This window comes from Poromitra crassiceps, assembly GCF_964638095.1.
Source record: "Poromitra crassiceps genome assembly, chromosome: 1".
Lineage (NCBI taxonomy): Eukaryota > Metazoa > Chordata > Actinopteri > Beryciformes > Melamphaidae > Poromitra > Poromitra crassiceps.
The window spans coordinates 72078798-72367155 of NC_139623.1; the positions used below are offsets into that span (position 1 = coordinate 72078798).

Consider the following 288358-nt stretch of genomic DNA (forward strand, 5'->3'; position numbering starts at 1 on the left):
CCCAAAAATGACCTACCGTAAATTCCGGACTATAAGCCGCACCGGTGTATAAGCCGCACCTGCAAAGTTGACTATTTTTTTCTTATATAAGCCGCACCGGACTATAAGCCGCGGGTGTTTTAATGGTATTTTTTTTTTTTTTTTTTTATTGTGTTTCAATGTTTAATTACCATATGTAAGGGTAGCTTACAGGTAGGAAGCTCCCATTTATTAACATTTCAACAAAACAACATAACACAACACCACCTGTGTTGTTTTTTACAGTGCACACAGTGTCATACAGTGTCCTACAGTGTGGTGAAAAGAGGGCAAGAGAGGAAATTAAAACTTATTATAGTTATATAGGATTTATAGTTAGAAAGAGTGCTAAAAAAGAGAGATTTTTTTTTTTTTTTTTTTTTAAATCCATAGATAAGCCGCACCGTTATATAAGCCGCAGGGGCCAAAAAAGGCCAAAAAACGGGAAAAAAGGTGCGGCTTATAGTCCGGAATTTACGGTATTTAATAATGTATGCCAAAAAAATCACAAAAATCGAATTTCTTTAGTTTTTCACACTTTTTCACATCAAAAGTTCATTTTTCAAGATTTCATTCATAACAGTAATGTACAGTTTGCTGATGTCACCTAATATTATCAAATTTCTACCCCATTTCAACCAGTCATATCACAACATGGCAGCTGTCAATCAAATCTTCATTTCAGGATAATGTTCTCTTCCAAATGAAGGGGAAAATGACGCCTAGTGCCTGTCATCTGGCAAAATTTCTAGCCCATAAACTAACTATTAACTCATTGAGTGCCAGCCACTTTTAGAAAACGGATGCTCCCAGTGCCAGAGTTTCAGAGCGTTTTCAGTGATTTCTCGAGGCCCACAGAATATTGTGTGATATGTAAGGGTTAATGCACGACGAGGTGTACATTATCACTTTTTAAGGGACGACGCGAGAAGCGTGAACCGTCCGAGGCGAAGCCGAGGATGGTTTGCCTCCGCGAAGTCCCTTAAAAAGTGATAATGTACACCTCGAAGTGCATTAACCCGCTTATACCATGGTCACTTGCCAACAAAACAATAAGACCAGTCATTTATATTTCCATGTGTAATAAATAAAGCAATCTAAATGGCTAAATGTCTGTTATTCATACTGTAAATCAGTCTTCCACGAAATAAAATAGTCCCTCCCACCTCCACCAACCTCCGTTTTAAAGCCGACTCAAACGTTAACTTCATCACAGGAATGCAGGTTTAACGATGTTTTGCGTTCTACATTAAATGAAGACATTACCGTTTGGCTGCTTGCTTTATTTTGTATGATAGATACGTATTGGCCAAGTATATTAACATTTAAGAGCGAAGAGGTTCAGGAAGTGAAAAGTGCAGCGGGGGCTCGCACTGCGTGCTGTATGTGGTGAAATGCAGCTCTCTCTCTCTCTCTCTCTCTCTCTCTCTCTCTCTCTCTCTCGCTCTCTCTCTCTCTCTCTCTCTCTCTCTCTCTCTCTCTCAAAGGGCTCGCCCCCGCTCGTGCACGAGCCGAGGGAAATATCCTCTTTGTCGCAGAGAAGAGCCTGGTGACGCGAGGCTAAAAATCTCCGAAACGAAAATCAAAATTGTAAATAAGAGTTATTTTTGATAAACTGAGCACACAGGGGTGATTTAAATAGTTGCTTTGACCGACTCAATTTTTTTCTCAACTTAGAAAATTGTCATATTAACCCTTAACGGGGGGTATAGAGCTCAAACTGCTCTCCTGATAACACTGATGAAACTATGGCGCATTGATATGAACGGTGAACAGACCATTTAGCTAGGTGTCCATTATCACTGTACAATATCACAAAATAATGGACACCTTGCAGCCAATCAGAATCGAGTATTCACCCAGACCATGGTATAATACTATGTAAACACCGAACACGCCCAAAGAACGATGAGACTCTCTTCTATCATCAGCAAAAAAAAAGTTTATTGATATCATTTTCCGTTCTTTAGTTATGAGCCGGAGAAGATAGGTTGATTTCACCAAAAAGAGACGTTTCAAAATAGAAGCTGAGATAATTAGCCTTTTGTGAAATTAAGCATTTCAAGCACATGACTGACTCTGAAGCTAATATTTTCTGATGTGACACCTCAAAAATAATTTCCTTCAATAAAACAGTGAAAACAAAGGAATTTTGTTTGGCAAAATAATATTTTTTAGCTGCAACCAGCAGCGCTGCTGGTTGCAGCTTCTTGCTGGTCTTGATTTACTGCTGGTGGGCATCAGATATTCTAGCTTGTGTTTGCCAATCCTGTCCTGCTGTCTGGGTCTGTCTGGGTCGGTGTTGTATGCTGCCCTGCGTGCTGAAAAGTGCGCTACATCCAGCTTTTTTACAGCGTTCCGCGTGTATTTGTCACCGGCTCCCATCGCTTCTAGGGATGGGCATCGAATTTCGAATTTTCGAATAATCGTTGTTATTATCAAGGTCGACTTTTATTATTGAAATTCGAAATTCGAAAAAAAAAAAAAAAAAAAAAAAAAAAAATTTGAGTGAAATGTTGCATTGTCTCCCCTGATTCTAAGTATAGTCAAATCGCTTGGTTTGAGCAAGTAAAACAATTTTTATAAGCATTTTAAGCAAGGTTTATGGAAAAATGAATGGCGGATGAAATCCCATGAAGAGGGAGAGGGGGTGACTTTGGCACCCCTTTGGCACTCAGACCTGAGCCTACTAAATATTTAATGAACCACTCATGATTGTCAAAACTGTTTTTTATTTTCGAAAATGTCAATGTCATGTAACATGTTCTTTACTTCAGTGGTGCAATGCTTGTTTGAGCTAAAAATCCACAGCAGAAGCTTTTTATATTAATTAATAAAGCCATAGACTTAGAATCAGGGGAGACAATGCAACATTTCACTCACAAAAAAAAAAAAAAAAAAAAAAAAAAAAAATTACATTTTTATTTTTATTTTCGAATTTCGAATTAAATTCGAATTTGGCCAGCGAATTTCGAATAGTGTTTTTGCTAGAAATGCCCATCCCTAATCGCTTCCAGTTGAGAATAATAACAACTCCACAACTAATCATGCGGATGGGCTATCGCAGCGGACACGGAGGGGCTCAATTGTGGCAGCAGATTGGCTGCTGCAGGCACAGCTAACGTTATGCTTCATGCATATCGATGCATACCGATGCGATTTCCGTTTCCCCATGACTTCTTCTCTCTTTTTTCCTCGCCTTTCTCTAATCTGGAGAGCACTGTCGCCACCTAATGGGTCCGTAAAATAGCTTTTACACATTCAACATCCACCATACTTTCACAGGAGATGGATCAGGCTTTAAAGGCCCATTCCGTTGCTTCTGGCGAGAAATAAATGTGCACAAAGTGTTTTTTATTGGCAATGAGTGAATGCGCCTTGACATAACTTAAAAATGGCGACCAGGGGCGTTTCTCTCCGACCAGCCGTTCAGAAGATACATGGAAATACCTCAGTTTCGAAGGGGATAGCATTTCCCGCCACAGCTAGAGGATGTGACGTCTGCGCACGTTCATGAGCCTCTTGTCCTAGACGGTTAACAGGAAATGGCTAAAGTAGCTTTTAACGTTACCTTCGTCGCTAGCTGCTAGCAAAAGGAAACAACACAGACTCCATAAAAAGTCCACACTAAATAAATATTTATCTAATGAAGCCCGTCTGGCCAGACAGCAGAAATGTGACCGACATCGGGGGGAAACTAGAGTCAGGACTGTGTTTTCGGTTCATGAAGGAAACTTGCTGCTTGTAGCTACTGTAATGTGGTTTTGACCAGATAACGTTAGCTGCTTGCTAATGGATTTTCAAGATTCAAGATTTTTACTGTCACTCCATAGTACAAGTATCTGACCACCTGGTCAGAAACTCTGCTAACATTACCGTCTTGTGTGAAGTAATGCAACCCTAACGTTACTACCGTTATGCTTATGGTCATGGAACATTATTGTTTGACTGCATTTAGCTGCGGTGGTGAGTCTGCCTATTATAACCATAACGTTAGCTTGATGCTATACGCGGCTAACTAATAGATTTAGCTATATTTATAGAAATTACCACCAGCCCCACATTTTATTTATTTTTAATTTTCCCCCCGATTTTTTATCCCATTTTATCCCCCATTAGTGCTCATTTGATTTCTCAATCCTGGTTGCTACTCCATCCTCTGCCGATCTGGGGAGAGCCGAGACTGGCTCCATGCTTCCTCCGAGACATGGGCAGTCAGTCAGCCGCTTCTTTTCACCTGACAGAGGAAGCTTCACCGGTAGGACATAGCACGTGGGAGGTTCACGCTATTCCAACCAGTTCCCCTCCCTCTGAACAGGCGCCCTTAACTCATTGAGTGCCATGGACGGACATGTTCGTCATTTCAAATAGTAACGTAGAGTGCCAAGGACGGACATGTTCGTCAATTGCGTTTTTTGACGGTGGGGCGTCGATCAAAGCCTTCTGCCTCTCCTGTACAAATATTATAGCTATTGGAGGTCTATAACCTATTTTACAGAACCCTTAGGTGGCGACAGTGCTCTCCAGGTTAACAGAAAGGCAGAGAAAAACAGAGAATAAGTCGTTGGGGAAACGGAAATCGCATCGCATCCGTATGCATCGATATGCATGAAGCGTTTTAACGTTAGATGTGCCTGCAGCAGGCAGCAGCCAATCTGCTCCCACAATTGAGCTCCTCCATGTCCGCTGCGACAGGCTGTCGCCGACAGCCCATTCGCATGATCAGCCGTTATTATTCTCAACTGGAAGCATACAGTAGTAGCCGGTGACAAACACACGCGGAAAAAGCTGGATGTCGCCGACGCGCACCCTTCACAGTGCAGAGCAAACTCAGCAGAGAGCCACCTCCCATAAGGAGGAGTGTGCAGTTGAGGCGGGGCGGGGCGGGGCGGGGGGGGGGGGCACGCAGAGCAGCACACAACACTGACCCAGACAGACCCAGGCAGCAGGACAGGGTTGGCAAACGCAAGCCAGAATATCCGATGCCCACCAGCAGCAAATCAAGATCAGCAAGAAGCTGCAACCAGCAGTGCACGCAGGGGCCAGCGCTGCTGGTTGCAGCTAAAAATATTATTCTGCCAAACAAAATTCCCTGGCCTTCACTGTTTTATTGAAGGAAATTATTTTTGAGGTGTGACTACATCAGAAAATTAGCTTCAGAGTCAGTGATGTGTTTGAAATGTTTAATTTCACAAAAGGGCCATTATCTCAGCTTCTAGAAAAAAACTGCTCTTTTTTGTTAAATCAAGCTATCTTCTCCGGCTGATAACTAAAGAACGGAAAATGATATCAATAAACCTGTTTTTGCTGATGATAGAAAAGAGTCTCATCGTTCTTTTTGCGTGTTCATTGTTTACATAGTAATATCACACAATATTCTGTGGGCCTCGAGAAATCACTGAAAAAAGCTCTGAAACTCTGGCACTGGGAGCGTCCGTTCTCCAAAAGTGGCTGGCACTCAATGAGTTAACGACCAGAGGAGGAACCACACTAGCAACCAGGATATTGCATGTTTTTGTGAAGGGGGTTCCTATATGAAGGAAACCCCGGGAGGCACGGGGAGAACATGCAAACTCCACACAGAAAGGCCCTTTTGCCGACCCCACCCGGGCGGTGGGCACTCGAGGACATGCGGACGGGCACGCATTCCTTCAGCGTTCACCTCGTCCCCAGGTGGGAATCGAACCCATGACCTTCGAGCTGTGAGGCGATAGTGCTTACCACTGCACCACCGTATAGGCATGGGTCGATTTCCGGTTTTACCGGTTCGGTTCGGTATACGAGCCCAAACCGGTTTGATCACGTGCAAACCGAAAAAACCTTAAAAAAAAAAAAAAAAAAAAAAAAAAAAAACTTTTTTTTTAGTTTTTTTTTTTTTTTTTTGCCAGTCCATTCTGATTGCACTATTGTTCGTATTAGCCTCTTCTCAAGTTGCACTAGTAGGCAAAAGTCTTATTTTGTTTATTATGTTGATGTTTGAAGAAAAGTTAAGCTGAATAGTTATGAGAAATAAAAACAGTGTGTTGTTACAGTTAAAAGGTTCTGCTTATTTGTATTCAGTGTTCGTGCTGGTTGGCAGCATACCAGCTTAGAGGTGCATTATCGCCACCAACTGCAGCCGCTTTGATACGTTTTTTTGGGGAATATCGACCCGGTTTCAAAATGTTCAAACCGACCCATGCCTAGGCCCTATATTGTGTGAATTTGTGAGTTTTGAAGTTTATAAGGCAGCTCAGCTGTAAGCCAATCCATTCTGATTGCACTGCTTGTGTTTTTATTAGCCTTTTCTCAAGTTGCACTATAGGCAGAAGTCTTATTTCATTTATTATTTTGATGTTTAGAAGAAAAGTTGAGCTGAATAGTTATGAGAAATAAATACAGGGTGTGTTTGTTACACAGGTGTCCTGCTTCTTTTTATTCAGTATCATTGCTGGTTGACAATTAGAGGTGTATTATCGCTATCAGGTGGACTGAAGTTGCACTACAGACAGTTATGGGCCACACTCGGGAGCCCTGCTTAAAAAATTTTTTTTTTTTTTTTTTTTAATTAATTACAAAAAAAATCGGTATACCGGTTCGATCCGGTTTAGACGGCAATATCGAACCGGTTTTAAAATTTTCAAACCGACCCAGCCCTACCACCGTACCTCCCTCACCAGCCCCACTAATAACGTTACTGTCTTGTGTTGATAATGAATCTAACAGTCGGAAATATGCCTAACGTTAGCCTACTGTCTGTTATGCTTACGGTACATTGTTTGACTGTTCAATTTGGTCAACTCCAGGCATTACACGGTACCGTACATACAGGGGGAGCAGGCTATTTCCTGGCTTGTGCTAACATGAGTATCCACTTCCCCGCAACCAGCAGGCTCTGGCTGCAGTTAGCTGCAGTGGGACTGCACATAGTAACGTTAGCTTGATGCTAATCGCGGCTAACTAATATTAATTTACATTTATAGAAATTACCACCAGCCCCACTAATAACGTTACCGTCTTGTGTGGATAATGAATTTAACAGGCCTAAATTTGCCTAACGTTACTGTTATGCTTATGAAACATTGTTTGATTGTTCAGTTTGATCAACTCCAGGCATTACACGGTACCGTACATACAGGGGGAGCAGGCTATTTCCTGGCTTGTGCTAACATGAGTATCGACTTCCCCGCAGCCAACGCAAGCCAAAACACGGCCAAACATGCCACAATAACGTCCCCTAATTCATCCAGAATCCTTCCTGGGCATCTCAAGGCTGATCTGACCGATAAATTGTCCAGGTTGCCGTTTTCAAGTGACTTTTATGAGTTAACGTTACAAAGCAAGCAACACCTCTGCTGTTGCCAGGCAACTGCTTGTGCGCGTGCGAGTATGGTGCCCGTGCGTCAGCTCGTTCACACGCTGCCTGCAGTTACACTAACGGCCACCGGCGTCAGTAATAGTGAGTATTGACGGATTGGGCCTTTAACTTGACCAATTATGCGAACTAAATCAAACGGCAATGTCTAAGAATGCAAAGAAATGTAACTGGCTCGTTAAAACTCGCATTCCAGGAATATTATTTACATTTATAGCGAAAATGGCGCGCGCCTCCGAGAGCGTGGTTGTCGGAGATTCCAGGCCGACGGGCTGCACTCTCCGCTCGGCAACATGAAGGCAGCTGGCTGCCTGCGGCTCGCTGAGCTCCACTCAGCCACTAACCTCGAGTCAGCAGGCTCTTCCCGAGGAGAGCGCCACAACACGCTGAATCCCACTCGATTTGGAGGCGGAACACGCCAGGATTGGCCAAAGCCCAATCCAGTCCCCAGAATTGTCAAATAAAATCATCGACATGATACTATGACCCGCCTCTCAACCTGTCATCTCAGACAAATTATGTTTTCAGTCTGAAACGGACTCAGACGCACGCGACGAGCGGGTTCAGTTGGACTTTAAGGGCTAAGTGGTAGACGAGCGGGTTCAGTTGGACTTTAATGGCTAAGTGGTAGACGAACGGGTTCAGTTGGACTTTAAGGGCTAAGTGGTAGACGAACGGGTTCAGTTGGAGTTTAAGGGCTAAGTGGTAGACGAACGGGTTCAGTTGGACTTTAAGGGCTAAGTGGTAGACGAACGGGTTCAGTTGGACTTTAAGGGCTAAGTGGTAGACGAACGGGTTCAGTTGGACTTTAAGGGCTAAGTGGTAGACGAACGGGTTCAGTTGGACTTTAAGGGCTAAGTGGTACTGTAGGGCCAAGGGGGGAATTGGGATTGGGCCTGGCACTGATGACTCGGACTTGGACTCGAGCATTCATGCATTTGGACTGGGAAGTTGGAGACAAGGACTCGCCGCTCGGACTTGTTAGGTGATAAAGACACGTTTTTTGTTTTGTTCATTTCCCGGAACTTTGGATTATTATTTCATCGCATAGTGAGTACATGACTTTATTCCTGCACTTTAAAAGTGAGCTGGATGACTCGGGCCTTTATCCACAGATGAACCTGTCTCATTTTATTGTTTTATTCTCTTATTTTACCTTACTTTTTAAACTTTTTTATTGTTTGTCTTTTTATATGCTCTTTTATGTTGTCATGATTTGTCATATATATGTGTCTATGTTTTAAGCTCTTGCACCCCAATTCCAATGTAGTTTCGACTGCAAATGGTAAATAAACTGACTAACTCTGACTCTGATGAGTCACAACATGTACATATGAATGTTTGGGTGCTGTTGGAAGGAGTATTTTTGGTGACTGAACGGGGGTAGGCTGATGTACCGTTCACTACCAGCAGGAGGGGCACGGGGCTACTTTCTAATGCACGCACAGGGAAGAGAAGGTTATCTATCTTCTCTGAAGAGGACACTGTGCTGTGGGAAGAGAAGGTTATCTATCTTCTCTGAAGAGGACACTGTGCTGTGGGAAGAGAAGGTTATCTATCTTCTCTGAAGAAGACACTGCGCTGTGGGAAGAGAAGGTGATCTATCTTCTCTGAAGAAGACACTGTGCTGTCTACTTTCTAATGCACGCACAGGGAAGAGAAGGTTATCTATCTTCTCTGAAGAGGACACTGTGCTGTGGGAAGAGAAGGTTATCTATCTTCTCTGAAGAAGACACTGCGCTGTGGGAAGAGAAGGTGATCTATCTTCTCTGAAGAAGACACTGTGCTGTCTACTTTCTAATGCACGCACAGGGAAGAGAAGGTTATCTATCTTCTCTGAAGAAAACACTGTGCTGTGGGAAGAGAAGGTTATCTACATTATCTTCTCTGAAGAAGACACTGTGCTGTGGGAAGAGAAGGTGATCTATCTTCTCTGAAGAAGACACTGTGCTGTCTACTTTCTAATGCACGCACAGGGAAGAGAAGGTTATCTATCTTCTCTGAAGAAGACACTGTGCTGTGGGAAGAGAAGGTTATCTATCTTCTCTGAAGAAGACACTGTGCTGTGGGAAGAGAAGGTTATCTATCTTCTCTGAAGAAGACACTGTGCTGTGGGAAGAGAAGGTTATCTATCTTCTCTGAATAAGACACTGTGCTGTGGGAAGAGAAGGTTATCTATCTTCTCTGAAGAAGACACTGTGCTGTGGGAAGAGAAGGTTATCCATCTTCTCTGAAGAAGACACTGTGCTGTGGGAAGAGAAGGTGATCTATCTTCTCTGAAGAAGACACTGTGCTGTGGGAAGAGAAGGTGATCTATCTTCTCTGAAGAAGACACTGTGCTGTGGGAAGAGAAGGTGATCTATCTTCTCTGAAGAAGACACTGTGTTGTGGGAAGAGAAGGTGATCTATCTTCTCTGAAGAAGACACTGTGCTGTGGGAAGAGAAGGTGATCTATCTTCTCTGAAGAAGACACTGTGCTGTGGGAAGAGAAGGTTATCTATCTTCTCTGAAGAAGACACTGTGCTGTGGGAAGAGAAGGTGATCTATCTTCTCTGAAGAAGACACTGTGCTGTGGGAAGAGAAGGTTATCTATCTTCTCTGAAGAAGACACTGTGCTGTGGGAAGAGAAGGTTATCTATCTTCTCTGAAGAAGACACTGTGCTGTGGGAAGAGAAGGTTATCTATCTTCTCTGAAGAAGACACTGTGCTGTGGGAAGAGAAGGTGATCTATCTTCTCTGAAGAAGACACTGTGCTGTGGGAAGAGAAGGTGATCTATCTTCTCTGAAGAAGACACTGTGCTGTCGCAATGTCAGTGAGTGTGTTGATCTGCACCAAAGAAAGACTTTTAAAGATGACTCGTGTGCTCCACTGTCCTCCTGTTCTATCTTCTCCTCTTAGTATCGGCAATATGGCAAATAGGGTGAATCTACCAAAATGTTGTGTGTTCCTTTCAAACAGCCTCGATAGTAGGGATGGGCATCGAATTTCGAATTTTCGAATAATCGTTGTTATTATCAAGGTCGACTTTTATTATTGAAAGTCGAAATTCGTTTATTGAAAAAAAAAATAAAAAAAAAAATAAAAAAAAATTGGTGAGTGAAATGTTGCATTGTCTCCCCTGATTCTAAGTATAGTCGAATCGCTTGGTTTGAGCAAGTAAAACAATTTTTATAAGCAACCATGGGATTTCATCCGCCATTCATTTTTCCATAAACCTTGCTTAACACGTTCACTGCCGTCGACGAGATATCTCGTCAAAAAAAATCCAACGGTTGACTGCCGTCGACGAGTTATCTCGTCAAAAAAAAAAATATATATATATTTTGACGGTGGGACGTGGATCAAACCCTTTTACATCTCCTATAAAAATATGGGAGCTATTGAATGTGTATAACCTATTTTACCGACCCACTAAGTGGCGACAGTGCTCTCCAGACTAGAGGAAGCCAACCAAAAACAGCAGCGTGAGGAAGCCATTCTCATGAAAATGGATGGGCGAAAACGCTTTTGCTTTCGCGCTGGGAGCTGGCGGTGGGGGATTCCAAAAATAGATTCTGGGTGCAACACACTTTGAAACACCAGCAGAAAGCCCAGAATCGCACGCAGCTTCATTCCAGCTGAGCTCACAACCGAAAACCCAGAAACGAACGAGCCCCATCCAGACTCGCCCAAAGAGCGGCCGCCAGCAGCCAGGCAGCACAGACAGCAGAAACTCGCTTGTGACAGACCCGCTGCAGAGCCACGGAGGGAGGAGGAGAACACACACGGAGGGAGGAGTTTGAAGGAGAGGGGGGTGGGGGTGCTGTTATGGAGGAAATTACTGTTCAGAACTATTGTTTAGATGTCTGATGTCAATACTGAACTAAATGGTTAAAGTGACTGTTCTATCGAATTTCACAAAAAGGCATTTATCTCAACTTTCCTTTTCAGACGCTGAAACCATGCTGTATTCAACTGCTAATGCCTACATAACTACTAACTCTAGTACAAACTAACTCTTTTAGACAGAGAAAGCACACATTCTATTAGTTCTTTTGAGATATTTTGTGTTCACAAATTCCTAGCAGAAAATAATCCTCGGCTCTTGAAAGATGAGCCAGAATCCTCAAAAAAACCCTTGGCAGAAGCTACCTACAGTAAAAAAAAAAACTGTTGGCAGTGAATGTGTTAAAATGCTTATAAAAATAGTTTTACTTGCTCAAACCAAGCGATTCGACTATACTTAGAATCAGGGGAGACAATGCAACATTTCACTCACAAAAAAAAAAAAAAAAAAATTACATTTTTTTTTTTTTTTTACATTTTTATTTTATTTTCGAATTTCGATTAAAAGTCGACTTTGGCCAGCGAATTTCGAATAGTGTTTTTGCTAGAAATGCCCATCCCTACTCGATAGCAGCTATCTCTTCTATGTTGGCTGCCATTGTTGTTAGGTCTGCCACACTGTTGTTAGGTCGTTAGGTCTGGTGCACTTGACAACAGGGTGGGGACACTCAGCCACAATGGTTAGAGAGCTTGTGACCGGAAGTTTGTTGGTTCAATCCCCGCGACCGGCAGGATAAATCTGTGTGGGGAAAGTGAAACGGCAGCGCTTGCCGATCCCTCATTACCACCACTGAGGTGCCCTTGAGCAAGGCCCTTAACCGCAACTGCTCCAAGTGGAGCTGCTCAGTGGCCAGTAGGGATGCACACAATTAATCAAAGCTCGATTACTCGCTCGTTAAGGATTTACTCGAGCATGTGAAAAATTTCTCGATCAAAACAAAACAAAAAGCAACGTGCGTTCTGTCAGTAGAACAGAGTTTTCAAATCATTTTTCAATGATCCTCCAGAGGGCGCAATGATATCACTGTAACAGACTGTTCAGTGTATGCGAGGCTCTGTGGATGTCCCCTCAGAGTTACCATAGAACAGGAATGTTGTTGATGAGAGCCGGTGTTGACGAGTGTGCTAACGCTAGGCGCTAGCTGTCTAAATGTGAAAGCGTGTTATAACGTTACAGCCTGACTCTCGTTTATTGTTTAAGTGTTAAGTGTACATAATAGGCGGACCCGGACACTCGGCTACATTAGGGCTGTGGGGATTCACTTATCTCCCGATTCGATACTATCACGATTCTTGGGTGCCGATTCGATTTATATTGCGATTCTTAAGTATTGCGATTCTACGATTATTGCGATTCGATATTACGATTTATTGCGATTTTTGTTTATTTTTTTCTTTTATTTTTTCAGTTTGTTTGCTTTTTACACTAGATTAGAACATGGGAAAAGTTGAATCATACACTAGAGACTGTATATTATATATCATGAGTAGGGCTGGGCGATATAGTTAAAAACAGGGGCGGACTGGGATCATAATTCAGGCCGGGCATTAGATACCAAGCAGGCCAGGCCGATATGGGCCGACGCGCGTGAAATTTGGGCCGTTTGAAGCCCAATTTGGGCCGTTTGAAGCCAGATTTGGGCCGTTTGAAGTCCAATTTTACAATGAGATGCACCCACCTTAACCCTGAAGTGTAATTATTACTTCAGACTAACTAATAAAGTAATAAAACCACTAGTAAACCAGTAGGCGGCGCCTGGCCTGCTGTTCAGTGAGTGGCCTGACTGCAAGCACCCATTTTCTTTTTTTTTTGCGATTATCGATTCTGGAATAAAAGATCGATTCAAAAAATCGTGACATTAAAAATCGCTATATATTTAGGTGAAACGATTTTTTCCCCCACCCCTAGGCTACATCACTATAGCCCTTTTCAGACAAGTCATAAGATGCTCTACTTGAACAGTGTTCATTCAGATAAATTGGCTGGCTCCTCTTCCTCAAACCTGGAGCAACCCACCATCAGCGAGGAAGAGGAAGAGTTGCGACGCACATACAACAACAATCACTTGAACAATGTTCATTGGGATCCTAGTCTCACCTGGACTGGAGCTGAGCAACTCGGCATCAGCGTTTAAGAGCTGCGACGCACTGCGAGCAGAAAAAGTAAACAATCTGCGGTAAGTGAGCCCCTGTTGGATCTAGGCAGCGGCCGCGGCGGGGATTCTGGGCAAATGTTGACATGTCTAAAAGTTATGCCTCTACGTTTTTATGTGTTTCATAGCATAGGCTAGGCTATGCTATGCAATGCTGTGAGAAATATACAATAAGTTGCTGCTGTATAAATAAAGGTTTTATTGAGGAAAAAACGCATTTGGTATGGTTTGGATTTATTTTTATTTTTAATTACAATTACTCGATTGATTGCTCGTTAACGTTACCAGATTTATTTGTGGAAAATGTGCATCCCTAGTGGCAAGCAGATCAGACTGTGGTTGTACTGGTCAGTTTCCAGGTCTGAATGTGTGTGTGAATGTGAAAAGGTAAAAAAAAAGAAAAAAAAAAGAAAAAGGGTTAGTCCCACCCGTTGTGCTGTTTATTGACGTGATTGGCTAATCGTAGTCACCATGGCACTGATTGGCTAATCGTAGTCACCACGGCACTGATTAGCTAATCATAGTCACCACGGCACTGGTTGGCTAATCGTTAGTCCCCACGGCACTGATTGGCTAATCGTTCTTTCAACCGCTGTTGCATGTCACGATGCCAGACCAGAAGCAACCAAAACTCAACTCAGTGGAGTGGGCGGATTGGAAGGTCTGGAGTCTGGACCCAGCAAAAGTGGAGTGGCCACTCTGTCCCTCTGTGTGTGTGTGTGTGTGTGTGTGTGCGCGTGCGAGCGAGTGTGTGTGTGCATGCGAGCGAGCGTGTGTTTGATCTTACCAGAGGCGGTGGAGGTGGACGCTTGGTCGTCTTCTGGCTGGATGGTTTGTCGGAGCACCCTGTCGATCTCCATGACGTCCATGCACTGGCTCAGCTCGTTCTTGAGCTCGGCCAGCCGCTGCTGCGTAGCGATCTTTTCCCTGGCCAGACGCTCCATCTCGTGCTCGTACTCCTTCTCCTTACGCTTCAGAGTCTTCCGGGCATAGGTGGGGGGAGGGGGGGACACACAGACATGATCTAGATGAGGGCCAGCAGCACGTAAAACACACTTCACCCGTGTACACCTGGGTTTCAGTTCTCCAGTAATCGCTGTTTTTTTTACAGGTTTTTCTGAAACCAATCAGGTCTAATGACAATGGCGACAATAGACCCTTTTCACGGGGGGGCATTTTATGTCGAAAAGGCAGGGTAAACACAGGTGCAAGCAAAACACTAATGAGGGTTTCCAACTTCCATGATTGGAATTTGAAAACCCTTATTAGTGTGTTGCTTGCACCTGTGTGTTTACCCTGCTTTTTCCGGCACAAAATGGCGTGAAAAGGGTCTATTAGCCTGAGATGCTGCCTGAAGTCACAGAGACAGCTGATGGACGAGCGCAGTGAAGTCGCCTTACACGGAGAACCTACGCCTTGCCTTGCCTCAACCCACGCCTACGCCTGCAGACCTTGAGCTGGGCGTGAACCTATGACACGCTTTTGCGATCACACTGCACGCCTATTGCACGCTGAACCTGGAGCCGAGTCACAAGCGCCTCTCCTCTCTCCCGACTGTATTTTTTCACGTGTGGCCCGGAATTATCATAGGTAAAATAAATCTGATAGCCTATATTTAATGTTCTATTGATGCTGGATGTATAACCAGGTCTGACTATAGTCAGACTTTTTAGAGAGGTAATCTTGCAAGAATATGTGCTGGCACAACAACATTGCTTCTTCGGTCGCTATTCTCGTTTGCCACGGGGAGAAAGCCCCCCGTGATAGCCACCCGTCTCTCTCTCTCTGCTCAACACTGTTGTAGTAACTCCATTTTATTTTGAAATTCAGTTGACTTTGCCATTTCCCACGGATATTGTCGCATTTCTCTTTCATGGATTGACAGAAGAAGCCTGCCTGCACGCGCCTAGTCGGCTTGAAAATAGAACTCACGCCTAAACGATAAAATCGGCAAGGCACAGGCAAGGCGTGGGTACACGCAGGGTTCACGCTCAGGCGGCCGGTGTACACAGCCTTGCTGACTAAAACGGACGCCTATTTAAAAGCGTGGGTAAAGGCAAGGCGTAGGCAAGGCTTGGGTCGCCGGTGTGAACCCAGCCTTAGGGAGGACAAGGTGTGCATTGCCACTTGTGGAGACACACTAATTGGTACCTTTTTTTAGTTGCCAGCTGTGCTTCACTGCTGCACAAATGAGAAATAAAGTTATATGCGCCAGCAAGCAACAGGTTATGGTTATTTTTGTGTTAATTTTAAAAGGAGTGTTTTAATTCTGTTTTATCTTATCTGAGAAAAGGCAGCGAAACAGATGTTATTTAATTTCAAGTCGGCAGCAGCACTAATTAAAATGTTATGAGCCAGCCAGCAATAAGTTATAGGACGAATCAGCGTGACGTCACAACCACCCAGAAATGCGGAACCCCGCGGCAGTTAACTGGTATGAGTTGTGCCAAACAACAAACGTTAATATCTCAAAAACTATACATCACATCGCTTATATTTTGATATTCTGAGTGAGAGCAGAATTAGCTCAAGAGTTTGATGTATAATATATGCATGTCGTGTTAAAGTTGTGTGAACTGTCACAGTTTTTAAAATATAAACAGGGTCAGCCGGCTAGAGTCAGACACTCAAGCTCATGCTCCATAGGGTCCCATTGCCGTTTCCACCTGGAAACGCGGTTTGTTTACCTAAATGCTGCTCGGCTGATCCCTCGTATAGTTATGGTTATTCTTTTATTTATATTCAAAGAGTTTATATTCTATTTTATCTGAGAATATGTATGTCTAGAGGTGAATTCAATTATTTGTGTTTACAAAGAACGCATGCCCTATAAGCACATGAGTCTAGGACTTGGAATTCATATGTATAAAGTAGACCACTTAATTATATATATATATATTATATACAGTACATATATATATATACATACACATATATACATATACACACACACACACATATTATATATATATACTATATATACTGTATGTATATATATATATATATATATAGATATAGATATACATACATATAATAAATCTACATGCCCTTGACTATGTCATTATTTATATAGCCTGCTTATCAATTGTTTTTAAGCTCAATAAACATATCTAATACCGTATTTGACCGGAATCTCTCCCATTTGTCCGGGAAACGCTGGTGTACACACATTCCTCAGATATTCAATGTATAATCAGCAATGGTGAATGCCTGGTACATAGTTGACACCATGGTCACATGGTACATAGTTGACACCATGGTGAATGGTACATAGTTGACACCATGGTCACATGGTACATAGTTGACACCATGGTCACATGGTACATAGTTGACACCATGGTCACATGGTACATAGTGGACACCATGGTCACATGGTACATAGTTGACACCATGGTCACATGGTAGTACATAGTTGACACCATGGTCACATGGTACATAGTTGACACCATGGTCAAATGTTACATAGTGGACACCATGGTCACATGGTACATAGTTGACATCATGGTCACATGGTACATAGTTGACACCATGGTCACATGGTACATAGTTGACACCATGGTCACATGGTACATAGTTGACACCATGGTCACATGGTACATAGTTGACACCATGGTCACATGGTACATAGTTGACACCATGGTCACATGGTACATAGTTGACACCATGGTCACATGGTAGTACATAGTAGAGGTCGACCGATTAATCGGCCGGCCGATTAATTGGGGCCGATTATTGGCATTTTTAATTAATCGGCATCGGCCTCTTGCTCACAAGGCCGATTTTTTATTACAATTATTATTATTTATTATTATTATTATTATTATTGTTATTGTTATTGTTATTATTTAGCGGGGGTTCCTAGCTGGAAGAAACTAACATTGTAGTGTTAAACTCCACGGAGAAAGGCCGGTTTACAAGTATTTACAGTGTGGCTGCTCACCCCTCCCCCTTCACCCCTCCTCCTTCCTTGGCCTTGCTGCGGTGTCTGTTCAAAGGAGTGTGGAGTCCTCACTCACTCTGATACATGCTTGCTAGATCTTAAACTAAGAAAACTACGGTAAGATTCACACTCCTAGCTTTCAAAGCTCAACATATACTCTCACTCACTCTTATAAGTTTACTGTCTGTAACGTTAACATTGATTGCGGCCCGCAATTTGCGGAGGGACGCATGTCATTAACTGAAACAACCAGACGCAAGACAGCTCAACTTGTCTCAAGCGACGAGTCATTCCAACGTTTACAGCAGGTTGCATTAATGTGGGTTAGAGATTCAACAAGGGGGAGTCCAAAAGCTAGCGTTAACGCTACTTGTCAACAGTGTCTTGCTGAAGGAACAGCTTCCTAGTAGTAGGCTAAATAGCTCCGTGTGTGTGTGTGTGTGTGTGTGTGCGTGCGCGCTCGCGTGTGTGTTTACTGTTTAATGAGATAGCGTAGCATTCCTCCTATACAGTCTACACGAGCCTGTCAAAAGTTCATACAAACGTAACATACGAAAACATGTCTTGGGACAGTTGTTATTTAATGCGTGAAAAAGTTTTGAGCTCATGCAACCTGCTGTAAATAATGTTGGATTGACTCGTCGCAGGCGGACGATTGGACTGGCTTGCGTCTACGTTATGTTGTCATTCTTATCAACCCGAGCGTTTCACAGTAGGCTACATGCATCCCCCCTGGCTGCAAACATAGCGTTACAGACAGTAAACGTATAAGAGTTAGTGAGAGTATATAGGCTATTGAGCTTTGAAAGCTAGGAATGTGAGTCTTCTCATGCACCCATGAGCCTACTGTAACGGTTTCATCACTGACCTCACCATCATCTTTTGCAAACACACTTCTCCCATCAAATGACAGCAAATCTAAACAGTTACATTATTATTATTATTATTGTTAATGTATAGAACAGTGCATGAATGATTTATCTGACATACTGCTCTCTCACTATAGCCTACCAGCCACTACTGATATACCGCATAACCCAATGTATTTTTCTATTTAATAAAAAGAATAATCAGAAACATGTTACTGTAGCCTAATGGCTAAGATAACATCTTATATTAGATGTAGGCCTACAGTATAATGTTATATTCGATTTTCAATGTGCATGAATGGATAATGGAAATCTAGGCTACTAGATTTCTTTAAAAAAAAATACCAACAGAAGAATATTGCAGGAGATTTTGGCACATTTTTTGGGGGCGCTACCCACACGTTTAGCTGTGTTTCTCATTCCACGAATGCACAATCCTTACAAGTTGTACCCTGTTGTAAAGGTGACTAATCAGGCTTTCCAACGATATAAAATACAATACCAATTGGTATTATTAAAGGGGAAAAATAATCGAGCCAAATAACGTTTCCAAACTTTTTTTGAGGAGTTTATTTTAATTGCATTTTATCGAATGAAAAAAATAATAATAATCGGCATTATATATCGGCCATCGGCCGCCCTGCTCTCTAAAGATCGGCATCGGCATCGGCCATTGAAAAAGCAATATCGGTCGAGCTCTAGTACATAGTTGACACCATGGTCACATGGTAGTACATAGTTGACACCATGTTCACATGGTACATAGTTGACACCATGGTCACATGGTACATAGTTGACACCATGGTCACATGGTAGTACATAGTTGACACCATGGTCACATGGTACATAGTTGACACTATGGTCACATGGTACATAGTTGACACCATGGTCACATGGTACATAGTTGACACCATGGTCACATGGTACATAGTTGACACCATGGTCACATGGTACATAGTTGACACCATGGTCACATGGTAGTACATAGTTGACACCATGGTCACATGGTACATAGTTGACACCATGGTCACATGGTACATAGTTGACACCATGGTCACATGGTACATAGTTGACACCATGGTCACATGGTAGTACATAGTTGACACCATGGTCACATGGTACATAGTTGACACCATGGTCACATGGTAGTACATAGTTGACACCATGTTCACATGGTACATACAGAACTTGAAGTGGTCATTCTCTCTGAGACAGAATGATAAACTGATTTGAAAACTCAAGAGAATGGCTTGTGTAACGGAAGAAGGAATTGAGATCAACAGTCTCTTAGCCACTCCCCCACTTCTCCCAACTTGCAGAGTGAGAGGTAACATTCTGTTCTGCCGCCTTCTGTCAACCAATCACACAAGTCCAAAACATCCACCTGGATTGCTGTAGCCTCTCTGGAAATGACAGTATGGAAGGATCTGAATGAATGAAATCACAATTCCTAACACAGCCTGATCTGGGGCGACATTACAGAAACTTCCTAAATTCCAAATCCTATCCTAAATGATTGGTAACCATGGTAATTAGAGTTAGGACTTGATTTAGGAAAACACCCATTACAGAACAACAGTTCCTAAGTCAATATTCTCATCCTAATTTAAAATGGGAAAAGCGTATTACAGAAGCGTCCCAACTCCCCAAAATCTTAAAAAAGCTCTCCTAACTTTAAGATGCCAGCTATGCTGTCCTAACTAATTTACGCTATTTTCAACTGGAACAACAGCCATCTTGCATCTCGTTATAATTTATAGCCTATTTATAGCCTACCTACCTACGTTATGGCTGCGCTGTTATTACATTTGCAAAACCAACAAAATGTCAACAGGCGCAATTTATTTGCCGAAAGGCTCATGCAGGACCCGAATGACATTTTGATGACAGAGCGCTCGTTAATCGATACAGACCGCCCCGGGACATGATACTGCAGCTAGCCGAGGAGCTGAGACCTGTGTTGGAGCGACCGACTAGGCGACACGGGGCTCTGCCGGTTGTAGTACAACTTACAAATGCACTTCGGTTTTTTGCGGAGGGAGATTTTCAAACTGAAATGGCCGACATATCCAAAATATCTCAGCCTGCTATGTCACGTAATTTAACACATTCACTGCCAGCCGTTTTTTTTTTACTGTAGGTAGCTTCTGCCAAAGGGTTTTTTTGAGGATTCTGGCTCATCTTTCAAGACCTGAGGATTATTTTCTGCTTGGACTTTGTGAACACAAAATATCTAAAAAGTACTAATAGAATGTGTGCTTTCTCTGTCTAAAAGAGTTAGTTTGTAGAGTTAGTAGTTATGTAGATATTAGCCGTTGAGTACAGCATGGTTTCAGCATCTGAGACAGAAAGCTGAGATAATCGCAGTTTTGTGAAATTCAATCAAACAGTCACTTTAACCATTTATTTTTGGCATCAGTAACACATCAGACATCTAAACAATATAGTTCTGAACAGTAATTTCCTCCATATCAGCACCCGCACCCACTCTCCTTCAAACTCCTCCCTCCGTGGGCGTGTCTCTGGTGGCTTTCAGCAGCGTTTGTCACAAGCGAGTTTCTCCTGCCTGTCTGAGCAGCCTCCCTACCTGGCGGCCCCCTCGTCGGCGAGTCTGGATGGGGCTTGCTCGTTTCTTGGGTTTTCGATTGAGAGCTTTGATGAAGCTTTGTGCAATTCTAGGCTTTATGCTGCGTGTTTCAAAGTGTGTTTTGCACCCAGTCTATTTTTGGAACCCCCCACCGTTGTGCGCCACCGTTGTGCACCAGCGTGAACGCGTTTTCGCCTACAGTATGAGAATGAGGCTCGTTCGTTTCTGGGTTTTCGGTTGAGCTCAGCTGGAATGAAGCTGCGTGCGATTCTGGCCTTTCTGCTGGTGTTTCAAAGTGCGTTTCACCCATAATCTATTATGCAAATTTGCAATCCCCCACCGCCAGCACCCAGCGCGAAAGCGAAAGCGTTTTCGCCCCATCCATTTTCATGAGAATGGCTTCCTCATGCTGCTGTCTTTGCTTGGCTTTCAATAGTCTGGAGAGCACTGTCGCCACTTAGTGGGTCGGTGGAATGGATTGTACACGTTCGGTGGCTCCCATATTATAATAGGAGATGTAAAAGGGTTAGATCAACGTCCCACCGTCAATTTTTTTTTTTTTTTTTAAGACGAGATATCTCGTCAATGGCAGTCAACCGTTGGATTTTTTAAGATGAGATATCTCGTCATTGGCAGTGAACGTGTTAACTGAGGTAGCAACAGCCATCAGCAATTTGGCTCCTCGGTACATACAGTTTCCAAGGGGGGAGGAATGCCTGATGCGGCAGAGACGGTTTCTGCTATTTTAGCCCATTCCCTCTCTTTCACCTCCCGCGTGAGGGTGGCTGAAAACTTTCCGAAAAGCACGTCTTTAACCTTTTCTACGGCTGTCACTAAGACCTCCAACTCATCTGCCTTGAAGTTGCTAGTGGTTGCTAGGGTAACAGACAGAAAAGTTGATAACCGATGCTGGATGAGTATTTAGGAAGACATAAGATAGGATTTAGCAAGATAAGATAGGATTCCTAAAGTTAGTTAGGATTTGCTTCTGTAATACAAAATCAGAAGAAATCCTATCTTAAACTAGTCCTATCCTAACTTAAGACATAAGATAGGGAGTTTCTGTAATGTGGCCCCTGGACTACAACTAAGTCGCTTCTGCGTGTGTGTGACGTGTATGTGAATGACAAGTGAATGACAAGAGAGAAACAGAAAGACAGAGAGAGGAAGAAACTTTAGATTGAGAGAGGGAGAGCACAGATTTCCCAGCCAAACGACTCGCTCTCTGACCCAGTTTGTGTGTGGCTCAGCTGACGGATAACACCAAAACAGAACAGAACGGCAGGCTAAGGACATGAACACAGATTACTGTGGAGGGAGAGGGAGAGGGGAGGTACAGGAGGAAGGTGGGTGGGTGAGGGCTGAAAAAGATGGAGACCCGGGAGAGAGGGTCAATGGAAAGGAAAGGATTTAGGGTTACCATGGTGAGCCACCAGTCAAACACTGGTGAGTTTTAGCTGTGGTTGGTTAGTTTCACTACATGATTTACCAGCCACTTTCTGCAGGGGCTCTTGTTCAGAGGGAGTGTTCTACTGTAAAATATGACTTTGGGACACAGTAGAAAAGTGAGTTTCCTGCCCTTAGTTTACGTAAGGCAGAGGAGGAGAGTAGGAGAAGGAAGAAAAGAACAGAGGACAGAAAATGAGCAATATGGGCACACATGATCCTTTAGTAAAGCCCTTTACTCTCCACAGGCACGTGATGATGGCGCCACACGCAAACCCACTTTCCTCTCCGCACTGTTTCCAAATGCAGTGTCATCTTTGACAGCAGCTACCAGGTCAGACGCAGTTCACTCTTCCCAATCATAACAGCTCAACAGCTCCTGCACTCAGTGCATGGCAGGCAGGCAGGCCCCTGTGTTTCGCTTCATACCGTGCTGCTTGTGCTGCTGCAGGTGCTGAAGAAACAACACACACAACTTCCCACAAGCCATCACATTGCAGTCGAGAAATATTCTTGGAAACGCAAAGCTTTTCTTGCATGTGTGTACCGAGGGGGCAGGCTTTTCTTGGTCGCATTGACGCCAGTGCAGGAGTAATAAAAAAAAAACTGCACTTCCTCAAATGGCCACTTGAGGCTGGCTGCAAGAGTGAGTTAATCCCCATTCACCTCCATGTTGAAATGCCCATCTTTACAACGTTAAGTAAACATGTTTACAGCCTGGTTCAAAAAAATGGTTTTGGTCAGTATAGGTTGAGGCCACGTCTCGTCATAGACGCTGGTTTAGCTGGCTCAGCCTGGCTGGGGGCGGGGTCAGGGTGGGGTAAAAACCCCCGTTCTATCCATTCAGCAAAGTTAGAATTTAGCTGATAGCCCAGCCCAGGCAGACACCCCCAAACCTGTAGTTTAGAGCCGCAGCACCGTCTTTTGGTGAGTCAGCCCATGAGATATATCGGCGGTTTTACCCCACTCGCGTGCCAGCCGTTTAACATTTTGTGGGCGTTCCCAGACATGCCGACTGTCTCTATAGCTAATTTCACCTTTCATGACAACTGCACACTGGGTGAATTTTTATACAACTCAGCCGTCAAATGGATGATAAGCAGACTAGATGATAAGCAGACTATGATTTGGGCACGATTGACACGTCAGCTGTAAAGTGATGGCACAGCTCACACCAAGAGGTCATCTTGTGCGAGCTGCACGAAAAACACCATGGCAAAACATAAGACTAGAAGCTTCAAAACATGAGACTAGAAGCTTCAAAACATAAGACTAGAAGCTTCAAAACATGAGACTAGAAGCTTCAAAATATGAGACTAGAAGCTTCAAAACATAAGACTAGAAGCTTCAAAACATGAGACTAGAAGCTTCAAAACATAAGACTAGAAGCTTCAAAACATAAGACTAGAAGCTTCAAAACATAAGACTAGAAGCTTCAAAACATAAGACTAGAAGCTTCAAAACATAAGACTAGAAGCTTCAAAACATGAGACTAGAAGCTTCAAAACATGAGACTAGAAGCTTCAAAACATGAGACTAGAAGCTTCAAAACATAAGACTAGAAGCTTCAAAACATAAGACTAGAAGCTTCAAAACATAAGACTAGAAGCTTCAAAACATGAGACTAGAAGCTTCAAAACATAAGACTAGAAGCTTCAAAACATAAGACTAGAAGCTTCAAAACATAAGACTAGATGCTTCAAAACATGAGACTAGAAGCTTCAAAACATAAGACTAGAAGCTTCAAAACATAAGACTAGAAGCTTCAAAACATAAGACTAGAAGCTTCAAAACATGAGACTAGAAGCTTCAAAACATAAGACTAGAAGCTTCAAAACATAAGACTAGAAGCTTCAAAACATAAGACTAGAAGCTTCAAAACATAAGACTAGAAGCTTCAAAAACACAAGACTAGAAGCTTCAAAACATAAGACTAGAAGCTACAAAACATGAGACTAGAAGCTTCAAAACATAAGACTAGAAGCTTCAAAACATGAGACTAGAAGCTTCAAAACATAAGACTAGAAGCTTCAAAACATAAGACTAGAAGCTTCAAAACATAAGACTAGAAGCTTCAAAACATAAGACTAGAAGCTTCAAAACATAAGACTAGAAGCTTCAAAACATAAGACTAGAAGCTTCAAAAACACAAGACTAGAAGCTACAAAACATGAGACTAGAAGCTTCAAAACATAAGACTAGAAGCTTCAAAACATGAGACTAGAAGCTTCAAAACATAAGACTAGAAGCTTCAAAACATAAGACTAGAAGCTTCAAAACATAAGACTAGAAGCTTCAAAACATAAGACTAGAAGCTTCAAAACACGAGACTAGAAGCTTCAAAACACGAGACTAGAAGCTTCAAAACACGAGACTAGAAGCTTCAAAACACGAGACTAGAAGCTTCAAAACACGAGTCCACAAACCAATGGGTGACATCACACACACTCCGCCCATCTCCTTTACAGTCTATTCACCTTATTCACCACGCCCACCTTTTTTCTCTCTTCCGCGTTAGACACAATTGTATTTGTTCTTCTGGTTCAGCGCTAGTTGGCGGCCAATTTCAAAACAAAACGTCACTATAATAATGAATGAAGTTTGGCAACATTCAGAATTAAGCTACACTGCGGCCAACTTCAGTGACATGTTCATAACGTTGCTGCTGCGAGGAGCCGATGGCTGTACCCGGTCGGCATTTAACGTTAGTTACAAAACAAGCACGTCGACAGTGTTTTCTCACTGCCAGTAGCCTAACTACAGTAGGGTTTGACAGATAGCTAGTCCGACCGGTGTCAGCACAGTCAGCGCTCCCGGTCCTCGCTGCTCGTTAAAGATTTCCAATAGGCGTTATTCTGATAAACTGTTCACATATATGTTACGTTCTCACCCAAAAAATATTAAAACTTCAAAACAGTTTGGGTTTTTTTTTGCTTGAAAACAGCTTTTTGGCAAGTCTAAATGACTGCGGTAGGCGTACTCTACTTCCGTGTTTAAAACCAAAAAGACGATTACGAAATGACGTCATGCAGAAGCGCCCTTGTATGGGCAAAGAATAAGGTGAATATGGAGTGTGGCATCACTCACGCACACTCTGCCCATCTCTTTTACAGTCTATATTACAGTCTATATGGGGTGTACGTATGTATATGTACGTATATGTATGTGTCTGCGTCCATGTACACAATTTTAAGGTCTTGAAAAAAACAGCCACCACTAGTGCCACAGCAAATCACCAAGGAAACAGCTGCCACCCATAGCCGTTTCCTTGGCAACCTCATCCACAAGGATTTGCTTGAGCGGCAGTTTGTGGGAGAACATAAGGCGCGATCTAATTGGGTGAAGCACAGGGGTAATTACATATAAGGAGTGATGTGACTGGGCGTTTGCTCGTCGGGTGCTAGTTCAAATCACTCCCAGTCCCAACCCCCTCCCCTCCGCTTACATCCCCCCGCTCCGTCTCCTCCCACCCCCCTATCCATGGCTCCCTTCCCCCCCTCCATTCCCCCCCCCCCCCCGCAGCTCCATCTCTGTCTCATTTACCCTTCCCTCTTTCAACACTCACTCTCAAACAGAAAAAGTTGAAAATGGCTTGGGTGTTACATTACATCTGGCCTGACACAGGTGTCATCTTTAGCCTTAATAGAAGATGTAACTGTGAGGAGGAGCAGTCGTCGTCATGATCATCACAAGGTTAGGACAAAGCAGGAGAAAAAAAAGCCACAACAACTGGAATCTCCATTAGCAATGAATGGAAGGAAGGTATGTAAAATCGATGCTCCATCATCCATAACAATGACAAAATAATACCAAGAATATACAATGTGATTGGTTTTGTCCACATGTCACATGATGACACAGTGCACTCCCTGACAGAGCAAAGCCCACACGGACACACACACACACTCACTCCTGTGCAGACAAACGTGGAGGAACAGGCTGTCTACAGTGCACTGGCCACCTGCCGCCTGTTGCTATGGTTACCAAGTCAGGAAACAGGATGAGAGAGGGGGAGAGGGAGAGGGAGAGAGAAGGGGATGAACAGAAGACAAGGATGATGCAGAGGGAGGTGAAGAGGAGTGTCAATGGAAGAGAATAAGAGAGAAGGGATGCCACTGCTACAGGTCTGCATCTACTCCTCTGCTGCCGGGAAAACGCACCACCTGCTGCACATGCCCAGTACCTCTCAGTGTGTGTGTGTCTCTCTCTCTCTCCATCTGTGTCAGTGAGAGAGAGACACACACACACACACACACACTGAGCACTCTCCCAGTACCTCTCAGTGTGTGTGTGTGTGTGTGTGTGTCTCTCTCTCTCTCTCTCTCTCTGTGTGTCAGCGAGAGCTGCAGAGTGGAGCGGGGGCAGTGGTGACATCATGAGGCTCATGCTAGCCATGTGTTCCCGTCTCACATGGCTCAGGGAGAGGGAGGGAGGGAGGGAGAAGGGCAGACTTACAAGAGCAAATGGGAAGAGAGAGGGTGTGAGGAAAAGAAAGGGGGATATGGAGAATGATACAGAGTTTGGGTTGGGTATTGATTGAGAGACCCTTTGGGGTTGCAAGAAAAGTGAAATCCAATCCTAAGAATCATATTTAAAAGTTTTTTGATGACCTTGAAATCTTTAGCGACACCAAGAATCAAAACCGCCATGAGATAGCAGCATTGTATAGCTACACATAGTCTGGGACTGGGTATGCAGAGCTAGGCCTGCCAATATTAGGTTATTCTTAAATATCAGATTATTCAGATACTGTATCAGTCAGTCAATGTGATCCACTGCCAATATGACCACAGCTTTAAAACTGGCATATGATGTTGGGTTTTCTTTGCATTTTTTGTTTAATCCAAATGTTCAGTGTTTTTTTTGTGTGTTTTTTTGCATTTCTTTTTCATTTAAAATGTTATTTCATAGACTTGTTCACTTTGCCAATTCTGTGAATACCGTAAATTCCGGACTATAAGCCGCACCGGTGTATAAGCCGCACCTTCAAAGTTGACTATTTTGTTCTTATATAAGCCGCACCGGACTATAAGCCGCGGGTGTTTTAATGTTTTTTTTTTTTTTTTTTTTTTTTGTGTTTTAATGTTTAATTACCATATGTAAGGGTTCATGCACAGAGGGGATTGTAGAGGAAGCTCCCATTTATTAACATTTCAACAAAACAACATAACACAACACCACCTGTGTTGTTTTTTACAGTGCACACAGTGTCATACAGTGTCATACAGTGTGGTGAAAAGAGGGCAAGAGAGGAAATTAAAACTTATTATAGTTATATAGGATTTATAGTTAGAAAGAGTGCTAAAAAAGAGAGATTTTTTTTTTTTTTTTTTTTTTTTTGAAAAAATCCATAGATAAGCCGCACCGTTATATAAGCCGCAGGGGCCAAAAAAGCCCAAAAAACGGGAAAAAAGGTGCGGCTTATAGTCCGGAATTTACGGTACTTGTAATGTTTTGGCATGAAATGAACATGGTCACAGTTAGTCTATTGGCAGCTTTGATACAAAAACTGGCCTTCAAAAACCCATATCAGCCAAACCTTGAGCACAATGCTGGTGGAGCAACAGACCTATACAGCATTTTCACATCAAGGACCCCTAATTGACACAAATCAGACCATTTGATCAGACTTTGTGCCAGGGTCCCGCATTTCAAAAGATTTGACTTTGGTGTATGACTTCCCCTCATTTGTGACGTCCTTGAGCCAGGTTGTAACATAATGAGGGGAGTCGTACACAAAAGTCAAAGTTAAAACAATAATTTATTAATTAAAGCTAAGGGAAACTAACTAGACAAATTACACAAATTACATTCAACAAACAAACAAACAGAACAAAAGGTGCATCGGTGGTAAGGAGGGAGAAAAAGTGCAATGGCCTAACGACCCCGACACCAGGCTCCTGCAGGACAGGGCCAGGAGAGTGGGAGGGTTGTTGCACACAGATGTTTTATTACAGAAAGTGTATGAAACTCAAGGCCAAAATAGTCCTACATTCTGTCAATGTGTTACTTACAGTATGGTTTGACCTCTAGTGTGTTACTTACAGTATGGTTTGACCTCTAGTGAAAATAAATGATTACACTTTTTGATGAGGACCCCCTGGGACCCCCTCAAGGACCCCTGATCTTTAAATTTAGATTTTTTTTTTAAGTGGTCCTTTGATAGTTGTCCAGGTTAGGGCTGCAAGATATTGGAGAAAACTGACATTACATTGCAATATATTTTTGTTTCCGCAATATATATTGCGATATGAAAAAATACAGGAATAAGATGGTGTTGTAACGTGAGTAATAAATGTAGTAGGAGGTTTTTTGCCTCAGCAGCAGAGTGAGTTGCAGGATGCTAAATGAGTCAAGTTAGCACAGTTAACAGGAAGAGAGCTTAGAATGTCACAGAGGCTGTGCATTATGTTATAGTCAGGGAAATGAGAACTGTGCGAGTTGTAGCATGACGACGTGTTTGAGTTAATTTGCCTTACTTGACATTGCACTTCCTGTCATGTGACTATTGCGCATGCGCACATTTGTGCTGATGATGCTGAAACAATAACTACTGTATTGGGCAGCCCTAATCCAGATGATGTATGTTCACATTCAGTTTGCTCAAAATATTGAGATAATGTCAAAGAGTGAATCCAGTATGTTGAATAACTGAATAATTGTTACAAGAGAACAGTTTCCTAAAATTTATATCCTTACTGGACTGTATGCATGTCATTATTTAACAGCATTCATGAGCATATCTGTTGACTTGACTCTAAAGCCCTGATCCTGACATTTGACTATCAAAACACAGAAAGTACTTCCTGCTGCTTGCCTTTGTAGAGCAGCATTGTAACGTTTCCATTTATACTGGTTCCACTTCCTGCTCTCCTTAATGACTTGATTCTGTGATGATGGCCTAACCTCCTCCCTCAGCACCATGTTGTTCAGCACCTGGAGGTCGACTCAAGATCATACGACCACAGCACACTGTGGTCCACGTCCAACGTGTTTCCATCCTCAACCTTTATCCCAGCTCAGAGTCTAATATAACTCCTGCCACTGACTCCTCACAGCTCAGAGCCTAATATAACTTCTGCTACTGACTCCTCACAGCTCAGTCTAATATAACGCCTGCCACTGACTCCTCACAGCTCACAGTCTAATATAACTCCTGCTACTGACTCCTCATAGTCTAATATAACTCCTGCGACTGACTCCTCACAGCTCAGTCTAATATAACTCCTGCCACTGACTCCTCACAGCTCAGAGCCTAATATAACTTCTGCCACTGACTCCTCACAGCTCACAGTCTAATATAACTCCTGCGACTGACTCCTCACAGATCACAGTCTAATATAACTCCTGCTACTGACTCCTCATAGTCTAATATAACTCCTGCGACTGACTCCTCACAGCTCACAGTCTAATATAACTCCTGCTACTGACTCCTCATAGTCTAATATAACTCCTGCCACTGACTCCTCACAGCTCATAGTCTAATATAACTCCTGCTACTGACTCCTCACAGCTCAGTCTAATATAACTCCTGCTACTGACTCCTCACAGTCTAATATAACTCCTGCTACTGACTCCTCACAGTCTAATATAACTCCTGCCACTGACTCCTCACAGCCTAATATAACTCCTGCCACTGACTCCTCACAGCCTAATATAACTCCTGCCACTGACTCCTCACAGCCTAATATAACTCCGGCCACTGACTCCTCACAGCCTAATATAACTCCTGCCACTGACTCCTCACAGCCTAATATAACTCCTGCTACTGACTCCTCACAGTCTAATATAACTCCTGCTACTGACTCCTCACAGTCTAATATAACTCCTGCCACTGACTCCTCACAGTCTAATATAACTCCTGCCACTGACTCCTCACAGTCTAATATAACTCCTGCCACTGACTCCTCACAGTCTAATATAACTCCTGTCACTGACTCCTCACAGTCTAATATAACTCCTGCTACTGACTCCTCACAGCTCACAGTCTAATATAACTCCTGCTACTGACTCCTCACAGTCTAATATAACTCCTGCCACTGACTCCTCACAGCTCACAGTCTAATATAACTCCTGCTACTGACTCCTCACAGTCTAATATAACTCCTGCCACTGACTCCTCACAGTCTAATATAACTCCTGCCACTGACTCCTCACAGTCTAATATAACTCCTGCTACTGACTCCTCACAGCTCACAGTCTAATATAACTCCTGCTACTGACTCCTCACAGCTCAGAGTCTAATATAACTCCTGCCACTGACTCCTCACAGCTCAGTCTAATATAACTCCTGCTACTGACTCCTCACAGCTCCGTCTAATATAACTCCTGCTACTGACTCCTCACAGTCTAATATAACTCCTGCCACTGACTCCTCACAGCTCAGTCTAATATAACTCCTGCCACTGACTCCTCACAGCTCAGTCTAATATAACTCCTGCTACTGACTCCTCATAGTCTAATATAACTCCTGCCACTGACTCCTCAGTCTAATATAACTCCTGCCACTGACTCCTCACAGCTCACAGTCTAATATAACTCCTGCCAATGACTCCTCAGTCTAATATAACTCCTGCCACTGACTCCTCAGTCTAATATAACTCCTGCCACTGACTCCTCAGTCTAATATAACTCCTGCTACTGACTCCTCACAGTCTAATATAACTCCTGTTACTGACTCCTCACAGTCTAATATAACTCCTGCTACTGACTCCTCACAGTCTAATATAACTCCTGCCACTGACTCCTCACAGCTCAGTCTAATATAACTCCTGCTACTGACTCCTCACAGCTCAGTCTAATATAACTCCTGCTACTGACTCCTCACAGCTCAGTCTAATATAACTCCTGCTACTGACTCCTCACAGCTCACAGTCTAATATAACTCCTGCCACTGACTCCTCACAGCTCAGTCTAATATAACTCCTGCTACTGACTCCTCACAGCTCAGTCTAATATAACTCCTGCTACTGACTCCTCACAGCTCACAGTCTAATATAACTCCTGCCACTGACTCCTCACTGCTCAGAGTCTAATATAACTCCTGCCACTGACTCCTCACAGTCTAATATAACTCCTGCTACTGACTCCTCACAGCTCAGAGCCTAATATAACTCCTGCCACTGACTCCTCACAGCTCACACTCTAATCTAACTCCTGCCACTGACTCCTCACAGTCTAATATAACTCCTGCCACTGACTCCTCACAGCTCACAGTCTAATATAACTCCTGCCACTGACTCCTCACAGCTCACAGTCTAATATAACTCCTGCCACTGACTCCTCACAGCTCAGTCTAATATAACTCCTGCTACTGACTCCTCACAGCTCACAGTCTAATATAACTCCTGCCACTGACTCCTCACAGCTCAGTCTAATATAACTCCTGCTACTGACTCCTCACAGTCTAATATAACTCCTGCCACTGACTCCTCACAGCTCACAGTCTAATATAACTCCTGCTACTGACTCCTCACAGTCTAATATAACTCCTGCTACTGACTCCTCACAGTCTAATATAACTCCTGCCACTGACTCCTCACAGCTCACAGTCTAATATAACTCCTGCTACTGACTCCTCACAGTCTAATATAACTCCTGCTACTGACTCCTCACAGCTCAGTCTAATATAACTCCTGCTACTGACTCCTCAGTCTAATATAACTCCTGCTACTGACTCCTCACAGTCTAATATAACTCCTGCCACTGACTCCTCACAGCTCAGTCTAATATAACTCCTGCTACTGACTCCTCACAGTCTAATATAACTCCTGCTACTGACTCCTCAGTCTAATATAACTCCTGCCACTGACTCCTCACAGCTCACAGTCTAATATAACTCCTGCTACTGACTCCTCAGTCTAATATAACTCCTGCCACTGACTCCTCACAGTCTAATATAACTCCTGCCACTGACTCCTCACAGCTCACAGTCTAATATAACTCCTGCTACTGACTCCTCACAGCAGAGATGGGCACTTGAGACTTGGTGACTTGGACTCGAGTCGACTCGAGTCCCTGTTTTGATGACTTGTGACTTGACTTGACAAAAACATAAATGACTTGAGACTTACTTGGACTTGGAAGTTAAAGACTCGAGACTTGACTTGACTTGAGAGGTGATGACTTGGATGACTTGTTTGTGTTTGTCTGTTTAAATAATGAAATCATAACGTAACAGTTATTGTCCAAGTTTCTCTGTCTGTCCGGTATGCGTCAGTCAGTGCATGGTGAGTGCAAGCTGGAACGGCATTAGGAGGAGATGGAGAGAGGAGCTTGACAGACAGCCAGTCATCCAATCACCACAATCCCATAAGGAGGATCATGACTGAGTCATCCAATGACAATTGTCAACCAGTCATGCTCCTCCTTATAGCATTGTCGTGATTGGATGACTGGCCGTCAATCAATCATCTCACTGGATTGCACACAGCTGCAATATTCTTCAAACAGGCAGAAGGGACAGGGGCGGAATCTAACAACGTTTGATGTTGTAGTCTGGCTGTCAGTGTTTCACTGTTTAACACGTTCACTGCCAACAACGAGTTGAGTCGTCAAACAGAATCCAACCGTTCACTGCCAACGACGAGTTGAGTCGTCAAAAAATAAAAATAAAATTTTTGACGGTGCTACGTGGATCAATGCCCCCCGCGTCTCCTATGGAGATATTGGAAGTATTGAATGTGTATAATCTATTTTACCGACCAGCTAGGTGGCGACGGTCCTCTCCCGACAGAGAGAAAGTCAACCAAAAGCAGCCGCCTCCCGCGGCTGCTTCCTCCATTCTCAAGGAAATGGCTTGGCGATTTTACAGTCAGAAACGAACGAGCCTCATTCTCATACTGTAGGCGGGGACGCTTTCGCGCTGCTGCGGTGGGGGGTTCCAGAAATGGACTGGGTGGGCAGCATAAAGCCTAGAGTCGCACGGGGCTTCATCGGGGCTCTCAAACCCAAGAGACGAGTGAGCCCTATCCACACTCCCTGCCAGGGAGGGAGGCTGCTCAAACTCGCTGCCAGGGAGGGAGGCTGCTCAAACTCGCAGCAGCAGCAGCAGCAGCAGCAGAGCACTCGCTTGTGACAAACGCAGGCTGAAAGCCACTAGACACGCCCACGGAGGGAGGAGTTGAAGGAGAGGGCGTTCGGAACTATATTGTTTGGATGTCTGATCTCTCACTGATGCCAAAAATAAATGGTTAAAGTGACTGTTCTGCCTGTTTGATTGAATTTCACAAAACTGCGATTATCTCAGCTTTCACTCTCAGACGCTAAAACCATGCTGTACTCAACGGCTAATATCTACATAACTACTAACTCTACAAACTAACTCTTTTAGACAGAGAAAGCACACATTCTATTAGTACTTTTGTGAACTTTGTGTTGACAAACTCCAAGCAGAAAAGAATCCTCGGCTCTTGTAAAATGAGCCAGAATCCTCAAAAAACGGCTTGGCAAAAGCTACCTACAGCAAAAAAAAAACGGCTGGCAGTCAATGTGTTAATAGTGATTGAGAGGAAATATTTATTAAATACTTTTGGCCAGCGGTGGGCCAGCGCAGGCTTGTAGAGACTATCAGTTCGATCTGTAGACTGCGAGCACGCCAAGAGATCTTAAAATATTATGCACAAGCTTGCGCAACACGGTCTCCAAAGTTCCCAATCATCCTACAATTCGTTCTAGTTGTGAGATGTATATATACCCCCCCTAAAAATGTGCTTTAGACTTAGGGTGTTAATTCATATAGTACATTTTTTTATTTTTATTTTGGCCAACATTGAAATATTACAACTTGTGGTAAAAAAATTGGTAAAAATCAATATTACTATCTACCACTTATTTAGCTTCATTTAGTTGCTTCCTTGTCAACCACAATGCATCATGGGACATTATGCAAATGTATGTGTCAGCCCTGGATTGGAGGGGGGAGAGGAACATGTTGTCAGCTGAGTGTGTGTGTGTGTGCGTGTGTGCGTGTGTGTGTGTGTGTGTCAACAATGCTTTTCTGCACTGGCATATACAGTATATTATGCTAGGTTTCCAGCCTTGTTTATATTAATATGTTTTGATTGAGAAGAGGTAAATACTCTAAGTCAGGGGTGTCGGACTCATATTAGGTTGAGGGCCGGATTTGTTCAACTGAGACCTCATGAGGGCCGGATTTTTTTTTTTTACTAAAATCAATTCAACTCATTTACCCATTTACTTCACAAAATAAATACTGCTCTTTCCATTTCTCTTGAAACCAGGGCCGGTTCCAGAACAAGATGACTAGGGGTGCATCCTAGATAGGAAGGGGTGCAGATGCCCGGCATCAAAATAAAATTTGACATGTTATTTTACTAAAAATAATGCATTTGACCATCATTTCAAGTAGAATGATACCACCCAAGCAAGAATATTTCAAGTGTTTCAAGTGCTTTACTGAAATATTTGGACCATATAATGATAATACAATTATCTCAACCTTAAAAGGTTACATATAGGTGCCAAAAAGCCATAAAATCACATCAAAGAACAAAGAAAAACAACAACTATAATTCAAGTTTAAACAGTAAGTGTGCAGCTGTAGCATTTATAAAAAAAAAAAAAATTACTTTTCAACTGAGCATGCAGACAATTAAAATAAGGGTGCAATGCATGCTTTTGCACCCCCGTAGAACCGGGCCTGCTTGAAACTGCCTGCATTCCGTGTCAACCTTTCTCTTTTTCGACAGCATCTTGTTGATTCCTTTGTTTTTTTGTAGGTAGCCGAATGCGCGATTCAATTCCAGCGTGGCATCATGGCGACTTTGTTTACACCTGATGACCTACTGACATACTTCCTTGTAGTGCAGGTTAATTAACTTATGAATGAACTCTTAGCTTGCTTATTAGCCACACGTAGTTCATGATAATGGGGTGCGAATTTAATAATAATAAAAAAAAAAAAAAAAAAAAAAAAAAAAATATTCCAAAACATCTCGCGGGCCGGATGAAACCTTCCCGCGGCGGGCCGTATCTCTGACATCCCTGCTCTAAGTTTAAGCTATTTGTTTTTGTTTGATTACATTGTAGTATGTCAGCCTGTCACTAATTCACTGTTTGAAACTGACGTGGCAGATTTTTTACTGAGAAGCAGTTCAGAAATAAATAAGCGTTTATAAAGTTATTTGACTTTTGTTTGATTACATTTATTTCACTGAATATCAATGATTAGAACACAAATTAAATTCGTCATACTTTTTGAATGGGTTAGATACTGTAAATTGGCCAATAATATCACCACTATTAGACAGGTATTAATACCATGTCTTTTTTCTTTATAAAGAAAGGTAAGACTGCAGTATTTGGGCGTGGGGAAAAAAAGTGACTTGACTTGGGACTTGACTTGCCTTAACTAAGGACTCGACTTGACTTGACTTGACAAAACCTGTGACTTGACTTGACTTGACTTGCCCAAAACAAAATGACTTGGGACTTGCTTGAGACTTGGACCAAATGACTTGGGACTTACTTGAGACTTGGACCGAAGTGACTTGGTCCCATGTCTGCCTCACAGTCTAATATAACTCCTGCTACTGACTCCTCACAGTCTAATATAACTCCTGCCACTGACTCCTCACAGCTCAGTCTAATATAACTCCTGCTACTGACTCCTCACAGTCTAATATAACTCCTGGCACTGACTCCTCACAGCTCAGTCTAATATAACTCCTGCTACTGACTCCTCACAGTCTAATATAACTCCTGCTACTGACTCCTCACAGCTCACAGTCTAATATAACTCCTGCCACTGACTCCTCACAGTCTTCTAATATAACTCCTGCCACTGACTCCTCACAGTCTAATATAACTCCTGCTACTGACTCCTCACAGCTCACAGTCTAATATAACTCCTGCTACTGACTCCTCACAGTCTAATATAACTCCTGCCACTGACTCCTCACAGCTCAGTCTAATATAACTCCTGCTACTGACTCCTCACAGTCTAATATAACTCCTGCCACTGACTCCTCACAGTCTAATATAACTCCTGCCACTGACTCCTCACAGTCTAATATAACTCCTGCTACTGACTCCTCACAGCTCACAGTCTAATATAACTCCTGCTACTGACTCCTCACAGTCTAATATAACTCCTGCTACTGACTCCTCACAGTCTAATATAACTCCTGCTACTGACTCCTCACAGTCTAATATAACTCCTGCTACTGACTCCTCACAGTCTAATATAACTCCTGCCACTGACTCCTCACAGTCTAATATAACTCCTGCTACTGACTCCTCACAGTCTAATATAACTCCTGCTACTGACTCCTCACAGTCTAATATAACTCCTGCCACTGACTCCTCACAGCTCACAGTCTAATATAACTCCTGCTACTGACTCCTCACAGTCTAATCTAACTCCTGCCAATGACTCCTCACAGCGTGAGCCATGCAATTTAAAATCCTGCAGCTTCAAACAGGGACCACTCCCATCTACCTCCAGGCTACCGTTCATTTCCATCAGAGTTCCTCGCTCATCCACCTCTGTAGACTGAAATGTGACCTCTTTAGGGCCTGTGTCCACCTAGCATCTTTTCATCAGGTCCAGCGTGTTTTTTCAGTTGTTTCCAATGGGGGGAGAGCGTATGCGGGCGCACACGGACGTCTAGAGAAAGTGCGCTGCGCTGCGCCCAGCGTCTATTTTCAGAGCTCTCCAGCGTTTTGTGTGCCCGACTCCCAGCGCTTCCAGCTGAAAATAATTTAACTTTTCAGAAAGACGTCAAGACGTGTGGACGGGCGGCTCTAGCTCAGGAGGTAGAGCGGGTTGTCCACTAATCGCTTTGGATCAAAGAGGTCGGTGGTTCGATTCCCGCCTCCTCCAGTCTGCATGTCTAAGTGTCCTTGGGCAAGATACTGAACCCCAAATTGCTCCCGATGGTGTGTAGGCACCCTGCGGTGTATGAATGGGTGAATGTAGACTACCTACTGATTGTAAAGCGCTTTGGATAAAAGCGCTATATAAATGCAGGCCATTTACCATTTACCATTTACGTGTCAGGTGCTCCTTTTCTGGCAACTAAGCATGGAGAAACTATTGCAACAGAGACAGAAAGGCTCAATTGTGCGAGCAGATTGGCTAGACACTTAATATTTCTGGTGAGTGTTGTGCTTACTGCTTTTAATAACGTAGCCTACCTGTGTTGTTAGCTTGCTAGCTGTCAGCTATCAAGCTACTACCGCACTACTACCGCACTAACGTTAGTTTCAGACTGCTTCCTTGTATATTGTGCGCTGGGATCAGCGCTCCCAGCGTTTAACAGTCGGAAAAAGATGCTAGGTGGACACAGGCCCTTTGGCTATACAACCCACACACCACTGCTCCCTATCTGCAATATTACTCCCACCTCTACTTACCTTGACTACCCACTTTTTCTATCTCTGCAAAGAGTTCACCCTTTATCCTTTTTTAGTTGCTTTAGTTCTTGGTAATGCTGGTACTCCCTATCCACCTTATTTTTGGCGGCCATTTTTGCCTGATCTGCTGATGGGTGCTTCTTCCGGTGTCATCCTCCCAGCCTTGTTGCTGACAGCTTGACACCCGTCTGGGCGAACGGAGCAAATCACTAATCAGGTCCAGCTTGGCAAAAATCTCGTCGATAAATATCCCTTTAAGAGCGCAGTGCATTCATGGGTAATCGCCTGCTGTGGCCAATATTAACCATTTCGAGTAACACTGTTTCCATACGGATCACCGGCGTTAGTTTGTTGTTTATAACGTGGCTATATTCATAACGTTTTCTATCTCGGATACGTTATTTCGAATCGCACATAGGTTACGCCAAACCCCACATAGGTTACGTCTCGAATCCCACATAAGTTACGCTAAAACGCACATACTTTACGCCCCGAATCGCACATAGGTTACGCTAAAACCACCACCGCAAAGCGTGTGGGTTTCAGGACGAAACAGACTCGAGCCACTAACGTCATCTTAAGAGCACAATATTCCTGGGATGCAAGTTTAACTAAACAGTTACATGTCCTCTGCATTCTACATAAAATTAAGATATTACGGGTTGTTTTATTTTGTATGTTACATACTTATTGACCAAGTTATGTTCAATTCAGCCAGGGTACAAGAGACTGAGTGTAGGCAGCCATCTTTTCAAATCAAGTAGAATACATTAGGAAATGGCAAGCTGCAGCAATAGTCACGTTAAACCGGACCTTGTACGCACAATTATTTTTTACAGTGGGGCATTCAAAAATAAGGTGGATAGGCCCTTTTCACAACAACTGTTTTGAGGTGGTAAAGCAGGTGTAACCAATAACATTAAGAAGGGCCCTAAATGGAATTGAACCATCATTAATGGTATTGGTTACACCTGCTTTACCACCTCAAAACAGTTGCTGTGAAATGGGTCTATTAGTCAGCTACGTGAAAGGATGGTGTTGCACAACATTTCCACAGAATAAGAGCTAATGGGCCGTTCCATTTAAACTGGGAAAGGGGAATGTGACAGTTCAAAGGTCATGAGCTCTTGACCTGTGCTCCGATTTTCTCTGCCGAACTCAGAGGAGCCTCAGCAGCTCCGACCTCAAAAATCCAAGATGGCTGCTCCGCGCATCAACAGTAGTTAAAATCGTAGTAAATACTGTTTATTAGCACTTCTGTCTTTTTTTGTGTCTCATTAAATCAGCTGTACACACAGCACTGTCTAACTTCTATCTGTGTGGACATGTTGCTGCAGTGTTTGTATGCGCAAAATACCACCAAATGCGTTGTCAACTGTTATTGCTAATGGCTAGCCTGTCTAGAGCTAACCCTGGCTGGTTTCCCGACTGTTTAAATGGAACGTCGACAACTCAGGCATGACGTCACTCAACCATGAAATCCTTCGCTCCAAGTTTAAATGGAATGCACATAAATAAATAAATAAATAAATAAATAAATAAATAAATAAATAAATAAATAAATAAATAAATAAATAAATAAATAAATAAATAAATAAATAAATAAATAAATGTTCTCAAGAAAGGTTCTTCCAAAACAAATACTCGTAAACACACTTCTTGATTTAGGATTGAAATGTTCAAAAGAGACTAGCCAGCAATTTCTTTATGCTCAACAACATAGCATGATTGCTGGTTGCAGAACTCATCAATGAGAGGCCAGAGAAAGATGAAAACAGGACCTAGTACATCCTAACATGGTGTGTTGGACTTAAAGCAGCTACGAGCAAGATTTTCGATTGTTATTAAACAGTCTAAATTTAATATCGATGCATCACATCTTACCTCTAATAGTAGACGAGACCAACGCAGAGTAGTCTCACTTGAACCCGAGTGAATCGGCCAGTGTTAGTCTGTCTGTGGCCGGGGCAGATCAGGAAGTGAAATGAAACGGTTTGCAGCAGCCACTTCGGCCATAACCACAAAATAACTTCCAAAAAACCTGTTAGAATATAACGAGAGATGTTTGCGAGAGTAGCAAGCCCCTGCATGGCGTGTTCCTTGTTTATGGTCTGTTGCTAGGCAGAGCGAAACGGCGGAAGGCAGGCAGCTGCCGTAAACCGTTTCGTTTCACTTCCGGGTTTATCCGGCCCGCCGGTAGACAGATAGAGAGAGAGCCTGGTGACGCGAGGTTAGTAGACAGACACAGACTCTATAATCATCAAGAGAGCAATCTCCGATTCACACGGCTTTTGTCTCAGCTACTATTATAGGTAAGATGTGATGCATCAATATTGTAATTATACTGTTTAATAACCATCGAAAATCTTGCTCGTAGCTGCTTTAACAATATTGTAAAAGGCTAATACTGTGAGTGGACACCTGGTGGTCAGGTCAGGCAGAGAAGAGTCAGATCAGGGAAAGCGGAGAGAAAGTTTGGGGACTCTACCTGTATGTAACGCAAGGCGCTGCGGAGAACGCTCAGGTTGGAGGTTTTCTTTTCATCAACGTTTGGAACATTCTTCTTCAGCAGCTCAAAACACTCTTTCAAATGTGCTCGCCTGAAGGGCCGAGAGGCAGAGATAAGAGAAGAGGCACACTTTATGTCAGCGTGGATAAGCTTCTTAGTGGCTAATTGGTGCCTTGGAAAAGATTCATGATTAAGAATTTGCATGAGAGGCTATCCATGATCATATCGCTGTGAAAACCTCGTAACTCCAATGTTGGTGACTTTCATGTTTTCACTTCACTTGAAGGATTGCATGGTTCTCCGTGGGTTGAGAAAATTCTGTGACCCGTGGGCTTATAAAACCCTCTCAAACCCCCCCCACTGGATAAACCTAGAAATATACGTGGTGGTCAAGCCAAAACAAGCCAGTTTTTCTTCCTGAAAAGTTGACATTATGGAGATGCGAGGTTTTGACCCGACAGCAACGATTTCACAAAGTTCACAAATTGTGACCAACCTGTTCTTCTCCAGTTTGTTGTGCACCTCTCTGGTCCCCGCTCTGAAAATACAGAAAATAAATGATCAGATACAAAACACACATGCACGCGCGGAATTGACAACATGACAAACATAAAACATTCATACTGCAGGTCAGGAATTGTTCCCATGCTGTCCTAGTGCTGACTGCACACACAGGGGGGCGGGCGGACACACACACACACACACACACACACACACACACACACACACACACACACACACACACACACACACACACACACACACACACACACACACACACACACACACACACACACACACACACACACACACACACACACACACACACACACACACACACACACACACACACGGTGGATGACGTGGCCCTAAAATGATATCAGGGTATTTCTGCGATAACGGTACTCTTGAAGACATGAAAAAATTCTGAAAATATTGTATTATTAATTTCAACAACATACAATTGCAACAAAATAAATGTTAGTTTGTTAGTTTTCCATGTCAGAATAAACACATTTTATTTGAATAATAGACTCTGGGACAGCCCTACCGTTTTTCCCGGCTTCCCAGCGCGCCTCTCCTGCCACCGTCACTTCCTTTTCACGGTAGGGCTCTCCCAGAGTCTATTTTTCAAATCAAAATAGACTCCGGGTTCCCAGATTCGAATAAACGTAACAGTTTGCATTCAAATATTATTTCAAATATGAGCGTGGGTTGTTGTAGCCTGGGTAAACCCAGCCTTCAAAGTGACGTCACAGGTTATGCCTGTAGCGTAGGTTTGGGTCTTGGTGACTGATAGCACATAGAGGTCACGTGGAGGCTGAGTTTACCCAGGCTAGAGGTCACGTGGAGGCTGGGTTTACCCAGGCTAGAGGTCACGTGGAGGCTGGGTTTACCCAGGCTAGAGGTCACGTGGAGGCTGAGTTTACCCAGGCTAGAGGTCACGTGGAGGCTGGGTTTACCCAGGCTAGAGGTCACGTGGAGGCTGAGTTTACCCAGGCTAGAGGTCACGTGGAGGCGGGGTTTACCCAGGCTAGGTTTGTTTTATAACCAAACCACTTCCACACTACTGAAGTCACTCCCCTTTTTAGAATTAACTCCTCTAATGGTGTGACGTCATTACATCAGGTCAGAATATTGCCATTATCACGATATCACAATATATATATCACAATATATATTTTTGACGATATGAATATGAATTGTAACGATATATCGATAACGATACGGCACACCTGTAACACACACACACACACACACACACTGACCCTCCAGGTCGTCTCTTCCCATCCATCCCCCTCATGTCCTCCGCGGTCACGCCGTTGGGCCGCGGCTGAGATGTGGGCGGAGAATGCTGAGGGACCAATGCATGCTGGGAACCAGAGAGCCAGTAGTGCTAATGGAGGTCGTGTATGGAATGTGAACCTGAGGCTGTGATTGGCTGGGCGTTCCACCAATCTGCTGCGGACTGGCCTCTAACTTGATGTGGGGGGCGCACAGCAGGAGTGGAGGGGAGGAAGCGGCCTGGCCCGGCGGGGAGCCGTTGAGTGCCGCCGCCGCCACAATTGGCGTCGCGAGGAGGGGGAGGGGCACGAGCGAGGGCGTCGCCGTGACAACCGGAACCATGGGGATGACAGCGATGGGGACTTGAGGAGGTGGGAGTGAGGGGGGGGGCGGAGGAGGAGGTGCTGGGGAGGGGTGCGGCTGTTGACAGCGAGCGTCATCCCCCCAGGTGACGACGTGGTTGTTGGCTCTGATTGGCTGGGTCGACGAGGTCACAACCGCCACGCGTCTCGACTCCGCTTCCCTGGTGAGGAGCTCCTTCTCTTTGCGCTGCTCCTCCTCTGTGGCAGGGCAGGGAGAGAGAGGAATATGGAGGAGTTGGGCCAAAGCCCGAAGGAAAAAGACGGGATAACGAAAGGGAAGACAGAAGAACGGAGGATGTGGTGGGTGGATGTAAGGGGAGAGGAGACAAAAGAACAAACAGGAAAGCAATGGTTAGGAATGTGACTATCTGTCGTCGTTTCGCTGTAAATCACAACAGAAATATTGGAACTGAATATTTCCTGTGGTTAGCCCACGTGCGCAAATGTAAAACGCAGACAGAAGACACAAAATGTCTATGAAGGGGTTTAATTTCATAATGTTATACATCCACTGTGGAAGTGTCATTACCTGAAGTTCCTCAATCAACATGAAATAGAGTCCACTCTGCTTAACTGTTCTTTTGTCACCCAGGAGACTTAAGTTTCCTTCTGGCCTTCATGAAGGACCATCATTTGTTTGACATGTACCAATCACTCTGTGAAGAGTGTGTGGGACTTTTTTCAGATGGTGAATATCTCATTTTTGAAACACCACACACACACACACACACACACGCACACACACACACACACAGAGTGACATCATCGTGGAAGCAGACAGCGTGGAGGGAGATGTGACCACAGAAAATGTGTCTGCAATGTGCTCCTTCACTGCAGAGAACACCCCTCCGTCTGCCCTCTGATTGGACTGTTCCAGCATTCAGCGTGCCTTCACCCCTCTGTCTGCCCTCTGAGTGGACTGTTCCAGCATTCAGCGTGCCTTCACCCCTCTGTCTGCCCTCTGATTGGACTGTTCCAGCATTCAGCGTGCCTTCACCCCTCCGTCTGCCCTCTGATTGGACTGTTCCAGCATTCAGCGTGCCTTCACCCCTCCGTCTGCCCTCTGATTGGACTGTTCCAGCATTCAGCGTGCTCTCACCCCTGGGTGATGACGGCAGGACAGTCTGCTGAATGGGAGTGGCCGGTTCTCAAGGAGCCACTAAGCTGAGCGGACGGCATTACACTCACACAACATGACAAACATAAAACATTCATACTGCAGGTCAGGAATTGTTCCCATGCTGTCCTAGTGCTGACTGCACACACAGGCGGGCGGGCGGACACACACACACACACACACACACACACACACACACACACACACACACACACACACACACACACACACACACACACACACACACACACACACACTAAAGAATATGAGTGAGTTATTACACAGACAGCACAGGTTCACCACTCAAACTAAATCTAAAGGACCCTCAGTTACTATGGATACAACATTAGAGATAGGGGGTGGGGGAAAAAATCGATACACCATAGTATCGCGATATTTTGCCTGACGATGTTTTGTGTATTTTATGCTCCCATTTTTTGGTTTATTGTTGTTTACTGTTGTATTTTATTGCTGTATTTTTATGCTATGTTGTAATATGCTGTAAGTCGCTTTGGACAAAAGCGTCTGCTAAATGAAATAAAGTAAAGTAAAGTAAAGTACGATATTGTATCGATATTTGATTTTTTTTTTTTTTTTTGCAGGCCATGCTATGCCAGGCCACCAGATATCTGCCCGAAGCGCCTGATGTTGCAGTCCGCGCCTGCAGTGGCGTATTGAGTCCAGAGAAGCTTAATAATGTAGCCTACGTGTGGGGCAAAAACAAAACAAAACAAAAAAACACTGCATGTTTTACTTCCGGTGAGGTCAAGGAAAAGGTAGGAAAAGGAGTTAGACAATATATCGAAATATCACAATATTCAATATATCGCAATATTCAATATATCGCAATATCGGCGATATCGCAATACTATCGTATCGTGACTCAAGTATCGTTTTAGTATCGTATCGTGGGCAATGGGCATCTGGTGATTCCCACCCCTAATTAGAGACAGAAGATCCCCACACGACGCCGACACACAGCCCAGGCGTTATCATTACAAAACACATCTAACACAACATCCCTGTAAGGTTGTAACATTTTAAATGAATACAAAACTCATTTGAATCAGTATCAACACCAGCAACAGGGCTTTCTCTTAATGAAAAAAATCTAACATACTACTGATTTTTACCTCCCTATCATTGGTGGGTATCTGTTGCCTCAAGCTCAAAGTGTTCTGGTAGGCTGATAACTTAGAGCAGGGGTAATCTGCTGTGTTCTGATAGGCTGATGACTTAGAGCAGGGCTAATCTGCTGAGTACGCTAAGTGCAAAGTTTTCAATGAGTTTTATTGGGCCTAGATTATGGAGAAGTGCAGTGTCGGAATTTAGCCATGGGGCAAAGGGCAAAAATGCCCCCAAGAAATCTCAGAATGCCCCTAAAAAGCATGATCCAGGGGCAAAAATAGCCCCCAATATTTTTGACAATTTTATTTTCATTAAATTCATATAATTTCCATCTCCAACACACGCTCAGCACCTGCAAGCTGGTTGCCAGACGATGAACACACTCACACAAACAGCGCTGTAGTTCACACTATGCTTTAGCAACTTTATGCACTAATTAGTACCCCCCCCCCCCCGGTATCGAAAACGGTATCGACTTGAGTATCAATATTTTCCTGGGTATGGTATCAAAGATAGAAATCCTACTATTGTGACAACCTGCCTGCGTTCCACATTAAGTAACAATTTCTTTTTCTGGAGAAGATGGCACACCCTTATTGACATAAGTTCTGCTTTTCATCCAAGGCAATGGCGGGTTCACCTAGGAGCAGGACTGCAACATCATCCTGACCGGACTGTCCTGCTAAATATTGTGATCACAACACGAATATCACGAATAACAAATCATGATCATTAGTTTCCATTTGAGTAAGAACATTATTTGCTACACTTTTGGTAACTCTGGGGGCTTTCAGCATCATTGGATCCCTGTATTTTAATTGAGGAAGTTAATGTAATTATAAAGAAGTAGGGGTGTCAGGATACACTCAGTTCACGATACGATACGATAAACAATATTGGGTTCACGATAACGATACGATATTTTAACAATATTTTTTTGTGATCGATTTGTAAATTGAGGGGCCATCCTCTACGCTAATTTGAGTAATTTCACCATTTTCATCCTCCGTGTCTGTAACGTCCCTCGTCTGTTCAAACAAAGCAATGAAAAGGAGAGCGAGCATGCAATCAGATGCAGATCAGTGCCACCATGTTCAGCTTCTTTTTCTTGCGATATAAGATTTCATCTCAACGATACATATTGTCACGTTTTGATATCGCGATATATTGTGGGACGATATATTGTGACATCCCTATAAACAAGTCATGCTTGCACAACGCTCACTCACTAGGACTTCAAATCGTATTGCTCAACTATTCTGCTGCTCGCCCCTTTTAGGCGGTGGGCCAAGGCCGTTTTTCGTGTGGTTGATTGATCCTCATCAAAAGTTTACACAAGATTTTATGTATGATGCCTAATAATTCTATAAAGTCTAAAACTGTTTGTTGACAGCTCTGGTTTGAACGGATATTTTCATAAATGTATATTTTAAATGTCACTCTACTCAGGCAAATCGCGGGATAGCTGTAGTTGATGGACTAATCAGATCGTAGTATTTAATACCTCAACCAATCGCACGTAACCGCACGCGGCTTAAAGGACCCCGATCTACCCCTCTGCCTCTGCCTGAAATGTAAACAGAGAGCTCGCCTACGGATCCATGTGTGATTTCCAGGTAAGAATAAACCAATAAACGCACAATGTTGAGAATTTAACGTTACATGTTATTCACAGGTATGTGCCACACACTATATATTATCTCAGAAACTAGCATAATTGTGTTTGTTACGATAAAGACATTTGATAAATGAATGGATTTTCCTCGTAGGCTGCAGATCAGTAGGTTACTATAGGTTAGCGAGGTAACGTTAACGTTAGCTAGATTACGGTAGCATTAACGATCTAATAAATTCTAGCCGTAAACATTTCAGAAGCTAGCCAACGTTAGCCATGTGTAACATACAGTAACTACGTTTTCTATTGTTAGAGCTTCCACGAAGAGACGACATTGCCTCTGACGATGACTACACTCCTGTGATGGTGGTCAGGTGATGGGGAACAGGACAACTAGCTGTGTCTATCACGGACCCAAGCCTCGATCTCGGCAGATGCCCACAGATCTGGAGAGAGATGTGCTGCAACAACTGTACTGTTGTGTCTCCATGCTACTTCCAGGCTGCTACACATCATTTAGTGTGATGCTTACATTTTGCTCATCGTATGAGATGAACATCCGGGCTGTTGTTGATGTTCAACAAAACCCAGGGGAACTGGGGAAGACAACAATTTCGATATGCAGCCTGTAGACAATTTGTTGCGGCAGGCAGGGTTCCTAGGCAGGTCTGGAAAAGTATTAAAACGGAATTTGATCATTTCCAGGTCTTGAATACTTTTGGAATTTGGTGATAGAAATCTGGAAAAGTATGGAAAATATTGTGGTTCGTGTCCAATACACACATAATTCTAGTTTTTATGTTGTTGTAGCCACTTTGAGTCCACCGTTTTTGTTGATGTGAAGAATAATGTTCAGATAGAGGGATGCTATTTACTATCCAGCTGCCGTCACTGTCGGCATGCTATCAAATACCTGGGAAAATATGTAATTTAAAAATGGAAAGCATGTAGGAACCCTGCCAATCTCACATATTCTGATATTTGTGGCTGTGAAGAACAGTCTTCATCTATTCACCTTATCCTTTGCCCATATCAGGACGCTTCTGCATGACGTCATTCTTTAATCGTCTTTCCGTTTTAGACGCGGAAGTAGATTACTCCCACCTTTATCATTTTTAGACTTGCCAAAAAGCTGTTTTCAAGCAAAAAAACAAACTGTTATAAAGTTTTAATATTTTTTCGGATGTGAACGTAACATTCCAAATATGTGACCAGTTTATCAGAATAACATCTATTTGGAATTTTTTAACGAGCAGCGAGGAGCGCACTGGCTGTGTGACCGGTCGGACTAACGCTAGCTAGTAGGCTATCTGTCAACCCCTACTGTACTGGCAGTGAGAAATCACTGTCGACGTGCTTTTGTAACTAACATTAAATGCCGACCGCGTACAGCCATCGGCTCCTCGCAGCAGTAACGCTTTGAACATGTAACTGAAGTTGGCCGCAGTGTAGCTGCTGAATGTTGCCAAACTTCATTCATAGTTTAGAGTTTATCGATGTTTACCGGCCGGCTAACGCTGAACCAGAAGAACAAATACAATTGCGTCTTACACGGAAGAGAAAAAATGGGCGTGGCAACATAAGGTGAATACAGTGATATAACCTAGTTATCAGGGAACTGCATAAATTATATTGAATACCAGACAAAACCTTCAATAAATGGGGACATTTATATATTTGTGCCTTTACCATCACAGCATAAACACAATGCATAACCCCTCCTAATGTGATTTCAGAAAATCGAGGTAATTATGCATGAAAGATTACATTTCAGAACATGTGGTATAGCATCTTATTTTATGCCAAAATAACAGGACAGAAATGTGAGAGACTCTTGAAAGAACAATCGATGAACTTGTCATACTAAACAATTTTGCAACAGTAACATTTACAATGCCAGGTGAGACTGCATAATGGATTTTGCATAAATCTGAGTGTGGAAAGATAATGTGGCCTGCACAGCTGGGTTAGTGTTCGTGACAGCATTTCATTGAAAAATGTTATAGTGTTTCAGAGGTATGCTGTTACAAACTGGAAAATTTCCATTTGAAAAAGTAAGATTATTAAATACTAATTAATTAGGCTATATTTCATGTGCTACATTTCAAGATGATGACGTATCTGCTGACTAACAGCTCATGGGTGGTCACAGTTTGACAAAACAAGTTGCTCAGGCTCTGGAGATCTGGGATGTAGGATCCCCAGTAGTCCTTCTCAATGCTCTCCAATCCACACATCCTACAGGAGAACATAACACTGTTATTCTTTGTGCAATTCTTTTAAAATCAATGCTAAAACATTTTAGGGTAAAATATTGACATGAGTAACTGGTGATCGGCAGATGATGTAAACTTCTGTAATAAATGTGATCTCTTCTACTTCAACCTCTGTCTAGTCTGGTCAGTTTATAGAGTAAGTGAAGATAATACACATTATCACACACACATTATACTGTAACAGTCTGGGGTTTTATCTCACGATGACGTCGTCGTCATGACCCGGAAGAGCTCCTGCAAGAAATTAGCACTGCAACTAAATGCTTGTGAAAATTTATGAAAATGGCTGGTAGATTTGCGACACAAAATAATTATTTACTATAGTAGATTTCAGATAAAATAATGACTTACTATAAAAAGTTGACGTTAATTTCCCGCCCTGCTGACGTCCAACATGCTAACGTTAGCCTAACACCAGCAAGAGACAACTTGTGTGATGACAATTAATTTAGCCATTTGCCAATATTGACTGCATCATCAAGATGTAGCAAAATAATAAGTATTACTACTAAACGAATATTAATTCTATTCGCTATATGAAATATTATCTATGTATAAAACAGACTTACCTGAGAGCTTAGAGCTTCAGTCGTTGTGTTCCATATGGTTTGTTCACTTCCTTAATACGTCCTCTTTGCCTGAATATCATTGGCTGATTCACGTCATGTGACGCTAGAACGAGCATTTGATTGTTTTTTGTCATAGTACTGCTTTTGCCTGATCAGTGTATGAAACGTAAATTAAGTTTTCATTCACCTCCGTTCGAGTTGAGGCTGCCAACAAACGGAATCGTGTGTTCAGAAGAAATGTATTTAGTTCATATGAAAAAAGCATCTAAACTTAAGATGAAGATCGATCATTTCAAGAACTAAAGCAGATAGAAGCCTTCGGGCCCACCACCTATTTCATAGGCGTGCAGTGCAAGACGGAACATGTAACTTTCCCTTTTAGTGAGAATTTGTGAGGATTACGGGTGGTTTTCCTCTTCTTGGAGTACAGTCCTCAACAACTAATCACTGCAAAACACCCGGAACCACGGCAGTTAACTAGTATGAGTTGTACCAAACAAACGTTAATATCTCAAAAACTATACATGACATCGCTTATATTTTGACATTCTGAGTGAGAGCAGAAGTAGCACAAGAGTTTGATGTATAATATATGCATGTCGTGTTAAAGTTGTGTGAACTGTCGCAGTTTTTAAAATGTACACCGCACAGCCGGGGCTAGATTGAGCACTCAAGGCATCGCTCCATAGGGTCCCATTGCCGTTTCCATCCGGAAACGCGGTTTGTTTACCAAAATGCTGCTCGGCTGATCCCTCTCGTATACATGCACACTATTCAGCCATGCTCCACATTGCAACTGCACGCAAACGTAAATTACATAACTTCTGCATTCTGAGGCAGAGGGAGAGAGAAAGAGAGGGGGGCAGGGGGGGAGGTTGCCCTACTTACACCCCTGTGTATGTGTGTGTGTGTGTCCTGCCACTGTCAGTAGTAGCCTGAATGGGGAAGGCGTAGAGGAAGGGGGGGGGGGGCAGTGTGCACGTGGTTGTTGAGGGCGGGTCCAAGCACGCGGTATGCAGGGGGTGTTGATTAGACACGTCATGGGGGGGGAGGGGGAAGTGATCCTCATGTCGAGTCGACTACACACACCATGCAGGATTTACTGGGGGGGATGGAGGGTAAACAAAGTGGTGGTTTTCTTGTTCCCTTGACAACACGTAGTTTTTTTTTAATGAGTAGTAGTAGGGGAACCAAAAAACTACACTCGCGCGTACGAGCGAGCGAGCGCGCGGGGCCCCGGCGGCCCGCCCTGTGTGTGTCATAAGATAGCTGAGCTGAGCAATGTCAGGGCATTATTATGTAAAGAGCAAAGCCTCCAGGCAGTCTCCTGCCACCGCCCTGCCCGGGCCCTGAAGCGCGACATCACCGGGAGAACATCCACTCCTCCACGGGCTCTTTTTGTCAGTTTTAACACACGTTCTGGATGAACAGACCGTAGCTTTGTTTCTGCTAGTGCCGCTAAGCTACTTCACAACAAGAACAAAAATATGGAGCACCCTCCCCACACACACACACACACAGAGGGAGGGGGGGAGGATGAGTCACTCGGTCGGTCATATATACACACACAGCGCGTGCAAAGTAGTTCGGAAAAACAACTTTTGTCATTTCCGCACTGAGCAAACAAAGCGTCCAGTAAACTGGCTTGATTGACTTTGCTTGTTTGCACAACTCTTCTTTGATCCTGATCAGCAGACTGAACACTGCATTCAGCTTCCGTTCTCCAGCTCCTAGGCGGGTCAGTTGAAATGTATGCTGCTCTGATACTAACGTTAACGCTCTTCCAGAAGAACGGGTGTTTGTTGTGCTGAATTCTGCATCTCCGTCGAGAATTGAGATGCGACGTTTTTAACTTTAACGTGACTTAAAAAAGTAACTTCGAGGTGGTGAATTGTGAGCGGGGGATGCATCAGCAGAGTTCGGCATAAACCGGGTTCTTCTGGGCGACCGCTATATGATTGAACTGACAGGACTACAAGTCGCGTCAAGTAGTAGCACAACTTACCACGTGTGATCTGTTGTTGCTGGGCTTGCCATTCGAGATATCTGGCCGCCTCCAAAAGAGTATCGATGCTCATTGCGCGTAACCCCCCTCTCACTCACGGTAGGTAGGCGACCCCGGTGTGGTGGCCCGTCGGCCGGGGACGGAAGGAGGAAAAAGACCGAGCGGTATAATCTTCCAGGAAGCACCACCACCGTGTGAAGCACGATCACTCCGCGCGCCCGTGCCTTTGGTCCCCCGTGTGAAACACACGGATTTTTTGGTATCTGGTCAAAACGAAAGTAGAGCCTCTCATACGTAAAAAGATGATTGCAACAAGATGGCGATGCGAGCACGGGAATACACACAACAAGGCGAGTCGTATTCTAGGTAAGACCCGCCCTCACGGATTCTTCCCCGCCCTGTTACTACAACCTCCGGCAAAGCATGGCGACAGGAGTCTCTAGCATGGGGCCGATTCACTACGGACATTCCTCCCGGTTGAGAGAGCCTCCGGTTTCAAGGCGAGTGTCGGTGGTGGCGGAGCCAACTGCTATCCCCTAAAGTACAAGTATTGAATTGCCTTCTGCACGTGGGATGTTGTTTCTTGTCACCATAAACGTTTCTTTTGAAGATCCCGTTCATGTGGTCCGCCCTCCAGGTTTCTACTCGAGCCGCTGTCCCCGCAGCGCATTAAAATCCATGGGCGCCAGCCGGCCTATCAGCGTTCAGAACAACAAGGCATGGTGCTTGTCCACATGGGCACCCGCCCGGCCCGAGAGCGGCTCATTTGCATGGCGAGAGCGTGACTAGCCACCCTGCTGTCTCGAGACCCAGGCCTGTCAATCAAACGAACGAGAGGGCGTGGCTTACTGAAGTCATTGATCACGTCTGACCAAATAATACTTTAGTTATTCAGTAGGTTAATGGATGTTTCTCAATATTTTTTTAAAATTAAAATAACACACACACACACACACATGTATATATAATATATATATTGTGATGTATATATATAATGTATGTAAAGAACATTTAGCATCACACACACATATATATATATATATATATATATATATATATATATATATATATATATATATATATATATATATATATTTATAAAACGGCTCTCTCAAATCAAGCAATCTGATTGGTTCACAGCCATTGTATAATTCCAGTAACCGAGTTCAATAACCCATGGCCATGGGTTATTGGTTGCCATGGCAACTCTCTTACTAAGAGTAATAATAAGGCTTACCTCAAATGACAACGTAGAAAAAAAAAATGGCGGAGACAGCTGTCAGATCCTTGTGAATCGATCTTCGCTTATAACTTTACTAATACTTCGCAGAAAATGATGTTTTGTACAAGAATAGATGCGGGCTAATGTCTTCTTTGCAAAAGAAAGGCTGTTAACCCCGCATTTAACCCCGCATTTAACCCCGTAACGTTAGTTGGTGTCGGCTTTGCAGAAAGCATTCAGCTTCTCAGTAAGCGCTGAGAATGCAGCGCTGCGGCTCGAGCTGCCTGTCGGGGATTCCAGAAAGCTCTCAGCTACTCAGCAAGCGCCAGGATTGGCCAATGTCAACTTCAGTCTCCAGAACGATCCAATCAAATCACCCGCATGTTCTTGCGGTCCCGCCTTACAGTAGTGTTTCAACTGACTCTATCAGAATGACATGCCAGTCGGAGTCGGACTTATAGTATTATTATTATTATTATATTATCATACTTGGAAACCGTTTTATAAAAGCAATATAGCACTCGAGCTGCGTGTGTTGTGGAATATATCCCCCTGCTCAGCAGTTATCCCACTCGGCCTGCGGCCTCGTGGGATAACAGCTGATCAGGGGGATATATTCTTCACAACACACTGGCTCTCATGCTATATTGCTTAAATATACTATGATACATACATGCAAAAATATAAAGTTGATTGCACACACACACACACACCATAAATATAGACAATTAATGTGTGTGTGTGTGTGTGTGTGTGTGTGTGTGTGTGTGTGTGTGTGTGTGTGTGTGTGTGTGTGTGTGTGTTGGTGTGTGTGTGTGTGTGTGTGTGTGCAATCAACTTTATATTTTTGCATTCCCTTATTTTTTATTCATCAGGTCAGTCTTTTCTCGTATCTTTTAATCTCACACCCAGTAAGTGTGATTGTGTGACAGAGAGAAACAGCACGTGCGTCTCAGTGAAAGAGAGAGACAGACAAGCACACAATAATTTCTTCTTCTTTTTTTTATACAATTGATGTCTTTAAAACAGTGTGTGTTTGTACTATAGCATATTATATGGCTGGCTGCATGGTAACAGTCTGTGATTGGACACAGCTCAGCGGTACAGTATATATACCCTCCACCGCATCACAGGATGCGACGGTCTCAACCAATCAAAACATGCCCGCATGCTAAACCTGCTAACATCATTACTATGTAGATTGCCGGGGCCACACATATAGTTTATGCGATCAATAACCTACAATTTATCAATGAACGGGCCAGACTGAAGGTGCTGACGTAAGCCTGTAGATCCCCATCTAATCAATAATGTAATGCAAGCAACCTGATACCCAAGAAGATAGAAATGACAAGAGAAGCATGCAAGTGTGTGTGTGTGTGTCTGTGTGTGTGTGTGTGTGTGTGTGTGCGACTGAGAGAGAAGGGTAAATTTACAACAGGTCCAGCAGCATGGCAGCGTGCATGAGAGAGACAGAAAAGGAGAGATGTTCCGCACATGGTCTGCATGAAGGGAAAGCCCATAGGGATGTACAGTACCCATACAGAGAGGAGGAGAGAAGGCTGTGGGTCGGAGAGGCAGGGAGAGTGGGAGGGAGCGAGGCAGGATAGAGACTGACCCACTTTAGAACTGCTGCATCACTGGTGGATCTATAGAGCGGACAGAATGAGGGGGCGATGCAACAACATACACGACTATACAAGACATGAGGGCACAAGAAGAACAAGATCAAACTAAGATATTACGCATTATTATTCTTAGTTATGGATCGGTTTCCCCTGAATAAAGAAACAGCCGATGATACACTGACTGAGTGACTGTGCAGAATTTTTTTAGCAGTCCTTTTTGTGAATGGACCGGAGAAAAGCCATGATGATCCTTATTGATACTGCCAGTTCAATCCACTTCAATAATGACAAAGGGATGTACAATATGGATGTGAGGGAATCAGGGTTCCTACACACTTTCAATTAAAAAACATTACATATTTTTTCCAGACCTTGATTTGTTTTGAAGATTTGTTTGGTGCTCAATATGAATGACGCACATAGACATCTCGCCCCTGCTAATGAGGTCATATCACCGTAGAGATGAAGATTGTTCTTCACGGCCACAAATATCAGTGAGTTGATTGGCAGGGTTCGAACTTCCTACATAGTTTCCATTTTAGAATTCCATATTTTTCCCCAGACCCTATAACCCTAACCCTAACCCAGACCCTATGACCCCTATAACCCTAACCCAGACCCTATGACCCCTATAACCCTAACCCAGACCCTATGACCCCTATAACCCTAACCCAGACCCTATGACCCCTATAACCCTAACCCAGACCCTATGACCCCTATAACCCTAACCCAGACCCTATGACCCCTATGACCCTAACCCAGACCCTATGACCCCTATGACCCTAACCCAGACCCTATGACCCTAACCCAGACCCTATGACCCTAACCCAGACCCTATGACCCTAACCCAGACCCTATAACCCTAACCCAGACCCTATAACCCTAACCCAGACCCTATGACCCCTATAACCCTAACCCAGACCCTATGACCCCTATAACCCTAACCCAGACCCTATGACCCCTATGACCCTAACCCAGACCCTATGACCCCTATGACCCTAACCCAGACCCTATGACCCTAACCCAGACCCTATGACCCTAACCCAGACCCTATGACCCTAACCCAGACCCTATGACCCTAACCCAGACCCTATGACCCTAACCCAGACCCTATGACCCCTATAACCCTAACCCAGACCCTATGACCCCTATGACCCTAACCCAGACCCTATGACCCCTATGACCCTAACCCAGACCCTATGACCCTAACCCAGACCCTATGACCCTAACCCAGACCCTATGACCCCTATAACCCTAACCCAGACCCTATGACCCCTATGACCCTAACCCAGACCCTATGACCCCTATGACCCTAACCCAGACCCTATGACCCTAACCCAGACCCTATGACCCTAACCCAGACCCTATAACCCTAACCCAGACCCTATGACCCTAACCCAGACCCTATGACCCCTATGACCCTAACCCAGACCCTATGACCCCTATGACCCTAACCCAGACCCTATGACCCCTATGACCCTAACCCTAACCCAGACCCTATGATCTGGACTGGATTGTGCTGAGTATTTGACAGCGGCCGGACTAGAGCATCTGATCTCATCTGAACATTTTCACATCAACAAAAACTGTGGACTCCAGAAGTTGGTCTAAAAAACACATTATTAAATACTATAATTATTTGTGTATCGAACCTGAACCACAATATTTTCCATACCTTTTTCAGATTTTTTTCAAATTGCTAAACTATTCAAGATCTAGAAAATTCGTTCAAAATCCATTTTTAATAGGTTTCCAGACGATCCAGACCTGGTGGCCCTGTGTGGGGATGTATTGTGTTGTCATATTGTAATGTATTATGTCTGTAAAAAAAAAACATAAAAAAATAGGTGGCCCTAATATTTCTCACACACACACACACACACACACACAAAAGTCCCAATGTTTCCACTCCGCTGCCTGCACTAGAAACAAGAGTTTCAATGTGAAACAGGTTTATTATGGCTTCATTACTACTTCCATGTAACCACTTCCCACTTTCATACACAATGTAGTAAACCAGTGATACTCAACTGGCGGCCCGCGATGGAATTGAAAAAAAAAAAAAAAAAGAAAAGTACAGTGCACCTGATCGCAACATGCAAGATACCCGCTGAATAAGGCCATGTTCAGACTAGGAGGCCAAATCTGATTTGTGAACTTTAGTGACCTATTAATGACTGTCCAGATTGGTTTTATGAGTCTGGACGGTCCAAGTCTGATTTGTGTCACTTGTCCCAAACGACATATGGAGGTAGTTTCCAATCTGCTTTCGACTGATGTGACTTGAGTGCGGACGCGCAGATCCATCAAATCTGATTTGAACGTCACTCGCAACTCGTCATCAAATGCTTCTGCGCAGGAAAACCACGTCACCAACGTACGTATTTACTGACGCCCACGTCGTTACCATAGCAACCCATGCAGATAGGCTGTTTAGGTCTGGCCACACAGATCCGACTTGAGAATCAGATTTGTGGCAGTGCGGACACACTCCCAAATCAGATTTGGGAAACCAATCAAGATAATGATGATTAATAACTTTATCAGCAAATCACATTTGCCTGTAATGTGAACATGGCCTAAGTGTCCAAATGTTCATGTCATTCTGGCCAATACTCCACTTCTGTTATAGCATTTCAGTCTGGAATATGGAATATCTTTCAATAATCTATGATTTAGCTGCTAAATTGTCAAATACCGCCGTCTGCTCGCTACCCAGGCACTTATGTGTGTACTTAACCTAACTAACTATCCGGTGTGCACAACATTGTCAGACTAAACTCCGGCTGACACCCCAAAAACCTACAATCCGCTACAGAAAAATTTATATACTGATTGTTTATTAACTGGCCCCTGGCCTTCTATCATTTCACGAAAGTGGCCCCCAGGCAAAGCAAGTCGAGTATCCCTGTAGTAAACCATCTGTTTCTCCCGGATAGGGACATGGACCAATCACTATCACAAGCTGCCACTAGAGAGCGCCACATTCTGTGCCATGCCTTGTCAATGCTGCTCCAACAGCCTCCTGCAGGGATTACAATGCTGGTCACGTAAACTATAGTGGGATGATGACACACAAACCTATATAACACAGACCCCTGCAGCTGCCTGCATGTGCCTCGGTTGGCACTTGACAGCAGTATCACTGTATACATGCAACGGAGAGAAGTGTCTGTGCAGGATAAGTCCCATCCTCTGAGAGAATCAATACAATCACATTTGCTGCAGTCAGGAGCCTGTTGCCCTGTATTACTGTATACATTGACCTTGAAACCTCTCAATGCTCCCTTATCACACCGGCTTATCCCAATCGATGTTGGCTTATACTCTCCAGCGCCCCCGTTCCCCCTAGCTCACACATCTGTAGTGTTTTCTCACGGCACGGCGAGTATAAAATTAAGCAATATCACACGAGAGGTCGTGCTGTTGTTGGCTAATATCGTCACTGCTGTGATTGGGTCGTAGAAGATAATCACAGCAGTGCCGATATTAGACAACAACAGCACGACCTCGAGTGTCATATTGCTTTCGTACAACAGTTCTATTAAACAAAGCTGATTAAAAAAAAATGACAAAAAGCTGAGAAAATATATGATTTCTCTATTTATTTCTCCGCCAACAAAAAATAGTCCCCTCAGCTTTCCGCTACCAGTTGCCAAAAATGTAGCCTAATTAACTGCAGGCTGCCTACTTTTTATCATACACATTGATTTGCAAGTTTCCATTGATTGTGCAGCCAGTGAAATAAGAGTCTGGTGACGGCATGTTAGTTAGTTATGTTAGGAAATAAATCCATCTTTGCGCTGTCGGTAGCTGTGTTACGCTTTGTGAATGACGTTCAGTGTAATGTGGCTGGTGTTTGTTTTGTTGATTAGAGCAGCTGTGAAGCGGAGTGATATAGCCTACCCTACACACAGTGAAGCGCCAGTGCGTTATCGTGAAATATCAGCCACTGGTAGGATCCCTCTTGTCCAATCAAATTGTTCCCCCTGCTCACACATCTGTAGTGTTTTCTCACGGATGGAGAGGATGGCCTGAAAGCAGTTGACATGAGAAAGTGAGCGTCTCCTTCTCCCTCTGCTCTGCAGTCTTAGCATGCATGAGAGGGGAGAGTCTGAGGGGAGCAGTAGCGGAAGTAGGCCAATGTTTCTGCTCCGGTGCCTCTGCTGAGAAACAAGAGTTTCAGTCTGAGAGGTTTATTATCCTTTCATTCCATCCATGTAACTACTTCCCTCTGGATGCATGCAACTAGCTCACTTTGACCCCTTTCGTCCTCTGTCAGCTGCAGCGCCCAGCGATTTTAATGCACCTACATTCAATGGTTTTCCTTGGGCATGGGGGGGAAGGGGAATTATTTGTAGTTTTGTTTTCTTTCCTCTTTCTCCCTCCCATGTCCAAAAGACAGTACTATAATGGTGAGTCTGGTTCTCTACCATCTGAGCTAACCAGCCTGTTAATTGGTAGAGCCATACTATGGATCTGTAGAGCCAGCTACTAAGTATTATGTTCTATCCACATACTACTTTCTGTTCAAGTACTTATAGTTTTGAAGATATATTCCACCCGAATACTATACCTTCTCTCCAAATACTTATAGTTTTAAAGGTATATTCCATCCAAATACTACTTATGTCTAAGTACTTGTTTTAAAGCACAGAATATACCTTCAAAACTATAAGTACTTGGACAGAAAGTAGTATTTGGGTGGAATATACCTTCAAAACTCTAATACTTGGTATCCGGCTCTACAGATCCATAGCATGGCTCTAACAAGCAACAGGCTGGTTAGCTCAGATGGTAGAAAACCAGACTTACAACTTAACAATTTTGGGGCTGAGGGTTCAAATCTCACCTGGAGTGAGTGTTTATTTGATAAGGATATCTTTCACTTTATATTAGGGTACACAAAAAGAGTAACAAATGGACAGCTAATGATTCAGTACTCATAAACTACTGAGTATGATGCACCACTTTACAATAGGGTACACAAAAAGAGTAACTAATGGACAGGTAATAATTAAGTAATGAGTAACTAACAATTAACTATATACTCTCATATAAGGGTTGGAATTGGGGGGGTAGATCCCCAAATGATTCCCGAGCGCGGCAATGCTGCTGTTCACCGCTCCCCCAGGGAATGGGTCAAATGCGGAGAACAAATTTTGCACACTCAGGTGTGTGACAATCGTTGGGACTTTACCTTTACTTTACAATAAGGTACACAAAAAGACTAACTAATAGACATGTAATAATTAGGTAATGATTCAGTATTCATAAACTACTGAGTATGATGCACCACTTTACAATAGGGTACACAAAAAGAGTAACTAATGGACAGGTAATAATTAAGTAATGAGTAACTAACAATTAACTATATACTCACAAATTGACCATTGACTAACCATTAACTAATGAGGAATTACTCTACTAAGGAACTAACAACTAATCATGAACTAATGATTAACTACTATACTCACAATGTGACCTTAACTAATGATTAACTAATATATTCACGAACTGACATTTATTAATCATTAACAAACGAATAACTACTCTACTCATGGAACTGACCGATTAATCGGTAACTAATGATTAACTACTATATTGACTCCATTTCCCTTTTAAAAACCCACCTGTTTAGGCAGGCATATGACTGACACGATGTTCCTCGTTGTTCTGCTCCAAACTCTGTACTGTTATCTGCTCTTGTATTTTAATTGTATTTTAATTGTTGTACAGCGACCTTGAGTGCCATGAAAGGCGCCTTATAAAATAAATGTATTATTATATTCACGAGCCGACATTTAGTAATCATTAAGTAATGATTAACTACTCTACTCAGGAACTTAGATCCGCAGGCCACGAGACTCCTTAACATACACAAATAGTGTAGTAGCTGTACTGTACCGTACTGTAGCTGCTACCATTATGTATGTCTAATGTTTAATTGTATGTTTAATTAGGTATATGCTATTTGCACCTGTACGTAAAAATACATCGAATTTAAAATGTTTAAGCACGTCTAAAGTATGCACATGACATGTGCACCTATGTGCAGTGAATATGCCACTGTCTCTGACTTGTCTTATCACTCTACTGCCTTATTGCTTGAAACGGAGTTCACAGCACAAGAATTTCACACATGATACTTGTACCACGGAGTGACAATAAAAATCTTGAATCTTGAATCTTGAAGATACTAATCATTAACTAATGACTACCTGACTACCTACTCATGAACTATGATTAACTAGTGATTGACTAAATGGTAAATGGTCAATGGTCTGCATTTATATAGCGCCTTTATCCAAAGCGCTTTACAACCAGTAGGTACATTCACCCATTCATACACCAATGGCGGCAGGCTACCACCGGGAGCAATTTGGGGTTCAGTATCTTGCCCAAGGACACTTCGACATGCAGACTAGAGGAACCGGGAATCGAACCACCGACCTCCTTTATCCAAAGCGATTAGTGGACGACCCAGTTTACCTCCTGATCTACAGCCGCCACCGCTACAGCCGCCCCTAATTATTAGTTAAACTATTAGTTAATGATTAGTTTAGTAGTAACTACTACATTATTTGTGTACGTTATTGTAAAGTGTTACCGAAATCTTAAATACCCAAAGAGGTTCTTAATCACGTGTGATTTTTGCAGTTGGACTACTGTTGATGGACTGGCTGATTTACCTGTAGGCTAGTTACACCTTTTAGAGAGCCTGGTTCTTTGCTCAGTCAAGTGACTGTTCCCACTGTTCTCCTGTAGTTTCTCTGGAGGTGTCCGTGAGCCCGGAGGGAGTCGGCGCTACAGAGGACAGACTGTGGGCTACTGCAACACCTGGACTGTGGGCTGGGGATTTAATTTGAATTTTTCTACTTTGTAATAAACAGATTATTGTGTATCCCACTCCTGTGTACTGTCTGATGGTTTGGGTTGGCTCCCCACTTGTATAGTGTGTGGCAGCCGCGCTGGAACTACTTTTTAGTAGGGGGTGCTGTAAGTAAGGGACAAAGGGACAACATTTGACATTTTGGGACTTTTAGCCATAGAGGAATATTTCATTTTAAATTAGGATTATACTGTTGTGATGTCATTATTCAGTATCTTCTCCTCTTCTCTGCAGCATTACTCAATTTATCCTCAGGAATCAGGGACAGTGATAGCCTACCTGCTATTCCTCCCATCTTCTTTCTTTTTTTGTCAGTCTTGTCATCTCGTATCTCTTTCTCTTCACAAAGCTGGGATTTGACTGGCAGAGTCATCATTTGTGTCTCCGACTCCGTGAACAAAGTAAACGCAGCTATGTAAACACTAGTTTCAACGTGATGGCTAAGTAAACAAAACTTCAGCATTTCCCAGAGTGCACGCTTCGCAACTGTGTGGATCCTATTTTTACCCAAGAAACACTGCGTTGAGCAAAGATCGTCTATGGACAAGATATCCACTCACAGCACAGACTCATGCACAGAAACACAGTAGCGCCAAATCCAACAATTTTGAAAATTCCATCTCTTGCCACCAGGGGGTGCTGCCGCACCCTCAGCACCCACCTTCCCGCGCCCTTGAGTGTGTGGCTAAAGTTACCTGTATTGGCCACGGCTCACACAAACACTCCTGGGAAAACTTTGCACTGTGGGCCCCTTTCCTTTCTGGCAACCTCCACTGTATATTTAGTCTACGACCCGGTCTAGGGTCAGGCTGCAACATAAAATGCACACAGAAACCAGTTGTAAAATGTAACAAACTGCACAATTTTATTGCGAGGCACCAAACATGGGTTACATTAACAGTGCAAATTTGGTAAAACGGATTGAAGCAATGGCTCAGGGTGAACATTAGCCAAAACCCACACTAAATACCACCCACAAACTAAGGACAAAACAAATGAAAGAAAAGACAATAAACCTACCTCCCTCAACTAAACCAAAACCAGGAGAAAACATGAAATTAAAAGGCCCATTCACCCCTACAGCTTCAGATAAGCTATGTGGCTAAGGACTAAGCTATTTACAACACGCCAGAGCACACTGGTTGGAGGAGTGAGGGGGAAGACCAGCAGCAACACCACTCAGTTACTGCTGGGCTCCCCGCCATCTTGCAGAATCCAGGGAGTTTTAAAGGCAGTGTGCTGCGGGGTCGACCAATCCACAGCCACCACCGGCCAATCATAGCCGATTGCCATCACCTGTAGAACAAAGATCCACTCACAACAAGAGCTCTCACTCAGCACACATCTAAACCACATGCATACAGGGAATTAACAAGAAACATAAGGGAATACAATACAAATACGGCCTAAGGCCGTAACACCCCCCTTCCCAAAAGAGAACATCTCACCTCTCACCCCAAATGAGATGTTCTAAATCAGGACAGCAGGAAAACCTCCCACAGGTCATCTACATCTCACAGGTTAACTCAGATTAGCTATCACAACTAACCCTCACAACAAAACACACCAGGGCAGCGGCAAAACGAACAAAACCAAAACCTTCTGCCCCATGTGTCCCCGCCCTCCGACTGTGCTCCCAACTGCTGGAGAACAGCAACTACCTGTAAATAGGCGCCACGTACTGCCTCAGTTTAAAGCTTGTGAAGCATATTAGACATTGGACGAAAACGAACTAAGGGCGCTTCCGGATAAAAGGGGATGTTAAAAATGTCCCCCCCAGCACTAACACCAAGGGTGTTGTCACAATGCACAGAGTCTGTGCGCTGGCGTCCCAACCCACAGAGCCTGTGCACCCACACGCTGTGCCTTCACTATACAGAACTCAAAGTACCACAGATCACTAAACACACTCCTCCAACAGAAAACTCACCAAGCCAAACACCTTGCTCATCACATCGAATATTACCCACTAGCAATTCTGCATGTTTGGTTGGCAGATTTAAACATGGCAAACTTTTGCCGGTATGCCTCTAGAGCTAAATCACAATGCACAAAAACACTTCATATTATCATTACCATGGCTGGCTCACAGGGATAAATAAGTGCAGGCTTACCACGGACTTTCCACCAAGTTTGCTTTGCCACCAGCAAACTACTGAGAAAAAAAACACCAAAAGATGAATCAACCTCATCTCCCAGGTCTGAGGGAGCAAAGCAATGTGTTTTGGCTAGCATCAAAGTTATCAGGGTGTGCAGTGAAAGGCGCTGTACTCACCAGACCACTAACCCGGCTGAGTGTTAAACCCATCAGTTCACCTATCCTGCATGGGTGTGGCCTGAGCAGTCACTGCTTTGGCCTTCAGCTCTCTTCCACCAAATGGCACCACAACACCCCCTTTTAAGCCACCTCCACCACATCTGCTCTTGAACACAGCTCAAAGATTCATGTCACTGCTGCACAGACTTACCCAGCCAGAACGACCCGATGTGAACGCAAACCAAAACAGCATACCAAGTCACCAACCTGCCAAGCAAAAATACTTACAGAAGGTACGGACGAGCCCCCAATTTATGTTACGACCCGGTCTAGGGTCAGGCTGCAACATAAAATGCACACAGAAACCAGATGTAAAATGTAACAAACTGCACAATTTTATTGCGAGGCACCAAACATGGGTTACATTAACAGTGCAAATTTGGTAAAACGGATTGAAGCAATGGCTCAGGGTGAACATTAGCCAAAACCCACACTAAATACCACCCACAAACTAAGGACAAAACAAATGAAAGAAAAGACAATAAACCTACCTCCCTCAACTAAACCAAAACCAGGAGAAAACATGAAATTAAAAGGCCCATTCACCCCTACAGCTTCAGATAAGCTATGTGGCTAAGGACTAAGCTATTTACAACACGCCAGCGCACACTGGTTGGCGGCGTGCGGGGGAAGACCAGCAGCAACACCACTCAGTTACTGCTGGGCTCCCCGCCATCTTGCAGAATCCAGGGAGTTTTAAAGGCAGTGTGCTGCGGGGTCGACCAATCCACAGCCAACACCGGCCAATCATAGCTGATTGCCATCACCTGTAGAACAAAGATCCACTCACAACAAGAGCTCTCACTCAGCACACATCTAAACCACATGCATACAGGGAATTAACAAGAAACATAAGGGAATACAATACAAATACGGCCTAAGGCCGTAACAGGGTGCTGCCGCACCCTCAGCACCCACCTTCCCGCGCCCTTGAGTGTGTGGCTAAAGTTACCTGTATTGGCCACGGCTCACACAAACACTCCTGGGAAAACTTTGTGCTGTGGGCCCCTTTCCTTTCTGGCAACCTCCACTGTATATTTAGTCTACCACTCCCCGTTTCTCCAGCTTCAAAGACCCATAGGACTCTGCAAAGGTGTGGTGCTAACACACTTGCCATCGTGGCAACTGTTGCCAGGATACCGCAGAGCACAGGGAAAGAGTAATGGCTGTGTGAGTAGGTGTGTGTGTGTGTGTGTGTGTGTGTGTGAGACAAAGTAGGCTGGGGTACCGTACATAATTGATAAGGGGGCCTGAACTCTCTCTTCTGCCTCTTGATGTCTGCGTTTCTCCAGTCTGAGCTGAGCTTGCCTAAGAAATGGGGCTGTGCCCGAGTAATAAAATGTCAAACATTATTTAATTGGCAAAAAAACTAACATCTGACAGGCCCCTCTCTAAATCACACTTAATGTATTTTTGTCTCACTATCCACATCCCAACTACCCCGTTCTCTCCATCTCTCAAATGATCTTCTATTTTACTACTAGGTCAGCGCAGATCTGTTTCTTTTCGATCTACATCAATAAGGCCACTAGGGCAGTGACCTGTGACTTGACCGACAGCATCTGAACCAGACAGTAGTTTCACGCGAATCGTCTAGCTGAGCTCAACACAGAGATGGGCGAAAATACATCATAAAGTATTTTGATACAAATTACAAATACTTGCTCAAAAAATGTATCACAATACAAATACAAAATACTGGTCTGAAAAATGTATTTGAGATACAAATATGTATTTTGTATTTTGAAAATACATAAAAATACATTTTATAAAAACTGATAAAGAGCTGCAACAATTAGTCAATCCATCAATTCATTGCCAAATATTACATTCATTGCCTATTTTGATCATCTATTCATCATTTTGAGCCATTTCTGTAAGGAAAATGTCCTAATTCTCTGATTCCAGCTTCTCAAATGTGAAATTTTCTGGTTTCCTTAGATGGTAAATCATCTCATAGTCCTCTGTGACAGTATTCTCCTTTGTGTACCGTCTAACACAGGGGTGGGCAACTATTTCTCATGGGGGGCCACATGAGAAACCCAGATTGTTGCCGGGGGCCGAACAAATATTGTCATGCCGTAACCCATGGATGGGCAACTTTGATGATAGAGAGGGCCACAAAAAAAAATCCTCGCTACCAGATTTTGCTGAGGGCTGAACGGCGCCAGCACGAAAAATTTGGGGCATTTGAAGCCAGGTTTAGAGGAATAACTAATTTTATATGAACAATTGTGATGTCATTATTCAGTCTTAACCACCAATATTTGATCCTTTTCCTCACTCACTCCTATGTCACCACCTGCTCTCCCTGCAGGGCTTGAAATTAACTTTTTTCACCACCTGCCAATATGGCTGCTAGATTTTAAAGTTACCAGCCAATTAGAATTTCCACTAGCCAAAATGTTTTTCTTGAAATAAACCAGAATATGAGTGGGTTAATTTAAGCATAAGTATCAGTAAGTGGCCCGGAATTCTCAAAGCATTTGGACACTTATTCAGCGGGTACAGTATATTGCATGTTGCGTTCAAGTGCAATGTAAAACATTTTTTTTTTTTTTTTTTTGCAATTCCATCGCGGGCCACACAGGGGGCGCCCGCGGGCCGCATGTTGCCCATGTAGGCTCTAACACATTACAGTTCTTTCATTTCAGTTTTAGCTGTTTTTCAGCACAGCTAATTTCTCCCTCACTTCAGCTCTTAATCACCTTCTGTGAGGGCTTTTCACTTACAGGCAGCGTTTCTACATGTTAACCTCAAGTTTTGGAACTTTGACCATGTTAACCCTAGATATCTGACATCATAGTATCCCTGGAGATGATGTGCCATGGCTGCAGTTATGGAAATCGCCGGCTCCACGATCTCCCAAAATCATGACTGACAGACAGACAGACACCACCCACCCACCTTGGTGCCATCGTACAAATGTGCGCCATCGGCTCATACTACATCAGAGTTGCTCGAGTGACATCACTGATGACATCACAACTGCCTGAGTGACATCACAGTTGTGCAAACAGTTGCTCGACTGACATCACTGATGACATCACAATTGATAGAGTGACATCACAATCATGACCCACACTTCCGCCACACACACTGCCACACACTTTTCCAATTTTAATTAAGAAGATAATTAGTTGTGTCTTTCTAATATGATACACTGGTTTGAATATGCAGTAAACGGTTTCATTTGCAGATAGGCCAGTGCATGCAATATCTAATCATCAATTTATATTAGTAATTTATCTCTGGGGGAATTTCCACCAATACAAGGCTTCATACTAGACGAAGAAGTGATGTGAAGTCTGACTCAAGACCCACCCTACTCTGCCTCTGATTTGTGGTTGAGTTTGTTCTGAGGGTATAAGCCAATCAGAGGTAGAGTAGAAGTGACATGTCACATTTTTTTTCTCCACAGTTTAAACCTGTGTCAATTTGAGAATAAAATGACATAAAATTAAAGAAAAAAGTATTTTATGTATTTAAAATACACAAAATACAAGGTCTGAAAGTATCTTGATACAAATTACATCTTATTTTTCTCGGTCCAGCCAAATACAAATTACAAAATACACAAATGTATTTGAAATACGTATTTGAAATACATGTATTTAAAATACTGCCCATCTCTGGCTCAACAGCTATCCATAAATAACAGTGTTTATTTTGAATATGATAGATAGCTCCCAGTGGTCACTATGTCCAAAATGCCATTCTGGCCCGGTATAGCAAATTTCACTTTCAGAATGCTATTATAGTACTGTCGACGGTTGAATATTACATGCGATTCCTTCATTATGGCTCTACAACTACACTCAAGACTTCTGAAAATAAGCAGAGAAGCTGACAAAATGAATATGATGCTCATTGATTTCTAACTCCAATAACATGTGTCCAAATTCTCTTAATGCTTCAAAGTCTCCACCAGATTCCACCTATAAAGCAAACCCTTTTTTTTGGGGGGGGGGGGGGGGGGTTCAAATGGATGACAATGCATCCATGCAAAACAATCCTTTCTGTAAGATGAACCCATATCAGGTTTGTTTAAAGAGGTTGCTTAATAATTATTTCAAGATTTTGTATTAAAATGCACAAAAAGCCAAAGGGTTCCCAAATATTTTCATATACTCTATATATAGGCTACTGCATAGCAACTAAAAGCTAGCAAACAGCAAAACACTGTAGTAACACAGCATGCTTGATTGCTGTGTGGGTGTTTTCATGGCTGCCTTTGTAACAATACATCCATACATTTGAACAGCACGACGACTGCAAAGTGAACTGCACGGCTCGAACCTCACCGTTACTTTGTGGTGGCAAACGCCGTCTCCCTCCAGTTCCTCATTCCACTTCACCATGTCTCCTCAAAGAAAGTGCACAAGACGAGCAGACATCTTATATTTACAGATTTTTATTTCATTATGTTGCAAACAATGACATCCAGATATATTGTTACACTTTTTTTCTTCTCTTTTTTACTGTGTGTGTATGTGCATTTGTGAGTGTATGTGTGCGTAAAGAGAGCAGTGAGACCACAGAAAGCAGAATGAACGTCCCATGTGAGGGAGCCCCTCCATGGATTAACAAGGCAGAAATAGCGAGCAAGAGGGGGCGGCGGGGGGGATTCTCTGGGGGCAATATACACACAAACCTGTTTTCCTCTGTCAAACACACCGTTTGGCTACGGGGACATGAGCTCTGTGCTCTCAGCAGCATAGGGATCATTAAGGTCTTGTGACTGTCTACTAAAAAGCAAGTTATTAAAGAGATGAAGTAGCATGAATGAACACAGTGGGTGAGAAGCTTTGCCTCCTTGCCCCTCTCTCCTCAAAACTATCAGAGCAGAGATGGTGGAGAGATTTCTCCTTGTCATAATATACAGACACATACGCGCGCACACACACAATGTATACGCACACATACACGCTCGCTCACCCACAGACAACTCGTGTGATTGGACTACGGCGCTGCGTCCCCGCTTCGTGTTTTCGCATCTTCCTCCCAAGCTTCTCATATCCTCCCACTCGTCCTTCTATTGATCCCTTTCTTCACACCCTCTCTCCTTCAGCATATCCACGCAGCAACAGAGCACAATATCAGAGGCATGGAATAAAACTCAACTCAACAAAAACTCATCCCCTTCAACGAGGGGTGCAATTGTTTTTTTTCTTCCGTGCACCGTCGGTTACCCAGAATCCACCTGCGCCAGCACACAAGGATGTTTATTACCCTTTGACCCGATAGGAAGTCATGACAACGGTATGCAAATTCGGCAAATTCAAGAGTATACAATTTTTTTGGGATTCACCATGCAAGGAATACTTCTTTTCTTTTGAGTGTGTTTATGAGTCAGAGATTGCGTGACATTTATTAAGCGTACCCTACATCCAGAATAATTTACAGAAAAAGGACAATAGTCATCTTAATAGGGGCTGGACCGGTGGGTGTAGGGGGAGGAGGGAGGGAAGGAGAGGAGAGGGGGAGGAGGGAAAGAGCCATGGTCAACTATGGTTTTGGAGTGCGAGAGGTGGGGCTTTGATGGGTGCAAGGACATAAGGAAGAGAGGACTGAGGTTCAGGGGGGTGGAATAGGTTTGAGCTATTAGGGGCTGCCTTTGGAGCAGGGAGGGGGAACGGGAGGGAAGTGGCAGGGCGGCTTTTTTAGAGGCAGTCTCAGCGGCACTCCCAGACTTTGACTGTCTGATCGACGCTGCCTGTCACCACGTAGGGAGCAGTCTTGTGGAAATCTGCAGGAGAGGGAGAGACCCTGGGTCAGGTAACATTGCATTAGAGAGACCCTGGGTCAGGTAACATTGCATTAGAGACAAATTCAGTCACTTCAACACAGGCATCTTCTATTTAAGAGTCTAACACAAGCAAATATAATGATCATCGGAAGTCTTAAAGCCACCCCTCCAGTGTATTTCGTAATTTTTACAATATTTCACATGTTTCTGACTGAGTCATGTCCTGACAAGTGTTGTTTAGCCACACTGTTCGCCAAATATTTTTTGCCAACATAATTTTGTGCTCAAGTTCAGAAAGTTCAGTTAGTTAAGTTGCTAAAATGGGAAGATGACGTACGACTCAATGGAACGTTATAGTCGTACGTAATAACAATTAGATTCTGACTGAGGACGAGCTGGCCTGTTAAATAGCTAGCTATCTGTTAGCTAAGCCCCACTGCCTCTAACAACATCCAGCCTCAAAACGCCACTGAGTGACCAAAACATTAGCTTGTTAACAATTTTGAGTCACGCTCTATCCAATGGGGGCATCAGCTTTAAAATCCATTGGCCGTTTAAAAAATATATATATATTCCCCCCCACCCCCGATTTTTTATCCCATTTTTATCCCCCATTAGTGCTAATTTTAATTTATTTCTCCTGGTTGCTACTCCACCTCGAGCCAAAACTGGCTCCATGCTTCCTCCGAGACATGGGCAGTTAGCCAGCCGCTTCTTTTCACCTGACAGGGGAAGCTTCAGCGGTAGGAGATAGCACGTGGGAGGTTCACGCTATTCCAACCAGTTCCCCTCCCTCCGAACAGGCGCCCCCAACGACCAGAGGAGGCACCACTTCAGCGACCAGGATATTGCATGTATTGGTGTGGGGTTCCTATATGAAGGAAACCCCCAGGGGGCACGGGGAGAACATGCAAACTCCACAGAGAAAGGCCCTTTTGACGACCCCACCCGGGCGGCGGGCGCTCGAGGACATGCGGACGGTAGATGTTTGTAGTTGAAACAAAAACATAAATACTGTAGGCTACATGAATGGAAATGTTTGATCATTAATATCTACTTTTAGAAATTATATAGGCTGAAATCAAATCACTGTGCATAATTGTGAAAGTGTCTTTATTGACAGATGAAAAGGCTGTTATTTACCCTTTGTCACCACCTGGTGAGTAAATATATGTGTAACTAAAACCATTAAAATTGACAACAGGTCTGCAACTTTTTTTCCCCCGTGTATCTACTTGGCTGGTTGGGAACCCCTGTGTTACATAACTGGACATGTAATTCAGGGTACAGATCAAAAGACATTTTGAAACATATTGAAATCGATCGAATCGAATCGAAATTAATCGATTCGCAACCTTGTGAATCGGAATCGAATCGATTCTTGAAATTTGAACCAATACCCAGCTCTAAGGCTGGGCGATATGACGATATATTTCGTCTGGATGATAGAAAATGTATTTCGTTTGATATGATGCTCTATTGTTTATATCGTTGTGTTGCAAATCACACTCTTTACGGCAATATTGTCCGTCATTTGGATGACGCTGTGCTTTCTTCATTCATTTTACTCACGTCCACAGTCCACACATGCACCAGACTGTCAACAAGCCCCTTGCGTCCCTTTATAAGTGGCACAAATCAGCCGGTGAGTAGGCTAAAGAGCAGGGAGATGTTACCTCCACTCCGTCCGCCTAGCCTACCCAGGCATTTGCGCTGTGTTTGATCCATATTTGCGTGTGTCCTCCTAACGTTAAACCTGGCAAAACAACTCCTCCCATCCTCTCATCATCCCAAGGAAATCCCTTGAGGGCAACAAAACGTCTATTGTTAGCTTTAGCTTTTAACTTTCCCTGAGTGAGTTGTGTTCGTTCACGTTGTTCTTCTTCTACAGTTTTATTCTTCTTCTACTGAACATGTAGGTATTTTGACGTTGACTAAAGAAATACTGCCGCCTAGTGGTCGCTTTTAGATATGATTCCAGATTAGTGCTTAAATCAAACACATCAATAGCAAATGCTAGTGAATGCTAGTGTCCTCTTTGAAAATCGAACTGGTGGTGTGTGGTTCAGTTTGTGTTTCATTCTACTGCCCTGCAACTAATTATTATTATTTGTGTTGTAAAGAATAGCCATGCTTATCTGTATTCTGAATGCATGTATCCTTTGTGAGGTTTGACAACATTTTAACTGGTTTAACTGCTACATAAATAAATGACCATGTGGTCACTTTATATAAACTATAAATAGAATTTACAGAAAATATGCTATATCGTGATATATATCGTATCGGGATATGAAATTACCTATATCGGGATATGAGATTTTGGTCATATCGCCCAGCCCTAGTTTATAGCACAGAATCAGATGGCGTGCAATTATACAGCAGGCGCTCATAGAACATTTGAAATCGAACACCAACTCTTAAACAAACAGGTAAGAAAACTGACTGGAGGGGGCTTTAAGGTGGGTATTTCCTCTTGCCTGGTTCTGTATTTTTACAGGTCAGACGATGCTAAATTAATTCCATGAATTGTGTATCTATCTCACCCAGGGAGGTAACAAAGTGTTCATGGGCACACAGGGTCTTCATGCAGCGTTTGTTCTTATAGTCCCAGATCCTAAGGGTTTTGTCGTCAGCACAGCTCACTATGAATCTGCCTCCAGGATGCACCAGCACCCCACGCACCCAGTTGTCATGACCCACCTGGAGAAACCAATGAGACTGGTTACAACTCACTCCCTTTACACAAGCAATAACACTGATCATATACACCACCAGTTAACCCATCGATACCTGATGGAGCATTTGTGTGTGTATCCCTTAAAGTGATACACATACAAATGAGGGATATACATGCAAATGCTGCATCAGGTATCAATGAGTTAAAAGCAAGTACACTGCACTCTACAAGTGAACAGAAATAGCCAACAATGATACCATGTCCAACCTGGAGAAACGCACGCACGACTCACCAGAGTCATAAGGCACATGCCAATGCTGACGTCCCACATCTTAATGGTTTTATCTCTGGATCCAGAGAGGAGGAAGGGGCCAGGCTTCCCACTCTTCTTGTTCTGGAGGACAGAGACAGAAGAAAAGAAAGAAAGAGAGAGAATGGAGTGGCTTTATTAAGGTAAACAAAGCAAACGCTGCTTTCGTAGTAGTATAGAGTGGTTGTTTTTATATTATGGTCCGCAAACCCTGAAATGTCACAGACAAAAGAACACACTTTCCATGAACCAAGATTGTTTTGTCTCCTCTGCTTCATCTCACCTGTCTTTATTCACGGAGTGTGTTTAAGGCAGTACAGGTGAGAGTGTACAAACAATAGATGATATAGCAGTGTGTTTAAGGCAGTACAGGTGAGAGTGTACAAACAATAGATGATATAGCCGTGTGGGCACAAGACCAATGATTACCCAAAGAGTTTGCAGAAAGGGAGCATCACAGAAGGAAGCCTAAAGCCCAATTTATGCTTCGTCTGCCGACACTTTTGAAACGGTCGCCGACAGAAATGAGGACTTGAGTCGACACTTTCAAGTGTCGGCGAGCAGTGTCTGCTACCTGGTGAAATGTCTAGTGTCGCTGACTACGTCATAGTATCGCGCAAGTCTGATTGGCTATATAGACGGCACGCGCTCTTCCTTGTTTTTGTTGGGGTCCACCTGCTAGTTTTTGCTCGATTGAAATGAATGAACGTGTCCCCGCTATTTTTATCAGCCTGTCCTTGATGTATGACTTCGTGAAAATCACTAAGAACATCGTGACCAATTTCCCAGAGAGAGAGGAGGTGAGTTGTGTGGTTGTGTGCTGTTTATATGCGGCTGCAGCCAAGTAAGTTACATCTTGCCTCCGAGGTGGTTTCACTGTGCATTTCGTTCCCTTCGTTCCCTGTCTGCAGCTGCTTATAGCGTTCGAGTGTCACGTGACCGTTCAACCGAGGCGAACGTCCTCTGAAGTATAAATGCAACACCATGAGCGACACTTTATTTTTCGTCTGCGACCATGTGCTGAGCGACACTTTATAATAAGTATAAATTAAGCTTAAGAAATCATATCACAACAACTTCCGTATAGTTCAGTGCTGCGTGCACTACATTGTATAAACATCAATTGTTCTCAATTCCAGCATGTCAGGGTATTGTAGGCCCATCTTCAGCAATCCCAAAACAAGCTTGTGTCAAGGGACAAATCACAACAGATTTATCCAAAAGAAATGTGCAAAGTGGAAATAGAATGAATCATATTTTCACATATTTCATGCATTATTCCAGCACTTCCAGTAGAACACTTTTACCATTCATTTGATTCAGGGAGAACAGGGGAAAGAAAGAATAGAATAGAACTTTATTTGCCATTTCAACACATGGTTGATTGGAAATTGTCGGCCATCATCAAGACGGCCATCATTAGCTATGACGAATACGACTACAAACTAGGGGTGCACCAATCACGTTTTTTTGCCACCGATCACCTATGAGAAATATCTGCCCGACCGATCACGATCACCGATTTTTGTGTGTGCAGCTATAGCAGTCTATAGAACAGTTTCCATTTTACATATAGGCCTACATTTCATGCATCAAATTGAAAGTGCAGCACATTTAATTTTTTTCTACATCAATATTTTATAGTGTGTAGCCTAGAGGAAACCGCCAACATGATCATTTTTTGTGAGAGAATTGGAGCATAAGACTGTTGAGACTAGAAAAGGGTAGAAGAAACGTTCTTTATAGTTCAGTCCAGTTCCATCAGTTCAGTTTATAAAGGAACAAAATATTCCACTTTTGTTACCAGTATAATGCAGTTCAGTTCATTCAACAAAATACTCCATTCTGGGATTTCCCTGTTTTCCAAGAACTCAAACCCAAGGAAACTATTTTATAGATATATGCTAAAGCTGCTAAAGCTAACTGAAGCGAACCAATAGCTTTGTTAAGTGGTCACCCATCTTTTGCCAATGCAAGGCTGGTGACAGCTGTTGTCAGTTCAGGTTAGTTAATTAGTTGGCTAGTTGATTACAAGATTAGAACAGCTGTTCTCAAGTCTGTGGGCTCCACAATGGATTTCCTTGCGATGACGAGAGGGTGAGAGATGTTTTGCCAGGTTTAACATTAGGAGGACACACGCAAGTATGGATCAAAGGCGGACTTAACACAGCACAAACGTGTTGACAGCTATTGCAATTATACGGAGATAGCGAGGCAGCATAGTAAATAAACACACGTGGCACTGCGCTCCGTTTTCATCAATTAACTATTAATAGCGCAAGGGACGGCCACTCGTCAATTCGCTGCACGTAGCCAAACACTCTTGGCTGCTGTTAGCCGCTAATTAGCAACAAACATTTCAACAGGCTCATACCCCGGTCGCAAACCTTACGTCAGAGGCATGTTTATCCGATTGGTTGAAGTTAACACGCACCAGCGGTGATAGACAGATGGGTCATCCAATCACCTGACGAGTAGCTTGGAAAAAGTGCCCGCCTCCGTCAGCGGGTCGGGTTACTGCATTCCCAGATCGACTGGTTTAGTGAAACGTAAATGTGGAGCTAAACCGTACATCTGGCAGCGTCAGGTTAGATTTGGCTATCATCAGCTTCTAAATTTAGCTAAAGTTGTTTTAAGCATGTGTCATCTAAAAATAAAGACAATTAAGACGATAATTCACTCAAAAATAATCTTTTCATGAACTTTAGTTTAGAGCATGTAGCAGCATATTTATTTCTGGCATCAATGTACTACATGTAATAAATGTACGGTAATATAGTGCAAATTGCAAAACTGCAAAATAGTACACATTGAAATTGAAAACATATAGTGCAATGAAATATGTACTATCCATTGAATGAATAATGCAAAATAAATTTAGGGCACTACTACATGGAATGGAAATGGAACCAAAAACTATTCACTATGTATGCAACCAAAATATCAACAAAAATAAATAGTTTCAGTCTTCTCAGGCATCAAACACATTTTTAAATGTGGTAAGTAGAGAGTGCAAACTGCGGAGTAAAATTAGGTTTTACAGTATTCCCGTCAGCAACACGAGCTTAACATTGCTATGATGACAACGTTACAGCAAGGCTTTTAACGTTACTATCGTTAGCCAATGCCAATAGCTAACGTTAGCAGCTAAAACTTAACGTTGCGGTTGGCAGTGAGCTAACAAGCTAATTAGCCTTTATCTCCATCATCGTCTGCATTGGCCCAAGTGCTTCCCTTTGAGATGCTCGTGCATCATACTCGTGCTGCCATGATAAGCGAGTTCAGCTTATTTAGCAGATTTTGCATTTCACATTATTGTGGGTGAAATGCTCCCACACTTTGGACGTATGAGGACGGCTAGACATTTTTTCTGTGGAGAAGCACTGGGAGCTACAAACTGCTTGTTTTTCCGGTCACGGTGATGTCACGTTTTCCCCGATGATGGGTACTGCGCATGTGCATCAAAGACAGGACGGAGACACCTGGAGGCCAGGCCAGCCAGTGAGGCCATCGCAGGCAGCAGCTTCGGCGAAACAAAACACATTTTTTTTTCTTTTTTTCAGCTAAAAAACAAACATGCGATGACGTCGATTACCAAATACATCGGCGAGGATTTTGGTCATCGATGTCATCGCGACTAGTCGACTAATCGTGGCAGCCCTAATTCAAGGTGACCCAAACATTCACTAGGGTCTACTGTACTTAAAATGAACCTGCAGCAGCTGTACGCACCTCTGAGCCTGTGGCCTCCAGGATGGTGGGGTGGGCGGTGTCGGGGGCCCAGGCGATACACTCCACCACGTGTTCGTGCTCCCGCAACTCAGCCTTGCACTCCTTGGAGGCAGCCACCCAGACACGCACCGTCTGGTCGTTGGAGCAGCTGGCGAGCAACGAGCCGTCCTGGTTGGGACGCACCATCCTCACCCACTCCCTGTGTCCCGTAAATGTCTTCACACAGTACCTGTAGATGGAAGCAATGTACACGCCAACTTATAGACATGATGTGTATATTGAGTTATTGTTATTTCATGCAATATTAAATCAGAGATGAGGTTAGGAACAATAGATGGACGGAGAAAAGAAGTAACCTTCCCATTGGAAATTCATGGAAGTTGTACGTCTAAGAAAAAACAAAAGCAACAACAAACATACAATTCCGGGACAAAGCCTTGTGAAATCCCAGTGAAATCCCAACCCTCAAAGTCCAGAGCAGCGGTTCCCAAACTTTTTCATCTTGGGACCCAAGAGATTTTTTTTATCTCCCTGGGACCCAAACTCACAAAAACATATGGTAATGAGTAGGGCTGTCAAAAAAGATATTCGTATATTCCTTCAAAAAAATACATATATTATTTTATACAACAGTTAGTTCCGGCCGAGCAATTTGATTGGACAAGAGGGATCCTACCAGTGCTGATATTTCACGATAACGCACTGGCGCTTCACTGTGTGTAGGGTAGGCTATATCACTCCGCTTCACAGCTGCTCTAATCAACAAAACGCTTCACAGCTGCTCTAATCAACAAAACAAACACCAGCCACGTTACATTGAACATCATTCACAAAGCGTAACACAGCTACTGACAGCGCAAAGATGGATTTATTTCCTAACATAACTTTTGACTTAAACTATGAATGCTCGTCAGAGGACGACGAGGGGGCGCAACATTCTTCTGCGGAAACCTCCAGGTTTGCTCATATTTCACCTGCAGAACTTGACGATTTGGAGAGAAACAAAAACGAAGCAAACACTTTGAGGCAAACAGTCTGGGCTGTGAACTGCTTTCAAACTGGGCTACGTTCAAAAACTATGACCATCAACTTCCAGTCAATTGAGAAGACAGAGCTGAATACTGTTTTATGGATCCGTACGGACGAACAAAGGAGAGCTATCTGGGATAAGCAGTTACCTTGGGCTTCGCGCTGGTTTCAATCGCTATATCAACGAGCCGCCTCTCAGCCGTTCATGGAATTTATTGCAGGATGCTGAATTCCTCCCAGCTAATAACGTTTTCAAAGGCGTTGTGAAACAGATCAGACGAGCCGGGAAAGACACAACAACACATCACCCGGCAATTTCAACTGAAGACCAGCTCATCTTAAAGCAATCTGCTGCACTACGCCCAGACAATCCAAAGGGTTTACAGAACAAGGTCTGGTATGATATTCAGTTGCATTTTGGACGCAGGGGCAAAGAGGGGAATCGGGCTCTCAAACCTGATTCATTCACCCTAAAATACGACGAGAATGGAGCAAAGTTTTTCACGACGACGTTCAATGAAGAAACAAAAAATCGCAAAGACCCTTTGGAGAGAGACAGAGAAAATCGGAGGGGTGCCATGTTTGAGGAGCCAGGAAAGCCCCTCTGTCCAATTGTTTATCTTGAAAAGTACTTGAGCAAACTTCCACCTGACGCAAAAGCCCTCTATCTGCAGCCCAGGAGGAATGCAGCTGTCACAGATGGCGTCTGGTACACCGCAACTCCGCTTGGAGTAAACCAGTTGGCACAGATGTTACCCAGGATGTGTAAAGAAGCGGGGACACGAGCGTCTTACACCAACCACTGCCTCCGGGCCACCGCCATACAGAAGCTGTCTGATGCAGGACTCCAAGCCAGGGAGATCATGGCAGTGAGTGGGCACAGGTAAGATGATTAACGCCTATGAATACAAAGTCGGGATGACAACGAGGACGGTGATTTGTGATAGTTCGCCACACTTTTTTGTCTTGCAGGTCTGAAAGCTCGTTAAAAAGTTATTGGCGACCATCCACGGAGAGCAGGAAAAGATGGAGCAACATACTGTCAGATCAAACAAACTCGCCCTCGGTATCCGACCTGCCTCCTGCAAAGCGACAGTCAACCATGCCGTCACCAGACTCTTATTTCACTGGCTGTACAATAAATGGAAACGTGCAAATCAATGTGTATGATAAAAAGTAGGCAGCCTGCAGTTAATTAGGCTACATTTTCGGCAACTGGTAGCAGAAAGCTGAGGGGACTATTTTTGTTGGCGGAGGAATAAATAGAGAAATCATATATTTTCTCAGCTTTTTGTCATTTTCTTAATCAGCTTTGTTTAATAGGAGTGTTAGAATATCACACTCGAGGTCGTGCTGTTGTTGTCTAATATCGTCACTGCTGTGATTATCTCCGGCACTCGGCCTGCGGCCTTGTGAAGCCTGGTGGTCTGCCAGAGAATTGCAAAAAAAAAAAAAAAAAAAAAAGTTTTAACAACAGTTAAAACAACAACAGTGTTTACATAACCCTGAACAGTTGCCGGATTGGGCCGATTTCCTGAAATATCGTGATATTTGGGAAACTTCACAATTTTGAACATTTACTTTGAGAGGCTGCAGCAGGCTCAGGTCTAAAGCCAGAGTGAAGTTTCTGGTATCGTATGAAACTATCATGCTAGCTTGTCAGGAAGGTAGCTAAATAACACTCCAAATTTAGGCAAAAAAAAAAAGGGGGTCCTCTTTTTCACAGCCTAATTAGTCTAGTAGGAACGGGGGGTCCCCGCGCACCCGAAAGATATATTTTTCTAACATAGATTTTTGTACTCCTCAAGGTGTCTAATAAACAAATTTGGTTGTTACCCCGTTGAAATAGTGTCCCATGGGTGCGTTTGGCGGCCATCTTTGCGGGCATATTGCGATGTCTGATGAAAATGGATAAGGGTCATAACTTTTGAACTAGACGTCATACAGAGACAAATGACACCACTTTTCTGTATGATTTCTGCATGAGGAATTGATTGAGAGGGTTGTTTTAATGATTTTAACAGGTTTGGTATAGTAAAACTCAAAAACATTTGAAAAAAGTGTCTAATTTACTCTCAAAATCTTGCAAAAGAAATCTATCTACATATTAATCCATGGGCCAGAAGGGTTGGGAATAATGCTCATATTGATTTTTGGCAAGGTATACATCTCTAGAGTTAGAAAATATGTGAGAGCATTGCACCAATGGTAGCTAAATGTGTGTTATCACTCGATTTATAACACCATGCAAAACACTTTTCAAACCTAATAGTTGCGGGACTTAGGGACATTTGAGGCTACGTTCATGCAAATCAAGTCTAAAAGCACCAGATTTTGCCCAGAATTAGCCCAGGGCATGCTCTAACAATTGAGCCAGAGTGCCCGAGCCGGTGACCCCCGGGGTCACCATGGCGGCCAAATCCAATATGACCACTGTCCGAAAAAGATTTTGGCTATAACTTTTGAAAGAGATGAGCTAGAAATACAGACTTGGTGTCTATCTTATATTTTTTGACCATTAGAAAGGTGTTGGAATGCTTATCTTTACTAATGAAGATGTGTGTGGACCCCTAATCTGCATATTTCCAAGATGGCGGCTACCTGAATATGAGTTTTACCATAACTGTTGATGCTTTTAGTAAACTCGGTGTCCATTTTATGGTTTTTGAGTTTTAGAAACACATTGTAATACTCAGATTTATGATTTAATCTATCTATAGTACTCTACTTTGCATAGTAAGTAGGCTACCAATATGGCTGCTATCCCATTTCTTTTTTACATACACTTTTGTAGTTGTAAGAATGAGTTACCATCAAACTGGTGGAAACAAACAATCTACAGTATTTATCTTACATATTTCATTGAAACAATTAGACAAGTGAGTAACACTGAGGTATGTCCATGGGTTGGGGGGGTTAAGTTAGATTGAGTGTAAAGTGTTTTTTGTTTATATCCTTATATCCACAGCCAGATTAATCAAATATTGTTGTCTTGACCTCATTGTTGGTACAGGCACTCTTGCATCCACATTGAGGTGCCACGGGCTCCAGCTTTACAGTATTCACAGCACCCACTACATGACCTTTTGCAGCTGCAGCAGAGAATGATGACTCAGGCTTTACTGGCATCTGGAAGATGGGTCCAGTAAGGTTCCCAAGTCTTGGTCATGGAGTCCCAGTACCAGCCCCACATACTGAACTCTGGATATTTTGCTGGACAGAGGTTGCTGATTCCAGTAGAAGCTGGTCTGCAGCAGTCCCCATTTGACATGCTGAATCAGTGCATCTTGCGTGGGAGGCAAGTTCTCAAGGGACTTGGTACCATTTGAGAAAAGCTGATGTCTGGCTTCATCTACTTGGCTGGAGACACAGCTCTTGCTGGACATGACAACAACCATAATGCTTCCAGTCTTTGGACATCGACATCTGAGTTGATCGGTTCAGGCTCCAAGGTGAAGGCGTCCACAGTCTCAGTGAGATCCGCATGTTGCTTCCCAAGCTGCCCATCCACTTCTTTTCCCATAGCCCTGGAAGGCTGATGTAGTATCATATCCTTTTAGCACATGGAAGAGATGTAATGCCAGTGATCTCTGGGGACCAAGAACATTGCAGATTTTGTGAACATAAATGTACTTTCCACATGTGAAGCCGATCCAGTGCTCTGTGAGGCCTAATGTGTAGAAGAAGCGTATTGCAAGTATTACAACATCACTGTCGGATGTATGGATCCAGAGTTTCTATGGCTACTGGCCGCAGCATGTGCCAGGTGCTATAAATCATTCTACTGTAGTGTCTGCTTCAGGATGGTTACAAGGCTGAAGTGCAGATATGTCATATTCAGATCTGTTGGAAAGTACAACATCCTTCTTGGTAGAAAAGAGGAGTTCATCCCAAAACCCTGGTCGCCCTCACCTTGGGGTTGTCATGTACAGCAAAAGCTGTGGCTCCAGCCAAGTAGATGATGCTAGACATTGGCTTTTTTCAAATGCATCAAGAGAACCTGCCTCCCACCCAAGATGCACTGATTCAGCATGTCAAATGGGGACTGCTGCAGGCCAGCTTCTACTGGAATCAGGCAACCTCTGTCCAGCAAAATATGCAGAGTTCAGTACGTGGGGCTGGTACTGGGACTCCATGACCAAGACTTTGGAACCTTACTGGACCCATCTTCCAGATGCCAGTAAAGCCTGAGCAATCATTCTCTGCTGCAGCTGCAAAAAGTCATGTAGTGGGTGCTGTGAATGTTGTAAAGCTGGAGCCCGTGGCACCTCAATGTGGATGCAAGAGTGCCTGTACCAACAATGAGGGTCAAGACAACAATATTTTAGTAATCTGGCTGTGGATATAAGGATATAAACAAAAACCACTTGTCATCTGAAGTCTTTTATGCAAAATCAGTCACCCTGGTAAATCAAAAGGACTGAGCACTTCTAACTCAATTCAACCTATGGACATAAGTAGGCTACTACTCACTTGTACATATAGGCACCAATATATGTTTTGTTCTGTTGTTTTTGTTTCTGATATTGTAATATTTTGTTCAAATTCTAAACACCTTTGATCAGTATTGATAGCATTTCACATTTATGGTAGGGATGCACCGATTGCCATTTTCTTGGCCGATTCCGATTTCCGATTTTTTAATAGTCTGACTTGCCGATACCGATTTTTGCCGATTCCGATTTTTTTTTCTAAAAACAACAATTGACAGCTTACACAAACGTTTTTGTAACTTTGTTTAAAAATTAAGATTCATAGAACAATTCTTACATCTAATGGGGATCCAAATAAACAAATAAACAATTCTTATAATTTGCATGAAGTAGGACCTTCTCACTCAAACACATCTCAAAATAAAAGTGTTCCAGGTTAGGCTACTGGACAGAGCTTTTTTGTGCAAATACAATGAATACAAAAATTAAATTAAATCCAATAGCCTATATCCCACAGCTATCATGCATTTACTTTTCCAAAAGAAAACAGGTGCAACAGAACATCAAAATGATCCATGGACAAGGAGTTTATAGACTGGCTCCAGACCAGTCCTCTTGAGTAGAGGGGAAATGAGTTTATGAGTTACAGTAACGATCTTCAGTCTGAATATCAGGCGGAGTTTACACACAGTCCGAAGTTTGGTATGCGTATTTTTATCTGCCATCCGAAAAAATATCGTCACGCACAGAAAACGTTGCACACTTGTGAGTCCGATGCATTTTTATTATTATGTCCGTCGTTCTCATGTCGTTCTATTTGCAATACGAAACAAATAGTCTCTCCTGTATCCACGTCACGTTACAACATGACTTGACAGGCTGAGGCAGCAGCGCTGATGTGGAATGGAAAAGCAGGTCGGGGAATGGTTATCATACTGGACACAATGCTCGCGTTCACCTCGCCAAGCCGGCTGTGCGCGGTGGCGGGTTGCTGGAGCACCGCTTCCCGGGGAGAGAGAGCAGAGAGAGAGGGGCCAGTGAGGTGAAGCGAGCCGCTCTGACTGGACTCCAGCCGAGCGGGACTCGGCCGCATCTCTGTCTCCACGGCTTATTTTCGACTTGCATGTGTGACAAACTGCGAGCTTTGTCTACTTCACTGACGGTGAAAAAAATCCACAACGAGGAAGGTATGCTGGCGTGTGTGGTGTGGTGGCTGGGTGCCTGTCTCGGTGCTTTGGGGTGCGCGCACGTCATGTGAAAATCGGCTCACAGAATCGGCTATTTAGAGTGACCGGAACAGATCACCGATCGAGGCCGATCACGTGAAAATCGGCCATTTCCGGTCACGTGCCGATCGATCGGTGCATCCCTAATTTATGGAGAGCATTGATGCACAGACTGGCTATTACCTGTATCAATGGGAATGGGTTATACTCTATTTGTCTAATTGTTTCAATAAAATCTGTAAGATACATACTGTAGATTGTTTGTTTCCACCAGTTTGATGGTAACTTATTCTTACAAGTCTACACTCAATCTGGGTGAAAGTGTATGTAAAAAAAAAATCGGTTAGCGGCCATATTGGTAGCCTACTTACTATGCAAAGTAGAGTGCTATAGACAGATTCAATCATAAATCTGAGTATTACAATGTGTTTCTAAAACTCAAAAACCATAAAATGGACACCGAGTTTACTAAAAGCATCAACAGTTATGGTAAAACTCATATTCAGGTAGCCGCCATCTTGGAAATATGCAGATTAGGGGTCCACACACATCTTCCCTAGTAAAGATAAGCATTCCAACACCTTTCTAATGGTCAAAAAACATAAGATAGACACCAAGTCTGTATTTCTAGCTCATCTCTTTCAAAAGTTATAGCCAAAATCTTTTTCGGACAGTGGTCATATTGGATCTGGCCACCATGGTGACCCCGGGGGTCACCGGCTCGGGCACTCTGGCTCAATTGTTAGAGCATGCCCTTGGCTAATTCTGGGCAAAATCTGGTGCTTTTAGACTTGATTTGCATGAACTTAGCCTCAAATGTCCCTAAAAGTCCCGCAACTATTATGTTTTGCATGGTGTTATAAATCGAGTGATAACACACATTTAGCTACCATTGGTGCAATGCTCTCACATATTTTCTAACTCTAGAGATGTATACCTTGCCAAAAATCAATATGAGCATTATTCCCAACCCTTCTGGCCCATGGACTAATATGTAGATAGATTGTTTTTGCAAGATTTTGAGAGTAAATTAGACACTTTTTTCAAATGTTTTTGAGTTTTACTATACCAAACCTGTTAAAATCATTAAAACAACCCTCTCAATCAATTCCTCATGCAGAAATCATACAGAAAAGTGGTGTCATTTGTCTCTGTATGACGTCTAGTTCAAAAGTTATGACCCTTATCCATTTTCATCAGACATCGCAATATGCCCGCAAAGATGGCCGCCAAACGGACACATGGGACACTATTTCAACGGGGTAACAACACAATTTGTTTATTAGACACCTTGAGGAGTACAAAAATCTATGTTAGAAAAATATATCTTTCGGGTGCGCGGGGACCCCCCGTTCCTACTAGACTAAATGTTGGCAGGTGTATGTGTCCGTGTGTGTCCATTTTGAACCAGCTAGTAGCCTTATATTGTTATTTAGCCTTTCTGCTGCTATCGCATGGTTAAATCAGCAAATTTTATTTTAAAACTGAGCTCAATAGAGCCTTCGGAATATAGTGAAGTTGGGTGAGGAGGAGGAATAGTGCTTTGCCTTGCTGCAGTCTGGTTTGTCCCCATTCACCACCCGTAGCTCCACAGGCGGCTAACGGTAAGCTAACTAGCTTAGCTACATAGTTTGCTCATAACTTTATCAGATTCCACAATTTTGCCATCTACTGACCAAAATCCAAAGTGCTTCGAAACAGGGCTTCTTAGACTGCTCAGAGTTAAAATCACTCTATCTACTAGGGATGTTCATCAGTTATCGAAAATCGATAATTGATCGTTAAGGAATGGAATCGATCATGTGGAATTTTTATCGATTTTGTTATTATTAAAAAATAAATAAATAAAATTGCGGACTAGGTTTGGGTGGAATTCGTTCCTCCTCGCCCCACTCCATTGCACAGCCGACTAACGTGAGGTGGAGCTTCATATAGTCTCTAGTTTTCTGGCTGGGCACAGGCCTTTGTGCCAACAAAACTGTTTTAAACATGGGGAATTCACACCGGCATGCGCCGGTTGAGAGTGAGTGTTGGAGAGGAGACACATTGAAATAAAGAGTTAATTGAGGAGAACACGTTGTCTTTCGTATTTTCTGCCATAGGCATTCATTTTGTAAAAAAAATATATATATATTAAAAAAATATTATTATTATCGTTAATTTTCCGCGATATTCGATTATGGAAATTTTTCAAAATGAACATCCCTACTCTCTACTGCTGCCGCGTTTGGCTGTTAACAAAGTGACTCCTGTCCATCAGTGAGTGTAGTGGCCCAAGACAGACAGGCAGCAGCGCAAGCTCTCACGAGAATGTGCAATGCCTATACAATCTAAATCATAATGTCTGTTCATAATTTATTTTCTGTTTTTGTATGAAACCTAAATGCATGTTTTTTATGCTGCCAATGCCAACTTGGCCATTTTTTTTACCTGGTTAACTCATTGAGTGCCAATGACGACAATCGTCGTCAATTCAAATAGTAACGTAGAGTGCCAATGACGACGATTGTCGTCAATTGCGTTTTTTGACGGTGGGACGTGGATCAAAGCCTGATGCATCTCCTGTGAAAGTATGGGGGATGTCGAATGTGTAGAAGCTATTTTATGGACCCATTAGGTGGCGACAGTGCTCTCCAGATTAGAGAAAGGTGAGGAAAAACAGCAGAAGAAGCCCCGTGATGAAACGGAAACCGATGCTGGAGCCAGAGCCGTATAGATTGCTCTGGCTGGAGCTAACGTTAGCTGCGAACAGCAGTCAATCCGCTCCCACAACTGAGGCCCTCTGTCTCTGCTGCATAGTTTCTCCACACGATTAGCCGCCAGAAAAGCAGCACCCGACGCCGAAGGGCCAAACCATTCTCAGCAGTCCGGTTTGGCTTTTCGGTGTCGCGCTGGGAGCCGGTGCACAAAAACGGAGCGCTCCGAAAAAAGACGCTGGGTGCGTGTTAGGCTGTGTGTTAGTGTGGGGATGAGTTTCTCCAAGCTCCGCCGGCATGCAGGCTGTGTGTTGGTGTGGGGGTGAGTTTCTCCCAGCTCTGGCATGCAAGCTGTGTGTTGGTGGGGATGAGTTTATCCCAGCTCCATGCAGAGATTCGTCGCCTGACACACGCAGCAGAGCGAGCAGAGCCACCAGAGACACTCCCAGGAGGAGGAGTTTGCAGTTGAGGGGGGTGGGGGTGCTGTTTTATTGAAGGAAATTACTGTTCAGATGTTTCAGGTCAGAAAAATATTAGCTTCAGAGTCAGTGATTTGCTTGAAATGCTTCATTTCACAAAAGGCTCATTATCTCAGCTTCTAGTCTGAAACGTCTGTTTTTGGTGAAATCAACCTATCTTCTCCGGCTGATAACTAAAGAACGGAAAATTATATCAATAAACTTTTTTTTGCTGATGATACAATAAGAGTCTCATCGTTCTTTGTGTGTGTTCGGTGTTTACATAGTAATATCACACAATATTCTGTGGGCCTCGAGAAATCACTGAAAACGCTCTGAAAGGGCTGGCACTGGGAGCGTCCGTTTTCCAAAAGTGGCTGGCACTCAATGAGTTAAATGTAATGTAAATAATAATAATAATATAATAATAATAGTTTATTACCGATAGTTTGGGAAACACTGCGCCAGAGCAAGGGGTACTGAGAGTTTACTTACCCAGTAGCCACCTCCCACATCTTGATGGTCTTGTCTCTGGAAGCAGACACTATGTGGTCTCCATTGGGCATGATAGCTACAGACGACACATTGTGGTCGTGGCCTGAATAAAAGATATGGTAAAGAGTTTAGTTGTGTAAGCGGTCAGTGTTCATCTTAATACTTTAGCCCCAAAACCAAATGCAGCCAAGATCAGCAAAACATTTTAAAGCTCAGTTTTTTAAATAACCCTAACCACTAATAAAGAATTTATTTCAGTTTCTAATATAACCCTACCCTCATATAAGACACGATTTTCGCTGCTGATCAGAATCACTTTTGATATATTTTGTATTTTCTGATTTGCTGATATATTTTTATTTATTTAGTTATTGAATTGTAGAACTGTCTACCATGTACATGGGGGAATAGTGTTGAGAGTGAAACCCAAGATTAGAAGTCATTCATATACATCCGCTAGTTAGGATAACTTTTTGTGAATTATACAGTTGTGAAATTTGAGTATTCCACAATTTCCTGCGGACTCGTACTTTGAGAATCACTGATCTAGACAGCTGTAGCGTAAAATAATGAATGAGTGATGTATTATCTGAACAAACTGGTATCTTAAGTACAACCCAGTGTTTCCCATACATAAAGGAATTTGTGGCGGGCCGCCACAATAATATTTTGACCGCCACAATAAGATGTTGACCAAAAAAAAAAAAAAAAAATTTTTTTTTTTACATTGCACCTGAACGCAACATGCAAGATATCCGCTGAATAAGTGTCCAATAAATGTTCATGTCATTCTGGCCAATACTTCTGTTATAGCATTTCAGTCTGGAATATGGAATATCTTTCAATAATCTATGATTTAGCTGCTAAATTGTCAAATACCGCCATCTGCTCGCTACCCAGGCACTTATGTATGTACTTAACCTAACTAACTTAACCTAACTAACTATCCGGTGTGCACAACACTGTCAGCCTAAACTCTGGCTGACACCCCAAAAACCTACAATCCGCTACAGAAAAATGTATATTGTTTGTTTATTAACTGGCCCCTCGCCTTCTATCATTTCACGAAAGTGGCAAAGCAAGTTGAGTATCCCTGACCTATATATATATATATAAAACTCAGTTCAGTGGCCTTGTGGTCTGAGTATCCGCCCTATATATATACATTAGGGCTGTGGCGATTCACTTATCTCCCGATTCGATACTATCACGATTCTTGGGTGCCGATTCGATTTATATTGCGATTCTTAAGTATTGCGATTCTACGATTATTGCGATTCGATATTACGATTTATTGCGATTTTTGTTTATTTTTTTCTTTTCTTTTTTCAGTTTGTTTGCTTTTTTACACTAGATTAGAACATGGGAAAAGTTGAATCATACACTAGAGACTGTATATTATATATCATGAGTAGGGCTGGGCGATATACCGTAGTTAAAAACAGGGGCGGACTGGGATCATAATTCAGGCCGGGCATTAGATACCAAGCAGGCCAGGCCGATATGGGCCGACGCGCGTGAAATTTGGGCCGTTTGAAGCCAGATTTGGGCCGTTTGAAGTCCAATTTTACAATGAGATGCACCCACTTTAACCCTGAAGTGTAATTATTACTTCAGACTAACTAATAAAGTAATAAAACCACTAGTAAACCAGTAGGCGGCGCCTGGCCTGCTGTTCAGTGAGTGGCCTGACTGCAAGCACCCAAAAAAATATATATACCGTAAATTCCGGACTATAAGCCGCACCTTTTTTCCCGTTTTTTGGGCTTTTTTGGCCCCTGCGGCTTATATAACGGTGCGGCTTATCTATGGATTTTTTCAAAAAAAAAAAAAAAAAAAAAAAAAAAATCTCTCTTTTTTAGCACTCTTTCTAACTATAAATCCTATATAACTATAATAAGTTTTAATTTCCTCTCTTGCCCTCTTTTCACCACACTGTATGACACTGTATGACACTGTGTGCACTGTAAAAAACAACACAGGTGGTGTTGTGTTATGTTGTTTTGTTGAAATGTTAATAAATGGGAGCTTCCTCAAACAGCCATCTCTTTCCCGACAATCCCCTCTGTGCATGAACCCTTACATATGGTAATTAAACATTAAAACACAAAAAAAAAAAAAAAAAAAAACATTAAAACACCTGCGGCTTATAGTCCGGTGCGGCTTATATAAGAAAAAAATAGTCAACTTTGCAGGTGCGGCTTATACACCGGTGCGGCTTATAGTCCGGAATTTACGGTATATATATATTTTTTTAAATTTGCGATTATCGATTCTGGAATAAAAGATCGATCCAAAAAATCGTGACATTAAAAATCGCGATACTTAGGTGAATCGATTTTTTCCCCCACCCCTAATATATATACACACACATATATATATATACTGTGTATATATATGTATATATGCTCTGAGCAGGTTGAGCAAAGAGGTCCAGGGCACTGTGGTTTGACTCCTGGCCCCAGTCCTCCGCCGACTAACAAGCAGTGCTAATAAACCCAGAGATAAATCTCTGGGTAGTATCAGGTGCTTTGCGTTGCTGTAGCCGCTCTTTGCACTTGGTCTTGGAGCTAGCTTGTGCAGTGCCTCGGGGTGCCAGCCCTAACACTGTTGCGTGCCGACTTTCCGAGCTGTCATCCAGTCTTTCACGGATGTCCGTGGGTCTTCCCTAGGGGTCGACCGATATGGCTTTTTCATGGCCGATACCGATACCGATTATCGCGAGTCAAGCAGACCGATAACCGATATTTTGGAACCGATATATATTTGCAGTAAAATAGAAAATCTTGGTGTCAAAATTTTGAATAACACGACCGATTGTTAAAATGCATTTTCTTCAGCTTATCCAACTGCAATATTAATTGAAAATAGTCACACTATTAACATTAAGCAAAGTGGTGTGTGTGTGTGTGTGCGTGTGTGCTCAATCTAGTGGAGACTTGGGCATATTATCAAGATAAATCTGTGGACTTATACTTTTAACAAACACCGACTCACTACAGTAACAAGATAATAGAGGGTTTCCCTCCGCTTACACCTGATAACCTCACCCCCAGGCTCTCAAAGGAGAATACTGAAACAAACATGTTCATCCGTGCATCCTCCAAACAAACAGAGTCTGCTGACGAAATGTCTCATCCTCGTTTATTCGGTTCCTTGTTTCATTCCAAACAAACTGAGTCCGCTCCGCTGACGAAATGTCTCATCCTCGTTTATTCGGTTCCTTGTTTCATTCCAAACAGAGTCCGCTCCGCTGACGAAATGTCTCATCCTAGTTTATTCGGTTCCTTGTTCCAGGCAGAGAAGAGAAAAAAGTCCGCTGCAGCTTGCCCAGACATGCCTGGCTGCCAATGTATTTTTCGGACACGCAGCGCGACAGCACTGCAGGCACCAACATTACTCAAAGATATATTATGCTATCAATACACAAATAAGTAAGGGTTAATGTACGACGAGGTGTCCATTATCACTTTTTAAGGGACGACGTGGAGGCGTGAACCGTCCGAGGCGAAGCCGAGGATGGTTGCCTCCGCGAAGTCCCTTAAAAAGTGATAATGGACACCTCGAAGTGCATTAACCCGCTTATACCATGGTCACTTGCCAACAAAACAATAAGACCAGTCATTTATATTTCCATGTGTAATAAATAAAGCAATCTAAATGGCTAAATGTCTGTTATTCATACTGTAAATCAGTCTTCCACGAAATAAAATAGTCCCTCCCACCTCCACCACCCGCTCCGTTTTAAAGCCGACTCAAACGTTAACTTTATTACAGGAATGCAGGTTTAACGATGTTTTGCGTTCTACATTAAATGAAGACATTACCGTTTGGCAGCTTGCTTTATTTTGTATGATAGATACGTATTGGCCAAGTATATTAACATTTAAGAGCGAAGAGTTTCAGCAAGTGAGAGAGAGCAGCGCCCTGCGTGTGCTGCTGATGTGGTGAAATGCAGAGAGAGTTGTCTCTCTCTCTCTCTCTCTCTCTCTCTCTCTCTCTCTCTCTCTCTCTCTCTCTCTCTCGTGCACGAGCCGAGGGAAATCTTCTCTTTCTCGCCGAGAAGAGCCTGGTGACGCGAGGTTAAAAAATCTCCGAAACGAAAATCAAAATTGTAAATAAGAGTTATTTTTGATAAACTGAGCACACAGGGGTGATTTAAATACTTACTTTGACCGACTCAATTTTTTTCTCAAGTTCCAAAATTGTCATATTAACCCTTAACGGGGGTATAGAGCTCAAACTGCTCTCCTGATAACACTGATGAAACTATGGCGCATTGATATGAACGGTGAACAGACCATTTAGCTAGGTGTCCATTATCACTGTACAATATCACTTTTTAATGGACACCTTGCAGCCAATCAGAATCGAGTATTCACCCAGACCATGGTATAATCTCTGTTATCTTGTTATCGTTATCACTGCAACAAAGTGCATGCGTGCATTTTCAATTAAACTGCTTCATCTCTCTCACTGATAGACAGACCTCTCCACACTCCACACTTTGCACTGTGCGAGGCAGCGCTTCATACGAATCGCTCATAAGATCATGGTGTTTTTGCAATGTCAGCGTAGGTAATTATTATGTATATTAACTTTATTACAACTTTGGCATGGCAATATCTGCTGCTTTTCCTTAACACAGTGTGACTGTTAGTGTGACAACAGCCAACTACCGTAAATTCCGGACTATAAGCCGCACCGGTGTATAAGCCGCACCTGCAAAGTTGACTATTTTTTTCTTATATAAGCCGCACCGGACTATAAGCCGCGGGTGTTTTAATGTTTTTTTTTTTTTTTTTTTTTGTGTTTTAATGTTTAATTACCATATGTAAGGGTTCATGCACAGAGGGGATTGTCGGGAAAGAGATGGCTGTTTGAGGAAGCTCCCATTTATTAACATTTCAACAAAACAACATAACACAACACCACCTGTGTTGTTTTTTACAGTGCACACAGTGTCATACAGTGTCATACAGTGTGGTGAAAAGAGGGCAAGAGAGGAAATTAAAACTTATTATAGTTATATAGGATTTATAGTTAGAAAGAGTGCTAAAAAAGAGAGATTTTTTTTTTTTTTTTTTTGAAAAAATCCATAGATAAGCCGCACCGTTATATAAGCCGCAGGGGCCAAAAAAGGCCAAAAAACGGGAAAAAAGGTGCGGCTTATAGTCCGGAATTTACGGTAGTCGAGTCCGCTGCTCTCGCTACAGGCAGCCTCGCTCTGTCCCCCTATACTAGGCTGCGCTGAACAGACTCAGAGAGCACTGAGGTGAGGTGTCAAGATTTCATCTCTGAGCCCTCTGATAGGCTATTGCTTGATGTGTAACCAATCAGATAGCGCTGTGGGCGGGACATTGCTCCAGATCACACACAGAGGGAATTACTGTAGGAGAGGATTCTTCCAGGTGCAGCAGCCGCAAATTAGCGCACTTTTTTATTCAATTATGATATCGGCAAACAGCCAAAGAAAATGCCGATACAGATAATCGGCAAAATGATGAATATCGGCCATAATAATCGGCCAAACCGATAATCGGTCGACGCCTAGTCTTCCCCCACCGCCAATGGGCATTTCCCCATGGTCACGACATTACAGGTGAAGTAAACATCAAAAGATGCTCCGCTACAAGCAGAAACCGCAGGATCACCGCGAGGACAACACACCGCGGACCCCGCCCGCAGCAAAGCACCCCCGACGTTCACTTCACATCAAAGATGCTTTGCCACAAGCAGAAACCGCAGGAGCCACGACATGCCAACCCCACGGCGGTATTCCTTGGTGAGAGTGATATATGTATGTATATACCGGTATGTATACAGTATGTGTATATATATAGTGTGTGTGTGTATGTATATATATATATATATTAGAGATGGGAATAGATTAATTTTTTTAATCTAGATTAATCCTGGTCATTAATCTAGATTAATCTAGATTAAAATGGGTCATTTGAAGTCTGTCGAAGCCATTCAAAATATAGAAGTAAGTCCTTGTGAACAGGTTTCTGTTTATTCAATTCAACTTGAATAGCCAGTAGGCATTTAAAGGTAAGAAACCAGCAGGTTACACACATGGTTTGTCTTCATCTGGACAAAGTTCTATCCTGAACTACCTGGAATGAACACCAGAGGGTATAAGAACAACAACCCACATTTCTGGGATCAATAATATTAAACTGGCATTAAACTGTCAGTAGCTGTGTTTCCATTACAGTTTTTCGCAAAATAATTGCGATATTTCTACAACTTCGACAATGTACAATTGCGACTTGTAGGCGTTTCCATTGAAGTTGAGTTTGGTCTGATGCGCGCACACCTGAACGCAATTCCCCATTACCAGCAGCTGCCACAGTGATTACGCACGGGGATCTGCCCATATCCCGTCCCCTGCATGCTCAAATCTAACCAATGGTCAATGCAAATCACAACATGAAGTTACGTAAGGGATAATGTATTGTGAGCCGGTGATTACTGGCGAAATAATGACCGACAGGTGAATGATTGAGCCCGACGCGCAGCGGAGGGCTTAATCAATCACCTGAAGGTCATTATTTCCAGTAATCACCGGCTCACTATACATTATCCCGCTTAGAACATGGCCTACAACTAAATTATTTCAGTAATCTGACAAAAATAATTATTCAAATAGATTTTTTAATAGCGTTTTCAACAACAAAGCGGTTTCATTTGTAATTGGCACACAAGACACCACAGCTGCAACTGGTTGGCCTAATTAGTAGTGTCTGCAGACAAAATGCTCTTATCAACTGATTAATCCAGGTGTGGCAGAGCAGCGGTCGGTTGTCGAGAAATAATGACCGGTGAATCTTGTTGATTGACCAATCAGAATCGAGTATTCAAGAGAGCCGTGTTCTAAAACGCATATAAACGAGCCTGATTATCAATTCAAAAGAAAATGAGTCGCAAAATGTTGCTGGCTGCGGTGAATGCGAGCGCGACAGACAGAGGAAAAAAGGTAGCCTATACAACTGGTCCGATTTAGACATTTCAGAATGTTGTGTAGGCTATTATAACATTGCACCTGAAACATGTGTAATGTATTACTCACAGTCACTGTATTCACTTCACTGAATACTGAATACTGAAGTGACTTCAGTCAGGAGCACCGCACCGGTGTGTGCTGCACACATGACGTGCAAATGCGGAAAATCTGTTTCCATTACACTTTTGCGATAAACTGCTATATCGACACATCTGAAAAACCACCTCATGAGAGCGGCAGACATAAATGTCCGCGCTTACATACCTGTTCCATTCTAAAGTGATAATCATCATGGCCTGCTCAATATAAGTGGACCCTGCTACCAGACAACTTTGAGAATAGATTAACGGCGATAATTTTTTTATCGCGCGTTAAGAGTCTCGCGTTAACGCAGCCGTTAATGGCGTTAACGATCCCATCTCTAATATATATATATATATATATATATATATATATATTAGGGCTGCTCGATAAACCGATTTTGAATCGTAATCAAATTAATTAGTTAGGACGATGTTTAAAAAATGAAAATCGTCAAGTCGATTTACACTTTAACGAGGGTAATTAGGTTAGGGCGGGGCGGCTCTCTCTCATGTACACGTGCTGTTTAAGGTGCTGCTCGTCCCTTCTCCCAGCTGTAAAGTCTCTCTGGAGGCTGTAACTACAGCGTGTTTGACTGCGGGCTGTACAAGATAACGATTGCCACCCACAACACACACATGCACACGAACACAGACGTTATCACCAGACGGTGAAATGTTGCCTTTATAGTTCACATAACAAAACAACACGTGAGGCCAGCGAGTAGGTTCTGCTTCTGCTTCATGGCTGTAGTGTAACGTTATGTCTGTCTGAATTTCCTAACTGCTATCGCAGTTCCCCGCATACCTGTTGTGACTGTGTTATTCTAGTACAGATATAACTAGCTCTACACACTGCTGATATAATTATATAATTATGTCACGGAGGCACCGAACCAAGAGTATCCCTCCAACAGAGCAGAGTGCTCGATCAAATCCACCAGTGTTAAGTGACTGCAGGTTAGCAAGCAAAAGCCAGGAAGTTAGGCATAGCAAGTTAGGCTAAAACAAGAAGTTGGTTTGTTCTGCCTTCAGAGTAAAAGCGTAAATTGTACAGATATAACTCTGAGCGCGGGTGGACGCTTAGCTCTAGACACTGCTGATACAATTATATAATTATGTCACGGAGGCACATGCGCAAGAGTCATCGAACCAAGACTATCCCTCCAACAGAGCACAGAGTGCTCGATCAAATCCACCAGTGTTAAGTGACTGCAGGTTAGCAAGCAAAAGCCAGGAAGTTAGGCATAGCAAGTTAGGCTAAAACAAGAAGTTGGGTTGTTCTGCCTTCAGAGTAAAAGCGTAAATTGTAACTTGTGAAAAAAAGAAGAAAAAAATAGCTCTGCAGGGCAACAAATGTTTAGAGAAGTATAATAGTATAAAAAAAAAACTAAATCTAAAATCGAGTTTTGAGAGAAAAAAATCATCAATTTCATTTTTAGGCAAAATCGAACAGCCCGAGTATATATATATATGTATTAGGGGTGTCACGATACACTCAGTTCACGATACGATACGTATCACGATACTGGGTTCACGATAACGATACGATACGATTTTAACAATATTTTTTAAAACTTGAATAATGACAATATATGACTGGAAAAGTAGTATTTTATTTGAAATGCACAAATACAAAACATGCTGTTGTGGGAAATTGTTATTACAATAACAACTAGAAAAAACATGAGATTGGAGATAAGGCTTATCTTGAAATAGAATGAGTTACACCATCACTTAGATTTACTTTGAACTAAAAGGTTTCTCAGCAGTCATTATGCATCTTCAGTTTTTCTTCAAACTCAGACAACAAGACTTTTCTTAGTCTATTTTTTATGCATCTTCAGTTTTTCCTGTCAAGTAAACAGTTTTGCCAGAAACTCAATTGAATGGTTTCTCTCCTGTATAACTTCTCATGTGTCTCTTCAGAGACTTGTTCAACTGAACTACTTTCCACACATTGAACTTCAACAAACAAAGACGTTTCTTAGTCTATTTTTGAAAAAAAGAAAGAAAAAAAAAAAAAAATTGCGATATGAGATTTCATCTCAACGATACATATCGTGACGTTTTACTATCGCGAAATTTCGTGGGATGATATATTGTGACACCCCTAATATGTATATATACATGTATATGTATTAGGGCTGGGACTAGATTAAAAAAATTAATCTAATTAATTAGAGGCTTTGCGATTAATTAATCGAAATTAATCGCATTTTAATCGCATATCAAATCGCATACGAGAAGCAGCATTTTTCAAATATAATGGTTTTTGGTATATGAGTGAATCAATGAATAGAATAGACATATACTATGTGTAACAAAATCTTGTTTATTTTCTATAAAGCGTGTACACAGACCAACAGCTGAATGCAATTTTTAACATAAAGTGCAGCAATTTTAGGAATATGTTAGTGGTTTTTGAGATCACAATATCCACAAGGCTCAAACTCAGAGATTCAGGTAGCATATTCAAGCACTTTTGGGACCATTTGTAGACAAAACAAAAAAAAACAAAAAAAAAGTGCGTTAATTTTTTTTACGCGTAAATTTTTCGCCGATTAATTAATCGTAATTAACGCGTTAAAGTCCCGGCCCTAATGTATATATACATATATATACGTACAGTATATATATATATAAATATATATATATATATATTAAAGAGTATATAAAAATAGAATAGAGTAAATATGAAAGTTTAGAGGTTTGCAATATTGCTACATGGGTTAGGAAAGCCTCGAGTAACCCCACAAGGAGCTTCTGTAATAGCTATCAGACTGTGTGGTACTATCCCCATAAACCATCCCTATAAATATCCCTTACCATGCATTGTCCGGATACACTCAAAGCCCTGGAAATCTATAAATATCCCTTACCATGCATTGTCCGGATACACTCAAAATCCTGGAAATCTATAAATATCCCTTACCATGCATTGTCCGGATACACTCAAAGCCCTGGAAATCCCAAAGTTTGATGCTCATGTCAGCTGAACACGAAGCCAGCAGCTTTCCCGTCTGGTCAAAGGAGATGTCCTGCACAGAGTCTGTGTGGCCCTTGAGGGTTCGCTCAAAGTCCCCGGCTTCATAGTCCCACACCTACAGGTACAGATGGAGACAAGGCTCAGTCAGCCACTTCAGTCTCACACAAGTAGTCTATAGCTATTTTCACACATGAACTCCGGATCAGGTGAGGGTTGCCCCCCACTGAGCCTGCCCCGGATGATATGTGAAGTGTACCCTTTCACACATGAGGCATGTTGCTTTCACACATGAGTAGCACCTCCGCAGAGTTTGTAAAGTAGAGAGGGGGCGGGGCGGCGGGGGTGGGGGAATTTGGGCATGACCACACGAGTTGTGAAAACAAAAAATACATAATGGGCATTAACTGCCTAACGTTCACGGCATATAATCGTTTGCGCATAACGTTAGTAAGTAATTAATTAAACAACCCTACAACTCACGCCCAGATGCATCGATTTCATCGAGTCGCAAGCACTACAAACAAAACAGGTCTTTGCTATGTTCAGTCCTAAAATGCATCCAACCTACTAGAATTATACAGAATACAGGAAGCTAGACGTTTTTACCTTCAAAATAAAATAAATGTTGTATTACTTAGTAACAAAAAATCAGAATGTCGACTCACTACGGGTTAAAATTGACTTTTCGAAGGGAGCAGATATTCTTCCAGTTTATCTCCGTTCTGTATCTTTCGAAACACACACAAAAAACATTACACGTGCATTTACTTTATTTAATTGCCATTATTGCGAAGGTTATACCCGGAAGTTTTCGTTATATACTGCCTGACTTGACGCTACTTGGAATTTGCAGTTCTGCCATTGAATCTTCACAAACGCTGTGTACACGTTAAATCAAAGACATGAACGCAACCAGATCCAGATACCCTACCTAGCGATGTCCAATACTGGGAAGCGGGACGACCCTCGCGTCCAAAAATGCTTATTAAATGTGTGTGCTGTGCGAAGCAGACATGAAATCAGATCAGAGCCATGAGCCTTTCAATCCAGCAATCCGCAACATGTTGGCTGTCGCACACGGAGCAGTTTTGAGCTTCATTTGGAAACCAAATGGCATGTGTTTTTTGCTCGCTCATTCACATCGACTATTTATATAATAATAATCTGTCACGATCGTCTCTGTCCTCATGCACTCACGAGCTGACTACTTCACTGAGCTCTGGAGGGGGGGGGGGGGGACAATACGCTTCTGCGACTACGGCTGGGGGTACACTTCCCTCCGGATAGGACGAGGATCCGCGGGAGCGCGCATGAGCCACATGCACACATTCACACATGATAGCCGTCCGGATAGCCTCTAGATAACTCCTGAATTCCAGACATGTGTGAAAGCAGCTTATGTCTATGTTCAACTTTCCTAAGGTGATGTGCTCTGTGAACCTTGAGAAACAGATATGTAATGTTTCTTAAGGTGATGTTCTCTGTGATCCTCGCGCGATCGTTCCCTCTGACAACAAGAGCATCAGCCCATCTCCACGTAGATGAGCAGTGACAAAGCAGAAACAAACAGAAGGAGGGAGGAGGATGGGGGGGTTGAGCAAAAGGCTAAGGATAGAAAGGGGGAGCAGCCTTCAGATCTGCAGTACAGCTTTGATCTGGAGGGTCAGAGCTGCAGAGGCTATGATGCAACACTCACACATGTTGCTTGGAAAAGATCCTGCACACAGCTACCAGTGTGCTTTAGTAATCTTGCCCCACACACACACACACACACACACACACACACACACACACACACACACACAACACACAGGAGAAGAAAAGATAATTGTTTCTCAAAAGGCCACATGGAGCCTATCGATACACAATTCTACTACACCAGTGTGATTCTGCTATTAATTGTTGACAATGAATTGGGACATTGTCTCGTAAATAGTAGGGGTGGGGGGAAAAATCGATACACCATAGTATCGCGATATTTTGCCTGACGATATTGTATCGATATTGCAAAAAAAAAGAAAAAGAAAAAAACCTTTTTTTTTTTTTTTGCAGGCCATGCCATGCCACCGGGCTGCTATAAACGTTCGTTCCAAGGCCAGCAGTAAACAAACGGTAGCATATTTTAATTTTGTTTTAACAGTAACAGTTTTGTCATAACAGTAATTTACAAATTGCCCAGTTACTGAATGGGCTGCACAAGATGTTTTGTGCAAGTGAAGTGAAGTTGCATTGTTCAAAAACTACCTAAGTACAGTAGTCCACACACACATCCAGTTAAGGTGGACTGTAGACTGTAACAAACAGTTCAGTTTGTCAGGTACATGCAACTATGACATGACTTTATGAAAGTTGTTGGTCTGTCTACTTGACAATGTTGCTGCAATAAAATGGTTGAAGTCAGATGTACAGACTGGAAAATTGTTCTTATATAAACCAGATGTTGACAAAGTTTTCCTTTGGGGACATCATTTGCAGTTAAAAAAGTAAGAAATCGCAATATATCGAAATATCGCAATATTCAATATATCGCAATATTCAATATATCGCAATATTCAATATATCGGAATATCGCAATATCGCAATACTATCGTATCGTGACTCAAGTATTGTTTTAGTATCGTATCGTGGGCATCTGGTGATTCCCACCCCTAGTAAATAGTGTCTTATTTTTATTTTAAAAAGTAGAACCAGCCCACCAAAGTATTATTTAACATTTTGATTCATGATGGAGTTAAATAACTACATCTAAATTAGATTTCAACTGATGTTCGGCACTTCAGACCATCACCTGCTCTCAATGTGCGTATAGTTAACTCTCAGCTCTTATTTTATTATTTCTATTTTCACTGGAAATAGAAAAATAAAATCATTCATCTTGAAGGCAATTTTTTCTCAAACCGTAGTAAAAAAATATGTTTCAGTTTAATGTGGCCCCACTTAAGCTAATTCTATCAATACAACATCAGTATATAATACCTTGATGGTAGCATCCTCGGAGGCTGTGACCATGACAGAGAAGACGGGGTGGAATATGACACGTGTGACTGGAGAGCGGTGGCCGCGCAAGGCGTATCTCTCTGGGGGACGAGGGATCCACTCCTTAGGGTCTCTCTTCTGGCTCACAGATCCCCCGTGTGTCATCTCCTCCTTCGCTTCGTTCAGCTTCGACTCCAACTCCATGACCTGCAGCCGAGAGATGGGGGCGGAGGGACGGAGGAATCCAGAGGGAGAAAGGGTGAACCATGGGAAAGGAAAATAAGGCAGAGAGGAGAAAGATGAATGAAAAGGATAGAAGATGTATAGAAGCACAGAAAATACAGTGTAAGGCATATCCAATTGAAAAACTAACATGTCAGTTAGTACTCTAACGACATGACGTCCATGACGACATGGACCAAAATTCTCTGTATTTTTAGGTTGAATGGCGATACATGATATATCTCTATCTCTGTTTTAAGTAGCACTGGGTGATATGGACAAAATCACTCTCACAAAATATGTGACACCAGCTGGCGTTTTGACCCTCAATTAGGCCAAGGGCATTTTTCTGATTTTTACAGATTCTGAAATGGCAGACTGTAAGCTTTCAAATGATGTGTCACACATTGTAATCTGAAAAAAAATGAAGGAGATATGCTTATTTGATTGTTCACACTCTGGGAAGCAGGAACTGAGAAATCAGCCCTCAAAGTTTGAGAAGTTTTTCACACCTGGGACAGCCAGCCAAGGGGGAGTGAACATTGGCTCCTCATTTACATTGACCACTCCCAACAGCTGATAACTGTCACTCTGACACACTGGGACACAGACCACAAGTAAGACCAATGATAGAATGTAATAGCCTACTGTTTAGGTGATGGGTTTCATAAACTTTCTGTAATAAATCATCTGAAAGCAAAAATCTTATCAAATGGGGTACGCGTGGTCTAATTTTGAGGTATCCATGCTTTTATCACTTCTCATCTGGATTATTGTAATTATTATTACATGTGTGCCTATTATGTTCTTTTTGGGCTCCTTGTGCAGAGAAAATTCCCTGAGGGGCAATAAAGGTTTCATTTATATAATAATAATAATAGGATATAATATGAACTAGAACGACCGCAACGCGGACTTATGCCTCCGCATTAGTTCATTCTGGAGTCCAAATCGCCATTTGAGGCAAATTGGAAGAGATTCCGTCAAGGCGCTCCTGTGATGTTGCGTTACAGAGCTTGGAAATTGGGTGTGTGAGAGGTCACAGTGAGCTTGAACTTTGACCACCAAAATGTAATCAGTTCATCCTTGAGTCCAAGTCGATGTTTGAGACAAGTTTGATTAAATTCCGTCAAGGCATTCCTGAGATATCGCGTTAACAAGCTTGAAAATGGCGTTCGAGAGCTCACCTTGACCTTTGACCTTTGACCACCAAAATGTAATCAGTTCATCCTTGAGTCCAAGTCGATGTTTGAGACAAGTCTGATTAAATTCCGTCAAGGCATTCCTGAGATATCACGTTAACAAGCTTGAAAATGGCGTTTGAGAGGTCACAGTGACCTTGACCTTTGACTTTTGACCACCAAAATGTAATCAGTTCATCCTTGAGTCTAAGTAGATGTTTGAGGCAAATTTGATGAAATTCCGTCAAGGTATTCATGAGATATCATGTTAACAAGCTGGAAAATGGCGTTTGAGAGGTCACAGTGACCTTGACCTTTGACCACCAAAATCTAATCAGTTCATCCTTGAGTCCAAGTCGATGTTTGAGACAAGTTTGATTAAATTCCGTCAAGGCATTCCTGAGATATCGCGTTAACAAGCTTGAAAATGGCGTTCGAGAGGTCACAGTGACCTTGACCTTTGACCTTTGACCACCAAAATCTAATCAGATCATCCTTGAGTCTAAGTCGATGTTTGAGGCAAATTCCGTCCAGGCGTTCCTCAGATATCACGTTAACGAACCTCGTACGGACGGACGGACGGACGGACGGACGGACAGCCGTACGGACGGACGTACGTACGGACGGACAACCCGGATCCATAATGCCTCCGGCCTGGCTATCGCCGGCGGAGGCATAATAAAGATTTGATAAGAGACAGGAGCTGCTGAACAAAAATAAAACTCTCACACACACGCACACACCGTGGCTAGCAGGCCTCGCTAGCACGCTAAAGTTTTGTTCTCAACAAGAGATGTGTGTGTTTCCCGTGTTTCCCCTCATTGATTGTTACAGTTGATCTGAAAATAGGCGAATAATCTATGGTTTATGTCCCGCCAAAGAACTTATTGATAAGAAGCGCTGGAGAGGGTCAATCGCACACAAGAAACCCGCCATTTTGGAGACACCCATGACGATGACACCACGCAAAAGGGGACGATTTTCGGGCCAAAATGGCGGCAGCGCTGAGCTAACACTCATTTCTTTCTTTGCTTCTTTGTGTACTCTTCGACTACTCCACACGTCAAAACGTGCTAAAACATTTATATTATACAGCCACCAGCACTCATAAATGCTCAATTTAACCCTTCAGGGTTCATACACATTTTGACCAATGGATTTCCATGACTTTTCCATAAGTTCTTAACCTGTATTTTATGCACACCTGGGGTAGCTAACGTTACATGCAAGCTAACGTAGCTAGCTGCTAGCTACGTTAGCTTCACGTTACCTTGCATGTAACGTTAGCGGTTGCTTTTGGAGACACAAACCCTGGACGTTTCATTTTGAGTAATGCATGAGGTTCTCTATGGTTTACGCAAGCTCTGGGAGTATGAAGTGCTTTAAATGCGGGGATTTTGGTCACAACAAGCTTGTGGACCGCTGCCTGCTGAACTACTAGCTAGGTAGGCCACAACCAGCTAGCCACCACACAACAGCTAATGTTAACGCCAAACAAATCCGCAACTCCTCTCTACGTTTGGTTTAGCGTAACGCCAGCTCAGACTTTCCCCTAATCTCAGAAACCTTGCGGGACATGTATTGCAAATTGCAATAGTGGTTGTTTTGTTATAATTTGAAACAGTCAGCCACACTGTCTGGCGGCCATGTTTCGCCTGCTTGGGTTGTTGTAAACAGAGCTTTGCACCCCGCCCCCATGTAACACGCTGAATTCTATTGATGTGACTCATTGGCCGAAACTCGGAACAATAGAGACATTATAGCCAGTGAAACGCCGCATGCAAATGAGCTTGAGTCGCCTCAGCTAGGCGACTCAAGCCTGAAATCTTGATTTTTTTAAATCGCTAAATATACCTATTTACTGATTCTAAAACGACTCAATTTTATGTGGAATGGATAGTTCAAATAATATATTTTGTACTATTGGAAAAAAAGCAAAACCACATTTTTTCAAGAAAATACTTTTGATGCTCTGCTGCACAGAATTGCCACGGCCGAATTACGGTACCTTCCGACCGCTGGTGTCACATATATTTAGACGAGATTTTTGATGTGGGAAAAGCAGGGTTCCCACACATTGTTAAACATCAAATTCAAGGACTTTTCATTTTTCAAATACTTTCCAGGCCCAATTCCCTCAAATTCAAGGACCAAACACGGAATAGTTTGAGACACAACTGTGCGAATAAATGCATAATTCTGTCTTTTTGCCTTTTTTAGGAGTATCTTTTAGAGTGTAAAAGACAAACTGATGCAGTGCATATCCAAAAACTACGCCGCAAAACGAGCAGAGACAGCAGAAAATCGTTTCAGAACAAAACTTTGTCTATGAAGTATATGTCATGTGACAGCCACACTGCAGCTCTCCTGTGCAGTCTGGAAGAGTATTATCAGTCTACATTACAGATGTGGAAATGTATGACATGATCAGCTACTGTAGCACACAGACATTCCTCACCTTCTTCTGTAATCTGATGACTGAGGTCCATTTCTTTTCCAAAAGCCCTGCATACTTTTTGTCTACCTCTTCATTCTATGAAAACAGAAAGAGTAAGACAGAGACATTAGGAAAGTAATCCAGGTCAGTCGGCGGTGAAGGAATTCCTACAACTTCAGATGAGATTCATGTGCACAGTTAATGTCATATTCCTGCATCCATACCATATCTATCTCCGCCTCTTTCTTGAAGGTAGAGTAAGCCTCCTCGTATCCATTGGAACGGAGATAGTCGGCTATAGCCCGGTTTCTGAGAAATGAAGAGAGACAAAAGGAAAAAATATATAATAATTTTTCTTTGAAAAGTCAGATGTTTCAGGTGCCCTCACCAATAACAGATTAGTAATTTAAAGATGCTGGTATTATCCCACTGCCAGACTAAAGTACTCAGATACAAGAAACGAGTATCATCAAATTGCCATTTGATGACGCTAAAATGATGATGATAAAGCTAATAAATGGATGAAGGATGATAAAGTAGATGTGAGAGTGCCATTTTATATTAGCTCCATCTTAACAGAAATGTTAGTTCCTCCTTAACAGAGAGATGACCACACCCTGTCTAGCAGATGGGAACACTGTAGTTCAAGTTACACGGTTCCACCTTAAAACGTCAGCAAAGTGTGCCTAAGTGCCAGAGAAATGATGATCCTTCGGGGGAAGAAAAAATCTAAGGACCAAATCAGTGGGAAAGTGTGTTTTGGGCCAGAAACCCACCACACACACAGAGGAAACACTCAGAATAAGCCGTGGATAATGAGTACTAAATAGCTACTGGGCAAACCACAAACACATGAAAATACTACAGTACTTTAACATACAGACAGACTCTCTCTCCGTTGCGCGCACACACACACACACACACACACAGTTATGAGTGCAGCAGCTCCTTTCTGAGATGAGGAGTGAATATTTCATGAGTAACAGTACTAAATTTAGGCTGAAGCTTCAGCGTTCCTCGACTGGCAGGCCGATAATTGTAACCTGGATGCACCGGGCAAATGTTCCAAGTGTGTCTATTACTAGTCGATGGCTGCAAGTCTTTTGGACATTAGGTCACCTTTGGCAACAGGGTGTGCATTGTGTTGGAAGTTTATTTGTAAACTGTTATGATAAGATGCGACCAGCTTGGCAGGTTGAGAAGGTGTGGTGATCACGTCAGTTTTATTTATCTGCTAAAGTCCCTCAACCAGGGTTAGGGTTATTAAATTAACTTTTTGACTCACCGGCCAAGTGGCGGGTAGATGGAAAAAATCCACCGGCCAAGCATATTTTTTACCGGACAAAATAATACTACATACATCTACTATCACTAACAGTAACATTAATACTAATAATTCATGTGAAGACAAACACTAATGCTAATAACACCAACAGCACAACACTATAAGACAACCAAAATTGTAGTACATTTACAGTAATAGGCTAGGGCTGGGCGATAAAACGATCTCGATAATTTTTACGGAAAAAACGGCCACGATAACGGTGATAAATTTATGAGCTGTAATTTCGATAAAATATTTTCAGTGTTGCGTTCAAAACCACTCAGAAACATGACCGCAGCTTAGCACAGCAATGCTTATTTTGAATAACGTGTCGTTTTTGGGGGGTATTTGAAGGCAACACTGAGTGGAACCAATGGCATCAATGGAAAATAAACCATGTGATGCACGCATTTGCGGAAGAATCCCTTTCTCTGCTCAGAGCCTCGCAGTCAGCTGGCTGAGTGGCTCATACTAACCAGTTAGAGCCTGGCCCGGCAAAACAAGAGTAACATAAACAGATGGAATTCAAATATGTCAGGCTGTGGATTTGTACACGGGAGATAAAGCTGCAGCAGACAGTAGTTCTGGTTATGGGTAGCGGTAGCTGGCTGTCATGAATGGTATCAAATTAGCATCTACATCGTGTTAGCTAACGCTAACGTTAGCTTACGCGCTAACGTTAATATCTTCATACTTGACAATCTTGCTAACGTTATGCTATCTGTTAGATAGACCATCTATAGCAGCCATCCGAATAACATTACACATCTATGGTTTAAACCAGTGGTTCCCAACCTACGGTACGCGTACCGTAGGTGGTACTTGCGCACCCTGCTGGTGGTATTTCAAAAAATTAAAAAAAATAATTAAAAAAAAAAAAAATAGTTTTTGTGCAAAATCCATGGTGGTCATTAGTACCGTAGTAGTTTTCAAACATGTGAAAGTGAAATAATAATAATTATTATTAATATTATTGGCAGTGTTTCTCAAGGTAGGTGGTACTTGCGCCCCCCCCTGCTGGTGGTACTTGATCCCTGGAATCCCAATGTTTAAATTATGAAATAAACCCAACTTTAAAATCAATTGTAAAACATGTTTATCTATCAAAATAATACTACGAATGAAAATAAACTTGTGATCATTGAAATTGAGGTTTATTTTGTTGTCTTGAGATTTAGAAACAAATATTTGTTTCTGACGGACACTATACCTGTTGCGCATGCACAATTACCTGCCCGCCAAGCATGGTTACACAAGTGGTGAACAAAGACGAGGAGGGATGCTAAAGTGGATCAAAACGGGAGGGAATCGTAAAAGAGCTGTAGTAGAGGAGAGCAGCAACGATGAAGCACAAGGAGGTGAAGACAGCAGTCAACCCAGCACAAGTGCAGCTGCTGCAGGTTGCACATAGGCTGCAGGTTGGAATACATTTGCCTCCTGCGTGAACTGTGCATAGCTGAATAGACTGTATTTTAACATCGGTCATATGGTGGTACTTGGAGAGCCAACTACTTTCTCAGGTGGTACTTGGTGTAAAAAGGTTGGGAACCACTCGTTTAAACAGTCTTTGCTTCCTTTATCAAACCAACAGCAGCTAACTATAGCTGCATAATCAACACCTAGCCTTGGACCAAGACGTTCATTGCATTAAAACAACATAATGCAATACACACAACAGAATAAGCACACCAAAGACCAGTGGTATAAGGGAAAACAAGTAAGAAGCATAGAACAATTATAATAAGCTGAAAATGCAAATGGATCAAGTTACAGTAAAAAGCCATAAGTGAATAGTATGGACAAACAGATGACTAAATAAAGGGTTATCATTTAATGACAACAATAGCCAATGAGCTGCATTGAGCCTCTCTCATGAGAATACCGGTACTTTGAATTGAATTCAACTTAATTGTAACCGGTCAGAGATTAATAGAGTCGTATCGAATACATTCTATATCGCTCTGCATTGAATTTTAATTGTGCCCCTAAAATTCTTCATGTGCTTTTTATGTGCAATTAGTATTATTGATAAATTTATATCGTGATAAATATCGACATCGATCGATATAAGAAAACATATGGTGATAAAAAAAATTGCCATATCGCCCAGACCTATAATAGGCTAATACTAACATTAAACTACAGCTATACAATACTAACAGAGAGAGAGAGAGTGAGGGTACTGTTGCACCTGGGAGGCAGCAAGGGGTTAATTTTTTTCAGTTGAGACAGAGAGAGAGAGAAGGGGGGGGGAGAGGACCATTGAGTCACAGCGTGCATGAAAGTGAAGCAAAGTCAACACAGCTGAAAACTGCGTAAAGTTACCAGAAGGAGAAAGACTCCGTAGGTGAAGTACACGGGACAAAACAGGACAACGGATACATGTACACTAGTACTAGTTAACTGCTTGACCACTCGTGAGGGCGCAACTGCAACGAATGTAATGCACATGTAGGAGAACGGAGGAGGAGAGTTTGAGAGACGCTGTGTGGCTGATTCGTGTGTAGCGGTGTTTGCTGTGTGTGTGTGAGAGAGAGGAGCGCTCAGCCCCCACCTCTGTGAATCAGACAGCAGCAGGCAGATATAAGGAGAGGAGAAGCCACAACACCAAAGTGCGACGGTGAAAACATTACTCGCCACGTGGCAGACAGACCCCTGATCGCGGGCTCTAATTTCGGGCCATGTACTGAACCACCTGACACATAGATTAAATTGATCATCATCATGATTCATCACTGTATGTATGAACCCTTTCCCTAAACTGAGGAGGATCAGTATTTTTACAGGACATGGATGTATTTAATCTAGGGGTGCACCGATCGATCTGCACGCAATCTGTATCGGCCGATTTGGACCTCAAATATGTGATCTGCTGTTTCCGATATTCCTTTAATTTTGCCGATCGCATAGCCGATCATGCTGCACGTGAGAAACATGAGGCAGCCCATTTTCATGTCTTCAATGTCTATCGTTTAACTTTCATATTGTGCTCTAACGTTTATATCATTGTGTTGCAAAGCACACGCTTTGCTTTCATCAGTGTACTCACCTCCATGCACACACCGCACCAGACTGTCAACACACCTCTTGCGTCTTTGAATCACACAAATCAGCTGGTGATTAGAGCAGACTCCGCAGAGAGAAGTTATCTCCAGTCCTCCCGCCTACCGAGGCATTTGCATGCTGTTAAATCCGTGTGTATTAAAGTCCCAGATTAACGTGGTAGTCGGGGTAGTGCACGCGCACACACAGACAATTTCCACGCAAGCATTGATGTTCCCGCGGGCACTTTGAAGGAAGCGAAAGTGTGCTGCTATGTGGATGTGCGCTCCATTCAGACGGATGCGCTAATTAATGCCACTACTCAGATGGAGTTTAGCTCGTGTGTAGCTTGTGATTCTGTTGTTTCTCCCGTCATGTAACCCTGTAGATCGCACTCATAGTGCTGCTAATTATAACACTGTAACTCGGCCTCGATGGGCGGGTCGTTTTGATGTTCGTTCGATGCGGATCCCAATGTATGACGGTTATTGTGCATAACCCCGGTTCTATGAGTGGGAGCTCTTTGGCTTTAGTCATGGTTCAAGACTGGTGTTTAAGAGTAACTGACTTACAGTTTACCTAATTATCATTTATATATTATTAGTTGTTAATTATCACTATAATTGGCCTATATAACAGCAAGCTTGGTTACTGACCTGTTTGTATATTTTATTGCCTCCTTTTTCCAGACCACACACAATCCTACTATTCCTGTCATAATGCTGTAAAAAGCCTATACTGCTGTACTGTACTGAAGAGAACTGACAACTAAACGGTTGAACTCCCATCTGTCTCATGTTGGCAGTTTCCTTTAGCCTACAAAATATAAAATAAATATATATATATATATCGGTGATCGGTAATCGGTAATCGGTGATCGGTCGATGATCGGTTGGGCAGATATTTCTCATAGGTGATCGGCAATCGGTGATCGGTGGCAAAAAACGTGATCGGTGCACCCCTAATTTAATCACTGGAGTAATGTGCAGCTAACTCAGCCAAATGTATGTTTGCATCAGTGTGGGGGTAAGGAAATAAATAATACAAACGATTTACAGACAGAAGCCCTTTTCCCACATGCGCTTTGTACCGCAAAATGACCGCAACGTGGTCTAATGCCTGCATGTGGGAAAGGCGCCGTGCCGGTATAAGCGCGACCCCGTCGTCGCGGCCATTTCACCAGTTTTGAGCCAGTCAGAAAAGCGGTATGCCGCGATAGGCAGACAGGTGAGAAAGGGGTCCAGTCATTTTCCGCTATCAGTGCACACAGTAGACAGTCCAACACCAAATACACAGCTGATTGTTCGATATTCCCCTGGTGTTGCGTACCACCAAAGGACTATTGCCAGTCGCAAACGCGCTTCCAGTGGTTTTCGCCACCGGGTGATCTTGCGTGTTAGTGCGGGTCGGACCAGACTCAGCACGTAGTCGAACGTACACCGGGACATGCGAAAATGACGCTTCCATTCCACGTCGTCAAAATTGTTCAGAGCATCTTCCCAAAATAAATTCCCTCCTGGTCTCTCTCGCTTCCAGACGGCTCTAGTCTCACGCAGCAGCGCAGAGGTACATAACACTGTCATGATCTGTCCCCGGTTTAGTCTATCTTCATATTCTGCACGATGTTGAGCGGAGAAGACTGCGAACATGAATCTGTTTCTGTTCGCACGTATATCCCTTTCCATTTTCGCCTTAATTTGTCTGCGTCGCTGTCTACGTTTGAGGAAAAAGCGTGTCAGCAATATTATCAAAAGAGTGGACGCCGGCTCCATGTTTGTTTGTTGTTTTTTTCTGACTGGCCTCGGTGGCCTGCAGCACAGACCCCAGGCCACTCTCCACCGCCCCCCGCCCCCCCACCCCCAACATACCGGCTATTTGACGATAAGATTCCCACATGCGAACGCTGAGGTGTGAAGGGAAATTCAGGGAAATGTCCGATATTGACTTACAGGTAATTTTCCGGTACGCATGTGGGAAAAGGGCTTAACAGTCACAGACTGTAACAATAGTCTGTAACGTTAGTTTTGATCTCATCTTACATGGCCGTGAACGCAAACAGAAGAATGTAAACAGCCGAATAGTTAAATGATGCACGCAGTAAATTAACGTGAGCACTAGCAGCAACAGACTAACAATGGTCTGTAACATTAGTTTAATCCATTTTCTACATGTTAGCCGTGAAAGCAAACAGAAATATGTACGTTAACGTTAAACGGCCAAATAACACCGTTAAATGCTGTAATGTTATGTTCGCTGCGGTGCAGAAATTACTTTCAACATGACGGTGATGGTTTAGAAACTAAACCATCTATCTATCCAACTAAGTCAATGGTAAGTGACTACCACTATCAGAAACACGTTCCATGTTAATGCTAATATATCATGCTTAGACAAACATCGCCTATGGTTGTTGCCCTAGTTTGTGGATCAGCCAAGACAGCCATGCGTCCACTACTTTCTCCGGCCATCGCTGCCATCTTTTTTGTTTTGTGACGATTGTGACGCGTCGAGGCACGTAGCGTGCGTCGACGTAATTACGTAGTCGACGTCATCGATGACGTCGACTCGCCGGGACAGCCCTAGACATAATACAGCATGGGAGTTTATTTGGAGTCTTGGACTGCAGCGATCGCACCAACGGCAGCAGAAACCGTAATCTCGCTCCTTTTATAGCGTTTATAGCGTTGGGTGCATGGCGGGCGCGGATCTATAAACAGTATGAAATAATTTGCGCGGATTTATGGCGGGCGGACGGTGATGCATACACACGGATTAGGCCTTGGCCACACTGATCCGTCATAAAATGGACAGAACGGTAGACTGATAGATTTATGTCCGTTGCATGTACAAGTAACCTACTTGTACAGCAGGTGGCGGTAAGCACCTTGAAGGTGTCAGCGACCCGCCTATAAACCCAGAGAAGAAGAAAGCTGGCGTCAGCTAGCTGTTAGCTCTGTGTGCTATGTTACTTATGTGGCAATAAAATGCCACTGAATGACCAGATTAGATGGTGAAATCAGACGGTGACACTGACTATCACGTTGTACAACAGCGGGATGGTGTACACAGCATTAATTATAGCCTCCTTCACCGCCTCGGCCGCCATCTTCTTTGAAAAGTTGAAACAAATCTCGGAACGCCTCCTCTCGAGACCTCGACTCGGATTGGCTAAACGGACAGTGACTATCCGACCATCCGACCATCCGATACGTCCATCCAGAAAAAGTTCATCCCTCTTCAACTTTCTGTCCATCAAAACGTATGCAAATCTTCTGGATACGTACGCTTCTGAGTGATCCACGGACAGTCGGACAGCTGTCATTGAAAATGAATGGAAGTGAACAGAGAAATGAACGCACACGGACAGACACCACGGATCAGTGTGGCCAAGGCCTTAGGATGGCATAAAAGCTCATCTGCGCATCTCTAGTGTGTGTGTATCTGAGCGAGTGTGTGTCAGAGCGAGGCGTGCGGGGGGAGGGGGCTCGCCTCCACCCAGACTGCTGTGCTCTTCTCCATGGAAGAACAACACTAGATATAAGACATAATGCATAAGAATAATATCAAATTCAAGCGGATTTGGTAGTGTTGAAGCACTGCAGTAGCGGATTCGCACACTCTAAAATAATGGTCGCATATATGCCGTCTGAAACCACCGTTTGAACCCTGAATGGAGCGCTGGAGTGAAGGCACGCCACTAATTAATATTTCACATCTTTAAAAAAAAATTACTGATGGTTAACCGACTAAGGGAGTCGGTTAGTCGAAAGTAAAATTAACCGAAAATCCACATCCCTAAACCACATTATTGACATTATTGATTTCCCTCTGATCAAGTTAGTAGGTGCGACTTGAATAGCCCAGGTCCAATAAAGCCAATACGACCACGAGCAGTTGTTGAAACTTCACAGAATCTAGAATAGCACACAGGTTCCTCCCTAAGAGCACAGCCAGAAAAGCAGCAGGCAGCACTCTGGGAAATATTGGCTGACTAAGATTTAGTGGCCGAGTGGCAGCCGCAGTAGCCTACCACTTTATTTATGTGTATGTTGTTGTCTACCTACCCCTGATAAATGTATTTGTGGACACTGGACAGTTTGAAGAGTTCTAGTTCTCTCTTACACACACAGGTTCTGGGCCTTTTGGGGCCCTATGTGACATCTTACAGTGGGGCCCCCAAACCACTGTCATCATAGTACCCCTGAATGAACATGAATGACGAGGCATAGGCTACTTCATTAACAATAAAGCTTTTAATTAATAAATTAAGTACACTATGAACTATGTTAAAAATATGAAAATAAAAGTTAACAAATATTAGAAATCCTTTCAGTGCAAATGCATTATGCGGTTTAGGGGCCCAGTGCATTTGCACATAGGCAGAAACGGCCCTGACTGTTCCTCAGATTGTCAGCTTCAGCTTGATCTAAAAGTAGAGCGATTCTTGAACATGTCATTAAAACAGGGTTCATACAAGGTCCTTAAAGTGTTTAAAGTCCTAGAATTACATTTTTCCTACCTGGAATTATGTGGGGAAGTGCTTAAAAGAAGATAGGTATAGTTGGAATAGTTGGTATAGTTGGAATAGTTGGTATAGATGGGCAATGGCAATGGTATTTAAACAAGCAGTATTCTACCATAGTGGCCTGTATGTATAATATATACTGTAGGGAGACACTTGTTTTTTTTCATTATTGCAAAGCCACAGCACAGTAAAGAGATGTGTGTAGTTCTTCATAGATATAGCCTCTTCATTTTGCTCTTTTAAAAGTGCACTAGATTGATACGTTTTACTTTAAAATGTACACAATTTTCTTCCAGGGGAGAATCCCCCCAGACTCTCTTTGAGGGTCCAAGGCCCATCCCCTAGCCAGCTATACTTTCCTATCTGGCTCGCTACTCCAAAATGTGGGGAACCCCTTGATATACTTATAGGGCTATATGATTCAAATTAAGTTGTTCTAGCCTCATATCTTGTACACTATAATGCCGGTAGTGTCTGTGTCTCTCAGGGCTCGACGTTAACTTTTAAAAGTGGTTGCCGGAGGGGCAACCTGGCAAGAGCTTTTGGTTGCCCGAATAAAAATATGGTTGCCCAATTTTAGTCGCCTTATATTTTGAGTAATTAAGATACTATGCAGTCATAAGCCGGCTTAATAATGACGATGTGACAGAAAAGTAAGTATAATAGTCTATAGTATATAGATAGGCCTATTCAGCATGCTCACCGGGTGTAATAGTAGTAATAATGATAATAATAATAATAATAAATTTGTGTCATTTCGTTTTCTAAACAAATCTTATTTTTTGTTTTTATAATGCATTTGCACTGAAAGGATTTAACTAATATTTGTGAACTTTCATTTTCATATATTTTTTAACAGTTATTGTTCATATTGTGCTTAATTTATTAATTAAAAGCGTTATTGATAATGAAGTAGCCTATGCCTCCTCATGTTCATTCAGGGATACTATGACAGTGGTTTGGGGCCCCCACTCTGATGTTGCATAGGGCCCCAAAAGGCCCAGAAGCGGCCCTGCAATCCCTCTCTCTCTCACCCCGTATGACAGGCTGACAGGCCAGGGATGCAAATCATTCCTCAGCACATAATATATACGCGGTGGTAAAACGTTTTTGAAGGATGTCCTGATCGAGGTGTATGTTGTAGGCTTGTTGTAGGCTACATGCTTTGCAGTATAGCGTTATGCTGGAATTATGCTTGAAGTTTGGGCTGTCGCACGGAAATGAGAGACACTGAATCTTGACGAGAAAACGTGTGGAGCGTTTATACACTGTGTGGGTTTCTGCTCGCGGAAGTGAGCTGGAGTCTTGAAAACTCCACTTTGTCCGCTCAGCCGCGTCCACGTAGTTACACAATTCGGGGTGTGCACGGCCAGGCGAAAACCGTCTGCACAGGAGCCTTGTGGAGGGGCGCCTCTGCTGATTTGACTCACTTTTCCGTGCGGACACTCGCCAATGCGGGAAGCATAATGAGACCTATTAAGCGCTTGTTGTAGGCTACATGCTTTGCAGTATAGCATTCGTTTTCCGTCCCGTTCAAAGACGCACGGGTATTTCACCTCGATGACAATTTCCTCGTCCTTTGTTTCTGTGCGGGGCTGCGGGCGGGCGCGGTTCTTCTTGCGTCTTGCAGCCGCTGTGATTGTGTGCGAGCAGCCCCACCTGTCCGAGTCAGTACTCGTTAAACATACCGCACGTGCAGCATGCATCACATAGGTTCCGACTGGTAATTAGTAACATCGTTCCGATTGTAACAGCAATAAAATGTCACATATATGTCCCTCACAACAAGTATTAAAACATTTATTTGGTGTATATTTTGCTGTTTGCTGCTGTACATATTTTGTTGCATGTTAAATCGTGGTTGCCCCTGGGGCAACCAAAGACCAAGAAATGGTTGCCCCATGTTTTTTTTGGTTGCCCGGGGCAACCGGGCAGCCGTTAATGTCGAGCCCTGGACTCTGTCCTTTGCGTATCTCACGAACCGTTTGTCGGATCGACTTCAAACTTGGGGAGTGCGCTTAGGGGGACATGACTGAGTGCAGTGTGGGGGGGGGGCCCACGGGGTGGTGCATGGCGGGGAACGGGCACTGCACCAGTTGTGGTAAATGGGAGAAAATGTAGGGTACATCTGCTGTTCAATAAAAATTGCAGTGCATTGTGGGTATTTTATAGTGGACTATATAGTGAATCAAATTAACAGTTCAGAATTCAGACACTAGTACAAAATGGCAAACACACTAGTATATAGTCCACTAGGGCAGAGGTTCTCAAATGTTTTTCAGCCAAGGACCCCTTAGTTACAATATAGAAAATATACTGGGGACCCCCTCATTCTGATTTGTGATTTTGGGCTAAGCTTAATTGTTTCCACGGTATAGTGCTTGACTTTTAAATTGATGTTTGTTACATTAGAATGTAATCCATGAACCATTTTAGATTTAAAGCATACAATATTTTTGTTGAACTATGAAGCTTTTGCAACAAGAAAAAAAAAAAAAAAAAAAAAATATATATATATATATATATATATATATATATATAATTTTTTTTCCTGAAAACGTTTTGCGGACCCCCTGGCAAAGTGCCATGGACCCCCCATTTGAGAACCACTGCACTAGGGAATGGTGTGGAACAGGGCTATTTAACTTTTTCTGGACGGACGGATTCGTCACCGCAAATCAGATGCTTTCTTCTTCTTTTGAAATAGCTTTGACATTCCAAAAACAACCCAACGGACAGAAATCTATTACCGTATTTCTGATGGATCAGTGTGGCCGCAGCTAAGTCCTTCCAGAGTCATGCTCACAGCACACAGACACAGTGCCTATAAGATAGATCTATAATCTTTCAGTCATTCACTATAGGATAACTGCAGTGTGCATGCTTCTCCTCCAATGTGCCATAGTAGTCTGGGGGAGAAATGTAAAACCCAAGTGTAAAGTGAAAGACACGCTTCTTCCATCTATCTCAGCACCCTCCACCCCCCCGGCAATGTTCCGAATATTCGTTGTTGATCACTACCGAATATCTGGAACCCAAATTTTTGACAATTTGATAAGGGTTAAGCAAAGGGAACAAGATAACATTATAACATTTTATACTGTCTAGATCCCAGGACAGAATGCATGATGCATGGTCGGCCAGGCAGAATCCACTCCACAGACCTGCTTACATTAACCAACCATCATGGTTCCTCCTACTTCCCCCTCTTCTCTGCTCCTGTTATGTGGGTTATGAAATATTCACACTATCTATCTTGCTGTCCTGTGAAGCAGTGTTTCCCACGCATAGACTTGACTTGGGCCACTCTTAACGGCCGCCGCCATAGTAGATTTGGTGGTGACCCATTTTAGCATTTATTTATTTTTGATCCGTGACGAGACAACTACACCATGCGCAATGGATTAACTAGTGGACTGGACAATCTCCCCTCGCTCCAGCCTTCCTCTACCTGTACGTTCTGCTATTGTGAGAAGGGTCTACGAGGGTTTTCTATACATACAATACTTTGTGGCAGCCCGTCACAATATCAGCACTGACCACCACAATAGCTCTTTTTCCCATCTTTAACTATAGAACTCAGTGCAGCACATTGATTCGCTCAGCCCCTCATTGCTACATGTGCGCTGTCTGTCTCTCTCTCTCTCTCTCTGCCACTTGCTCTCTCTCGCGCACCGGCTCACCGGACCCGTCTGTTCGCCTCCCATTACACACACAGGCATGGGGATTTTTTTTTCCCAGGCCAAGATGATGGCCGGGACCTACCCACCACCACCACCACCACCACCACCACAAACAGATTCAAAGTCTGCAGGAAAAACTGCACTCTCTTGTGGAGTGCATTCTATCACAACATACATGCATCTGCATTAAGCATTTCTGGACGATTTAAGCCCTACATCTAGTTATATTATAGGGATGGGCAACGAATTTTGAATTTTCGAATAATCGTTTTCATTATCAAGATCGACTTTTATTATTCAAAGTCGAAAATCCTTTTTTTATTATTATTTATTACAAAAAATAGTTTTACCGGCACCTGTCTCTTTAAGAATGACTCCGTTTGTCAATGTGACGTTGCCGTAGGAGCTGTGCAGTGCACACTGGAGCAGAACGGTTCTAGGCTGCTCAGCTGACAGCAGTGCAGCACCCAGTAGCTCTAGAAACACTAGAAATGGTCTTAAACTGTTTATATTACAGCAACACTAAGCCACAAGGAAAAGGTTTCAAGGCTCGTTACTGCATGAAGAAAAGCTGATATTCTGTCTACTGTTCCCTGAGCCATCTTGGCGCTACGCTAATGCTAACATTGCGCTAACGGCTAACGTAGGTCTGGCTGCCTATTGCCAATAAGAATGCCAAAGTCACCCCCTCTTCCCTATCCATGGGATTTCATCCGCCGTTAACTTCCGACTGAAATTAGACTAAAAGTCGACTTTGGCCCAGCGAATTTCGACTCGTGTTTTTGCTAGAAATGCACATCCCTATTATATTACACTGCTTTTTATCAACAGAAGGGGGAAACGTGTGATGCGGATCTATGTTTGAGGAAAGAGTTCAAGGTATTGTTGAAAAAAAGTCTGTGTGCACTTGGAGCGCAAGTGTACCTGATCATGACCACTATCTTTGTGTAGGTCTACGTGTCTGAGCTTGTGTTTGCATGGGTAACGACTAGGGGTGCACCGATCACGTTTTTTGCCACCGATCACCTATGGGAAATATCTGCCCAACCGATCATCGACCGATCACCGATTACCGATCACCGATATATAAACTCCTCAAAAAAAAGTTTGGAAACGTTATTTTAGGTTGATTATTTCTCCCCTTTAACACATTCACTGCCAGCCGTTTTTTTTTTACTGTAGGTAGCTTCTGCCAAAGGGTTTTTTTGAGGATTCTGGCTCATCTTTGAAGAGCCGAGGATTCTTTTCTGCTAAGATTTTGTGAACACAAAATATCTCAAAAGAACTAATAGAATGTGTGCTTTCTCTGTCTAAAAGAGTTAGTTTGTAGAGTTAGTAGTTATGTAGGCATTAGCAGTAGAATACAGCATGGTTTCAGCGTCTGAAAATTTAAGCTGAGATAAATAGCTTTTTGTGAAATTCGATAGAACAGTCACTTTAACCATTTATTTTTGGCGTAAGACATCAGACCACTAAACAATAGTTTTGAACAGTAATTTCCTCCATAGCAGCAGGAAACCCCCCTCTCCTTCAAACTCCTCCCTCCGTGTGAGTTCTCCTCCCTCCGTGGCTGCAGCGGTACAAGCGAGGCTCTGCCTGTCTGCCTGGCTGCTGGCGGCTGCTCTTTGGGCGAGTCTGCATGGGGCTCGTTCCTTTCGGTTGTGAGCTCAGCTGGAATGAAGCTGCGTGCGATTGTAGGCTTTCTGCCGGTGTTTCAAAGTGTGTTGCACCCATAATCTATTATGCAAATTTGCAATCCCCCACCGCCAGCTCTCAGCGCGAAAGCGAAAGCGTTTTCGCCAATCCATTTTACAGTATGATAAAGGTTTCCTCGCGCGTTCCCCTGCAGTTTTGGCTCGGCTTTTTCTAGTCTGGAGAGCACTGTCGCCACTTAGTGGGTCGGTGGAATGGGTTGTACACGTTCGGTGGCTCCCATATTTTCATAGGAGACGTGGGGGGCGTTGATCCACGTCCCACCGTCCAAATTTTTTTTTTTTTTTTTTTTGACGACTTGACTCGTCAATGGCAGTCAACCGTTGGATTTTTTTTGACGAGTCAACTCGCCAATGGCAGTGAACGTGTTAATAATACCAATTGGCATTGTATTTTATATCGATGGAAAGCCTGATTAGTGATAGGGCTTTTTTTTTTATTAAAAAAAATAAAATAAAAAATAATAATATAAAAAAATATCGGCAATCAGCCGAAATATCGGCAATCAGCCGATCGCATATTTGAGGTCAAAATCGGCCGATACAGATTGCTTGCCGATCAATCGGTGCACCCCTAGTAACGACCCTGGCCTGCATGGCCACATATTCATGTCCTTGCACTCACAGTTCGTCTCTTTGTCTCTGTGACAGCACCATGGTGGCTGTGGCTGCTGGTCTCTCCCTCTGGGGGAGGCAACGGGTTGGTGGAGAGAATAGGAAGTGTGTGGTTGGGAAGTGGCTGGTCCCCCTCAGTGATGTCTTTCTTTCAGAGAGTCAGGGGTGACGGGGTGCCACGGGGTGCCACGCAGACGTAGGTGGACTGGAAACACTGCTGACAGTCAATGGTCTCTGCACGAGGCTCCAAAGGAAATTGCCAGTGGTCCAAATCTCGCTCACCAATCACACCTGCCCAAGACCTGATATAGAGAGAGAATGAGAGACAAAGGAATGGGTACAGAAGGGAAAAGGGAGACAATTAGTTGATAGCCAGAAGAAGGGGGGGGAAATAACACCCGAGATGATGTTGGCTAATTTGTCTTTCAATCAGTTGTTCTCGTCATAGGGGTGTCAAAATTAATCGTTTAATTGATGCATTGCGATGTGGACGTGTCGCGATTAGGGATGCACGATATGGATTTTTACAGACGATACGATAACCGATAAATAGATGCTTCTCCTGGCCGATAACCGATATGATAAACCAGGGCTCAACATTAACAGTTGAACCGGGCAAAAGGGGAAAAAAATGTCAACCATTTCTTGGCCTTTAGTGGCGGAGGTAAAAAAGCCTTTTTACCTACGTTGGGCGAATCAATCAATGAATCAATCGCTTGTGCTTGTTTCCTGATGCTCATATGATGAGATGAATCAAAATGCTTACCACAAATAAAGCCAAATGGGAGCCGAGAACGAGTGCAGGAGAGCTGCCGCAGGTGCCAGGTGTCAAGTGGGAGAGATTAAGGTGCGTAGCCTATTGCTGGGGATTCAAGTTGTGCGCTGTCTGCACTGACACTATCGCACTTATTACTTTTTAGCTACGTTGTTTTTACATCGAGGCAATGTCCAGAAGATATGGGTTCATGAGTGTCTGCAAATGCAGATAGATAGGCTACAGTAGGAGCATGCATGTTGTCTGTTTCAATAACGAAAGTGTCCTTACCAAGAATGACGTGCCTACTGATCGACTACTAGAGGCTATAAAGAATAGACTATAGAGAAATACATGGATTCTTTAAACAATTATTTTATAACGTCCTTTGTTTAATAGTGGCTGGTAAATATTCGGGAACGTTACCGGCTGCATTGGCCGCCTGAAAAAAATGCATAGCGGAATCCCTGACGTAGCCTATATGTGACAAAAATGCAATATATTATTTTGGCTGGTAAAAAATATGCCTGGCTTGGATTTTTTCCATCTACCCGTCACCTGGCCGGTGAGTCAAAAAGTTAATTTCAGGCCCTGAATGTATGTCGACGTTAACACATTCACTGCCAGCCGTTGTTTCAATACTGTAGGTAGGTTCTGCCAAGTTTTTTTTTTGAGGATTCTGGCTCATCTTTCAAGAGCCGAGGATTCTTTTCTGCTAAGATTTTGTGAACACAAATGATCTCAAAAGAACTAATAGAATGTGTGCTTTCTCCGTCTAAAAGATAGTTTGTAGAGTTAGTAGTTATGTAGGCATTAGCAGTAGAATACAGCATGGTTTCAGCGTCTGAAAATTTATTCTGAGATAAATGGCTTTTTGTGAAATTCGATAGAACAGTCACTTTAACCATTTATTTTTGGCGTAAGACGTCAGACATCTAAACAATAGTTTTGAACAGTAATTTCCTCCATAGCAGCAGGAAACCCCCCTCTCCTTCAAACTCCTCCCTCCGTGGGTGTGTCTCTGGTGGCTTTGCAGCGTTTGTCACAAGCGAGGCTCTGCCTGTCTGTGCTGCCTGGCTGCTGGCGGCTGCTCTTTGGGCGAGTCTGCATGAGTTAGGGCTGCACGATATTGGAAAAAACTGACATTGCGATATTCCCCGCCCATGCGATATATATTGCGATATGAAAAAATACAGATTTTCACCAGATTAGCTCTATTTGAAAGAAAATAATATTTCTAGAATGATTGGGATGATTTTGTAGAGGAGTCCATCTGATTTTGGAGGGGAAATTAGGTATTTTAATGTTTCTCAACCACTGGGCTGTGACCTACTGGTAGGCCTCAGAGCGTCATCTATCAGGGTGCATACACATTTTGACCAATGGATTTCCATGACTTACATACATGAAAAAGTGAGTTATGACATTCTACTTTAAAATGTCACTAGCCTATACTTCACTTAGTGTAATGCAGCCTTTAAAACCAGGGAAAGACAACATGTATGCTGTATCACCATATTACCATCCAACATCTAAGACTATAGTCTCAAATCACAATACAATATGGATATAAATTTGATATATTGCCCACCCCTAATATTGAGTGCCAGAATCTACCTCCCAATGATGCTATTTGCAGAAAAACATTAGATTTAATTGATTATAATCACTGCTTTCAACTTCTTTCGTTCTTCTAACGTTTCAATAAATCAACAATGAAACACCGCTGCCACTTCACACATGGTTACTTCACACACTTGGTCTGACCCCCCTCCAGAAACTACCAAGTGGTACGCTCCGCATTTGGGGAGTTCCGGTTTTTGAGCGCACGCAGGGCAGTACAGAGACGAGGATTCACATGCAGCCGACCGGTGACAAACAATTCATTCGTGAAAAGTAATAAATATATATTTAATTGCCCAGCTATGTCTATTGTCTTTTTATTTTCACCGACATGTTTTGTGTAAATGAGTCGCTATGTATGATTACCTCTACCGTAACGTTACTGCTATCATCTGATGCATCATCAGACTGAGGGGAGAGAGAGCTGCGGTGATACACGGACAACTTCTCAGTAATCACTTTAGCCTTCGTGTCATAAGTTGCGGTCTTGCTTTTTGGTGTTTCAAGAGTAAATATCTCCACTCCACGGACATGTTGAGTTACAGCAGCCAGCCTGCTGTATACTAGTGCGCTGCAAGCTGTGGACAAGTCCGCCTCGCAATCACATCGTTTACAGACAGGCTACTGTCAGCAACGCAACATAAGCAAAAACAATTCAATTTTGCTCTCTGTGCATGTTTGTTGTGTTGAAGCTAAGCATTAAATGAGTGAGTACAGTAGCGGGGCGTCTCTCTCCTTTGAGAGAGCCTGCATTTCACTCAGTAGGCTACCCCTAAAGTGAGAGTTTATCAAGCAACATGACGAGTTAATTTGCTTTTGACATCGCACGTCCTGCGATGTGACTATCGCGCATGCGCACATCGCAATGTCGATGTGTAAACGATATATCGTGCAGCCCTAGCATGAGTCGTTTCGGTTGTGAGCTCAGCTGCAATGAAGCTGCGTGCGATTGTGGGCTTTCTGCCGGTGTTTCAAAGTGTGTTGCACGCATAATCTATTATGCAAATTTGCAATCCCCCACCGCCAGCTCCCAGCGCGATAATGCGCGAAAGCGAAAGCGTTTTCGCCAATCCATTTTACAGTTAGGGATGCAGCGATTATTTTTTTTGATGTACGATTATAGTCTGAGAAAAAACCACGATTATCACGGTTTCACGATTATTTATGGACGTATAAAAATCACATGAGCATTCTTTGAACAGAGGTTTTATTGTATTGTCGATACATTGTTTAAAGGTTGCTGTCTTTTGAAAGGTAAATAAAGGCAAATATTTGTCCAAAATCATAAATAAAATAAATAAAATAAACAAAGTCTGACTGTAATATTTATGACAGTAGATCTCTTTGGAACAAAACATAGTCAGGCAGGTGTATTATTTTTCTACATTTCTTTTGGATCACCTGAGTAGAGAACTTGTAAAACCTGGTGGAAAAACAGATCTAACTTATCTTTTAGTGTAAATGTTGATTAACTTTTAGTGACCTCCTATGAGAAATATAACGAATGTGGGTAATACACTTGAGTGTTATCATCAACTGTGTCATCCTCATCCATGTCTATTAGTTTGATTATTATTCATTTTTAATCATCTAACGTTATGCAGGTGTTGTAGAAGGTTGGAGGTGTTGGAGCCCTTAGCTGCGACTGCGGCAGGTTTTGCAGATTGGGGAGCCGTCATCTTTAACAACACCCTGGGTGTCCTTTTTGTAACCGAAAAGCTGCCATACCGATTACTTTAGACATGTTTTGGGGGGGAAGAGATCATCTCTTTGAGTTGCTTGTGGTCTCTCAGGCTCTGCCATTACGTTAGCTGTAATGCTAGCGTAGGCAAGGGAGAGATAACTAACTAGCGTTACATCGTTACATCGATGGCCGTTCAGTAAACAAATTAAGAGGCCACGGAGACCACAGTTTGTGTCAGGCGACTGTCGCATCGCGCACGTCTCTGAAAAGTTTATGTTTGGCTGACGTCCATGGCTATGCTATTGGGAGCAGACTGGTGGGAGAGCTGTGTTTTGTGCACCCGCTAAAATAGTTCATGCGGAAACGAAGCGAGAGACCGGTTCCTCTCGTTCCAGCGCTGTCTGCGCCGCATGGGAGTTTAAACTGACGGACTTATTTTGACAACAAAACACCCGGTGTTACGGAGCCTCTGCGGTTATATAACCGTGACGTTTGAAATCGCGGTTAATAGTCAAACCGGTTAACCCCTGCATCCCTATTTACAGTATGAGAATGGTTTCCTCGCGCGTTCCCCTGCAGTTTTGGCTCGGCTTTTTCTAGTCTGGAGAGCACTGTCGCCACTTAGTGGGTCGGTGGAATGGGTTGTACACGTTCGGTGGCTCCAATATTTTTATAGGAGACGTGGGGGGCGTTGATCCACGTCCCACCGTCAAAAAAAAAAAAGAGTCAACTCGTCATTGGCAGTCAACCGTTGGATTTTTTTTGACGAGTCAACTCGTCATTGGCAGTGAACATGTTAATAATGGTTTTGAACAAAATTCTGGGGAAATGTGACGGTTCAAAGTGAATAGATCAACAAAGGATGAAAAATCACAACACACCATTCGTTGATTGCAAAGCTAACAAGAGTAAGCACTTCCTGAGCTTATACACAGGCAGGCACCTGGGGCCACAATAACACTAAGCTGCTTAGTGGCTACTGGCTAGACCAGACAACCAAGTGAGTCTGTGTGTGTGACACTGTCTCAGTGATAGAGACCACTAGTCGTCCATACAGCTGATAACGCAACGGAAAGAACAGACTCGGGGTAGCTAACAGGATTAACCCCAGACGTGGAGGTCCTCTACCTTAACAGCAAGCCACACTTGTCTGTCTCCGTCTGTCTGTTAAGAGTGTTCTTGTGTCTGTCCATTTTACAGTCTGTTACAATTCCTTGTACCTAAAGGGTAGTTTACCTTCCATATTAACCTTAGCCGCGCTGCTGTTATCCATGTTATCGTCACTCCGTAGCACATCAAAAACGTGACATTCCTGCAAAGTTATTGCATACTGTGTGGACAAATGTTTCTGCATATTGCTAGTATTTCCCCCCTTTGACGAAATAGAGGTTTTGCAAGCATTGCAAGTGGCACTGTGGTCATCTTTTCACTTCTGCCTAGACGACGCCATGGTGGCTGCGGTCTAAACAAAACAAGGCTGCGTTGCGTGCGTGTCGCAGCGTGTGACATCATCGCGCATGGAATCGATAGTGGAATTGTTAAGGACTTTGGCCAACGATTCCAAGGAATTGATCCACTGGGACCCGGTTCTCAACAAGAAACGGTTCTCGATTCCCATCCCTAATCGCAGTTACCCACATACCCGTGTCAAGAGACTGCAGGTCAGCAAGCAACAAACAGGAAGTTAGGCATAGCAGCGCCAAGCTAAGACAAGAAGTTGGGTTGTTCTGCCTTCAGAGTAAAATCATAAATTGTGTCACGTATGAGTGTGCAGGGCAACAAATGGTTAGAGAAGTATAATAGTATAAAAAAAACATTTTTTTTAGGCCAAATCGAACTGCCCTAGCTTAATGCCAAATAAAGAATTCTAATCTCTGAGTCAGTTTCTGTTCAGTGTAAGCCCAGCATCAGACAATGAAACATCTAGGGCAGGACACACCTAAAGTGTCCTTAGACAGCCCTCTCCTCCCTTGCAAAGATGATGACTACTCTGAGCTAACAGCTACTCTGAGCTAACAGCTACTCTGAGCTAACAGGAGAGAGCTACTCTGAGCTAACAGCTACTCTGAGCTAACAGCTACTCTGAGCTAACAGGAGAGAGCGAGTTCTTTTGCTGAGCGGCACTCTTCGCTAATCACTAGGGCTGGGACGGATCACGGATAATCCGTGACCCGTACGGATCAGCCCCCACGGTTCGGCACACGGTTCGGAACGTCGTGGTCCGCGGACCCCCCCCCCCCTTTCGTTTCATTTAACGTTTAACGTTAGTGTATGAGAACGCCTGCAGCGCAGCCAGACACAGACAGGCATCATCATGGCAAGCACAAGTGAGCTTCCTCATCCCTTCGCTGTAAAGTCTCTGAAGGCTGTGGCTAGTGGCTACTAAAGACAGCAAACTTATTTCAACACCTCTGAAAAAGCACAGGAATGCGAGCAGCATGTTGCGCGCTGCACAACATAGCGAGAGCCACAATACGCACACACTAACACACGCGCACACGTTTCACGAACACATATCACCGGACGGTGAAATGTTGCCTTGGACACATAACAACAAAACAACACGTGGGGCCACCGAGTAGCATAACGTAGCATCAACGTTATGTTTCCAGACTCACCCGTCTGGTCTGTAGCCTACTCGTGTCAAGTGACTACGTTAGCACGCAACAGCCAGGAAGTTAGGCGCAGTGCCACCTAAAACAGGAAGTTGGGTTCTGCCTTCAGAGTAAAAGCATAAATTGTGTCATGAGAAAAAAATATTTTTTGAGCTGTGCAGGGCAACAAATGGTTAGAGAAGTATAATAGTATTAAAAATTCAAATCGAAAATCTAATTTTGAGAGAAAAAATCTGATATAGCCTATATATTTTTTTTTTGCTGATCCGAAAAATCCGTGATCCGTGGCTCAAAATCCGTCACGCGATCCAATCCGTGGGTTTTCTGATCCGTCCCAGCCCTACTAATCACCAAGGTCTCTGCAGCGTTTACACCTGCTTGAGACCCTTGAGCTTCCCCAGAAAGTGCATATTTGTGAGAAATATTTAGAGGAAACGTTTAGATAGAGAGGGGGATCCACATCATTCCAAATAAGTCAAGTACGGGGCCTAGCTCCAGTCAGCCAAATATATTTCCAGTCTTGCAGGCATGCACCACTTGCTAGTCAGAAGGCAAATATGCAGTTATCTAGGCTTAGTGATACTCAGCGGTGCATGGTCAGAGGGTTATAAATCAAGATAAAGGGATCAAAGTTCTGACTGTGTACTAAGCTTATCAAAGGAAGTTATGTATAGAGGACCATGTGTTGGTGGCACATGAAGAAAAACAAAACAAAGAGACAGTATATGTTACAATAAGACATGTAGGAGCCAAAAAACATCTCAAAATAAAACCATCATGTGTTGTTCTACTGTAGTTGCCTTTGTGCAGTGTACTGTGCACATCAACAAGACTTTCCCAAAGTAAGAGCAAGCCCACTTTTGTGTTGTGTGAAAGAAATACTGTAAATAACTGACATTGTTACGACTTCGATAACTTTTTCTTTCATAATTTCATTATCATCTTGGTTTGATTTATTTTGATGATTTAACTGGCTGTGTCACCACAACAGTAATGTAACAAAGTGCAACTAATGCAAGGTCTTTCTTTTAGGACTAAAAAGATAGAGACATACATTGAAGTCAGGTATCTACTGTGGTGGGCTGCCACTGTAAGATCATGACATGGTCTCACTTGGTAAGTTGGTAGGCTAAACTGCCGTTAGAAGCAGTGTTTCCAGGCACTGCTTAAACGTCAACGACAGAGCGACAGAAGAACACAAGACACTACTGCCTATAATATTTCTATAATCATTCAGTCATTTACTAATCGGACAATAACTGTTGTGTGCGTGTTCTCCCTCGGACGCTGTAAGATTTCTTTTTAGGGTAAACACTGAGTAATTGCGCTAGTAGTTTTGGTGGATGAGAGGAGGTGGCGTCTTGAAAACGATGACATCTTCTAAAACGCAGTCGCACTCTGGCGGGCCTGCGACTGGCCAATCAACTTGCCTTGCATAAACTTTTGTTGGCCTTGGGCCAGTACAACATTGGTTATGTTGAACCCTGTACTGTACTGTATGTGTGTCCAGGTCCCTGAGAGCATAGTGGGCTTTGGCATGAAGGCCACTTCCCAATTACCTGCCAGTGAACAAGCCAGAGCCGTTGCACAGAGACAGGACCAGCCCAAGTGATTACCTTAACTGCATATTACTCCAGTTTAAACATTAATCTGTCAGCAATCCTTTTGAATTTGAGGTTTAGAATATATATATTTTTTTTTAATTGTTTGGGACAGCCCTAATTGGCAATCATATCGGTATCGGCTGATGTTGGTAATTTTATTTTTACATATCTGACTTGCAATGTTGATATCGGTTATCGGTATCAGTCAAAATGTTCACATGGAGAGGAAACATTGCGATAAATGTAGGATTTATGGGTTTTTCCAAATGTTTTGGAAATAAAGAAAGACAGTTTTCCAAATTCACAGTGTTTACATGTGTTTTTCAGTATGTACACAATTTGATTATCATCATAGAAACTTGTTTTTATACAGATCATATCGACATCTGTAAATATCGGTTATCGGCCATAACAGCAATGTTATATCGGTTCACTAGTGTCTACAGTAGTATTTATTGTGCCTTGTCCAACTTCTATGTATGAGATTAGTGTTCTGAAATAATGGCAACCAGTTCAAAAGTTATTCAAGCTTCATCTCAAAAACATTGCTTGCATTATCATGACAAGTCAGTTTAGCAAAGGCCAACTCAGTTTAGCAAACAATGCAGATTTTACTGTTAGATTGTTATCCCAAAAGACTGCTTTTTATTCACACACACTACATTATTTTGATTACTACCGGTACTTGCTTTAAAAAAATCCTTTCGTTTCTCTACTCCTGTCAAAGCAAAAGACCAACCACGGGACAAATTAAGTTGTATTCTGTCATCCACCTCTAGTTTCAATCATGTCCTTTGTCGAACACAGGAATGTTTGAATTAGATTTTTGGTTAAGTGGAGGTCCAAGTAAAGTAAAAGTAGCAGGCAAACAGCGTGACTGCACTTTCAAGTTACAGCATGACCTTATTTTATTTGAAAACGGGCATGAAGTTAAAATTTGAGCAAACAATGCAACTGTTTGTTTTTTCAAGAATCGCTGCTGCTCAAGTGCATTATGCAGTATTTCTGAACACCCTGTCAGGTTTCAATGAACTCCAACAGCAACAATTATACAGATACAGACCTGTTAATTTGGTACTTCATGATAGTAGCAACGTTGCAACCAGCGAGTTGTTAAACATTTCAATTTGCCAAGTAAAGTCCATTTCATATCAAAGTAACGGCTTTGTTTATTTCCACTGATCGATGGAGCTGCAGGCCTCAGACTCAAGAGATCTCACGACTAGTCTGTGTCTCCACCCTGTTTGTGATTCCTCAAACCTTATACGAGCAGCTTATAAAGAAGACTTAAAATACTAGGCACCGAAAACTTGAAATACTGTCTAAAAAGACAGCTTCGTTTGGAGAAGGGTGCCTACGATCAAAAACTGGATAGGTGACGTCTTGCCCAGCTTCGGTGGCCACAAGGGCAAAGTTGCAGCAATGTCTCAGCAACGCCCTTTCTAGCTAGCTAAACGTTAGCTTAGCATTGTAACCTACATGTTAGCTAACTGTCACTGTCACAGCCAAGAATAAAACTTCCATACAGTCATATTAGATCACACATGACGCAAGATTTAGACAATATGCAAGCATCATGTTTGCCCATGACCCATCAAACAACGTACCAGATTTAGATTTAGTCTTCCAATCATCCCAGCTTGATTGGGGCTGTGAATATTCACTGGTACAAGCCGACGTTGGTTTCCAGTATCTTTACATTGGGAGCTAACCTAGCTACTTCATGACAGGTAGACACAGCAGTTAATGTTAACATTTCTAATTGTAACGTAGTATTATGCAACGTTTTGCGTCATTTCTTTCACCGCAACGTTAGAATATGTGTACCCGGCTGTGAAAATAGCTGATACCACCTAGCTAGGTTAGCTCACTTAACGTTAGCACGTTAGCTCCTCATTGAACTTCCAGAAATAGACGTAGCCAAATGTTCAATAACAACAAGTGTCTGTGATACACGTTAGGCATTCGCTGAACACCACACAATTAGTTACAGCATTACAGGCATATTCAGCGTAATTGAATAATATAATTGTTAGTAAAAAATGATGATTAAGAAACCCCAGCCAACTGTCTGTGCTAGCTAGCTAGCTTAGCTTTCGGCCTCTCCGCCATTTTGAGATTGGAACAGGAAAGCGCAGATACTGCAGGCAAATCGTCGTCAAAAATAACAAGTCTTTCTAAGTGGCAAAACAAACATCTGTATGTGCAAAAACCTATCAGACTCACCCTCTGACAAATGATGTTTCTCATCGCGCCTTACTTGATCGAAACATGCTACTGGAAAACTCTGGTTTTGATCTGGAATTGTGACTTTTCACATCAACCGGCACGGTCGGTCGGTCAGATTTTTTTGCTCCTCTTTGGTACCACACCGCATTCGCCCCGCGCGGTCGCGGTGGATACCGGGTACGCGCACGCCGAGGTACGTAAACGGAGTCGCGTCGCGTGCACGTCTAGCCCTCGGGAGCCAAAGGCAGTTTTTTTGATGAACCTTGTTTCGTCGGATAAAGTTTTTTTCTCTGCTGATTCTTGTAGTTTGGGGGTACCTATTCAAAATACAGGAGGGTGCCCGGTGAGTACCCTTGAGCATTTTTAGATATTAACCCCTTAAGTGCCAAAATCCCCTTAAAAATAGGGATTTATGAGATTTCATGCAAAATCCTCAAATCAAATGCATCAAATTAGCTTTCTCCAATGTTTATTCATAAAGGAGCAACGAGGTCATGTATAATGTAGCCTATTTGATTCCCCCGCCCATGTGCCCCCCCCCCCACCTCCGACCCCCAATAAAAACATGCAATTAGCAGAGGACTTTTAGTCTGATAAATCAATCCTAGGTGTTGAAGCGGTGCAGGTCAGACCCTTCTCCCACACTCCCCTCTCTCTGGCACTGTGTGTGTGCATGCGTGTGCGCATGTGTGTGTGCGTGCATGTGCGCGTGTGTGTATGTTTCACCGGCTTTGAGCCGTGGCACTTTCTGTCTCCACTCTCAATTCCTTGTACAGCCGAGGGGAGGGCTCTAGGTGCACTGTTGAAATCCTGTGCACACATCTTGGCAGGGGAGTCTCTAGGGAGTGGCCAGGGGTGGCACTGCCCACCCCTTAAATCTAATTTGGCCACCCCAAAAATCCTGAGGGTGCTGGCCAACAATACTGTCTTTCAGAGGCTGTAGCGGGCTAATCTTTAAGCTAGAGCGACGTTAGGCTAAATTTTGGCGAGGGAAAACCTTTCTACATCCTTCCTAAATGCCAATCAGTGCCACCCTTGCTTGAGTCTGTGCCCCACCTGGGCCACCCCACTCAAAATGGCTGGGACACTGCATCTCGGCTCAGACACATCTCACCTCAAACAGACACACATGTCACTTATAGATGTGGCTGCGCTGCTTGGGGGTATGCACACATTGATGCGTTTTGTTGGGGCTTTATGTTCACTGATGGCTGATAGTGGGCTCTCTGGAGTTCCGGTAGGAAATTTCCAGAAAGCAGATGACCTGATGAGAGCCTTATGGATCAGAATGTGAGTCAGACCAGAACAGCCAAACTTTGGGTTTAGGTCTTGGTGAAACCAATGATGCTGAGGCTGATGTCATACATCTGGCCTGAACGTGAGGGTGACTGGCTTCTCCATCTGACCACATTCCAGAAGATGCTTACCTACTACTTTGCAGCTGGCCATGTCAAACATGTCTGGTATGGCCTCTACTATCTTCGTTCCATGGAGAAGCTTCCTCCACAAAGGAATTTTCTCCAGGGGCAGCATGTGATGTGACACATTAGTGGAATATGGAATGGCCTGTGGATCAACCAGTTCATAACTACTTTCATGAGGTACGGCTACAGTGATGGAGGGATCATTGGAATAACCATGAAGCCAGAGGCACTGAAGATCTGGGCTCTGAGCCACCACATATGCTGCAAGATTGAATCAGACATGAAGGAGATGGAAGATGATGAGACAGATACTACAAAGGTTCATCTCTATCACAAGGAGGAGGCTAAAGCCATGGGTTAAGCAGTTGCCAAAGTCAAGGACAGGACTGGACTTTGTCAGAAACTGGAAACCTGCCTCCATCCATTGGATCCCAACGAACATCCAGGGGCAAAAGCACCGTGAACATCAAGATCACCAACACCAGTGACAGTGCCGTAATGATTGGGGAGGCAATGTTATAAGATTTTGAGAAGACCTGGCCAGAGGGATTTTACAACACCATCTCAAACAAAGTAAAGACAATGACAACAACCAAATCAATCCAAGTTGACAACTCCACAATTTATGACCTAAATGCCATCGATTCAAGGGTAATCACACTGTTGTCTAGGGAGGATGAGGACGGAATGCAAATTTGTAAATCCAAGTCTACACTGAAGAAGTCATTCCAAGTCAAAATCTCCAGGTGGAATGCCAGTGTCATTGATGGATCAGCCCTTCTTTGGACATCCACTGGCCAGCTGATGGCACCATAGCCGATTTCATCAAAAATGATAAGACACGGCTGAATTCATACCTATCAGACAGTGATGCCTACCTCATCTTCGGCAGCTACTCTGATTACAGTACTGTATCAAGTCCATCACCCGAGAGGTCACAGAGACAAGGCTCACCTAGAAACACCATCTCTTAGCTCTTATGTGAGGAACTGACCCAGGAAGGTTCAGCTTTTCCATCTACAGAGGACAAGCAAACACAAGTTGGTGGTGACAGGGGAGGAGCCATGTGACAGGGGAAGAGCCATGCCCCATTGAGATCAGGTTGGAAGAAAGAAGGAGCCAATATGATATAGAAAATCGACAGGAAGAAACTGACACATCATTGTCCAAAAGGCCCTGAGGTGTGCTGGAGAAGCCCATCAAATCTCAGTGGTTTCTGATGACACAGATTACTTCTGACTACTTCTTCACCATTACCATCAGGAAGGACTGGATGTACAGTGGCGGCTTTAGCTCAGGAGGTAGAGCGGGTCAGCCAATGACGCAAGGGTTGGCGGTTCGATCCCCGCTCCCTCCCAGCTGCTGTCCTTGTGTCCTTGGGCAAGACACTTAACCCTCCTTGCTCCCGATGGTGTGTAGGCACCCTGCGTGGTAGCCTGCCGCCATTGGTGTATGAATGGGTGAATGTAGACTATCTACTGATTGTAAAGCGCTTTGGATAAAAGCGCTATATAAATGCAGGCCATTTACCATGTACACCACACATCATGGAATCGCCCCACAAGGAAAGGGCAATAGCGGACATCAAGTCAACACTGGCCAAGCATTCACAAATTGTGAAGAACCTTTTACCAGCCCATGCCATATTGGGATGTGACACTGTAGCGTCTTACTATGGGTTGGGAAAGGGCTCTGTCATCAAAGTCCTCAAAACTGTACGAACTATCTGCCATTAGCAATGTGGGTGCACCGTTCCAGCAGGTCCCCGACCAAGCCACTGCCTTCATCTCAGCCTGTTCTGGTATAAATGAGAGCACAGACATGTCACACACAAGGCTACTTGTCTGGGAGGAAAAGAAAGGGAAAGGACACATGTCTGCTCCAAACTCCGCTAGCGAATGAAGCATTAATTGAGAATGTTAAGAGGGCCCACTTTCAAATATTGAAATATCAATGTAAATCTGCCACTAGCATTGAACACAGGAATTTTGATGGAAAAAAGACACATGCAACAGGTCACTGAGCCCAACCACTCTACCGGAAGATTGCAAACTTGTCCCAGACTACATTTTGGAGATGATCAGGTGTGGCTGCAAAACCCTTTTAACTCCAATAAGTGCAACTGTGGAGTGCCTGGTTTGCCATGCACAATGTTCTGTGCATGTTTCAGGGTAGGATGCTCAAGATCCAAATAGGCTTAACTACCATCAGACCATCAGCAGCAAAATGTGCCCTTCACACCTCCCAATGTGTATCATCTACTCTGAATCTCTACATGCGAATGAGCAAAGGCTCAATGGACGTTCTCATCCAGCACAACCCCTATAGTCATAAACAGTTGGTTTTGCTGGCACGGCCTAAAAGGGTTACTATTATTTAATGTGGAATGAGATACATTGTACATGACCTCCTTTATGAATAGACATTGGAGAAAACAAATTGGATGCATTTGATTTGAGTATTTTGCATGAAATCCCATAAATCCCTAATTTTCTGGAATTTTGGCACTTAAGGGGTTAATATCTGAAAATGCTCAAGGGTACTCACCGGCAGGGCCGATTTTACCAAAGGGCTTACCGGGGCTGAAGCCCCGGGGCCCGGGACATCAAGGGGCCCAAATTTTTTTTTTTTTTTTTTTTTTTTTTTTTTTTTTTTTTACTAATTTTTTTTTTTTTTTTTACTAAATAATAATACTACTAAATAATAATAATAAAAGTGCTTGTTGTTACATCTCAGTGGCAATGTTTTCTTTCCAATCAGGCTGTTTATGAAAGAACATGATGGCTAAACCTACAGTTTGTGTTTGTAAGTTAGAATGGGGGAAATGGTGGCGCAGTCGGTAGCGCTGTCGCCTCACAGTTAGAAGGTCCTGAGTTCGATTCTCGCCTGGGACACTGTGAGCGCTGTGGTTGTGTTCCCCCCCATATCTTCAGTGCCTACTGCCCAGGTGGGGTATCTCGTCGTAAGGGCCTTTCTCTCTGTGTGGAGTTTGCATGTTCTCCCCGTACCCCTCAGGGGGTTCCTCCGTATATAACCCCCCCACTAAAAACATGCAGAAGATCAGATCGTCATCGTCATTCGACCAGTGACGACAACACCCGAAGTTGGTCCCCGGGCGCTGTACGAGAAAGCGACCACTGCTCCTGGCCTGCCCCTCGGAGGAAAGGACATGCCTGGATGGGTTAAATGCAGAGGACACTTTTCACCGGCCACCGTCAGCATGAGTGTGTTGTGGCCGCATGCATGTATTGTGGTGTTCGTGTGACAATAAAAGACGGGCTTGTCCGTTACGAGAGTTTTTTTTTTTTTTTTTTTATGCTGACAGGAGAGCAGGTGGTGACATGAAAGTTAGTGAGAAAAGGAGAAGATACTGAATAATGACATCACAACAGTATAATCCTAATGTTGATTTAAAATGAGATATTCCTTTAAATACGGCTAAAAAAGGTTAAAAAAAAACACTAAAAAAATTTTGACACTCCCTTCCGCTTGAGGGGGGGGGGCCCTGCAGAGATGAATAGCCCCAGGGCCCATGAAGTGTAAAATCGGCCCTGCTCACCGGGCACCCTCCTGTATTTTGAATAGATACCCCCAAACTACAAGAATCAGCAGATAAAAAAACTTTATCCGACGAAGCGAGGTTCAACCCCACGGCTCCCGGACTAGTACATATTTTGTGATGAATGAATGAATGAATGTTTATTTCGAACATTAACATAAAATACAATATAAAAAATAATAAGTATAATAATAATACACAATACATTAAAAACATTTTAAAACAAAAAAAGGAAAAAACATAATAATGTACAATATTAATCATAATTGCAATAAAAATAACAGTATTTGTTCGAAAAGGAGTAGGAATGAAGCCTCTGCTTATCTGGTCCTATACCCCTATTTAATTCCAAAATAAACTTAAATCAGGTCTCTGTCAACATTCTATTTTATTACTTTTCATATTTTCTTATTTCCCTTTTAACCTGGGCCATAATGTACCCTAATTGATAATGACTTATTGACGAATGTAATGAGGGTAGCTCAGCTGACATTATCACTGTAGTCTGAACACATACAATGTCTAATGTTGCTTTGTAATGTAGGCGACAGTTTATTAACGAGAACAATGCGAAATATAGCCAAACGATTTATATGACTAACTATACGAGGGATCAGCCGAACAGCATTTTGGTAAACAAACCGCGTCACTGGGTGGCAACGGCAATGGAACCCTATGGCGCTCAATTGGCGCAAGGCTTGAATGTTTGACTCTAGCCAGTTAACTCTGTTTACATTTTAAAAATTGCGACAGTTCACACAAGTTTAACATGACATGCATATATTATAGCCTACATCTAACCCTTGAGCTACTTCTGCTCTCACTCAGAATGTCAAAATATAAACGATGTCATGTATAGTTTTTGAGATATTAACGTTTGGCACAACTCATACTAACTGCCGCGGGGTTCCGCATTTCTGGGTGTCAAGTGACGTCGCGCTGATTCGTCCTATAACCAATATACATGATTCATACACATTATTATTTTATTAGAGCACAGACAAACTATCCACTAAATTCCCACAATTGTTTATAGTACAACGGTGCAACTCAGTGGAGACATGGGGAATTGCATGAAGAGCCTAATGGCTTTTCAAAATCAGTTTGTTTCCTGTTATTGCGACTACATTTCCCTCAATAGAAGTAGGCTAGATCAACTCAACATGTAGGCCTACATTTATCTAGCAATGATACATTATTGTTTAGTGACTATGCTTATTGATTTATACATTTCTCTGACGAAAAGTGGGTTATTCACATTTAGCCATAACACTAGTGAGCGCTTCTCTAGGCACACTTCATTCCTTACTACATCTCAGCACACAGCAGATGAAACAGACCATGGCTCTCTTCAACACCCAATCCATAGGAAGCAGTATAACTCATTTCTCTTCCAAGACTGCTGCAGTTATCCTTTCTCTATATCCAGTATGAGTCATTTCTTGATTTCTTATTGTTGCTCATCATCTGTGGTGATCTTCAGAAGGCCAGCGGAACACCCAGATGTTCCATTATAGCTGGATAGGTCCAGTACAGAGTTCAATGTATTATATAGTCCATGCTTCAGTGTTGTTGTCCGTTGTTGTCTGCAGATCTCCAGTCTTTTAGCTGTAACCAGTTCTCCAGCTCCTGCACCTGAGCCTTCTCCTTTCCTTTCAACTCATTCCTAAGATCTGCAACTTCCTTGGCACTTGACAGACAGAAAGAAATAAGGGCAGAGTGAGGGGAGGAGGCTAAGCATGATACCATCATTTCATCAATTATCAACATTCACTCTTGATCAGGAAGGATAATCACCCAGATGCGTTAATGTTTTGGCTGAATTACCACTGTAGTAAATCATGGGTAAACTGGACTACATTATCGCTGTACTCAAATATACTTCATATTATAATTGCAGCTATATTTCTGTGTTCACCTGAGAGGAATGAGAATGATCCCACAGGTCAGGTTCAGTTGCTGAAGGATTATGGGAAGGCTTGGTGTGGAAAACTGTAAAAAAAAACAAAAAACAGAAAAGATCAAAACATGTTACAGTAATGTGTGTGTAGTGTGTGTGTGTGCGTGTGTGTGTGTGTGTGTATGCATGCGTGTGTGCATGCCAATACATATACACAGTACACACAGCATAGGTTACATACTGTACATCATATACTACACATGTTTACTAGATTATATACATTACGATACTACACAAACACAGCATGTCTTTGGACTGTGGGAGGAAACCGGAACACCCAGCGGAAACCCACGCAAACTCCACACAGAAAGGACTGGGGTGGAGATTCGAACCCACAACCTTTTTGTGGGGCAACGGTGGTAACCACTGAGCCACCATGCATGTCAGGGCCGGTTCCAGAACAAGATGACTAGGGGTGCATCCTAGATGGGAAGGGGTGCAGATGCCCGGCCGAAATTTGACATGTTATTTTACTAAAAATAATGCATTTGACCATCATTTCAAGTAGAATGATACCACCCAAGCAAGAATATTTCAAGTGTTTCAAGTGCTTTACTGAAATATTTAGACCATATAATGATAATACAATTATCTCAACCTTAAAAGGTTACATATAGGTGCCAAAAAGCCATAAAATCACATCAAAGAACAAAGAAAAACAACAACTATAATTCAAGTTTAAACAGTAAGTGTGCAGCTGTAGCATTTTTTTTTTTTTTTTTTTTTTTTTTTTTTACTTTTCAACTGAGCATGCAGACAATTAAAATAAGGGTGCAATGCATGCTTTTGCACCCCCGTAGAAGCGGGCCTGATGCATGTGTGTGTGTGTGTGTGTGTGTGTGTGTGTGTGTGTGTGTGTGTGTGTGTGTGTGTGTGTGTGTGTGTGGTTATTTTGATAGCCCCTTTTCACACAAGCATGTACATTACATTACATTATGTCATTTAGCAGATGCTTTTGTCCAAAGCGACATCACATTTTGTAAACAGTAGCTACAGAAAACAACTATGCAACACAATCAATGACAACTAAGAAAGTAGTTTGAGAAGGAATAAGTAACATTATTTTTGTATTTTTTTTTATTAAAAAGATGTTAGTTCAAGAAGGGCCCAGGTGTAGCCTGAAAAGGTGGGTTTTTAGTCTCCGCCGAAAGATTGGCTGTGATTCGGCCGTTCTGACCGAAGGGGGGAGCTCATTCTACCAGGCGCCAGGAACGAGAAGAGTCGTGATCGGGACGAGCGACTTTTGAGCCCACGTAGCGGTGGAGGGGCGAGGCGAGGTCTCAAAGGGCTTTACATAGCAGCATCACAGTATATACTACAATACATCATATATCTACACCATGGCTGATCAATTTGGGGCCCGCGGGCCAAACTTGGCCCCCGCTCAGTTTGTTTTGGCCCTCCATGATTTTGAAAGAAAAAAATCGCGGCCAATACTGTCTTTCAGAGGCTGCTCTGTCTATCAGAGGCTGCTCATTTTTAAAGCTAGCTTGATGATACCTTTATCATGTGAAATTAGAAGACCTATTTTAATTTTAGAATGTAAATTTTCTATAAAACAATATCATTTCATGTAATTTCACATGAAGTTAACATTTATTTTTGGCCCACAGCCATCCATCCAGATTAATTTTGGCCCTTCATAGGAAATCATTTGGACACCTCTGATCTACACACAACATAGGTTACGATACACACATTTTTACTAGATTATATACATTACGATACTACACAAACACAGCATGTCTTTGGACTGTCGGAGGAAACCGGAACACCCGGCGGAAACCCACGCAAACTCCACACAGAAAGGAGATTCGAACCCACAACCTTCTTCTGAGGTAACCACTGAGCCACCGGCTGTGTGTGTGTGTGTGTGTGTGTGTGTGTGTGTGTGTGTGTCTGTGTCTGTGTGTGTGTGTGTGTGTGTGTGTGTCTGTGTGTGTGTGAGTACAGTACATACTGTACAGTACCTTTGGCGGTGGAATACATGCGCCGGGTGTGTTGCTGCAGATGTGGTTGATGGCTTTCTGCAGCATCACAGCCTGCTGAGTGAGGCTCTTCAGGTACTCGGAGCTCTCCTTCGTACTATCATGGTGCTCGCCAACCTTCATCAACAACAAGACTCTCATTAAAGACCTTGAGAGAGTATATCATTGTTAAATCACAAGTCTCCACCTCACCTACAACTGTCACTCCTGACCAGAGCACGCCCACACCCACAAAAGATTATATAACTCCGCCCCTTCAGGCCGGTGATTCTCCTGATTCCCTCCAAACATTTCCAGCAGACAAAGAGGAAGCCAATGCCAATGTGAGTGAGACAATGGACTTTCACCTTAACATGTATTGTTCGCTTGATATGTGCCATGTAAAGTTTAAACTGTTTTGTACTTATTTGTTATGCCTACCCCACACTACAGGATTTTCAAATCCTTGAAGATTATAAAAATCTTGAGAGCCCACACACTACAGGACAGAGAGAGCCGATTTTTTAACATTTCAATCTTGGGACACACACACAATCGCGTCTGTTCAAACGCAACCCCACACACTAGAAGATTATGCCGAAGATTCACCTTGGAAGCAGGGCTCGACGTTAACTTTTAAAATGCCTATTCAGTGTGCGCACCGGGTGTAGTAGTAGTAATAATAATAATAATACATTTGTGTCATTTCGTTTTCTAAACAAATCTTATTTTTTGTTTTTATAATGCATTTGCACTGAAAGGATTTGTTTAACTAATATTTGCGCGGACAGCCGCGTCCATTCGGGGTGTAGGCCTACTGTGCACGGCCAGGCGAAAACCGTCTGCCTTGTGGAGGGGCGCGTCTGCTGATTTGACTCACTTTTCCGTGCGGACACTCGCCGATGCGGGAAGCTGAGACCTAAGCGCTTGTTGTAGGCTACATGCTTTGCAGTATAGCATTAGTTTTCCGTCCCGTTCAAAGACGCACGGGTATTTCACCTCGATGACAATTTCCTCGTTCTTTGTTTCTGTGCGGGGCTGCGGGCGGCGGACGCGGACCAGATTATTTTGCGAAAAACTGTAATGGAAACGCAGCTACTACTGGCTCTCTGCTCAAGATGCAATCGCCTGTCGGGTTGTAAATATCTAACATGTTAGATATGCCCGATTCACAATCGGGAAGAGGCAGTCTTCCCGATTGTGAATCTTTGAACCCCACACACTACAGGATAATTTGGGAAGATTCAAATCGGGAGCACCCCCGAGAAAATCGGGAGGGGGGAATCTTGGCCATAATCTTGCAAATTATCCTGTAGTGTGGGGTAGGCATTAGATTCCTGAGTTTAAATCCTGAGTTTAATTGAGAGTGAAATGCCAGTGGATGCATTAATGATGTAAGTTGACCAGTCATATTGTATTGACCTAATAATTATTATTTGTTGTTTGTCATCAGACCTGTAATCCTCTTTTTGTTCTAATACTTTGTGCAGATAAAATCATCCATCCATCAACCAACATTCAGTCAGAAAATAAATGGTTGAACTGCCCTGGACTCCATTGTGTTTAATGTGCACACCAACATTAATGTTCTTGGCATGAGCCAACACCACTACCAACAGCACAGATCCTTTTCATGGTCCTTCGAACCGGAAAGAACATGAGTGTTGGAATGGAGGGGCCAGGTGCTGTTCAGAAGACAAGGCCACAGAGGGAAAGGAGGGCCCCACCTTACCTTGAAGACTATGAGACTGATCTTTACAGCCAGCCCAAGAAGCAAGATGAAAGAAGTGAAGAAGAAACAGAGATTGTTGCACTACGACGAGAAAACGCACGTTTGAGGAGCAGAGTTGAACAGTATGAGGAAAGCTATTCAGAGGGAGATTTGGATGAGAATGATGGGCATTTCCACGACGCCGAACAAACAGAGTGTGACCAGCCACTGCAGCCTAGTAGTATCACAGAGACTCGGTATGGGAAAACCCGATCTGACCCTAACCTATCTGAATCCATCCTTGCTTTATATCCTGTAAAGATTACCCAATCGGCCCAAACACTTTATTGCCCTCATGCCTATGAGCCCACTGCCTTTGCACGACGATCAGCCTCAGCAGCTCATATGCTACCAACCTCTACTGCCCAGGTGTCTTTTCACCAATCATACCCGCCATTACAATCCCAGGATTCGAGCACGGCTCCAGCAGTATCTGGCCTTTACAGTCAGTTACCCCCAGCACAGGGTACCCTACCCTCATCACATGCTATGCAACCTCCAGCTATCCCTACACCTCAAGTTGCAACAACCAGATCACAGCCATCCAATTGGAGCCTCATACCAGCCACCGGCACCCCAGCCTAGTTACCAGCCACCGGCATACCAGCAGTCTAGTTACCAGCCACGGGCACTCCAGCAGCCTAGTTACCAGCCACCAGTCCCCCAGCAGCCTAGTTACCAGCCACCGGTCCCCCAGCAGCCTAGTTACCAGCCACCAGCGCCCCAGCAGCCTAGTTACCAGCCACAGGCATCCCAGCAGCCTAGTTACCAGCCACCGGCGCCCCAGCAGCCTAGTTACCAGCCACCGGCGCCCCAGCAGCCTAGTTACCAGCCACCGGCGCCCCAGCAGCCTAGTTACCAGCCACCGGCGCCCCAGCAGCCTAGTTACCAGCCACCGGCGCCCCAGCAGCCTAGTTACCAGCCACAGGCATCCCAGCAGCCTAGTTACCAGCCACCGGCACACCAGCAGCCTAGTTACCAGCCACCGGCGCCCCAGCAGCCTAGTTACCAGCCACCGGCACACCAGCAACCTAGTTACCAGCCACCGGCATCCCAGCAGCCTAGTTACCAGCCACAGGCATCCCAGCAGCCTAGTTACCAGCCACAGGCGCCCCAGCAGCCTAGTTACCAGCGACCGGCACACCAGCAGCCTAGTTACCAGCCACAGGCATCCCAGCAGCCTAGTTACCAGCCACCGGCACACCAGCAGCCTAGTTACCAGCCACCGGCGCCCCAGCAGCCTAGTTACCAGCCACCGGCACACCAGCAGCCTAGTTACCAGCCACCGGCACACCAGCAACCTATTTACCAGCCACCGGCACACCAGCAGCCTAGTTACCAGCCACCGGCACACCAGCAGCCTAGTTACCAGCCACCGGTGCCCCAGCAGCCTAGTTACCAGCCACAGGCATCCCAGCAGCCTAGTTACCAGTCACCGGCATCCCAGCAGCCTAGTTACCAGCCACCGGTGCCCCAGCAGCCTAGTTACCAGCCACCAGCGCCCCAGCAGCCTAGTTACCAGCCACAGGCATTCCAGCAGCTTAGTTACCAGCCACCGGCCCAACAACCTGGCTACCAGTACCAGCCACAGGTGCCTCAGCAACTTCAACCCCAATACTTTGTGTCACAGCAAGCTCCAGTTTCCTATGCCCCACAGCTCAACGTCACTGGAGTTCCCCCTAATCCAAGCTTCTCAGTACCCATGGCTCCCACACAGCAGAACATGGGTTCAAGGTACCCATCACGGGTTGAGGGACCCTCATTCCCGTATTTCACCCATAATGACCCTCATGAATTTGTAATGTTGAAGATGGCATTCACTAATCTTCTGCCACCAGAGGAACCAGAATTGTACAAATTTCATATTCTCCTAGATCATCTACGTCTCCCTTCCGCTCGCCATATTGCACTTTCCTATGCCCACAACGCCAATCCTTTCAGCATGGCACTGGCAGCCTTGGAGCGTCAATATGGTCAACCACATCTACTGGCTCTGAGGGAGATACAAACCATACTAAATCTCCCTAAAATGGTTCGAGGAGATGCTGAGGGGTTCCAGAGCTTTGCAGTGAGAGTGAGGTCATTAGTGGGAATGCTACAATCACTCAAGTCAAGAGAAGGGGCTGCAGAACTAGCCTGTGCTTCACATGTTCAGCGTTTATTGAGTAAACTTCCGGTGGAGCTAGTTTCAAACTTTGCCGGACATGCTCGCTCAGCCTCCCCTGATGCTCACTATAACCTAGTGGACTTTTCCATATGGCTTGAAGGACAGGCAGAATGTCAAGCAGTTGTAGCACAAGCCAACAACCTTCAAATTGGTACCCCCCAAATCCAAAGGAAAGATGCAAGTCAGAGCTTCAAGTTTCCATCAGTTACCATTCTCCATGGGGCTGAACGGAAGTCTCCACGTGGACCCACTACAGCAGGACAGCAGTCACAAACCCAAGTGAGGTATCCATGTTTGTACTGTCAGTCGACCTCCCACTACTTGACAAACTGTGAAAGCTTAAAGGACTTGAATACAGACCAGGTGGCAAAATGGCTGAAGGACCAAAACAGATGTTGGAAATGTGGCAGAACAACACACAAAGCAGCTCAGTGTACTCTGAAAAACCCCTGTCCTAAATGTAACGGCCTGCACCTAGGCATATTACACAATGTGAATCAAACTCAAACATCCAGAGTTTTGTACATGAATCCACAGAGTATGTCACCAAAAGTATTGCTTAAAGTAGTCAAATTAAGACTTTCTACCAGGATGAAGACAGTTGATACTTATGCCATCTTGGATGATGGATCTGAGCGCACAATGCTGCTACCAGGCGCTGCAAAGTATCTTGGTTTAGAGGGCGAGGCAGAGAAACTTGAGCTGCGCACAGTGAGACGGCAGACAGACACAATCGAAGGTAAAACTGTAAACTTTAACATATCTGCTGCCTCATTCCCTGAGATAAAATTCTCTATTGATAATGCTTTCACATCTGACATGATCATGTTTGTAGAGCAGACTTATCCTATAGATAAACTCAAGCAACGCTACTCCCATTTGCATGACCTTCCGTTGAGCTCCTTCTCTAAAGTTCAGCCACACATCCTTATTGGCTCAGACAATCCATTCCTCATCACACCTATATAAAGAGTCCAATATGGCCCAAAGGGAGCACCAGCTGCAGTGAGAACAAGACTTGGGTGGGCTCTACAAGGACCTACTTCTCTCGGTGAGTCATCTGATTCTACCCAATGTCTATTCACATCACAAGCCAACTCCTATGCTGAACTGAGACCCCATGTAGAGCAATTGTGGAAAGGTGACACCAGTCCCTTCAGAAATGAACATGTTATCAGAAGGTCGAAGAACGCCAAGAAGCCAAAGATCAATATTTTAGCTGTACCAGGCACTGAGACTGAGGCACCAAGTCAAGAAAAGCAACGGAAACCCAAGAAGAAGAAAGAGGGAAAGACTGCATTTGAAGCCTCAACCCCAGAGGTGGAAACCAAACCAAGAGCACAGGAGGAGATCCAATGTAACATCAAGAGGAGGAATTGCAAAGGAGGCAAAGATAAATTTGAAGGTCTACAAAGGAGGAAAATGAAATTATGCACAAGAAGAAGAGGGGAGACAGAGAGCTGAGAGAGGCTACAGCCATGGATCCACACCTGAGAGAACAGCTAAGTAAATTCAAAATAAAATCCCACTTTAATCATCCAAACAGATACACATCCTCTGACATAACATATCCTGACCCCAGTACCCCACATCTTCTTCTGATGGGGCGGCGAGATCCTTCTCTTCTACAGGCTGTCGCTGGCTATGCATACAGCAACTTGCTTGAACGCAGAGTGGGACTATGGGGGTCACATCCAAGGAGAAGAGGTAAATTAGAAGAGTGGGCCGACTGGTCATACCATCACCAGTTGTATTGGACTCTCAGGATGAACTTGTGATCTGTTTATATATTCAGATGTATACATCTGAAGGGGCGGCTGTTAAATCACAAGTCTCCACCTCACCTACAACTGTCACTCCTGACCAGAGCACGCCCACACCCACAAAAGATTATATAACTCCGCCCCTTCAGGCCGGTGATTCTCCTGATTCCCTCCAAACATTTCCAGCAGACAAAGAGGAAGCCAATGCCAATGTGAGTGAGTGAGACAATGGACTTTCACCTTAACATGTATTGTTCGCTTGATATGTGCCATGTAAAGTTTAAACTGTTTTGTACTTATTTGTTAGATTCCTGAGTTTAAATCCTGAGTTTAATTGAGAGTGAAATGCCAGTGGATGCATTAATGATGTAAGTTGACCAGTCATATTGTATTGACCTAATAATTATTATTTGTTGTTTGTCATCAGACCTGTAATCCTCTTTTTGTTCTAATACTTTGTGCAGATAAAATCATCCATCCATCAACCAACATTCAGTCAGAAAATAAATGGTTGAACTGCCCTGGACTCCATTGTGTTTAATGTGCACACCAACATTCATGTTCTTGGCATGAGCCAACACCACTACCAACAGCACAGATCCTTTTCAATCATCATCAAGCAGGTAGTATTAGCGAAGGATGGCATTTGAGCATTTTAAATCACACACCTGGCTCTGATATATTGAACAAGCCTCTTTCTCGTGTTGCAGGGCTGAACGAAACTCTCCTTTACTCTCATACACAGCGGCGAGCAGATGATGACTGTACAGCAGAGACAGAAGGATCGGCAGAGAGGTGAGGAAGATGTCAAAACATTTCTATAGAGACAGTCCGCATGTCTGGGAACGCCCACAAAATGTTAAACGGCTGGCGCGCGAGTGGGGTAAAACCGCCCATATATCTCATGGGCTGACTCACCAAAAGACGTTGCTGCGGCTCTAAACTACAGGTTTGGGGGTTCTAGAGCAGAACACAAGACGTCTGCTCAGATGTGCGTTCACTGCGGTGGTTAAATCCCCGATCGTGTCTGCCTGGGCTGGGCTATCAGCTAAATTCTAACTTTGCTGAATGGATAGAACGGGGGTTTTTACCCCACCCTGACCACGCCCCCAGCCAGGCTGAGCCAGCTAAACCAGCGTCTAGACGAGACATGGCCTCAACCTATAAAGGAAGTGGCGGAAGAGAGCAGGAAGAAAAGGGAATGATCACAACAACCATTTCAACATATTTTCCATCCTTATCTTTCTGTACTTTTCTTAGATTGTCTATTATTTGTTTTGCAATGTGGTTTTTGTTGTTCTGCCTGAAAAAAAAGTGCTGCCATCTCGTTCAGGCCTACCTTGTAATAATCCTGCTTCTGCTTTTTTTTTTTTTTTAACCTTTATTTAACCAGGTTAGTCTCATTGAGATTGAGAGACCTGGCCAAGAAAGCAGCATAAAGTTACAGACACATTTTAACATAAACAATACAAACAAAAACATCTAAAACGTAAGAAAATAGTACACATCCATTTACTCAGCAACAGGGTTGTATACAAGTTCATTATGGATCAAAACATTTGCAGACCTGGATTTCAGCTTCCTCCAAATTTTTTACCCTGGTTTTAAAAATACTCATAGGGACTAGCACCTGGAGGTTTAGTGAGCGTTGGAGTTCATTCCAGGCCAGAGGGGCAGACAGCTGGAAAGCTTTCTTGCCAAACTCAGTCCTTGTCTTAGGTACAGTCAGCAGGATGCAGTTTTGAGACCTAAGCTGATAAGAACTATTTTCTTGTAAATGAATGCAGGAGCATAGATAAGATGGTAGTTGTCTCAAGATGGCCTTATAAATGAAAATTAACCAATGAGACATCCTCCGTAACGTTAAGGAGGGCCCGCCTACGCTCATGTAGAGGGTACAGTGATGTGTCCGGGACTTCAAATTTGTCACAAACCTAAGTGCACCATGATACACTGTGTCCAGCTTTCACAACGCTGTCGCAGGTGCAGACATATACAGAATGTCACCATAATCTAATATTGGCAAGAAGGTAGCCAAAACAAGCCTCTTTCTAGCCTCAGCAGAACAACACGCTCCGTTTCTTTCTCCGAGTTTTTTGACAAGAGTGTCAATATGTGCTTTAAAAGTAAGACCATCATCTATTATAAAACCTAAATACTTATAGGTCAACCAATAATGGCTGAATGAAGTAACGAAGCATACTGGTCAAATCTCTTACCTGTGTGCATGTCTGAGGGATGTGGCACCGTGGTATTTGGAGGTTAACATTAAGGCATTGTGTAGGAACTTCAGGGAAAGCTCATACTCTATCAGACCATGAAGCACCAGACCAAGCATACTCTGGAGAGGGAGAGAGCACAATAAGGACATCAGTTTAAGAAATTTACCACGAGAGGAAGGGGGTTGTGGCCACATTTACCACTGGTACAGGGTTGTGGCACGAGGCGAACAATAGCTACCACATAATATAAAGAATACACAATTGTAACATTCAATTCATTTATTTACAATCATTACTGGTTTCAGAATACATTTATCCTTCCGCCACAGAATATAGTTCCATACACAAGATCAATGATTGCACTAAACATTTAGTTGCCTTTGAGCCAAAAAACAACTAACCTATTAACGGGATTCACAGTTATTGATACATTGCCTGTAAAAGTACAGTTATTTAAACAGTTATCTAAAGCAGCCCGTTTTGATGGTGGTGTGTTGATATCTGGTGACGGCGAAATTGGACATTTCCTTGTTAGAGATTTGTAGACTGACAGGCTAACAGTGGGCGGAGTCAGCACAGGTGTTCTTCATTCATCAGGGAGCGGAGTGATACTGCGGTTGGAGCCGAACTGTAGATTGTTGGCCTATTTACCACTGTTGCTAGCCAATCAGAATCCAGTATTCACTCATGCTGTTGTAGAATACCTCATTTACAACACAGGTTGTAACTATTCCTTCTTCCACAATCCATGGAGAGCGACTATGTAGAAACCTTGGATTGGCTTGGATGTTCGCTAATACGTTTGAATGCTGATATCCCCGTGTGGGTTTTCTCCGGGTGCTCCGGTTTCCTCCCACCATCAAAGAAAGACATGTATGTTAGGGTTAATACTCCTGTCAGTGCCCCTGGCGAAGGTACTGGCAAAAAGAACTGGAGTTGGTCCCCGGGCACTGCACAGTGGCTGCCCACTGCAGTTCTAGGAAGGTTCCTAGTAGAGGATGGGTCAAATGCAGAGGATGAATTTCCCCAAGGGGATCAATAAAGGATAACTTAACTTTAACTTAACTTAAGGTAACTCTATTTTTATAGGTTGATGCTCACTCTCTTCTGATGATCTGTAGTTGCTGGCTTTTATGTTCAATAAACTTGCTGACCATGACGTACTGTTAACGTTTTATTATCAGGCTGTCACAAGCTCCATCTGGCATCAAACACGACACAACAACACTTTCCGTCAGCTGTCGTAAAGCTGCCCGGCTGTCTTAAAGAGCATGGTGCAGGTTAGACACCGCTTTGCATTAATATGTGCAACTTTTATGTAGCAATTAGGATTCTCTTTTGTTTTTTTGTGTTCCCCCCCCCCCACACATAGCTGCATCTAGACTGGTTTTTGTGAAGCATTTTGGCACGCGCACATAAAGATAGCAATAACACCTGTGACTATTTTAATACTCAATAAACAATTGAATGTGGATCATTACCTCCGTACGCTCAGCGTCTGTCCCGGTCTGTTCGTCCGTCGAGAGGCCGCTCGCTGCAGCTGCACCTCCACCTCCACCTCCACTCTGCAGCTAAAACTGCTCTCCTCCTGAGCTCCAGAGTGCCACTCTGACGATAAAGTTATCCACCTGATACCATTGTGCAGCCGGTTTACACGAGCTGAGATGGTCGGTCCGCTGTGCCTTGCTGTGACTCTCCAATTTTATGCAAATAGGCGTTATTTAAAAAAAAACGATCGCATATTGGGGCCGTCAACTAGTTTTACTACTTAGGTACGTTTGACTACTGAAACTATAAAGTGCCATGTTAACCATAGATAGAGCCCAAACTAAACAGAAAGTAAACAGTTGCCTTTGGGGGGGAAATGGAGCAGAGTTTTCTTCTTCTCCCGTCAATGCCGAAATGCAGTGTCGAGATCATACCAGAGGGTCAAAATACTATTGGTATTGGTGGTAAATTATCATACAAATACAATAATTATCGTACGTCTGGTGTTTTGGAAAGTTTTCTACTGTACACAGTACAGTAGCCCAAGTGTCGTCACAGGTGTTATCTGCGCAGATGTGCATTATAATGCCACCTTTTTCTCCATATTTCTGCCCTGGGGGCATGTTTTAATTGTGTTGTTTTTTCTGGGGGTATTTTCATAAGAATCTTGAGTCCTAACTGTAACTTATTTTTTATTTTTTTACCTGGACCACGCTCTTTAAAGGTACAGCTACAACTGGTGTAACACATACACAACACTGGCCAACTTAAGTTCCTCCCTGATTCCTTCGATTTGTTCTGTATGAAAATAATTAGATATGAATTATGAATTATAGAATTATGTTGATGTTATATGTATGTTTATCTGTTCATGTAAAGTGTCTTTGAGTACTTAGAAAAGTGCTATATAAGTCCTAACTATTATTATTATTAGATAGCTAACCTATTGCCACAGAAATTGAAAAGATACAGAAATACCCATTGTTATAGGTGAGCACATCAATAAACTACTATGTGTCATATTTATTTAGGGAGAAAATGTCCCCCCCCCCCCCCCCCACCCCCACCAGTCTAAACGGGTTGTTGAAAACCGACATGCTTAATATTGTTTGAGTCCTTATATTTTTCTGGATGTGGCCCACAACCAGAAAAGTTAGGGCACCCCTGCTTTAGCCCAACCCTAACCCCAACACCATTTTAAACCCTAAACCAAACCCGACTCAATCCCTAACCTGAACCCAGACATCAAATAACTATATAATTGTCCTGTCCTGTCCTGTCCTGTCTCTGACTTTCTATGCTGCCGCATAAAAAATAATTTTTTGGTCTCATTGGGAAAAGAAAGAAAGAAAGAAAGAAAGAAAGAAAGCTAGCTAGCTAGCTAGCGAGCTTTGGGACAAACACTTTATGATGAGGCCTTACTTACATCCAGTAGAGCGACCTGTGGATGGTCCTCTCCACTCACTAGGAGAGTGAGGTAACGAGCGCGGTACAGCAGACGTAAGGAGGTTGAGCACTGGCCCCCCGCGAAGCAGTACAGCGCCAGGTACGTCTGAAGAACAGGAAAAAAGAATACTTGATTATGAAGAGACACAAGTGCAATATTACAGTGTACCAGGGTAGAAAATTTACTTTTTTTTAACAAGGGCTTTTTTGCCCTTGTGAAATATGTTTTGGGGGCATTTTGTATAATTTCCAGGGCAATTTTATCAAATGTTGGGAAATACCTTAGTTCTTCTATGTTGCATGACAGACCAATATTCACTGACTCTTAACCAAGCATATTTTATTTCTAAAAGTTAATAAACAATCAGTTAAAAATCCTCATTTCCTATAATCTCAACAACACTATCTGACAGGTTATATGTACTTTGCAAAAACTTTTTAAATAACATGTAGTCTGACAGTACATACGCTACATGTCGCTATCTATCCAGTCTATCCTCAACTCACAATAGTAGACTCTTTGACAGCTCCCCCCCCGGTCTGCCCAGACTGGGAGAGGGTCAGCGACTGTTTCTATTTCATTTCAATCTGAAATTTCAAATCTGACTCAGCGGGTGGTTTTCATATTGAAAGACTAGTGAGCTAGTGAACTAGCTGGGCAGCTAGCTTGCGCTGCCTGTCACTGAGGTAAATAACGCTAGTAGGAGGAGGGGCCCGGGGTTGTGCAAGGATGTCTAGCTGGCCACTTTTGAGTTGCACTGTGGATATACAGAGTAACGTTAAAATACAGACATTTTACTTTGTTTTACGGGGGCATTTAAAATCCCCCGCCATCCAAATTCCAAAGGCAATTAAAATTACGGGAATTTTGCCGCTAACCCCGCTAATTTCCTGCCCTGCAGTGTACAGATCATAAAACCTTGAAATGTACTGTATAGGCTATACGGCAGGGGTCACCAACCTTCTTGAGGTCGAGGGCTACCTGAAGGGTAGAGAGTCATGTGGGGGGCTACCTGTTGAAATTTGCTCGATTTACCTTTAAATAATGAGTATTATGCATTTAATCGAGACATACACTCTTTTCTTTCACTGTTGTGAAGAAGAACTCTTCCTCCCACTCCTCGTGAAATTGGTAATGTTTTTTCTTTCGCTTTTCTGCCATTGTTCTTGCTTTCCATCATTTAGCTTAGCCGACTGATATAATCATTGGCAGCTGGCAGTCGCACTGTCGCAGAGTGAATGACGTAGTGACGTAACGTAAAACTAAACTTTGACCCCAGCCCAGGCGGATCTAAATAGTTAATCAATAATTAATTATACAGACAATAAATTATACACAGACAATAAACTTTTTTAAAACGTATGCATTGTTAAACCAATTATTTTCTACATTTGTGTGTTATTGTGGGAAGGGAGGAGAAAAATAAATAAAAAATACATTTTTCTGATTATTTTTTTTGTTTTGTTTTTTGTTTTGTTTTTCCTTTCTTTCCCCTGTTTCTGAGCCTGTTTGTCTGTTTTGTCTTGTTTGTGTTCTATACAAATTTTAAATGAACGTGGCCTGTGGGCGCCACAGCGCCACCCCGCGGGCGACCAGGTGCCCGCGGGCACCGTGTTGGCTACCACTGCTATACGGTATAGGAACAAAAGCATACAAAGCAATTTTTGGAAGCTGGAGGAACTTACATAGTCCTGTATCGTCTGTGGGTGGTCTATACCTTGTACTCTCTCACTGCTCATGACAGTCTTTTCCTGGTGGCTGAGGGCCTGAGAAACATACAGGGAGAGGGAGAGAGAGAGAGAGAGAGAGATTACTGTATCAAAGCTCGTTAGAGGGATATTTCTGACAGTTTGTATCATCCTGTAGGTAGGTCAAAGGTCGTAGAAATAGGTTGTATTTACATCGGCATATTCCCCCAAGATGTAGCTAAGCCGTCCCAGCAGACGCAGGCACATACATACGTCCTCATGCAGGACCCCACAGACGCTGCTGAACAGAGTCAGGGCCTGGCTTATCGATTCGTACCCATCTTTGAGAAGCCCTAAAAAGAAACATAAAACACTGAGTGCGTTTACATGCACACAATAATCTGATAACTATGAATAAAAATTTGCATTAATCTGACTGACACGTTTACATGCACTTTAGTAAGCAGCGCAGGAATGTGCCTCAAAGTCCGTGAGTGTGGTCATTTGGTTTGGGCCATGAACTGAATAAAACAGATGATTCAGCCAAAAGCTAGGTGTGTTTATCGGATTTCGTATAATCCGATAACGGTCTTTATCTGATAAAGCACATCGGACTATGTTTGCTGTTTACATGATCACTTTAATAATCTGGTAACTCCATAAATCAGATAATGATCGGTTTATAATGTACCTGGCGCAGGTACAGGACAATCAAATTCAGAAGAGCTCGCCTCGGGAAAAGCCTGATCCCGGCAGCCATAGCTGCTCTGAACAGCAGGCCCCGCTGATGTGTTGTCTGTCTTGCCACATTGTTATTGTCTCTGTTGATGTCATGTATGTTGCTGTTTTTGTTATGTCCTCTCTGCACACTGGCGTAAGAATTTTTTCCTTGTAATGTACAGGACAGTGAAAATTAATTTCCCTTCCGGGACAAATAAAAATAAGTCTAAGTCTAATGTGCATGTAAACTCACTCACTGAGGCCATTTACACCTGGCGCTAACATGCGTTTTCTGTGATCAGATTGCAATCAGATTGTGTTTTATCACTTGAAATGCCAGGTGTAAACACCCCCAAAACGCATTGAAGAAGGATTGCAATCTGATCGGCCAAACCACCTCCGGAGGTGGTCAGGGATGCATTGTGTACACATTGAACACAAGTGTAAATGCAGTGTGTCCTCTCAATCTGGATACAGCAACTTTATGCGGATTGAGAGGACAACCATTTCTGCCATCAGATTGCAATCAGATTGCAGAAAGATCCAGTGTCATCCAGCCAGGATTGATTAGAGCTCAGGCATTTTGTTACTGCATGTTTAAGAACAAGGATGGTAGCTGTAAATAGTTTATGTATGTTTATTGCTACTGTATATGACAGGGTGTGTATCATGTCATAATATCACATGTGACAGTGTGTGTATCATGTCATCATAATATCACATGTGACAGTGTGTGTATCATGTCATCATAATATCACATGTGACAGTGTGTGTATCACGTCATCATAATATCACATGTGACAGTGTGTGTATCACGTCATCATAATATCACATGTGACAGTGTGTGTATCATGTCATCATAATATCACATGTGACTGTCAGTGTGTGTATCATGTCATCATAATATCACATGTGACAGTGTGTGTATCATGTCATCATAATATCACATGTGACAGTGTGTGTATCATGTCATCATAATATCACATGTGACAGTGTGTGTATCATGTCATCATAATATCACATGTGACAGTGTGTGTATCACGTCATCATAATATCACATGTGACAGTGTGTGTATCATGTCATCATAATATCACATGTGACAGTGTGTGTATCACGTCATCACATGTGAGACATTTTCAGATGTGTGACGTTCTTGCCCAGTCAGTATCAGATGATATATCTACGCAGATTTTAGAACAATACTTTACTGATGCCTGTCTGGAAGTTCTTTTGTCCCTATCCCGTTCTACAGGAACCCTGCCATTCCATGCAGCAGGTATTCATGCCTGTCTGTATGTGTCTCACCCTGCTGTACTGTGACCTGTGCCTGCTGTATAAGCCGTGTGGCATCAGTCGCTGTAGGCTTGAGATGTTTGACCACAGGGAACATGTTAATGACGTCTTCCTCACCAAACGCTGGCCTGTGACGAGACTCAAACACATACTCCCTCAACTGCACCTGTACACAGAGAGAGGGATGGAAGGGGGACAGACAAAGTCAAAGACTGCCTAACGGAAGGGGGGATTATTAAAGCAGCACTAGGTAATGTTGCACTTTGGCGGCCCCAAGTGGCAGCCGGGGATAAGTTAAGTTTTGAAGGACTTCCTTACCCAGAAATCATGCAATGAAATGAGTCCTATACTGTACCTTAACTCATTCTCCGCCATGGTTTTGAGAATGTCACTAGCCACCGCCAGGGTTTTTGATCATTTTCATTAATTTTCCAAGACCCACAGAATATTTTCTTCTATGACTACGTAAAGACTGAATATCCAAAAAGAAAGAAGAGAGCCTCGACTTTCATAGGAAAAAAAAGGTTGGATTCTTCCTTCATCCGTTCTTTAGTTATTGACACCTGAATGTAGGTCGTTTTTACCAAAAACACCACTCTGTGACCAGAAAGCGGAGGAAAAGGCATTTTTGTCTAACGGCTCCTGACTCAAATAAATACCTTTTATGTCGGATACTGGCCAGTGTTATACTCAACTATGATCAGTGTTGGGAGTAACTGTGACCTGTAACTAGTTACTAAGAGTTACTGTAACGTAATTACTTTTTGCAGTAACTAGTAATCTAACTAATTACTTTTCAAATTTGGTAACACAGTTACAGTTACTAAAATAGTAACTGGGCTAGTTAGTTACTAGTTACTTTATAGGACATGAAAATAACGGACAACTTCAGAGTATTATCCAGTTTGGCTAATGACCTTGGGTAGGCCATAAGCCTCCCCAATAAGCGAATGTTCAATGCCACACTGTAAGATAATCGAAGCGGACTTATAAAAGTAACGCAAAAGTTACTTTCCCTAGTGTTGGAGAAAAATATAAGTTAACATGACATCTGACACATTAATCAATAAGCTATAGGCCTAATTATGCTATAAGTTCCATGCCATTTGACACATAGACTCACACTGACATTTCACCCATATAGAATAGCAGGGACTGCTCCAGTTGCTGAAACCTTGGACAGTGCATCAAGTCCCATAACAAACTGATACAGACAGGCAGCCCTGTAGGCTCCAAGTCAAGTCATCACCCCCTCCTCTCTGCCTTTTCCTCCTCCTCTTCCTTTACAGTATAAAGCATATGTTGACTGTCGGCCATTGGCCGAATATTTGACTCTGTACATCGATCAGACATGTGTACATTGAGATTCTTGCCCTCTGTCAATATACATATTGCAGAGAATATATAGTATTAAATATACTTTTATGTTAAATCTTCCAAGACTCATGGCTTCAATTAATTTGGTAGATAAGCTGTTATAAATAATCACATTTAGCGGATGTATAGAATTTATTCTCTATCAATTGGCGTCACTTTTGCAGGATATCTACGGCAGAGCGGGTAAGTCTGAATTAATTTCATAATTCATTACTGAGCTGTCGTCTGATATTTAAAAGAATCTGAAATATTTGCATGTTGTGGGTTTATCAAAAGGCTTTTGAGATATGGATCTATAAATACTGTAGGTCCAGCAACAGGTCCAAGGAAGCAGGACCAAGTTGATGCTTTTGAACAAATGGGTCTTTTCAATATGGATCTCCTTTTAAAGGAGGTCCAGCAACAGGTCCGACGCAAACAGGACCTAGTTGAGGCTTTTGTGAAACAGGTCCAGCAACAGGTCCGGCGAAGCAGGACTTAGTTGAGGCTATTAAGAGGACATAACAAGTCCAGCAACAGGTCCAAACGCAGGACCAAGTTGATGCTTTTGTAAGATCCCCCATAACCTGCCACTCACTCGGCGGGGTGTAGCCCCATGGCGCGCTGGCTAGGATCGGCCAGAGATATTGAGCACCGAGCGAGACTGGGAAGCAATCATAGTTGTATAGCAATATGGTTGATAAGTTTTTTGAGATTCCCACAATGTGTAACAAACAAACAACCAAAAATAAGCAGCTATTTCATATGGGACTGTAAAACAAAACAATTTCTTAAGAAGCCTATGTTAAAGAAAAAATTGAATGGGAAGTTTGCAAAAAGTGTATTTTAACCACCCCCAAAATACAGAATCAATTATGTCCCTTGAACAAATTGATCTGTCACCAAAATTTGTAGTTCCAGATACCCCAAACACGGACGGAACTGGTCAACAGGAGAACAACCGTCCCTCTGTCACCACCCCACATCGACTAAAAGGTAAGGTGTTGAAAATTACTTTACACACACACGGACACCTCAAGATCACAAGTAAGTGATAAACAAAAACAGTAGCTCTCTCTCTCTCTCTCTCTCTCAATGAAGTAAGCAATTTTAATACCCTTGGTGCGTAATGCAAGACTGAAATATAAAGTGTTTTGAATGTGAATAAATGAGAGATTTATATAAAATGGGACATTCACAGTAAACAAGTTAAATCAGTGCTTTGCTTAAGCAACAAAGTGGAGTGTTTTACGAGAGAGAGAGACAAATGCGTACACCAGCAGTGTTGACAATTTTCATAGAGCACAGCCCCAAAAAGACAATTGAGATAAGCAGCTCTCTCCCTCTTTTCCTGTCTCATACTGTAAAAATGGTTTGATTCCCTCTCTGAGACCTGTAAAAATGAGTGATAATAGGTCAGAGAGTGGGCAGCCAGAACCTTGGAAACTACGAAAAGCGGAACGTCTGCGGGCGACAGACATTCTTAGACAGCATGAAAAGAAAAACATCCCCCCCATACCACCTGGCTCATGTGCTGACATAGTACGTTTAAAACTAGGAGAAAATTATGTGATACCTTTCATGCATGATCTTAATAAAGGTACCAGAGGCCTCTGGCCTGTAGGAGGATCTTTTGATAAAGATAAGATTGGATACATGCAAATTGCAGCCAGACAGTCACCCAATCTCCAATGGTCAGAGTCTTATGTGACAGAATGCATAAGAGGTTGGAAGCATGTTGCTGATAGGCATCATCAGCTTCCCCAAGGCAACGCAACGAGAGTGCCTTGCTCTGACATGGACAAAAATAAGGCTCCCATGCCAGATAAGACAAAAATTGACTCGGAGAAAAGGGATTCAGACCAAATTGACCCTAAACATGCGATACAGTCTAACCTTGATGAAGAACAAATTCACACTAGCAGCACAGAGTCACTCACTGATAAACCTGACCATCCTCATCTAATTGCCCCCAAGATAATGTGTGATAATACAGCCATTCTCAAACCATGGACCCCCCAGGAAGCACAAAGCATGCTTAACTCATTGAGTGCCAGCCACTTTTGGAGAACGGATGCTCCCAGTGCCAGAGTTTCAGAGCGTTTTCAGTGATTTCTCGAGGCCCACAGAATATTGTGTGATATTACTATGTAAACACTGAACACGCACAAAGAACGATGAGACTCTATTCTATCATCTGCAAAAAAAAGTTTATTGATCCCATTTTCCGTTCTTTAGTTATGAGCCGGAGAAGATAGCTTGATTCATCCAAAAACAGCAATTTTTTTCTAGAAGCTGAGATAATTGGCCTTTTGTGAAATTAAACATTTCAAGCACATCACTGACTCTGAAGCTAATCTTTTCTAATGTAGTCACACCTCAAAAATAATTTCCTTCAATAAAACAGTGAAGGCCAGGGAATTCTGTTTGGCAGAATAATATTTTTTAGCTACAACCAGCAGCGCTGGCCCCTGCGTGCGCTGCTGGTTGCAGCTTCTTGCTGGTCTTGATTTGCTGCTGGTGGGCATCGGATATTCTGGCTTGCGTTTGTCAATCCTGTCCTGCTGCCTGGGTCTGTCTGGGTGTTGCGCGCTGCTCTGCGTGCCCCCCCCCCCCCCCCCCCCCCCCCGCCCCGCCCCGCCTCGCCTCAACTGCACACTCCTCCTCCTGTCTGTGGTGGCTCTCTGCTGAGTTTGCTGTGCGCACAGTGAAGGGACATCGACATCCTGCTTTTTTACAGCGTTCCGCGTGTGTTTGTCACCGGCAACGATGCTTCCAGTTGAGAATAATAACAACTCCACGGTGTGGATGTGCGGATGTGCTGTCCGGCTCAATTGTGGGAGCAGATTGGCTGCTGCAGGCACAGCTGCAGTAACGTGCTTCAGCATATCGATGCATACGGATGCGATGCGATTTCCGTTTCCATAACGACTTCTTCTTTGTTTTTTCCTTGCCTTTCTGTTATGTGGAGAGCACTGTCGCCACCTAAGGGTTCTGTAAAATAGGTTAGACACATCCAATAGCTATAATATTTGTACATCAGAGGCAGAAGGCTTTGATCGACGCCCCACCGTCAAAAAACGCAATTGACGAACATGTCCGTCCTTGGCACTCTACGTTACTATTTGAAATGACGAACATGTCCGTCCTTGGCACTCAATGAGTTAAGGACAGTCCAGATCCTTTAAAAAGACCCATTGCTTTCCATAGCTGGCTAGCTCAAATGATAAGTTTGTATGACTGCTTGATTCCGGATGTGAGACAATTGTTGTCACTGGCTTACAATCTGGAGTGGAAAAGTGTACACAAAAATTTCTCGTTTCCAGTGGGAGATGGGAATGAAAATTGGATAGCAGCAACAACAGGAGAAAATTATTCCAGGGATGATTGGATAAGAGAAATATGTCTGGAATCGATCAAAAGGTCAGCCAGAGACTCAGTAGATTATAGTAAAGTCATTTCCTGTACACAAGGTCTGAAGGAAGACACTTTTCATTTCATACAGCGGTTTCAAATGACGTGGGACAATTCTGTTGGAGTGGATCAGCAAAATTTGTTAGCTGTACAAATACTCATGAATTGTTTACGTCCCGAGATTGCAACTGCCTACAAGATATCTGAAAAAGATTGGCACACAGCAGATTTTGATCAGACTATAGCAGCTCTGTCGGACTTATGTAGGGACGGGATATTTGACACAAAAGGCGAACAAAGTGTTTTAAATATGGCCAAGCAGATACCTGTGAACATACAAACAGACCCAAATCATTTGCCACATCAGATGGTTCAGCATTCTATATCAGCTGACCACATGCCAGTACGCATAGACAATTCAGGAAGTTCCCCATATCAGTACACCATGCATGTGCCTCGAAACCACACTCGTTATAAAGGCTACGATAAATGCAACTACTGCAGAAAAAGAGGACATTACGCGAACAAATGCCGATATAAAAAACGGGAGCAGCCAGTGGACAAACAGCCATCTTGTTGATTCAATTGGCCCAAGTAGAAACACGATGGTCATTCTTCCCTATAGCCTACTGTAGCTGGCCCAATGTGTTGGAACATAGCAGGCTGAAATAATTTGTTTATGTTCCCTTGGAACAGTCAGTCTTCCAACAAGGTTAAACTTAGCCAGAAACAATTGGATCCCCAAAACCTTTGAGCAAACAGTGAGCCAGCCACCGCCTTTCTAGGTCGAAGAGATAAGCCCTGTGTCACAGGTTCAAACCCCACAGTATGTGATTGAATGAAATGTTTGTTTGTTATGAATCAATAGAGTGAAGTAAGCTGTGCATTATTTAAAGTGCATAAGAGTTCCTGTGTAAGATAATCTGAACCTGAAGTGTTTTCTTAAACAGGAAAAATACACATATATGAACCACCAATTGGGTGGATAAGATTAGAAATATTATTATAAAATGTGCATACCAACATTTAACTTTTGGTATGATTTACACATAAGCTAAATTTACACTTAAGTACGGGTGGAAAGGTTTCAAAAGTAGCCTATCTATAGATAAGATAATGGCCTCTGAGGACAGACAGTCCTGAGTTTGCGTTTGAAGTATGTGAACAATGTTGGCCCTCACTGTTTTATCTAGTGGGGTCTTGCCATCCCCAAAATCACTCAAGTGAACTGCCTGGGGTCTAGCCCGCCCCCCATGTAAAGCCCTCACTAACAGCACCTTCTGGGGTCACCCTCCGCCCCATTGCACATTGCCACAAGTCCACAAGGTCAATTCATTGCCACGCTGTAAGCTGTGAATGCCCACTCAGGAGTCATCTGTTTATGAGGTTCATTGCAAACAAATTATAAAGTAAACAATTGAATATGTACTCACAGAGTATCTCAAACATTATCTGCCATACGTGCGTACTTGTTGTACTAATAAAATACAAGAAATTATTTTGTCTAAAATACAGGCACATTGTGAAATATAATGTTTACAGTTACAGGTTGTACGTCACAGGAAACCTTCAACACCAGCACAAATCTGTACTTTGAGTACTTTGATCCACAGTTCAAGAGGTCTACTTGACCTAGTTTTTTGTAGAGTAAAGAAAATTCTTTGTATTTTCAATATTAACACATTGAGTGCCAGCCATTTTTTCATCCTGTAGGTAAGTTGTGCCAGTTTTTTTTTTGAGGATTCTGGCTCATTTTACAAGAGCCGAGGATTATTTTCTGTTAAGAATTCATGAACACCAATCATCTAAAAATAACTAATAGAATGTGTGCTTTCTCTGTCTAAAAGAGTTAGTTTGCAGAGTTAGTAGTTATGTAGATATTAGCCGTTGAGTACAGCATGGTTTCAGCGTCTGGAAATTTATTCAGAGATAAATGGCTTTTTGTGAAATTCGACAGAACAGTCACTTTAACCATTCATTTTTGGCATCAGTAAGACCGTCAGACATTCTAAACAATAGTTTTGAACAGTAATTTCCTCCATAACAACAGGAAACACCCCTCTCATTCAAACTCCTCCCTCCGTGTGTCTTCTCCTCCTTCCTCCTGGCTCTACAGCGGGCGTGTCAGAAGCGCGTTGCTGCTGCCTGCCTGCCTGTCTGCGTGCCTGCCTGCCTGCTTGCCTGCGTGCGGACGCTCCTTGTGCGAGTCAAGATGGGCCGGGGAATGCGTGGGCGATGGGCAGATGTTGATTCTGGCCTTTCTGAGGTGTTTCAAAGTGTGTTTCACCTATAATCTATTTTGCAAATCGCTCTCCGCTCTCTGTGTGCGGCTGCCTGCGCGGCCGCTCTCGGGCAAGACAAGTGTGGAATGGATTACTGTAAAATCGCCTCGCCATTTCCTTGAATGGCTTGCTCCCCGCGGCAGTTTTTTCTTTGATTTCGCTCGTCTGGGGGAGCACTGTCAACACTTAGTGGGTCGGTAAAATAGATTATACACATTCTCTTGCTCCGATAGTGATCTCGAAGATGTAAAAGTTGTTGATTGATGTCCCACCGTCAAAAAAAATAAATGTTTATGTAAGACGAGTTATTTCGGCTCTGGCACTCAAGCGTTGGATTATGTAAGACGAATTATCTCGGCTATGGCACTTAACGTGTTAAATAGTTGTTGTGTTTTAAAGTGTCATTTTGAGAATAATCAGTTATATGATACTGTGATTATGTTTTAATGAATATGATTAATCAATGTTATGAATGTTTTGCATTTTAGAAAGTTTCAGTTCTATATTCCAAACAAACCAATATTAAAGTAAACTAGAAATAGAACTTTATTCTAATAAAATAGTTCCCAAAAAGAAATTAAACCACTGCGATGGAGATGGGCTATTAAATAGTTTTAATAACAACAATTACAACAACAGCACCAGGAACAAACAAATAAATGAATGAACTAGAGTCATCACATGAATGATGAGAAATATTGTTGTTGTTGTTGTGAATACTTTGAAAATAACATGATTCCTTTCCAGGAAGGGTTGAATAAAGTGAAACTGGAAAAATTATATATACAGTATACTATACATACATATGTATAAGAAACTTCTTTTACAAAAGTGGAAAAGATTTAAGTGTGATTTGGAAGTTCAATGCATTATATAATGATATTAATTAGACTGTTTGCATTGAACCATATAGAGTTAAGATTAGTAGGCCCACTCCTATATATTATAGCCGCAGTGGTGATGTAATTTTGTCATTGTATCACTAAAATTTGTTTTTCTCTTCCCAATAGATAATGGAGATGCTGTGATAATGGAGCTGAGACTGCGCTGGAACTGCATATTGATCAAAAATTCTGTGTTTTTTTCAAGTGTTTAATGTTTCCTATGTTTTCAAAAAAAAAAACTGCCCCCCCTGGCCCACAATTAAGTACAGATATTGAATAATATTGAATAGTGAACTTAAATTTTGTTATTTTATTGTTATAGTTGATGAACATAACAATTGGGTGGATTGTTGGAGAAAAATATAAGTTAACATGACATCTGACACATTAATCAATAAGCTATAGGCCTAATTATGCTATAAGTTCCATGCCATTTGACACATAGACTCACACTGACATTTCACCCATATAGAATAGCAGGGACTGCTCCAGTTGCTGAAACCTTGGACAGTGCATCAAGTCCCATAACAAACTGATACAGACAGGCAGCCCTGTAGGCTCCAAGTCAAGTCATCACCCCCTCCTCTCTGCCTTTTCCTCCTCCTCTTCCTTTACAGTATAAAGCATATGTTGACTGTCGGCCATTGGCTGAATATTTGACTCTGTACATCGATCAGACATGTGTACATTGAGATTCTTGCCCTCTGTCAATATACATATTGCAGAGAATATATGGTATTAAATATACTTTTATGTTAAATCTTCCAAGACTCATGGCTTCAATTCATTTGGTAGATAAGCTGTTATAAATAATCACATTTAGCGGATGTATAGAATTTATTCTCTATCACCTAGTAACTAATTACTTTGGAGTAACTAGTAACTTTAAAGTAATTAAATTACATTTTGAGAGAACTGTAACTAATTACCAATTTTCAGTAACTTGCCCAACACTGACTATGATCCCCATAATGATTTGGTTTCCCCTTCCGATCAAACTCGCCCGTGGTGGCACAGCTTTCACTGTAACACCGGTGTGAGAAAGAAAATTCACGCGAGAGGCGAGCCGGTGCTCAGTGGTGTGAGGGTGTAGTGCAGTCTACAATTTAGACCAGTGATCCTCACTATTTCTTCGATGAGAGCCGCACTGGCAGGACAAAGTCAATAGGAGAGCCACTTTTACCGCAAAACACCAAAAGCCACCCCAACCAAGCACATCTGCCTAGCATTTTTTTGTGTTTTATTGTTTTCCACACACACACACACACACACACACACACACACACACACACACACACACTGATACTATTATGGGATGCGATGCGAACAGTTGTATTATGGGATGTGTGTTTCCCAGGCAACGACACACGTTGACATGTTTTGGAACAGCGCTGCACGCTGGCACAATACTCCTAAAAGCAAAATGCTTATTGTTTTGAATGATTTGGCACCTTCTATTACTGTCAACACCAGTATTGTTGTATTGTAATAATATGCCATAAAGGTTTATTGAAATTTGGGGGAGAGCAGGGGGGGGAATCTATTTTTTTTTTTGGCAATTTCTTAGAGCCGCCAACTAAAGCTTCGAGAGCCGCCAGCGTCTCGCGAGCCGCGCAATGAGGAACTAGGATTTAGACCATCGGCTGCGCCTCCTTGAATATCGTGGATATAACACTCGATCCAGTTGCTGTAGCCCTTGTTTTGAACCCTGTACACATTCATCTGCCCATTTATCGATGTGATCAAACAAAATTGGTGTGGCAGAACTCAAACTTTTGGTCTACTGCTCCCATGTTCAGACAGGGGTTTGGATGAGAGTCTCATTGCATTCCCAACCAGCGGGTGACGTCATCCCAAGATGGCCGCGCTGTGAATAAGGTCCATCCCTAGGCTCGGCCGCTGCGTGTCCTCGCCCACCCTGCAGCTCAACCACTAGCTCTTCTGACATCACTGATGATGTCACAATGCTATGGCATTATCAGTGATGTCACAATGCACAATTGCTCAAGTGACATCACTGATGACATCACAGTTGGGTGATATCACTTGCTTGCATTGCTCCTCCACCCTCTGCCGATCTGGGGAGAGCTGAGACAGCACCATGCTTCCCACATGCTCCCTTTTATATAGATTATAATGGGGAGTCATGGGGCAAAAACTTGAAAAATGCAATGCTGAGGTCAATGACCTCTCAAGGTCACCAGAGGTCAGATAGAAAGTGTTTCCACGTCTAAAATAAAACCTTTGGGTATGTCGATTATATGCTGAAAGTGTCATGCTTTAGTCATAAAATGCACAATACCTTCCATATACAGTACACGCTTATCTGCCCCACTACATCACTCCCGTCCTCCATTCCCTCCACTGGCTCCCCATCAAAGAACACATTAACTTCAAACGACTCCTCCTCACCTTCAAAGCCCTCCATAGCCTGGCCCCCCCTTACTGACCTTATTCCCCATCGGCCTAACCGTACCCTCTGATCCTCATCCACTGTTCCCCTCACTGTCCCACCATCCAAACTGAAAAGCTTTGGAGATCGAGCATTCTCGAGAGCTGCACCCCAACTCTGGAATTCCCTCCCCCAGCCTATCAGACACTCACTCCCCACTTTTAAATCCTGACTCAAAACCTACCTGTTCTCCCAAGCTTACAACCTCCCCTACCCTCAACCACTTCTTCCTACCTCGCCTCCTCCCCTTTTCTCACTTCCCTCTCTTCTGTCTGGCCCCTGTACCTCCCACACCCTCCCTCCCTCCCCTCTGTTTCCATAGATCCCTGATCGATGTGTTAATTGTTACTTGTATCTGTTGCCTGTTGTGATATTGTTGGGGCCGGTGTGCAGCATGCACAGCAGGGCCCTTACATTCCACTCTGTCGCCCGCATTTGAGCACGGATCCAGGCCGAGTAAATGTCTTTCCAGTCCGATAGGTGGCGGTAATGCACCTCTGGCTAATAAACACATCGTTGCCTTGAACCAATGGTGACTGGTCAAAAGTGAAAAAAAGCTCTCTCTTTGAAGAGAGAAGTCTGACTCTGTCTGCTTCATGTGTGGGCGTGCCGACTCCCGACACACAGGAGGACACAGCGAAAATGGCAGCGGCTTCTAGGGATGGGCATTTTAAGCAATTTAAATAGTCTATTATGAACGAGTGCTCGAGCACTCGCGCGGGGGGCGCGGGCTGTGTGATTACTATGGTAATGCCTGAGCAGGGGTAATCTGCTGTGTATGGGGCTGTTCACACATAACGTTTGCATTTTTGCATGGTGAAAAAAAGCTCTCTCTGACTCTGTCTGCTTCATGTGTGGCCGTGCCGACTTTTCCCTCTTCCCTCTCTGCTCGCTCTATGGCCAGTGCAGCACCCGACACACAGGAGGACAGACACAGCGAAAATGGCAGCGGCTTCTAGGGATCCGCATTTTAAGCAATTTAAATAGTCGAGTACTCTCCTTCTATTATGAACGAGTGCTCGAGCACTCGCGCGGGGGGCGCGGGCTGTGTGATTACTATATGGTAATGACTGAGCAGGGGTAATCTGCTGTTCACACATAACGTTTGCATTTTTGCATGGAAAAAGGGCTACCTGGAGCATTTTTTTGTCAGGAGAGGGACTGACTGTGATGATATTAGGTGACGCTAAGCTAACATCATTCTAAAGCCTACCTTTAGACAGTATCTCCGGTTGGAGTAGCGCTTTGGAGCAGACAAGTTGTGAAACAAGCAAAGGCATTTGATTTCCAATACATGTCCATTGTTGCTGAATAGTGATCACCATGATGCGATTGTCTCCCAAAAAGTGATTCTTTCTCCACATTTCTTGTGACTAACGTAAAAACAATAGATAATGGCTGTAAATCACAAGAATGTTACACAAATATGCAAAGGTTGCCAGAATACACTCATCAATGGAGAAAAACAAAGGGAGGCAGAGTAATGGAAGGAGCCATGGAGGACATGTAGACACTGTCCAGAGGCCTAGAGGAAACAGGCTAGAGACAAAGTTTCATTCAGCCCTAGAGGTTGTTCAGTTTTAAGTTTAAAAATCCATTTAATTTTTGGTGAAGAACCTTATTTTCAGCTAATTGACAGTGACCTGACTTTGTCTGGCCCACATGCAATCAGCTGAAAGCTGATTGATTGATGGCACCTGAGCAACATGATGTACCTGCCTGCCTATTTAACCTGTCCTTGTCAGACCTGTATGTTAGTAGCACTGATGATAGTCCTCGACTGAAACGTTTGCTGCCTTTTAATCCACTTTTTCTTTTGTTGCACTGTTTTGTCCTGCACTATGTAAAATAAAGTACCGTAAATTCCGGACTATAAGACGCACCGGTCTATAAGCCGCGGGACCAAAATTGACTATTTTTTTCTTCTATAAGCCGCACCGGTCTATAAGCCGCGGGTGTTTTGATGTTTAATTACCATATGAAAGGGTTCGTGCACAGAGAGGAATGTCGGGAAAGCGATGGCTGTTTGGGGAAGCTCCCATTTATTAACATTTCAACAAAACAAAACAAAAGTCAGGTCACTAATCCCCAGACAAAATCACACAACAATAGGCTATATGTGCAGCAAACCTGTAACCAGAGAAGTCAAGTCACTAATCCTCGTCTTCCTCTTCTTCCTGCGTACTGAAACCACCAAAGTCCTCATCTTCAGTGTCGGAAACGAACAGGTTCAGGGTGGCTTCGTCAACCACTCTCCTCTCTCCTTCATTGTCACTCAAAACCAACGAACTCCTCTTCATCACTGTCGGCATCGAACAGCCTCTGAAGCCTCTGACGGCCCTCAGCGCCAGCTGTGGCGGCGTCATTCTCTTCATCCCGCAGCAGTCCAGCTTGGATGTTTTCACACTCCTATAATATTCCGTGCTGAGACAGTTCCTCCTGCTGCACCGTCCAACGCCTCACCATTGACTCATCGATGCCCAGGTTACGCGCGGCTGCTCTGTTTCCCTCTTTTAATGCGAGATTGACTGCTTTCAACTTGAAAGCTGCCTCGTGTGAATTTCTGCGTACCTTCCCCATGGTAAGTGAGAGTGTTGCTTCTACTGCTCGTTCTCATGCTGTCGAGAACGAGCAAAGCTTTTTTTTGGTGAAAGAATCCTCCAGGGCGCTTCTTGTTAACAGTCCGAGTGAGTGGCAGGTCGAACGTCAAAGGCACTTCATCCATATTTATGATCTGCTCCGGTTCGATGGAATATTCCTTGATCTTCCTTTGTGTGAATTCGCCGAAGTTTGTGATTTTCTCCTGGTAGTCGGGGGAGGGAGTTGATGGCCGAGTGGCCGTTTGCTTACCGTAATTACCATATGTAAGTGGTCACGCACAGAGGGGATTGTCGGGATGGCTGTTTGAGGAAGCTCCCATTTACCGTATTACCGTAACATTTCAACAAAACAACATAACACAACACCACCGTTGTTTATTTTTACAGTGCACACAGTGTCCGCGGTGTGGTGAAAAGAGGGCAAGAGAGGAAATTAAAACAGAAGTGGATTTATAGTTAGAAAGAGTGCTAAAAAAGAGAGATTTTATTTGTATTTTTTTTTTTTTTTCTGAAAAAATCCATAGATAAGACGCACCGTTATATAAGCCGCAGGGGCCAAAAAACGGGAAAAAAGCCGCGGCTTATAGTCCGGAATTTACGGTAAGTCTTTTTTGCTTGATCTCAGCCTCTGGACCTCCTCTGTGGCTTTTTTAGCCCTGTTACATCTGGTGTGCGGGTATTCTCTTTGACCTCTACACTACAGCACAGGCACACTACACAAATGACTCAATACACCTTGGCAGAGTTCTGCACTTTACTGAGCACACTGGCCCTATGCCAGGTTTCGACCTGGCCTTGTTTTCTATGTACTCATACTGTGTCAGCGCCTTTGGGTCATTGAAAAGCGCTTTATAAATATAATTTATTATTATTATTATTATTATTATTATTATTATTATTATTATTATTATTATTATTATTATTATTATTATTATTATAATGACTAGGCCTAATTGTGGATGTGGGGTGGAGGGGTGGAGATGATGCAAAAAATATTTTTGCAGCTGCTTCAACCATTTTTGGTGAGTCCGGCTTTCTCTCAACAGAATATTTGATGTTTTGATGTTTAGGATAAATATTTATATTTCACCCTTAAGTTTTTATTGATAATTTCCTGTGCATTGAGAAGATTTCCCACCTGTGATACCTGACCCCTTTGTCCATGTACAACATCTCAATTATCTGTTGCAGCTCCAATTTGTGATTTTAAACTGCAATGATGGGTGTAGTTTGACAACATGGAACTCTTTCCTGAGCTTGCCCGAGTCAGACAGAAAAAGTCATTTTGTGTTTTAATGTAAATCTAAAGAGAAGCATGAATAGATGCCTCACCTGGATGCCTGTTCTGATGGCAATCTCTCTGAGTAGGGAGATCTTCTGGAGGCTGTGCTTCTCTATGACTTCATCTATACCTTCACTAAACACAGAGAGGATGAGAGTGTAAAACCCTGCTGTCCCATCTCGTCACACACATGTAAGCCGTTTTCACACATGCATACAGGAAAATTACCTGTAAATCAATATCGGCCATTTCCCGGAATTTCCCTTCACACCTGAGCGCTCGCATGTGTGAATATAGTCGTTTGACTTAAGAGGGCATGTAAGTTGTATCCTTCACATTCGCTAACCAGTCTTTGAACTGAAATCTTTGGAGAAGTTGGGATCCGTGTCTGAGAGAAATCGCCTGGCTGGTTCGATGTTTATCCGTTCACCTGCGTCGCGTTGAAGCACTTTTTACAGACTGGCTTCGTTTGATGTGTCCGGGCTTGCCTTCGCTGTCAGCAACGTAAGCAAAATACTTCCACATTTCGCTTCGTGCATCTGCTTACAAGCGTTGGGCGGCTTGCAAGACTCCAACAAGCCTTTGCCATTTTCGCTGTCTGTGTCCCTGTCGGGCTGGACTGAAGGACTCTGGCCAGAGAGCGAGCAGAGAGAGGGGGGGGGGGGGGGGGAGCACGCCCACACATGAAGCAGCCATACCGCTCTCATGACAACCTAGAAACTGGTGATATATACCGGAAAACAACTTTCACACTCCAAGGCATTAGACCGCTTTCCGGTCATTTAACGGTAAAAAGCGCATGTGTGAAAACGGCTGTAGCGACACACACCTGTGAAGACACACACCTGTGAAGCGAGTAGTGGTAATAATCCTCGGCCTCCGTCTTGATCTTGCCCCACAGCTCACTGGGCGTCAGTCTAGCCCACACACTCTCTGTCAACATGGCGACTCGGCTGCCTTGGCTACGCCGACGCCGGCTACGCCGACGAGAGAGAAGCTCATCTGAGCCGGAGTCGGGAGGAGAGGAGGAGGAACTCAGGAGGCAGTTCAGGAAGTGGCTGACCGCAGCAGAGAAAGCTGATGGTTCCACATCCTGAAGGAAAACAGAACGGTGTCTTGTTGGAAAATGGTACATTTTAAAGCGGAGGAGTGCTGTGTGAATAATTGAAGCACGTCACCTGTAGATAGATCTTGAAGATGTGTTTTGCACTTCTAATGATCAGTTCGCTGATGGAAATTCTCTGTGAAGGGAAATTTTATCAGTTAGAAAAGACACTAGCGAGAGTCAAGGTGAGTCCTGGGCTAAGAACTTTTTTTTTTTTTTTTTTTTTACAATTTTCAGAACAAAAACAGGCTCAGACAAAACAGAACAAAACAAGACAAAAACAAAAAATATATATATCTCAACATTTCAATGTTACAGCGTTGTGTTATCAGCCACATCAAGTGCTTATTGTGTTTGTAAGAGATGTGCGTGGGATCCCATGCAAGGGGTCCATGAAAAGTCAGCTGGGAAAGTTACTTGTCGCTTTCAACCTCGTCTAAGTAGGCCAGAAATGGGTCCCAAATAGCCGAGAATTTCACAAGAGAATTTGTCCTCAGGAACCGGAGTCTCTCCATACGTATTAACGAAAACATGTCCGTCAGCCAGAGCTTAAAAGAAGGTGGAGAGGAAGACTTCCACTCCTTCAGAATGAGTCTCTTGGCGACAGTCATCCCCTGTGTCAGAGACTGCTGTTATTTTATAGGCCTTATAGTACCAATCAAATATTTTGGCCCAAAATCCAGACAGTGAAGGGCAAAACCAAAAAGCATGGGATAGTGTACCCTCTCACACCTGACACCTATCACATAGTGGCGAGACAGAAGGGTAGATCTTGTGCAACCTGGACTTGGAATAATGAAGACGATGAGTGACCTTAAATTGGATCAGCTGGTGTCTGCTGTTAATTGAGCAGAGTTGAACCACAGACAAACTCCTGTCCCATATAACCTCAGACAAGTCAACACCAAGTTCCTCCTGCCACGCCTCCTTAATCCTCTCAGTGGGGGCTCTGACTCGGTCATCAAACAGACACACACATTTAGAGATAAGATGCCTGGAGTGAGGGGGGATTGACAAAAGATTAAAAAAAAAGCATGTTCATTTGGGATAACTTCAAAATCACAAATCTTGGATCGAACATAGTTTCTGACTTGTAGATATCTGAACCAGTGCGAGTTGGGCAAGTCAAATTTCCCCCTCAAAAGATCAAAGGATGCAAAATGACCATCCATGTATAGGTCTCTGGTGGAGACTAGACCCTTCTCACTTCAGACACGGTAGTTTCTGTCTGACCATTGAGCTAAAAAAGAATGATTAAAACAAATTGGTGTGAAGACAGAAACATCTGGTAGACTCAAGACACTCCTAACTTGGTTTAGAATTCTGACTGAATTCTTCATTACGAAACTTAATTTTTGTAAAGTCCCACCCAGGCTGCTCTAGCTTCAAAATAACAGCTGGTAAAGAGGAGTTGTAATAGAGCTGGCCTCCATTTTCAGCCACAGGGGGGCCCCAAGAGTTAAGTTGCTAGGAGTCCCTTGCCGCCAAAACATTAGAACCCTGACGTTGGCAGCCCAGTAATAATGCCTAAACAGAGACTTTGGTTTTTACAAGTGAACTTTCGAAATTCTATGGTTCTTATAATTCCAAATGTAGGAAAAAATTATGGAGTCCAGGTTTTTGAAGAAAGCTGAGGTAAGGAAGATGGGAAGGTTTTGACACAGATAGAGGAATCTGGGAAGTGACACCATCTTAACTGAGTTTATACGGCCAATCATGGACAAAGGGAGTATTTTCCAGTTTTCTATACATTGTTTAAGTCTTAACACATTGACTGCCAGACGTTTTTTTTTGCTGTAGGTAGCTTCTGCCAAGCCGTTTTTTGAGGATTATGGCTCATTTTATAAGAGCCGAGGATTCGTTTCAGCTTGGAGTTTGTGAACATACAATATCTCAAAAGTACTAATAGAATGTGTACTTTCTCTGTCTAAAAGAGTTAGTTTGTAGAGTTAGTAGTTATGTAAGCATTAGCAGTTGAATACAGCATGGTTTTAGCGTGAAAAAGAATATTCAGAGATAAACGGCTTTTTGTGAAATTGGATGGAACGGTCACTTTAACCATTCATTTTTGGCTCTCTCTCTCTCTCTCTCCCTCCCCCTCTCGCTCTCTCTCTCTCTCTCCCTCCCTCTCGCTCTCCCTCCCTCTCTCTCTCTCTCTCTCTCTCTCTCTCTCTCTCCCTCCCTCTCGAGTTGCTTCAACTCCGCCCTCCGTGGGCGGACAAGCTTGTCACCAGTCAGTGCTTTGCTGCTCTCCTGTGCCTGCATGTCTGGGCCGCTGTTTGAGGAAGTCGGGATGGACTCGCTCGTTTGGAGTTTTGGTTGAGAGAAGCTTTTGCGATTCTGGTCATATTTATGCTGCGTGTTTCAAAGTGTGTTCCTCCACCTGTAATCTATCACCCGATCATAGTAGATCGGCTGAATCTATTATGTAAATTTGCAATCCCGCATCGCCAGCAATCAGCGCGAAAAGGAGAATGGCTGGGCTGAGAATGGCTTGACAAGTTAAAAAAATGCTTTCCTTTCTCTAGCCAGGAGAGCACTGTTGCCACTTAGTGGGTCGGTGGAATGGGTTGTAAACGTTCGGTGGCTCCAATAATTATATAAGAGATGTAAAAGGCTTAGATGCACAACCCACCGTCAAAAAAAAAAAATCGATGCCAAAAACGTGTAAACACGTTGTTGGCAGGGAACAGCTGGATTCTGAAAACGTGTTCATACGTTGTTGGCAGTGAATGTGTTAAAACAAAATCCTCAAAATTCAACTTAGATATTAGTTTAGGATCTGGGTATGGTCAAGCCAAGATAGGTCAGGTGGTCCTTTGTTAATTTGAATGGGAGGTTTTCCAGGAAACCCAGAGTAAAGACATCGGAGAGAGGCATAAAGTCACTCTTTGTCCAGTTGATTGTGTATCCAGACAGCTTACCGAAGGAGGTGACTAATTCTAGGATTGATGTTTCTGAATTGTGTAGATATATTATTACATCATCAGCGTACAAACTGATACGTGTCTTGGTTATAACTGAACATGTTGGACTAGCATATGAGTTTTACCCAGAAAATGAATGAATCGCCAAATCCAAATCTGCGCAGCGACTCAAACATTTAAGGCCACTCAACCTGATCGAATGCCTTCTGTGCATCGAGTGATAAAATCGCTGCACCACTGATCTTGCTATGGTCTGACAAGGCTGGGACACAGGGGATGACTCAAGTGCACGACTCAGGAGACAGGCAGAGATTCAAAAAGTATTTTTACTATAGGCAATAATCCAAAGATTGGCAAGACAAGGCACGGGGTCAAAAACAAGAACAGAGATAAAAAACTAGAAAAGCTGAACAAGGAATTATCCTAGAGTTATTCTTCCACGAACAATTGACGAACTGGCACAGAGGGCTGAAAGCACACAGACTAAATAGACAGGGAGCCAGAGATAATTACACAGGTGAGGTGAGGCAAGGATAATTGACAAATTAGGGTGGGGCAGACAATCAGAGGAGCAGGAAACACGAGGGCAGGAAGTAAAGGGATCTGAAATGAGAAGACAGGTAAGTCACCAAAATAAAACAAGTATGGTTCTTAGAATTGAAATAAAGAAAACATAACTTAGGGCTCTGGGCGAGACATGACAGTACCCCCCCCCCTCTAGGGACGGCTCCTGACGGCCCAGGTATGTCAGGATGGCGGCGATGAAAGTCAGAGATGACGTCAGGATCCAAGATGTTCCCAGAGGACACCCATGACCGTTCCTCCGGACCATAACCCTCCCAGTCCACCAGATACTGACGACCTCAACCCACACGACGGAACGCCAGGAGGCGCTTAACGGTGTAGACCTGTTCGCCGTCGATGACCCGGGGAGGTGGCGGGGGTCTGGAGGCGGGCACCAGTGGACTCTCCTTGGCCGGCTTAATGCGGCTGACATGGAACGTGGGATGAATCCTCCAGGGTCTAGGGAGCTTGAGACGCACAGCCACAGGATTAATGACTTTTGATATGGGAAATGGCCCCACAAACCTGGGTGCCAGCTTTCGTGACACCACCCGCAGTGGAAGGTCCTTCGCAGAGAGCCAGACACGTTGACCAGGTTGGTAGGAAGGAGCTGGGACTCGCTGCCGATCTGCCACCTTCTTGTACCGGGCTGAGGTCTTGAGGAGCTGCTGACGTGCTGACTTCCAAATACGGCGACAACGCCGGACGAGAGCATGGGCTGAGGGAACACCGACCAGAGCAAGGCAGTGTGTTGTGTGCATACTCAGCCCAAATAACATGCTTGCTCCAGGTGGTAGGGTTATGGGAAACCAGGCAGCGCAGACACGTCTCCAGCTCCTGATTCATCCGCTCTGTCTGGCCATTTGTCTGTGGGTGATATCCTGATGACAGGCTGACCGTGGCCCCCAGCAGAGAGCAAAACTCCTTCCAGAAGCGGGAGATGAACTGTGGGCCCCGGTCCGACACCACATCTCTGGGAAAACCATGTACACGAAAAACATTGGATAGCATCACCTCTGCAGTTTCCTTGGCTGAGGGCAGCTTAGGCAGAGGGATGAAATGTGCCATCTTAGAGAATCTGTCCACCACCGTGAGAACGGTGGTGTTACCTTCAGACAGTGGCAGTCCGGTAATGAAGTCCACGGAGATGTCAGACTAGGGTTGCTGGGGCACAGGGAGAGGGCGCAGCAGGCCAGCAGGACGGCTCCGTTGAGTCTTGTTACGGGCACAGACGGGACAGGCACCCACATATTCCCCAACCTCATCTCCCATGGATGGCCACCAGAAGCACTGTTTGATGACGAAAACTGTCCGTTTCACCCCAGGATGGCAAGCAAAGATGCCCGTGTGAGCCCAGTGGATCACCTGAGAGCGGAGAGAGAGAGGGACAAACAACCGGTTCGGGGGGCAACTGTCCGGCGCTGGCGTATCACCATTGGCTTGTCTGACCTTAGCCTCAATACTCCATGTGAGGGCCCCAATCACACAGGAAGAAGGGAGTATGTTAGTGGGTGCATCACAGGAAGAGTTTGGAGAAAACTGACGAGAAAGGGCATCCGGCTTAATATTCTTAGAACCTGGGCGGTATGATAATGTGAAATTGAATCGAGTAAAGAAAAGGGCCCACCTTGCTTGTCTGGAATTGAGTCTCTTGGCAGTCCGACTCCGAATATACTCCAGGTTCTTATGATCAGTCCAGACCAGGAACGGGTGCTCCGCTCCCTCCAACCAATGCCTCCACTCTTTCAACGCCACCATTACTGCCATGAGTTCCCTGTTTCCTGTATCATACTTTCTCTCCGCAGGAGAGAGCTTATGGGACAGAAAGGCGCAGGGGTGAAGCTTGTTGTCCACCGGGGAACGTTGAGAGAGAACTGCCCCAACGCCAATGTCCGAGGCATCCACCTCCACCACAAATTGGAGATTTGGATCCGGGAGAGTGAGGATGGGAGCAGAAGTGAACATCAATCTCAACTTCTTGAAGGCTAGATTTGCCTGATGAGACCACTGGAACCTGGTTAGTGGAGAGGTTAGAGCATGCAAAGGGGCAGCCACAACACTGAAGCTTCTAATGAACCGTCTATAAAAATTAGAAAAACCAAGGAAACGTTGTAGCTGCTTTCTGCTCTTTGGAATTGGCCACTCGGCCACAGCCATGACCTTGGCGGGGTCCATCTGCATACTGTCCTGGGAAACAATATAGCCCAGGAACGCGACTGTTGTGACATGGAACTCACATTTCTCTGCTTTAACGTAAAGCTGGTGGTCAAGGAGGCGCTGGAGGACCTGGCGAACGTGCTCCACGTGGGTCTCCTCATCCGGGGAGAATATGAGGATGTCGTCCAGGTAAACGAAAGCAAAGCAGTTAAGCATCTCCCGAAGAACGTCGTTCACCAAGGCCTGGAAGACACCTGGGGCATTTGTAAGTCCAAAAGGCATCACCAAATACTCATAATGACCACTAGGGGTGTTGAAGGCGGTTTTCCATTCATCCCCCTCCCTTATCCTTACCAAGTGATAAGCATTCCTCAAGTCCAACTTGGTAAAAATCTTCGCCCCTTTTAACAGTTCAAAAGCAGATGAAATAAGAGGGAGGGGGTACCTGTTCTTTCTGAGATGTCGTTCAGTAAACGATAGTCGATAGATGGGCGAAGACTCTTGTCCTTCTTTTCCACAAAGAAGAATCCTGCTCCAGCTGGAGAGGAGGAGGGACGAATTATCCCAGCAGCCAGGGACGCTGAAATGTACTTATCCATAGCCACTCTTTCTGGGGCTGACAGGGAGTAGAGGCGTCCCTTGGGGGGTGAAGTACTAGGAAGCAGGTCAATGCCACAATCATAATCCCGATGAGGAGGAAGTGATGTGGCTTTGGACTTATTGAATACGTCATGCAGATCGTGGTAACAGGAGGGAACTTTAGACACCTCAGAGGCCTCGATCCCAAACTCTGTGTCTTCAGGCTTGGGAATCACAGGAGACATCTGAAGCGACGGAGCAGATGAAACAGGCAGGCTCTGAGGACCACTTAGAGAAAAACAGTTTAGTTTGCACCCCTCCCCCCAACTCATTACCTCACCGGTAGACCAGTTCATGTGTGGATTATGTTTGGAGAGCCAGGGAAGACCTAGAATGACTGGGTCACTTCACTTCCTCTCTCCTTCACTGCCTACTTCCTTTAGCCCTTCACCACTTCACTTCCTCTCTCCTTCACTGCCTACTTCCTTTAACCCTTCACCACTTCACTTCCTCTCTCCTTCACTGCCTACTTCCTTTAGCCCTTCACCACTTCACTTCCTCTCTCCTTCACTGCCTACTTCCTTTAGCCCTTCACCACTACAGTGTACCTGAACAAGATCAAAATTTGACACTGTTAAAGACTTGTACATTTGAGTGAGGTGACGTAATCTGGGCCTTGCCTTGCTAAGCAGTGCCTAAAAAATAAAATAAATAAAAATAAATGTCTCTACACATACTGGTGTGTATTAAACTAGTGTCTTCTTCAGCTCAAGTCCAAGTCAAGTCCCAAGACTTTGAGGGCTGATTTTTTTATATATAAAATATTGAAAAAAAAAAAATCCAAGTCCCTCACAACACTCTCTGGTGTAACCTTTTAAAGTAATGCGTGGTTGCAATGAAGAAACGTGAGCATATCGACATGCTCAGCACTGAGGCTTGCCCTGCGCTTTGATGCAATGATTCCTGCTGCAGAAAACAGGCGCTCTGATGGTGTAGATGTTGCTGGAATGCACAAGAGGGACTTTGCCAGCATTGCCAGCGTTGGATACCGTGCTGCGTTTGTTTTCCACCATAACAGCGGATCCTCCTTTTTGGCCAGGGCACGTTCTCCAAAATACATCAAGACCTCCTTCTGCACAGCTTGGTGTAACTGCTGCTGCTCATCCTCTTCATGACTGGTGCTGGAGTCTGATCCCAGTATGTTATCGAGGAAGGATGGTGCATCCTTGGCAGTGGCACGTGCCCCTGTGTCGCCGTCTTCTTGTGTTGTGCCGGAGGGCGGAGCGCCATTCCCACACCTTTCTTCCCTTTTGGCAGCAAGTGCCATGGTTTGCACTGTGCTTTGGACCTTGAAGGTTACGTCATCAGGCAAGATCTTCAGTTTTCTATACCTGGGGTCCAGAGCAGCAGCGAGCAGGATGGTGTTTGGCGATTCAGGGTTAAACTTAAATAGTTCTTGGTTTGTTTCCCATCGTGTTGCGATCTCTTGTACCACATGAGCCTGGAATGCCTTTACTGGTGTAGTCTCAAAAGCAATACTCTTGATGGATTTCGTAAGGCCTTGCACCATCTTTGGAAGAACAGAGATAGTAACATATTTTTCACCACTCAGAAACTCGGTAGCTCCAACAAATGGCTGAAGGCCCTCGCTCAGCTCCCCAATCAGGTCCCACTGTTCGTTCTTGAGGTCAAGGTAGTGCTTCCCTCTCTGTGTCACTGCTGGGTCGGAGAGTGTAGCAGTCACTGGCCACCTTTGATCCACATCATTAACATGTAACATTTTATGAGTAGAGTTCCAGTGAGTACTTACATCTTGCACCAGCATTTTTTCATCACTGGAGTGCCCTGAGCCCATTTGCTTCTGCTTAGCCTTTAGCTTGGTGCATGCCAGTTCACTTCTCTTGAAGTGTTCGACAAGGGATCTTGAAGCACCCACAGTCTTGGAGATAGCTGGGTTGCTCTTGAGACCAGCCTGCACCACCAAGTTTAGGGTGTGACCTGCACATCGCACTGGTGCCCCCGTTAATGCTACTCCGCAGCACGAGCAGAACAACCCGGCCAATGTCTCGTTGGCCCCACAGTCTGTGGATGATGGGTTTACAGTTGTCTCACGCTGCCGTGGCGTTAAACGTGCACAGCCCGCCGCTGTGCAGCCCGTTTCCCAACAAACCACTTCGGTTGAGATCCGGAATAGATTCACGCCGCTTGCTAACTCTCCTGTTCAGCATGCTGCGTCGTCCGCTCCGCCCGACAATATTAAACCCTCTATTCTATTGATTGGAGACTCTATAACCCGCAATATCAAGCTTAACACACCAGCCGAGATAGTTTGTCTGCCCGGGGCCAGAGTACCCGACATTGAAGCTACTCTTAGGGTGCTAACAAACAGCCATAAACAAACAATTACCCAGGCTACCCATGATAACATCATACTACACGTTGGCACCAACAATGCCAGGTTTAAACAATCGGAGATCACAAAGCACAGCATAACTAGGACCTGTGCTTTTGCTAGCAAGATGAGTCGGCATCCATTAATTGTCTCTGGTCCCCTCCCTGTCACACTTAACTCTGACATTTTTAGCAGGCTGTTTTGGCTCAACAACTGGCTGGCCAAACACTGTGCTGATAAGGGCTACCTATTCTTAGATAACTGGCCCTCTTTTAGAGGCATGACTGGCATGCTTAAGATGGATGGCATCCACCCTACCCCATTGGGTGCTAGCACCTTATCAAAAAACCTGGATAGTTGCCTACGGCAAACCCAGACTACTATCCTTGAATGACAGTTTCACCCACAACATGCAGGGCCACAGGCTGCTAGACAGCCTGTTAGTTCTACTTGTGCGGTTATGGAGTCTGCTAGTTCAATTAACTTAGTCTATCCAATACAGACTGTGCTCCGTCCGCGCCGCACTATTACTAGTAACCGACCCATAAACGCTCTGCAATATCCTAACCCAAACCTTATTGTTATTAATCCGACTGTTACCACCGCCGCTCCGTCTCCGTATTATACCACGATCTCTCAAATTAGCACAGTTTCTCTTCGTCGCTCCGTCCCCTCACGCCGCTCTCGTCCACCCCTCAAAACGTCAAACACCAACCTCATTGAGATTAAATCTACTCTTGGTATCGAATGCTCTAAATTAACTAATATTGATGATAAATCTATTCGATTTGGATTCATTAATATCAGATCAATCACCAATAAAGCCCTCCTCGTCAATGACTTAATCATTGAACATAATATTGACGTTATGGGATTATGCGAAACCTGGCTAAAACCGGACGTTGTTCTTCCACTCATTGAAGCCTCCCCCCCTAACTTTGACAATTCGCATGTTGCCAGAATGTCAAGAAATGGTGGGGGCGTTGGCCTAATTTATAACTCAAATCTAGGTCTTCTGCAGGATCAAAAGTATAAGCTCCTATCTTGTGAGATACTTACTATGAGACACTCTAATATAGCTGGCCTCGGAGCCTTCTACCTAGTTATGCTCTACCGCCCACCTGGGCCCTATTCATCTTTTCTTGATGAATTTTCCAATTTTCTCTCTGACCTCGTAACCCGCACGGATAATATCCTTATCATTGGCGATTTCAATATTCATGTTAACCGTAAAGCTGACCCACTCTGCAAAGCCTTTCTATCTTTAGTCGACACCCTTGGCTTTGCTCAGTTGGTTCATGAACAAACGCATTCTAACGGCAACACGCTTGATCTCGTCCTTGCTCGTGGGATTAACGTCTCAGATCTGTCAGTCATGATTTACCCTCCAGCACTGTCAGATCATTATCTCATTCAATTTAAAATAGACCTGCCCCTCCGGCAATCAAACCTAGCCGATACCTATACCGCCCGGCGTATCGATAGTTCTACTCCCACTGAACTCGCTGATTTGTTATCGGGGCCGCTTTCCTCTCTCCCAGAGCGGATCGACTCCATTAATGAATTCACAAATCAATTTAATTCAATCCTACTCGCCTCGCTTGATTCTATCGCACCTCTACGTACTAAAATCCGTCGCCCTAAAAAACCCTCGCCTTGGTATACTGACGATACACGCGCACAAAAACTAATATGCAGAAAACTAGAACGTAAATGGCGATCATCCAAGCTTGAAGTCTATCGACTAGCTTGGAGTGATAGCCTATTAAAATACAAATGTATGCTCTCCGCTGCAAGAGCCTCCTACCTATCAGATCTTATTAACACTAATAAAAATAATCCTAAATTTTTATTTGACACGGTCGCAAATCTTACTCGCAAACCATCCCCCAATACAAACTCTCCATTTACAGCTAATGACTTCCTTGACTTCTTTAACCGTAAAATTATCTGTATTAGAGATGAAATTAGCAACTCTCTATTACTCACAAAGGGTGCTAACCCCTCTCCTAGCCCTGTCCTTAGAACCTTAGACGAGAGTACTATACTCTCGAATTTTGAGACTATCTCCCTAAATGCACTTTCAAAAATTGTACTTTCATCTAAATCCACAACCTGTTTATTCGACCCTCTCCCTGCAAAGTTGATTAAGGAACTCCTTCCAATACTAGGCCCCCCCTTACTTAACATTATCAATAGCTCCCTCTCCTCTGGCATTGTCCCTGCCTCCTTCAAATCTGCTGTAATCAAACCTCTACTTAAAAAGCCAAACCTTGATTCTGAGGTTCTTAACAACTTCAGGCCAATCTCAAATCTCCCCTTCCTCTCTAAAGTTCTTGAAAAAGTAGTCTCGACACAATTAACTGACTACCTCTCGCATAATAAACTTCTCGATCCCTTTCAATCTGGTTTTAGATCACTCCATAGTACTGAAACTGCTCTTACAAAAGTAACCAATGACCTTCTCCTCGCGTCCGACTCTAATTTCTCCTCTCTTCTCATTTTATTAGACTTAAGCGCAGCCTTCGATACAATCGATCATAAGATCCTCCTAGACCGCTTATCTAACTACGTAGGTATCCGGGGCACTGCCCTATCCTGGCTAAAGTCATATTTGTCTGATAGGACACACTGTGTCTCATATAAAAATATTATGTCCACATTCTCCTCAGTGAAGTTTGGTGTACCGCAGGGATCAGTCCTGGGTCCCTTACTCTTTGGAGTTTACTTACTGCCTCTTGGCGAAATTTTCCGTAGATATGGCATTAACTTCCACTGTTATGCCGACGATACCCAAATTTATATACCAATTAGACCAGACGATCGCTCTAAACTCGCTAATCTTGAATCCTGCTTAATCGCTGTTACAGATTGGATGTCAAATAATTTCTTACGACTAAACGCCAACAAAACTGAACTACTAGTTGTTGGCCCAAAAACCCAACTTCCATTTCTCACTGATCTTAGTCTGAACATTGAGAACTGCGTAATTACTCCAAACTCAAAGGTGAAAAACCTAGGTGTTACCTTTGATCCTACTCTGTCATTCGATGCTCACATTAAGGACATCACTAAAATAGCTTTCTTTCATCTTCGCAATATCTCAAAGATCCGTCCCTTGCTAAATGCAACGGATGCCGAAACCTTAATACACGCCTTTGTTTCATCTAGACTCGATTACTGTAATGTCTTATTCTCTGGCCTTCCACTTTGTAGCACAAATAAATTACAACTCGTGCAAAACGCCGCTGCTAGAATTCTAACTAGAACTAAGAAGTTTGATCATATAACTCCGGTCTTAATCTCCCTCCACTGGCTCCCAATTCAGGCCAGATCAGACTTTAAGGTGCTTCTGTTAACCTATAAATCTTTGCACGGGCTCGCACCTCCGTACTTATCTGAGCTAATCATTCCTTATGTTCCCACGCGTACTCTCCGCTCACAGGACGGTAATTATCTTACCGTCCCTAAAATTAAGAAAAAATCAGCAGGTAGCAGAGCATTTTCTTACCGTGCTCCACATCTCTGGAACCAGCTTCCTCTGTCAGTTAGGGAAGCTGGCTCCATTGAAATCTTCAAAACTAGACTCAAAACCCATTTATTCTCCCAATCATTTGGTTGTGCTTGATGGTTATGTTTGATGATGTCATTCTCTAGAAATATTTATTAGCTCTTGAGTACATACAATCCTGAATTGCTGAGCGGGCTGTCTCAAGCCAGCAATATCAGTATAAACTTAGACTTGACCTAATTTAAATAATATGGCATCAGTCGACCCAGTAGCCTAGATAGAAAATCAAATAGTTGGTGAATAAACTTAGTCCTGAACTGCTGAGCGGGCTATCTCAAGCCAGCAGTATCAGTATAAATTTAGACTGGACCTAATTTAATAATATGGCATCAGCCGATCCAGTAGCTCAGATATAAAATCAAATAGCTGGTGAATAAACTTAGTCCTGAACTGCTGAGCGGGCTATCTCAAGCCAGCAGTATCAGTATAAACTTAGACTTGACCTAATTTAATTTAATAATATGGCATCAGCCGATCCAATAGCTCAGATATAAATTCAAATAGCTGGTGAATAAACTTAGTCCTGAACTGCTGAGCGGGCTATCACAAGCCAGCAGTATCAATATAAACTTAGACTTGACCTAATTTAATAATATGGCATCAGCCGATCCAGTAGCTCGGATATAAAATCAAATAGCTGATGAATAAACTTAGTCCTGAACTGCTGAGCGGGCTATCTCAAGCCAGCAGTATCAGTATAAACTTAGACTTGACCTAATTTAATAATATGGCATCAGCCGACCCAGTAGCTCAGATATAAAATCAAATAGCTGGTGAATAAACTTAGTCCTGAACTGCTGAGCGGGCTATCTCAAGCCAGCAGTATCAGTATAAACTTAGACCTAGACTACCTAGACCTGAATTAGCAGTATAATATTAGTCATCCTAAATAATCCTAATAAATTTTGATTTGACCTAATTTTATTGTTGTCTATAGAGTTAGTTCCACCTCTGCGCAGATTCCCCCGCTCTCTTCTCTCTCTCCCCCTCAGGTGTCCTTCATTGGCCTGACGTACACCCCACCGCTGGAGCCCTAGGTCCGGCCGTCATCGCCCTAGCCACCTGTCGTCACTCTAGGCCATCTACCCACTACTCCTTCTACTGTCTGACACCCCGGGCTCATCACCATCACCGACCCCTATCCTCATCATCCTGGTCACCTGCTTGCCTAAGGGAAGGGGGGGGCGCCCCCCCAGCCCCCCCCCCCCGCCGCCTCATCATCACCTCCAACTCCTATCCTCCCCTCCTCTAAATCATCACCTCCGACTCCTATCCTCCCCTCCCCTCCTCTTAATCCATGTCACCAACGCGGACTCATGGATTCCTCAGATCATCCTCATGGAACTCCCAATCTTGTTACCCCTTTTTTCACCTAGCTAATTAACTAGTATTCTCTAAACCTACGAACACTTAAAGACTGCATTTTCTATTTCTTTTTGGACTCTACTTTTTAGATTTTCAACTCCCTTCCCTGATCTTAGGATAATTTAAAAATTACATTTTTATATCCCTTCTGTTGGACTCTTTTTTACATTTTCAATTTTCTGTTCTCTTGTACATTTTATTTCCATAATAAACCATTCACAGAGTTTCATTATCGGAAACTCTGTGCATGGTTTAGCCCGGCATCTCTCGGCCTGTCTCGGAGGGGAGTCCCCAGATGGGGGTCCGCTGCTGTGGCCTGGGTGGGCCCGTCCCCCGCGTGGCCTGCTCTCACGCTCTCAGTCACTATGCTGGTGGCTGGGGGGGCGGGTCGCGTGGGGGCTGGGTCCACCCGGGCCGCAGCAATTGGCCCCTAGCACAACAACCTCACAAGGTTCCTCCTCAGCCAAGTCACTGGGGCAATCCATGTGGCGACCATATGGTGGAAAGGTTTTCTTGCGTTCACTGGGGGTGAGGGGGTGCCGCTGTGTCCCGGCCTGGCCTTCCCTCCCACGCCTTATGTGGGCGGGGGCCGGGTCGGGGGGCATCGGTGCTCTTCATCACTGGTCGAGGGCTGCCGGTTGGTTTAGAACAGCTTAGGTAGGCGATAGATTAGCTACAGCCTAAGGCTGACCTGTTAGTGTTCAGGCTAAAATCAGACTAGAGCAGGGTAGGATAGGCCAGATTAGGCTGTAGATTAGCTAGATACTATGTCCCAGTTAGCTCTGGTTAATGCTTAGAGTAGTCAGTTGTCTGATCTTCTCCCCCCCCCCTCTCTTTCCCCCTTCCCCCGCTTCTTCCCCCTTCTTGTTCTCCTCTCTTTCCATGCTCTTTCCTCCCCCACATCCCACCGCCCCCCCCTCCCTTCTCCTGCTCTCTCCTCATTCTCCCCCCCTCTGCTCCTTCTCCTCTTCTCCCCTATTTTCCTGAATCCCTGCCACTTCCTGCTCTCCCTTCTCTCACATTCCCCCTGCTCTCCTTCCCCTGCACCCTCCCACCTCTCCTTCTCTGCCTCTCTGTCCTCCCCCCTCTCTCACATTCCCCCTGCTCTCCTTCCCCTGCACCCTCCCACCTCTCCTTCTCTGTTCTCTCCTCCTCCACATTTCCCATTTTCTCCCCACCCTCGCCCTAATCCGGGCCCGTATCCTACTCCCTCCCTCCACCCTAGACCCTACCTCTACTCTCTGTCCTCCCCCCTCTCTCATATTCCCCCTGCTCTCCTTCCCCTGCACCCTCCCACCTCTCCTTCTCTGTTCTCTCCTCCTCCACATTTCCCATTTTCTCCCCACCCTCGCCCTAATCCGGGCCCGTATCCTACTCCCTCCCTCCACCCTAGACCCTACCTCTACTCTCTGTCCTCCCCCCTCTCTCATATTCCCCCTGCTCTCCTTCCCCTGCACCCTCCCACCTCTCCTTCTCTGTTCTCTCCTCCTCCACATTTCCCATTTTCTCCCCACCCTCGCCCTAATCCGGGCCCGTATCCTACTCCCTCCCTCCACCCTAGACCCTACCTCTACTCTACCTCCCCTGTACCCTTCCACCTCTCCTTCTCTGTTCTCTCCTCCTCTCTGTCCTCTCCCCTCTCTCACATTCCCGCTGCTCTCCTTCCCCTGCGCCCTCCCACCTCTCCTTCTCTGTTCTCTCCTCCTCTCTGCCCTCTCCTCCCTCTCACATTCCCCCTGCTCTCCCTCCCCTGCACCCTCTCCTTCTCTGTTCTCTCCTCCTCCACATTTCCCATTTCTCCCCACCCTCGCCCTAATCCGGGCCCGTATCCTACTCCCTCCCCTCCCCCAACCCTAGACCCTACCCCGGCTCTCCCTCCCCTGCACCCTCATCTCTCCTCCTCTGTTCTCTCCTCCTCCACATTTCCTATTTTCTCCCCACCTCCCCCCTCTCCTCCCTCCTCCCTCTCCCTCCCTCCTCCACTCTCCTGCTTTCTTCAAATGTTCAAATGTTATCTTTATTCTGTATATTCTTGTTACTGTGTGTTAGCTAGAATCAGCTAGACATACTTTCTGTGAAGCCCTCTGAGACATGCTTGTGAATTAGGGCTATATAAATAAACTTGACTTGACTTGACTTGACTGATGCCCATCCATGTTTTTTCCCCAGAATGGCCACAGCTGATATGACATTGGACGCGTTGTCATGGACAACAGCTTTGATCTTCTCTGGTGGAATTTCGAATTTGGCAATAACCTCTTCAATCCACTCTGCAATATGTGCACCCGTGTGTCTCTCTTCAAGGGGCATGGTTGTAAGGCAGTGGGACTCCATTTCCCAATCCTCTCTCAGAAAGTGACACGTCACCCCCATATAGGCCTCTGTCGCTACACTTGTCCAAATGTCAGTAGTGAGTGCCATCATGTTTGGCGTCTTAAGCCTCTCGATCAACTTGCCTTTGACCTCCTCATACTTTTTCTCCATCTTATTCGTGAAGAAGGTCCTTGAGGGAAGTGTGTAGTTCGGGTTGAAACTCGAAATCATCTTTCTGAATCCTTTATCTTCCACCATGGACAGAGGGCGCATGTCTGTCACAATCATATTCAAAATGCTATTGCTGAACTCAGCTGCTTGTTCACTTGAACATGATGGACCCGTCCTTATAAAGCTGTCCATTGTACGCTGTGATCCGCTGAAAAAGAGGTGAAATAATAATTCATATTGATATTTATTAGGTAAGTTCATAACAAAACTGGAGAATGCGCATTTACACACCCTAGACCTGTTGCCTATTATTGACACAAATATCAGAATAGCAAGATAACAGGTCAGGTGGTGTAATAATTGGAGCCTAAAATGCACCAATTAAATAGTTGTTTGCAATCATCATAAGAAGAGTCGACCGGTCTAGGGTGTGTAAATGTACATTCTCCACATACACACTCTTTCTCTCTCACACACACACACTCACTCTCTCTTTCTCTCTCACACACCAACAGGCTAGTGTGATCACACACACACACACACACACACACACACACACACACACACACACACAACGCTGTTAAATTAGCCGCTAACGTTAGGTTAACGTTAGGTTGAGCTTTGTATTTCTCACAGAAAACGGCAAGCCACATCAAAAAAATGCAGCGTGAATGCAGTTACTAATAGTCATATTGGCAACGTGGCAAGCCAGCAGCACAACTACTACTAGTCTTAATATCAAGTAGCAATCATTAGCATACATTTACATTAGCGTTGTGTATAGTTAACGTTACGTTACCTTGCTCCGCTCGACGTAGATGTGCTGGTGGATGCGTAGACTGGATGTTTACGGTTCAGGTGCTGAAGCATTGACGAGGTACTGTTGTGATATGCAAGGATCGTCTTACAGTACTTGCACACCACTGAGTTCGTGTCCTTTTTCAGCGTGAAATGATCCCACACTTTAGACAGTTTCGGTCGCTTTTTCGGCCCTGGTTCTTCCCTTCCCGGCTCCTCCTGTCTGCTTTCTCCGCCGCCTCGTTCCATTTTGCGGGGTCCGCTCGCTAGTCGCTATAGCTGCTCTCTGGTCTGTCTGTGTCCTCACGTGTTTACACAGGAAGAGCACTGTGCCACACCAGTAAGCGTCCGTGAGAAACAGTCTCTCTAAATGCCGTGTCGAGGCGAATCATTTTGGCCTCGATCATTTTAATTATTCGAGTTATTCGAGGTACTCGAGGAATCGTGACAGCTCTAAACTGTTTAGTTAAACTTGCATTCCAGGAATATTGTGCTCTTAAGATGACGTTAGTGGAGTCGAGGCTGTTGCGTCCTGAAACCCACATAGGTTGCGTGCGATTCGAGGCGTAACCTATGTGCGTTTTAGCGTAACCTATGTGCGATTCGAAATAACGCATCCGAGATAGAAACGTCATGAATATAGCCACGTTATAAACAACAAACTAACGCTGGTGATCCATATGGAAACAGTGTTACTCGAAATGGTTAAAAGTTATATCAATTTGGTCATTCAGTGGCATTTTACTGCCATATAACATAACTAACTAGTGGCTAATATTAGCCACAGAAGGCAACTAGCACTGAACCGGAAGAACAAATACGTTTGCGTTGAACGCGGAAGAGAGAAAAAGTGGGCGTGGTGAATAAGGTGAATAGGACAAAAAACGGATTGACTTGCATTCTGGCAAGGCAGTCTTGCAGCTAGACGTATCTCCACACTTTGTTTTAGTGCTGTGCCAGCGCTGGAGAAAGTAATGCGGTAACTTGAAGTTACTTGGATTATATAATTACTTTTTGGAAATTGTAATCCCCTACATTGCTAGTTAACGGGGGAAAGTAATCAAATGCCCAACACTCTGTGATAGTGACTGTGGTGAGTACCTGAACGTGGCTGAGCCTGTCTTTCTCCACCGCCCGCTGCAGCAGCTCCAGCAGGCTGCCCAGGTAACGGATGCTCACCCCCCGCTGGTGCAGTGCTGAGGTCAGGCTGGCCCCATCCATAGGCACCGCTGTGTGGTCCAGACAGTCCCGCAGCTAAAACACACACACACACACACACACACACAATCACGCACGCACGCAGGCACGCACGCACGCACGCAGGCACGCACGCACGCACGCACGCACACGCACACGCACACACACACACACACACACACACACACACACACACACACACACACACACACACACACCATCTTTAACTTCTTGCACTTATTGGAACCTGAAGATCATTCTCTCACAGATGACTCACCACTGATGGAATTTGATTGGATAGTAGAAAGGCAGCAGCATCCCATAATAACATTTTCTGCTTCTGAACATCTTCAGCACACTCAGGTGGGAAATGCACACCTAGCAAATAGACACAAACTCAGAGGTGGGAAACGCACACCTAGCAAATAGACACACACTCAGGTGGGAAACGCACACCTAGCAAATAGACACACACTCAGGTGGGAAACGCACACCTAGCAAATAGACACACACTCAGGTGGGAAACGCACACCTAGCAAATAGACATACTCAGGGGGGAAACGCACACCTAGCAAATAGACACAACTTGATCTGGTTATGAAATAATTGTATCCCATGTACACACATGAGATTGTGTGCGCGCGTGTGTGTGTGTGTGTGTGTGTGTGTGTGTGTGTGTGTGTGTGTGTGCAAGGTAATACCTGAAGAGTAAACATCAGGATTGAAGCGGATGTCAAAATGAGAGTCACTCACTGAGCCAACAGCCTTACAAGCATCCATGATTACCTTTCTTCTCTGAAAATCTACACAAGAAATTAGTTCATCATTTGGTAACCCTTTATTTTACAGGTACCCTAGTTACATAACTATTTGTAATTACACATGAACACAAAATGTAATTACACAGTAATTACCAATAGTTATAAATGACGTTCATATGTAGTTACATCGTAACGAACCTGTAAAATGGAGTGAGTCTGTTCAACTGTAGTTCATATGTAGTTACATGCTACCAGACCTGTAAAATGGAGTGAGTCTGTTCCATTGTAGTTTATATGTAGTTATATTGTAACAGACCTGTAAAATGGAGTGCGTCTGTTCAACTGTAGTTATGTAGTTACATGCTACCAGACCTGTAAATGGAGTGAGTCTGTTCCATTGTAGTTTATATGTAGTTATATTGTAACGGACCTGTAAAATGGAGTGAGTCTGTTCAACTGTAGTTCATATGTAGTTACATGCTACCAGACCTGTAAAATGGAGTGAGTCTGTTCCATTGTAGTTTATATGTAGTTTTATAAAACGGCTCTCTCAAATCAAGCAATCTGATTGGTTCACAGCCATTGTATAAATCCAATAACCCACTCCAATAACCCATGGCCATGGGTTATTGGTTGCCATGGCAACTCTCTTACTAAAAGCCTTTGGTTACCTCAAAAAAAACAAATGGCGGAGACAGCTGTCAGATCCTTGTGAATCGATCTTCGCTTATAACTTTACTAATACTTCGCAGAAAATTATGTTTTGTACAAGAATAGATGCGGGCTAATGTCTTCTTTGCAAAAAAAAGGCTGTTAACCCCGCATTTAACCCCGTAACGTTAGTTGGTGTCGGGCTTTGCAGAAAGCACTCAGCTTCTCAGCAAGCGCTGAGAATGCAGTGCTGCGCTCAAGCTGCCTGTCGGGGTTTCCAGAAAGCTCTCAGCTTCTCAGCAAGCGCCAGGATTGGCCAATGTCAACTTCAGTCTCCAGAACGATCCAATCAAATCACCCGCACATCTATCTTCTTGCTAGAGGTCCCGCCTTACAGTAGTGTTTCAACTGACTCTATCAGAATACCATGCCAGTCGGACTTATAGTATTATTATTATATTTATATTATCATACTTGGAAACCGTTTTATAAAAGCAATATAGCACTCGAGCAGCGTGTGTTGTGGCATATATCCCGCTGATCAGTTGTTATCCCACGAGGCCTGCGGCCTCGTGGGATAACAACTGATCAGCGGGATATATTTGCCACAACACACTAGCTCTCATGCTATATTGCTTAAATATTGTAACGGACCTGTAAAATGGAGTGAGTCTGTTCAACTGTAGTTCATATGTAGTTACATGCTACCAGACCTGTAAAATGGAGTGAGTCTGTTCCATTGTAGTTTATATGTAGTTATATTGTAACGGACCTGTAAAATGGAGTGAGTCTGTTCAACTGTAGTTCATATGTAGTTACATGCTACCAGACCTGTAAAATGGAGTGAGTGTGTTCCATTGTAGTTTATATGTAGTTATATTGTAACAGACCTGTAAAATGGAGTGAATGGAGTGAGTATATAATAGACTCACTTCATGTTACAGGTCTGTTACTATGTAATTACATATGAACTACTGTTGAACTTGTCTGGTACTATGTAAATACATATGTATAAAATCGACTCACTCCATTTTACAGGTCTGGTAGCATGTAACTACATGAACTACTGTTGAACAGACTCACTCCATTTTACAGGTCCGTTACGATTAACTACAACGTCATTTATAACTATTGGTAATTACTGTGTAATTACATTTAGTGTTCATGTGTAATTACAAATAGTTCATAACTAGGGTACCTGTAAAATAAAGGGTTACCCCGTTATTTTTTTTATTTTTTTTTAAGAAATCCTATTAGTACATTAATGTCTTTCAATGTATTTTCTTTGCTGTTTCAGTGACCTAATTTCGCCTCAGTTATTATCAATATATTTTATGGGTTCACCACAGTTAGCTGATCTCACCCATGTCAGCTCTGGCTGTGGCTGAATCTCCAGTTTCCAGCTCTTTGAGCAGCTCCTCTTTCTGCCCTGCTGTGTCTTTAGCCTGGCTCCTTCCTGCTGAATCTCCATCCTCATTCTCCGGATCTGCTTCCAATTGGCTGAGTCCCACGGACGCCATCTTGAGGAAGAGTTCATACCTGTAACAGACATGAGGTACATGAGGCTTTAACTCCTACCTCAGTTCCTCCCTCAGGTTAAATAGTTACATACATTAGTGGGTGCATTCATCCAAACATGTCTTCAGTTTCCTATCAGTCACCATTTCTGCAAATACTCTCTCTCTCTCACACCTGTGCTGGACAAAAGCCTCTATCAGCTCAGGCCTCAGACTGGCCAGGCTGTGACGGTGTTGCCGAGGGTAGCCAAAGCTCCGGCATTCCTCCGGCACCTTCTTCTCCTCCTCCTCCTCTTGCTCTGAGAACAGGAAGTTGAGGTCTGGTGGGAAGGTCCGGAGAAGGTCCAAGATGTAGGCTCGTCCGTCATTACCCAGGATGCCCTTGGTCTCAACGCAGGAGCAAAGTTCCACTGGGCTGTCATTGTGGTCGAGCAACTGATGACGATGGATTCTCAGTGGGCCACTGGCCTTGTCCAGCAGTTCCAGAAACCTGTGGTAAAACAACAACTGTGAATTCAAGAGGACCAGGAAGTAAGATCCCGTCAGGTTGGACCTAACCTCGCGAGGCAGCTGGATTTGCGTGAAATCCATCTTGTCACGCTCCAATCTATTGATCTGCAACCAATCAATGTCCTATGAGGCCGCTACAGGGGGCTTCAGGTGAAGCCAGCGAGAGCAAGCCCATGATAGACAGTGATAGACAGGTGGTTCATCCAATCACCTGCCAGGTATTTTTTGAAAGTGCCTGAATGCCCTATGAAATGGTTTCCTGAGCGACTCGCTCCCAGATGGCAGCGTCAGGTTAGGTTCAATCCCCACATCAACAGAAAAGACAGTGAACGCATTTGATTATGCTAAGAGCGTTAGCTCAATATAACACTTCCATATTGTGCGTGTTACCTGGGGTGTGTGAGAACAGTCTTTCCATAGTCGTTAGAGCCATAGACCACGCTCTGCTCCTGATTCTTCTCCAGGATTCCAGGTACGATGGTCTGGGCAATGACGCGGTTGCCACGGTAATCCACCACAGCTGTCCCGAGTGTGTGTAGCCCCTCTGTGTCAGTGGATGTGTACGCCTGTAGCAGAGCAATTCTATTTTATTAAGTCCCTGGAAACCAGAAATATCTTTTTATTATTTAGCATTTTGAGTTCATCACATCACAGGAACCTATGTTAATAAGCCACCAGCCAAATTTGAACGATGATGAACGTCGCAAAGTATATAAATTTAGGTTTGACAGTCATGACAAAAGTCATGAGAATCAATTAGATTTTAGACTGTCTTTTCTCCCGCTGACTGTGTGGGCGTGTCCCGTGTGTGTGCGTGCAGGACTGCAGGTCTCCTCCGAGAGAGAGAGAGAGAGAGAGAGAGAGAGAGAGGAAGAGAGAGAGGGAGGGAAATGGAGAGAGCGAGAGGAGAGAGAGAGAGAAGGAAAGAGAGATGGAGAGTGTGTGTGTGTGTGTGTGACAGTGAGAGAGAGAGAGAGAGAGAGAGAGAGAGAGAGCAGGCAGCATAGCGCTCGGCACACAGGCACACAGAGCGGGAGGGAGACAGACAAGAAGGTTTTATAAGAACGGACAAAAAATCTTATGACATGATAAGATCATTCATTTTAGCACCGTGCGCACCGCTCTCTTCAATGAGGAAGTGGAAATCCAGACCTTGTAGAAAAGTGGCGATTTTGGGGGTTTGGGTTGAAACTAATGTCTCCTACTTTCTGAGGCACACAATTACTCACATAAGACCCTAAATTTAATAGTTAGAAGGTTTTTGTGGATTTTGGTTTCCAGGGACTTTAAGTATGCACAGTTTGATGGCAAGGCAATGAAGACATTTTATTGCCTGGCTTTCCAAATTGAAAACCGTCATGCTAAGGCTGAGGAAGGAGATCGATTTTATTTCACCAGAGCCGAAGGCAGCAACACAAAAGACTGATGGAAATAACAGAAGAGAATTAGCAACAGGCGGGACACCGGAAGTAGGTCAGAGACCGGTCATGAGTTACATGCTTTTAGATGGGTCAAAATAATATTTCCGATGTATCTTGCCCATTCTATGGCCAGGCGAGTTGTAATATATTGTCATGTCATGGTGTTTTGGGGTCATTCATAAACAAGATATATTCTGTTATTTTTCTATATATTTTTTTGGTTGTGCTATTTTACATTACAAGTCAACGGGGAGATAACTTGTGTTTTCGCCTCTAAAAGGGTGCGGGAACATGTGACGCCTACAAAATTACGTATTGCCGATCTGACGTATACTTTTGTCAGAGCAGCCGATACTTTAAATGCTTTATTTATTTATTTTTAATCAGGGACAGTGCACATTAATCAACATCAATATCAATGTAAATGTGCCATGGTTAGCTTAAGAGCTAATTTGCACCTGTAGTCCCTGAGCAGGAGACAATCAAAAGGTACATTACAAATAATTCATACAAAACACAAAATATCACAAATCATACAAACAATATACAAGTACAACTGGTGAAATCACATTGCATTATTAACATACAACCACAACTCCTGGACAGTGCCCTATGTTTAAATCCACCTAGATACATTATTTGTGCATACATGTTTGTTTAGATTTGAAGTAATATTTCAATTTAATTTTAAAAGTATGGTAATTAGCACAATTCCTAATGGCTATAGAGAGGCTATTCCAGGTTTTTGAAGCTCTCACTGAAAATGCGGACTTTGCAAATGAACTGTGTCTGCGTGGGATAACACCGTCTCCTCTGGTAACTGACCTTGTTACTCTGGAGTCATTGTTCTTAATTTTGATGCATGCATTTAGAGGGGGAGGAGCTAATCCATTAAGGATTCTAAACACATGGCACATATCTGTATACAGTACATACTTTAAATGCTGATGTAATTGTTCTCAGTTTTACACTGCTCATGCAGCTATACTGCACTCTGTAGACATCATGATTACCTGCACTCCTCTCAGGTCACAGATGGTACTGCACTCTGTAGACATCATGATTACCTGCACTCCTCTCAGGTCACAGATGGTACTGCACTCTGTAGACATCATGATTACCTGCACTCCTCTCAGGTCACAGATGGTACTGCACTCTGTAGACATCATGATTACCTGCACTCCTCTCAGGTCACAGATGGTACTGCACTCTGTAGACATCATGATTACCTGCACTCCTCTCAAGTCACAGATGGTACTGCACTCTGTGGACATCATGATTACCTGCACTCCTCTCAGGTCACAGATGGCAGCAGCATGGGCAGCAGCGTCGCCTCCCAGTGGGCGGTAGTGGTCAGATATGTCAAACCCCAGGCTGAAGAAGAGGCTGTTCCAGATGAACATCTGCATACGAGGCTCCTCCCCCGGGTTTAACGCCATGACGTTACCGTCGACGACTGCCACGGCCCCTCGCATCGCAGCACCTACAAAGTCACTGTTGGTCTGGATGGAGGGATGCATACATGATGAACAGAATTTCACTCTAGGTTTCAATACTGAGCAGTACAATCTAATCCCAGAGTGGCGAGGGGATCGGAAGGATTTGAAACCTTATTTCACCCTATCAGCAGAGATTTAGGGTCCTATCGTCGTACGGCGCTAACGTTTGCGCAGACGTTTGCGCACCTCTTTTGCTATCTTCCCTGCGTTTTAAGCTATCGTCTGCCTCCACCATCCAGTTTTGCTCTGGAATCTAAGCGCAGACACAGGTGTAGGCTTTTAAGGGGGATGGACATGGTAAATGGACTGCATTTATAGCGCTTTTATCCAAAGCGCTTTAAATGTGCCTACATTCACCCATTCACACACCGAAGGCGGCCAGCTGCCACGCAGGGTGCTGGCACAGCCATCGGGAGCAATTTGGGGTTCAGTGTCTTGCCCAAGGACACTTCGACATGCGGACTGGAGGAGCCGGGGATCGAACCACTGACCTTCTGATTAGTGGATAATCCACTCTACCTCCTGAGCCACAGCCGCCCGACATGATCTCACACCTTTGAATACTGTTTTGGGCATAAACACGCCTATATGGAGGTTTGCATGAGATGACGCCAAGCGCAGCGGGCCGACACACAATTAGGCGCTATTCAAAGCGGGCGCTAACGCAGAATTACCGCCTTTGCAACGATAGAGCCCTTAGTGCCTTGCTCAAGGACACAGGGGAAAGGAGAGTGTTACTCATTCACATCACCCACTCAGATATGTTTCAACCCTCGTATTGTCCTCGGGTCAATTTGACCCGAAATGAAAAGTTTTTCGACCTAACCTCGCGAGGCAGCTGGATTTGCGTGACAGATCAGAAATCTGGTTTTCTTCCATTAAATTGCTTGAAAATCACATGGGTGGTTCAAGACTATGCCCTTCACAAATCATGGTTTGACTGTTTATAAAAGCACCATGAAGTATAGATTTTCACCCAATTCTGTGTTGTACCTTGTTAGCAACTCCATTCCAAACCATTGCCACAATTTTTATGCTTTCTATTGGAATCTATGGTCAATAGAGCTCACTTACATCAAATTACATCAAATACCTTTTTGTGTGATTTCAATGATATAGCAATGGACACATGGAACTGATGCCAAACATGGAAATGATGCCATCAAAATGACGTCGGTTTTGTCAAAATAAATAAATAAATGTAACCAGTAAAATCTTAATATTTGAAGCCTTACCTACAAAAAACCCGGAGAAAGTAATACAATTCATGCTTTTTGTAAAAAGAATAGCCGGAGGCCCACAAATAGCACTTTTTGGGGCTTTATAATGGAGATTTTTCTGAAAATCTGACACTGAACAAAAAAAAAATCGAAATCTATCAAACTCAATGTTAGTGCTAATATTTTACGTATACCATACTGTGCAGAATCCCACCCAAAAAAATCACTTTGCAGTATGTGATTTTTGAGGACAATACAAGGGTTAAGGCAGCAGTGCTCACACCTTGAACATGTTCCTCTCCCTGTGCAGACGTTCCTGAAGGTCCCTCCTGGGCAGTTCTCTGCATACCTGCAGCTCCTCATTCCAGTCCCGACTCTGTGCTCATAACACACAATGTTCACATCACCGTCACACACCAGATTGTGACGGGTTTGGTTCTAAAAAGAGATAGGCTCGTGTCTAGATGAACTGGACCCGCAACACACCACGGCAGAACGAAATAACCACAAGGCTGTCAGATGGAAAGTTAGCAAAAAGGGAAGTTGACTTACCTAGCATACAGCTCAGGCCCCAGACAGCAGGCCGGCCAATGAAGATAGCTTCACGGGACAGCTCAAGCCGGGGTGTTGAAGCTAGCTACAACCAGCTTCCGTTCATTAGTTTAGACGCTAATATAAAAGTATCTCACACACACTCACACCCATACGTGAAAATAGAGGAATAAAGAGAATAGAACAGGAGTTGTAGAGACAACATCTCTTCCTTGTTCAGACTGGCAGAGCGCAAGCCACACAGCCTATTGCCACGTCATATAGACTACCCAAGTCAACTCCCACTTTCCTATGACAGCCTTGTGCGACGTCACAAATCACATAACAAGGGTAACCAGGGGTAACCGACAAACATCATATTAACGAACTGTGACAAGATGAATCACTATGAAATCATTGTGGCATGCATGCATGTACTATGTGACATAAGCTTGGTACTTTTCGGATATGTTCTATTTCCCAGTATTTTTCCACTGTTTTGTTCAAATCTACATGAGCATGCATGTGTCTGTAACCTGTCCAGCTGTGTGCTCATCCTGGCCCATATGGCTGGTGTGGGTCTCCTCCGCTCTGACACAGTCGAGGGCGTGGTCTCCATAAGGTGCGATCCAGGTAAACACCTGGAAAGGTGTTGCAATCCTCTCATACGGGTGTCGCAGGACCCTGGTTGACAGTCAGCAGTGGGAAACTTTTTCTTTTAGAAAGGTTAGAATGACAGCGGGGATTTGACTGGTATGAAAGTTTGTATATGACGTTTTGCCTGATTTCTCAATTTCTATTATCCTAAACCCTGATGTAGTGTATAAATCAAATTCAGGTGATGCAGAATACATTTTGTATACTTACAACATGAATTGATTGCGGTTTTTCTAAGTACTCAAAAGCCACTTCTTAACATGCAGTGGAATCCGTATTATAACCTGCTCCTAGCCGGTTGGTCTGCATGTTAAATAACAATTAGCCGGCCTACGCGCACTCCCGCGAGTCCGTATCTTATCTACCTCGACTGCCGGTATAAGATCCGCTTCCACGCAATCGCAGCTCATGTTAAACAGTGGCAGGTCATTATCCGCAGATCTGAGTGGGCGGGTGTGGCTCTTCGTGACTCACGTCACGTTCACTAGTTTATTACTTAATGAATCGTTCGGGCAATCGCTTATATCAACGAGCAAACTCACGGTTTCCTCAAGTGCTTCAAAAAGGGCTTGAATTATTTGGCCAACGCGCTTCAGCTGCAGCCAGGCAGCAGGTCCAGTGCATCAGGAGGGACGCTTAAGGCTGAATTATGCTCACCCTGCCGTGAAGGGCGCGGGGGTGGAGCGAGGGGCGGCCGCGTCAAATTACGTAAATTTGTTGGGCGTGGTTATTCGCTAGCTCCAGCGGCCGCTCGCGTTGTGCCTGACTTTTTTTCTAACAGCGCAAGCTTCTCTCCAAACATGGCCGCATTCAAACCATTGAGCCCTGAACACTGAGCTGTGTTTTCGCCACATTTCTTGACCCATGTGGTAGGCTATAAACTTAGATTTGCAACTGTTCGTTTTTAGTCATTTCACCAAGTAAATGTGTTGTGTTGAGAGCATTATTGAGAGAGATTAAAAGCAGCACAGAGTAGTAGGCTATCAGGGCTGAGTAGTAAAAACGGCTTTCAGTAAAAACAAGTTTGGTGAGTCCTTCATGTGCTGATGTGCGGTCGTTTGAGAGTGAAAGCGCACTCAGTACTGCACAGCGTTTCATTGCGACTTTTCACGGGCTGTTTTCACCATTGTACAATTATACATGCTGATCACTTTCTGAGTATAATGGCATCTGCCCCAGCGCGAGGTCTGCACGGTGACTCACGGAGACTCGCGGGGCCCCACCCCCACGGAGCTTTGCTCGAGCATAAGAGCACCTTTACTGCTGCGCTGCTTGCTTGCTCCCATGTCAGAAAAAGCCTAACTTTTGTGGGGAGAAATACATTGAAAACTAGTCAGATATGACTTGAAATGCCACTTGTAAAATAAATCACCCACAGTGATTGACGACAGTCCGACCAGGTATTTTGACTGGGCGGCTTTATGTAACCTAGGCTAAGCGCTCATTTTTGGCACATTGCCACCCCTCGTTGGAATGGACTCCGTTAAAACGGCACGTTTTTTGAAGTCTCCAGATTTGTCGCTAACGTGATGCAGCCAATTCTATTGTGTGAGGCAGGCAGTGTTGTGTGACTGTGCACTGTGCACACTGCGGAGAGGATAGGAGTTGACTGACTGATAGGCTATCAAACTTTTGTGGGGAGAAATACATTTAAAACTAGTCAGATATGACTAGTTGCCACTTGTAAAATAAATCACCCACAGTGATTGACGACGGTGCGACCACTATTTTGACTGCCTCATAGCTAAAGCTGTTTCCTATCACATTTCTTGTTTTCGATACATGCTACCGCCCCCCCCCCCCCCCCCCCCGCCCACTGGCAGAAAAAACGGCTCATATCCAGTTGTTTCTTAACAAAGACCCCTCATGTTTAGAAAGGCAAAACCTGAAAATATCCTGTTCTCTCTAGCCCGACATGATCCAGAGTTCATGTTTAAAAGGCACTAGAGTGATTCACATATGGGGGAGGGGGGACTTAACTCATTCACCACTGATGTGTAGCACCCACCTGGGTGATGCACAGCAGCCAGAATGCTCACCACAGCATGGTGGAGAGTTGAGGATCGAATGTGCCAATTTAGATATCAAGCTAAATTCCCTGTGTGGGAATTTAGCTATAGGGCACTACTTCTACTCTTGCAAAGAGTGCCAATGGGATCTATATTGACCACAGAGAGTCAGGACCTCGATTTAACGTCTCTCATTCGAAGAACGGTGCTCTCTCCTAGGACAGATTCCCTTTCTCTGCCCTGGGCCATTGGGGATGGGGATATTATTCATGAGACCAAAGGGAAGAGCACCTCCTACTGGTCCACCTCCACCACTTCTAGGACCATGGTCTCCCATACAAGGACCGGAGTCACCCCTGCTTAGCTTCCCCCAGTAAGCCAGCGATGTAATGCAGGAGCCACGGTACCGGCAAACATGATGTGTTACAGTGCAGTGTGTTAGCTGAGGTTTCCACCTGACCGACTGCTCACCTCTTCTTCTGCAGCGCGTTGAAGTTTTTCCTGAAAGCGGGGCTGACCTGACTCAACAGCTCCACTAGAGAGTGGCACAGGATTTTGGGAACTGCAGGCTTCGGATTGAAGTTGAAGGCAGTTGACCTGGAACCAGTCAGCATAGCACACTTTGAAACAAGCTGAGAGGCAATGGCGAATACAATTTGTCCTCATCATCATCGTCATTGGCCATCATAATGATAAATAACCCTTGTAGTTGGTTTACTAGCCCTCCAGATTCGGTGTTGCTGTAATAAAAATTTCCCCTCTATGTCATATTTTCAATTAATGGATTTTTGAATTAGCTTTACAGTCGAAGATACTCACTGGTTGAGGTAGAAGCCTCGTGTAGAGGAGGTAATGTTGAGGTCTCGTTCTTCCATGGTTACGATGTTGAGGTACATTAAGTCCCCGTGCATCTTCCTGTTCCCTGGAGGAGGGTTCCAGCTGCTCATGGTCAGGACCCGCAGGCACTGCAAGGGCTATCAACACACAGGACAGAGGGCCCAGGAAGACAAGAGTGAAGTCAAGTGCTTGAATTTGAACACTTGCATAATGTACAAACTTGGACAGCTCCACTTCATGTTTTGCTGTAGAATATAAACTGGATTCATGTTACATTAAGTCTTCCTCTGGCTCGACAGACCAGACCATACACTGCTCAACACCTTAACCGCTCGAGCTAAAGGTCCTGAGTTCGTAGCCGGCCTAACGCTACATTGGTGGCAGCAGCGGTGGGATCTCTCCAGTGCTTGAAGCAGTACTTGCACGCCCATACGGCGGTAAGGTCCCGGTCGATCACAAGTTGCGGAAGTCCCCCCAGGAATCCCAGACGCCTAATAAAAGGATTACCTCGTAAAAAGGATTGCCTAAATAAAGGATTGCAGCGGATCCTGGCTTGTAGAAAGACTGTAGGCTTCAGAAATGGCACGGCTCCACTACCGCTCGAGCTATAGGGCTGGCCATTTAGCTCGAGCTGGCCAGTTAGCTCGAGCGGTTAAGGTGTTGAGCAGTGTATGGTCTGGTCTGTCGTCCTGAGTTCGTAGCCGGCCTAACGCTACACATATATTATTACAAAAGCTAATTTCTCACCTTGCAATCATCTCTCATTGGCTGCAGCGGAGTAAGGGGGCGGTCCTTGCATCCAGGGAGGATGTATTCCGGAGGGTTGCAGTCCTTCTCTGATGTTTGCTTCTTACCCCCACTTTCACTGTCTGCAGATATGAATATAGTGGAGAAAAGAATGAATGATTACATGCAGAGATCTTTAAAAAAAAAGTAAAATAGCAACGTTTTTGGACCAACGTTACAATTTCGGCTCAGAAATTATAAAATGGTAACGTACTTTTATACAGGGGTGGGCGTGGTTTCCGGAGATTTTCCATTTCTAACCCCTCCCCCTACCCTAACTCTAAACCTAAAATCTCAGAACGTTATAATTTTACAATTTTGGAGCCGAAATTGTAACATAGCAATGTTGGTCCAAAACGTCGCTATTTTACAATTTTCTGTGAGACTGTGTTGACAGACAAGGCCCCATTTGAGTAAATGTGAGAGCGGACAACATTACCCGTCATCTCTCCTTGGGTGTAAAGGCTGAGATAGGACAGTGAGCTCCCGTTGACTCCGTTGTGTCCATCCATGGGGTCAAGGCTCCTCAGAAGATCACGGACATGTCTGAGATGAAGACGAGCATCACGCACTGTATAAGAATCTGTAACAAGATATGGGAAGATTATGCAAATCAGTTCAAACTAACATATTAACTCATTGAGTGCCAGCCACTTTTGGAGAACGGACGCTCCCAGTGCCAGAGTTTCAGAGCGTTTTCAGTGATTTCTCGAGGCCCACAGAATATTGTGTGATATTACTATGTAAACACCGAACACGCACAAAGAACGAGGAGACTCTATTGTATCATCAGCAAAAAAAAGTTTATTGATACCATTTTCCGTTCTTTAGTTATGAGCCGGAGAAGATAGGTTGTTTTCAGCAAAAACAGGCGTTTCAAATTAGAAGCTGAGATATTCAGCCTTTTGTGAAATGAAGCATTTCAAGCACATGACTGACTCTGAAGCTAATATTTTCTGATGTAGTCACACCTCAAAAATAATTTCCTTCAATAAAACAGTGAAAACAAAGGAATTTTGTTTGGCAAAATAATATTTTTTAGCTGCAACCAGCAGCGCTGGCCCCTGCGTGCGCTGCTGGTTGCAGCTTCTTGCTGGTCTTGATTTACTGCTGGTGGGCATCAGATATTCTAGCTTGCGTTTGCCAATCCTGTCCTGCTGTCTGGGTCTGTCTGGGTCAGTGTTGATGCTGCCCTGCGTGCCCCACCCCCCCCCTCAACTGCAAACCCCACCTCCGTGGGAGTGTCTCTGGTGGCTCTCTGCTGCGTTTGCTCTGTACTGAAAAGTGCGCTACATCCAGCTTTTTTACAGCGTTCCGCGTGTATTTGTCACCGGCTCCCATGCTTCCAGTTGAGAATAATAACAACTCCACAACTAATCATGCGGATGGGCTATTGCAGCGGACACGGAGGGGCTCAATTGTGGCAGCAGATTGGCTGCTGCAGGCACAGCTAACGTTATGCTTCATGCATATCGATGCATACGGATGCGATTTCCGTTTCCCCATCACTCTGTTTTTTCCTCGCCTTTCTGTAATCTGGAGAGCACTGTCGCCACCTAATGGGTCTGTAAAATAGCTTTTACACATTCAACATCCACCATACTTTCACAGGAGATGGATCAGGCTTTAATCCACGTCCCACCGTCAAAAAACGCAATTGACGACTTTAGTCGTCATTGGCACTGAACGTTACTATTTGAATTGACGACTATACTGCCCTACAAATCATAACCGCAGTAACTACGCCAACACTGAAACTGAGAAAAATGGCTTTAAAGTTTTTTGACTGTCCAGCCAAATGAGATATAGGTTGAAAAGTGGCAATGTGCTTATTAAATATGTATACGTTAAAGTATTTTTGGGGGGCAAAACAATTATCAATTACTTGACCTATGACCCCAGAAATGCAGATACTGCACTCTGTCTGTGTTAAACCTTAAACAGATGTGTAGGTAGTACAAGGGAAAAGCGCAGTAACTACAATCTAATGTGCTTCTCCTGTCTTGTTTTTCATGAGACAATTGTAATCGGTTTTGATTTCGATACCACATCATATCTGTATTTAATTGTTTTATTGTTTACATGTTTAAAACATTTAAATGGATGAGTAACAGATAAATTCAGGGAATCCTGAAGTCAGTTGATGTAATCTTCACCACTGGTGTTGCTTTTTGGTCATCATTCTGACACAATTAATTAATGAGCACAGTTGTTTTATTATCTTAATTTAGAACAGGTTTTCTTTACAAATCACAATTGATAATTCATACAAGAACATATACAGTATATTACATAGCATATTACAATTATTTTGAATAAAATGAATTACAGACTGAGTCTGAATGCTGATAATTTATGCAGCAATTAAAAAGATTGTCCTGATGAGCTAGGTAGTGATACCAAACAGTTATCACTATCTACAGCCAGATTAACACTTCCCAGTGGAGAACACAATTCCCTTCTTTATTGGATGATCTCTTATGGATTATTAGCTAGGAATACAGCATTTACGATTTTAAAGACACTGAAGACTCATTCATTAACAATTTGGACAGCTGTCAGTGCACTCTCATATTGGGAATTGACTGGATTAACTAAACAGATTGTGCCATTATGAGTGATTGATATGTTGGGCTTTGTTATGGAAAGAGCGGGAAAATTGCAGTAACTACAAAATCCAACCAAAAACCAGTCTGAACCGCAGTAACTACACCTCAAAGTGTAGTTGTCACAGGTTTGTTTCAGGAATCCCCGGGCCACAACAACACAGACACAAGAGGCAGGTAAGTTTAAGGTATAAAATTATTTATTACAAAAATAACCAAAAAGGGTGTCCACAAACAATAATTAAAACCTGCTACTGGCCAGTCAGTAGTTCTAGATAAAAGGGTGTTAAAAGCCTATTGAGCAGCTAAGTGGTTTCTCCCCCTCAGGCACAGTCAATGGGCTGAGTCTGGGGAAAGGGCAAGGTCCCTCCGTGATCCTGTAGCTCCGCCCGTGGCTCGCTGCCACCGCTCCGTGCAGTCCTCTGCGTGTACCAAGCCGCCCTCTCGTCGTCCCGTCTGTCCTTCCACACTCCTCACGGCAGGGGCTATGCCAGTCCGCCCACAGTCCCCACGGCAGGTGGAGGTGGAAACGCCGTCACGCTGAGTGGAGGAGAGCACAGAGGCGCACACACAATCACCGTCCGGCGTGTCAGCAGTCACAACCCATTCATACAAATGTGCACAGCTGGGTTACTCTCCTTTTACTTATCGTTTTAAAGCGTATCACATCGCCGTCTCGACGTCCCGTCTCCTCTATCCTCCCACGGTCCTCACGACAGGTGGAGGTGGAGACGCCGTCACGATCGCCGGCTCGACGTCCCGTCTCCTCTATCCTCCCACGGTCCTCACGACAGGTGGAGGTGGAGACGCCGTCACGCTGAGTGAAGGAGAGCACAGAGGCGCATACACAATCACCGTCCGGCTTGTCATCAATCAATAACCCATTCATACGGAGGGGAACGGCTGGGCTACGTTCCTTTTACTTATCGTTTTAAAGCGTGTCACATCGCTGTCTCAGTTCCTCCAGTGGCTGCTACTGGCTCGGTTCGGCGTCGGCTCTGGTCGCTGCACAGTCGGGCGCTGCGCCACGCCACGCCACGGACCCTACCAGCCTGGTAGGATCCCAGGTAGGTACACGGAAGAGGAAGCGCGCTCACAGGTAAGTTCCACCTGTCTTTATACCAGGTGCAGGCTGGCCGGGGCCAATCAGTGGGAGACAATTAGTGTAGGAGGGGGAGTAAGGGGAAAGTGTGTGTGCAATTGTCCATGATGTGTACATGCAAATAAGTCCATGCATTGTCCTTCACTCATAAGAACTATATTCACCGCACTAAACAAGTTTGGCGCATAGTAGAAACAAAGTCAACTTGATAAGGCACAGCACACAATAAGATTATATGAAACAGCAAACAATACAGAGTCACACAAAATAGTTTGATAAGGCACAGCACACAATCACATTAAATAATACACAGCACACAATAAGATTATATGAAACAGCACGGCTTCATAGAGCACACCACATCTCCTTTGTCACCCCGTGACATAGTTACTGCGTTTATCTCTGTTTAAGTCCAGCTGAAGCTCTGTGAAAGCAAATCAAACTGCAGTAAGTGTAGTTACTGCAGTTTTGTCTGGTTTTTGGTTGGATTTCGTAGTTACTGCAACTTTTATACTGTGTTTTCTCAAATATAGAGCGAGACTGAACTTAGAAAATTTGTCACATGATAAAACAGATATCTAAAAGTTCAATTTCAATAATAACTCAATTTTGACCAAAATTGTAGTTACTGCGGTTTTGATTTGGAGGGCAGTATAGTCGTCATTGGCACTCAATGAGTTAAGTGCACTGTGAAACCGAAACGTTGTGTTGGGATTGCATTCCAGACAAGAGGATGAAAAACAAACTGCTGTTCTGGACAATAACGCACGACACAACCGTGCAATAAAATAAAAAAGTGCAGTGCAGTAGTAAGAATAGAAGTATAAAGTATAAAGTATAAAGTGACGGATGCATATAATTCAAGTATTACAGTAAAGAAGGAAGATCCTGGAGCACACAATTCACTGGAAAGTGATTTTAATAAGGTGCAGTGACTAACATTTCGACGCACAGCGTCTTCATCAGAGTCAAAACGAGTTTTTATGCCTCCGCCGGCGATAGCCAGGCTGGAGGCATTATGGATCCGGGTTGTCCGTCCGTACGTCCGTACGTCCATACGTCCGTACGATGTTTGTTAACGCGATATCTGAGGAACGCCTTGACGGAATTTCATCAAATTTGCCTCAAACATCGACTTAGACTCAAGGATGATCTGATTAGATTTTGGTGGTCAAAGGTCAAAGGTCAATGTCACTGTGATGTCTGGAACGCCATTTTCAAGCTTGTTAACGCGATATCTCAGGAATGCCTTGACGGAATTTAATCAAACTTGTCTCAAACATCGACTTGGACTCAAGGATGAACTAATTAGATTTTGGCTGTATAAGAGTGCTCCAGATATGTTGCAGTTTCTATGGAAGCTGATTAAGGTAGTCTGGAAGAAGCAGGTTATTCCTAAGGCGTGGCGCAGAGCAGGGGGAATCTTCATTCCTAAAGAAAGGGACTCATTAGAGATAAGTCAGTTTAGACCTATCGGTCTACTTAATGTTGAAGGGAAGGTTTTCTTTAGTGTTGTGGCACAGAGGCTGTCTAGTTACCTAGAAAAGAATAGGCTAATAGATACTTCGGTGCAAAAGGCTGGAATTCCCGGCTTCTCCGGGTGCTTAGAGCACACCAGCATGATCTGGCACCAAATCCAGTCAGCTAGGCGTGAGAAGAGAGACCTGCATGTAGTATTCTTGGACCTGGCTAATGCTTTCGGGTCAGTGCCGCATAGTCTGTTATGGGAGGCCTTTGATTTCTTTAGAGTGCCAGGTAATATAAAGAGCTTAGTTAAAGCCTACTTCTTAGATATTCAACTCTGCTTTACCACAGCAGAGTACACTACAGCTTGGCAGCAGCTGGAGATAGGCATTATGGCAGGGTGTACAATTTCCCCATTAGCTTTTACCATGGCAATGGAGCTCATTATTAGGGCTTCAAAATGGGTAGTGGGTGGAGAAAGGCTGCAGGGAGGGCTGCGGCTCCCTCCAATTAGGGCATACATGGATGACATGACGACTATGACGTCAACCGCTCCATGTACTAGCAGATTGTTGGATAAGTTAAATAGTAATCTGCAGTGGGCTAGAATGAAAGTGAAGCCAAGTAAGTCCAGGAGTATTTCAATCATTAAAGGGAGGGTACTAGGTAAGACGTTTGTTATAAATGATGAGGTGGTGCCTACAGTGTTAGAGAAACCAGTCAAGAGTTTGGGAAGATGGTATGATGCAAGTCTCAGTGATAAGGGACAGGTAGTCAGGGCTCCCAGGAAAGTTAAAGTTGTGGTGTTTGCAGTTTGGATTGTTGCCTCGGTTGATGTGGCCACTGACAGTGTATGAGGTTCCCCTTTCAAAGGTAGAAAAGCTAGAAAGGATGATTAACTCATTCATTAGAAAATGGCTCGGAGTCCCACGCTGCCTAACCAGTGTAGCCTTATATGGGAAAGGCATATTGGAATTGCCATTATCTAGCCTGACAGAGGAGTTCAAGTGTGCTAAGGTTAGACTGGAAATGACTCTGACTCGGTCAAAGGATCCAGTGGTTAGGAGTGTAGCGCCCACAGTTAAAACAGGGAGGAAGTGGAACCCAAAGGAGGCAGTACAGCAAGCACAGTCAGCTCTTAGACACAGGGATATCATAGGTCAGGTGCAGCATGGGCGTGGAGGCTTAGGGTTGTGCATAGGGAAACCTGTGTGGAACAAGGCATCAGTAATAGAAAAGAGGAAGATGGTAGTTGAAGAAGTACATAGGCAAGAGGAGGCAGTAAGATGTACTAAGGCAGTGTCGCAGGCAAAGCAAGGACAGTGGGTGAACTGGGAGAGTGTAGAGAAGAGAAAGTTGAAGTGGAGAGAGTTGTGGAGCATGGAGGCCAGCAGAATTAGATTTATTCTAGGGGCTACTTATGATGTGCTGCCATCTCCCCAGAACTTAAATCAGTGGTTGGGTGAGGATGGTGCCTGCCCGTTGTGTTCTAGTGTATGTACACTGAGGCATATACTGTCAGGGTGTAAGGTCAGTCTCTCCCAGGGGCGATACACCTGGCGTCACAACCAGGTGTTGAAATGTTTGGCAGCTGCAGTTGAGGAAAAGCGGCTATAAGTAAATTCTCTAGTTGCTAGCAAAGAGACTAGACAGATCAAATTTGTATGTGAGGGAGAAAAGATTAGACCAATTAAGGTCAGGCACAAGTTAGGGCAGCTAAGTGTAGGTGGAGCCTGGGAAATGAGGGTTGACTTGAATGAACAGCTAGTCATCCCAGCATATATAGTTAGCACCCGGCTACGTCCGGACTTGTTACTGTGGTCTGAGGTAGAGAAGAGAGTTTATTTTATCGAACTCACAGTCCCGTGGGAAGATCGAGTTGAGGAGGCTTATGAGCGCAAGAAAGCTAGGTATGCTGAAATGGCAGCAGAGGCAGAGCAGCGAGGTTGGAGGGCTCGAGTGCGGCCTGTAGAGGTGGGCTGCCGTGGTTTTGTGGCAAAGTCCGTTATTGCCTTGCTAACTGAGTTGGGCATTCGGGGACGGAGCCTGAAACTTGCGGTTAGCAACATGTCTCAGGCAGCAGAACGAGCAAGTGAATGGCTGTGGATAAGGAGGAAACATGCTAGCTGGGGAGCTCGCTAAGGTAAGATTGATTGTTTGTTGTTGGTCATGATTAACGGTCCGCATTAACAGGGCTGAATCATTGACAGTGGTGGTGTAGTTAGGGATTGTTTGTTGTTGGTCATGATTGACGGTCCGCATCAACAGGGCTGAATCATTGACAGTGGTGGTGTAGTCAGGAATGTCATACCGAACCGACCTGGATAGCTAGGCTTAGATAGTGAGGTAATATGTAGTTGTGCGGTGGTAGCATGGAGGGGGGTGTTTCCAGGACGCTGGATTACACCGTTAAGCCTTCTTGAGGTGTCGTGGGCCTAACTTAACGAAACATCAGTGAAGGAAGGTGCCCACTTGAAAACCCCAATGACATGCTTCATACTGCTGTTGGCTAGGGTAGGTAACTGGTGATTTGTGTCTTGTTTATTAGTTTGTTAGCCTGTTAGCTTGTTTTATTCTGGATTGGGCTTCTAAATGTGTTTTTCCTCTGATTTTGGCACAAGGGATAGTAACATCTTGTCCTGTGTATTAATTAATAATTGGTGGTCAAACTTCAAGGTCACTGTGACCTCACGAACGCCATTCCCAAGTTGGCTAACGCAATATCTCAAGAACGGCTTGATAGAATTTCTTCTAATTTGGCTCAAACATCGACTTGGACGCAAGGATGAACTGATTCCATTTTGGTTATCAAAGGTCAAGGTCACTGTGACCTCTCGAATGCCATTTTCAAGCTTGTTAATGCGATATCTCAGGAATGTCTTGATGGAATTTCTTCGAATTTGCCTCAAACGTCCACTTGGACTCAAGGATGAACTGATTACATTTTGGTGGTCAAAGTTCAAGGTCACTGTGACCTCACACACCCAATTTCCAAGCTCTGTAAAGCAAAACATCACAGGAGCGCCTTGACGGAATTTCTTCCAATTTGCCTCAAATGGCGATTTGGACTCAAGAATGAACTAATGGCGGAGGCATAAGTCTGCGTTGCGGTCGTTCTAGTTTATTACAGTATTAACAGTCCAGGATGTAGGGATAAAGTGACGATTGCATAGAATTATACTATTGCATATATGCTGCCACTTCTCTCAAACTTCACATGTTGTAAATGTCTTGTACGGCTGAACCAAGTGATGTATTGGACTATTTTCACCCCCTTTTGCAAAGCATTTTGGTCAGAAGCTTAGCAATTTCAATGTCAGGCTGATGCAATGAGAGTAGGCTACACTCTCTATTGTCCATCTGTAGAAGTTAACCGTTTTGGAGGACATGTTTTTCCAGACTTCTCAGGTAACAAGGCTGTGCTGTGCATTGTTAATCAGAGAAGAGATGTTACGGGTCCACGTGAGGTCCTCCGTAATGTTGCTTTCATTGAGGTCAGATGCAGTGAAAGAGTGCACTGTAAAGTGAACTTCACAGTTTACGATCACAGAAAGAGCATTATTCATTAATACACAGGACAAGATGTTACTATCCCTTGTGCCAAAATCAGAAGAAAAACACATTTAGAAGGCCAATCCAGAATAAAACAAGCTAACAGGCTAACAAACTAATAAACAAGACACAAATCACCAGTTACCTACCCTAGCCAACAGCAGTATGAAGCATGTCATTGATTGGGGTTTTCAAGTGGGCACCTTCCTTCACCGATGTTTCGTTAAGTTAGGCCCACGACACCTCAAGAAGGCTTAACGGTGTAATCCAGCGTCCTGGAAACACCCCGCTCCATGCTACCACTGCACAACTGCATATTACCTCACCATCTAAGCCTAGCTATCCAGGTCGGTTCGGTATGACATTCTTAACTACACCACCACTGTCAATGATTCAGCCCTGTTGATGTGGACCGTCAATCATGACCAACGACAAACAATCAATCTTACCTTCACAGTTTATGATCACAGAAAGAGCAATAATAAAGAAAAGAGGAAAAGCATATTAAGGCTGTTACCCTCCACCACCTTGATGAGAGCTCCGTCCCGGACACCTTGGATGGAGCGCAGCTCTGCAAGGCTGTCGAGCACGTTGCCTCCTAGCTGCAGAGAGAAGCATGTGCGGTGGGAGGTGAACTCGTGGTCCATCAACACCTGGTGCAGCTCTGCAACCAGCATCTGGCCTGATACCTGAGAGGGATCGAGAGAGAGACATACAGAGAGAGTGGGGTTGGAGAGAGTTAGAAACAGGTAAAGTGAGACAACAAGTAGCTGCGAATTATGAAGAGAGAAAGATGTAGGGGATGCTGGTTGACAAATGGGAATAGCTACCTGGAGCTCAAAACTTTCTGTTCCAGGAGCCTGGATTTTGAGATTGAAGCCCGTCTCTTGGAGGGTTACTATGTCTTGGATGCTAATTTGCTCCATATTATTGACATCAGTCTGCTCTGAGCCATCATTCTTAGGGTCTTCCTCATTTTGACTTGGAGCTGCTGCTGACAGTATGGTACAGAAAGGGTGCAAAGTTGAAAACTGGATCTGTGACGGCCCATTGTATATGAGCTCAAAGTGAAAGTGTTATAATACAATACACCCATTCCAATAAAACACACACGAAAGGAAAACAAATCTCACACCTTTGACATTTGTCGGGGCTGCCAGAAACAGCCTGTCGACTAAAAACAACGTCACTTGCTTCATCTTGGGCTCTCCCTCTTCCACCTGTGACAGATCAGCGCTGTCCAGTTCCACAGCATGCTGCGGTCCAGTCTTGTTGTCGTTCTCTCCCGTCTTGGCTTGCTCTGTACAGACACTGTTCCGATGGCTCTGATCGACGCTCTCTTCCGTTTGACTTGAATTACCTTCTGTCTGGACGATATTACAATCCTGATTCTGATTGACATTCTGTCCTGCAATGACCTGGTCCGTTTGGTCAGCAGACAGATTGGATTTCAGTTCTGTGCAGATACCCTTCTGTTCCTGCTCATTTTCCTTCTGGTGTGACCGGACAGTCTCCTGACCCATCTGTTCATCATCCCTCTGATTCGCCGCGATACTACTCAGTTGTGTTCGGCTTAGAGGACTATCTGTAGGGTCAAAGTTCTCCACAATTTGGATTTGAATATTGTCGATGCTGCATTTTGTCAGGTGAACATTCTGCTGTGACCTGATAGTGTCCTGTGCCACTGCAACAATTCCCTCTTCCATGTTGTCTACCTTGTGTTCTGTCAGCATCATCGAGCTCTGCTGTGTCGGCTCAGGGTTTTGCTCTGTGTCTTTGACGTTTGTCGGAAAAGTGCTGTGCTCTGTCCAGTGGAAATCTGTATTTTCCTGAGCGCTGGTCAGGTCCATCACGACAATATTCGGTCTCAACTTCCTCCCTTCTTTTGTATTCTGTTCTTTAACAGAGTTTACCTCCTCCATTAGGCCCAGATGATGTTCTACTTGAAATGTGATATGTTGTGTTGTGTGAGTAGTGGCTGTTAAAGTGGACGTCAGTTCCTTATGGATGTGGTTATCTTTCAGTTTCCCCAGTTCAATTTCTTTGTCTAGTACTCCAAGATCCCAAGTGTTTGTCTCTCTCTGTCTGTCCTTTGCTGGCACCTCCAACTCTGGGTAAACTTCTGCATCAATCCAGGCTCTGGCGTCTGATGGCATTTTAGCCTCCAGCAGGAGTAGGTTCTCTTCTTTCTGTATTTCAGGATCTTCCCAAACATCTACCACTGCCTCTTTTGCAATGTCACAGTTAGTTTGTGTGTTGACTTCAGTGCAGTTCCCTCTCTCCACAACTTTATTGTCGCACGCCAGTGTCTCTGTTTGTGTTTGGACTTCCACCCGGTATTCTGTCTGTCTCTGTACCCCAGTTCCAATCTGTGTCTCCGCCTCGGTCTGAGTCTCCACCTCAGTATACAGCCTGTTTCTCCCTCCATCAGTCCACTCTTGTCCCTTGTCCCTTACTCCCTCATCTCCTCCCACCACCTCCTCCTCCTCGGACACCAGGAGACACACCATCGGTTCCACCAGAACCACATCCCCTCCCGGGTTGCTGCTCAGGATGATGTCGGGAAACAAGAAGTGTTCTGGTTTCATCAGAGTGGGGTTTTTTATACCGGTGGAGATGGTGAACGGGTCATCCTCCTCCACGTCGTCCGGCAGGGTCAATGAGTCGCATTCACTCCCCTCATCATCGGAGAGCAGAGGGGACTGCTCCGCCTTGCCCTGCCCTGGTGCATCGGTACACTTGATGTAGTTTGATAGTGTTTCACAGCACTGGACTACATTTCCCATGGTGCTTCTTCTGTATGCGTCCAAAACTCACCGAATGCGAGCACACTCAAAAATCGAGTTGCATTAAGGTGCAGGGCCACACAAAGTCACAATTGGTTATAGAAGAAGTATAGGCCAGCACTCAAAAATGTCCTTTGAGAAGTTTAATAAGTCCCCTGGGACGGCACACAACGAACGTTTCAGCATCAAGCCTTCATAAGCGTCTTCTGTATGCAACACGGCAGTACTGCTGACCTTAGTGGGAATAGAACATAGAATTGACAGATGTTCAATAAAAAAGAAGAAAGTAATAGAATCTTGCAAACACAGAGTCATTGTCCTAGGTAAGCTTCTAAGTTTGGGCTGGAGAGGCATTGTCACTGTCGTGTGTGTGTGTGTGTGTGTGTGTGTGTGTGTGTGTGTGTGTGTGTGTGTGTGTGTGTGTGTGTGTGTGTGTGTGTGTGTGTGTGCGTGTGTGGTGTGCGTGTGTGTGTGTGTGTGTGTGAATGCATGTGAGTGAGCTTGTCAGTAAGAGCCTAGAGAACAGCTGATGACACAGGAAGATGATGGTATGTTACTTCCTGCAGTGGTGTCACCTTACAGCTTGGATACTAAAATCTCAGTAGAAGTCAGGAATGATGTTGGAATTGCTGAAATCCTGGAACACAGATATAGAAGGGCACATGACCACAGTTTAAATGTGGGGGGTAGGACTGAGGGCTGGAAATAATTTTAAATGTTTCATTTTGAATGCACGGTACATATAAGTGGAATATCAGATATAGACACAATTTAAAAAAACATAAACCCTGAAGTTGATATGAAAATAAAGTGTCAATCCAACCTTTCCAACACACAATGTCAGCAGACAGAAAAGATTACATTAGTCTATAAGCCCTACCAGGCGGTGTTAGAGGGTCTACGTCATCTTCTCCAGGCTCCTCTGCTCTTCATCCTGCTCAAATCAGAGTGCTGACTTCCCCAGGCTTTCCTGTAGAGTAGGAGACTCCCCTCTCCCTTCTGCCAAACCAGCTGCGTGTGTGTGACTGTGTGTGTGATTATTCCTTCTCTGCCCTTCATACGATGTTAGACAGCCTCTGTTCACTGTCCACACATTCTGTTCACACACACACACACGCATGCACACACACACACACACATACACACACGCATGCACGCATGCGCACACACACACACTCTCCACACCAGACACACACTTAGTACCCTCTGAGTCCAGAAGAGGGCGACCTCTCTGCCTTTCATGATGTCACTTCCTGTATGGAGACTGGTCCGTGCACTCTCTATCTATCTTGAATGTGAACATGTGCATAAAGACTGAGAGAAGGCGGTATATAAATAGCTGCTGCAGCACTCTTGACACCTCTTCATTTTGCCAAGAGGCCAGGATGCACCTCTTTCCAAAACACAAGGTCCTGGAAATCCCTCCAGTAGCCTATTCTCTCTCTCTCTCTCTCCCCCCCATTTGGGCATGAGCTGGAACACTCGTTGGTTGCCATGGCAGCACTGCAGAGAGAGACATTAACATTCTGAGCAGCGTCTCTCAGATAACCGTGAGAACATTCTTGAACTGGACTTTTGCAAGGAAATAAGTTGCAATTGTAACAAGCCCATTATAACATTTTCAACAAGAGAATGAGTTACATATTACCAGTGTTGGGGAGTAGTTACACTACAATTACTAGTTTGTAGCTACAGCAGCTTGGTATGGAGCATTCTCTGTGCCAGCCTAATAATTATAGCCATGGTTGAGTGATTCATTGTTTTTGTTAGATTAATTTAATAGTACTCGCCCACCACCGCGCAGCAGTAGTAGCTACTTCCGTCAGGCGTTCCTACAGACACAATTGGCCGTGTCTGTGGTTGGGAAGCCAGTGGGGTATGAGTCCTGGTCGCTGCATTAGTGCCTCCTCTGGTCGGGGGTGAGGGTTACTGGGGGGGAATAGCGTGATCCTCCCACGCGCTATGTCCTGCTGGTGAAACCCCTTGCTGTCAGGTGAAAAGAAGCGGCTGGCGATTGCACATGTATCGGAGGAAGCATGTGCTAGTCTATGGCTCTTCGCAGATCGGCAGAGGGTGTGTGGAGCAATGACCAGAATGAGAAAATCTGGGGGTGGGGATGGAATTTGGAAAAAATTCACACCCCATGTGACACAATGTGACACCCAAGCGCCAGAGCTTATTAATGGTACCCAGGGGTACTAAGTTATCTTTCTGACTCACCGGCCAAATAGAGTACCACAGGAATGAGACCGGAAGTAGCACTATATTATTATACCAATATTTCATAACCAGTTTAAAAGTTCTGTGTATGGATTTAATTTGAATGTTATACGTTATAGGCTACTTCGGCTATGGGCGGAGGACAGATATGCGGTCGCTATGACGACCAGGTGTGGGCGGAGGCAAGTAAACTTGCTATGGAAACAGAGTCTATATCAAGTAGAGACGAGTAAGACCAGGTCGAGTAGAGCTGTACTGTGCTGTTATATGTGGTGGAAATGAGCCAAAAGCTAGCTCCATAGGGTCCCATTGCAGTTTCCACCCCGAAACGTGGTTTGTTTACCAAAATGCTGCTCGGCTGATCCCTCGTATAGTCAGATTATTTACTATTTTCTTTTTCTCTTGTTTCTTTTTATAGCTATTGTATGCTGATAGGAAAGGATTTTTCGGTGCCGGTCCAACCTAGACAGAACTGCCCGCACCGATCAGAAGGTGTTGACAGATGTTAATACCTTTCCAGCGTGTCCAATTAATTCCAGATATATGAAAAACCAATATGACAAGCAATTCTGATATTTAGAACATTATTTTATATAGAGAATATTGCATAAATCATGATACAGAGCAAGTCAAGTGATACAAATTACCCCTCAGAGATCTCCGGTGGATTTCCAGTGGTCTTTCCTAACAGCTGATATGTAGCAGATCAAGAAAGAGACATTTGAAAACCTCTAATTCTCTTGAGCATGGGCGTTGTCTTCTGGTATGGGCTGTTCTCTCCCCGAAGGCTCCTCCTCCATCTGGTGACACCCTTCACTGCTGGGCGGACATTGGTAGTTAGGCGAGCTCTCCTTCTGTCACTCTTACTTGGTAGGCGTGTTTTCTCCCCCTCTGTGGTCCGCATCACGTGACGTGGCTCTTCCACAAGAGAACACATGCACTAACCCTCACTGAATACTAGTCATCTATCAACTTCCCTATCTACCAAAACAACTGTCAATACATTTGCTAATATTACCAGCTTGATACATTTAAATTCCAAATATAGCGTTATACACAGCCAAAGCATACAACATTGCAATAATGATCCAACTGTCACAGGGCGCGCCTAGGTAAAAACCCAGCTGGATCAGGAAATCCACGGATACAATCCAAATGGTTCCTTATTTTTTACAAGCAAACAGTCAAGAAGCATAAGCAGTTTATTGTTAACATCAATAAGTAGCTGGATTTAAAATAAAAATGAAAATAAAAATAGCTAAGAAATCCTTTCAACTGACCTGAAAAAGAAGTTTTTAATTATACATGTATTTGGTTAGTTCATTAATCAAAATTTTAATGTGTACATTCCCAGAGACCAAAGCCTGGCCATCTGAGATTCGAACCCGGGACCTCTCTTCTCACAGTGTGCTGTGTCTCAGAGCAGGTCCTATCTTCTCTGGGGGAAAGGTCAGCGCATAGTAAAAACATCACTCATTAGTTTCCAAAATATATTGTGCTGTTTTCCTCCTCACAGAGATTCTGCATCCTGCGGGCCCCCCGTGGAATGTCCCCCCACCTCTGCTGATGCTATCGTATCCATTTGTCCCAAAGAGAACCTATAAACTTGTAATGTTTTCCAGACCTGTACTAAACAGGGCTCAACAACATGAAAGCTTGTTGTAAATAAAGCATTGTGCACCTTATCAGCTGGACCATTTGAACATTAACCTCTCCACGGCCTGCCTTTCGTCCCCTTGCAGAGAGGAACTTTCCATTCCCCCCTCTCATATGCTTACATGAAGAAACGTTTATTTCCCAATTTGAAGTGAAGTTTCCTATCACTTGCAGCTCACCCAAGGACCTAGATGTGTATTTCAGGAACAGAACATTTAACACATAATAAAAGATATATTTGAATTAGTAAACGATAACATCATCTCTGTAGTTGCATATTTTCACACCAGCAGGGCCTCCATGCTGAGGTATCCGCCCCCTGCTGAATCCAATCTGGGCTTAATGAGGAAATGTTTGGTTATCAATTAGGAAAAATGAAGATCTTATCAGGATACCAGGAGATTATTATTAATAGTGGTTTTTATTCCTGAGGTAGAGACCCATAATAAACCCATTTAGGGTTTCCTGTCTCTACCTATGGTCTCTAGCACATTATTTTGTTGTTTTCCTTTTGTGTTTCTGTTTTTAAATATTTGCAAATAAATAAAACAAAACAATAATAAATAGCATAACTAAAACAGCATCTGAACTTGTAATGCTAATTAGCCAATATGCTAACATTCTTAATTGGAGACACCTCGAAACTTAGACCAAATAGCCTAGTCCTGGATGCACACTATTAAATTATTGACCAAATTCAACCCTATTCTCCCAATGAATGTAGCTCACCTGGAAAATATGGTGTTAACGTTTTACTTGTTGCTTGGTGTGTTCCACACTTCACACGGTGCCTCCAAATACTAACAGGAAGCCCACGTTCACTGATTAGTGTGAGCAACAGACAGTACTGCCACCTGCTGGTCTACACATACAACTGCTCTACACCACATTTCTAGATAAACAGAGCTACTATGAACATGAACAATATGAATAGAATAGAACTATAGAAAATGAAAAATATTTCCTGAAATGTAATATCCCGCCTAAACTTTATAGGGGTGTCTGTTAAATCTCAAATAAACAGTGATGGATGGAGATCCCTCACTTGCCCCTCTGGTCAGATGGAGGATCATCACAATTCTCCTCCATGTCACCTGCTTTGACCCTGCCCCTTTAATTTTTTGAATCATCTCCACTGCAAAGGTGCAGGAAATGCACTTTAATAAACTTGATACAGTTGTGTGTGTTTTTTTAATCATCATGTGACATTGCAGGTATGTAGGTATTGCAGATATGTTACGTTTGAACTACAGGTAGCATGTTGGCTCAGTGGCTAGCAGTGTTGGGCAAGTTACTTTCAAAATGTAATATACTACAGATTACTAGTTACTTTCATTTGAAAGTAATAAGTTACTTTGCAATATTACTGTATGTGTAGAGTAACTCGTTACTTATTACATTACTTTTGCATTACTTTCACCAAAACGACAGCAGCAGCAGAATGACATTGCTTTCCTGGAACCCTCCCGAAAAATAGTTTTGACCGCCTTGAAGTCAGTGTACACAATCCAAAATTCTAAATATTATCTTTTTCCTTTGTTATTGTCATCTATAGTGTTTTTTTTGCATAAAAACACAGTTTGATTAGGAAATGATTGTATCTTTATTCAAATGTGCTTTGATAAAAAAAAAATGTAACTCAATTTGTAACTTGTGTTACTTGACAAAGTAACTGGTATAATATTACTGAAATCCTATAAGTAATAAGTTATATTACTGAGTTACTGCTAAAGTACACGTAATACACGTAGTACATGTAATATGTTACTTTTGTAATGAGTTACCCCCAACACTGGTGGCTAGTGCTGTCATGTCATAGTGACCCAGAAGTGAGTGGTGAGCCGTGCTGAGAGGGTTATAGAAAGAACTAGAGTGATGATTAGATTAGATAGGTGAATGTTTTCAGAAAATACAGTATATTAGGATTGCAACAACATACAATTTGTGTCTTGATACAAAACCAACTAAGAGCCACTGGTCATCAGTGTATCATCAGTGTAATAGCTCTTTCATAATAACCATTCAGCATTTTGAGAGGTTGGAAAACAGAACACATGACAACACAGATACTAGGCACATTGCATGAATTTAATAAAGTGCAAATCATACAAAATGTCGGTAAATTTTCAGAACCTGAAATAAGGCTAGTGCAGTGACAAAGCAGTTTGCCACTTTGGATGATATATATTATTATGTTCACAGACCCAGATGCAAGGCTAACTTACAGGCAAAGGCTGTGACCAACAGTGTCAAATCAAAAGGTTTTTCATATGAAATAATACCACTAGTCTGCGTTTCCATAATCTTTACCCTCCCAGTTTCTACATGTAGGTTTGAAGTTAACATCAAACACGTACCTTTGTGCAACTAACTATAACTATCTAACTCACTCCCTGAAATCTATACACACCCAAAGGCTTCAATCTCTCTCTTCAAACCACTGTCTGAAAATAGGTATGGATAACTGCATCTGTGGTCAGTTGCACCAAGTGGTCTTACGACTGGTCTTAAGCTAAGTCGGTCGTAACTTTACGACCTAACAGCTACGTCGGTTGCACCAAGAGGGCTTAAGCCTTCTTTTCACTACGCCCAGGCGTAACTCTTACGCCTGGTCAGGAGGAGGCGTAATGAAGTGCCTGCCTGTACCGAGATCTCTGTGGTAGTCTCAGCAGAGACCTGCTGTAATTGAGTCCTCACCATCCTCATCGTCGTAAAGTCGCCTTCGAAGCATGACGTTCGATTATAACGAACTAGTTGTGTGGCTTAGCCTTCCCAAATGTTGAGGGTCGTTTTTTAGAAGTTAATACATAGAATTGGGAACGTTACATTCAATTTCATTCAGACTGCCTGGCACTAATCGCTGCCGCCATTTTCCCCCGGGGCTTCCACAGGAGGAGGGGGGTGGGAGGAGGGAGGGTGTAGTGACGCACATACAGTAGTGGGTGACGGCGCGAGGCACATTTTTGGCCCAATCAGGGGGCATTCCCCGGCAATTCACATGGACGCGCATTGCTACGACCAGCGTAGTTAAGACCAGACGTAAACCCTGTTGGTGCAACAGGCGTAAATCCACTCTAAAGACTGGTCTTAACTAAGACCGACGTAGGAGTTACGACCAGGCATAGTTAAGACCACTTGGTGCAACTGGCCCCTGATGTTGAATGATGGTGGGCTGATTTGGAGACCTGCTGGAAGACGACGATGCGTCAGTCACAGTGCCGTTTCTCCCTCTCCCGCCCCCATGTCCACTCTCCTGTGCACCCTGCTCTCCTCTATGTCCTCCCACTCGTCCTCCAGCCCCTCCCTGTCCCGCGTTCTGATCGCTCGGCTCCAGCGGAGGAGCCTGTACCTGAGCGGCACCAAGAAGAGGGCGGGGTCAGGCATGGGGTGTGGCCTCTGCGGTGATGTCACTCTCTCCTGTGGGACGCAAGCTCGGACCCTCTCCTCCCGCACGCTCGCACGCCTCCTCTGTCTCTGGCCGGGAGAAACCGGGGGAGGTGGAGAAAGGAGCCAGTCGGCGACTTCGCCTTCGTCATCTTCATCGTATTCCTCCTCCTCCTCTTCTTCCTCCTCCCAGGATTCCTACACATTTTCAATTTAAAAAGAATGTCATACTTTTCCAGACCTTGATTTGTTTTGAACATGTTGTCTGGTGTTCAATAGTATCACTGTATAGATGAAGATTGTTCTTCAGAGCCATATCAGAATATGTGAGATGATTGGTAGGGTTCCTACACGCTTTCCATTTTAAAATTCCATATTTTTCCAAGACCCTACATTTGACAGTGGGTGGTAATAAGAGCATCCTCTATTTGAACATTATTCTTCACAATATAAACTGTGGACTCAAATTGGCTCTACATTATAAAAGCTATAATTATGTGTGTATCGGACATTTTCGGTACTTTTCCAAACCTTTTATACATAAAATTGAGTATGTGGACTTTGTTTGTTTCAAGTTCTGTGTTCGGCCACAGAAAAGATATCTCTTAGCGGGTGATCTATCTATTACGTGTGATCGGGCTGAAACCTTCAGGGTGTGTAAGCCGGATTTTCTAATTAGGCTAATTAGCTAATGATGTAATGTCACCATTCTACAGGCCTGGCGCCCCCGCCAGGCCAGAAAAGAAATTGCATTTTTCTTTTTTTTCCCCCCCTGCTCTCCCCAAAATTTCAATAAAACTTTATGCCATATTATTACAAAACAACAATACTGGTGATGACAGTGTTGACAGTAATAGAAGATGTTCTAACTTCTAAGACGTGTCAACGTGTGTCGTTGCCTGGGAAACGCACATTCCATAATACAACTGTTCGCATCGCATCCCATAATAGTATGATGATACTTGGGATGCCATTGCGAACATAGATGCGAACAGGTTAGCTAAAAGTTTAGCGTCGCCAGCGAGGGCCCCCACCGTTGCGGTCGGGGTACGTTTGGAAATCCCTCCAGGCCTGAACATTTTTCTAGGGGAAACACTGATCAGTGATGATGTCATCAGTGATGAGGTTAAAAGTGATGTCATAAGGGCGCACACACATATGCGCGCACACACACACACACACACACACACACACACACACACACACACACACAAGGAGGCATTGTGACAAGACTGATCAGTGATGTCACACACACACACACACACACACACACACACAACACACACACACACAAGGAGGCATTGTGACAATACTGATCAGTGATGTCATAGGGGGGCACACACACACACACACACACACACACACACACACACACACACACTGATGATGTCATCTGTGATATAATGGGGCACACACACACACACAAGGAGGCATTGTGACTTCACTGATGCAATAATATTTAGTGAGGAACACACACACGCTTGCGCACGCCAATAGGGCAGGCGAGGCCACGCAGCAGCCGAGCTGCTAGTTTTTCAAATTCCCAAACTATTCAAGACCTGGAAATGATCCAATTCATTAGAATCCTTTTCCATACTTTCCAAACCTGCATAGGAACCCTGTCCTCCTCTCCTCCTTCTTCCTCCTTTCCTCGGGCCTCCTCCTCTCCCGCTGTGGCGTCCTCTGTGCTGTGGCGTTGCTGGTGGAGTTTGAGGCGCGCGGCGTGCAGCTGCTGGCAGAGGGTGGTGGTGGTGAGGGTCTGGCACTGCAGCTGGCGGTTCAGCGTGGTGATCTTGTGGCTGCGGCGTTTCAGCTCCTCCAGGAAGCCACGTTCCTCGTCCCTGAGGCTCCTCCCGAGCGCGGCTGCCCGCGCCCGACCGGCCCACAGCTCGCCGCGCACAGCCACCATCATGACCTGCTGCTCCTCCACCAGACGCCCGAAAGCCTCGCAGCGTGCCGCCAGCTCCGCCTCCTCCTCTGAGACACACACACACACACACACACACATGATATATATAGTTAGATCTATGCACTTTACATTCATCTATAGCACTATATTGTATTGCACTATAATTATTATTGCTGCTTATTACTGTTTACATATAAATAGGTATATAATATATATGCAGATATATATTGTTATAGTATAAGATCAAGCACTTTATAGACATTTGCATTATTTTAGCATTGTAGTGCATTATGTTTATTGCTGCTATATTATTTTTACGGTGCTATTGTTGGAACCCCCCTACTGGACCAGACTTGAATGTGCATGGTGAACTCTTAGCTTTTACCTCATTTTACCTAATTTTAATTTTTTAACTATTAACTTTTTAACTTAGCATTTGGTTCTCACTCTATTTGACTGCACTATGTTTTTAACTAATTTGACTGTACTGTTTGTCTTGTCTGTCTCTACATGTGCACAGTCTTGGAGTGGCTGCAGCCCTAATTTCACTGCTCATTACAACTGTGATGCTGTATGGTTGTGACAATAAAAACCTTGAACCTTGAACACACACACACACACACACACACACACACACACACACACACACACACACACACACACACACACACACACACACACACACACACACACACACACAGACACACACACACACACACACACACACACACACACAGACATGTATGTATATAAAAAATAATTTGTAGAGTAAAAGAGTTTGTAGACATTGACTGTGCGCTGAGATTTATAACTGGCTGTAAACCCCTCACGCATTATTGTTTTCTGTATTCCTTAGTCAATTGGTCATCTCTCTCTATGCGCAGAATCGTGCACTGGTACATCTTCATTTACAAATCCATCCTAGGTCTGCTGCCCACATACTTATCTGCCTATCTATTTCACAAACAGTCCAGCTATAGCCTACGCACCCAGGACTACAACACAAAAAGCGGTTTATCTCGAAAGCCATTCATCTGATCGACTTCAAACTTGGGGAGTGCGCTGCTGGGAACCCGGCATAGAGCAGTGCCGAATTTTGTACAATTCAGCACAGCGCCACCTACTGGCAACACAAAAAGCGGTTTATCTGGAGAACCGTTCATCCGATTGACTTCAAACTTGGGGAGTGCGCTGCTGGGAACTCGACGTAGAGCAGTGCTGAATTTCTTGCAATTTGACATAGCGCCACCTACTGGCAACACAAAAAGCAGTTCATCTCGAGAAACATTCGTCCGATTGACATCTCGATAGCCATTCATCCGATCGACTTCAAACTTGGGGAGTGCGCTGCTGGGAACCCGGCATAGAGCAGTGGAGAATTTTGTGCAATTTGACATAGTGCCACCTACTGGCAACACAAAAAGCAGTGTATCTTGACATTCATCCAATTGACTTCAAACTTGTGGAGTGCGCTTGCTGGAGTGCGGTGCCGCGTTTCATGCAATTTGGACTTATGCACAGTCATAGTGCCACCTACTGGCAACACAAAAAGCGGTTTATCTCGAGAACCATTCGTCCGATCAACTTCAAACTTGGCGGGTGCGTTGCTGGGAACCCGAGAAATTGCAGTGGGAAACTTTGTGCAATTCAACCAATAAGATCACAGCTTTCACGTATCTCCAGGACTGTCCGTCCGATCGACTTCTGTATGTCTGTCGTTTGCGTATCTCGAGAACCGTTTGTCGGATCGTCTTCAAACTTGGGGAATGCGCTTAGGGAGACCTGACGGCAGTGAAATGGGGAGGGTGGGAAGGGGGGGGGGGAGCGGCCACGGAGTGGTGAATGGGGGGAACGGGGCACTGCACTATATATATCTTCTTTATCAAATAATTCCAGCACTGTCAGTATGTCTGTCCTTCATGTATCTCGAGAACCGTTTGTTGGATCAACTTCAAACTTGGGGAGTGCGCTTAGGGGGACCTGACGGAGTGCAGTGTGTGTGTGTGGGGGGGGGGTGGGGGGGGGGGGGGGGGGGGGGAGAGGGGGGAGGGGGGTTGGAGTACCCACTGGGTGGTGCATGGGGGGAACGGGCACTGCAGTAGTTACTAAATAATGCTAACAATGTAATGTCAAAATCTGTATGAAACCATACATAGCTTAATAGCTTGGTGTACATATTTCAGTCATATATGATGTCCATAAAAATACAGATACTGTATATCAAAAGACATTGAAATGATATTGTATCACGCGGCATGTTGTATTGCAGGCCCTTGCCAACACCCAGGCTAACCCCACATGGCCTCTGTTCTTTCCTCCCCATATAATAATTACAATATAAAATGTCAGCATCTCCAACATATCACTTTTCCTGCTCGTCAGCGAAGAGCTGTAACGTCTCACCTGCTGCGGTTCTGTCTGGAAAAGTGGAGTCCAGCTCACAACTGAGCTCTGCAGACAGGAGGAAGAGCAGAAGACCAGATGAGACAAACACACAGGTGGATAGACAGAAAGAGAGACACAGAGAGAGAGAGAGAGAGAGAGAGACAGGCAGTCAAGAGACACAGTATAAGGCCTTGGCCACACTGATCCGTCATAAAATGGACAGAACGGATAGACGGATAGATGTATGTCCGTTGCATGTACAAGTAACCTACTTGTACAGCAGGTGGCGGTAAGCACCTTGAAGGTGTCAGCGTATAAACCTATAAACCGAGAGAAGAAGAAAGCTGGCATCAGCTAGCTGTTAGCTCTGTGCGCTACGTTCCTTATGTGGCAATAAAATGCCACCGAATGACCAGATTAGATGGTGAAATCAGACGGTGACACTGACTATCACGTTGTACAACAGCGGGATGGTGTACACAGCATTAATTATAGCCTCCTTCACCGCCTCGGCCGCCGCCTTCTTTGAAAAGTTGAAACAAATCTCGAAACGCCTCCTCTCGAGACCTCGACTCTGATTGGCTAAACGGACAGTGACTATCCGACCATCCGATACGTCCATCCAGAAAAAGTTCATCCCTCTTCAACTTTCTGTCCATCAAAACGTATGCAAATCTTCTGGATACGTACGCTTCTGAGTACTCCACGGACAGTCGGACAGCTGTCATTGAAAATGAATGGAAGTGAACAGAGAAATGAACGCACACGGACAGACACCACGGATCAGTGTGGCCAAGGCCTGAGAGATAGAGAGCTGACCGTGGCAGCGCCTCTTGAGGTGTGTGATCTCCAGCTGCAGGCCGGTGAGCATGGCCAGGTGCTCCTGCTTCAGGAAGGCCATGCCTCTCTCCACGCCGGCCACCTGCTGCTCTAGCCTGCCCGTCTGCATGGCCTACACACACAACACAACCTGCGCGCACGCACACACACACACGCACGCACGCACGCACACACGCGCACGCACACACACACACACACACACACACACACACACACACACACACACACACACACACACACACACACACACACACACACACACACACACACTGTCAGGGAACTGCAAAGGTCATGATGAGAAGTCAGCACCCAGTACAGTTACAGTAGTAGCCTATTCACCTTATGTAGCCCCGCCCACTTGACCTAGTTGTGTTATGACTTCCTGTTCAAAACACCCATCTGTTTTACCTGGTCACTAGTACTGTAGCCTACTGTCACAGGAAGTGTAAACACAACAGGAAGTACCTGGGACCCAGTACAGTTACAGTAGTAGCCTATAGACCAAATCAGCGGGATGTTTACATTTACTTCCGGGTACCCCTGAGGTCCACACATTATAATGGCGGTGGACGGCACAAACTGACATGTTGAAGACAAAAACAGACAAAGAAGACAAAAATGGTTCGTCCGTGTTGTGTTGTTGTTTAATATCATTCATAACAACACTTTCACTAACGTTAGTGGAGACCAGACTAGCTAATTTACCTGTTGGACCAGACTAGAGTAGACTTGAAGCTAAATTAAATTGACCTGGCGTCAGTAGCTCTGTCTGTACCAGGCTCTTTCTCGCCGAGAAGAGCCTGGTGACGCGAGGTTACTCTGTCTGTAACGTAAAAAAACAGCGAGTTTGACAGACAAACAAACTTTATTAGCTAGCTAACACTACATAAAACAAACACAGAAGAAAGGCTAGATACGTCGGACAAGCATGTTTACCAACCGTTTAACCATTTAAATTGAAAGTAGTCGGCCGAAAACAACGAGAGGGTTTGACAGCATTTATATGACAACACGCACATTTAAACCTGCCGCCTTTCCCAAGTGGTACCCGGAAGTAAATTTGTTTACATGGTGACGTCACGGTGATTTGGTCTATAGCACAGTGCAACTCAAAAGAGGCAGTGCATGGTGCTGCACCATAGAGGGATGACCAGTCAAGCTACTGTCAATGATGAAGGAGAGTCACTTTAACAACATATTCAAATAGGGCGGGCAATTATCACAATCACACTTTATGCTATTTTCCCTATCGTAACTATGACAATAATGTTGGTACAGTTAGGCATATGATAATAATATTCATATAAACCTATCTTTGCAGTCACAGTTGTGTAACATTCTAAAAACAATGGGTTTATTATTATAATTGGTGATGAAAAGTAGTCTCTTAATTGCAAGCTTAATTTCCAACCTAACGTTAGTCTATAGGCAGATTTAATTCCAGTTCGATTCTCGCCTGTATTGATAAAAGCTTAGTTTACCTGTAACTTTGTGCAAACACGGACCGTGCGTGGCTTTTACCGTGAGATTCAAGCACAGCAGGTTCAAAGCGTTTGTCATGGATTCTCTTCTGATTACGATCACCTCTGTCCTTGATTTAGCAGAGATGGAGAAAACGGAAGACGAGCCGTGCAACAAAATGTCCAGTCTACAAAATGGACGGATTGTAACCGCTATCTCAGGTAAAGTGGGTATCTCATCGCTGTTCTACCTGGTTGTTAAGACTGCCCGCCGTCTTTCGGAGTGCGATCAAATCCTGCTGCAGAGTCGAAATAACCTCCAGTCATAACCTTCTGCTTGTAGGCTACGGGTGCAGTACGGTGCCTCCGCTGCCGTCATGTTCACAACGAAGCCCCCGTGTATGGGGGGTGATTAATGCCACGTAGAAGAGGAGGAGGAAAAGCATCATAGTCAAGTAGCTTTGCAATCTTGGTAGGTGGGAGAGTAAAGGTTAAAACAATATTCTATAACAATCTAAATTAGAGGAATGATGTAATAGCCACAATCAGTGTTGGGCAAGTTACTTTCAAAATGTAATATAGGCTACTAGCCTACATATTATTAGTTACTTTCATTTGAAAGTAATATGTTACTTTACAATATTACTGTCTGTGTAGAGTAGGCTAACTGATTACTTATTACACTACTTTTGCATTACTTTCACCAAAATTACTGCAGTAGCACAATGACATCGCCGCCCTGGGCCCATCCCCCAAAAAGTATTTAAACCATCTTGAAGTTACTGTAAACTAGGGATACTCAACTTGCTTTGCCCGGGGGCCACTTTCGTGAAATGATAGAAGGCCAGGGGCCAGTTAATAAACAAACAATATACATTTTTCTGTAGCGGATTGTGGGTTTTTGGGGTGTCAGCCGGAGTTTGGCTGACAATGTTGTGCACACCGGATAGTTAGTTAGGTTAAGTTAGTTAGGTTAAGTACATACATAAGTGCCTGGGTAGCGAGCAGACGGCGGTATTTGACAATTTAGCAGCTAAATCATAGATTATTGAAAGATATTCCATATTCCAGACTGAAATGCTGTAACATAAGTGGAGTATTGGCCAGAATGACATGAACATGTGGACACTTATTCAGCGGGTATCTTGCATGTTGCGTTCAGGTGCACTGTAAAAAAAAATATATACATTATATATATATATATATATATATATATATATATATATATATATATATATATATATATATATATATATATATATTTGCAATTCCATCGCGGGCCACACAGGGGACGCCCGCGGGCTGCATGTGGCCCGTGGGCCGCAAGTTGAGTATCACTGGTGTAAACCGTCCAAAATTCTAAATGTTATCCTTCTCCTTTGTTATTGTCATCAATAGTGGTTATTTGCATAAAAACACACAATTTGATTAGGAAATTATTGTATGTTTATTTAAACATGTGCTTTGATTTTTTTTAAATAAGTCAATTTGTAACTTGTGTTAGTTGACAGAGTAACTGGTATAATATTACTGAAATCATATTAGTAATAAGTCATATTACTAAGTTACTGCTAAAAGTAATATATTACATGTAATATGTTACTTTTGTAATGAGTTACCCCCAACACTGGCCACAATTACATTTGAAAATTGACTGATAGAGGGTATAGGCTACTGTACTATGCACTGATGTCACTTTCCCACTGAGGGACTGAGTGGCAAAACATTCAGTAGGTTCTTCCATGTTTGGAGCAGCAGGTGTCATTTATCTCTAGGCTGATTACTGCATTCAAGCTGAACAATACAGGTCCAATCTGACTGTAAGTAACTATTACTGACACCTGAGGACGTTAGGGGAACTGCAGGCAGCATGTCGAAAAACAATGACAGCAGAGGTGTTGGTTGCTTTGTAATGTTAGCTAGCTGATATAAGTCACTTGAAAATGGCAACCTGGACAATTAATCGGCCAGATCCGCCTTGAGATGGCCGGGAAGGATTCTGGACAGATTAGCGGATGTCATTGTGGCATGTTTGGTCGAGTTTTGGCTTGTGTTACAGTCTACACTGTACGGGCGAGCAGGCTATTCCCTGGCTTCAGGAAGGTTAGGATGAGTATGTTGACGATTGGGGTTAGGGTTATGATTAAATTGAGGGTTGGGGCTGGGGTTAGGATCAGGCCCGGCGTTGGGGGGGGGCCTGACCAGGCCAGGCCCCCCCATTCCCCAAACTGCCCCCCCCCCCTCATTAAAAAAAAAAAAAAAAAAAAAAAAAGGCTAAAAACGTTTTTCCGTTTTTCTGTTTTAAAGTTTAAAACGGAATCTGGCTGTCATTAGGCATTGATTAACTGAATGCTATTGCTAACTGTTACTTTGAACATCCATTTGCAATGATTCTGGCTGGATATTAACTATTGTAAATTTGTCACAATGAATGCAATTTGTGCCCAATGTGTAAATACATTTAATATGAATTGTTTAGGCCTAATTATTTGTAAAGTCACAACACATTAGAGATGTGTGTAGTTCTTCATAGATTTAGCCTCTTCATTTTGCTCTCAAATGCACCAGGTTGACGAATTTTACTTTAAAATGTACAAAATCTTCTTCCGGGGGAGAATCCCCCCGGACCCCCCTTGGGTAGCTTGGCAGGCCCCCTCTGTAACTTGGGTCTGGAGCCGGGCCTGGTTATGATGATTAAGTTGAGGGTTGGGGTTAAGGTTAGGATGATTAAGTTGAAGGTCGAGCTGGGATGATTATGTTTAGGGTTGGGGTTTGGGTTAGGATGATTAAGTTGAGTCTATTAACCAATTGAACTGGTCAGTTTTTTTGCCTGCCTATTTGTTGGTAACCACTAATCTATTCTAGAGAATAAACATTGGTTCTCTATTGCAAGGTTGATAATTTTGTTCATTAGCAAAGCCGTTTAGCACTGTCCCATAATACCAAAACATACTGTGAAATGAAAACAACCTAATTCCAAAAATATAACTTTTTTTTTTTGGTTGCAAACATGCATCATATTCATGTTCCATTAAAGGTTTGTGCAATATATTAGCTATGAGAATTTTATGACCTTATGTTGAAAACTAGCTAAAGCTTATCTCATTTTCCTCACCTCATGCCCTGCAGGGTCAATCTCCTGTTTGAAGCTTGCCCCGCCCACATATGTGATGTCACACCAATGAGGGCATGCGATTTTGATTGTGTAGTTTCACAGGTAGGGCTCAGAAAAAAAAGTTTTTATTTTCACTCATCAGGCATGAAAATAATATTTTTTATAGCCTCTATAGCTTAAGTGTCCCATAATACCTCTATTCACCCTACTCAATCAGGTCATCGAGGGCTGGAATCCTGCAGGTTTTTTGTCCTCCCTGATAGTGAATGAGTTGTGTTAAGAGTTAGGAAATCCTTAGAAATCTTGCAAACGGCCACCATAAAACGGTGCTACTTTGCCGCAAGTGTATCCTATTACATCAATTCAAAATAGTGGGGACATTGACAATAGAGAACCCCAGGAATGAGTCCGGAAGTAGCATGTTGGGAGCTTACAGGGAAAAGTTAATGGGGTTTTAGAATGGCGATTTAACTTAAATGCGTAAGACAAGGTCTGTGGTTAACAAAAGTTTATGGGAGTGGTAATTTGTGTTCAGCACGATAATCTTCACAAACGTGAATCAATTTTATGACTTTTGAAACATAAATTCTATGACCCAAATTCACAGTACAAGGGATCACCAATTACAGCTCATGTGCTTCAGAATCATAAATAGTATCCCCGCCAATCTGAGTATGTTAGAAAATCAATTGTAGTAAAATAATTACATTTGAATAATTCATAAATCAAATAGATCATCTTAAATATTAGCTAAAGAGATCATGAAAGAGCAATAAATGCTTTGTTTTGTGCAATGCCTCATGAGGTACCAAGTGTAATATTCTCAGTACCATGGATAGGGAAGACATCATCCCTACACCTGTCCCAAAGTGTCCCATGCGTATGTTAGGCTAACATGTAATCTCACTATAGATGCATTATTAGATGCAGCAGGTTGCATTCAAAATGTTCCACAATTGTTTATACACTAAAATTAGAACTTCGCACACAATCACTCAAGCGTGAAACTCATGTATCAAATCTCTAAACCAAACCTACAAGCACATGTTCCGCTTTTCACTCAGTTTGCAATTCTCTATCACACTTTTTGCAAAACACTACACACTTTTTTTTTTTTTTTTACCTTTATTTATACAGGGGGAGTCTCACTGAGAGCAATGCTCTCTTTTTCAGGAGTGCCCTGTTCACATTCACACACACACATTCACACCTGGAAGCTGACCAGTACAACCACAGTCTGATCTGTTGGCCACTGAGCAGCTCCACTGGAGCAGTTGTGGTTAAGGGCCTTGCTCAAGGGCACCTCAGTGGTGGTAATGAGGGAGGGGCAAGCGCTGCCTTTTCGCTTTCCTCACCCAGATTTATCCTGCCGGTCCCGGGGATTGAACCGACGACCTTTCGGTCACAAGCTCGCTTCTCTAACCATTGGGCCACCACTGCCCAATAATTAGTAGTTTTTTCTCATATCTACATTAGGCACAACATTCAAAAACTAAAATAACATGTGTTCATTTGGATGCACTGCCATCCCAAATGTTTAAATTAATTTACCAATTGACAACATCTGCTCATCATCACATGAATCATTTACTCAGATATCAGCGCTTTAGCACTATAAAGAAAGGCCACAGGTGAGCTCTCTTGTTTTTGAGAACAATGTTGCAATGAGAGCTAGAGGAAGACGTGTGCAGTAAGAGGAGGAAGAGCAGCACACTGACAAAGATGACAAGCAGAACAGTTATCTCAGATGAGATCCAGGTCACTTTGGTTCACCATGCGGTCCACATGTGTTGAACATGAGGGAGGCTGGGCAGATGACAGTCTAGACTCCAGACCCAATCTGAGCTTCACTGCTGCTTCCATCATGGAGATACATTCAGAAGCAAGCAAATAAACATGTCGTTCCACCCTTGGGTCAGTCAGAGAGATATATACTGTATTAATTTGATGGTTGTGTGTGTCATTTGACTGCAAAAGAGCATTTTAAAAAGAGGTGGTTTTGAATGCAGTGTTTCATTTTGCCAGTGATTTGTGGAGTTTTGCATTAATTGTGTTGTTTTGTGTTGAGTTTTGAGAAATTGCACCCTAGTTTCAGAAAATGTGTGTAAGCAATAATTGTGGGGGAAAACTGTATAAATGTCCTTTTCAATCCTGACATCTGCTTCCCATGAACTGGGTGACCAGACTTTGTCTCTCCTGGCTGCCTCCCTGTTGCTCACTCATGCTGGGAAGGGGAACAGACTCGCTTTGGGGAGAAGAAGTCTTGTAGTATGGACAGACTTTTAGATGAGCAGATATTGGAGGGATGTCTGCAAAACGCCATGAATCCACTGAGGAGAAGAGATGACTGAACTCCCACACCTGAGCAGATTTAGACGAGACAAGAGAGAAGATGGGGGAGGGGAGAGGAGAGATGAACATGGGTCACATAGCAGTCCCATAAAACACAGGGCCAGTTATCCCATAATGACTACAATGGCTGTAAGTGGTCATTTATGACTGCTAGATTCCAAACTAATCTCTCATGATAAATACCCAATTGAGAGATGAATGCATTTATTGTGTAAAGATATCTTACTGTAGCACCAAAATGTGAAAGGATACTGTAGGCTAAAAATAGGCCTAGAACCCTGGGTTCCATGCGGTGAATATGACTGCTTATGGCCGAAATAGGTAACGGGATGGGTTTAGCACCCCAGCTTGGCTCTCTCGTGAGGGAGAAATCCACAAACGCTACGGATTAGCCTCCCGAAAATCTGTGTAAATATCGGAGCGGCCTGGGGTCCTTCAGGCTAGAGCGAGGTGCTCGGCGCAGCCGAATGACGTGCAACGCACAGGCCTTCTTGAAGGCATCCTCTCTGCCTCTGGATGCCTTTGCCCTGGGAGGGCCTGGTGAGACGAAGGAGGAGAGCGGCCGGGAGACAACCCGTAGCGCCGTAGAGCCTCCATGCACCGAAGGGTCTTGTAATGCTGCGATGTAGCACTAGCTCTATTGCAGCGGATTGGGCGTGATCGGCCCTTCCGCGGGCAACGTTGCAGACAGAGTAGGAAGGGCTGATCCGTGAGCGGCTGCTTCTGGGATGCGGGTCGGGGTCTTAATCGGCCTCCTTTGAAAATCACTATTGATTGGGTTGAAAATCACTATTGTAGTGCTCTCTGAAAGTTGCACTTGTGGTGACAACTCAGTCAGTGACATCAAGGTGGGTATTCCATCAGCACCTTTCATCACCAGCATGAAATACTGAGCAATGAAAACTGTTACCGCCCACAAGAACAAATTGGTGATCCGTTACCCAAGTACACACAACTATTCATTCTGACTCCTTTTTTTTGCATCTTTCAAAAATATGCTCTATAGGCAGAGAGAGGCTGAAAACAGTGTGTTAACCATTTTAAAAGACTGAGTTTAGATCAGCCATTCCCAACTGCCAACCTGTGGGCCGGTGTTGTGCCAAAAAGTGATTAGCTGCCAAAAGGTGATTGCTATCCAAATATAGGACTAAACAAGGATATTAGACGTACCAAACACATATAAACATTGCAAACAATACTATAGTATTGACCTATTATAGGCCTACGTTATTATATACACCTATAAACTGGGCAATACAGCTTTAATAGGTTGCGCTGCGGACAGTAATATTCTTTTTCAGCTAATCACTTTTTGGCAATCAATCTTTGGCAGCTAATCACTTTTTGGCAGCTAATCACCTTTCGGCTAGTCTCTTAGAACAGACGAGTTGGCTTCCGCAATTTTCAAATGCTTCCGCCATACCGTCTGTACTTCGTGGGGGAGAATCATGCACCAACCGGAATGGGAAGCAGAAAGGCGGGTCTTCCGCTCATTAGTCCAATCAGAATCTTTTTTCGTGGACACACGTGTCGTGATTGGTCGGATTTTGTCGAACTTCCTTCCAGTCTGAAGCTTTTTTTCCCAACTTCCTTGTGCATGTTCTGGGGGTGTAACGTACAGACTGTATAGCTGCATTCGCCGGATGTAGATGAGACAGTCTGTTTTAAGAGACTACCTTTCGGCAGAACACTGGGGGTCATTGGTGGCCCGCGAAGGTATTGCAAGTGGGCTGCCAAATCTTTTGTAAAACATTACGATCTTAGTTTTAAAAAGTCAGTAATTTATTATTATGTATGAGAATGCATTCCTCCATTGTTGAATGACACAGTTATTTAATTTGTAATCAAATGTTTGTTAATCAGCCTATTGCAGACAGACCATCATGTTTAGTTTCAGATTTGTGTGTGGTGCTGATGGACAGCTCCTTTTATTGTTAATATAAAAAGTCCCCTCAGAAGGCAGCATTTGACCTCAAGTAATTTTCAAGTGGGCCATTAGTCGGAAAAGGTTAGGAACCGCTGGTTTAGATGATTTAGTGTGTAGGTGTCTGTGTCTCACTGGTTTGGCCCTCCACTTGGCTCCTCCATGTGAGTAGGTCTTCCTCTCCCAGCGGAGGGTGACCATCCCTCTCTCCTGCAGCAGAGAGGAGCACACATCCCTCATGAGGTGGGACACCAGGGCCAGCTGGGACAGGGACAGACTGTCCAGGAAGCGGGCCATGTGGCACAGCACCTCGTAGGGCAGGGAGCTCAGAGAGTCCTCTCCTCCTCTCTTCCTCCGGCTGACGGAGGAAGGAGACTCCGCTGGGCTGTTGGGAGCCTGGGAGCGCTCCACCAGAGAGGCTGGGAGGGTCGGACGCAGGTTGAAACTGCTCAGGTCCTGGCTGCAGGGAGGAAAACAGTTACTACGTTATTCATTCAATTAGGGCCTGACCCATACTGGATTTTTGGGGCCGATGCCGGATTAGAAAGTAAAACATTTCCGATATCGATATATCGGATGATATGCTTTACTGTGTATACATATAAAAAAAAAAAAATTGCAATGATCCCTCAAATATCAAACACTTATGACAAAGATAATGGAGGCAGGATATTTTACAGTGCACTGAAACCATTCGCTGAAACAGTAAACTTCACTGGGAATTTAATAATTATAAATAACTATAAAAACACACACACACACACACACACACACACACACACAGAACAATATAACTTGAAGAAAAATAACAAATACATCAAATGTTGTCTATATCACTTTAAAGAATAAAATAAAAAATATCAGCGCATATATATACACCGATATGATATATCTTTGATATGCCAATATCGACCGATAGTCTCAGTCAACCGATATATCGGTCGGGCTCTAATACAAAGTGCTGTATGAGTTTTTAAAGTAGGATACAGTGTGTGTCCATCTGCAAAGCTTGAGTATGGTCTTGAGTTTGAATTTTAGTTTGTATCGAAGTACCTTGCAGGTATGAGTCTGTGAATACATAACATACTGTCTATTATCATGTAACAGTGTTGGTTCACACCCTAGTGTTCATCATGATATGAAGGACAAATAAGCACAGCTCAAAGCTTCAGTGAGGGATAGGCTACTGATGTAAGGATACGTTTAAATCTTACAATATAAAGTTTGAGTGAAGAATCATTTGTTCAAGTGTGAAATGTTTTCTTGATGTGATTCCAGTTGTAGATTGTTATTCATCTATGTAGCCTATTTCAGAAATATATTCCATTTTGGTGTGAATAGCTGTGACTTGGTGAATCAGAATTATGTCCATGTTTGAATGTTGCTGTTGTCAGTAAATCTGAATTGGATCAGATTCAGTCAACTTATTGAGCAAGTTATAAATCAACATTAAACCTTGAGGTCTTCACTCAAATCTCCTTTTTTTTTAGCTTGAATAAGTCTTTGAAATTACCTTATAATGTAATTCCGGGTATTCAAGTTTAGTAAGTGTCTAAAGTGTGTGCAAATCTGTACATCTATAGAGTGGGTTTGACTTGGTGTGTTTTTCTCACTTGTAGGAGACGGTGGCTTCATGTGTGGAGGGCTGGAACCTCCTCTGGCTGTAGGTGCAGCCCAGGTAGGACAGTGGGCATCGCTGCTCGAACCAGCCACTCAGACCTGTCTGGATGTCACTGTGCACATTCCTGGATCACAAGGAGGATAGTTATTATCGGCTAATAAAGATCAATATATATCAAACACACTTCATGTTTCCATTCACAGTTAACCCACTACCTTTAATCCATATTTACTCACTTTTCCTGGGGTCTTTGAGTGAGTCATACATAGAGCGCTTCGATGTGCCATCAATATTCCAGTGTTCTTATTAAGATACTGTAGTCTATATTATTGTTTAGAAAGTGATGTGTTAAAAATTACAAATGGGACAATGATACACAGGTAATGGGGGTTGTGCAAACAATACACTGCTGAATCTAAAGGTGCTGTAAGTGATGTTTCTTGTTAAAATAAGTGTTAAATAGCTCTTCTGACAGCCATCACTGATAGAGAGTATCTGGTCAGTAACATGGGTCTCCCAGTCCCTCCGCTCTGCACTAAACAGAAAAGAAGTTTGTGGAATCCTCTCTCCTGATTGGATGAAAGTGGGATGGGATCCTAGAACATTTATTTTCTGTATACTGCAGAGCAGAGAACTGACCAGAGAACTGTTATGTATATTTCTTGTCTTTAGGTGAGATTTCTAGATAAACCCGTAGTGGGTTTCTATCTCACCTGCACATGTTTTTTTTATTTCTTTGTATACATTTCATTTTCTGTTTAACCTGTTTGCTTTTAAAATAAATAATAAACAAACAAACAAACAAACAAACAAACAAACAAACAAAGACCAAACACTATATCAGCCACCTGAAGTGTGTGGGGAACTCCCTGCGGTGGAAGGTGTGTCCACAGAGGAACGTGAAGACGGAGTTGCCATGGTTTTGTCTGCTGTTCACGCTCTCTGCCTGCAGCTGGAGGCGGAGCTTCAGCGGCCTCTCCACCGTCACGTCAGCCAGGGTGGTCTTCCGTTTGAACGGTGCAGTGCAGAACGAGTGCGTTTGTGTCCCCTCATCAACATACAGCCCGTCGGTTCCCTTGGTCTCACTGATCTGCAGGAAAATCAATAATGACAAACCCTTGTGAATTCAATTAAGCCCCTCATGAAAAAGTACTACTGAATCACTACACAAAACCTATTTGTGTAGTAGTGGCTATGTAATCACAATGTAGGAATGGTGCAGTGAATCTGGTTATACACTATCATGACCAGTGTTGGGGGTAACTCATTACAAAAGTAACATATTACATGTAATATATTACTTTTAGCAGTAACTTAGTAATATTACTTATTACTTATAGGATTTCAGTAATATTATACCAGTTAGGCTACTTTGTCAAGTAACTCAAGTTACACATTGAGTTATATTTTATTAAATCAAAGCACATATTTAAAAAAGATACAATCATTTCCTAATCAAACTGTGTGTTTTTATGCAAATAACCAGTATAGATGAAAATAGCAAAGGAAAATAATATCATTTAGAATTTTGGATTGTTTACACTGACTTCAAGGCGGTTGAAATTATTTTTCGCGATGGTTCGACGCGGCGGCGATGTCATTCTGCTGCTGCTGTTGTTTTGGTAAAAGTAACGCAAAAGTAGTGTAATAAGTAACGAGTTACTCCACACAGAAAGTAATATTGTAACGTTACTTATTCCTTTCAAATGAAAGTAACTAGTAATATGTAGTATATTACATTTTGAAAGTAACTTGCCCAACACTGATCATGACACACCAGTAGAGTTCTGTAGCAAAACAGTAGTGTTTCCAGTAGTAATCAAGGAGTGAATTTTGCTACTTGGTGTTAGTAGTGAAAAAACTGTTAAAAGACTATTGCTTCACTACACAGACATTTAAATAGTAATCATGTAGAGGTTTTACAATTTGCTCATACAGTGAATATGTATTCACAACACTACAGCAACACTACACATATTTTAAATAGTAATCCTGTACAGGTTCTATTACTTGGGCAGGGCTAACGAGACCAGATTGAGCCGAGGGCAGCTGTAGAGGGAAGCAGCACACAAAGAAATCACAAGACCAAACTAGACAGAGTTCATGACAGTTGCAAAGCTAAATGTTTCTTTTTCAATGTTGTAAACTAAATAGAGATGTCAAGCAGAGCTGTTTTAGCAAGAAAGAGACTCAAAACACCCAAATACAACGAATCCAACTGTGACAGCGACAACACAATAACTGTAAGTAGAAGGCATTTTCCTAAACCATAATCAAGTCTAGCATGGTGTGTTAGCTAGCTAAAGCTGATATAAGCCTGTTAGCCTGTGTTTACTTCATCAAATATACTTTATACACGATCAGATATGAGGGTGTGGTAGGGTGGTTATGGTTGACTCTGTGTGTGAGTGGAGGTTAGCTTCTTTTGTTGTTCAACTTATTTAGAGAGTGAAAGTAATGCCAGGCCAAGACGTCTGGTGCTTAACTGTAAGGATGTCAAGTGGACCACCACCAGGAAACTGGAGGCGGTTGCTGGTAAGAAAAGCTATTATTTTTAAAATCTTGTCTCATGAGGTTGGCCTGTTTGTAAATTCCCACATGTGTGACTTACAGGTGGCTGTTCTGCGCATTTGTCATATTTCTCACAGGTTAAGTGATGGAGAAGTGTGACTGCAGCCAAAAATCAGTTCTGAAGATCGTCAAGGCAAAGTATTTTTTTTAAGTGTAAATAGGACAATATTCAATGTACGGTAATTGGATTTGAAATCAAGCCATTCTTGTTTGATAAGAATATTTTATATGCACGATAATATTGCATGATACTGAATAGGCAACTAGTAGCAAATGTGTCAGTTTTCAATAGTGATTCAAAAGGGTTTGTGTAGAAATTAAAATAAATTCAATAGATTAGTAGTGATAAAACACTACACATCCAGAAAGATGTAGTAATTCCATATAGGGATTGTGAAGGCATACAGTAGTAAATGTGTAAGCATTGTGTAATAATTCAATAATAAATGTGAAGGGATGAGTAGTGTTTATATAGTCATTTCCCAAAAGCCAAATAATGAGACAGAAGTAATTAAGTAGTACATGAAGTGATTTAAATAGTACATTATGTAGTAATTATCAGTAGTGATCAGTAGTGAAAGGGCCTAATTCTCTACTCATTACTACTGAAATCACTACATAAATCACTACAAAGCTGAAATCCCTCATTTCCTGGATACATTTTCTACCTGTGGCTCTGATGCCAAGACGTTTTGGAAGACAGTCAAATCTATGGGGAACAAGCTCACTTCTCCTCATCTTCCCAACACGTTGACATTTGGTGACACTGTTGTCACTGATAAATCTCGCATGGCCTCACTTTTCAATCAGCATTTTGTCAACGCGGCCCATGTCTTCACGGTGACGCCCCCCACTGCTGCTTTATTACAGTCTCCTCTTTCTTCTCCTCCCAGCCCTGGCACCTTCTTCTTCAAACCCGTGTGGAGAGAATTTATAGGTTGTTGTAATACCTCCTCCTAGATGTAGGGGGTGCTAAGTGCATAAAGCTACTCTTTGTTGTTGGACTTCAGTAAGAAGTCTATAAAAGGAAGTGACGAACAGGAAGGTGGGGTCAGGCCCCATGGACAGGAGATGGGACTGAACCACAGGGCTCTGTGAGACTTTGGTTTTTGTAAATAAATCTTTTCTAATACTTTCACCTTCTGGTTTGTATTGGTTTTATGAAGTTAGAGTTATAATTCCTCACCACAGTTTCCGTCTTGACCTCGGAGGTTTTTGCGGAGCTCACCAAGCTGGACTCTAACAAGTCAGCTGGCTCTGATGGTCTCGAACCCATGTTTTTAAAAGCTGCTGCTCATATAATTGCTGCTCCCATCACGCGGCTTTTACAACTTATCTCTTGAGCTGTCTGCCTTTCCTTTTGACAGGAAATCTGCACTGGTCTTCCCGCTCTTTAACACATTCACTGCCAACAGTTTTTTTTTACTGTAGGTAGCTTCTGCCAAGTTTTTTTTTTTGAGGATTCTGGCTCATCTTTCAAGAGCCGAGGATTCTTTTCTGTTAGGATTTTGTGAACACAAAATATCTCAAAAGAACTAGAATGTGTGCTTTCTCTGTCTAAAAGAGTTAGTTTGTAGAGTTAGTAGTTATGTAGGCTAGGGATGTCAACGGTTAACCGTTAATCGATTAACCGTCGCTAACGTCGTTGTTCGGTTATTGCTGTCGGTCTATCAGTTAATATAAAAAAAAAAAAAAAAAAAAAAAAATGTTTTTTGTCTATTTACTCAATGAGCTCATGCCCAAACAAGGCGTGTCTATTTAGATGCTGAAATGTTAATGCTTTTTGTGTTAGAATTATGCCTTTATCTGTAATGTAACAGATTGTTGTTGTTGTAATGTTTACATAAACAGGAAATAAAGCTCTCAAAAATATATTTCCTTGTCATCCATATAAGAGCCAGAATGATTTTGGAATGATTACCTGATCAAAATGTGGCAATAAACTTATAAATTTCAGCAAAGCCAACAAAAAATAAAGGCATAATTCTAACACAAAAAGCATTAACATTTCAGCATCTAAATAGACACGCCTTGTTTGGGCATGAGCTCATTGAGTAAATAGACAAAAAAAAAAAAAAAAAATAAAAAAAAAATATGAATTAACCGATAGGTTAATCGATTATTAGCGTCGGTTAATCGAAAGTGAAATTAACCGAAAATTGACATCCCTAATGTAGGCATTAGCAGTTGAATACAGCATGGTTTCAGCGTCTGAAAATGAAAGGTGAGAAAAATGCCTTTTTGTGAAATTCGATAGAACAGTCACTTTAACCATTTATTTTTGGCATCAGTAAGACGTCAGACATCTAAACAATAGTTTTGAACAGTAATTTCCTCCATAACAGCAGGAAACTCCCCTCTCCTTCAAACTCCTCCCTCCGTGTGTGTTCTCCTCTTCCCTCCGTGGCTGCAGCGGGTGTGTCACAAGCGAGTTTCTGTTGTCTGTGCTGCCTGGCTGCCCCTCGTCGGGCGAGTCTGGATGGGCTCGCTCGTTTCTTGGGGTTTCGGTTGAGAGCTTTGATGAAGCTTTTGCGATTCTGGGCTTTATGCTGCGTGTTTCAAAGTGTGTTCCACCCAGTCTATTTTTGGAACCCCCCACTGTTGTGCGCCACCGTTGTGCTCCAGCGCGAAAGCGTTTTCGCCTACAGTATGAGAATGGCTTCCTCACGCTTTTCCCTGCAGTTTTGGCTCGGCTTTCAATAGTCTGGAGAGCACTGTCGCCACTTAGTGGGTCGGTGGAATGGGTTTGTTCGGTGGCTCCCATATTTTTATAGGAGATGTAAAAGGGTTAGATCAACGTCCCACCGTCAATTTTTTTTTTTTTTTTTTTTTTGACGAGTTAACTCGTCCACGGCAGTCAACCGTTGTTGTTTTTTTGACGAGTTAACTCGTCCACGGCAGTCAACCGTTGTTGTTTTTTTGACGAGTTAACTCGTCCACGGCAGTGAACGTGTTAAAGGTGGCTCTGGCTCTGACCCCAACTGCTATAGGCCTATCTCCATCTTGCCCTGCTTGGCCAAGGTCTTTCTAGAGGCTCGTTCATAATCAGCTCAGCCACTTCATGGCCTCAAATAACATCCTGTCCATCCTGTTTGCAACTAGCCCTGAAGAAGGCCTTATGGCCGAAACATGTTGGCTGTTTTATTCTGTTCTATGAATAACTAGCCTTATATTAAAGCTTTTTAATGAAGAAGAGTGCCTTGGAACCCTTTTTGATGAACTCTATGCCTTCCCCAACATCCAAAGAGTACCTTCTGTAAGCATCTTTTCATTATAAGGAACGCCGAAGCCCTCCTTTCCTTCCAAACATCCTGTCCAACTTGCAGTATGGCTTCTGGCCGGGCCACGGGTGCATCACAGCTACCCTGAAGGTCTTGGATGACATCAATGATGTAGCCAAGGCTGCTGGCAATTCTTTAATTCACCTGTATGCCGACGACACTATCTTATATTCAACGGGCCCTTCTCTCCACTCTTCAACATAGTCTTACCTCTATTGAGCAGTCATTTCACAACCACCACCTACTTCTTAATTCCAAGAAGACTAAATGTATGCTCTTTGACAGGAAACAAGATACCGCCAGCACCCCTAAGATCACCTGTGCCGATGGCTCTGAGCTGAGCCTACAAATACCTTGGCCTCTGGCTGGACCCATCCCTCTCTTTCACTACTCACATACATCACCTGCAGTCCAATGTCAAAGCTCGCCTGAGCTTCCTTTACCGTAATAAAGCATCGTTCACCCGCTCGGCCAAACACACTCTTGTCAAGATGACCATCCTCCTGCCCATCTTCGACTACGGCGACAGCATCTACAGAATCGCTTCCCAGACCGCTCTCAGGAAACCTGACATGCTCCATCACTCTGTCATCCGTTTTGCCACTAGTGCACCCTTTACCACTCATCACTGTGACCTCTACTATCTGGTCGACTGTACATCTCTTCACACCAGACGGTCTCTTCACTGGCTCCAGCTCATCTATAAAACTATTCTTGGCAAAACTCCTCTCTACCTCTCCTCCCATCTGCACTTCTTCACTTCTGACTACAACTTAAGGTCCAGCAAACTCACAGTCCTCACATCTCTTACTGCTTTTAAGCAAATTCTGCAACAGATCGTAGTCGACTGTTGTAGCTGCTGACGGCCTCCCACCCGCACACATACCCCCCACAGTCGCTTCTCCTCTCCCCCTTCTCCGTCCCTTCACCCACCTCCCGCTCTCCCCCCTCCTCCTTCTCTCTCTTCCTCTCGCTTTATTTCTCCCTCTCCCTTTCTCCTCCTCTCTCTTTCTCTCTCTCTCTCTCTTTCTCTCTCTCTCTTTCTCTCTCTCTCTCTCTCTCTCTCTTATTATTATTGTAATTTGGACTTGTATATAACATGCTCCTGGCTGCTACTGTAATTTTAACTTGTATGTATATAACCTTGTTTTTACTCTACCCTCCCCACCCCCCTCCCCTCAAAAGGCCATTGCTTTGTGTTAGGCTGCTTTTGTATATAAGAATTTGTTCTTACTTGCTCGCCTGGGTAAATAAATATAAAAAAAAGAAAAAAGAAAGAAGCAAAAGAAGATGAGTAGTGATTCAGTAGCACTTTTTCATGAGGGAGCACACAGTAAATTAATTATAGTGGGGTGACAACTTAGCCTGGGTAAACCCAGCCCCCACGTGACCTGCTCTCAGACCTGCTCACTCGTGAGCAGGGTCTGTCTGAATGTATCCATTATAATAATATTATCATTAATCTTAGGTGAATAATGATTTCATTTTCCACCACCTTACCCCTCAGCCCTCTATTGCATGGTGTTGCCAAATGGCAATAATTGTTTATCTCAATTTTACTAAAAGCCAGTAATATAAAATCCCTGTTTTACTGTTGTGAAAAGGGAGACTTTTACTTTGAAGGACAAATAATTGATCACATCACATGACTAGGAAATCCTGTTTGCACTCCTTTTCCATGGAGTCACGACAGTGCTGTGACCCTCCAGGGCACATGTGTTGCAGCAAACCCCAACACAGTACATTCTGGGCCAAAAATAGAACGAGTTTGTAAAGTAATTCCTTGCATGCTGTTGCCATCATGCAATACAAAGTTGTAGCACAATAGAATCTCTAGTAATATGTGATCGAAAAATGCGAAATAGAAGAACAGAATGAATCTTAACTCATTGAGTGCCAATGACGATAATCGTCGTCAATTCGATTAGTAACGTAGAGTGCCAAAGACGACGATTGTCGTCAATTGCGTTTTTTGACGGTGGGACGTGGATCAATGCCCGATACATCTCCTGTACAAATATTGTAGCTATTGGAGGTCTATAACCTATTTTACAGAACCCTTAGGTGGCGACAGTGCTCTCCAGATTACAGAAAGGCAGAGAAAAACAGAGAAGAAGTCGTTGGGGAAACGGAAATTGCATCGCATCCGTATGCATCGATATGCATGAAGCATAAAGTTAGCTGTGCCTGCAGCAGCCAATCTGCTGCCACAATTGAGCCCCTCCATGTCCGCTGCGACAGCCCATCCGCATGATCAGCCGTGGAGTTGTTATTATTCTCAACTGGAAGCATGGGAGCCGGTGACAAACACACGCGGAACGCTGTAAAAAAGCTGGATGTAGCGCACCCTTCACTGTGCACAGCAAACGCAGTAGAAAGCCACCAGAGACACTCCCACGGACTGGAGGAGGGGTTTGCAGTTGAGGGGGAAGGGGGGGGGGGGGGGCACGCAGAGCAGCACACAACACCAGACAGACCCAGACAGCAGGAGAGGATTGGCAAACGCAAGCCAGAATATCCGATGCCCACCAGCAGCAAATCAAGACCAGCAAGAAGCTGCAACCAGCAGCGCACGCAGGGGCCAGCGCTGCTGGTTGCAGCTAAAAAATATTATTCTGCCAAACAAAATTCCCTGGCCTTCACTGTTTTATTGAAGGAAAATATCACACAATATTCTGTGGGCCTCGAGAAATCACTGAAAAAAGCTCTGAAACTCTGGCACTGGGAGCGTCCGTTCTCCAAAAGTGGCTGGCACTCAATGAGTTAATGTTAAACCTATCCACCTTATTTCTAGCTGCCACGATGCCTGATGGGTGCTTCTTCCGCTTCCGTTTTTTTTTTTTTTATATATTTTATTTTCAGTTTTATATTAATACTTACAGACAAACAACCATAAAATTTAAACAACAGTAAGATGACAGCCACGACAGCAATAACAAGGACAAGAAAAACAAACAAAAAACAAGACAAAAAATAAAATAAAAAGTTACCAGACATATTACTAATTGAACTTGCGGCATGTTTCAAAATGTTACAATCTCAGGCATACAGAGCGGAGGTGGTTACATGAGTTGTGACATTACAAGGTGGTTATTTATCTTTTCAGATAATCAACAAATGGACCCCATATTTTCAAGAATTTATTTGGCCCTTTGGATTTATAATAACGTATTCTCTCCATCTGTATAATTATGATCATTTCGTTAAGCCATTTCTGAAAACAGGGGGGTGCAGGCGACTTCCAGTTTGTCAAAATCATTTTTTTGGCAGCCACCATGCCCAGCATCAGTGCTGCTTGTTCTTCTACTGGGTAGCTTAAAGCAGCTTCTGAACAACCAAAAAGTGCTAGCTCTGGATCAGGAAGAATGTCTTTTTCATAGACCCAGGAAAACCACTGAAATATTTTCTGCCAGAACTCATTTAAATGCGGACAAAACCAAAAAAGATGTGATAAGGAGCCCTCTGCACCCTTGCATCTGTCACATACTGGAGACACTAATGGATAAATTCTGTGTAATTTAGTCTTTGAATAATGAAGTCTATGGATGACCTTGAATTGAATAAGTTTGTACCTGACATTAATCGAGCAAGTTTGAATTCTAGACAAAGCTTCGCCCCAAATGTTACCAGACACTTTAAGCCCCAGTTCAGCGGACCAAGCTTCTTTCAAATGGTTGGAGGGCACAGGAGTAGTAAATAGATATACAAAGCATGATATCAGATGTTTGGAGTCTGGAGGAAGCTGTAGGAGCTCATAGAATGGGCAACTCCCTGGCAAGGTTTCAAAATTAGGGATTATTTCTTTAATATAATGTCGAATTTGGAAGTAACGAAAAAGGTGGGAATTTGGAATATTAAATTTTGTTTTCAACTGATCAAAAGAGGCAAACTGACCATCTATATATAAGTCACCAAGAGTCGCGAGTCCCCTGTCCCTCCAGACAGCAAACGCCCCATCTGTTTGAGATGACAAAAACATGTGATTGTGGCATATGGGAGTGTGTACAGAAACGTTTGGCAATTTGTTGACACTTCTAATCTGGTTCAAAATCTTGAGAGAATTTCTTAAAATAAAATTATTGCCAATCAATATACCTGGGGATTCAGTCATGGAAAAAAGCAAAGTAGAAAGGGAGGAACTTTTCACCAATGTAGCTTCAATGTTCAGCCACAAGGGGGCATTACTAGCCAGTGTGTCACCTGGAAATCCCAATTTCCAATACATCAATGCCCTGGCATTTGCTGCCCAGTAATAGTGTCTAAATACCGGAAGGCCTAATCCACCCTCGTCTCTTGACTTTTGCAGATGTACTTTTGCTATGCGATGAGCTTTATATCCCCAAATAAATGGAAGGACAATGGAATCCAACTTCTTAAAAAAAGAAAAATTGGCAAATTCTGAAACAAATACAGAAATCTAGGAAGAGACACCATCTTAATTGCATTGATACGCCCCACCATAGACAAGGGCAGGATCCGCCACTTCTCTATATTCAATTTGAGCTTCGTGACCAAATCGACATAGTTGAGTTTATATAAAAGTTTTGGATTTCGGGCTATTCTAAGTCCTAAATATGTAAAGTGGTCATATACAATTTTGAATGGTAGAGCAAGGAGGAAATCAGAATCTAAACTGTCTGTTAAAGGCATGAATTTTTACCCCAATTGATAGTGTACCCAGAGAGTTTGCCAAATGCTTCAATAAAATCTAACAAAGGAGGAACAGACATTTCTGGATTCATGAGGTATAATAATGTGTCATCTGCGTAAAGGCTAACACGGCTTTCCAGGTTTCCTATCTTGATACCTCCAATATCGGGGTGGCTCCTAATACCTATTGCAAGGGGTTCTAGGGCTAGATCGAAGAGTAAAGGAGAGAGCGGATCCCCCTGTCTCACCCCCCTCTGTAAAGCGAAAGGCCCAGATTTGTCACTGTTGGTAAGAATACAGGATGATGGACAAAGATATAACATTTTTACCCATGCAATAAAGGAATCCCCAAACCCAAATCTCTGGAGCGCCTCAAACATGTATGGCCACTCTATCTGATCAAACGCCTTTTCGGCATCTAGAGACAAAATGGCCGCTTTGGAGTCCCCTGCCTGGTCACTGTATAGATTGTTAAGGAGCCGACGCACATTATTAAACGAAAATCTACCTGGAATAAACCCAGTTTGATCGGGATGTATGATTGATGCAATATGCCTTCCCAGTCTATTAGCTAGTATTTTTGTGACAGATTTTTGGTCGAAGTTGAGGAGAGCAATGGGTCTGTAACTGCCAGGTTCTGTCTCATCTTTGCCTTTTTTTAACAGGATACATATGTTCACCTCATATAATGATTTTGGAAATCCATAATTTTTAATGGAATCTTTAATCATCCTAAGCAAAACTGGTGCAAGGGTCTTATGAAATGCCTTGTAGAATTCACAGCCATACCCATCTGGGCCCGCTGCTTTACCTGAGGGAAATGACTGAATTGCCTCGACTAGTTCACCCTCCGTTATATCTGAGTCCAGTTTTAATCTGGCTGACTCGTCCAACTGTGGCAGGTTAAGGGAGTCAAAAAAGTCGGCAAAGTCTGCATCAGTGGCCTGAGATTTAGCAGTGTATAATTCAGAGTAGAATTCTTTAAAGTGATTGTTTATTTCTTTTTGGTTAATTAGCAGGTCACCTGATTTAGATTTAATATTATGAATTGCACGACTCGCCTGGGCTCCCTTCAACTGTTTGGCTAAGAGCCTCTCCGGTTTATCGCCCAACTCAAAATCTCTCTGTTTGAGCTTGAGTAAAAGTTTACCTATGTTTCCACTGAGAATGCGGTTATATTCGTATTTTAAATTCAAAATCTTATTATAGTCCTCTTGTAGAAGGGAGTTCCTATTGGACTGTTCGATGATTGGGAGTGTGTTTTCAATCTCCATCAGTCTGCGGCGCTGTTCTCTTTTTTTTGAGGCTTCAAACGAAATTATGTGACCCCTCATAACTACCTTAAGGGCCTCCCAAAGTATCGAATCAGACACCTCTCCTGTATCATTAGTCTCAAGGAACTCCAGAATTCGTGTTGATGTATATTCAATAAACACCTGGTCTGTGAGCAACCAGGGGTTAAATCGCCAACAATAGGCTTGTTTGGGCAGATCAAGCTTCAATTCCAGTGATACAGGACTGTGGTCTGATATTAATATATTATGATATTTAGTATGCTCAATGTTAGATATCAATTTGGCGTCAACTAAAAAATAATTCTTGTATACGACTTATGGACGTGGGAAAAAAATGAATAGTCTTTATCTACTGGATGTTGTAATCTCCAAATGTCTACCATATTTCTTGATTTAATCAGGTTGTTTAACGTTTGGACAGATTTAATATTGGGCGGAGTACGAGAAGAAAGCCTATCAAGGTATGAGTCGAGATAACAATTAAAATCACCTCCCATTAGCAAATTTGTGGTGCTGAGGTCTGGTATTAAGTCAAACACTTTACGGAAATAGCTTGGGTCATCAATGTTTGGACCATATACATTTAGTATTGTAACAGGTAATGAATGTATACTTCCAGTAATCATAATATATCTACCATTTGGGTCTGTGATAACAGAAACAAGTTGGAATGGAATGTTCTTGCGAAAAAGAATAGCGACCCCACGGGCTTTAGATGTAAAAGGAGACTGGTACACCTGGGAAATCCAGTTAGCTCTCAGTTGTCTCTGCTCTGTTACTTTAATATGCGTCTCCTGTAAAAGGATGATGTCAGCTTTGAGAGACTTTAAATGAGCAAACACTTTGCCTCGTTTGATCGCACTGTTAAGCCCACGAACATTCCATGAAACCAGTGTTATGTTACTCATCCACCTGTTTTATACCATTATATCCTGACATGTATACCTGATAATAAAGGCAGTTTGTAAGAGCATACCGCCATGAAAAAAAAGATAAAAATAAAAATAAACAATAAGTCTGGCAACACATAACATTAAACATAAACACATCCCAACCCCTCCCCCACTGAAACTTCCCCAAATGAAGAATCATTTTCCCCATCTGACTTATCGAGGACCGCCGGGCGTATAGCATGGCACCTAACACCTGACTATTAGACCCCTCACCTGCACACTCACACACCCACACAGATCACACACGTCTCCCAAGACCACACACGCACACACACACACACACACACACACACACACACACACACACACACACACACACAAGCGTGCACACGCACGCACACATAGCAAAACAAAAATCAAATTAAACACACAAAACACTCACTTTCAAGGCCGCTCGGCTGCAGCGGCATCACCTAGAAAGTACCTGTGGATCACAGTATAGCAGCCAAGATAGACTCCGCCATAGATCACTGCTACTTTATTTTTTATTTTTTTTTATGTCCAACTAAAACAATTAGCCACTGTAGTTATGGTAATATTCTAGCCATAAGGCAATTTAACAAGATTAACCTATCTAAATCCACTAGCCAATTGAGTGAACATATCAGCATGATGAAGAAGAGAAAAAAAAAGAAAATGAAACAAAATCAGTGGCCTATATAAGTCAAAGGCATAAAGAAAGCCACGCCTTCTACATTTCAGTTCGGTGATGTTACTGTAGGTATGGAAAAAGTAAAAAATAAAAAATGAAGTCAGGCGTGACTTATTGTAATGATCATCATCGCAAATTACGTTTAATCATATAGCCCTAATTATATAATTACTGTCGGAGGCGGAGCCCACCAAAAATATTTCACCTGAGCAATAACCTCTGTTCCAAATAGACAGCCTCCTCTTGTCCAGTCAATTGTCTATAGCCATCTCGTCCCTCAGGGAGCTGTGGTCGCGGCAGTCACATCTTGTTAATAAAGTCCAGGGCCTTTTTCGAGTCGTCAAAACGCCGTTCTGCTCCACTGGCTAGGAAAATCTTGAGAGTGGCCGGGTACATAAGAGCAAATTTAACGCCTCGCTCATGTAGCTTCTTCTTACTTTCCCTAATCATTTGGCGCTGTGTCTCGACAGCTCTCGTGTAGTCAGGGAAAATCCCGATCTTGTGGTCCATCCAGCTGATATCACGTTTCTCTCTTGCTAAGCGTTGAATCTGAGACACGTCTCGGAAACACAGGAATCTGGCAATTATAGCCCTCGCTGGTCGGCCATCCTGATGCGGGCCCGGCGTGCGGTGTGCACGCTCAATGATAAGCCCTCTCTGAAACTCAGTTCCCAAAAGCCCTGGCAATACTTTCTCCAGGAAATCAGCAACATTCCCTTCCTCGCAGCCCTCGGGAAACCCTCGGAATCTTAGGTTGTTTCTTCTCCCTCTGGCCTCTAGGTCATCAACCCATTTTCGCATTTGCTCCATCTGAGAAGTAGGAACCAGAGGGTCGGCCTTGGCAGCCTCAGCGGCGTCCTCCAGCATGGAAAGCCGGGACTCTGCATTATCCAAGCGCTCCGACATGACTGACAGTTTCTCCTCGATCGCAGAAGTTGACTTTTTAATGTCCGCCAGGGCTGCTTTTTGGTTAACATCCATCTGCTTCAGTAGTTGGTGCATGCTTGCCATTTCAGTGGCGAGGCTGTCTTCAGGAGCAGCGACGCCATCTTCGCCATTGTCTTTTCCGCTGCACAGATCATTTTTCGGCAGTTTATCTTTACGTCGCGCCATATATATCAATAAGTGGCGTCAATATTTATCGTTAATAATAATATAGCGCTAATTGCCGTCAGTTAACCCGCAGGTTTAATGGTTTTAAAGCAGGTAAATTACACGGTGATGCCAGGAGTTCTCAGCCTACGCAGCCATCCACCAAACCGGAAGTGGCATGGCGACCTTCACCGCTTCCGGTTTTAACTTGACAAAAAAAACATCTATGAGGATTTTACAGCAGAGCCATTCTGCTCTACAGCCGTGTCGTTCGGGTGCTGGGATAACGTAATGCATTGTGGGTAGTCCACTACTGTGGCTAATGCTAGTGGCTAGCGTAATAGTTACTTTACATGGCAGTAAAACGCCACTGAATGACCAAATTGATTTATCTTTTAACCATTTCGAGTAACACTGTTTCCATACGGACCCCCAGCTTTGCTTAGTTGTTTATAACGTGACTATATTTATAACTTTTATAACGTCCTCCAGTTTCCGGTTTATAATTCGGGTCTGCAGCCGAGTATAACAAAGGAAATGGCAAGCTGCAACAATAAGTCACGTTAAACCGGACGTTGTACTGTCGCGAGTGGAACTATGGCTTATGACTTTGAGAGATTGGGCTCCTGCAGCCAGAAACATTTTTTGGTGTGTGGTGTATATTATTGTCCAGGGGGGCACTGTATTCTCTCGCTGACTTGCTTCTCAGGTGATCCGCCCTCTGCCCCGGGACGCGAGTGATCAGCCTGCCCTTATAAGGAGGACGCCGACCGTCCAGGGGGCAAGACAAAATCCAGGAAGAAGGAGACGACGGGGAGAGCAGACTGGAGGAGCTGGCCGTATCGAGATGAAACCCACACACAACGCTCGCTAAGCCCGCCACAAAGGGACGGTCTGACCTATTCTCACTCAGTGAGTGTGTGGCGTGTCTTGGACGCGACTATGTCATTGAGTATTCCTGCTTTTGTGTCTCTTAAGTGAACGTGAGGAGCCGGCCGGACCAGATCGACGCCGATCTACTGCTGTGCTGAGACTGCTGGGCTGTTCTACAGGACGACCAGACACCCATACACAACGCTCGCTAATCCCGCCACAAAGGGACGGTCTGACCTATACCTCAGTGAGTGTGTGGCGTGTCATGGGCGCAACTTGTTGCTGAGTGTTCCTGCTCTGTGTTTTTAAAGTGACTCTGATCTACGCTGGTGTTGCCGACGGTCGCCCGCCAGAGTGCCGGATCCCTGCCTGCTTGCTGTCCTCCGTCTGCCCGCTGCCTGCCTCGACCCTCGCCGCCATCGCGCCCGGGCCTGCTCGTCTGCCCGCCGCCTGCTTGTTGTTCTCCGCCCGCCTGTTACCTGTGGCCGTGTGGACGTTCTCCGCCTCGACCGCCGCCGCCATCGCGCCCGGGCCTGCTCGTCTGCCTGCCGTCGCTCCAGCCTGCTGAGCTGGGATCCATTGTTGGGGGCTATACCCAGCCTGCCTACTATGCTCTGATAAGTACTCTTACCACCTATATTATCCCAACTCACCGAAGGAACAGGGTGAACGTCAAACGTGAGTTGGGACGGACATTTTAAATCCTTTTCTCTTTTTGTTGTTCGTTTTAGTTTCTCCTTCTGCTTAACACTACTAATGTAGCTCGCGCTCATTGTAGGTCACGTGACACTGCAACTCAATATCTATGGGATTGCCCGTCCTAAGATCGCCCCCCTGTTAACGTTGTGTCCCGTTTGCTGTGCTGTTTGAAGTGGTCTTTTGCAGTTGCCTGCCATAATATAACAGGGTGAAATAATATTCTTATGCAGTGTGTCTGCCGTAATATATTGGTGTGCAGTGGTATTCAGATGAAATGTCTGTCTTTGCAGTGGAGTGTGCAATGTTAATTCCTGTTGCTGGGAATCTGTGTGCTGTGCTGTGTTAGATCTGTTCATGACGCACGTCCTCAGAGGGCCTAAATCGACCAGGAAAGCTAACCTAGATATTTGAAACTGCAAGTGCCCATGTGATTTGATAAATGACTGCGATAGATTTATTTTTGTATTTTTAACTGTTGAATAAAACATTGTATATTTTTGTACCGTAACTACACTGGTTGTTGTGATTCTTTGAAGTCCAGGAGATTTTATAGTTGCAATAGGTGACAGTACCCACAATTATTTTTTACAGTGGGGCATTACAAAATAAGGTGGATAGCTTTTCTTCGCTCACTGTCTATTCTGAAGTGAAGCTCCAAGCAGCCTGGTTGAATAACATCATCCACACCCTCATCGGTCATTATATCAGTGTTGTAACCTCCCACACTTCAAAGATCACTTGATACGAGCTCATTCTAGTTATACAGTTCTTCATCAAAGTGAGAGTGAGAGCTCTGGCTGACCTTGTGACCCAGGACCTCGAGCTCTGCATAGCCCAGCAGGGTGGTTGCTGCCTCGTCGCTGTTCCACTCCTCCTCTTCCACCCCGAGGTCGGACGTGTCCAAACTGCGAGTCTCGCACGGGGCGCGTGTCCTCACGTCTAACATGTGCTCCCGCCGATGCCGCTTGTGACGGTAGCTGACAGGGACCTAGGAGTAGAGGACAGAAGAGAGTACAAATATGATATGTTACAATATGATACAGTAACGGTCAAAACATCTTTGGGCCATGTCCCATATCCATGAGCACCTATGGCTTTTTGGCAAATGATTTGGCATAATGATTTGGGCAAACAGGTTGAATCTGCTGGTTTCTCAGTGCGGTTGGGATGCTTTCCTCTACTGTCTGCAGCCCCACTTCATGATTTCAGCTGATAAAACGGATGCGATTCTGCTGAACAATCTTGCCTTAGTGCTGCTTTAAATCATCACCTTGAAAGAGTGCAAGGTCTGCACCGGGATCGGCTCCAGGCTTCCGTAGACAAAGTCCTTCTCTCTCGGTGTGCATGCCGCAATTTGGCCGAAGGACAGCAGCATGCGCCCGTGGTGCACCAGGTACATGTTGTACTCTTGCGGGGTGAGCTCCTGCCCCAAACGCTCCAGCACCCCTTCGTGCCATGGGGACATGCCCGTCTTCTCCACGCCTGGCGGCGGGGGACAGTTGCTGACCGCAGCACCCCCTCCTCCTCCCGCCTCTGTATCCTTCTCACCAGCTTTTGTCTTCTGCGATTTGTCCAGGTTTGCCTGGGCGGCTGCACAACCGCCCCTCTCCATGCTGAACATCATGTCACATAGGTTGTATTTCTTTGTGCTGATGCCTGAGCCTTGCCCTGCATTGTTCTCCACAGTCTTTTCACCAACACCATTCTCAGAAAAGCTATTGGTATTATCCTCAGAGATGGATGTAGGAGGACCTATGGAGACCAGAGAGAGGGACAGCGGGAGAAATGTAGACACCAGTGGAACATGGGAAAAGTCGAGGGTGGATATAACGTCAAGCTATGTTTTTTAAAGGTTCATCATTACAATTTATTAACCTTGCGAGGCAGCTGAATTCACTGATTAATTCACGTGAGATCATGAGATCACGATCACAGGGCAAATCCATCTAGCCACTCTCCAATCTATTGGTTTGAATCTGAAGCACCAGTGGTTCACACCAATCAGGGCCCTATGAGGAAGCTAGGGGCGGGCTTTAGGTGTGATGCCAGAGGGAGCCCGTAATAGACGTGATAGACAAATGGCTCATCCAATCACCTGCCAGGTATTTTTTTGAAAGTACCTGCCCTTTGGAACGGTTTCCCAGATGGTTATGTGAAAACAAATTATCTGACACTGTCAGGTTAACAATTTATTGTAATGACAAATCTTTTTGTATTTAGCAGCATCGTGTTTCACCTCCATTGGCACCATTGTTTGTGAGGACACCATTGATGAGCCCTCCGGTTGACTTCTCCTCTTTCTCCTCCTTCTTTCTTTCCTTCTCCTTTTTCGCCTGTTCCTCCTCCTCCTCCTCCTCCTCCTCTGCCATCAGCTCTGGGTAGAGGGTCTTCATCTTCAGCCGGGTGAAGAGGTCTCTCTGATCGACCAGGGCCACGACGAGATCCAAAGCCGCCTCATCTCCTCGCCCCCCGTCTGCCTCCTCCAGCAGCACGTTCTGCTGCAGCTCTGCGTTGTGATGTTTGTGTGTTTCATCAACGGGCCAGCGGAGCCACTCCATGGAGCAGCAAACCACGCTGGCAGGACAGACCCGGAGGTGCGCCGCCTGCCAGGAGCGAGGCATGGCGAGCGGGCAGCCGTGCTGCGCGTTGAGGCAGGGCACCCTCACGTTGGGGCAGAGGAGCAGGTGTTCCTCCTCTTTGCACAGGTGGAAGAGCGCTCCGCACAGCAGGCGGCAGGGGATGAGCGCACAGGACACCGACACTTCCACTCGAGCCCTGCAGCGCCAGCCGTAGCAGGACTCACAGTGGACGTGCAGCCGCACCTTGGAGGCCCGAGAGCGAGAACGATGACTCTGAGCGAGCAAAGAGATAGATAGGAAAAGTTAAGACAAGTTTAAAAATGACAGGCTTCCTAATTAGTCCCACGTTTTCATCTTCAAACAATCAATATGGGGTCAGTGGTTAGCACTGTCGCCTCACAGCAAGAAGGTCGTGATTTCGAATCTCCTCTCCATCCTGGTCCTTTCTTGAGACCGGGGCGCGAAGTAGGGTTCCCACAGTAAAACCTGGCCATTTCCACCACTGGATGTAAACTGGGATGATGCTATGTAAAGACCTTTGAGACATGCTTGTGCGATAAGGGCCTATACACATAGCTGAACTAAACTGAAATATGAATATAGTGTTAAGTACATTTAACTATATGTAAGTAAACAGGTTTTATTATATGAACAATTCATATACAAGCAACATTTGATTGAAGGTAATTGTGTATTGTATGTATCACAGCTGCAAAATAAAAACATACCATTCTTTAGATCCTCTGGAAGCGGTCTCTCTCTCTCTTAAGCAGCAGATTTTGTATCCTATCCTGTAAATAGAAAGGACAAATGTGAGTCTCCTCTCATAGAACAAGGCAAGCTGTTTGAATAAACACCTGTTGTTCAATGAATTTCCTCTACTTTAACGTCTCTATGTTATCTTTTCCTGGACTTGAGTGTGAGCAACTGTAGCATTACTCAATTTCCCCTCGGGGATAAATAAAGTTTTTCTGATTCAGATTCTATTGGGAGTCCCCCAGCTCAAAAAACAATCTTTAGCCTACCGCTGTATAGAACCTTGCTCCTTGCACCACGTCTTGTGCTTTAAAGACCAAGTGTGAGTGTGTGTGTGTGTGTGTGTGTGTGTGTGTGTGTGGCGTGTGTGTGTGTGTGTGTGTGTGTGTGTGTGTGTGTGTTTGTGAGTGTGTGTGCTTGTGAGTGTGTGTGCTTGTGTGTGTTATAAATAGAGCTGTGTGCCGACTGAGAAATGTTACACAGGCAGTTTGGAAACACGCTTTGGGTTGCCAGACCTCTCAGCCATTGACTTCAGAGGACATGTCTCTCACCTTAAGTCCCATTCAGTCGGTCACATTGTGCTGCTATGACCAACCTGATCAAACAAAATGAGGCTGAGTGACACCAGATCATTTAGAGTCCATACAGCACCCCCTACTGGAGAGTTTAGAGACTTTCAAAACATGTATGTGCAATATGTCTCATTCGAGTCATTCCAACAGATCTACTGTATTTGTGCTCTACTGAAAACAGTGACTTGTTCAGACACGGTGCATGAAGCACACACTCATTTCCAGCCACTGAATACAACGTAAAGCCCACTGGATAGATGTAAAGATTGGACAGTTGTGTAAATGTGTGATACTTTAGGCCAGTGATACTCAACTTGTGCCCCCTGTGTGGCCCGCGATGGAATTGCAAAAAAATAAATAAAATAAAATAGTCTTTTTTTATTTTTTACAGTGCACCTGAACGCAACATGCAAGATACCCGCTGAATAAGTGTCCAAATGTTCATGTCATTCTGACCAATACTCCACTTCTGTTATAGCATTTCAGTCTGGAATAATGGAATATCTTTCAATAATCTATGAACGAACTATCAATCCGGTGTGCACAACATTGTCAGACTAATCTCCGGCTGACACCCCAAAAACCTACAATCCGCTACAGAAAAATGTGTATTGTTTGTTTATTAACTGGCCCCTGGCCTTCTATCATTTCACGAAAGTGGCCCCCGGGCAAAGCAAGTTGAGTATCCCTGCTTTAGGCTGTAACCCAATAGCACTGCTGCAAAGTCATGATTGAGAGAGGGAGAGAGAGAGAGAGAGATAGAGAGAGAGAGAGAGAGAGAGAGAGAGAGAGAGAGAGAGAGAGAGAGAGAGGGAAGGGGGGTATGCCCCCTGCTGAACCAGAAGGCTGCTCAGCTAATTTTAACTGGCTTGTTCACTCGTGTGGAGCTAGGAGACCAGAAGTTCTAAAAGCAGACAGAGGAACCACATGTCCACATTGGCACCCTGGTAAGACTTTTGTCAGATTACAGCAGGCGTTATCCCACTGCGGGTGTGCTGACATAATTTGACAATCTGCATGATCATTTATATACCGTATATAAGTGTTTTCATTGAAGAGCAGTATAGTAAAGCTGCTCAGAAACAAGCAATAAAACCATAGAAGTAGTTGTGAAATTTGCATTTTTGTTGTGTTCTTATCTGTGCATCTAACTACATAATGGTCAGTTTCACAGTGGAGGTCTGGAGGAGGAGACCCAACTGAACATTATTCTAATAGGTCATCATTGCAATTGAATTACTGTGCAACTCTAAATACAACATCTTTATATGGTTGAGAAATGAAAAACAAGCAGAACAGAAATTGTAATACATTTCATCAGAGTGCTTTAGAGCTTGAGCGTGCAAGTCAAGTTGATTGTTTGCTTATAGTCCATGATGATCAAAACTATTGCATCAATGTTGGGGGCATGACTGTGTTTCTCATAACATGTGTTATTTTTGTCCTGTTTGTCCTATGCTGGCTGCTGTCTCTCTATTAGGTCTGATATTACAGGTCAAAACATAAATCTTTGTGTTCATTTTCTATTGCATTAATCTTAGTCTCACTTGCCAGACTATCTCCCTGCACCGGGAGAGAATTATGAATCAATTAATTCATTATTACATTCATCTTACAGGAATTCCATGACTTGTCTCACACACTGTGGACATGGTGAGTCATACTGTATAGGTGGTATACCGGATGATTCTTGATATTGAATCAGTGTTCAAGCCTTTTTTTTTTATAGTCATAGGGTTAGTCAAGTTGGTATTTTATGTTTATGTTCTGAGCTTAACGGGACACTTCACAAAAAAACAATGCTGATTGATTTTGCACATGATCTCACACATATCAGAAACATGTAAACAGTTTTTGCAGACATTCGTTTGACAGTTATTGAGAGTTGATTTGAGTTCAGTTGTGGACCAGTGATGTCACTCACAATACAGTGACATCACAGGTACACAACTTAACTCAAATCAACGATCAAAAACTGTCAAATGAATGCCTTGCAAAGCAGTTTCGTTTTTGGATATGTGTGAGACCATGTGCAAAATGAATCAGAATTGTTTTTTGTTGACGTTCTCCTTTAATGTTTATGTTTTAAAAATATTTTTTCTTTTGACTCTGACTTCTACCTACAGTATCACTTGCTTTCTCTTTTCCCCTCCAACTCGCTCAGAGTCATCGTTCTGGTTCTCGGGCCTCCAAGGTGCGGCTGCACGTCCACTGTGAGTCCTGCTACAGCCGGCGCTGCAGGGCTCGAGTGGAGGTGTCGGTGTCCTGTGCGCTCATCCCCTGCCGCCTGCTGTGCGGAGCGCTCTTCCACCTGTGCAAAGAGGAGGAACACCTGCTCCTCTGCCCCAATGTGAGGGTGCCCTGCCTCAACGCGCAGTATGGCTGCCCGCTCGCCATGCCTCGCTCCTGGCAGGCAGCGCACCTCCAGGTCTGTCCCGCCAGCGTGGTTTGCTGCTCCATGGAGTGGAACCGCTGGCCGGCTGACGACGCCCATTCTCACCCCAACACTGAGCTGCACGGAAACCTGCTGAAGGAGGAGAGGGGCCAGCAGGCGGCGGGGGGTTGTCTGGAACTGCTCATGGCCCTGAAAGACCAAGACCAGCTGTTTCACTCCCTGAAAATGAAAAAACTCTTCCCCGAACTGACCGAGAGCTTGGGCGAGGAGGAGGAGAGGGAGGAGGAGAAGAGGAAGAAGGAGGAGAGGAGGAAGGAGAAAGAGGAGAAACAAAGGGCTGCTTTGGAGAAGGAGGCCGCTGGGGGAGCGACCTGGCAGTCTTTTCAGATGTCTGGCATCAACGCTACGGATGAAGGAGAGGACGAGCCGGAAGACGAGAGGGACGCCAAGGCAGAGCCGGAGATGACTCGGGAGGAGAGGGACGCGCTCGCCACGGCCTCGGTGGAGGCTGAGATGCTGGTGAACTACAGCACCTGGGAGCGCATGTTCAGTATGGAGATGGGCGGCTGCAGGGAGGCGGGCGGGGCAGCAGCAGCAGCAGGAACAGGAACAGGAAGTAAAGGGAATGGACTGGGCGCTTTGACGGAAGAAGATACAGAGACACCAGATCCCGGTGTGGGTGCTGCTGCAGCATCAAGCACATGCACGGACAGGCATGCGAGCAGCGCAAGTTCTGCCCCCTTTGTGTATGGGTATGTGGAGCCGATGAAGATTGTCACTGTGCGTACGTTTAAAATCCCAGTCAGCTTCCATGCCAGGCAGGACCGCATCCGCAACCCTCGTTTCCATAGTAAGAAGGAGAGCCGTGCTGTGGATACAAGTGACCTGGGCGTGGCGCTCCACGAAATGCCTGTCTGGGAGGAAGTCCAGGTGAGGGGAAGACCTGCATCCTGCTATGGAATATCATTCTGCACTGTCACATACTGTAGTACAGCCCCTTTACCCTCAGCCCCCCTTCCTTGCCACCCCCTCCAACCAACCAACCAACCAACCATATCCCTCTAGCCACTCCACCTATACCCACCCTTTGAATCCAGACTCTCTACCATCCCTAGCTACAGACCTTTTCCCACTAAACTCACTAAACATCCATGACTGACTGACTGACTGACTGACTGACTGACTGACTGAGTGTCCTGACTTTGCCATCCCCTGACACCTCTACTAAAGGAATGAGCTTTCGCTTGTTCTCAGTTCAATTTCATTTGCTACAGAAATATTTCCTGAAAAGAAAAGTAACAATGTTTTAAAGTAAGGAAATCTTTGTTTGAAAAATAAGATTCTAGAATTCAATATGAGATGAAACTTCAGCTGGCTTGCAATGCATAATGTAGGCTATCAGTATGGCCTTTATCTTACAGTGATATACTGTTAAATACCTTCATGTCTTTATTCTGATGATGCTCCTCACTGATTTGCTGCCCATCAGGCGTCTCTGCTCTGCTGCCTGGAGAAGGAGCGGCGGGGCCACCTCATCGCCGAGGAGGCGTGCTCCGACGCTCTGCTCTCAGACGAAGGCTCTCAGACCTACAACTTCCTGTCGGCTCCCTTCCAGTCTGACGCCTCTCTGGCCGACCTGGTGACGGAAAAGCCACTAGAGCTGCACCTCCAGCTGCAGGTGGAGGCCGTCACCAGCCAGCACCACAAGGCCAGCTCCGCCTTCACCTTCCTCTGTGGACACACCTTCCAGCGCAGAGAATACGGCAAACACTACAGGTGGGTGTTTAAAAAAAAATATTGTATTCAATTTAAACACATTGTTCTATCATTTTATCTTCCCTAATTATACCTCCCCATTTTTTTTATTTCCTGTCTATGCTGTATGGTCCCTTGAGAAATGTCTACTCACTGTGAAAACACGATTAAACACGAAACACGATTTCAGACGGACAAGCCCGTCTTTATTGTCACACGGTTACACATCAACACATGCACGGAGGGCCACAAACACACACATGCTGACGGTGGCCGGTGAAATTTGTCCTCTGCATTTAACCCATCCTGGCTTTGTCCTTTCCTCCGGGGGGCAGGCCAGGAGCAGTGGTCGCTTTCTCGTACAGCGCCCGGGGACCGACTTCGGATGTTGTCGTCACTGGTCGGATGACGATGACGATCTGATCTTCTGCATGTTTTTAATGGGGGGGGGGGGGGGGGGTTTATATACGGAGGAACCCCCATGGGGGAGCACGGGGAGAACATGCAAACTCCACACAGACAGAAAGGCCCTTACGACGAGATACCCCACCTGGGCAGTAGGCACTGAAGATATGGGGGGAACACAACCACAGTGCCCGCAGTGTCCCAGGCGAGAATCGAACTCAGGACCTTCTGACTGCGAGGCGACAGCTCTACCACTGAGCCACCGTGCCCCATAGGAAGTTAGGTAGTTCCTAAATTATGTCCCTATAGGTTTCTAATCAACCAATGTTTCACGATCCAAACCAGAACTGGGTCACATAGAATTTGCAAATAACGATCAGCATTCGTTTTGAAGCTCTTTGGAGGAAAAGATAGGGTTTTGTCATGCAATGAGACCTGGGAAGATACGACATTGCTGAACGAAGTATTTTCTGATCTGTGCACATTCACCACATGCACAATATATCCAGGAATGTACACAGTGACATCCAGATGTGTGTGAATGGTTGGTTCGAGCAGCGATGCCCCCTGTCCTACCTGGGCTGCACCTACAGCCAGAGGAGGTTCCAGCCCTCCACACATGAAGCCACCGTTTCCTACAAGTGAGACAAAATTCTTAACTCATCTCCGCTAAGGTGTGTTACTGACCAACATTCTTCTGGAGTACATACGTAATTAGTTCTGACTATGAGTATATTACAGTAAAGTAGACCTAATCTATGGCATTTCTTGACAATATGTATTGGTATTGATTAATAACATCCCTATCACAGATATGCTATGGTCATTTTGTGCTGTGGTGCAGTAAAACCCTAAATTAATGCACCTTTAAGAAGTGTAATCTTAACTTGTCTTTCAGCGAGGACCTGGGCACTTTCGGCCTGCGTCCGACCCTCCCGGCCTCTCTGGTGGAGCGCTCCCAGGCTCCCAGCAGCCCAGCGGAGTCTCCTTCCTCCATTAGTCGGACGAAGAGAGGAGGAGAGGACTCTCTGAGCTCCCTGCCCTACGAGGTGCTGTGCCACATGGCCCGCTTCCTGGACAGTCTGTCCCTGTCCCAGTTGGCCCTGGTGTCCCACCTCATGAGGGATGTGTGCTCCTCTCTGCTGCAGGAGAGAGGGATGGTCACCCTCCACTGGGAGAGGAAGACCTACTCACATGGAGGAGCCAAGTGGAGGTCAAAGCAGACGGTGGGTCAATAACAGTGTTGGGGGTAACTCATTACAAAAGTAACATCATTAAATGTTACTTTTAGCAGTAACTCAGTAATATAACTTATTACCAATAGGATTTCAGTAATATTATTCCAGTTACTTTGTCAGGTAACACAAGTTACACATTGAGTTACTTTTAATAAAAGCACATATTTAAATAAAGATACAGTACTAATCATTTCCTAATTAAATTGTGTGTTTTTGTGCAAATAACCTCTATAGATGAAAAGGATACAATTTAGAATTTTGGACGGTTTACAATGACTTCAAGATGGTTGAAATTATTTTTTGGGATGGTTCCGGGACGACGATGTCATTCTACTACTGTTGTTATTTAGGTGAAAGTAATGCAAAAGTAGTGTAATAAGTAACGAGTTACTCTACACAGACAGTGATATTGTAAAGTAACGTATTACTTTCAAATGAAAGTAACTAGTTATATGTAGTCTATTAAATTTTGGAAGTAACTTGCCCAACACTGGTCAATAAAAGAGGCAGTTAATAGTCAAACAAGATGTAATTTATCAGTAGTTATTGCATAATACTGTACACTGAGTGCAATAAATGTTATAAACACCCTTCTAATATTGACCTAATCACAATTTTCTGATGATTAGCTGGTGAAAAGCCATGTATATCATCTAGGCTATATTTGTTTGAAATGAGAAAATTTGCTATATGTATATGTCATAATATTTACGATGGGTCGAAGGGTAATAATTATAGTTGAATGCTGTTGAATGCTATTCATCGGTTAATGCTTACTGGGGAGCTACAACCCCTACTGCACCAGTAATGTCATTGTGTCAAGGCTTCTTCCCTTTGCAACACCCCATCATTGTCGAGCTTTCATCTACAGTTATTGCTCAGTCATGTACAGTAATAATTTAGCAATATTTGTATGTTGACCAAAAGAGCGCTGGAGCTCTCCATGGTGCTGAAATAGTTCCGCTCTCTCTCTCTCTCCCCCTCTCTCTCTTGCTGTCTCTGTGACTTCAGGTATGGCAGTTCAGCACTCTCTTCTCCCCAGTGGAGAGTTGGTGCTTCCAAAATGTGCCGCCCATCTCTGAGCACCTAAAGGTGTGTCCCTACTATGAGAGAGAATCCAGAACGGAGCGGATTCTTCTGCCGCGTATCAAAGAAAACACCCATACTACTAACACACTTTGCAAAGACCCCACTCTGGTTCACTTGTTCCAGAAGAAGAAGAAGATCATCATTTAGTACAAAGCAAGCCATGACTAACCTCTTTATCGTACAACAGCCAAGCGATCTGATGGTCGAAGATGCGTTCCAGTAACCAGGGAGATAGCAGTCTTTCTTGAAGTCTCCTGATTTTTTTGTTTATTCTTGTGGATATATGCACATGACGGGGGGGGGGGGGTCTTTGGTAACCATAATATAAAATCAGTTACATTTGATCTGAGGCTGCATGGAAGAAAAAGTCACATCTAAAGATGTTTTCCATTCTTTGTTGATTGTAATGCATTTGCTGCTATTTTTTGCTCACATAATTGTTTTCCCCTTGATTGATAAACACAAATAAGATAATCTAGTCTAGTGAACGCCCTAAATTATATTGTCTATACCTCTTTATTGTCTTAGCCATTTTCCATCTTACAGTATTGTCTCTTTATGTCCCTGTATCGCCTTTATCTGTTGCTTTTTATATTTGTCTTCTATCCTATATATTTTTTTATATGTGGATAGCTGTTGTGGGATGTCTGCTCTACTTGCCAAACAAAACTTTATTGTCGCCAAGGGAAAAATAAACTTCTGATTGATTGATTGATTGATTGATTGATTGATTGATTGATTGATTGATAGTCATTATGAATCCTGGTCCTTGAGCCAGGCTTGACCCACTGTCCTAAAATTCCATGAGGTAGAATACTGACTCAGTAGAAGTGACTCCTGTCATTTCCCCCAATGTAAAGTAAGTACAGTGCTGGCTCCCTCTAGTGGTCCTTGCTGGTGTTGCATTGGTCAGGGAGGACATCTGCCCTCAGCAGCCTGTAGAACAGCACTGTGTTCATGGTGGTGATGAGACTCAGGCCCGCGGTGCCCATCGTCCGGACATAGCCAGGTAAATGTTCATGGTGGCGGGCCAGCCAGCGGGTCATCCAGGCCAACGTACACACACGAAACACCAAGAACCTGAAGACAAGATGGAGAGAAAACATCTGATTATTAACCCATTGATACCTGAGGCAGCATTTGTGTGTGTATCCCTTTAAGACTGCGAACCGCGTGATGCGGTTCGCGGTCTTAAAGGTTAACCTCTTCTAAAGCCACCTATTTCTGAAGAAAATGGACATACCCAAACTAAAATGCTTACTGTACTGTGGCTGAACCGCTAGGGTTACAGACAACCGCCTGACCATTTCTGAAAGGTAAGACTTTGAAGTTTCTGTTCCAAGTATCATAATGACTCTATGTGTTACTGACCCTGAGTAACACCAGCTCAAACACAGTGGTTGATTCTCGCCTAGAATAAAAAACACTTTTAGAGTGTAAACAGTTACCTGTGGTTGTTGTATTTATGGCTAGAAACCCAATGGAGACATAGCCACAGGCTTTACCACATCCCAACTCAAAGAAGATGAAAAAATACCAAAACATGAGTATTTGTCAGTGGTTTTTGTAGGGAGATACCTAGGCGGATTTCCAAAAAGCCATTTGAAAAAGCCAAATAATCTGAAATGTTGTCTTTGTCTTTGTACAAAGACGGCTATAACTTCCGCTGTGTTGATCTGATCCGAAAAAGGAAGACATGGTTCGATGCGCAAGATTCAGCCGATTAATTTGCTATGTAGCATGAACAGCATTGTTCAGAATTAACCACCTAATTCATCACGTTAATGACAGATGAACAGCAAAAAATCTGAAACGTAACGCCTGTGTTACGATGCCATGCTAGAGGTTGGGATACACACACAAATGAGGGATATACACACAAATGCTGCATCAGGTATCAATGGGTTAAATGACAGAGATTGTGTGTGTGTGTGTGTGTGTGTGTGTGTGTGTGTGTGTGTGTGTGTGTGTGTGTGTGTGTGTGTGTGTGTGTGTGTGTGTGTGTGTGTGTGTGTGTGTGTGTGTGTGTGTGTGTGTGCATGTATGTGTGTGTGTGTATGCCTCCTGTGCGTGGACAAATCCAAAACCCTGAGCAGGCATTTGGTGGAAATGACAGGACAATGAGGGGGGACAAAAGAATCTTGACAAATAAGCATGGCGATAGTTCTGGCAGGTCACGAAGTCAACCTCAGCTCACAATCAGCTTATTCCGTTCTAGGCTTTCAATTGGCAAATCTCACACAGGGTGCCCTATTTAAAGCTGCTTCATTTCCGCATTCTTTTTCGGCTTCTCTGCAAGCCGTTTGCAATGCACTTCCTCCTCCTTTCATGCTGTGTCTGACTGAAACAATGTCATTTCTGTTGTCATTGTTGCTGCTCTGTTCTGTACCTGGAGGTCTTTGCTGCTGCTCTTCCTGCCTCAGGCTTTCTATGTAACACATGGAAGGGAAGCTCCCAGAAGCTGCTGCTCTCCCAGAACAGAGCCACACCGCCAAATATAAATATTGCATAATAGCTAATAAGTTAATTTTGACTATATGGTCCTGACAGAAATATGTTTATATTGTTTTTATATTGTCACCTTTGTAATACAGTAACACACTTTAGTTGGGTAGGTCATTGTAATATATTGAACTAGTCAATAAACCAGACAGAGAGATCGACATGCGCATGGACGCTGGGTACTTTATTATCACGAACCAACCGGAAGTCACATGGTAATACAGATCAGTTCCACTAGGTGGTAGTATCAGACTATATACTTAATCCCAATACACTACACTCCTCCCCTTTAAACTTTAACCTCCCAAACTCAAATAATATAATTTATCCAAAAATTGCAATAAAATATTTACTTCCAATAACTTTTCTTTTCAATGTCCAGCTCCAATAATAACAACAATAACCATTAACTTGTTTGTTTGTCTTTAACTCTTGTTTTCTTTTTAACTAACAAGGGAGAGGTAGACTACTCCACCCTTGTGCCCACAAGTCTAAGGGATTATTCTGCCCTTTCTTCCGACTTGGGTTCCTAAATATTAAAATTAAAGATTCAGTCTCTGAGGTGGAATCCGCACTCGGGCCGGATTGCGACGCTCTGGTTGTTGTGATGCTGGAGTGACAACATCGGCCTCCGCCGGGATCACGGGAGTATCACTGCGCTGAGTTGGAGAGTGCAGTTGCCGTGCAGGACTGGGTCTGGTAGGTGTCCTCGGTGGTTGAGCTGATTCAGGAGTTGCCACACTCCTGTACTGAGGCTCTGCGATGTGATGTGACGATTCTAAGTCTGTTGTCAGGTGAGTATGATCACCTGCGCGGCTAGAATCCAGGTCTTCTTCATGAGATATCAGCAGGTGGTCAATGTGGACTATGCGTTCTCTTACACCATCATTGATCAGGTATGACACAGGCCCAAGGCGCTTCACTATTGTTCCCTTGACCCATTTTTCCTTCCCCTCTCGGAAATTTCTCACCCGCACTGAGTCACCTTTGTATAAGTCTCTCAGCTTGGTCATCCCTTTATCATGGTATTTCTTTTGTTTTTGTTGTTTCTCCTCGACTGTTTCAGCAAGACTTGGCTTCAGTAGGCTGAACCTGGTCCTCAACTGTCGTTTGAGAAAGAGCTCAGCTGGCGAACAGCCTGTAACAGTGTGCGGTGTACTTCTGTACATCAGCAGAAAGTTTGCCAGTCTATGTGGCAAAGAGACAGCTGTCAGTTGAGTCTCTTTGTTTTCCAAAACTTGCTTCATCAGGGCAGCTTTGACTGTCTGCACTGACCTTTCAGCAGCACCATTAGACGCAGGGTGGTACGCTGGTACCAGGGTCTGTTTGATGCCATTTGCTTTCAGAAACAGCCTAAATTCACTGGATGTGAATTGTGGTCCGTTGTCGGAAACCACTTCTTCTGGTAGTCCATAAGAAGCAAAGATGTTGCGCAATACTTCTATAGTCTTTGCTGAGGTCGTGGTTGTCATGTGAATCACCTCTAACCATTTTGAGTGGCTGTCCACTAGTACTAAGAAGTACTGTTTATCCTTCTCACAAAAATCTATGTGTATTCGTTGCCACACTCGAGTTGGCCATTTCCAACAATACAGTGGGGCTACTGCTGGGAGTTGTCTCACCGCCTGGCATGCACTGCACTTCTGTACTGCTGTTTCAATATCCTTATCCAAGTGGGGCCACCACACGTAGCTTCTAGCTAACGCTTTCATTCGGCAAATGCCTGGATGTCCCTGGTGTAGGTCAGTTAGTAGCCTTGCTCTGTGAACTGTAGGAACTATGACCCTCAAACCCCAAAGAACACATCCTTGATCTACAGACAGTTCAGTTCTACGGGTGTAGAACGGCTTGAGTGTCTCATCATTTATGTGGTTTGGCCATCCGTTCAGAGTGAACTCCCTCACTCGGCTGAGTACAGGGTCTTTGTGTGTGCTCTGTGCTATGTCGCTGGCTTTCACAGGCAAATCCTCCATAAAAGAGAAATAGAAGATACTTCCTTCTTCTGCAGTGTGGTCTTTACTTTTTCTCGGCAGCCTGGAAAGAGCATCTGCATTTGCATGGTCTGACGACTTGCGATACTCTATATCATAGTTGTATGCCATCAGTATGAGTGCCCATCGTTGCATTCTTAAAGCAGCCAGTGTGGGAATGGCTGATTTGGGCCCCAGGATTGCCAAGAGTGGTTTGTGATCGGTAATGAGAGTAAACTTCCTACCGTAAAGGTACTTGTGGAACTTCTTCACTCCGAAAATGATAGAGAGTGCCTCCTTCTCTATTTGGGCATATTTGCTCTCTGCCTCTGTCAGCGTGCGAGATGCAAATGCTATGGGCTTTTCTTCCCCGTTCTCCATCACGTGGGAGATGACAGCGCCGACACCATAAGGTGATGCGTCGCAGGCTAGCCTCAGTGGCTTCCTGGTATCATAGTGAACTACTACTTTGCTCTGTAGTAGTTGTTGTTTTGCATCCACGAATGCTCCCTCACATGCTGGTGTCCACTCCCAAATACTCCCATCTTTTAACAGTACATGCAGTGGTTGCAGCTGTGTTGACAGATTTTCCATAAACCTGCCATAATAGTTGAGTAGTCCAAGGAATGAACGGAGTTCAGTAATGTTTGTGGGGCTCGGAGCATTTATGATGGCTTCCACCTTCTCCTCTGTGGGATGGAGCCCTTCACTGTCCACAAGGTGTCCCAAATACACCACTTCGTCTGTCATAAACTTACATTTTGACCGCTTGACCCTCACATTGTATTTCTCCAGACGACTTAAAACTTCCTCCAGTTTCAGCAAGTGCTCCTCCTTTGAACCTGCAGTTATTAAGATATCATCAAGGAAACAGGTCACATGATCAATACCTTGGAGGATTTGGTCCATCACTGCTTGGAAGATGGACGGGGCACTTGAGACTCCATATGCTAAACGATGATACATGTAGAGTCCACGATGTGTGTTTACTGTGAGGTATTTTTCTGAATCTTTATCCAACTCTAACTGTTGATATGCATGTGATAAGTCCAGCTTGGTGAACAGCTTGCCTCCAGCCAGTGTTGCAAAGAGGTCTTCTGTGTTGGGCAGTGGATACGTTTCTTCTTCCACACACTGATTTATGTTAACTTTGTAGTTTCCACAAATTCTTATTGTTTTATCAGCTTTTGGCACTGTCACGATTGGTGCAGCCCATTCACTTCTATCTATTTTTGATATAATGCCCATCTTCTCTAGTCTGTCCAGTTCTTTGTCTACAGACTCTTTTAAAGCATACGGCACAGGGCAGGCTTTCCTAAATATTGGCTTGGCATCTGGCCTTATCCTAATAGAAGCCTTGAACTCACGGATGGTGCTGGGGCCTTCTTCAAATACCCCCTTGTGTCTCTGTAGAATCTCCTCTACACCTGGATCAATAGCACCTCCTGCTGCTTTGACTTGGAAAATGTTTTTCCAGTCTAATCTTAATTTCCGCAGCCAATTTCTGCCTAGTAGTGCTGGTCGGTCCCCTTGGACAACCACCAGGGGTACTATTGCTGTCTGTTTCTCATAGTTTACCTCCACCAACACTTTTCCTAACACTGGGATCGCTTCTCCAGAAAACGTAGCAAGTGGCAGTTTACATGGCTGAAGCGGTAAATGAGACAGTGATTCTTCATACACCATCTCTGAGACTAGTGTCACACAAGCTCCTGTGTCTAGCTGCATTTCAGTGTCTTGGCCTTCAATGGTCATGTTAACCGTATAGCCCTTATCTCCACATGAAGCAGTGTATACTGTGTCTATTGAGTACACTCCAAACAGTTCAGCATCATTATCAACATCCTCTGCTTTAGCTTCAGCTCCCTGCTCTACATACTGAGTCTTGTACTGCATCTTTTTATTTCTGCACATACGTTGAATATGTCCCACCTTTGCACAATGGTGACATTTTTCTTGCTTAAACTTGCACACATTTGCTGCATGTTTACCTCCACATCTGTAGCAGGGCTGTTGTGGCTGTTGATTCTTGCCCTCCACACTGTGTTGTTGGGGTGCACTTTTGCTCTGATATTGTTCAGGCTTTTTCCATTCCTCTCTCCTTCTTCTCTGGTTGAACACTTTATTCACAGTCCCACTTTCTTTAGTTTTACCAGAAAATTCCAGTGTGTTGCGTGACGCCATCTCCATTGATAGTGCAGTGTCACATGCACTCTTGAAGGTTACATTAGTCTCTGCCAGTAGCTTCCTCTGTATAGCCTCAGCTCTCAATCCACTTACAAACCGGTCACGTAGAGCTTCATTTAGATGTCGACCAAAATCACAGTGAGTAGACAACTGCTTTAGAGCTACCATGTAGTCAGATACAGATTCTCCCTCTTGTTGATTCCTCTTCTGAAATCGAAATCTCTCCACAATGACAAGTGGTTTGGGCTTGTAATGGTCGCTGAGTGCCTTGGTCAGCTGGCTGTAACTCATGTCACTCGGTTTATCTGGCGAGACTATATTTTTCAAAAGTCCGTAGGCTTCCGCTCCAATTACTGCAAGGAACACACTCGCTGTCTTTTTATCGTCTATATCATTAGCGACCATCCACTGTTCCAGCCTCTCCAGGTATGATTCAAAATCTTCTTTACCTTCTTTATATTCGGATACGGTGCCGATGAACGCCATGCTGCCTCTTCTGTTGTTGCTAGCTTAGCAGTCACGTTAGCTTGTTAGCTCGTTTTGTTAGCCACTTCTTCCAGTGCTACAAATCTCCTTCCTTGTGATCTGTCAGCTGCAAACTTAATGTCTCTCGTCATCAGGGATGCGTTTCTTTTTATCTTGCTCCCTTTAATCCCATCTTCGTCGCCAAATTGTAATATATTGAACTAGTCAATAAACCAGACAGAGAGATCGACATGCGCATGGACGCTGGGTACTTTATTATCACGAACCAACCGGAAGTCACATGGTAATACAGATCAGTTCCACTAGGTGGTAGTATCAGACTATATACTTAATCCCAATACACTACAGTCATCTCCAGCAATTATGTGACCATGGAAAGCGAACGTTTGTTTCTCAGTGAATTTGTCATCTATGAAGGTTAATAAACAAATGTAGCCCCCATGCCTCTCGTGAAAATGCAAGCAACTTTTTCCATAGCCTGAAATCACTTTTTCAATGGTTTGGCCTATATGCAATGCCTGAACGGTACATGGTTTCTGGGACTTTTTGGTCCAAGGAATTAATAATTGATGTCATTTTGATGATTTGACCTATTTTTGACCTTCAAATCGATGATGGCTGTCGATCTTCAGCTCCAAAAGGCCAATTTTTCAAAGTCATCGTAGAGCCTTAACACCTTAAGTGCCATAGCCGAAATAATTCGTCTTACATAATCCAGCGCTTGAGTGCCAGAGCCGAAATAACTCGTCTTACATGTTTTTTTGACGGTGGGACATCAATCAACCCCTTTTACATCTTCGAGATAACTATTTGGAGCAAGAGCATGTGTGTAATCTATTTTACCGACCACTAAGTGGCGACAGAGACCGAGAGAAGTCACAGCCACGGGACCCAAAAGCCACAAAAGCAGCCGCCTCCCGCGGAAATGGCTTGGCGATTTTACAGTCAGAAGCCCGGACACACACACACAGAACGGACAGAGATCCCTTCCCCCCAGAGCCGCGCAGCAACGCGCGAACACACACACACACACACACACACACACACACACACACACACACACACACACACACACACACACACACACACACACACACACCGCGGGAGAAAGCCATTCAAGGAAATGGCGACGCGATTTTACAGTAATCCATTTCAGACTCGTCTTGCCCGACAGGCAGACAGGCAGGCAGGCAGCAGCAACGCGCTTCTGACACGCCCGCTGTTAGAGCCAGGAGGAAGGAGGAGAAGACACACGGAGGGAGGAGTTTGAATGAGAGGGGTGTTTCCTGTTGTTATGGAGGAAATTACTGTTCAAAACTATTGTTTAGAATGTCTGACGGTCTTACTGATGCCAAAAATGAATGGTTAAAGTGACTGTTTCACAAAAAGCCATTTATCTCTGAATAAATTTCCAGACGCTGAAACCATGCTGTACTCAACGGCTAATATCTACATAACTACTAACTCTGCAAACTAACTCTTTTAGACAGAGAAAGCACACATTCTATTAGTTATTTTTAGATGATTGGTGTTCATGAATTCTTAACAGAAAAGAATCCTCGGCTCTTCTAAAATGAGCCAGAATCGTCAAAAACACCCCTGGCACAACTTACCTACAGGAATGAAAACATGGCTGGCATTCAATGTGTTAATATGTAAATGAAAGCTCTGCTCATGCTGAGTTGAGTTAAGTACACAGAGGTCATGTCAGAGGTCAAAGAGGTCAATGTTTGACTGTTTGTGGTTCATGAGAAACAAACCTTAAGGTGACTAAACCTATGGTGACTAATTTATAATAATAATAATAAATAATAATAATACATACGTTTTATATAGCGCTTTTCTGGGGAACTCAAAGACGCTTTACAATACATAAAAAAGTAATACAGTAAACAAACTAAATAACAAGAACAAATACAAAACAAATACAAATCAATAGATTGCAGAGATGGAATGGTGGTTAGAGGTAGAAGTCAGATATTGTAGGCTGTTCTGAAGAGGTGGGATTTGAGTTGGGTTTTGAAGGAGGTGAGTGAGTCTGAGTTTCTGATATTGAGGGGCAGAGAGTTCCAGAGGGTTGGGGCAGCGATGGCAAAGGCTCTGTCCCCCGTGGTGTGGTGCTTGGTTTTGGTGATGGGGGTGAGGAGGTTGGCATCAGCAGAGCGGAGACGGTGGGTGGGGGAGTGGCTCTATGGTCAATAATTTCTGACTGAATTCAATTAATTATAATATAATATATAATATTAAAGGTGTTTTTTGGAATGCATTGACATGCATTTGTACATCAATATCCACTTTAATAATAATAATAATAATAATAATAATAATAATAATAATAGATCGCATTTATATAGCACATATCAGTGGCAGTAAACGTATTTAAAAACTATTTAACAAGGAATTTAACAATCCATTTTAAACTGAATTTTAAACTTTACAATTAGGACATGGACTGCTACTTTTCATCTGAATCTGTTGATTCCCCACACTCACTCTTCTCATCATCGCTACTACTCTCATCCAGTGTTGGGGGGGTAACTCGTTACAAAAGTAACATATTACATGTAATATATTACTTTTAGCAGTAATTCAGTAATATAACTTATTACTTATAGGATTTCAGTAATATTATATCAGTTACTTTGTCAAGTAACTCAAGTTACAAATTGAGTTACATTTGATTAAATCAAAGCACATATTTAAAACAGATACAATAATTTCCTAATCAAACTGTGTTTTTATGCAATTGGACCCTTCTTCTTCAGTTTGTGCCAATGAAAAAGACACACTGCTGGAATTGCTGGACATGATCCAACGTTTTTCTTATTGGATTTTAATGTCATTGAATAGAAGTGACGTTAATGTGAATCTCTACCCAGCGAATAGCCTAGTCCAGTTCTCAAATGGGGGTCCGTGGCACTTTGCCAGGGGGTCCGCGAAAAGTTTTCAGGAAAATAAAAATAAAACTTTTTTTTTTTTGCAAAACCTTCATAGTTCAACGAAAATATTTTATGCTTTAAATCTATGGATCATGGATTACATTCTAATCTAACAAACCTATCAATTTAAAAGTCAAGCCATTACCGTTACCGTGGAAACAATTAAGCTTTGCCCAAAATCACAAATCAGAATGAGGGGGTCCCCGGTATATTTTCTATCTTGTAAGGGGTCATTGGCTGAAAAAAAAACCCCTCTGGCCTAGTCACCTACGTTCCCATGTTGAGTAGGCTGGCCATGCGGTAGGTGGTGGAGGGGCGCGGGGGTGTAACGCCAGTCGTCTCCGGCCCGTTCCTCCACCCCGCTAGGAGGAGCAGCTGTCTGCCATGCAGGAAGACAGAGTTGACCTCCACCAGCAGAGACGCCACAGCAAAGCCCAGGTAGAGACGAGATGTTACAGCCAGGCAGAAGCACGAGATCACCTGAGGGGAGTCCGGAAGATAGGGTCAGCACACACACACACACACACACACACACACACACACACACACACACACACACACACACACACACACACCACAGACACACAAACATACACGCACACAAAAAAAACACACACACACACACACACACACACACACACACACACACACACACACACGTGCACACACAAACACATGCATGCATGCACGCACACACACACCAATATTGGCTGCGTTTGCCAACAAAGAAGCTTCTTAACGAGTTAAGAAGCTTCTTAAGGAGTTAAGAATGAGTTAAGAAGGCTCCAAAGAAGTGTTTCCCAAACGCCTTCTTAACAGCCTTCTTAACACCGCTAAAGAAGGCTCTTAAAGGAGAATTTCGTTTTTTTTTTTAACCTGGACCCCTCTCCTCACATTAATTATGATCTGACGACTCACCCAGCGATCTCCGCAGCGTTTCTGGCCGTCCTAGCGTTGTTTTGAGATCAATAGCGTCCAAGCCAGTCATAAAATGGAGCTCCGAGGGGGCCAAGTGGCAGCCTGTCTTTCCTGCATGTAAATAGCCATTTTTATTCCCGTTTTCGCCACATATCGTCATAATCTCATCCCTCAACAAGCACCAGAGTGATATTTCCCCCCGGGCTGTTTCCTGGACTCTCCCAGGGATCAAATTACCTCATTCGTGATCTCGGTCACCGAGCTCGTCAAGTCCCAACTTTCCTGCCGGCTGGCCAACGTATCGTTCCAATTGAGTAGGCTATACTAAAATTGGAACGATACAGAGAAGACTGGCATGCGACTGTTCCAATACTAAAATTGGAACGATACAGAGAAGACTGGCGTGCGGTCGTGTATCGTTCCAATTTAGTAGGCTATACTAAAATTGGAACAATACACTGGCCAGCCGGCAGGAAAGTATCGCGGGACTTGACGAGACTTGGTGACCGAGATCACGAATGAGGTAATTTGATCCCTGGGAGACTCCAGGGAACAGCCCGGGAGGAAATATCACTCTGGTGCTTGTTGAGGGATGAGATTATGACGATATGTGGCGAAAACGGGAATAAAAATGGCTATTTACATGCAGGAAAGACAGGCTGCCACTTGGCCCCCACGGAGCTCCATTTTACGACTGGCTTGGATGCTATTGATCTCAAAACAACGCGTAGGATGGCCAGAAACGCTGCGGAGATCGCTGATGAGTTGTCAGATCATAATTAATGTGAGGAGAGGGGTCCAGGTTAAAAAAATCCACAACATTCTTATTATAAAAGGAATCCATTCAGATTAGAGGAATATAGCCTACGGTAAAACATTTAAAACACAAGTAATCATATTACATAGAGGAGAGATTTTCATGTGTTCCCCAATTTTAAACACTAAAAGGTGCATGAAAGAAAGGAAAAAGGGAAAAACACAACAGTGGACACTATATTATTATGTCCTTTTGCCTGACGCGGCTGAATCTGCGAGTGTTTCGTCGTTAAGAAGGTGTTAAGAATGCCCCAGACCCTTCTTACAAAACCTTCTTAACGAAAGATCATCTTAGGCTAAGAAGCAATTGGGAAACGCGTTTGCTTCTTACGGGAGCCTTAAGAAGGGTTAAAGAAGCTTCTTAGCGCTAATAAGCTTTTGGGAAACGCAGCCATTGTGGTACAGTTTTATTGTGATTGATAACGTGTATGTCGCGTGCAGCCCGCACCACTGTCATGCTTATCTACCTAGCGAAGGTGCTAACGCTAGCGTCAATGTTAGCGCTACTAAAGTTGTCAGAGGTGTCACCTGTGACACAATATTGTTATCCAAGATTTGGGGGCCATTGTATTCCCAAATATTGCGTAGTTTCCAATACCGTGCCGCCCTTATTCACATGCCAGTGCCAAAGTTTAAGCTCAAACACAGCCTTCTTCGGCTGCGTCATTTCGGGCTCAACTGCTCCACAGCGCCGGATGTATCGGTTCGGTGCTCAGTGGTGCGAGAGTGTACTGCAGTTTACAATTTAGAGCATCTTCTGCGCTTCCTTGAATATCGTGGATATAACACTCGATCCAGTTGCTGTAGCCCTTGTTTTGAACCCTGTACACATTCATCTGCCCATTTATCGATGTGATCAAACGAAATTGGTGTGATAGAACTCAAACTTTTGGTCTACTGCTCCATGTTCAGACATGGTTATCAATGGGTTTAGAGGAGAGCCTCTCTGACTTTCCCAACCAACTGGTGACATCATCCCAAGATGGCCGCGCTGTGAATATGGTCTATGAAATTATAAAACTCCCATAGCCTACAGCTCTTGAACCATGCCGACATTCTATGACGTTTCCATATAGAAACTTGAACACCGTTGATGAATGTGGCTAATTTCCTGATTGCTGGTTTGCTATCAAACTAACCTTGCACTATGAAAGATAAACCACCGTGTGATGGGACGAAGTGTTTATGGTTTGAAGATAAGTGTTTTATCGCCTCTGCTGTCAAATCAACAACTTCAGAGAGCTGCCTGCAGACATTTGTCTTATCAACTGTCGGTCTGTCGCCTATAGAAATATAGAGACACACATGCCCAGAACATCTATCTAAAGGAAGTGTTGCACAAATAACATTTTGAAGCAATGTCGATGGCCACATTGTCATCAATTATGATGGTTGCAAAGATTCTTCCTTCATGCTCATTCTGTGTACTAACATGCTATCACAGGGTTTGACAGATTTGGTTCCAATGTTCGATCCCGCTCGTAAAGAATACTGCCGTTCAGTGCTGCCTGGACAAGTGGCTTGTGTGCTTTTGTCAGACTAAAGTCACACAAGGAGCAGCTCTTCTCATTTCTCCATAACTTACAGAGGTTAAACTGTCACAAAGATCAAGGCTGAACAGCATGAGGTGAAGGGAGGCATGACAGAAATATGACCCAATCACTGACCACGTTAATCACACAACACGTAGATATGCATGCACATCTATAGGCAGAGCCGGCCCACCCTATACGCGAACTAAGCAGCTGCCTAGAGCCCCGGGAGTTGCCAGGGGCCCCCGCAAAAAAATATATATATATTATTATTATTATAAACATAGGCTATAATATTATAGGCTGTGTGTGGTAGTTAAAACATAGTTTCAACTTGACGTTTATTTATGTTTGTAGTTGAAACAAAAACATAAATACTGTAGGCTACATACAGTACTACACAAAAGGCTGTTATTTACCCTTTGTCGCCACCTGGTGAGTAAATATATATGTAACTAAAACCATTAAAATTGACAACTGGTCCGTGACTTTTTTTCCCATGTATCTACCGGTCCTTGGCACAAAAAAGGTTGGGAACCCCTGGTTTAACTGACCTGGCAACCCCTATGGCTGCTGGCATCTACACGCTTGCTTGACACTGATAGGGCTACAAACGAGCGTCATCATCATCACGTTTGTTTGTTTTGCCCCCCCCCCCCCCCCAATCCCCCGCCCCCTGGGAGGGGGCCCCTAATCTGTATCCTGCTTAGGGCGCCCAGATGGCCGGCCCTGTCTATAGGCCTACATGGACGCGTGGGCACGCACGCACGCACATCGTTCCAGCACGCACGCACGCATGCACGCACGCACACACACACACACACACACACACACACACACACACACACACACACACACACACACACACACACACACACACACACACACACAATCTCTGTCATTTAACCCATTGATACCTGATGCAGCATTTGTGTGTATATCCCTCATTTGTGTGTGTATCCCAACCTCTTGCATGGCATCGTAACACGGGCGTTACGTTTCGGATTTTTTGCTGTTCATCTGTCATTAACGTGATGAATTAGGTGGTTAAAGGGACAAAATTCATTACCACAAAGTGGTGGAGGAGCACCTCCCAGGAGAGTTTAAATGGCTGGTTAAAGGTCAGGTCCAAGAAGTCATGGATGAAATAACCTGCGGGAGGAAAAACACGTGTTGTATGTATAGACAGATACATGCACGTACACACGCACGCACGCACGCACGCACGCACGCACGCACGCACACACACACACACACACACACACACACACACACACACACACACACAGAAGCATACAATAACTTTTTTTTTTATGATGAAATGAACTTTCTTCTAGTGACCTTCACTCGTGTGGAAGGGGCCACCTGTAATAATAACTTTTTCACTCATCGGGTTAGAACTTGTTCAAATTGGTTTGTGTAGCTCCATAACGTAACATACAGTATATGTGAGACTGTGTTGCAGCCAACATATATTGTCTTGCAGAAAGTGGGGTTTGGTGGCTTATGTGTGTATATAAAGACAATATGTTGTTCTTTTTCACTTGTCAGTACTGTATAATAATATATGGTCTGCTGGTCAGTGTCTGGTTTGCAGGGTTCAGATCAATTCAACTCATTCAACTGAGGAATTGAGAACTTTATTGCAGGGGCATTTCTACGGGTGGGCCTGGGTAGGCACAGGCCCACCCACTTCTTGCCCTGGCTCACCCAAAAAAAAAGAAAGAAAAAGATTAAATTAAATTGGTTGTTTTCTAGAGGCCTTGCTAGCTAATGGTTTTGTAGCTTAAAAACGCAGGGCACATCATCTCCAGAGTCTAATGCATGACGACTTCATGACATCCCAGCGAGCACAAAACGTTTTTTCAACGTTGATTTTTAGTTGAAATCTGGGTGATATTGGGTTTGAACGTCTAAGACCTAATTTCACCCTCTTTTCAACCGGCTAAAATGCGGTTACAACGTCAACGTGTCAAAAAACACAATTTGCTTAATCATATTGTTAAAACGTTTGTTGTAGCTTGAAATAGAGACAATATTGATAGTGTGTGAATTGGCATTTGTCCAATTTATTGTGTAACTGAGAGTTGAAATCTGGTCTACACGAAAACTACATTTCAACGCATTTTATGTCACATGAAATATCATAAATATGGGACAATATAGGCTATGTGGTGCCAGCAAAAAGCTTCCAGGACACATATGGTTAATAGTTTAGCTCAATACTATAAAATAATGAATTTAGTTCCTGCAGCAACGCACATGCACAAGTAGCCTACTTAGTCGCTAGCTAGCTGTGACTAGACCAAAGCAAGTCTGCACCGATCTGCACCAAGTGCGGAACGAGGTGGTCTGGGCACGCTATGTTATTGTAACAGACTGTATAAGACGAGGTGTGTACCCCCTGAGTTTCTGGTGTTAAATGAAGTTAACCTCTGAAGCCGTAGGCCTACAGCCTACAGACTATAGATGCATACACACACAGCATAATTTTAGTCTGTTACATAAATTATTATAGTCTTGTACACATCACATAAAATAACCTGTCCTCCCAATCGTTGAGCCTACAATCGTGTAGTCTACAAGTTGTGTGCGAGATAGAGTATATATATGCCCGGCTCCCCATGTAACACAAGTAAAAGTATAGCTCATTCTGTAGAGTGCTTGGTTTGAATCCCGTGAGTCGTGCTGAATTTTTAATTTAAGATCTTGGTGAAATATGGTCTAAATGTGAACGTTTAATCAACGTCTGCAACGTTTACCCTAAACATTTTTTAAACGTCTTTTCAACCTAAAAATGCTCGCTGGGATCTAGGAATTTTGCACGCAAAATTTCGTCATGAAATTGCCCCACCAATTTTATCCAGGCCCACCCAATTTTATCCAGGCCCACCCAATTTTATCCAGGCCCACCCATAATTTAATTTCTGCCTACGCCCCTGCTTTATTGTAATTACTGGAAATCATTTGTTGTCAAATGTTCTTATCCAATCGCTAAAGAAATGATTAAGATTAGATTTGCTGCATTTCACAGTCTGCCCATCTAAAAATGAGCCTGGTCATTCTGAATGTGAATCTGTGTGGCATTAGAGAGAAGCTGTCACCTGTAGACACAGCCACAAGGCTGTGTGGTGTGAGAGCAAGGAGTGAGAGGAGAGAAACTGTCACCTGTAGACACAGCCACAAGGCTGTGTGGTGTGAGAGCAAGGAGTGAAAAGAGAGAAGCTGTCACCTGTAGACACAGCCACAAGGCTGTGTGAGAGCAAGGAGTGAGAGGAGAGAAGCTGTCACCTGTAGACACAGCCACAAGGCTGTGTGGTGTGAGAGCAAGGAGTGAGAGGAGAGAAGCTGCCACCTGTAGACACAGCCACAAGGCTGTGTGGTGTGAGAGCAAGGAGTGAGAGGAGAGAAGCTGTCACCTGTAGACACAGCCACAAGGCTGTGTGAGAGCAAGGAGTGAGAGGAGAGAAGCTGTCACCTGTAGACACAGCCACAAGGCTGTGTGAGAGCAAGGAGTGAGAGGAGAGAACCTGTCACCTGTAGACACAGCCACAAGGCTGTGTGGTGTGAGAGCAAGGAGTGAGAGGAGGGAAACTGTCACCTGTAGACACAGCCACAAGGCTGTGTGAGAGCAAGGAGTGAGAGGAGAGAAGCTGTCACCTGTAGACACAGCCACAAGGCTGTGGGAGAGCAAGGAGTGAGAGGAGAGAAGCTGTCACCTGTAGACACAGCCACAAGGCTGTGTGAGAGCAAGGAGTGAGAGGAGAGAAACTGTCACCTGTAGACACAGCCACAAGGCTGTGGGAGAGCAAGGAGTGAGAGGAGAGAAGCTGTCACCTGTAGACACAGCCACAAGGCTGTGTGAGAGCAAGGAGTGAGAGGAGAGAAACTGTCACCTGTAGACACAGCCACAAGGCTGTGTGAGAGCAAGGAGTGAGAGGAGAGAAGCTCCTCTGCCATCTGAGGATGGAGGTAGAAACTGTATTGGAGAGACAGAGATGGCAGGAAATGTTCAGATTATTAAAAAAAAACAAAAGATTACAAAATAAATTACAATTTAATCTGAAAGACAACTGATGGCATGAACGGCAGAAGAAACGGATTATCAGGCTGATGCCAGCAAAGCAGCGATATTTGTTTTTCTGTAAAACACAAGTACCTTTACGCACCATAAAACAGCCCATGCTCCCGTCAGACAGCTGTGGGCTAAAGAAGTGCAGATGTTGTGCCATCTCCAGACTTTGTCGCGTGCCGGTTCTGGCGTCGGCAGCAGTCTGAGCATCTTGTTCACCAGCCTGAAACAGCATGCAGATCCTCCAGTGACCAGGAATGTTGATCTCAAATCCATCATTCATTGATACCACAGTGCCTGATGAGCTCACTTCAAATCCCTGTGTTCCAGTGTTCGATGCACATCTCAGCTAGCTTGGATAGTATCTACTGAATTTCACTCTACAGACCCCAAGTGCACAATAGAATCATCAGAGGTATACAGGAAGAGGAAATATCAACCTCTGAACTATGTTTAACTTTGTTTGCTTTCCCTGCCCCCCGAACACAGATTCCTCTGCTCGTGTGAGGCGATAAACTGACCACTGATAAGAGGGGAGGGGGCTGCGGCTTCATCGTGCCATGATTTTCTCTCTGGATACCTTTTTCCACCTTTATGTGTGTGTGTGTGTGTGTGTGTGTGTGTGTGTGTGTGTGTGTGTGTGTGTGCGTGTGCGTGCGTGTGTGTGTGTGTGTGTGAGAGAGAGAGAGAGAGAGAGAGAGAGAGAGAGGGACACAGACAGAAAGAGAGACAGACAGATATACATGATAAAGAAAGAGACAGAGAGAAAGAGAGAGGGGAGGGAGGGAGAGAGTTAATTTACAGTAGGCTAATTATCATGTAAGATATGAAAGAGGCTGGAAAACCAGATAGCAGGGATATAATGCCAGTCTTTAGACCAGGTATTGGGCCTAAAATGCGAAGGTTTTCCAAAGCCTGAAAATAGCAATGCGTCAGAAATGCACTCGACCACATCTCCTTTAAAGATCAACACACCCAGGGGCACACAGACAGATGTCAAACCATGAAAGATTACATTTACATTTAAGTGAGCAGGTTTGTAAGGTAGCAATGACACTTGTGTTTGCGACCGTCAAGTGTAAGATAGGAGCCCCATGTCTTTAGACTGTGGGAAGAAAGCGGAGCACCCAGTGGAAACCCATGCAAACATTGGGAGAACATGCAAACTCCACACAGGGTGGAGATTGGAAGCCACAAACTTCTTGCTATGAGGCGACAGTGCTAACCACTCGTGCCACCTGATCTGACAGTATTGATTATTGATGGCGAAATCTGCACCTCTTCGTTGGCTATTATGATACTTACTCCAGTCCCTGAAGGCCAGCAGCAGAAGTTAACCCATTGATACCTGATGCAGCATTTGCGTGTATATCCCTCATTTGTGTGTGTATCCCTTTAAAAAAAGGGTAAAGGGATACACACACAAATGCTGCATCAGGTATCAATGGGTTAAGCGACAATAGACAAATACTATTGGCCCATTTTGTGACCTACAGTAAATATGGAAGAGTAGTCTGATATGTCACTGAGTGTGTTTAGATGCACACTAATAAACCGATCATTATCTGATTTATGGAGTTACCAGATTATTCAAGTGATCATGTCAACAGCAAACAGCATACGGTATAGTCCCATGTGCTTTATCGGATAAAGACTGTTATCGGATTATGAGAAACGCAATAAACACACCTAGTTTGTTTCCTGACTCTTCAGTTTTATTCAGTGCATGCCATGGCCCAATCTCAATGTCCACACTCACAGACTCACAGACCTCCTTTTTTAATTATTATTCAATGATTATTATTATTTTATTATTCGTTTTTTTTTTATTAGGAGTATCACCAGGGGCCTCAAGAGGGCCCTAACAACAAGAACAGAACATAGGCCCTTTTCACAGTGGCCATTTTGTGTCGAAAAGGCAGGATAAACACAGGTGCAAGCAAAACAGTAATGCGGGTTTCCCCCTTCCATGATTGTAATTTGGACATGAGGCATTGGTCAGCTATATTTGGAAAGATTTCAGACTTGCATATCTTCAGAAGCGTTCATCAATCTACTTCACACTTGGCGGGTGTGCAATTGCCTTGTTGGATTTGGTGCAATTTGGACACACTCAATAATAGGACTATTAAAGTCGAACTGAACCCGTTCGTCACGTGCATATGAGTCCGTTTCAGACTGAAAACATAATTTGTCTAAGATGACAGGTTGAGAGGCGGGTCATAGTATCATGTCGATGATTTTATTTGACAATTCTGGGGACTGGATTGGGCTTTGGCCAATCCTGGCGTGTTCCGCCTCCAAATCGAGTGGGATTCAGTGTGTTGTGGCGCTCCCCTCGGGAAGAGCCTTTTGACGGGAGGTTAGTGGCTGAGTGGAGCTCAACGACCCGCAGGCAGCCAGCTGCCTTCGTGTTGCCGAGCGGAGAGTGCAGCACGTCGGCCTGGAATCTCCGAAGTGCGACCCCTGACAACCAAGCTCTCGGATGCGCGCGCCATTATCGCTGCTGTAAATACGATATCCCTGGAATGCGCGTTTTAACGAGCCAGTTACATTTCTTTGCATTCTTAGAGATTATAGTTTTTGTTTTTTGTTCATGTTTCTAACAATTGGCCAAGTTAGTACTAGTTAATTTATGGGATAGGAATTCTGCCAGATGACAGGCACTAGGCGCCATTTTCTACTTCATTTGGAAGAGAAAATTATCCTGAAATGAAGATTTGATTGACAGCTGCATGTCGTGATATGATTGGTTCAAATGGGGTAGAAATTTGATAGTACAGGGTGACGTCAGCAAACTGTACATTACTGTTATCAATGAAATCTTGAAAAATGAACTTTTGATGTGAAAAAGTGTGAAAAACTAAAGAAATTAGATTGTTGTGATTTTTTTTGCATACATTAATAGGTGCACTGAATACCCAGGTATTTGAACTAAAAGAAAAGAAAAAACATTTTTGGGTTCAGCTCGACTTTAATAATATAGAATAAACAAGAGAACAGTGCTCTCCGCAGCAGCGGGCGGGGGGGGGGGGGGGGGGGGGGGGGGGACGATAATAGGCCAGTTTACCTGCATTGTCTAACATGCGTCCATTCAGGGTCGGAGGCTGCTGCCTCGTCAGCCTTTCTGACTGTGAAACACAAAACGCAGATTCACTGCTCTCTGTCTGTCTGTCTGTCTGGAACAATAAGGGGGCTGAATACACATTATCTAATCGATTCCCTTGAGATCCAAAAGTGACTTATTTTATGCAGCAGGCGCTTTTCATTTTGTTTCCCTGTCAAACTTAAAAGCCTATACCTGATTAACTTATCAAGCGCTCCCAGAATAGAGGGATGATGGTGAGGTTTGGGGATGTCCTGGTTGCCTCTCCCTCCATCGCGATACTAGATGCTTTCAGCTGATGAGAAACTGACACGCTCTGCTGTCCGAGTTGAAGGAAAACAACCCCTTTCAAAGTATAGAGGCCTAACGCGACGTGTATCGGCTATTAGTTCCTGGAGGGGTTCTGTATATTCCTGTGGCTTTAACCTGTTGAATCAGCGAGATGTCTGGGCGCAAACCACGTGAGTATTTCACTTTTTTTTGTCTGAATTAGATCGATTTCAGATAGCGTCGAGGATGGCAGCAGCCAGGCGCATCGCACATGAACTCACCTGAACGCTGAATGCTGTGTTTTTGGCCTGCAATGTGCTTTTTCTAGATCTTGCCGTTAGATTTTTCAAATAATTGTGTATTAGAATCATTAAATGGCGATGTATGTATTGTAACAACAACAACAACAACAACAACAACAACAACAACAACAACAACAACAACAACAACAACAACAACAACAATAAAGGTAATAATAATAATAATAATAATAACAATAATAATAATAATAATAATAACAATAATAATATAATAGGCTAATAATAATAATAATAATAATAATAATAATAATAATAATAATAATAAGGAAAGCTATAATGGCCTAATGGGCAGAAATAACTGAAATTGAATTAGGCTATTCATTTGAATGGGTGAACTCGAATAATTTATTTCAAAATGAATGTGAATTTGTAGCCTATTGTTTAACTTAATAAATGCATGAAAAACGTAATCCTAATAGCCTAATTTAAAACTGAACTCCAATCTTGAAACTGAATGTAATATGAGATTGAATTGGCTATACTCTCTGCTCGGAAACTTCAGTTCTGACAATTCAAATTCGGTTCTCAGAATTCAAATTCATCACTTGCAATTCAATTTCAGTTGACTGTCTGAGACCATTAATTGAGACCATTGACTGACACACATCCTGGTCATTCAGGAAGCGAAATCGAGTGTAGATTCAAAAAACTCCCTTTTGGCCAATCAGCACCTACTGTAGCTATAATGAGAGCATGGTGGATTATGGTGGATTATAAGCATTGCTCCTTGGCCCGTGGTTTGACCGCCTGTGCTGTGACACTATGTTTTTGACCATTTCCTTCACTCCCATTGCCTGGGAGTTCCTAACTTTGAATGGACATAGCCTATTGCTACAAGGCTCTGCCATCTATGTTTAACAGTGATGTTCAATGTGTCAAAGAGTTTGCTAGAGCTTCTCTGTTCCTGGACCTTAAACAGAGGCACAAGCCGTTCCCCTTATTGGCACATGAGTTGGAGTGCCCATGTTTCCTGGGCTTCAAGTGGAAAGCTGGACAGTCGCTCCCCTGTGTGCTGGCCTGACTTGAACAACCTATATGTGGCCGGGCAAAACTTACTCTGGAGTCTAATGGCTCATTTCCACCACATATAACAGCACAGTACAGCTCTACTCGACCTGAGGCCTGTACTACGAAGCTAGTTTAATGCCTTATCCGAGTAAGTTTGAGTTTAAACCTGGTTTAGCCGTACTACAAAGCAAGTTAACTTTCAATCACCATGGCAACTGACGCTGCAAAGCTAACCTGGTCGCGACCAGGTTAGCTTCAGAGGATAAGATCAAAATCCATGAGAAACCCATATAATCGGCTCTCTGGAGTCACTCACCATTCATAAGATCGCCATATGAAAAATAGATTGCAGTCAACTGAGAATAGAACAAGCAAAACATTCGTGGCTCTGTAGGCTACATAATTAAATTAAGCCTACTTACCACTTTATGTCTTAACAGCTCAACGATGCGTGGAGAAATCACTATTAATCACCGCGGCGCATATCATGAACGGACCCTCAAATGGAGTGAGGGTGATATTCTCCTACATGCCAGAAAAGCCTATACATATAATATACTGTAGATATGGGATAAATATGGGATAGCCCCAATACTAAATATGCAGGCTATTCTTTCAGCTGGAACTGTGTCCTGTAGGCTGTATGCCAATATATGAGCAAAAATAGGCTAGTTTTTATCAATGATAACTATGCCCGCATCGTCTCAATTCAGTTCAGCAGTTTTCTCTTTTATAGTAGGCTATTAGGCTTTATACTAGGCTATTTTATATATGAATTATTCGATCAGTGCAACCACACACATGAGTGATAGAGATCATTATTCATTGAGCATGCGTTTCTAAATCTATGGTCTAAATAGGCTTACAGATTGTGGAAATGTATAGACTGAGATTACACATTTACATTTGTTGCTGCTGTATCAATGCAGCTGCATCAGACAGAAATCGCTGATCAAAGTAAATCAAATGACTGATGTGAATACAAGCTGCTGCTTTAGACAGCCCTTCAGCAGACTATCCAACGCGGATTTTCATTCTGACATTAAATCGCGGATACATTAAATATCCGCTAAAACTCTGATCATGCACTGCGCTTTCATTGAACGAGGAAATGGGTGTGGAAATGGGTGTGGGCGTGGATCAACTCAGCTGTTCCTAATGTGATTGGCTAGCGCACCTCTTTCACGTGGACGCGCGCCTGTGCACGAGCGAAAAACGTGCGCGTGCACAGGCAGATCCCAGCTTCAGTTATCGACTAGAAAACCAGCGTCGTAGTATCCTTAAACTAGATAGCTTTGATCCTGTTCAGTCAAACCAGATCAAAGTGACAGATCGCGGGTCTGTTAAGACAGCTTCGTAGTACAGGGCTCCGGTCTTACTCGTCTCTACTTGATATAGACTCTGTTTCCATAGCAAGTTTACTCGCCTCCGCCCACACCTGGTCGTCATGGCGACCGCATATCTGTCCTCCGCCCATAGCTGAAGTAGGCTATAACGTATAACGTTAAAAATTAAAATTAAAATTAAAATGAAAATGAAAATGAAAATGAAAATGAAAATGAAAATTAAAATTAAAATTAAAATTAAAATTAAAATTAAAATTAAATTAAATTATATTAATTAAATCCATAACTCTGAGCGTGTCTACATGTAACTCCAAGGCAGTGAATGTCTCGGAGGAGGTTCTGACCGCAGTATCTCTGTGAATGTCAGACAACGGCAACGCTGGATTGATATGAACTTCAAGGGAAGCATGTCTCCCTGTTGCAGATCAGTGTCTCTCACGCAGTGTTTAAAAGTGTACCTACAGATGAGAGCATTGTCATCTTCACTATAAAAGCAAGATTAGGCCAACAGGCTTTTACCAACTAAGGGTCTCTTTCCATCTGGCTTCCTGACTGTAAACACCATGGTCATGTGTCATATCTGAAATGGTTGCCATGTCGGCTATTCACCTTATTCTTTGCCCATACAAGGACGCTTCTGCATGACGTTATTTTGTAATGGTCTTTCTGGTTTTAGACACGGAAGTAGATTACATCTACCGTTATTTTTAGACTTGCCAAAAAGCTGTTTTCAAGCAAAAAAAAAAAAATGTTTTAAAGTTTTTTTATATTTTTCGGGTGAGAACGTAACATATATGTGACCAGTTTATCAGAATAACGCCTACCGTAAATTCCGGACTATAAGCCGCGGCTTTTTTCCCGTTTTTTGGCCTTTTTTGCCCCCTGCGGCTTATATAACGGTGCGGCTTATCTATGGATTTTTTCAGCAAACGGCCACTCGGGAACCTCCAAAATCTATGGATGTTGGTATGAGGCAGAACGAGAGCAAGACAGACATTACGAGAGCGAGACCCTGATTGGATGATGTTGCAAAAAATGTGCCTCGCGACCTGATTGGAGCACTGTGCCACTACGCTCTCTCAGCCACTACGGTAAAACACCCTCCCTCCTCCCTCGCTCCGGGGGGAAAATGGCAGCGATTGAGCCTGAAAGACAGTCTGAATGAAATTGAATGTAACATTCCCAATTCTATGTATTACATTCTAAAAAACTAACGGCAACATTTTGGAAGGCTAAGCCACACAACTAGCTCGTTGTAATCTAACATCATGCTTCAAAAGATGGAGAACTGGCTGTGTTACGACGATGGCGGCGAGAAGAAGAAGGAAAGAAGGAAATCGAGCAGCAGCACGTAACCTTGGCATCAGGGTGTTGACACAGAGAGCAGACGGCCGAGGTGCCGTTCAGATCCGACTGAAGGCTCAAGTTTGCCAGTGGATCCTGACAGCGTGGAGGAGTGTCAAAACATCCACGATCACCAACGGGTTCCGAAAGGCTGGACTGCTGCGTGATGAAGAGGAGGACGCCGCCACAGCTGAGGGCCTTCAGAGGCTGTTCGATTCCGACAGTGACGAAGAGGAGTTCGTTGGTTTTGAGAGCGACAACGAAGGAGAGAGGAGAGTGGCTGACGAAGCCACCCTGAGCCTGTTCGTTTCCGACACTGAAGATGAGGACTTTGGTGGTTTTAGTACGCAGGAAGAAGACGAAGATGAGGATTAATGACTTGACTTTTCTGGTTACAGCCGTGTACTGCACCTTAGCCTAAAAGATGAAGACGAGGATTAATGACTTTTCTGGTAGGCTGATTACCGTATATTTTAAGCAGCCGTGTTACTGCAACTTTAGGCTTACGCGCTTACTGTCGTGTTACAGGCACTTTATTTTGCACTTAAAAAAAAACACATTTAATTTAGCCATTGATATTGCCTCGTCAAGCGCTGTAAGCTTTGTTTTTTGTTATGGTACTACTGTAGGCTATAATGTAGATCAGTGGTTTTCAACCTTTTTCATGCCAAGGACCCCTAAATTTACACAGCACAGTACATGTTCTGTAGCTACTATTGCACTAAATGGTAACACTTGAATACGTTATGCAAATATGCAACTTGTTTTGTTGAAATGTTAATAAATGGGAGCTTCCCCAAACAGCCATCTCTTTCCCGACAATCCCCTCTGTGCACGAACCCTTACATATGGTAATTAAACATCAAAACACCCGCGGCTTATAGTCCGGTGCGGCTTATATATGTAAAAAACAGTCAACTCTGCAGGTGCGGCTTATACACCGGTGCGCCTTATAGTCCGGAATTTACGGTATTTGGAAATATTTAACGAGCAGCAAGGCCCGGGAGCGCTGACTGTGCTGACACCAGTCGGACTAGCTATCTGTCAAACGCTACTGTAGGCTACTGGCAGTGAGAAAACACTGTCAACGTGCTTTTGTAACTAACGTTAAATGCCGACCAGGTAACAGCCATCGGCTCTTCGCAGCAGTAACGTTATGAACATGTAACTGAAGTTGGCCGCAGTGTAGCTTCATTCTGAATGTTGCCAAACTTCAGTCATTATTATAGTGACGCTTTGTTTTGAAATTGGCCGCCAACTAGCGCTGAACCGGAAGAACAAATACAATTGCATCTAACGTGGAAGAGAGGACAAAGTGGGCGTGGTGAATAAGGTGAATACAGGCAGGTGTCTTTACATATAGGCACAACAGATTTGTGGATTTTATATCAAAATATCACATCTATTTTCAGGTGTTCTATAAAGCTTTATAAGCATTCTACTGTGAAGCCAAACATGTTTAGTCTGCATAGAGACGATTCACAAGTCTTCTCTATTCAATCTCAAATCCCTGTTGTTGTTGTTGTTGTTGTTGTTGTTGTTGTTGTCAATGAACATCTTAGAGAGGTGTGAGTCATACAGCCTAGTTTCTAACCAAGATGCTGAAATATCAACAGCTGGAGCAGAGGCCATTTCAGGGCGTAGTGGTGTGTAACAGCTGGAGCAGAGGCCATTTCAGGGTGTAGTGGTGTGTAACAGCTGGAGCAGGCCATTTCAGGGTGTAGTGGTGTGTAACAGCTGGAGCAGAGGCCATTTCAGGGTGTAGTGGTGTGTAACAGCTGGAGCAGCCAGGCCATTTCAGGGTGTAGTGGTGTGTAACAGCTGGAGCAGAGGCCATTTCAGGGCGTAGTGACGTGTAACAGCTGGAGCAGAGGCCATTTCAGGGTGTAGTGGTGTGTAACAGCTGGAGCAGGCCATTTCAGGGTGTAGTGGTGTGTAACAGCTGGAGCAGAGGCCATTTCAGGGTGTAGTGGTGTGTAACAGCTGGAGCAGGCCATTTCAGGGTGTAGTGGTGTGTAACAGCTGGAGCAGAGGCCATTTCAGGGTGTAGTGGTGTGTAACAGCTGGAGCAGCCAGGCCATTTCAGGGTGTAGTGGTGTGTAACAGCTGGAGCAGAGGCCATTTCAGGGCGTAGTGACGTGTAACAGCTGGAGCAGAGGCCATTTCAGGGTGTAGTGGTGTGTAACAGCTGGAGCAGCCAGGCCATTTCAGGGCGTAGTGGTGTGGAACAGCTGGAGCAGAGGACATTTCAGGGTGTAGTGGTGTGTAACAGCTGGAGCAGAGGCCATTTCAGGGTGTAGTGGTGTGTAACAGCTGGAGCAGCCAGGCCATTTCAGGGTGTAGTGGTGTGTAACAGCTGGAGCAGAGGCCATTTCAGGGCGTAGTGACGTGTAACAGCTGGAGCAGAGGCCATTTCAGGGTGTAGTGGTGTGTAACAGCTGGAGCAGCCAGGCCATTTCAGGGCGTAGTGGTGTGGAACAGCTGGAGCAGAGGACATTTCAGGGTGTAGTGGTGTGTAACAGCTGGAGCAGAGGCCATTTCAGGGTGTAGTGGTGTGTAACAGCTGGAGCAGCCAGGCCATTTCAGGGTGTAGTGGTGTGTAACAGCTGGAGCAGAGGTCATTTCAGGGCGTAGTGGTGTGTAACAGCTGGAGCAGGCCATTTCAGGGTGTAGTGGTGTGTAACAGCTGGAGCAGAGGCCATTTCAGGGTGTGGTGGTGTGTAACAGCTGGAGCAGGCCATTTCAGGGTGTAGTGGTGTGTAACAGCTGGAGCAGGCCATTTCAGGGTGTAGTGGTGTGTAACAGCTGGAGCAGAGGTCATTTCAGGGCGTAGTGGTGTGTAACAGCTGGAGCAGAGGCCATTTCAGGGTGTAGTGGTGTGTAACAGCTGGAGCAGTCTATTTCAGGGCGTAGTGGTGTGTAACAGCTGGAGCAGAGGTAATTTCAGGGCGTAGTGGTGTGTAACAGCTGGAGCAGTCTATTTCAGGGTGTAGTGGTGTGTAACAGCTGGAGCAGAGACCATTTCAAGGCGTAGTGGCGTGTAATTGCACAAGTAAACGCAGTTGACCCACATCTTTGAAATGAGGCATAGTTTACTCACCTATTTTCAGATCAACTGTAACAATGAATGATGGGAAACAAGCTGGGTGAACTACTCACCTTGGATAGTTTACCCACCTCTGTATTTACAACTACACCCCATACGGTACAAGTGTCAATTCATAGTTTTCGGAGGCCATCAGATGGCTGCTTTCCCTATAGAAGGCCAAGCAGTTAGTGAGGTCTTTCTCAGTGCTATAATTGATAGCCGCTCAAAATGGAGGAAGAATGAATTGCTTGTTATACAACAGGTAGTTCCGGCCGAGCAATTTGATTGGACAAGAGGGATCCTACCAGTGCCAATATTTCATGATAACGCACTGGCTTCACTCTGTGTAGATCACTCCGCTTCACAGCTGCCCTAATCAACAAAATGCTTCACAGCTGTAGAGTAGACAGTAGTAAAGTAGACAGCCTGCAGTTAATTAGGCTGATTAGGCTACATTTTCGGCAAAGCAGAAAGCTGAGGGGACTATTTTTGTTGGCGGAGGAATAAATAGAGAAATCATATATTTTCTCAGCTTTATGTCATTTTTTTAATCAGCTTTGTTTAATAGAACTGTTGTATAAAAGGCCGCAGGCCGAGTGCCGAAGATAATCACAACAGTGCCGATATTAGCCAACAACAGCACTCCCTCTCGTGTGATATTGCTTAATTATATCCAGGAAGTGGATCCTGTGTGCTATCTGTCATCGACCTGCCACTGTTATCATCCTGTGTGTATGCAATGTGGTTGCCAATTGGGCACTTATGTATCTGACTGACTCCTCATATCTGACTGCATTAATAGTGTTTATGTCCTTTGTATGGTGTATTTATGTGGACATAAATAAATCATTCAGTGTGTGTGTGTCTCTGTGTGTGTGTGTGTGTGTGTGTGTGCGTGCGTGTGCGTGTGCGTGTGCGTGTGCGTGTGCGTGTGTGTGTGTGTGTGTGTTTCCAGACCGTCAAGAGTTGCCAGACAGTGACCCAGATGGCACATCAGAGGAGCTGACAGAAATTGTGTGTCTGGAGTCAGACCTAAAGGATGGACAGTAAGAGAGGCAAAGTGGTGTGTGTGTGTGTGTGTGTGTGTGTGTGTGTGTGTGTGTGTGTGTGTGTGTGTGTGTGTGTGTGTGTGTGTGTGTGTGTGTGTGTGTGTGTGTGTGTGTGTGTGTAGGTGTGTGTGTGTGTGTGTGTGTGTGTGTGCAACTATTCTTCCTGGGGTCCACCAACAAAGATTTTACAAGGTGACAATGCAATCTACACACAGTACATACTTACATCATAACACACACACATACACTTAAACATACATGATGTAACCTTACAAAACAAAAAATCAACCTAAAAACATACAAAACGCACATACAAACAAGACAAAAGCTCCCAGCAGATCATTATATAATCGAGCATTTTCATCCATAGTTCAAAAAAATGATTTCAATCAAAATTCACACACTATCCATAATCCATAATACACACATCACATCATAGCTATAATCTATCTTTAAGAATTGTGTGTGTGTGTGTGTGTGTGTGTGTGTGTGTGTGTGTGTGTGTGTGTGCGTGCGTGCGTGCGTGCGTGCGTGCGTGCGTGCGTGCGTGTGTGTGTGTGTGTGTGTGCCTGCGCGTGCATGCGTGCTGTAACAAGTTTGGGGGTGTTGTGTAGCTTGTTAGCCTCCTGGATAGCCAGCTAACATGACAGACTCAAACCACGGCAGTTGTGGGATTTGCGCACAGACTGTTTATTCATTGCTAATACTTGTCGACCATATTAAGCCTGGTCTCTACGGCACTAATTCTCTACACACATGTAGAGGCTAGACAGAGAACGCTAATACAC

At 43.7% G+C, this 288358-nt stretch overlaps 8 protein-coding genes across 8 annotated transcripts in view; 2 read left to right on the forward strand and 6 right to left on the reverse strand.

Annotated features, from left to right (window-relative positions):
• Positions 1–51069, reverse strand: part of LOC310783271 (max-binding protein MNT-like) — a 54077-nt gene extending 3008 nt beyond the window's left edge. The window contains 6 exon segments of the mRNA XM_083644091.1: positions 14139–14331; positions 40060–40171; positions 40577–40618; positions 41850–41959; positions 41962–42425; positions 50938–51069. Of these exon segments, the coding sequence (XP_083500217.1) occupies positions 14139–14331; positions 40060–40171; positions 40577–40618; positions 41850–41959; positions 41962–42425; positions 50938–51010 (994 nt within the window). The 5' untranslated portion in view covers positions 51011–51069.
• Positions 51070–67424: 16355 nt separating this feature from the next.
• Positions 67425–128289, reverse strand: LOC310792894 (lissencephaly-1 homolog B-like). The gene is made up of 11 exons (XM_083654664.1): positions 128106–128289; positions 117610–117901; positions 102923–103007; positions 102720–102794; positions 98859–99065; positions 95829–95997; positions 85805–85907; positions 75468–75696; positions 71718–71819; positions 71292–71448; positions 67425–68745 (listed from the first exon to the last, which is right to left on the reverse strand). The coding sequence occupies exons 2-11, from the start codon at positions 117639–117641 to the stop codon at positions 68672–68674; spliced, it is 1233 nt and encodes a 410-aa protein (XP_083510790.1). The 5' UTR covers positions 117642–117901; positions 128106–128289; the 3' UTR covers positions 67425–68671.
• A 6365-nt stretch (positions 128290–134654) lies between these two features.
• On the reverse strand, positions 134655–208896 carry LOC310784568 (clustered mitochondria protein homolog; the record flags this gene model as incomplete). Its single annotated transcript, XM_083645560.1, has 28 exons — positions 134655–134781; positions 135010–135083; positions 137022–137156; positions 143388–143481; positions 144939–145060; positions 147856–147981; positions 149562–149642; positions 149778–149917; positions 151591–151744; positions 165899–165983; positions 166694–166941; positions 167027–167089; positions 184892–185044; positions 185265–185365; positions 185689–185790; positions 187763–187938; positions 188092–188406; positions 188817–188992; positions 191131–191349; positions 192850–192942; positions 193643–193781; positions 196235–196360; positions 196583–196737; positions 197348–197469; positions 197826–197969; positions 206628–206799; positions 206941–207104; positions 207246–208896. 28 exons carry the CDS (start codon positions 208894–208896, stop codon positions 134655–134657), a joined length of 5457 nt encoding a protein of 1818 aa, XP_083501686.1.
• A 7086-nt stretch (positions 208897–215982) lies between these two features.
• On the reverse strand, positions 215983–221399 carry LOC310788841 (coiled-coil domain-containing 92B-like; the record flags this gene model as incomplete). Its single annotated transcript, XM_083650418.1, has 4 exons — positions 215983–216354; positions 217793–218133; positions 220469–220516; positions 221270–221399. 4 exons carry the CDS (start codon positions 221397–221399, stop codon positions 215983–215985), a joined length of 891 nt encoding a protein of 296 aa, XP_083506544.1.
• A 6611-nt stretch (positions 221400–228010) lies between these two features.
• LOC310784613 (F-box only protein 40-like) lies at positions 228011–251726 on the reverse strand (the record flags this gene model as incomplete). Its single annotated transcript, XM_083645607.1, has 8 exons — positions 228011–228226; positions 230277–230601; positions 231755–231886; positions 232611–232852; positions 248631–248816; positions 249099–249580; positions 250065–250680; positions 251715–251726. The coding sequence occupies 8 exons, from the start codon at positions 251724–251726 to the stop codon at positions 228011–228013; spliced, it is 2211 nt and encodes a 736-aa protein (XP_083501733.1).
• A 1167-nt stretch (positions 251727–252893) lies between these two features.
• LOC310784641 (F-box only protein 40-like) lies at positions 252894–258764 on the forward strand (the record flags this gene model as incomplete). The annotated part of the gene is made up of 6 exons (XM_083645656.1): positions 252894–252914; positions 253900–255060; positions 255620–255906; positions 256800–256931; positions 257189–257516; positions 258540–258764. The coding sequence occupies 6 exons, from the start codon at positions 252894–252896 to the stop codon at positions 258762–258764; spliced, it is 2154 nt and encodes a 717-aa protein (XP_083501782.1).
• A 734-nt stretch (positions 258765–259498) lies between these two features.
• LOC310784668 (TLC domain-containing protein 2-like) lies at positions 259499–276315 on the reverse strand (the record flags this gene model as incomplete). Its single annotated transcript, XM_083645691.1, has 5 exons — positions 259499–259697; positions 268973–269181; positions 273037–273119; positions 275864–275946; positions 276137–276315. 5 exons carry the CDS (start codon positions 276313–276315, stop codon positions 259499–259501), a joined length of 753 nt encoding a protein of 250 aa, XP_083501817.1.
• Positions 276316–279587: 3272 nt separating this feature from the next.
• LOC310784704 (apoptosis-inducing factor 3-like) overlaps positions 279588–288358 on the forward strand; it is a gene marked incomplete at both ends in the record, with an annotated part of 50162 nt that continues 41391 nt past the window's right edge. Inside the window, 2 exons of the mRNA XM_083645731.1 lie at positions 279588–279606; positions 287477–287567. Coding sequence (XP_083501857.1) covers positions 279588–279606; positions 287477–287567 — 110 coding nt within the window. The remainder of the gene's footprint in view (positions 279607–287476; positions 287568–288358) is intronic.

Bases quoted from the DNA above. Each gene is read 5' to 3' on its own strand.
- LOC310792894 (XM_083654664.1), bottom strand. From the start codon at position 117,641: ATGGTGCTGTCACAGAGACAAAGAGACGAACT. The intron at 103,008-117,609 runs GTGAGTGCAAGG...TTCATTTCTCAG, and splicing joins CAGAGACAAAGAGACGAACT to AAACCGGGCTATAGCCGACT. The intron at 99,066-102,719 runs GTGAGGAATGTC...TCTCGGCTGCAG, and splicing joins TCATCAGATTACAGAAGAAG to GTCATGGAGTTGGAGTCGAA.